Source organism: Chenopodium album, chromosome 27, assembly GCF_948465745.1.
Source record: "Chenopodium album chromosome 27, dcCheAlbu1.1, whole genome shotgun sequence".
Taxonomy (NCBI): Eukaryota; Viridiplantae; Streptophyta; class Magnoliopsida; order Caryophyllales; family Amaranthaceae; genus Chenopodium; species Chenopodium album.
Genome location: NC_137860.1, coordinates 29432581 through 29676373, shown reverse-complemented (window position 1 = coordinate 29676373; position 243793 = coordinate 29432581). Strand labels below are relative to the sequence as shown.

Genomic DNA, 243793 nt, shown 5'->3' with positions numbered 1-243793 from the left:
AAATATATATGAATGAACATGAATTTTGGTACGTGACGCTCTCTTCAAAGCGTTCCGAAAGAAATTTGGGTGCCACCTGGAGCTCTCCTCATTTAATTCGATTTTTATTAATAAATATTAATAAAAATTTTTATCATGTAAATAATGCAGTAACTCATTAACCGAGGAAAGTTCAAAAAGCTAAGGAAGCAAGGCAAACATCAGCTTAAACCCTCAAAAACAGTATACTTAAAGAAAGGAATAGTTGTTGTAGCTACCGCTTTCTAAGAAGTGAGTGAGACCGGGACGGGATCACTCAAGACATCGCCCGGACTTAACACTAGTTCCATACTAGTTCCATATTAAATAGGCCACTTCCTTCACTCTGTTTCATTTATTCATCCTCTTATTTCTTGGTATACATTGACCAAATTTTCTACATGAGAAAAATAGGATCTTACATAGTATATATAATTAACTCCCATCATATAAGTCTATAAAAGGCGGTGTAGTTAAAGTATTCCGTACCAATTTTCCACTAAAAAAAAACTCGTGGACATTTCGTAGTTCAGGCATAAAAAAATTTGGAATTTCTAGGACAAGTATTCTTAGACCAATTAATATGGTCATGGACTTAGTGAGCATCGTGTACATGTTCAAGTTCTTATTTGCCGATCTAAGTACTGAAAAAGATGAAAAATAGAGCTCAAATTTTTTCAGCTTGGAGCATATCAAAAGGTTCTTGATTCCAGTGGTTTTGCAACAGCAGGTTTTTCAGCTTCTATACTCTTGAACAGGAATGTTATTTCTGATACTGTAAAAAGAAATCAAATTCCTCGATAATAGACAGCAACACAGAATTAATTAAGCTGGAAGTATGTGTTTGATCAAACCACATCTACTTAATCAAGAGACTTACATCATACTTGGCTACTCTTGGCCAATGTACAAAATTAAAAAAAAAAAAGAAAAATCTAAAAAATAAAGACTCACAGCACGTACAAAATTGTTGTGTTTCATTGTAAAGCAGATAGGGGCACTGGTTTCAGCTCGTTACAATTGGACAGCCTAAGATTTTTCAGCCCTCATCACCATAACAATAGGGAAAGATCAGGTTTCTGCATAGACATAGCACTAAGGGAATCTAAAGCCTATCCGTGGATGATATCGACAGTTCTTTGTGGCTTCCAACTCATTGAATTAATTCTCTAGCCTTCTTTTAAATACTTATGTTGCTTTGTGATTGAAAGGAAACAGTCAGTAAGGTTTAAACTTCCTTGCAGCTCGTATCTGTTGTATCCGTTTCTTGTCCTCCTCGAATTTACTTTGTAGCTTCATAATATCTGCAAACAGATAGAATATGTTGAGCATAGAGAAATGAGGTGAAATTAATCTGCATCTACAAATTGTCTATGTGATCCAACATGTGATCATCTACAGTTGGAGCTAAGACTGTAACATGTCAACAGTAGTGATACACAAATTATAGACCAACTTGATAATTAAGTCAATCAAAGCATTACTCAACTATTAAACCATAATTAGGTGAAATGGGTATGCAATAGTTGCAATTGCTCCGTGCTTAAAAGGAGGATGTAACAGCACCAGTAGAAAAAGGTAGTGGTAATTATGGGGTGAGCAAAAAAAAATAAATAACTAACTTCATGAATGTTAATGAGTGAGTCTACTATGCTTCACAAGTTACACTAAGGATGGAGCTTGAAAGTTGTAACATATCCTTAGGTGAGTATGAGGGAAGGAGAAGTCATGATATTTCTTATAATAAAATGAAAGTTTGAAATGCATTGTTGACAACACAACACATGATAATGCAACACCTCATTTGTCTATCAAGAATGCCAAAGCTCAGGATACATGAAGAACCAACATCAACAATGAATTATATAGTAACCAACTAAAGATACGAGACATCAACACAATCCACAAAAGTGGAAGCCTAAAAAAAGAGGATTTCAATGCCATCCACTTTGCTAGTAAAAAGTAAATCTGAGAGCATAAATATAATGTAATCATACCACTCCTGTGTGCTTCTTTTCTCTGGAATCGGTAGAAATCTAGCCCAACATCCTTACTCTTTTTCTTGGCCAATTTATCGCGCACAGCAGCCTCAGCTACAGATCCAACAGCAACACCACTATCAGGATCAGTCGTTCTTTTCCCACCCTTGCGATGTACAACAACAGTCCATCCTTCCTCAGCAAGCTTGGCTTCTCTTTCTCTTTTTGCCTGTGATACAAAACCATGACAGTTATATACATATCAAGGAAGTAGTCAAGGACTTGAGGGTAACCAGACACCAAACTGGGAAACAGAATTCAGACATGATCACCACCAATTGATTACCAAAGGCAAAATTATTTAGAAAGTAGACTTGAATTTGTTAATTTTTACTTAATACATAACAAAGTACAGGGAATATCTAAACAATGACAAGGCAGCTGTTCCACATCAAAGGATGATGCCAACAGCAATGTGTCCAGAACAATAACAAGGAAATCATGTCTTATAAAGGCAGATACATGAGCATGGAAAGGATGGCAAACAGGATGGAAGTATAAATTCCTGAACCACATTTATATGTAAATGTAATGACGAGGGAAAGAAGAAAAATCACCTGCTCCTCCTGCTCCTCATGTGCAGTTATAAAGTTGTCAATTTGTTCTTGCAGCACCTTCAATCCAGGTCTCCTAACGTGAAACTCCTTAATCCACTCTATAATTGACACACGTCAACTCAAAAGGTCATGCTAAATGTTGCATTTAAAGTTCAAATAACTTAAACATGAACTCTGCTGAGTAAATCAAAAAACAATGAGGATGCTGACATAAAAGCCACAGAGCAAAACCCCCCAGCACATAAAATGTGACCTCACAGAAAGATTTGAAAATAAAAATCCCTACAACTCCAGATTTGTAAGCTGAGAGGATGAAGGGGTATTCTATTCACCTGATTTTTACTCGTTTGAAATTATCTTATATGAGCTTAACTTATTTGATTTTTCTTGAACTTATCTTGTCTATAAACTTATTTATCCTAAAATAAGTGAAATAAGGTAATAGAATAGGGCCTAAAAAGCAACATATTATACTGCTGTTTTCTAACAGAATTTATAATGACTACCATAAAAAAAAAAAAAAAAAAAAAAAGATCACACATCCATTTGGGAACACTTTAAGATAACAGAAATAGAAATTTATTTGCATACTTTTCATCCCTTTGGAGTCATCTTCATCTACTGAAGAGATTTCATATACATCATCCATTGCAACTTCTTGAACCTCCTTCACTGACTTGATTTTTTTATTTGTTGACCGACCATCCATCTTCTTTTTATGAGCCTTCTTTGACTTTCCTAAAAAAAAATTGCATTTAAATCAACATATTACCAAAATCTCTCAACAGTCCAATGAGATAATAAACATGCAAATAACTAGTGTCAATCATCCTTTCACCTGAAGTAGCAGGTCTGCATTTCAAGAAAACAGATAAAGAAGAGAGAAACCATTCATAGAGCAACAAACCTTTTACTTTTTTTAAGGAAACCTCTGCATCTGGTTTCTCATTCACCACTATGCTTGGTTCACTTGGATGATTATCCTTGATTTTGCTTTTGCGAGCTTTCTTGGACTTATCTACAGCATAGAGAAAGCTCGCTAAGAGAATAACAAATCACAATTATATCTATGATTTCTATTTAATGTAGTTTTACATTGATAGCAATCATAGCATGCCTTGTACTTTTTATCTACTTCAGACACTCCCTTTATCAGGAGAACATTCTAAAAGTCCAGTCAATCATTCCATTCTTTTAAACAACATAAGATGAACACCCTCCATTCCATTTTAACAGTCCCGTTTCAATTTTAAGAGATCAAACTAATTACTCCCTCCGTCCCAAAAAGAACGACCCATTTGGGTTGATTACGCGGGTATTAAGGAAGTTAAGTAAAAAGAAGTAAAAGTATATTGGAAAGATAAATTTACATGGGGTTTGTAAAAATATAGAGAGAGAAAGTAATAAAATAACATGGAAAATCAAATTTTTATATGGGGAAGCTAATTTTGCACAAATATTGTAGCAAATTGGTGGGTGTTGTAATGCAAATGGGTCATTCTTTTTGGGACAAAGTTTTGGCCAAATGGGTCGTTCTTTTTGGGACGGAGGGAGTAGTATATGACTAACTTGCTATTGATTTAAAAAACTTTTAAGTGGAAAATATGGTTGGCATGCTTGGGTTTCAAACCACCATCCCAGAATAAAACTACACTCTAATTACTCTGTAAGAAAATAAAAAAATAATAAAAAAAAAGGTTCAAAACAGGCCTTGAGAACTACAAAAAGTCACGCTGAATATAAGAAAAGAGAATCAGTATGTGACGCTCCTAAAATATTTTATTTGGGGAATAAGCATTGCAGCTTAATATAGAGGGAAGAAATAAACACTATTGTCAATTTTAATCATATCAGAGTAGAAAATAAATGAACAGGCAATATAGACTTACAAGCTTTTCGATCTACACCAGTCACATTATCCTTGTTCTTCTCGACAATAGGATACTTGCCATCATGTTCAAGAGTACATGCATTCCCTGCACCTTGATTTGAAAAAAGGTTCCATAAGATAACAAATAATAACAGCAGCAATAGCCCACTCCTGGAGAGCAGCATTAAGAAATTGATACAGGGCAAGAGTAATCCTATGTATAAATGAACCCCAAATTTGGAATGTTAGCATGAAGGAATAGCTTGAATGACCCAGGGAACAAAAAAAGACATTAACATGAAGTGTAAATTTGAAATTTTGATGTGTAGAGTTCTAGCAGGCTTTGGATTCAAAACAAACAATGTTCCATACTTCCATCCCTGACTCCTTACATCCAGAAGTTACTGTTATACAATCAAGTATAATGAATCATCAAAGATTTGACCTTTTTTGAGCTGCCAATGACTCACTAAAGCCTGCAACTTCCAAGAATGATGAGTACCAAACTTAATTCAATTAGCTATTCGGGTCAGGAAATAAACTACTCAACTTCAGTTCAAGACTATGTGAGTATGAGCTCAGAATTGCCTTTTTTTTTTCTTTACCAATCCTTGCAACAAAATATCATATCATAAAGGGCTTTTACAACATCATACCCCATATTCTAGAAGTACGAAAACCTAAAATCATAAACACGACACATTAGCATATGTTTCCAAATTCCAATTACCGGTAATTCTACATACTCTACATACATTAAGGGGGTAATAAAAGTCAAATTAAACGTCAACACGTTTTCCTCATCTTACTTACTACAACGAGCAAAGTAGCACCATTTCCCATCTCCCCTTCTTCCCATGAAAAATAAGCAGAGCATGGACAATTTCAATTTCATTTTCAAGTATTAGTCACTCACTATTCCCTTAGTTTCCATTGAGAATTACATGATACCAAATAAAACCGACATAATAGCGGAGACATGAAGCAACATATGCACAAATGTCAAGTCCAATCAAACATTATGCTCATAGAACAGAATTAAAATAACTCGAAGGTGGTCATCATTCATCAATACATAAAATCAAAGTGCTAAATTCAAAATTAACAAGAGCAAATTGCAATAACCCATATTGCAGTTCATTTAAAAATTAAAAAAAAAAATAAAAATAAAATTGTAAAAAGGCTAGTAATCTGAGGTACAAACCCTTTTCAAGGAGCTCCCGACTACGCTTTTTGATCTTCATCTTCTTTTCTGGTTTGTTGCTTCCCATCGTTTGGCTACAAAATCAGATTAAAATCTTGAAGAACCCTAAATTGAATAAATTAACGAGTAACATTAAAATGTGGAACTGATATTCGATGATTAAGAAAAACATCTTACCTATGCTTCAATGAAGGAGAGAAAGCTCAAAAACAGCTGCAATGGAGAATTCAGAGTACGCTTCAATGGAGGAGAGAGAGTGAGAGGGGTGCAGCGGCTAATGTGTTTTTAAGAGGAGCACCATAACCTTGACGAAAATCAAGCTAGGCTGATAGACTAGGGGGGTAAAAGAGTCATTTGACTTATTTACTTGGGGGCAGCATTGTAATTTTCATTCAAAGGGTAACTGAGGGACATTGAAGTTAAGGACCCTTGTAATAAATTGTAATAGAGAAAATCCAAGTTAATCTCGGTGATAAACGTTGAGGAATGGACCGATGAAGAACTGAAAATATTTTATAGCTCCGACTGACGGATTCTACTCTTTCAAGTTGGAGGTATGTGATTCAAAAACCGATTAAATTTTACACTTGGGAGAATGATGTGTGTTAAGGATCAAGTTAAATCTCGGACAATAGATGAACGACCGTACGGTTGATAAATAGTTATCGTGAAAATTAAATTATAAAAACGGTATAAAAAATATAAAAACTCGACTCACCAGTGGCAGACTTACATACAACTAAGTAGGGTCAAGGGACCCCACTTGAGCATGGAAGAATGAAATTTCCTCTAAAATTAAGCCTTTTTCTTTAAAAATCAAGTTTTTTTTCAATAAAAATTATTCACTTGACCCCATTAAAATTTGTGAAATATTATTTGACCCGTTAAATATTTTTTCTGGATCCGCCATTGCGACTCACCAATTATTCAAGTATAAACTGTATAACCACATATAATAGCTGTAATGAACAATTTAATAATTTAGAAAGTTAAGTTTAGATTTTATGTAAAGAAAATGTCATTATTTGTAAACACAAACTCTTACTAACATCCGGTTTACACTAAATTAGTGTAAATCGGGCTGGCTGGGCAACTTCATCACCGAGAAAAACACCCACCACCGTCGCCACTCCCTTAGCTTCTCCCAAGAATCCGGCGTCCCCCTCTGATTCGACCTTGCTGACCCCCCTCCCCCAATTCCGGCGCCAGTGATTTGGAGGTGGGTGTCAGTGATTTGAGGACAGGGAAAGAGGTCGAGATGAGAGAGAAACGGGTAACCACAAAGGACGCAAGGGAGGAATTTGGGTCGGAGGAGTTTGGCGAATCTTCGGAGGGGTTGTTGTTCTCAAGCTTAATTGATTTCACCATTAAAGGAGAGAAAAAATGGAGGAAAATACTTGCTAATTGTAGAAGAAAAATGGTTGAATTTTGAAGAAAGTGAATATGATGGAGGATAAATGTATTGTATTGTTGGGAAGAAGGTGGTAAGTGGGAGAGGGTGTGATATCATCTGCGACTGAAATTGCAACTTCAAGAACAATACTTTCGAAACTGAGATGTGATGATTGCTATAGAACAAAAACTTTTGCCTTTTGTGTTTTTTTTTTTTTTTTTTGATACTCCGTTTTTGTGAGAAAAAAAGGTCACTTTTGTGAAAAAAAAGGGTCACTTTTGTGTAAAAAAAGGGTAACTTTTGTAAAAAAAAAAGACACTTTTGTAAAAAAAAAAGGTCACTTTTGTGAAAATAGGGGTCACTTTTGTAATAAAAAGGGTCACTTTTGTAAAGAAAAATGGTCACTTTTATAAAGAAAAAGGGTCACTTTTCGCAAAAATGTTCGATGTACAATAAAATTATTGTAAACCGGGGGCATGCAAAAGGAGTTGATTTATAAATTACAATCCTTTATTATGGTAAGAATACTTTTTATTTAAGCAAATACAGGGAAACATCAGAGTATATAGATAGATTGCACCATAGAGTTTATCAGATCACCATGTAAAAAAAAAAAAGATAATCAGTGGTCCATTGAACAAGTAGTATACTTACCAAAAAAAAACAATTTCTACATTATTCCATGGCACAATTCAAAGAGAGGCTTAGTAGAAAAAACTCATCCCTGATTTACAGCTAATCAGCTACTATGCCTAATATGTGCTTCGGATCTATTGATGTCACAGGAAAATTTTACATTTATCGTACACTAATCCAACGTAGACTGCTTCAATCCAAGGCAGGGAAACACTTAAGTAGAATCTCTGCACTTTTTTCAAGTTCCTGCTCTGATATGATGAGAGGAGGAACCAATCTCACTATGTTTCCTTTCCCAGCAGTTAAAATTAACAGTCCTGAATTTCGACAAGCATCAACCAGAGGACCAGCTGGTACATCCAATTCTATACCAAGAATAAGACCCTGCCCTCGGACTTCTTTGACATGTCGGTTTCCTCCCAGTTTCTTTGTCAAGAGTTCTTTGAAGAACTGGCCTTTCTTCGACACGCCAGCCAAAAAACTAGGACTCAAGATTTTATCTAGGACAGTAAGTGCAGCTTGACACACAAGAGGTCCACCAGCAAAGGTGCTTCCGTGGTCTCCAGGGTTTATAGCCGATGAAACTCTTTCCGTAACTAGCACAGCTCCAATAGGCAAGCCTCCAGCAAGAGGCTTTGCAAGTGTCATAATATCAGGGTATACACCATAGGCTTCATGTGCCCAGAGGTAACCTGTTCTGCCCAAACCACATTGCACCTAGTAATTGACATATATACATTAAAGTTCAGTTAGTCAAATCGGTAGTTAAAAAACAACTTTGTGGTTAAAGAGTTAGCAGGCGAGGGGGATGGAGTGATCGTGGAGACATGAAGGATGGCTTCCATATCACTCTCTTCCCCAGGCTCATTCCAACTCTTTCCAATTTAGCATGGAAAAAGTGGAGTCCATGCTATCCTGAGTCAAACCTTCACAAACCACAACATATATAGGTTTTGTTAAAAGTATTTTTTACAATCATCTTTATTCCTTAAATAAATACAAATACATAGCAAAGGAACATAAATTACATGACCACCTCTATTTATGCTCTATATTGAGATATTAGATTAAACCTATTCAAGATGCACCATTATGCTTGAAATTACTAACTCAACATAAATATACAGGTGCTTAGGGTAGGGACAAGGCATGTGGATCAGCTCTCCAAGTTGGAATATAGCAGGGAAGGATCAGAATAAACTTTTCATCAAATGCAGGAAGTATTAAAGGGTATTTGTTTGGGAGAAGTCTAGACTAGCATTCAATTCTAGAATGCAGCCACGCCTTTTCATTCAACCCAATACCAAGCTAGCGCAGGGCATAGTTTGCTATAGAAGAGGTTGCGGATGTCACAGTGCAACTCATACAAGGACAGGGGCCCTCTTCTAAAAAATAAAACACCCATAGTAATATCCTGCTCAAACCTTTTACTAGAACCATCATTTCCTTTTCCCTTAGATGAACTTAGAGAATATCATCCACAGGCCATGAATAGCCAGGACACTGTTTCAGCTTGCGAAAAAGTACAATTTGGATAATTTAATCTAACCCACTTTACCAATAAAAAAAACATCAGTAAAGGCCCTGGGAAGATGCTAGTGCTCAGATAAGAAACTGTAAATATATACCATGCTGAAACACATCTAGTTTAACTGCCATAGAGGATTAATCGTAATAATGAGTATGAACCAGACACAGTAACTTCTTACCTCATCATAAACCAAGAGCGATCCAGCTTCATCACAAGCTGCACGTAATGACTGTAAGAATTCCTTGGTGGCACTGTAAATTCCCCCTTCACCTTGAATGGGTTCAACAAAAACAGCAGCTACTTTCCCACTCAATATAAGTTCTCTTGCTGCCTCAGAATTACCATATTCAAGAAAAGTAACTCCAGGCATAAGTGGCTCAAAAGGAGATCTGTAATTTTCTTTACTAGTCAAAGAGAGAGTACCAATTGTTCTTCCATGGAAACAATTACTAAACGCGATAAACTCTGTTGGTGGGTCTTTTGCATCAGGATGAGTATGTCTCTGGAACTTTCTAGCAAATTTAATGGCAGCTTCATTTGCTTCTGTTCCAGAATTTGTAAAAAATACACGATCAGCAAACGAAGATGAAACCAGACGCTTTGCAAGCTCCACCTGAAATCAATTTGCAACAGATTTCTCATCACATTCCATTAAAAAGGCGAAAGAACGAGAGCAGCACACAACAAACAAGCCACTGACACCTCTACGGCTACATCATCCATCACATAGCAGTGATACAATTACACAAATTGATACCATACATAATTTTACACTTGAATTTCATGTGCAAATCATTAATAAGCCAAAAATCCAAACTACTAAACAACTACTAGCTCAAATATTATTCCATACTCTCCCTCAAACTAATCAAAATGAGTGAAGAAACTAACAAAGTAACAAGATGATCGTATGCATACTCAAAAAGCCAAAACCATCTATCTCTAACATGAGAAAAAAAAAACTCTACCCATATTTCAATACCCAACAAATATAACATCCAATTTTTACAATGCACAAAATTGGTACACAGCTCCTCTTACATAAACCCTGGCCCCACTCGAGGACTTACGTGTGTTACTAATTGACCCGTGTGAGATTCCGGTCCAATACAATACTTCTCCTTACCATCATTAAAACAGACATAAACCTCAACATCATATAGTTTCCCATTAATAACACAACAATGATCTCCAAAATCAAAACCCATTTCTCCTATTACAATCAAATTAATAACAACAACAACATAATCAAGAAATGAGAGTGAAAACCATACCATAGGAACAGAGTAATACAGGTTGCTAACATGGGCCAAAGAATGGGCCTGATCAGATACAGCCCGAACCCAATCAGGGTCAGAATGACCAAGAGCATTAACAGCAATCCCAGAAGTAAGATCCAAATACTCTTGCCCTTCAACATCAAACAATTTACAACCTTTGCCATGGGAGAAAACAACCGGAGCTCTAGCATAAGTACCCACAATCACCTTTGCATCATCCTCCATTATCTCCTTTGTTTTGGCGCCAATTTGGGGAGCATTCTTCTGGTCCAAAACGTCGACGTATAGGCATGTTGAAGGTGTGAATGAGTGAAGGTGTAAGCGTTTATGGTAGCCGGAGTTGAGCGGTGGGAGGTTGAATTGACGGCGGAGATTGGTGGAAAAGGCGGCGGTGTTGCCGAAGATGCATTGTAAGGAAGAAGCCATTGTTGGATTAGAGAAGAAAAAATGGGGTTGTAGACTTGTAGTTTAGGGTTTTGGAAAGGAATTGGGTTTTATACTTTTATTGGATTTGTTCTCTTTGTCTTCCTCCCTTTTTTGTCTATTTTCGAACTCGATTTTAGAAAAATTAATATTCATTCCGTATTTGAATATTCGTATTAATAACAATTTATGATGAGATAAGTTGTTGGATTAGTCTTAGGGCATATTCATATTTACTGAACTGAGCTGAACGGAACTGAACTGATTGGAGCTGAACTGAACTGAACTGAACTGATTGGAATTGAACTGAACTGAATTGAACTGAACTGAATTGAGCTGAAAAGAATATTTTATGTGAGAGGGAAATTAAGAGCTGAAGTGAACTTAACTGATTATAACTGAACTGAACTGATTGGAGCTGAATAGAACTGAAATTAAGTAAAGGAAAATTTACATTAAACCACCTTTTATAACACTTTAATTGCAAGAAACCACCTTATAAAAATTTTTTCGCAAAAACACACCTTAATCTTAAAATTTTTTGCAATCACACACCTTTTCCCGGAAAATACCCATTGACTTGGTTTTCAGGGGTTGACTCGACCATGAGACGCCCTAAAACCGCTAACCCTCCCTTTTCCCCAGCCACCCACTTCCAGGGGCCGACGACCACCTCCCTCCTTCGTCGCCGACGACCTCATCCCCTCCCTTTCCCAATTCCCGTCCTTAAACCCAACCCTCAAGCCCTAAACCCAATTCTCGTACCTTCGTGAAGTGGGTGGTTGGGGAAAAGGGAGGGTTAGCGGTTTTAGGGCGTCTCATGGTCGGGTCAACCCCGGAATACAAGGTCAATGGGTATTTTCCGGGAAAAGGTGTGTGATTGCAAAAAATTTTACGATTAAGGTGTGTTTTTGCGAATAAAATTCTATAAGGTGGTTTCCTGCAATTAAAGGGTTATAAAAGGTGGTTTAATGCAAAATTTCCTTAAGTAAATATGAACAGGCCCTTAATGTATATTTTCAAATGCATGGGCACGTGTGATGTATCATTTGTTGCGACTTTAGCGAGTTTGATAAAACACATACGGTAGCTAAAGTTGTGTATTGAAAAGTGTATTTGATTAAAGTGTTATTGACAATATGATATATTTCGTAAAGTATACTCTAGCTAGTTAACTATGGAGTAATTTATCTGTGTCTTTACAATTATTATTGTGATTAAGAACCAATGAACAAGAATGTGTATTAGATATTAAAATGTGATTATTAAGATGGTTAGCAATAAGTGTCAACCACTGTATAATCACGCATTAATCGAATTTACTTCTTAAGAGCAACTACAATTATTCGTGCATACATGACATGACTAACATGAGCATCTACTGTAAATCTGTTATACAAAGTACTAAAAACTTGGTACTAGTGAACTGCTATGCCCAACACTGAGTTCTCCATGCAGTTTGGCAATCAGCTTAAATATACCTTAAAACTCGTAATGGTATCAACAAAAAACAACCATACATGTATGAGCTTTAGTTATTCAACAATACACCAATATTACAGTAAATTCTGACCAACATGAAGCTACTAATCTACAACAGATATATAACTTCCTTTGATGCAGCGACAACATGAATTTTCCTCTCTCCCAAATCACGTTCACTGAATCCTGTGGAGTGAGCAAACAACAGAAGATCAGTACATCCAAGACAAATCTTGCTTAAATGACACATTTCTTGCCACCCCGTGAATGCCTCTCTCAGAAACCTGAGGGCAGTCTTCCACTACCAATAAATCCAATTTGTTTGATCCCACCAGTGGCTTGAATCCATCATCAGTGACACCCAAGCACTTATTAAGCCGCAAAACAGACAATCGTGAAAACTGAGCTACAAGTTGTAGGCCATCGTCACTTATCTCCTGACATCTCACAAGTTCCAAGGATTCAAGGCAGCAAGCTGAACATAAAGCCTCCATTCCATCATCGTTAAATGAATAAACATGGTCCAGTGAAAGTTCACGAAGAGGGCAACTTCTAATTAAATACAGAATTCCGCCTAAAGTAAATGACGAAAGTGAAGGGAATTCACCATCTGCAAACGATATTCTGACAGACTCCAACGTAGGACAGTTTTCTGCCAGTGCCTTTAAGCTCTCATCTGTTAATGTTAAGCGATTGCTAATTAGAAGAGGTACTGAGAAATCTGACGGAACTCGGAGAGAAATTGACCGTAGACCTCTTGAGCTTTGGGATAAGCCCACGATGTCAGTGTCCCTAAGTCCAACACACATGTCCAAGTGAATTTTCTCCAAGTTATTGCACTTGTCCAAAACACACGCAAGACCTCTTCCAGGCATGATGATGCAGTTTATCAAGCTCAGTTCCTTCATATTAACGCATGGGATCAATTGCTTTTGCCATCTGTCTACTGCTATGCGATCGTATAACTTCATGTATCGATAATTGGCATCCACTTCAAATTGCAAAAGTTTAAGATTTCGCCAACTATATCCAAGCTTTACCAAGTCACCTTCTCCAATAGCCCGACAATTCTTGATAACAAGGTATTGAATTTTTTCGAGTTTCCCAAGATATTCAAGCCACTCAGCACCACTTATGTTTAAGCATCGAATAAGATGCAGCACACTCAGATTCTTACAGCAAACAACAACAGAGAGAATTCCACAGCCAGTTATTCTAGGAGTAAATATCAATTTCAAGGATGAGAGTACTGAACATGATCCCAAGTAACCAATACCAGCGTCTGTAATGAAGGTGCAGTGACTTAAGGTCAGATCTGCAAGAGAAGGGCAACTGTTCGAAAGAGCAAGAAGCCCTTGATCATCCAACTGTTTACCCAATTTGGACATCCACCCAGAGTAAACAATTTCCACTTTCATCAGGTTAGGAAACCTGTTGCATAGTGTGTTTAAAGCTTTATTAGCTGGGTTCAGACCACAACCAACACGAAGAAATAGTCTCTGCTCATTTTCAAGCTCAAGGAGGCGCTTGCAAGCTAAAGATAAAGAGTTTCTATCTTCAGTTCGGGTAATCCTACTTAAAATGTCCCATATCAATGCATCTGGCAAAGTGTCCATTAAAACTTAACTTCCGTGCGTAGTGTGTAGTCTGCATGCGGCACACTCCTACAGCAAGCTGGACATGAAAAAAAATGGCCTTTAGCACAATTACAAGAAGTATATTGTCGACTAGGTGCACAGTTATGAGTCACAATTAAACCTATGCTAAAGGATGGGATGTATTCGTGTCTCGATAAATAATTCAACTCAAGCAAGAACCTTTTTCAGACAGTGATGGAACATAGTGCACTCCCTTAAAAAAATAATTATACGAAGTATATTGAAAGGGTCCAGCTTTAAGTACATATCTTCAAATATCCCCAGCATTAACAAGGACCGTAACTACTTTTTCTTACTTACAAGCACACAGGAATCTATGAGGGTGATACCATCATATCAAATCTGAAGGTACTCTTAACTGAAAATTAGAAAGGAACACATTTAGCTTGGATAATTTCCAAGGCAGTAGAGCCATTTCATATAATCTCAAAGTATCTCTTTCCCTCTTGAAATCACATAGATGAATTAGAAAACAATTCCATAAAAGTACAGTGCCATTCATTGCCAAAGACACAATCTTGCAGCAAGATTTCTTCCTATAGTTGTTCACCAAAAAGAAAAGACATAATTCTTTCTGAAAAGAGAGCCATACGTCAGCGTTTAAAGACTAAAGAGGAATTCGTATCTTTGATTTATTTGGATGCCCACAAAACACCACCACAATGCCCTAAATTATATTGCCTAAATACACATACTGAAAGCTAAAGAAACAAAAACAAATACTAAGATTCCAGGGTAAATACCAAAAGAAAAAAAAAATCATATTCTTCAATACAATACTAATGAATGCCGCACAATGGCACAACCCATCAGGGCCACCACTGATGCCCTAATACTTATTCACTGAAGCCACAAACTGAGCAATCATGTTGTAATCCCACTATCCCAGTACAACTTAAAAAATTTCAGTTTTAGTGGGGCCAAGAGTAGTGGTGCATCTCCCCCTATAGGAAATTATATATGATCCTTTGAATTGGCTCTCGCAAGGAAAGACGCCAAACTTCCTTAGCTACTTTGCTTGGAAAATGCTAAATAAAGAAAAATAGGTGTGCAGTACATAGTATGTGATAGAGAAGGTCAAGGAAGTTAAAACCATTGTAACAAAGATGGGAACCATTACCTTCTCCCTCAAAAATCAATAGCTAGCAAATTGATGCATAAAATGATCATAAAATACATGAACATCATAAGGCCACCATATGAAGTTACTTCAACTATGAAATAAGTCCATTGTTTTTCCGTTAAGCAAAAAATCCATCCAATCATAGCCATTAACATAAAAAGATTATATGTCCTCATAATATAGTGAACATGCAAATTAGCAATTTATAAGTTAATAACCACCTTTTAACATCATTAGTACACTAATCAACCATTGATGTAAACACTAGACGAAACGAAACCACATTAATTTCTTTTCCATCCTAAAATTGTCTCAGCTACATAACCAGCTAGCAACTTAAACTCCACCTGAATCACAAATTATAAACTTAAAGCTGGCACCTTTACTATTACTTAATAAGACCATTAAATTATACCAATAAAATAATAGAAAAATACACCAATAATATAATAGAAAAACATACAAAAATTACAAAATCTGTTAAAAGAACTTAAAGAACAAAGTAGACAATTCTGGTAATGGTGCTTATTCGTTATAAGACTTATAATTCAACAGATAATTTGATCAAGCAATACCAAAATCAACGAGCACCCTCTCTAATTCAAATGTGTAGCAAATTAATTTAAGATGATGTTTAACAAATAAGCCCCAATTACTAATTCACAGAACAACCAATTTTCCCCCAATTACTGAATCTTAAACGCGAATTGAATTGAATTGAAATGAACAATACTTCAAGAATTAATCCATATAACAAAATAGGTGATTAGGATTTTACCTGATTAAATGGGAGTTTTGTGCTGTGAGATTTGCCGAGATAGGACAGAGGACTACGAAATGTGAAGGAAGAACCCTAAAGAGGAAAGATGATTTTTTTATGGTTTGGAGATTTAGGAAGTCGTTAATTCGTTACGGTGTACTACTGTACTCCGTAAAATAGTTTGGGAATTTTGTTTAGTTTATACGAAGTACAAATGTACAATACTCCCGTATGTTTTATTTTGTTGACTTAATTGTTGCTTTTGTCAAGAAGTTTACGGATGTTTAAGAGTCCAGAGTTGGACGACGATAGGACGAAGCCGATTGATTGGTTGATAGGGACCAAGTAGAGAATTGAACACCACAAGAGGGGTTAAAATCCAACTGTAGCAAAATCAAGAAACAATTTCAAACGCTAGATGGTTGAAAAATATAATAAAGTAATAATAACGCAAACAAGCAAAGGAGAGGCTATCTAGACCCATCTTCATTTTCTAGCCCTATGAGCTAGGGAATGGGCTTTAGACACGACCTCTCTTTATACCTTATTACAACAAAAGTAAACTAGATTATTACAAGGGATATGAATTTCCTGAGCTAATCGTCGTACCTCCCAAAGTGCAGCGTAAGGATTCTTATTACAAAGAATAAGATTGGTTATGGGCTCTTATTTTGAAAGATTAGCATGAGTTTTGATACAACATGATTATTTCTTAGCTTGTTCTAAGCACGACTCGCTTGAGCATGAGATATGCTAACATTGCACGCGGTGCCAACTTGACTTGTGCCCCATAATTATGATACATACATTACCTTATAACTCTATAAGCATACGGATTAATGTTTAACAATTCGGATTTTTCTTCAATTGATTGTTGGTGTAGTGGTGATTGAGACTTGAACCTAACCACCCAGAACTGATCTCGAATTTGAATTAGCCCAAATAATGAACCGGATAGAACACCAAAAAAAAAAAAAAAAACAATTCTGATTTTTTTAAGGCTGTGATTTTGAATTTTGATCCAAAATAAAAAATCATCCATTACACCAATAATCCAATTCATATTTTTTTTTCTTACTATCCTCCTTTTCTTTCTTACGGAGTATTATCCTCCATTCCTCCTACTCCCTCAATAAAGGCCACAATCTCGCTCAAGTCTTAACTCATTTGTTTGCTCAGTCTCTTTTCTTGTTCCTTCTGTGCTTTTGCCCTGTTTCTTCAATTCAACCCCATATTCCAAGAAATACCCAAAAACAGTAGTTATTCAAGTTGAATTGAACCCGAATTACGTCAATTTGGAGCTACTCATTTGTTGCCAACACTGAATTCACAACCATTTTTATTGTTCAAACTTTCCCATTTGAAAAAAATTGGAACTTGAGTGAAAAATAAGGAGGTATGATTTTAAGCTTATGTTATTTATTGAAACTACAATAATAAGTTGGAATTTTTGTATTTAGTTTTGTTTATATTGTGTGGATATGGTTGTGAAATTATGATATCATGTACTTCGTATTTGATTTTGTTCTGGAAAGGCATCTAATTTATGTTTACTGATAAATTGATAATAACAATTAGGAATTCAGTGGAATATTTTTTTATTATTTTTGAGGTTATTGTTGATTGCTATTGTTCTTTCTTCCGGTTTATAACACACACTCTATCCGGGGTTAATACTTAATAGTCACGTTGATAGTGTAATTTGAATGTGTAATGTGACAACTATATCGGGACGGAAAGAATAGTTTTACGAGGATGCCAATAAGAAGGGAATTTCGTAGAAAAAATTGAAAAAGAAGTAATGTATAGAGAAAGGGGTTCATTGTTGCAGATTTAAGTGTCAAATTTGGAATATAATGCAATGGTTAACATCTTCCTGTCTCTAGTAAGGGCTTAAGGGAAAGTAAGTTCCTGTTTTTGGTTTAAAATGAATGGTTGTTTGGTTGGATGTTGGGAGATAAAGTTTTAAGAAAATGCCATTCCATTATTAATGAGTGTGATACAATGATTGATTGACTTTGCTCGAAAATCTTCAGTTGCCAGGCTTTATATTAAATAGACAGCTTTTTCATTCTGTAGGAAGTAGAATTTCCTAAGAATATGTACTTGATGTCTATTTGTGAATATAGTCAAATTTCAATTATTAACTCTTGAGAATTGCATCATAAAGAATTTCATGTGAAATTGGGAAATTAACAAAATATAAGAAGCTAGGACCATTTATGTGTTACTATTTGGGTTTATGATAAATTAAGAAAGGGTACAGCTCAAGTTTCTAACCTGACTGTCAGTCGAAACTCTTAAGTGCAAAGTCGATAGAGTCACATACATGTATACTCTGTTGATGGATTAGATTCATTATTAAGATGAAGTCTCATACAACCTTCAGTTATTGTTTAGTTGAAGTTATGGTACTAGAGACTTTGCTTTGAGTAATGGTCTTTGTATGTTTGTTTGTTGTTTCCCTGGAGTTTTCTTGTATAAATCTTTGACAGAAGGTAGCAGAAGTGAATTAACAAAGTTAAATTATTTCAAACTTTCATGCTGATGGGAATGACCCTTTTGTTCTTTACTCAGTCCATCCCTGGTGATGCCATTGGTGGTTCTCCAGCCAAGTTCAGTGACTCCAGCATTAGGAGGTACACGCCTTTATCTTTTACTGTACTAGAACTTAGCTGAGCAGAATGCAGAACAACTAACCTTGCATCATTTGCTAAGTCTCACAAAAAGTTTCCCGAGAAGAGTTTACTAGTCACCTCCCTACCTGCATTTATGTCCTTTGAGGCCTTTGTAAGTCAGAGCTGTGCAAGTGATCCTAGAAATATTTTGTGATTTTGCTTTGCCATAACCTCCTAGAAGTAGATAATTATCTATTTGTGCATGATGTGTATTCAAATCCAGTTGCTACCTCCTTTCAAAAAAATAATTAAAAAAAAAAAAAAGAAAAATCCAGTTGCTACCTTCATGTTAAAGTTGGCAGGGAGTGAAGCTCCTAAATTATCAGATGTTTTCCACTTATAATTCCATCTTATAATTCTTACAGGGACTTCATCTCAACTACAAGCATGCCCTATGAATTCAGGCTATCTTAATGAATGTGTCTTGCTTAGTCGTAATACTTTACCCAGTGTTTCCTACAGCAGAAAATCAGAGTTCGTGAAGCTCAATGGGTACTCTGATCTTGGTTTTATTAATCATTTGAAGGTATGATACACCTTTTGTCATTGTGTGTGTTGTGATTCAAGACTTTAGGTACATGAATGAAGCTTCAGTATTTGCTTCTGCATTGCCACTCTACAAATCCCTGTTACCTTTTTTATCTTCTTCTTTAAAATTGTCATAGCTTGTTATCTTACCTAACTGTGAGTGGCCATGATGAGGCCTCAGTTCTTCAGCTTTGTACTATTTTGAAATTATGAGATCTAGATGATTATCTATTGCAAAAAAAACAGATTTGCATCACACTCTGCTAACTGCGAAATTTAAAATCTGTGTTTTGGGAAAAGGAAAAGGGGCAGTGACAAAATGTGATGGCACTGTATTTTGGTGAATCTTGCTGCCTGAATGTTTCCATTATGACTTTAAGCACTGGTAATCAATGGCTGCCCCTATTTATAGACAGTTGATTGTTAAGCATTATTCTTAGGGAAATGAAACGCATGGTATGATAGAATATATGTAGGAAGTTAGGAACACACCCTTCTGAAAATATTTGTGTTTTTTTCTTTGATATTTATTTGTAAAGCTAGCACAAACAAACAAAATGCTTAAACCAACAGTGTTAATAGTGGATCTCCAGAAGTTTCCTAGAAAAAATGATCTTATTCACTGGCCAATATACTTTTGACATCTTTTGTCTGTCTGTCACCTTTCATCCTTTCCTCTATTTCGTTCTCTTCTTGAATCTAGTTGGTCCATCCTCACTGCAATTCAGGTTTAGAATAGAAGGAGGCAAAATGGTTCATATGCAAGAGTAGAAGAATTTAAGTGAACAAAACAAAAAGATACTAAAATAACTGGAGAAACCTCTCTATCCACATTTACCAACGATCTTCCTTTGTATGTTATAGTTTTTATAGAACAAATTAAACTTTTTTGCGTGCTCTAAAACTGATGCCTAATATGATATTATAACACTTTTGATACTCATCTCTCAATTTATTGTAATTCAAAATTTAGCTGATTGCTGTTCTCATTAATATTTGGTCCTAGAAGAACCCGGAACAAATTTTTTAAATGTAATTGTCATCAGTTTGAGTTGTTGTATATATGTAATCTTCCTTTGCATTCTGTAAAATTTTGAGCATGATATATGTTGAATACATACTCTATGTACCCTGTGTATGTGTGTAACTAGCTTGCTCAAGTTTCTGGATTAACTCTGCTGTTCTGATTTTTCTTCCTTTAGTGTGGCAATCTATCCAAACTGTTATTGAAGCATAGAATTCTGCCACAAAGTTCAAGCCATACTTCTTCTTTGGTCATTAAGAATGATCTTCCCCAAAATGCTGATTTTCCTAAATATTACTCAAAGAGGGAAAAGAAGCCTTTTCCAATTCCAATAGTAGAGCTGAGGCGAGCAGCCAGAGAGAGATTAAAGAATAGCAGAGGTCAGCCTAGGAAACCTGTGCCACCACCAAAGAATGGCCTGCTGGTGAAGAGCCTAGTACCAGTTGCTTATGATGTCCTGAATGCGAGGATTTTATTGATAAATAATTTGAAGAAGCTCTTGAAAGTTGTGAAAGTCCATGCATGCAAGTAATATTTCTTGTCAAACTCTTATTCTATAATTTGCTAGTTTCTACATGTACCTGCATATACCCATGTAAATACTGCTGAATTTTCCCAGTGGTTCTGTGCTGGCATGCAATTTGGTTGTAGTGAGCAGTTTTTATGAAGATTATTATCGATGTTTGAACCAGTAGTTTTGAGTAGTTAAGTATTGTAACACTTGACTTTGTCATCATCCCAAAGAGTCTAACTACCTGATAGTTGGAAGAGTATCATATTTCAATGTTGCATGCATCTGCACATTTTATTCTGGATAATGATTGTAATGCTCATATATCTAGATTGTCCTTATATGTATGGGGCTTCTTATTCCGATGAATTTAATTGAAACACATGTTGCAACTAAAGGAAAATGTGGTCACACTTGAGATACAACTAAGGAATATTAGAAAATCTTCTTTCTGATTACTGCAAGTGGTTTTTGTATTCATTTTTATTTAATTTATTGGCTGTGTAGAGGCTGCAATGAGATCCATGTTGGACCCGTCGGGCACCCTTTCAAGTCTTGTAGGGGTCCAGGAGCATCAAGTCGGTATGGTTGTCATGACTGGGGAGGTGTTGTGGTGGAAGATATTTTAGTCTCTGTGGATTCTTACCATCTGCATGACCGTCTCAGGAAGCGTATTGCTCATGATGAAAGATTTTCGATTCCTCGTATCCCTGCTGTGGTAGAACTTTGCATCCAAGCTGGAGTTAATCTTCCAGAATACCCTGTGAAGCGGCGAAGGAAGGCTGTTATTCGAATTGGGAAAAATGAATTTATTGATGCAGATGAAAGTCATCTGCCAGATCCTGAACCAGAAACACCCAGAGTTCCAATATTATCTGAAATTCCTGATGCAGAAATAGTACCCCCATCAAGTGCTGAGGAAACTGTCTTACTCGCTGAAGAAACACTTTTAGCATGGGAGAGGATGAGAAAAGGAGCCAATAAGTTGATGAAAATGTATCCAGTTAGGGTATGTGGGTATTGCCCCGAGGTGCATGTGGGTTCTTCAGGGCACAAGGCTCAAAACTGTGGAGCCTATAAGCACCAGCAACGGAATGGACAGCATGGTTGGCAAAGGGCAGTACTTGATGACCTGATACCCCCAAGATATGTGTGGCATGTGCCGGATGTCAATGGTCCTCCAATGAAGCGGGAACTTCGAAGCTTTTATGGTCAGGCACCTGCAGTGGTGGAATTGTGTGTTCAAGCTGGGGCTGCAGTTCCTGAGCAATATATGCCAACTATGAGATTAGATATAGGAATTCCAATAAGTATTGAGGAAGCTGAAAAGGTGGTTTGAGTTTCATGGACACCAATGGCCATGTCTATAGTTGTGATGTTCCTCGCGAACCATGTCTAGAGTTGCACTTTTAGCAAAAGTATGATTCAGTATCATTAAGAACTTACCGTTCTATTGATGCCTCACTGTAAGCTTAAGCAATTCTGTCAGGTCTTGATTGTGTTAATAAAATACAAAGTATTTTTTAATTACAAACATTCTTCTGTGTGATCAGTTTATATTTTCTACAATGAGACCTTAATTTTTTCAGGAAAAATAATGTCATTTAACAGAACCTATGATCATTATATAGTATATAAACTGGCTTCTCATGTTCTCAACATGCATAATATCTTCAGCCTTGGGCACACGCTCCTGCTATAGAGCTTGTATGATTTAATCAAACAGTCAAGCAATATTCCTTTTGTTTTTAGATTATGTTCTAGACAAGAAGGTCACAAAACTAACATCTAGTTGAGTTTTTTTGTAAGAATAACAAAACCAAGAGCAAACTGCAATCATAAACAGGACACAATTTGCAACTTTATGGTAGTTCGTATCATTGTATGGATTATAACCAGAAATTTTTTCCTAGAATGTATGTGTATAACAGCATAAAATAAAACAAACCAGAGTACATCATAATATGATGCTCCAATAACCTAACATCTAATTAGTGACAAAAAATCTAGATAGTATAACCCATCCCCTAATGAATCAAGTTCATATATTTAAAGGTCACCTCACTTTGCAGCTGCAGCAACAGAACCAATGCCATCAGTCAGAGTGGCAAGCCAAGCAGGAGGCAGCATCCCAGTTTGTTCGTTGACCGTCTTCACTAGTGGCGGCAGCATGCTGTAGATCTCGGCCACATCTCTCATAGATCCACCAGACCCATTTCCATCCCCCAAGGTGGCCCCACCAGATCCTGATGACCAGATGCTGATCTTTGGTTGCAAACCCTGCACAGCATCAGCATTTATCTTAGCCATCTCTTGGAATGTTCCAGAATTGATCATCATGTAGTCCCTCAATGCTGCATAGTTTCCATCAAGGGCCTTGAGAAGGGTAATGAGGTGATATTCTTGGGCTTGAGCAAGGGCCGGGATTCCCTCCGCCTCTTTCTTCTTGCCATAGAGTTCTGCATCAGCTCCTTGCTGGCGAGTGTAGAAGGCAGCATCTGCTGATGCCTTTTCTGCCTCAGCTTGCTTTTGCTTCCTGTAGAGAATCGCATCCGCTTCTCTTTGATTGTTGTATAGGTTTCTATTAGCTTCTTGAACCTGATAAACCAAGAGTTTGCATGTTAACTCAAAACAGAAAACTATTACTCACATTTATTTCTGATATTGGTATCTTCTGTCATTTAAAGTACTGGTATGTATTAAGATCAGTGAATGGGATTAAGCCTTATAATCATTTCATTGCCACACGCCTTTTCACAGTGTAGGAAGTTGAGAAGAAGGAAGCAACAAGATATAGTTTCTTTGTAAAATATGGGCATACTCTTCACATTGCTCAAGCTATCATGTACAACCAAATTACAAACTAACCAACTAAAACTTGGCTTATCTGAAACTGCAAATTATGACCTTTTCACCGAATTCAACAGGTATGAAAATTCAGAGGCAAAAAGATTCTAACATAGCATCAATAACATACAAGTTTTATCATCAATAATTCTACAGAGCTAGCAAATATATAACAAAGATATAATACTATTACATAAGCATAAACATCAACTAGATAAATACTTGCACAAAAGGATAAAATTGTTAATAACTAGCTAATAACCTCAGTAAAGAAAGCTGAACTAGATAAGAAAAACAAAATGTTATTTTTATACTCATAACAAGGTTAGCAAAAATTCATTATAATAAGTACCTTGATGTCATACTCAACCGTGGCTTTACTGAGGAGGTCAGCCCTGAGTTTTTCAGTCCTAGTGAGAGCATTCTTCTTCTCCACCTCAACTTGCAACTCGGCCCCTCTAAGTAAAACAGCCTGCTCAGCCTCAACTTCTGCCAACTGAGCCGACTTAGACCAGCCGGCCTTCAAAGCAGCAAGCTCGGCATTTGCTTTTGCAACATCAGCCTCCTTCTGATTCTCAAAAATCTTAACCTCACTTTTAACCTTGACCTCTGCCTTCTTGCCTTCTCCTGCCCTCTGAACGGATATGATCTTAGTCTCTGCATCGATTTTTGCTGCATTTTGCGCTGTTTCCCCTTCCCTTTGCTTTGATCCTACCTCCCCCTTCATCTTGGCCTCTGCAACATCCACCTTAAGATACAAACACATACAAAACAGATTAATCACATTTTCCAAAATTTGATTAACATACTAACATAAGTTTGTCTAATTAACATATTTTCTTGGCCTTAAACAACATGATATCATTATCATCAGAAAATACTACGTAATGTTCTATGTTCCTCAAATCAGAATAAAGAGTTTTACTAGCATTTCAAGATTATCATAAGAAATCCCCTTTTTTTTTTTCCACCAATTAAAAATCATTGGTTACTCAATACACTGTAGGTATGTATCTCATCCCAAATTCACATTATTAAAGCAAATGTAACGATTTTTAAAAACCCAAAAACCCCAAATCAGCAAAATTTTAATTCAATCAAATAAACCCCTGATCAAAATCTTCAAGAATTACCCCAAATTTACAAGAAAACAGAAAAAAAAAACCCATAAATCAAAATTCCAAGAATCAAGAAATATTATTACCTTAGCTTGATTAGCAGCCTCCATTTGAGTCTTCTGACCCAAGTAAGAAAAATACTCATGACCAGGAACATCAACAAGCTGTTTAATATTAGCATTATATATAAACAGTCCAAACTGATTCAACTCCAACTGAACTTTCTCAAACACTTCCTTCTTAAACTCTTTAGTACCCTTAAACACCTCTTCCATAGTCATAGTAGCATCCATAGTCATAGTAGCAGCAAGAACCCGAGTTTCGCCTTCGATAATACCGAACAAGTTCATGAACATGATCAGAGTTCATGTCATGGGGTGCCATGTGCTTAGCATACAGAACAAGGCTGTGATGATCATTGGAGTCGACTCGAGGGCCGATAGTGAAGACTGCAGGGAGCACAAAAGGGAGCTTCTCTGCACTCATGGCTTGGACGTTGAAAGTGTAGTTGACAGGAGAAACATTGACACGAACGTAGCGTTGGCCGGGAAGAATGAGAGCTTTCTTGGCTAGTTTTATGTCTTGGATTTTCCAGCCTGTTATGGCTAAGTATTCTGAAGATCTTGCTATTTTGTATAATGGGATTATCATGGTTTGTTGTTTTTGGGAGAGATTTTTTGAAGGTTTTTGATGATTTTGTGTTAGTGTTAACAATGGGGGTTTGATTTTTTTGGTGGGTTTGATCAAGAATGAAGCAGTATATATAGGAGATAGTAGTCAGAGCTTTTATAAAACAGAGTACTTAATTTTGGAGTTTTAATTTTTCTTTTTTTTGGGCGGATGATTTAAGTATATCTCTGGTAATTATGGAGATTTTTACCATTTTTATTTGTTTGTTAAAAATATTTATAGATTTTGTTACTTACCTTATAATCTTATACTGTATGCATGATCATTTATGAGACAAATAATAGTAAAATTTTGATACTAGAGCAATTGTAAATAAGTTAATAAGCATTAGATTTTGAGAAGTTTCACAAATATGGAACATTTCTCTAATTGGTACTTACACATGTTTCCTCTCTTCTTACCACATGAATACCCCCTTATTCCCCTCAAGCTTTCTTTTCTTCTTAAAACCCGTGTCCTCCTCTTATGTTGTAATATCCAAGGAACATATGTAGTATAATTATTACGCAAATTTGATATCATCAACACCTTGAACTAGCTTGGGTGCATTCAACACCCCGAACTTTGACTAGTAACAGCACACCACCAAGTTCGAGGTGCCAAATGCACCTAAACTATAGTTCAGGGTGTTAAGACCAACTTTGCTTTTACTTGTAGTTGAGAATTTGTTTGTTGAAGCTATTATTTTTTATTGTTGAAAATTTACTAAGAAATCCCAAAATAAAAGTTCAAAAGAATTGCCTTTGGATAGTTGTGATTTTTTCAGAAAAAACAATATATATTCTTGCTCCCTACTCCCTTGATTAGAAATTTATTTTCAAACTTCAGCAACAATTTTTATTTATTTTATTTTAGTTTTTAGCTGTGAGTCTTATATTATGGCAGTTGAGGTCTAGTGGTTGACATGGTTGAAGGAGTTGATTCAAGTTAGAGAACGATGGATGAGAAATTGAAAATTAAAATTCTAATGAAAAACCAGGCTTTTTAAACCGCAATTTCGACCGGATTCAAATTGATAAACCAAACAATCACTCTCTCCGTCTCGCATAAGTTTCTCTTGACAAAATTATACATATGAATATGATGCAAATATAGTATAAGACCCTTCACAATTGACAGATTATCATTAGAATATCAGGAAAATATTTTTTCTTTCAAGTAACAAATCGAATACTTCATAATATTTATACATCAACACACAACACCCTCACATCTACTACAATTTGCAAGGTTACCAGATAACAGTATATCACTAAATAGCTGTACAGCCTTAATATAAGCTCAAAAGCTAATTAACAAATGTATTTAACAGCGACATCACCAGCCTGACCTTAGGGCAGAATGCATCAAGAAACATAACAGTTTAGAGACTTCATGCCAGTGAAGACCATAATGTTCAACATTGCTACTCCTGTATTCTGTTATCTAAGAAACTCACCAGAACACGCACTTATATTTATGTATAACAAACTCTGGTTCACCCATTTTAATCCATGTGACTACAAACAAAGTATCATCCCCTATCAAAGCTAGCTTTGCCATAGATTGAGCTAATTGCTTCACCTCATCTTCCGGTTCTTAGATTTGATGGCTCTGGTAGAGGATTCACCTCCTAACTTCAAAACAGCACCATCATCTACTTCATCAGAAATGGATAGCTGCTCCACTGCTTGCCCTGCTTCAAGGTGCAACATCAAGTCTTTAAGCTGCAATGATACAGAAGATTGAACGACAGTTATCATCAGATGCTCCAAAGGTAGCTAGGCCAAAACAGAAGGAACATCCTGGAAGATGACCATTTTAACAAAATGGACAAACCTGTTCTTCAAGATCTCGTATTTTTTCATCCTTCAGTCTCACAGCTTTCTCCTCCCTGCAGCAACATATAAATTGTACACTTCAGTAGCCCTATGCAACATCATTCAACTTGCAAAAGGAACAACTAACTCCATACTGTAAGGATACCATCAAAAATTCAAAATGGGATATATTCATAATACAATGTAGCAGAAACTTCATCAATAATAAAGCAGAGTGAAAATAAATAGGTAGGTGAGCACAATGAGCAAAGTTCCAAAAATATTCAAGCCTACGAAATTTCAAATTTCCTTATGAAAAAGGAAATTTCCCAGCCCATCTCCGAGGGGTTTATTACATCACTCAGCCAAGCTTCAAAAGCACCTTCAATTCAGCTCACCCACCACTAATTAATCTCTTCAACAGAGATAACCATTGGGAACTCAAAAAACAGTTATTACACTAGTTTACAGACGCATTATGTTGAAGCATTCAAACAAACAAGATGAAACAATTGCCTCTGCTAAGCCAATTAGGGAGTAAACAAGTAATCACAAGATCAAATATTCAATTATCTTAAGAATTTTTCAAAGAATGGAAAAGGTTACAAGCATTGGGGTTATGCTTCTTTAGGGCAACTACTCCCAATCTAAAGCAACCCCCCCCCCCCCCCCCCCCCAAATATTCTTGGTGTTATTCATTACTAGCAAAGTTCTTTGCACTTTCCATTTTTGCTATTCCTAAAAGTCCTTTACACTTTTGCATAATTCTATATACTACCTCCGTTACATATTATTTGCAACGATTAGACATTATTCCTCTCTACTTTATGTCAAATCGTTGCAAATAATATGAAACGGAGGTAGTATATGAATAATCTCATTTACTACCTTACACCTGTTACCCTACAATATTCACAGTTTCACACTCCCTCTCTTTATCCACGTTTTTCTTACACTCAATCACCACATCGATATTGCACACTCAAAACAAAAAAAGAAAGCACAAACTGTTATTTGTGTCAAAAACACACAGTTAAATGCACAATTAAAACCCAGTCAGGCACAAACTGATTCATCCACGGGATCGTTAATATTAGTTCCTAAACTTGTAAAGTTGCACTCCACAAACATCAGAAGAAACAAGGAATTTTATTCACAGAAGGTCCATAACAAGGTTAGGGTCATGGGTCACCATTTACAATTCATCACACATCCATCTCCTGATTTTGATACATCATCGACTTTGAACAAAACCATTTTGTGTCAGTGGTGATTGGTAAATGCAAATGTTATGGTAGAATATAGCGTCCTGTGGTATAAAATATAAAAAGGAGGATCCCTACATCAACAATTGTTAGACGCTTTTCCACGATCATAATATATTAAAGCAAGGTAAGAAATTGGAATTACCTTTCCTCAATCTCCTGTATCTTGATTTTCCAAATCTCTTGATTTTTCAATAGATTTTCATTAATCTGCAATCAATCATTGAACAAAAGGGTCTAAGTTCATGTTCGTGAAACCACCCAAAATATAAACAAATACATTCATAGATGACAGGAACTAGCACAAGAAATCTATCCAGCTATTAGCCAGAACCTGAGTCAGACACATACATCATCCAGAAATTTCTTTTCTTTGATACATCTATCCAATTTTGCTTGCAATTTCTGCAATTTCAAGCTCACAGCTTTGTCAACAGCTTCAGCTATGTCTTTTTCAGTCTCTTCTTTAATCTCTTGCAACAAAGATTCAAAATACTGCAAATACAAACCAAGATAAATGATCTAGTCAATCAAGAAACGATTAGAAAATTCACAATTATTATTTCACAAAGAACAATGCACAAGACATAGTAAAACAAATTCATTAGGTGGCCTCACCAATTTTTGATTCTCAAGCTGTGTGGAAAGAAGCTCATTGTATTCATTTACGATCTGGTAAGACAACCAAGTGCAGAGAAATTTAATCTCTGCAATTTGCAGCAACAAACCAAAGATCTATAGCTTTAAATTAAGAAAACAAAAAACACATACAGCTTCAACTTTACTATTTACAATAGCATCGTTTATTCCAGGATCCCCACTACATTCACAGCTTCCACAGCCATGCATAGCCTGTGAACAAGGAACATTAAGCTCAACCAACTTCCCGTCAGTTTTGGACTGTATTAAACGGTGCACATAGTTGTCACCAACATAGTCCCAAACACGCCTAGTTTCCAAGTCCAGGGAATAACAGTGTTGTGTTTCTTTCCAATGCATAATAGCATGGCCCTCTTTATACCTGGATTAAACGCTTCCTGGTCAGAAAATTTTAACAATTAGAATATCTAGTCTATTTGACAGGTATATTATATATACTGTTTGATGTTTTTATTTTGATTTTTTTTCTTTACATTTCTTTGGCCATTTGAATAATGATAACAGTTTCTTAGCATTAGCTACTTGAAAGTTGAAACTCCGGGTTATACAATGCAAAAATTTTGTCATAACAGAAAAAGAGTTATTACCTTCCACAACCCACAAAACCACATATTACGCATATCCACAAATTTTCTGAGGTTTGACAAACGAAACATGTTGAATTATCAGGTTGCTGCTGGCAATATCGACAAACCTATATGATGACCATAACAGAGTAATAATTAGAATCAGCAATACCTTAGCAGCACATAACGGAGAAAAGGCAAAATAATGATCAATAAATCTCCTAACAATTTCAAGCTAGCAAAATCACAAAGCAGGAAACCAACAAGACAACTACCACTCTTGGGGTTTGGGGAAGGTAAGACTGAATCATGGCACCAAAATTTCACAACCCTGGATTATATGCTTGGTAGAAATAACAAAATGTTTCTCATTAGTTATATGAAAATTCTAATTTATAAAAGTTCTTAAATAAAATAAGCACTTAAGCTATAGGCGCAATCGCACAAAATATACTCAAATAGAAATAGAGTAATCAACACACAAAAGTTGCAATGTTTTAGTTGGGGAGTCTGAACTCTAAGCATGTGACATCAATTTTCAGTTCTTGAAGAATGAGCAACACAAGTACACTAATAGCACACAAAAACATTGCAGTAAAATTCAAAAAAGATGAATATCTTATAAGCTTACAGGACAAGAAGAATCTGTCCACTTAGAGATGCAGGAGCAGTGGAAAGAATGATTGCAAATGGTTGTGAGAATTCCACTGGTTTCTTGATCCAATCTCTCTGCCATGTAACCACACATTTAGAAAGCCCATAAAAGCCGGACAAAAGCAAAGAAGACAAAGCTTATGGCCATTTCCACATAAATATTAGTGGTACATACATGTATGTGTAATTATATGCTGTTGTGTAAACAAATTATGTCAAATGTCAACAAATTCTAGTGATTAAATATCCACACAAGATGATTAAAAAAAAAAAGTCATGTACTTCTAATGGGTGATTCACAAGTTTTGACTTTAAATAATCTATTCAACAAAAGCCACCAAGAATGTACAAGGTAACTGCCAACATTGCCTCATTAGTACGAACCTCAATTGATAAATGTTCCTAAGCATCTAGATTAATCCAGGAGAAGGTTAAATACTCCCATTAGTTCTACAGTAGTTTGCTTGGAGCAAGATATTGATGAGAAAATTTTGCTGCTAAAGAGGGAAGAGAAAATAATATTAAAATAAGAAGTTCCACTTGGTTTATGTTTACAGTACAATAGTTATTTTTAAAATTATTCAATGCAGTAGAAACAACAAATCTACAAAATTTGTGAAATGGAATACAGGGATATGACTTTAGAATACCTAAGCATACTGGACATGTAGGTTGCTCAGTTGAGTTCCCAAGAGAAGCTTGTCCATGTTCAATAGAGCCCGTGTATTGCACATCAATGATAAAATGCACATGACAGGCTTCTGGCTAGAGAAATAAGCAGTCAGAATTTATCAAAAAAGAAAGTAAAAAAAATACTTTGCATACACTTAAAGAAATTTTTTGAAGTCAACAACCTCCAAAGATGAAAATGTTTGCCCATTGAAATGCTTGTAGAACCCATCTGTTGAGTCCTGACTGTCAAATCTAATCAGAACAATATATCTGTCCTCCATTTCATCATTCCTTGACAAAACACATAACAGTCAGAACACATTCAATAAGTACACATAGATATTAGATAATGAAATCATCACACAAGAAAGCCATTAAGATGTAAACTTCTCACCTGACTATCCGCATTTCAAGCATATGCTGAATAAAAGAACCAGAAAACCGGCAAAAATCTGCGTAAGTCATGTGATTTGGAACCCCAAGAACGCATACAAGAGGTTTTCTGCCAACCTACGCATCATCATGAGTGGGTTAGGTCTTTCTGATAATTATTTTCATTGCGATGGATCTTGTAACTGATTTTGAAGATCATTATGAAAGTTTGCAACCATCACAGCAAGCATGCACAAAATTCCATGAAAACTAAAGAACAGACACATTGCTATAATTAATTAATTGACTCCAGAACACCCATCCTTTATCTCCCTATACCCTAACGGACAGAAAATAAGTGCTTTTCCAAGACTGTTATGCTGTTTTATCTACTACTTTGTAATTTGTTCTACATATCAAACTTACTCCCCCACCTAGATAAAAACCAAATTTAAGCATCACCAACAATACCACATTCATAGTTAAGATTGAATAAAATGCCCCTTATTAGACTTCTTGACAGAGAATAGCGTCATACTACAGAAACAACAACAATAACAACATTTTCATTTAGGAATTCGAAGTCAAGCAATTCATTTATATTTTCAATGTCCCGAGATTCCCAACAATGACACAATGAATTCAGACAAAACCCCAACAAAGATAAATGCAAAATACAAATGATCAAAAACCAACCTCAAAGTCCACAAAGTATCACTTAGACAGGATGAATTCATGATGGAGGCAGTACAAGGTCTAACACTATCTAGCAAAATCATAATATTACGAAGTACCAATTTTCTAAAAGCTCCAATAAAACTCCAATCTACTGTAGAACATGGAGGGGAGGGGACAAGACCAACACAACCTAATTGCAATTACAATTTTTTTTTGAAACCAGTGATACCAATTCCAATTAGACCACCCAAATGTTCACATTATATTTCCAGAAAAAAATGCTCGAAATCGATACCAAACAACATTTCCAGCTTTGATAATCTAATACACACTTCAAACTAAGGCATTATTTTCTCTGCAAAATTAAGTCCATCAAATATTGCAATTACATCATATTCACCAACATAATTTATACCACAAAGATAGACTATCAAATAAACAACGCAATTAGACCAATTAAACCCTAAATATTCATAAAAACCAGCAAAAATTCAAAGCAAAATTGCAGAAACAAAAATGGAGAGAAAGTATACCGGAAGAAGGGAAAGTGAGGGAGAAGAAACAACATCATTGGAGTAAAAATGCATGACACCACGAGTTTCTTCAATTCTAGGGTTTCCGGAGGAAAACGACAAGGTTTGAGTAGAGATGCTACTACCGGAGAGTTGCGACGAAGAGTCGCCGGAAACTACAATCGCCGGCGCCGGCGAAGGAGGAGGAAGATGGGAGGTTAAGCTGGTTTGCGGTGGTTCGGTGGTGGGAGACGTGCTGGCGCTTGCAGAGGTTGCTTCCGCCATTTTTGGGATGATTTTGAGTGTTGAGGTTAGAACTTAAAGAGAAAATTTGGAATTGAAAATGTGTAGAAGATGAATATTTATAAGGTGCGATGAGATGGTAGATGGTGCAGCATTCGGTCACAAATCACAACTTTATAAGCATCTCCTTATGATTTACTAATGGGAACGGATCCTCTTTGATCGAATTAGTCGGGTTTTGTTTATGGACAGCCGTAAAGGGTTAATTGAGCAATTTTAAAGGCGAATCACCGTTTATGACTTTAGTTAGGTAAATAAGTACAGTACTATTTCGTATGGACGCTATTTCCTTCTCTCTCGTGGCACCATGCCACGCAATCAACCCCCTTCGCGGCTATAAGTGGCTAAGCAAAAGATACCCTAGTAGCAAAGTATGTAAAGTGGACTCATACTAATCCCTTAGGAAAAGGCATTTGCTCATGCAGGTGGTACTCGCGGAATTGCGGTGATGCTAATGGTCGTGTTGTGCCGCTGCGGTGATAGAGGAGAGAAAGACAAGGGGTTTGGCTGCTGAATTTGCAGAATAATCCTTCATATAAACAAGTCTTGTTTATATAGTGTATAAACTTGTATTATCTCATTGTGAAAATGTTTTACTCCTTTCGTTATTGTTCAATAGTACTTTTGTGGGGCAAACTATAGTAACTTTGACTACGAAGACAAGTTCATGAAAAATAAGTTGTGATAAGTTGTGATAAGTGTTAATCATAGCTACACATTTATAACTAAAATAAGTTCTAATAAGGGTTCAGATAAGTAAAAATCAGGTGAATATAACACACCCTAAAAAAATATTTGAAAAAAAATCAATAACTTAAAAAACAAATATAACCAAAAATAATGTGGAGAGAACAATTTTTTTAGGGCCTGTTCATATTTACTGAACTGAGCTGAACTGAACTGAACTGATTGGAGCTGAACTGAACTGATTGGAACTGAATTGAATCAAGCTGAAATGAATATTTATGTGAGAGGGAAATTAAGAGCTGAACTGAACTGAACTGAACTGATTGGAACTGAACTGAACTGAACTGATTAGAGCTGAACTGAAATTAAGTAAATATGAACCGGCCCTAATTTTGACACAATAATAAAAGTGAAAATATTTAAATTTAAGACATATCTTAAATCCCATAAAAAGTCAAATGAAATAAACAGAAGGCCAACACAAGTAGACCGAGTTACTCTCTTCCTCCAAAAAAAAAAAAACAGTAAATCGAGTTACTCGTACTCCATTATAAAAGGAACCGACCAGCGACTACTAGGAGTACTACAGAGTTAATTACGAGTATTGATTGATTAAGCAGTTAAGCACTTCATCGGCTCATCGCGAGTTCTCCTGCGTCCTGTCCATATCCCAATCTACTAAGGTAAGCATTTGTCAGTTCAATATCTTTCCAATTTCAATCTATATTATTAAATTTCATTACTTTGCAATTTTTCTTGTGTTTGATTTTAATTATTTATGGTATGTTTATTATGTTAATGTTTCTATTGATAAATTGAATTCATATCATGAGAAGAGGAACTGGGTGCAAAACAATTTTCCATCTTGCTTAATTGCTTTGTATACATTAGATAGTTTAATGAATCACCTCCAAAATATTAGTTTAAATTAGCCCCTTTTAGTTTCAAGTGGTGGGTATCTATCAAATGTTTATAGATGGTCTAATTTGGATGAACCAAGCTTTTTTGTAAGATCAATAATATGTTTAACCTGTAAATCTTGGCATATTGATTGTGGACAAATTTGTTTATGCGATTCGTAACACCATTAGCTGATAGTGTGATGCGTTCAAATGGGGTTACTGAAAATGCATAACCAAGGCTATAATTTTGAAGGGTTAGGAGTGTTTTATGGTATAAATTAGGTGTTAAATTCAGATGTGAATTGGCTTGCATCGAATGCAGCTTTTTTGAACATTATCGTGTTTCGTGATTGCTGTTATGGGGGTTAAGGGGATGTAAAATGTTTGCTTGTTCAATTATGTACATAATTTGTGAGATTTACTGAACTGTTGTTAACTTGTTATCATATTTGGATGGAGTTAGGTATGGAGATCACGCCACTAGATATTCAAGCGTTTATGAGTGAGCAACCACTTGGTAGGGTGGATGCATTTGGCAAGACTTTCCTTGGTCACATTCCTGCAAACAATTCTTATGGACTTGGGGAGATGGATGTGGCGATCAGAGTGTCGCACCCTCGAATAGAAGATCAAGAAGAGAATCTTCAAATACAGTTTAAAGTATGTTGATTGTTCTTTAGCTGATGTGGTTCTTTCGATTTTCTAATTTCTTTGTTTGTTTTGCTGATTGTTGAATATGATAATTGATTCATAAAATTTTAATCCAGAAGTAGAAATATCAACCGCTAGGTAGAAATATCAAATATGATAATTTGAATACAGGTTTTGTGTGGATCTAATTCTTCCTTTCCGAAGTAGAAATATCAACCGCTAGGTACTTATACTAGGTGGCTTATCTTATCAGCTTCTAGCACTGTACCCTTATCAAGAGGCATTTAGGTCTTCTGTGCTAAAAGGGACGGAGAGGTGTGGGGAAAGGTTTGAGTGGGAGTACTGTTGTTGGAGGCTTGGAGATACTGGTTTTCGTCAATTTCTGGTGGTAAGCAATACGTTGTTGATAAATCATCAACTACTGAGCTTGAAAGAGAGTGAAAATGAGCCAGTGATTCATCATTGCCTATTTTCAGAACACTCTTTTATTTGTTATGTCAGATCATTTTTGGTATTTAAGTTTCATTTCCTAGTTCTTAGTAGATACTTTGGCTAATGGAAATGGAAGCAGGTTGAAGTTGAATGTGATTTATACTATACTTTCCGAAGATCCAGCAAAATACTTTTATTAATGAGGTTACACGGGCTTTTTGTTTGCTAAAACCTCAAGAACTTTGGTAAGGTCACCAAGATGCCTATCTCAGAGCAAACCTCACCCCTCTTAAGCTCATTATTTCTCAAATCCATATGCTGGGCATGGGAGTACACTATCAACTTTCTCAATTTCTTGGCTCAATTATCCATAGTCTTGGTCTATTATCATTGAAATTCAAAACAGCCTGTATATTTTACTGATCTCCATGCTGTATTCCTGTGAGTTCAGGTAGAAGACAGCATCAAATGATAACCAAGATTTTTCTCACCCCTATTTTGTAACGACTTTGGGAGAGATTAGCCAGTGTGATAGGCACATTCTTTGATTGAGTTTGGATCAAAATGATTTGCATTATTTCAAAATAATCTTTTTCTTCAGAGTATTACTTTGAGCTTTTAAGATTACCCCTTTATAATGTTGTTGTTTTGATTGTCTCTTTCTACTTCATATTACTTGTCACTTTCAGTATGCTAATTGCCAATGCTGTAATGAATGTTGATTTTAAACATGTTAGAAAGTTAGAATAACAGTGCAAGTTTATTTGCCTCTTAAAAATACTAATGCAATATTATGTCATTTTGATATGCAAATGCAATGGAGAGAAAACACTTAATACATGTGTTAATAAAGAATAGAGGGAGCATTTAGTTCTTACATACGGAGTATGTTGAATTCAATCAACATTTAAAGTTGGCTACTTTTTTTTTTTTTTCCTTTTTATCTGGGACTTATGCTTGTAATTTATTGTTTGCATCGTGAACTGCAGAATGAGTTGAAGTTGTGTTCTCTTAAACACCGCAATATTATTGGTTTGATTGGATTTTCCGAGACAAAGGAGAACTTTTACCTTGTCTATGAAATGGTGCAAGCCAGGCCGTTATCAGAACTTGTCAAGGGTTAGTTGCTTGTTTGCTTTGTCTAAATCTTATAATTGTGACTTATTCAACTTTGTTAATGGTTGAGAGTGTAGCATAGTGACACATTTTCTTTTCATTTATGATCATTTTTAATGAAAATGGTAGCTCCCCTTTTCTCTAAAAATTGTGATCAGTACCCCTATATCCTACCTTCTCCTACTCTATCCCTTTTCTTAGTTCTCTGTTTTGTATTCAAATCCCCATGTTATGTTATACACTTATACATATGGGCCAGGTTGGACTTTTGAAGCAAGAAGAGAACCTATTGTTTGTATGTGGATCACTTCGATTATGAATATGGTCTGTTGGACTTCTGAGTCATGTCTTTGTGATTCAAACTGAGTAAATAATGGCAAAAACAGAAACCTAATGTATCTTCATCTGCTTCTTTAATATTGAATTATTCTAGCTTTCCATATTTGTTTTATTTACTGATCTAGTTATCCTAATTGATATAACACATGCATTACTACCATCAGCATAACATTGGTTTAATTTAATTTAATTTAATTTATTTGTTTATTTATTTTTTTGTCAAACAGGCTTGACATGGGAACAAGCATTGAAGGTTCTTAAAGGAACTGTTTCCGGGTTGGCTTTTCTTCATAGCCATTCCGAAGGGCCATTTGTGCATTCCAACATCAGTACTAACAGCATTCTTGTTACTAAGGTATAATCTTTTGTAAAATTGCTTTGTATTATTTTATATGCCCCTGATTTGTTGCTTTGTTATTCTGCACATATTTGCATCTCTATATCCAGATATCCTGCAGATATTTGAATTCACTATTTCATTGCCAACTGACCAAATATGTACTTTTTGCATTGTTGTCTACTGATCTGCAGGACTTCGTCCCTAAAGTCGTTGATTTTAGGCATTGTGTAGTGGAAGGGCAAAGGACCACCCACGATAATCCCAGATACTATCCTTCATCGCAAGAAGGTATGCGTATTTAAGTTGATTGCAGAATGCAGTATAGAACTAGATCCTGTGTTCTCCAAAATCATGACTCATCACGTTTTATTTTTTGACAATAGGCGCTATTGTCAAGGAAGACATCTTTGCATTTGGACTTCTTGCCCTGCAGCTGATTACTAAAGATGGAAGAACAGCTTATGCAGTGGAGGAAGGTCTAGACCTCTCTCCTCACCACATACTTGATTTATATGTCCCAATGTTCAGAGAGAAGGGAAATCTTGTGCATGCATCATATGGGCAAGAAAAGGAATCGAGAAAGGTAACAGAAATGATATTCAACTGTTTGAAGAAGGATTCTCCGCTTGATTTGAAAAGTTTTCACAGAGATTTGGTCTTATTAAGCTTAGCTAAACAATGTTAATTATCAAGTAGTTGTCCATATCATGTTTCAGTGGTAATATTGTCACCAGGTATGAGCAGTGATATGTACAGAAAAAATTCGTTTGCAGCAATAGTAAAGTTTTTATATTATACTGAGGTTATGTGACATCTTTCACTTTTCATACACACTTCTCATAAGGAATTACCAGATCCTCTCACACGTGCTACGAAACAGGGAAAAAAAACCCAAAACCTGGATTCAAAACATGAATGCGCCTATTAACTTTAGCACCATATTATGTCAAAGTTGAGATATCCATTTTACCTGTTAATTTTAAAGTACAGGTTAGCTGCTGCAAAACCAGTGGAATACTCTTAGAAAAGTATGGTGCCGATACATTTTGAAGTAGATTCTTATAATCTCAGGTCAGTCTTTTCGTCTTAGATTGTAGTGATGAACCTTCTCTTCTAACTATTTCCAAAATGTAACAAACTCAGATAACCGGGAATTCAGTAATTACAAAACTTCAGATGACAGTCATGTCCCTACTTCCTACTATTATAACATTCAGCTTTACATAGTAAAAATACGAAATTCAAGAGAAATTCTTTCCCTTGCTAAATTGAGGAAGCTAGTGATAAAATACAAGTACAAACCTAATCAAAAGCAGAAGATCAAGAAAAATTAACCGCGAAAGGAATACAAACATTTGTTTGGGACGCTCCAATTAAAAGGTTGTGATATTACAGACTGATTTGCAGAAATAAAGGTTTTCCAATCTTCTAATGCAGTCTTTAGATCAGCAATTTTATTGTCTAATCCCACACAACAATTAGCATGCATGGTATAAACCTTGTTGAAATCTCTGCTTGGTGAACAAAACCCACTAAAATAATCAGTATTCAAGAACCTTATTTTCAACCCAAGTAGTGCAACAATTGGATCATGTTTTATTCTGTTAAAAGCATCTTGTTCATGTAAATGTGGATATGAGTGTCTTGATGACACCCAAAAGTCGTAGAATTTGATGGTACGATTGTTAGACCTCGCGAAAAGAAACCCCATGTTGGGGAAGTTGTTCAAGTCATACTGATCTCCATTGAATCGATCACATGAAGTTTGAAAGTCTGAATCATCAGTAATAAAATGTGGAAATGGATCTCGAAACCATACAACATCAGTATCCTGTTAAAACAAAAGTATATAGTTTTGTTTAGATAAAGTAATAATAATGTCATTGCTCAAGATATACAAGTATAAGATTGTTACCGTCATAATGAAGTTATATTCCAAGGTTAGAATAGTTTGCAAGAAAGCAAGTCTTCTCCACAAAATGTCCAAATACAGGGGAGTCATAAAGTTGGCTTGATGAGCAATTGCAGATGATTCATTTGTCTTCAGAAGATAACAATGGGAGACTAATGTCTGGCATCGAGTGTAGGCGTCATCATCGACTGCTATAACCAACAAATGGTTGAGAAGGTAGGCTGTATTGTCACCAATTCTGAAACTCTCTAGGAAGATATCGAATATCGAGTTTGGTGCTGCCCATGCCTCGTTTAAGTATGTCAAGATCACTGTTTTCTCCTTTGTTGAAGCTGCCTTTAGAAGCTTTCTTAGTTCATAATACTCATCATGGACCTTCAATTTTCAAAGTTTTGATTACATGTAAGAAATTAAATCACAATGCATAAGAAAGCAAAAGGTTTTGCAAGAAAGAAAATAACTACTCCCTTTATAAGAAAGAGATAATCCTTTAATTTGGTAATTCTAAAAACACTTGAGAGTTAAAAAAACCCGTATTTAAATTCCTTTTCAAACGACTCTTCTGAATTCTTTGTTTATTTCCTCTAATAATTTTAGTTTTTATAAAAAAGAATTCTTACAAGGTATCAATGTGCTATGGGTACAAATTCAATTTTACCATGTTAATTAATTAAAATGGAGATAATGTCAAAATGTTACATGCTCTACATGAACATACAAGTTATAATATGACATGATAAAGTTTCAAGTATTCAAAACAACGCATAGTTTAGTAACAAATTCTCAACATGATAATTGCAATGAAAGAATTATATTTAATGCTTATCAGCAACCTAAAATTTATCGAAAATGCAAAAGAAAGGAAATTGATCTATAGTAACAAGAAAATTGTAGACTCACTTGTTCATCAAGGGGCGAAAATCTATTGAAACGATTGGAAGGAGAAGAGAAGCTTAAGACGAGGAATGCAAATGCAAGAGTTGAGATCAACACCGCAATTTTAAGCAATATTGCAAAATTACATGGCCTTGTTGTTGGTGTTATTGTTGATGATGAAAAAAAAGAATTCATCAAATTCAAAATTGGACAACTCCAACCTTTTATCTCCACCATAATAAGTCCTCCAATTGATTTGGGGATCAAATTTGTTTATATTTCCACAGAAAAATTAGAAGGGTCACATTTTATATGTTTCGGATTGTAAGTTGAATAACATGATTTCTATGTTGTTAAAAGGAAACACGAATTACATTTCTATGACCAAAATGTGGGAGAAATGTATGATGTATCACATGCATTGTCCGTCTACCTATGCAGGGTAATTTTGTTTCTCAAGTACCCGTCTAATATTTTATTTTTACACTATTTATACATTTTATATAGTTTACATTATCATCCGTGTCAAAAAAACAAAAAACATAAAAATTGTATGATTAATAATACTTGAGCTCTGTCAAAAAAAAAAAAAAAATTACATACTTGTTTTTATTGTAATTTATATTCATCTACATACAAATCCATTATATATATATGAGTCCTTGACTAGTGGTTAACAGACGTAAAACTATGATCCATGTACGATTAATCACAAGAATAAATTCATCCACCCCCATTTGTAATGGTGTGCCATTGTGGCTCGTTCATACAAAAATATTATATTTTACGAAGTAATAAAATTACAAATCCATTACGTGCGAGAGTAAGGGGTAGCTCAAGTTATAATAGCTTCCCTCCCGATTTCAGGAGATTCTGGGATTGATTCTCACCCCGCCCATGTGGCTCACTAAACACGAAAGGACGTGCGACATTTGTTAGGAACTCCCCAACGAAAGGGTGGTGACACGGCCGTGTGATTATTTGTAGAAAAATATGTCTTCCAACTCTTTAACGCGGTATTTAGGTCAGCAACTTTCCTATCTAACCCAACACAACAATTAGCATGCATGGTACAAACCTTGTTAATATCTCTACTTGGTGAACAAAACCCACCAAAATACTTTGTGTCTAAAAACCTTATTTTCACTCCAATTTCTCTGAAAGAAGGTTCATGTTTTACTTTGTTAAATGCATCTTGTTCATGTAAATTGGGATATTTGTGTCTTAAGGATACCCAATATTCGTAGAATTTGATCGTGCGATTGTTAGACCTTGCAAAAAGGAACCCGACGTTGGGAAAGTTGTTCAAGTCAAATTGTCTGCCATTGAATCGATCACATGATGTTTGAAAGTCTGAATCTGGAGTAAAATGTGGAAATGGATCTCTAAACCATATTACATCTGTATCCTGCAAGTTGAAATTCCAATTCAATATTAACGATTTGTTAGATTAAATTGGAAAGATTTAACAGTCAAACATCATGAAAAACAAACACGGCATTTAATTAATTAATATACGTAGGATAACAAACTAGAAGGTTCAATTTGTTAAGTAATGAAGAGAGATTTATTTTGTACAAGAGATATAATAATTTCGATTCTTACATAATTCATAGTGGATGGTTTAATACTCCATTTACATGAGTAACTTTGTACAAAGTGGATGGTTTAATCAGTTCAAGAAATATGAAGTACTAGTATTAAAAAGATGGAGTGTTGAAATTTATTTTTGTTTATTAATTATGAAATCACTTACTCCAAAGTCTTATCAAAGGTGGTCCTATATCAAATAACATATTTGACTTTGTTAATTAAATCAAGACCTAGAATGGAGGAGAACTTAATTAATTTAGTAACCCTATTTTATCCTAAAAAGCTAGGCATGCATAAAATAGTACATTATTTCCTCTGTTTCATATTAGTTGACACATCGATCTTCTTCAAGTATGTTTCCCAATGCATGATTAATTTCAAAAATCAACATCTTTAATCTTCAATTTTATATGCAATGTAACAATTTTTATTAAGAGTTGTTAATTTGTTGAAAATTGAGATGAATCTAACAAGATTGTCGTTGTACATGGTTAGCTGATCATGTTTTTTATATATTAGAAATCACAAGATAAAAGTCAAAGTGACTTATGTGAAAATTGTTAAAGTCAAGATGTGTCAACTAATAAAACACATACATACTCCTTAGGAAGTACGATTTAAATGGGAGAGTTTTGTAAGGAGATTGATAAGATTACCGTGATAACGAAATTATAACCCAAGGTCAAAATAGTTTGCAAGAAGGCTAGTCTTCTCCATATCATATCCAAATAATTAGGAGTCATGAAATTAGCTTGATGAGCCAATGTAGATGATGCATTTGACTTTAGAAGATAGCAATGAGAGACTAGCGTCTGGCACCGAGTATAGGCGTTGTCGTCGACTGCTATAACCAGCAAGTGATTGAGAAGGTAAGCTGTATTGTTACCTAATCTGAAACTCTCTAAGAAGATGTCAAATATCGAGTTTGGTGCTGCCCATGCCTCGTTTAAGTATGTCAAGATCACTGTATTCTCCTTTGTTGATGCTGCCTTTAGAAGATTTCTTAGCTCATAGTACTCATCATGTACCTTAAAATTAAAATCCATATTATTAAACAAAATGTTAATTAGTACGTTGCTGAAATTGTTACATACACCCGGGTGTACCGTACACCCAAGTAACCCAAGGTTAGTGTTTGCTCTTCAGATCATTTGATGATTAAATAAAAAACAATCATCAAAATGAGAACAAAATACTTGCGGGTGTACTGTACACCCGAGTGTACATAACAAGCTCTTAGTACGTTGTTGGTTGGTTGTCTTACTTTACTTAAGATAATGACAGGTGTATATAACTTTCGAAGTTTTATTGTAGTAACGCCAGATCAACAATGTTACTTACAAGTATAGTTACAAAGAAGTGAAGTGTAGTTTTACAAACAAAATATATTTATTGATTTACAGTATATAATGTTATTCATGAGGTAGCAACATCACTTATGTAATTGACCTAAAAATAATAAATAAAATTAAAGTTGGTTGTAAGACTTGTATCATATATATCCTTCAATAATCTTAACATTTGTATCATATCCTTCAATAATCTTAACATTTGAAAAATCCTATCTTATTGGCTTAAAATTATGTACTCAATTAATCCTATAGGCTTAAAAATATTGCCATATCTCATAATATTGCACCATTGAAAAGAAAGTTCTTGTGTGTACGCAATAATAATCTACTTAATTGTATTGAATAATAAGCAGATAGAAGCTACACGAGTAACATTATTTCATTAAATTTTTTCGATATATAATTATAAAAAATGTTGTAATTTATGTTTAGAACTAAAAGCCTAAAATATAATACTACTGTTTTTTATTTTAAAAATATAAAGTTGAAAATACAGGAATTTGATAACAAAAAGAACAATCATGGGTTATCAATTTATCTTAAATTTATTACAATCACACAAGTATAATGCGATACAACATACAAGTAGTATATATATAAACATTATTTTAAGTTATAAATTGTTTATAATTATACAACCTTCAATTTTGAGTTTAGAAAAGTACTTGAAAAATGAAAACCTAGAGTAATAATAAGTACGTTGCATAAGCTAAGATCATATATAATTTTTTTTTTTCTTTTTTTTTAGGAAAAAACATATGTAAGAACTTCTCCTTTGCACTTGTCAAAAAAAAAAATAAAAAAAACATATCTAAGAACACAAGTCATATAATATATATGCAAGATTGTAAGTTTAGTTGAGTACATTTAAGATTTAAAGATTATTATGAAAATTAAATTTTACGTGTAGGATTGGACGTTAATTATATATATATAAAGTATACAATTACTATATGTACGATTGTATTTACTTGGGTCTACACTGAGTGTGAAATTTAAATTTAACAATCATGTTACACTGTGACAGAACTACTATATACCACTAATAGTCTAAAATTGAATCAAAACGCAAAATTTAAAAGAAAGGGAGCGAGTAAATAAGAGATCGAGACTCACAATCGACGAAGATAAATTGAAACGATTGTAGGAAGGAGAGAACCGGCCGAAGCTAGGTAGAAACTCCCCATGGTTGTGACATGAAGAACAGAATAGGATGAAAAATGCAAGTGTTGAGATCAACACCGTGAATTTACTCGGCATTGCGAAATTCCAGGGCATCATTGTTGATGATGAATTCGTCATAGCTACGAGCTTATGTGCATATGGAATGCGAGTCCATCCAACCCTTCTTTATAATCCAATCCTTAAGATTGTCAACTGATGACTCCTTTTTTTTATTTTTATGTTAGGATGACTTAAGATAGCTAAGTACGTTAGTTTCTTTACGTTATGAATTGACAAATGATCTATCTCGATGCACATGCTTACTATTAAGATGTACGCCTTTCTGTTAATGGATTAATTATGATAATTAAGTATAGTAAGGTTTTGCGACTTGGAAATTTTGTAAACCATAGGTCTTATATGAGACAGACTTAGCTTAACAATGGTTTGTTGTAACATCGATGTTACATGTTAAGTTACATTTATAAGCTATATTATCAAGCTCTACAAACAAAAATTAAAGAAGCTATATCGCCTATATGGTCCTATATCTTCATGTACATGCGCATTCAGTGAATATATACCAACTAATTTTGTTAGGTTGACTGAATTTATTGAGATATAAAAGGAGCTATTTTATACATGATGAGCTATATCAATCTCTATATGGGCTTACTATTATAATCTTAGTGAGCGGTATTCAAAGCCTGGGATCAGATAGATGGATATCATATGTTAATACGCTTTTGTGGTTGTAATACTCATATAGTAGTCTTAGATTTCGATTCTGTTCTCAAACACAATAAAATAATAATTTGTATATTATTGTTTAATCTTTTTTTTTTTTTTTGTCTACTCTAATTACTCTCTAATTGTAATAATCTTTCTTTTCCTGTACGTAAAGTAACTCTTTTAAGTCAACGTTGTTATCACATGACCTGGAGAAACTTAGGCTGTAATTAAGCACCACCACCCATTAATCTCAATAAATAATTGGTTAGAGAACAATAATAATCTTATTGTTGGCTCCCATATAGGCCTTATTAGCTTGTTTATTTCACATTTAGAGAACAATCTTATTGTTACCTCAATAAAATAAACAGATATTATTTATTTCATATTTTAAACATCTTTAGTAATAGAACAATGCAACATACGAAGTATTAATTAAATAGTACATAACGTACATATATGAATGGTACACAAAAAGTAGAACAACAGATTAGACCCATCAGCGTTGGCATTTGAATCTCCAATGGGAAGGTTGTTGTGCATAATTAGCCTTATTATATGAAGATACATATCTCTTCCAATCCTCAAGTGAAGTTTTTAGAGCAGCAATTTTGTTACTCAAACCAACACAACAAGTAGAATGCATGGTACAAACCTTGTTAAAATCTCTGCTTGGTGTACAAAACCCGCCAAAGTAATCCGAATCCATGAACCGTATTTTCAACCCGATTAATTCAATAAATGGATCAAATTTTATCCTGTTGAAAACACTTTGTTCATGTTTAGTTGGATATAAATACCTTTTGGATAACCAGTAGTCGTAGAATTTGATGGTACGATTGTTAGACCTCGCGAAAAGAAACCCTACATTGGGGTAGTTGTTCATGTCGTATGGGTCACCATTGTATGCATCACTTGATAATTGGATGTCTGAATCATCATCATCCGTGTTTATATGTGGAAATGGATCTCGAAACCATAAAATATCAATATCCTGAAAAAGAAAATAAAGTAAATAATATCAATATCATATTATTTACTAGTATGATTTAATTTATTACATCATAACTCCTAAGCTAGTTTGGTATGGTACGTACGTGATAAATGTAGCAGTGTGTTATTTCTATCTTAAAAGAAAAACACATGTCATTTAATATATTCTACGAATATTCCCTATATTCTCTATAAATTTCTTAAGGAGTACGGAGTATAATATTATTACCGTAATAAGGAAGTTATAACCCAAGGTCATAATAGTTTGCGAGAAGGCTACTCTTCTCCATATCATATCCAAATAATTAGGAGTCAAGTAGTTAGCTTGATGTGCCAATGCCGAAGATGGTGCATTTGATCTAAGAAGATAGCAATGGGAGACTAGCGTCTGGCACCGAGTATAGGCGTTGTCGTCGACGGCTATAACCAGCAAATGGTTGAGAAGGTAAGCTGTATTGTTACCATTTCTGAAACTCTCTAGGAAGATATCAAACAATGACTTTGGTGCTGCCCATGCCTCGTTCAAATGTGCCAAGATCACTGTATTATCCTTCATTGATACCGCCTTTAGAAGATTTTTTAGCTCATAGTACTCATCATCATGGACCTTAATTAAAATTCAGATCATTATCAATCAAATATATAACAGTAATTAATGATAAAAAAAATAATAAACAACATCATAATGATTATGATATCACCTTGATCCGTAGTAATAACTAATAACGTATATTGATTATTAATATTACTCTGTATTTGTTAACAATTGCTAATAAGTACTATATATAAAAAATACAATTTTTAAATAATACGAGTATAATTAATTAATTTAATTTTCCTTCTTGTTATTGTAAGAAAAGATTGAAAAACTTGGTTAAAAATAGGAAAGAAAAAGTTGCATAGAGACATGTAGACACTAGCATATGTTTTAAACACTTAGACCGTAACACATTGATACTACGTATTATTATAAGGAGTACAATGTACTCTTCAAAAAAAAAAAAAAAAAAAAAGTACAAACTCATACGTATCTAAACAAAAAATTAGAACCAAAAGACTAAAAAAAATGGAGGAAGTACGGGGATATGATGATTCCACAAAATTTCCAATTCTAATTTATTTTCTATATATTGATTAAGATACAACAATATGTGAAGTAAAAAATTAAAGTATATACGAATTGATACTACATAGTATAATACGAAGTACTATAATACGGAGTATATCATAGCGCAAACTAATTAATTTTAAGCACAAATCAAGAAGAAATTAATAAACAAAAAATAAAATCACTTACAAGTTCATTTCCAGGGGGTGGTAAGGAAGATTCACTGGATCCTTCATACCAGTAAAATGTAAATCGAGAAAAATTGAGGTACGAATCAAAATTGTACAACATTAGACATAAAATTGTACAAATTGACAGTAACATCAGTACTACTGCTATTCTAACATAGTTTGGTACTTTTTTTGAGTTACTATTTTTATTATACTTCATTTTCGTTGTAATTGGGTTGTTCTTCCACTCTCAATAATGTATTTTTTTTTTTCTTTTTAATTTAGTAGAGGTGAAGGGGTTATTATACATTTATAACAATAGATTCTTCCTTACCCCAAACAAAGATATTAAGAAAGGAATAAAAAATTAAAACTAAAAGGAAACAAAATTTTTTGATCCTATACCTTTTTTTTTTTTGCTGATTATATTACCTTTTAAGCATATTCTTGTTTTTTTTTTTAAAAAAAAGCATTACCTTATAAGCAATATTTGTTGCTTATATGCCGATAGTAATCATGACAAAGAGGTCATGAGATCAAATCTCATCCAGTTCTCTTATTAAGTTGAATATATAGCGTCGGGTGTTAGAAGCCCCATACAACAGTGTGTCAACATTTGGGGGGGGGGGGGATTGAGTTTATAAATTAGGCCTTTAATTATTATTTTCAAGTTTTTGTTTGAAAATGTACACTTTTTCTATTTCATAATATGTTTCGAAGTGAACTAACATATAGTTTGATGTACTCAATTCAATTCGTTGTTGGGGGGGAGGGGGGGTAAGGGGGCCGTGAGTAGAGTTTATAAATTAGGCCTTAAATTATAATTTTTAAATTTTTGGTTGAGTTGGTCTTTTAACAAGGCGGATAAAATGATAATTGATAAATGTATAGTTTTTCTATTTCATAATATGTTTCGAAGTGAACTAACATATAGTTTGATGTACTCAATTCGTTCATATTTCTATAACAAAGTAACAGAATAAGTCTGTGTCCAAAAAAAAAAAAAAAAAAAAAAAAATTAAAAGAGTAACAGAATAAGTCCAAAAGAACGAGTCTATAAGGATAGATGTGTTTCTGTGTTTCATAAGTATTCTTTAGATAGTCTGAGGCATAGACTAGTCAAGCTAAGTCGGACATGATTTTCCAGCCTAGCTTTACTATAAATGCTTAATTAAGAATATCTTCAAAACATTAACCAATTTTTTCAATTCAATTAGAAGTGTATATTGCATAATGTATATGAATTACTAAGACACAATATTACATAAATTAAAATGGATACTTCCTCTTTTTTTCGTTTTGTTTTAATTGCACCGTTTGTATGCATTTTTTAAGATGGTTCTCACAATATAACATGAATCTCGTCTCTGTTTCAATGTTGTATGTACACCTATATATAAGCCTGGCTTATATTCCATCTAAATCTCTAAGTTATCATTCAATACAATGCGAGATACAGAAAAAATATTATTTTTCTATAACAAATTTATTAATTATAATTACTCTGACTATAACGTACACCTGAATGTATATATCTACGTACAAATACGTTATATGTGACATTCTCTAGGAACACTCCAATGAAAAGGTTGTGACACGGCCGTGAGATTATCTGTAGAATAATAAGCCTTCCAATTCTCTAATGTAGTTTTTAGGTCAGCTTTTTTGCTATCTAACCCAACACAACAATTAGCATGCATGGTACAAACCTTGTTAAAATCTTTACTTGGTGAACAAAACCCACCAAAATAATTTGTGTCTAAAAACCTTATTTTAACTCCAAGTTCTCTGAAAGAAGGTTGATGTTTTACTTGATTAAATGCATCTTGTTCATGTAAATTGGGATATTTGTGTCTTAAGGATATCCAAAACTCGTAGAACTTGATCGTGCGATTGTTAGACCTTGCGAAAAGGAATCCAACGTTGGGAAGGTTGTTCAAGTCATATTCATCTCCACGGTTCCAATCACATGAAACTTGGATGTCTGAATTATTATCATTCATTATATGCGGGAGTGGATCTCGAAACCATACAACATCACTATCCTGTAAAACAAAAAATATATATGCAGTATTAAGTATAGCATTTTTTTTTATGAAATAAAGCACGTGTTAATAATGATGTGTCATTTTTTTAAAATATAACATTTTCTCTTTTCACTTTTAGTAACAACAGTTTGACTAAAAGTGTGAAGACTTTTCTCAAATTAAAAGTGTTGGAAAAGATAGATAAGATTACCGTAATAATGAAGTTATAACCCAAGGTCAAAATAGTTTGCAAGAAGGCTACTCTTCTCCATATCAAATCCAAATAATTGGGAGTCATGAAGTTAGCTTGATGAGCCAATGCCGATGATGCATTTGATCTTAGAAGATAGCAATGAGAGACTAGCGTCTGGCACCGAGTAAAGGCGTTGTCGTCGATAGCTACAACCAGCAAATGGTTGAGAAGGTAAGCTGTATTGTTGCCAATTCTAAAACTCTCTAGGAAGATCTCAAATATTGAGTCTGGTGCTGCCCATGCCTCGTTCAAATGTGCTAAGATCACCGTGTTATCCTTCATTGATGCCACCTTTAGAAGATTTCTTAGCTCATAGTACTCATCATGGACCTTAAAATTTGATCAAACCATTATTAATGAAATACATAAGACTAATTAATTGATGAATTGAACAATGATCGTAACTATAATACATTGTTCATGTGTGTATTTATTTTATTTGATTTTTTTGCTTATCTCTATAAAATCTACCTTTTATTTTATAAATTACAAATACATAAATTAGAATTTGACAATGGTTTCCTTCACCAATCTACAGTACTGTTGATTGTTATTATTAATAATAAATTATTAATATATTAAATTTGTTGATCAAGATTTTAAAATAATTTTTGATAAAGTAATATTATTAATAATAATTATTAATATATTAGATTTGTTGATCAAGAATTCAAGATTAAGAAATATATAATTCTATTCAAAAAAAAAATTATAAAATATGTTTTTAATAAGTTAAATTAATTTCAATTATAATACTTCATATAGGATACATGTTCCTATTTAATTTGAATAAAAGCCAAAAAATGCAAGCAATTCCGCTGCACCATTTTTTTTTATCAGAGAAGGTATTGTGTCAGTCGGGACTGACTAAATGTTTCGTCAGTCCGGACTGACAATATGCGGATTTTTGATATCCTCAATTGGTGGGATGATATCTGATCTCTATTGGCCGGATGATATCCTTTATTGGTTGGATGATATCATTTACTAAATAGATAATATCCTTTATTGGTTATATGATATTCATTACTGACTGGATGATATCTTTTATTGGTTACATGTTATCCTTCATGCATTGGCTGGATGATATATCCTCTATTGGCTAAATGATATTCTCTATTGGCATCCTCCAGCCATGATATTTTAAACCAATAGAGGATATCATCCAACCAATAAAGGATATTATAGACACATTGATAAATGATATCATACAATCAATAGAGGATATCATCCAACAAACTAATAGAGGATATCATCCAGCCTATAAATGATACCATATAATCATTAGAAGATGTATATCAACCCGGCCTATAAATGATATAATCTAGGTAATAGATAATATCATCTAGCTTATAGATGATATTATAGAACCAATAGAGGATATCATCTAACCTATAGATAATATCATGAAACCTATATAATAAAGGATATCATTGAACTAATAAAGGATATCATGGAACTAACATATATAGGATATCATTTGGACAATGGATGATATCATCCAACTTATTATAGATGATATAATCAAGAAAATAGAATTTATTTTATAAAAATAATTAAAACGTCAAAATAATTAAAAGGTCAACAATGGTGGAATCACCATTGAAGGTCCCGTACTAAGCTCATGGGTATAACATAACATGCTCATTTCTCAACCAAAATGCATGCATTTGTTATCAAAACGCTCACAACTTAACACACAATCATATAGAACAATCAATTTCAACAATTATACATCACACAAGAAAGCCCCAAATTGATTTTGTAGGCCATTTACGAAAAATCCGAGTATCTCATCAAGCTAATTCAAGCATAAATCATGGACAAATAGAATGGAGTAATTTAGCATAAAGTTGAGGAGAAAGAAAATAGGGGTGGGTTAAAGGTGAGGGAGGAGAGAGAAAGTGAAGTAGGATTAAATGTGAGTATTTTATTGGTGGTGGTGAGTAAAAATGAGGGTCTGAGAAGTTTGTATATCGTACGTACAAACAATAGCTAGACTGACCCAATAGTTTGTGTTTTTATCCTTATTTAACTAGACTATTGATATACGAAGTACAAATTAAAGTATACAGCAATACAGCATCATAGACTATAATATATCATCACCCAAAATAGATTTCAAACACAAACAAAGAAGAAATTAGACACAAAAATCAATCACTTACAAGTTCACTTTCAGATGGTGGTATGAACGATCCATCGTAACCCTCAATATATATAAACCGGCTAATATTGATGTACGGAGCATAAGTGTACAACATCAGAAATGAAATTGTACATATTGAGAATAACACAACTAATTCTACTATTCTAACACAATTTTTTGAATAATTATTGGTATTATTCATTTGTGTTGCAATTGGGTTATTGCTCTTCATACTAGTAGTAATGTATTTTTCTTGATTATAAGTGTATGGGGGGACAGCTTCATATATACCAATGTAATCCCCAAATTAAAATTAAGATAATAAGAAAGGAAACAAATTCATATGATCATTTTCCTTTCAAGTAATATATATTTGTTACTTAATATAAATTGGAAGATAATTTTCTCTAGCTTGGCCTGGTTTTTTTTTTTTTTTTTTCCTTAACGTGGATTATTGGATGAAAGAAAAATATTTGAGTGTGGTCCTTTCAATTGTGCCTTGAAATCAAAGAAGATTGGTGAATGGAAATCAAAGAAGATTGGTGAAGATTTGATTATTAGATATGAAAATATCTACTATCTCTCGATTTACATCTGATTTGAGAAGATTCAAGTTAGAATTTTTTTTAAAAAAATAAATTCAATTCATTTAGTAAATATAATTTCACTTTAGTAAAAAGAAGTAACTTTAAAGAAGAAAAAAAAAAAGACAATCAGTAAAAGTAATTTCAGTGCAGCACTATTTTCAGTCTAGATAATTTAAGTTTAGCAAAAATAAGGTGAAGTGAAAAGCCTTAATTATCAAAATTTTGTTAGTATAATAACATGGTGTGGCAAACCGCACACAAAACACGCTGTTGAAATGAAGAGTGAGTAAATCAAATCAGATAATATCCTTTCAATGGTCTTGTTCACTTTATCTTATTTTTGCTAAATTGATAATATTTAGATTGAATTGAAATTATTTAAACAGATTCTCTATTATAATTACGGATTTTTACTAAACTAGAATTATTTTTACTGATACTGATTGCATATTATATTTCTTCTTAAGAGTTACCGATTTATACTGAATTGAAACTATTTTTATGAATATTTTTGTTAATGTGAAGTGAACAGGGCCTAGGCAAACGTAACAGTCATTTGTTCTATTGTTGGTCGAGTCAGATTATTCAATTACAAAATATTTCTATTATAAGCCACCTTTTGAATATATAATTTATTTGATGCACGCCTAAAATAACTAATAGTATACTTTACAGATAATTGTTTTTGAACTCTAAAGCATGTGTCACGTGCATTTAAATTTAATTTATACAATTAAAATGGTGCAAATAACTAATGACATACATATTCCGATACCATCGTGATTAAAAAAATCTCATCCCTTATTTGAACAACAACTATAAGTTTATAACTTATCTATTATTTTTTCACAATTGTAAGATTTAAGAAGTTTACAAAAATTATAATTGATACAAAAAATCACTTCACTCAGACGGAGGAAGAAACGAAAAACATGTACATGAACCTATCCTATAATCAAATCCAAGGCTATAAAAATAACCCAATTAGTCAACATGGAAATACATCACATGTGACATTTACGTGGGACCCCCCAATTAGAAGGTTGACGTGTCTTATGATTATTGGACAAATAATTCTTCCAAACCTTAAGTATAGTATTAAGGTCAGCTATTTTGTTATCTAATCCAATGCAACAATTAGCATGCATTGTGCAAACCTTATTAAAATCTCTACTTCTTTCGCAAAACCCACCAAAATAAGTTGTATCCATGAACCTTAGTTTTATTCCTAGATGTCTTACAAAACCACCCCTTTTTATCTTGTTAAAAACATTTTGTTCATGCAAACGAGGGTATGTGTGTCTCGAGGATACCCAAAAATCGTAGAATTTGATGGTGCGATTGTTAGACCTTACGAAAACAAATCCATTGTTGGGAGCGTTGTTTAAGTCGAATTCATCGCCGTTAAATTGATCACATGAGGTCTGAAAGTCTGAATCAGAAGTAAAATGTGGGAATGGATCTCTAAACCACATAACGTCGGTATCCTGTAAAAAAAACAAAATTAATATGAAATGATTTGCTATATGTATATAACATTTATCATGCAACATTTTTATATGTTTCAAAATATTGAAAATTGTCCCTTGCATACGCACCTACCCAAAAACACACTAATAAAACTGACACGTATTTATAGACGTATAGTACGTGTGCACAACCCACACTAAACTTAATTGAAATTGCAATATTCTACGAACCAAAATTGCATATATGTTTAGTATTTAGATTAGAATAATTACCGTGAAAACAAAGTTGTAGCCCAAGCTTAAAATAGTTCGCAAGAAAGCGAGTCTTCCCCACATCATATTCAAATAGATAGGAGTCATAAACCTAGCTTCATGAGCCATTGTAGATGATTCTTTAGTCTTGAGGTAGTAACAATGGTGTCCCAACTCATGGCATCGAAGATACGCCTTCTCGTCGACTGCTATAACAACCAAATGATTGAGAAGATAGGCTGTATTATTTCCAATTTTGAAACTCTTTAAGAAAAGATCAAATATAGAGTTTGGTTCTGCCCATGCATCGTTCAAAGTTGTCAATATCACTGTTTTCTCCTTTGTTGAAGCCGCCTCTAGAACCTTCCTTAGCTCATAATACTCGTCTTTGACCTACATGTATAAAATGTATGTTAAAAAAAAAAGTCCATAGTTTTACTATAATCATGGATATCAAAGTTTGTCGTCAATATATATGTGTTTACTTTTCAAATCTTGTGAAAATATGTATATTCAATGTTCTACACTTTATTAATTTTGTCAAATGCAAAGTATGTAATTCGTCCTACGTATGATACATTGGACCGGTCATTAAATATACGTTAAGAAATGGACAAATTTGATAGCATGATATACCAAATTACCAATGTTTTACGTAATTCATATCATACCATTCTTAAAATTTAAGATCTTGATTATTCTCAACGGAATAACTGTAAAAAGAACTAAAACAAAGTCAATTAGCGTAAAAATAATAATAATAATTTAAAAGTCGAGATTTTTACTATTTTTCCAATTAAAAATTTATTTTATAAACCAAGCAAAAGAAACTCACCGTGCCATTATTGTCACCATAGAAAGTAGAAGATAAGCGCCCCAAACTTGGTGCAAACTGCCCATTTTTGTTGCTTGAAGAGTATAACAAGACTAAAAATGCAATTCCAAGCGTCGAAAAAACAACTAAACTCTTCAAAATCCTTGCAAAATCTAAAGGCTTTGTAGTTGATGATGAATAGTTATCATTCTTCATGGCCGACGTCGTTGTAATAATAATCTCTCCCATGATTGGGCTACTCTCATCACTAATCTTTCCCTCCTCCATAACACTCTTCTTGTAATAAAACCTCTAGTACAACTTTATGCCTTCACTAGATGATTGATGAATTAGTACGTAACCCTGCCTTGGTTTAAATAAAACTTTGAGTTAATTAATTATAAGAAGATAATAAGCTAAGAAATTAATCAATAAAGGGAATCATGCATTAAAAACATGCATGCCAAACCATATGGAATGTTTGAGAGAGGATACACAAAATTCAAAGTAACGTCGAATAATATGTGTATATATAGTATAGTTTTGTAGGTGTATATGAAAAGGTCAAGTCTAAAATATTGGTGGTCATATTGGACCGTTTTTAGTTCTACAATATTGAACACGTCATTGTAATAGTTTCCAGTCAGATTCTTTTGTTTTTCCTACTAGTAGCCTTTGCAAATTGCAATATGATTTTACTTTAATTTATTTAGTCGCCTTCATTATCGTTGTAATTAAATAAAATATTCTATATATGGGACCAATAGAAAAAAGAATTTTGAAAAAAGTACTGTTTTATTAATAAATTTCAAAAACTTAATCATTATATTGTATTGGTTCATTTTCTCAAAGTATTAATAAAGTTTGATTGGTTTATGTTAGCGTATGTAATGTGATACACAGAGTATTATGATTTATGTAGGTTTTATAATTGAAACGGTAACAACAATGAACACTTTTTTTGCTCAAAACAATGAACACTTTTTTTTTTCTTTTCTTGTGTGTGTATTAAACCAAATAGTAATGTCCATAGAGTAATTAATTTCTCATCAAATGAAAATTCTAATTTATTCTACATACGTTATACAATTGATGAGAGAAAAACAGATTATGCATAAGGTATGAAGATTGAGATCAGATTATAGATAGTTAGGCCATGTTCACTTTACCTTATATCTTTGCTGAACTAAAATTATTTTTGTTGAAATTAAATTATTTTTACTGAACTGAAATTATTTTTACTGATATTCTATTATAATTCTTCTTTAAAGATACTAATTTTACTGAACTTAACTTATTTTTACTAAACCGAAATTACTTTTAAAGAACCGTACTTATTTTTACTGAACTAAAATTATTTTTACTTAATAATAGTATTAAGTGAAGTGAACAGGGCCTTATAAAGTATTATTAAATAATTAACTAGCTAGCCGTTTCATTGTAGACATTTGCACTATTCAAACACACTCTTTTAAGAATTATTTTGTGATTTACAAAAACACATGTGATTATATTTGATTCCTCTCGTATATACTTTCACTTAGTAGTTTTTATATATCACCCCCACATTAACATTAGACATGAGCGGGAAAAAGTTAAAGAAAGTGTATGGAAATAGAGCTAGTATAAAGTTGATGGGGATAAAACTATAAAAGTGTGAAGAAGTGCACATTGAAATTGAAACGTAAAATGTAAATTTCTTTGAAAATACATAAAAGAGTGAAGTTAATTTTTTTAACAATTTTGTTTGGAAATATATATGGTCATACATTGATATTTTGGGTATTATTGATAGACTTAATTTTCTTTTATGGGGTCCATCATCCATGGTATGCTTATTCCTTTTTGCCATTTTAGTCGATGGGAAAAATATTAATAAATGTCACATTAATTTATTTTGCAACTTGGAGTATGACTAATATGCCAGTCGGTAGTGCTCTTCTAATTATCTAGGCCTACCTCTTGCTATTATGGCTATTTAGTGTTGAGATACGATGCAGATCGATATGTATATATCATTCTTACACAACTTGCATAACTTTTTTAGGTGATATTTCAAACTTAAAAAAAAAATTAAAAAAAAAATACGAGTATTATAAATTATGAGAATTTTTACCGTGTACAAAAATTAAGGTTTACAAGTTGAAACATAATACTTTGTATTTTTGTAATTTAAGGGTAAATTTTCCTGGCAGGATGGACAATATTTAGTGTTAAGGAACTATATCACCAATTCACCACCAAAAGCCTGTTTACTTTTGAAGTTCAAGATTGATTTATATACTCAATCAGTTAGCATTCTTGGCAAGGTTAATTTTCTAGGAAAATAAATGCTTTTTAAAATTATTATTACTCGATATTATTTTTACTCACCTTTACAATCCAAATTTAAATTTGGATATAGTAGGATGGAAAAAGACATAAGGAAGACAAAGATAAAGAATATAGAGCATTCCACCTAGTCGCTCAAATTAGCTTCAAAGCTAAGTATAGATAGGCATGCATGTTTTTCTTCTGAACTTTCAAACATACCAAAATAAGTATTGAAGAATTTTCTTCATACATTAATTATCCATTGTTTGGTATCATAATGAAATTAACATGCATAGTCATTTGTCAATATAATAGACCCTTTGTTTGTTCTATTTTGTCATTCTGTGCGTGTAAATATGCCATTATTTCTATATATATGACTTGTACAATACTCCATAAATAATAAACATTATTAAAACTATATATAGAACATCAAGATTCAAATAACATACAAAAACAAAATTCTTCCTAGTTAGGATTTTTCTTGTGAGTTTATCACCGTCTAAATAGGCAGAACTTTTATAGAGACAAGATGAGTAGTATTCGCTAATTGAAATCCAAATCAACAATTAATAATTATGTTACAAAAAACAATATAAATAAAATACTTACCATAATAAAGTAGTCTTTTCCCTTGATTATTTCATCTGCCTGAATTTATATATTTATTTGATAATGGCTGATGAGCTCCAAGTTTAAGTATGGTAAAATATATACATATCTAGAAAGGATAAAATATTTTTGTAGAAAATATGATTCTTTTTTGGTTGCAAATACCAATAAATAGAGTATCTATATGATTCATTTTATCTGTATTATTAGTATTAATATTCAGCAACTTGCATGTATGATGACAACAAATTAAATAATAACCACACGTTCCTCCAATCAATATAGCAGATCAGCAGAATTTCTTTGACTATTATTCGTGAGTACATTAGTCACTACGAGTACTTTGTTAATGGATTTCTAATTTCTTGATTGCGTTGTTATTCAAATCATAGATAAGCATATTCTTATCAAGGGTCTTGATCCAAAGTGATGAGTGAGAGAGTAGAGAGAGTACGTCACTACTCACTACCTAGTGTAACGTACTATCTCAGCTCCGTTACATATTACAATATGTGTAATCTTTGAATTTTTTATATCTAACAAATAATATCCAAAAATTGCGCATAATAATATAACGGAGGTAGTAGTCAACAACTTATTATGCCTTTATTATATTAGTTTGTTATATGGCAATGGAAGTAAGGTAGAGAGTTACCTGGCTCAATGCTGCCCCATCAATGAGGGTGCGCAAAGTGACCAACCGCATAGGGGACCCTCATTTAAGAGGGTCTCATAATTCGACATATAATGATTATTGTATGTTTATTATTAACATTATTAACACATTTTCCTATCTATATCTATGCTTTAGGTAAATTAATAAATTAAAATAAATAAATTGTACTAAAAAATATTTATTTATATATTAACAACAATATTGACACGTTGTATAGCTAGGGTTATACTCTTTCTTTTCTTTTTTTTTTTTTAATTTTTTATTTAAGTATTATTTTGATTTTTGCACTATATATACATATAATTCACTTTGATCAGTCTTAGTGATACTTATACATAGGAAAAAAATAGTTATACACTAATCCAAGATTTGTTTGAATGGTCCTAATGTATAGTTTTTAGACATCAAATTTAAGTTATTACTCCATATAATTTATATTTATTGATAAATAAGCATAGTATTAATCAATGTTCTGCAAAATTTAGCACGGGCCTCCGACATATTTAGGATGCGGCTGGACGCCCCAACCAACCACTGAGAGTAGTATATGGCTAAACTAGAGACCTGTAACGTAGGTCAAGTTCTCCTAGTTCTCCTAGTCCCCCTAGATATTGTTTCTAGTTATTTGACCCTAGTGTGAAAATATATAAGTTGATTTTTTTGAAAATTATTACAAAATATTAGGACCACATAATTGGCCCGTAAACTACGAGTAGTTAATTGACTTATTGATGCCCCGGAACAAACACTAAGAAATAGTGATGGATTTGTTAGATGATTAAGGTTGGTCTTAGACTCATAGAGTGGAAATGAACGAAAGGGTGACTTTATTTATTTATTTTTTTTTTTTGTTTCCATCCGTTTTACCCTTTGGGCTAATTCTGATTCGGGAATCAGTTTTGGGTGGTTAAGTTCCAGCTCCCTCCCAATTGTTGTTGCGGGGGATAGAATTGAACACAGGTCCTCCCTACCAAGTGTAGTCTCAATCACCACTACACCAACATCCAATTGGTAAAGGGTAACTTTAATTGATTGTGAAAGAAAGCCAAATAATTATTTTGAATAATCTATTTATACAACAAAAAATAAAAAAATATAAAAAAAAAAAAAACAAACAAATAAATTAATCATTTAATTAAAACTAGAACGAAACTTTATTTTGAATCACATGAAAGGCCATTTGGGCTTGAAATGTGGATGCAACACAGGCCCACCCATACCTGGTGCAAATTAATTCCACTTTAAAGGAGGGGTGGATGAGATTCGAACCCGTGACCTTTGTATCACGTTGGCTCTGATACCATGTTAATGGACCAACTCAACCAAAAGCTTAAGCTAATGGTTGAGGCCCAAGAATATGTTTTATACTCTATCATTTTTATTTTTATTTTTCCACACTAGCTAGAAAAAAAATCAAATTCAACCATTTTTCTAATGAAATAAAGTATTTCGTATGTATATACATTTGTGCAATTCAAGTACTTCGTATACGTAACGTATCCTTCTTGGTAAACTCATTACATAATTATTTGATTTGTAAATATAGATGAAAATACACTTATCGAAAAAGTTAAAAGTATAATAAGAAAGAAAAATATGAAGGTTAGAGGCCTTAGAACAATATTCAATTTGCTCAATACTAAACTCTTACCTTATCAAAAGTTCATGATGTCAATGTGTTAACATCTATTAGTGAATTGAAAAATATCACATATGACATTGATTTGGAACCCCCCAATTAGTAGGGATCGAATGATTTGAGGCCATGTAATTCTTCCAAACCTCTAGTGTAGTGTTTAGGTCAGCTATTTTCCTATCCAACCCAGTACAACAATTAGCATGCATTGTGCAAACCTTATTGAAATCTCTGCTTATTTGGCAAAATCCACCAAAATAATTTGTATCTAAAAACCTAAATTTCACTCCAAGCTTTCTTACGTATGTACCGTTTTTTATCTTGTTGAAAACATCTTGTTCGTGTACCGTAGGATATGTGTGTCTTGAGGATACCCAAAATTTGTACAATTTGATAGTGCGTGTGTTAGACCTTACAAAAAGAAATCCGTTGTTTGGGGGGTTTTGTATGTCGAATTGCCTGCCATTAAATCGATCACATGAAGTTTGGAAGTCTGAATCTGGGATGAAATGTGGAAATGGATTTCGAAACCACATAACATCCGTATCCTGTGAAACAAATAATATAAAATAACTTAAATGAGATTGATCCAATAAAAGAGTTTAAAGTGCTAAACAAAATTGCTATACAAATTATTTATTTTTGACTGTTAGAAGCTAAGCAAATTGTTCATTATGAGTTTTTCAGTTTTTTCTTTATTTTTTGTTTTTTTTTTATTATATATATAGATTTTCAGTTAGGAATTATTATATGGGGTTCTAGCGCAATAAAAGTTCTGTTGATCTTTACGACATATGAGAATGTCAATAAATAAATTAAGTACTTATGGTATAAAATTAAAATTAGTTTTTAAACAACAGAATAATTCAATTTTAATTTTTTAAAATCAATTTTAATAATATCATTTAAATTCCAATACATACCCCAAGATAATACCCTCGACCAGAATTGACCATGAACACTAACCTCATTTACCTCAACTCCTCAAGAATCAAGCAAGACATATGCATGGAATAATAATACCAATAATATATATAGGAGTATAATTCAATAATTCAAGATGGAATATACCAAGTATAACCTATAGAAGTATACATTACACCATTATTCCTTAATTCAATAATTCTAATACAAAAACTGTCAAAAGATTTTTAATAAAGTTGACTTTTTAAAACTACTTGCATACCACGTCACTACTATTCATTGGTTCCTTAGCAAGATACGTAAAAAGTTAATGCAAAAAGAGTTAATGTTAGAAAGAAAGTTACGTACCGTAAAAATGAAGTTGTAACCCAAGCTTAAAATAGTTTTCAAAAAAGCAAGTCTTTCCCACATCATCTCCAAATAAATAGGGGTCATGAACCTTGCCTCATTAGCCATCTCAGATGATTGCTTGCTCTTGAGAAAATAACAATGGGAGATCAACTTCCGGCATCGGCTATACGCGTTCTCATCCACGGCTATGGCTAGCAAATGATCGAGAAGCGGGGCTGTATTATTTCCAATTTTGAAACTCTTTAAGAAGATATCAAACATGGAGTTTGGTGCTACCCATGCCTCGTTTAAAGATGTCAATATTACTGTTTTGTCCTTTGTTGAAGCCGCTTCTAGAACCTTCCTTAACTCATAATACTCATCTATAACCTTCATTTACAACAAGTCCATTGCTTTAAAAATAATTTGAGTCATGAGTTTACTTATAAGTTTTAACTTATCAAATACGACGTATCATAATAAGTTTATCACACAATATAACATTGAAAATGTTCAATAGATTATCGAAATAGTCAATATTAAACTTGTGATAATACTCGTTAAATATACCTACCTTTGTAGATTACAGTTCATATATTTGACTCTATATATTTCGATAATAACTAGCTAGATTAAACTCCTTAAAATTTTAACAAATATTGCCAAAAATAATTATACTACTACATATACAATATTACTCTTATAAACCATGATGCATGCTATATTATTTGAACAAAAAAACTAGAGAAACCATCAAAAACCAAGTTTAAAAAATAAATTAATAAAAAAATATTTTAGCTCACCGTGCCATTGATGTCATAGTGTGTAAAAGAGAAGCGCCTCAAACTTGGTAAAAACTGCCCATAATTGTTATTTGAAGAATAGCACAAAATAAGTAATGCAACTCCAAGCGTCGAAAAAACCACTAAACTCTTTAAAATTCTTCCAAAATCAAATGGCAACGTCGGAAATGAATAAGTATTATTCATACTTGTCGTAATTACTCCCATAATTGGACTGCCCTCGTCGCTTTTTTCCTCCATAACTCTTCTTTCATGAAGTACAAATCCAATAGTTAGTTTGCTTAACAATAATGTGATTGATTAGCCCTTAATATCTCAATATATCACATAATTAATGTGTTTGTAAAGGGTTATTTTGAGTAAATCATACAAAGTAGAAGCTAGCTAGGAAATAAAATTGAGATTAAGTTGGACATATTCTAATGTATGATGGTCTTGGAGAAAAATTTGTGGGAGAGGATTCAATTTTTTTCAATGTAATGTCAAATGTATGAACAATATGCAGATCTTAGCTGTATATGAAATGGTCAAGTTTAAATTATTGCTAGCCACTTGTGATCCAGTACGAGTTTTAGTCTTAAATTAAATTTAATCGATTTCTATATATACAAGTTTATTTGTTCAAGTGTATTGTGTCTAATAAAATATACTCGTTAATCAATCATGGTATATGCGATATATAATGTTGAGGATGTCAAAGGATTAGAATTAGTCTCGAATTCAATGATATATGAGACCATACTAAAATAAATCAAACCATAAAACATTAAATCGAAATACCTTACTTAATTAGCTTATTCCCTCCGTTTTTTTTTTTTTTTTCCTTCCTTTTCCCTCCTCTTATCAAACCAACATTATCAAGTGTACAAAATTAAAATGTGTGATTTATGCAGTCATGCATAAAAGCGTACTCTTTCACGTACAATGATATGTTGTTAATAAGTTGCTACCTACGACTATGATGTATGATCAAATTTCGTCTACACTTTTACTCTTTGCGGCTTTCACTGCACCGAAAATTACTATCAAATGGACAGATGCACATGAAATTGATTTTGGAATCATTTTTTTAATTTGCTAATTATTCATTATTGATTCGTTTTGCAAGTTGGGTTATAGTATGTACACTCGGTAGCAATAAAGTAGTGATAATTAATCTTAGATCAGTAGATCATTAGGGTTGGGATATAATCATATACTAGCATTAAATTGATTTATTTTGTTACGTAGTATAAATGATACAAACCCTAGGACTATACTCTGCATGCATGTGTAGCATTCTGGCAGAAGGACAAATACAGTTGGCATGCAATTTTCAACTATATCTGAAATTATGACATCAACGAAATAATTTTAAAACAAAGTGTTGAAAATTTTACATTGCAAATCCTTAATTTTTAAAATGACCCAACTCAGGCAAACCACACCTCATTTATAAACAATTAATAAAGGAGGGACGTATGACCTGTTCTCTTTAGCTTAAGTTCAGTTCAATTCAGCTCAGTTCAGTTCGTAGTATCCTCCTTTCATAAAATATTCAGTTCAGTTCAGCTCAATTCATTTTAGTCAGCATGTGTTGTGCCTTATTAATTACGAAGTATTTTACATCAGATCATATTAAAACAGCGTTTTTACAATACGGCTTATTAGTAATTACCTTTTTAGAGTAAAGCAACTAACAAAAATGATATATCTACGATATTGTACTCGTATTTGTAACAAAAATATTTGTAACAAATATATCTACAATACCTTATGTTATTGATTTCTACCCCCAGAAGACTTATTACAAGTCAAATGACCATGTTGTGCCAACGACTTGCGCACAAACGAAGGGGAGTCAGATCAGTTGGCCTGGCAGTCTGTCACATTAATAATACTTAATCAAAAGATTACCAAAATTATAATAATGTTACAAAAGTTTAAAATACTAATTATATAATAAAGCAATATGCTATTGGATTTTCTTAAAGCTTCAGGTTGGAAAGCAAATTCGAGGATTAAATTAATTAAATTAGAGTGTAATGATTGTTTTCTAGAACTTTCATCGGCCAGAGATTGTTAAATAATGGCTATATAAATAACTAAATAAGTCAATCAATGATGATCACATTATAATGACTTACATATACATATGTTTATGCTTTGAAGTATTAATTATTCAACAACTTGCAGGATCACATAGAAGACTTACACTTTCCTCCAAAAAAAAAAAAAAAAAGATTTACACGTTCTTCAATTTTAGAGATGAGCTTATTTGACTGTTTACAACGTTGCTATTTAAACGTTATTTAAAATCCATGCCTCTACGAAATTATCAAGAGACTAGATCTATAATTGAGTGGGATTCGCTAAAATACTTAATTATAATTTGCATAAATTAAAAGAGTTTTTGTCAACACAATAAGAAAATACTAGGCTTTTTAAGATATTTCCTCCCGATTCGGAATTCCAGTTATCAATTTTCATCATTAGCCATTGTGGCTCTCTCAACACCAAAAAGTAGATGATCTTAAAAAAATTAAAATAAAAGAATCAGCATGCTCTTCTCGTTAATTAGCTTATGAATGTTAGTTTTTATCACTTTTATTAATTCTTTCAATAATCCAAAAAAATATCAAAATGGGTAGCAACTTTTTTTTTCTCATTTAATACATTTTTATGCAAATTTTCAATATTGAAATGGCAAGTCATATATCTATGAGATAGGGGTACTTTTAAAGTCATGAATCTTTCCGATCAAATATAAGTGACAAGTCATATACGTCAAGCATGACTAATTAAGTATGACTGTATGAAACATTCTCATAAGTAATATCGTAGAACCTTGGCATGATATAGGCATAGTTTTTCAAACAAGTGTTCGAGACATGTCATTGTACCTTTTCATTTCCTCTGTTGCATTAGGAATTCCCCTCATGAGAAGGGATTTCAAATGTTTTCTTTTTTCTTACCCTTGCCAAAAAAAAAAAAAAAAAAAAAAAAAAAAAGAAAAAATTTGTCATTGTACCTTTAGTTCTTTAGGCTTTTAAGTTAGATCAATCCAAGTTGGATCGTTCAATCATTTGAGTTGGAGGTGAGCTCAATTCTAAACGAGTTAAATAGTAAGCTAAACATGACTTTGCATTTTGTAGTAGGCAATTTGAAGATAACTAAGTTTGCATCATACCTGGCCCAAATCACTTGGCCCATCTATATGGTTGAACCATATTTTAAAACCTAACATGATTCCTGACCAAACTTTTTTTTTTTTTTTTTTTGACCAACTCTCATTCTCTTCATTAAAAACCTTAATTCGAGGTTGTAGGATTATAAAATACGGAATATAATATTTGAAATATAATTCTCCCTGTCTGAAAGAAATTTTATTTGCCATTTCCACAATTTGTTTTAAGAAGATGGATTAAAAAAATAAGTAGAGTGTTGATTGAATGTAAAATTTAAAAAACAATAAAGTGAAGTTTGGTGCTTTTTCATTTGTGCAAAGTGAAGTTTGGTTATTTACAAGTGAAAAATAACAAAATGAAGAAGGTGATAGAGTTTGGTTAAAAAATTTGCCTATAAAGAATACGAGTCTTCTATTTAGAGCAAGGTTTTAGGTCAAATGAGACATTTATACAATCTCAAACAATTATAAAACTTGTGTTTGCATATTGATTTTTGTAAAACAAGCATGGTTAATAATTTTATATGTGTAGGAAACTACACAAATGTTGCAACTTGCAAGGACCCAAGAATGGTCGAAAACTCGAGACATATGAAATAAACAAGTGTTGTAAAGTGCAAGTTTTCTAATAATAGTAAAAACTAAGAGCATGTTCATATTTACTAAACTGAGCTGAACTGAACTAAACTTATTTGGAGCTGAATTGAACTGAACTGATTAGAGCTGAACTGGACTGAATAGAGATGAAATGAATATTTTATGAGAAAAGGAAATTAGGAGCTGAACTGAACTAAACCGAACTGAACTGAATTGAAGTGAACAGGCCCTATAAAAAATACAAGTGTTAGTGTGTTACGAGTATTAAGAGCAAAGCGATTTTGAAGATTTGTGGTTTTTAGCGGTTGGTGCCAAATAGCGAGGTTCAAATGTAAGAATATTTGTGTGTTTTCAAGACGACAAGGCAAGCAACAGAAACACAAAGGAGCAGCAAGGCAGACAAACAGTCATCAGTCTCTCTCTCTCTTCACACTAGCCCTGCAATTTGCGCGCGCAAACCAGGTACCTTCCATTTTTCAATTAATTTTGAGTACAATCTTTGCATTTTCAACTAATTTCTGCTTAATTCTTCTTTGAATTTTTCTGGGTCTTCTTGATAATAACAAATCCTCACTCAATTTTCTTCTTGGGTTTTTCTGGGTTTGTGTTTCTTAAAAGGGTTTCAAGGAAAAACTGCGAAAAAGCTGGAAATTCTCATGTACAGGTTAACAATGAAAGCGGTTGCTAGTTCAATGCCGCTTTCAATTCCAAAATGGCGCCCAGTTGTTCTTCTTCTACCTTCTTCACTCCACAATAGCTCGTCTCGTCGTTCTTCTTCACTCCCAATGTACTCTCTCTCTCTAACTTTTTGATTTATTTTAGTCAAATTGGTGGGTTTTATGCAAAATTATGAAATGGGTAATAATTATTTGTTGGTCTGTTTGGCTTAATTTTGTTGGGTTAATATATGTTTTAGGGTAATAAAATTGTATTAGTCAAATTATAAGGAGATGGGTACTATATGTTTATAAGAATGTGATTTTGTTTGGGAAAATCTGCACTTGTTTGGCTTATAATTGAAATACTGTATTTGAGTTGATACTCGTGTTAAGAGAGTGTTTAGGATTTGTTGTGTTTTGAGAGTGTTGCATAGATGTATGTTTCATGTTTGGTTTTTGTTATTGTTATCATTGACTTGCTACTTACTGTAAAATTGGGACTATTCAAGTTTGAGTTCTTAAAATTTAGGTGTTGAGGTTGAGGGAGAGGTGAATTTTAGTTCCAGTATGACTATGGAAGAATCAGGAGTGTATTATACTATTATTGAGAAATGTATCAAAGTGAGAAATCTTTGATTTACTACAATATGACTTCAAAATAAAGTCTTGCAGTCGTTTCCTGACCGATCTAGAAGCTATTCTACAAACAAAGGAAAGTGGATAGTGTATTCGGGCATTGTAGAATGTTGAGCATTGTAGGTACGAGGAGCTTTTTTGAGGTAATCAAGATAGGTGGATGGCATAAATAAAGATTACTTTGGTAGGAACTAGGAAGCAATGATAGTTTTTTTGCTGCTAGTTTCTACAAGGATCTTTGATAAGTAAATGTATGATTATTTCGTATGTAGTAACACCTGAGGCCTGAGGGTGTAACTGGGATGGCAATTGGAGATCAGCCGATGTAAAAAAAATAAAAATAAAAAATAAAAAAATTGAACTGTGGGATCAAATTACCTATAAGCATTCTGAAATAGGGTGTACTATTTTAGAAGCAGTTGCAACAAGTACAAAAACATCAATTCAACTGACATGCTGTCAAATCTTAAACCTTTTGATCCTAAGTTTGTCATCAAAATTATTACTGTATGTCAAAGGTTTAATTGGGTTATAATTTTTTTGTGCTTTTGTCTTTATTCGACTCATTGTTAAAGTTTTTTTTTTTTCCTCTTGTTTTGTTCCTTGACAAGAAAAGATGTATGATGGCGACTTTACCTTCTTCCCCTTCCTCCTCTCCCCTTCCAAAAAGGAAAAGAAAAAAAGAAAATTTGATTGGTGCTTTTGCTTAGTTGCAGAAGCAGACAGAGTGAAGGAGTGCAATATTACAGAGATAAAGAAGCTCTGAAAGGAACAACTAGGAAAAACAAGAAAGCTAAAGAATGGAAAGATGTTCTGAGCGAAAAGGACAATTCCCATGTTTTCTGGTGGAAAGAGGTCCTTAGCTATATGCTTTCTCATTGACATTCATCCCTGCCCATATACATGTCTATGATGTCTACACTTGTTTACATGTGTACACAAATTTGTATATTTCAACACTTTTATGCATTTCTTTATTTATACATAGCTTACGTCTATATTCTTCCGCGTTCCTATGTTGTAGAAATTAGGTGCATGCAGGAAACCTTCAACAGTTCAACTTATTAAGAGACTTGTCTACTCCAACTTGCTTGGGTTGGATGTTAACTTGAAAAATGGAAGGTAAGCTAATATAACTGATTGTTTTTTCCGAACTTTGGCATTTTGGTTATGTAGTTTTTCTCTGCTTTGTGAAATTAAATTACTTAGATAAATGCTTTTTTGTTGCTTGTATTAAATGTTGACTGGAAGTTAGGGGGTAAGTTTGGAATAGTAAATTCCATTTTGTTTTGGTTCCACATTTATATTTGTTTTTTTGGTGACTGATTTTTGAATAAATCATTTATAGATCCTTGTCATCGGAGGAATGATGACAAGTTGTTCAGCCTTTATCTTACATGGAATATTTTTTCTTTATGCAGTTTAAAAGAAGGAAACCTTAACTGGGAAATGTTGCAGTTCAAGTCAAGGTTTCCACGTGAAGTTCTGCTATGTAGAGTATGCCTTCATCTGATTTACTGCCTTCTTGTTATCACACTTAGCTTAATAATCCTCTGCAGTGGTAGGTTAACTTATAACTTCTTCCCATTTCCTTTTTTCAGGTTGGGGATTTTTATGAAGCCATTGGTATCGATGCTTGTGTTCTTGTTGAATATGCTGGCTTAAATCCATTTGGTGGCTTGCGCACGGATAGTGTTCCAAGAGCTGGCTGTCCTGTGGTGGTATTGAAATGACATCTCTTTTTGTTCCTGATAATTTCATCGTCTCATGCTATGTGGGAGCACATAATATAGCTTGTACTTTGTTTTAACTGTTACCATAGTAGCAATAATGTGAACTAATTTGAAACCTGTGTTTTACTCTGGATACTGTTCAGCTTATTCAGTGCTTTGTTAAAAGGAAAGATCCCTCTGTGTCTTTTCCTCTTCTTTTCAGTACTAACTGTTAGAGAGGTAGAGTCGCTTATGTTTCATGATTATCTAGTTTCCAATATAAAATATATTTATGTTTATGTTATATTTCATATTGCTGTCAAGTGGGCTTATTCCCTTGCCTTTATTTTTACTCATTTAATACTAAGAACAAATGGGTTTTGAACATGCTGTGTTTTATGTAAGGACATCTTAGAATAGATATAAGCCTTTTAGGGCTTATATTTATATCCTCCCCCCCCACCCACACACACACACACGTAAAAAAAGTGTTTATTTGCCTGGGGATAATTTACTGATTCTTTAATGGAAATCTCTTCTTCCTCCATTTGGGCTCTCAAGTGGATTTATCTCTTTTTGTCTGCACATGCCAATTCTCCTATGAGATTTACTGCTTATATTGTACTTTTGCAGAATTTGCAACAAACATTGGATGACCTGACTCGCAATGGCTATTCTGTTGTGAGTATTCTAAAGACTATTGTATTGTTTAAAGCTGTCTTCTTTAACATTAATAGATCTACATTTAGTCTCATATTTGATCCATGAAGAAGTCAAAAGCTTATTACATCAATGGCTCTACTAGCCTACTAAGTGTTTCAGTGACATACATGTCTGTAACTTATCCCTTGCTGTGTTTAGGGTCTTTGTCTTCTGTAGAAATGAAAAACTAAGAGCAGTATAAGAATTGTCTTTATTGTACTTTAGGCTAGTTGACTGACTGTACAAACCAGTATTTCTTAATTCCCTATAATTACCTGACAGTTTCCTTTGAAAATTTTCCGTTGAAATGACTTGAAAGTAAAAAAACATACAATTATTCTTAAAATATGAGTTCATATGGCACTCCACATGAAAGGCATATAAGAATCTAAATTGAATTGGAAAGTTTTTATGAGTTGCTCACCTGGTATTTTTTTGTATTATATAATTAGCCAAACAAGTTGGTTTTCCTTTGCAGTGCATAGTTGAGGAAGTGCAGGGTCCAACTCAATCTCGTTCTCGGAAGGGTCGTTTTATATCTGGGTATATATATGTATATGCTATTTTGGATTCACTTTTCTTTTTCCAATCAATTATTTCTGATTTGCTTTAATGGCTTTTCCTTTTTGGGCCTTATGGCGCCTTTGACGAGGAGTCGTTTAACATTGTGATGCTGTTCAAGAATCATGTCATATAACTGACTACTGTTGGTTGAAACCTATGAATTTTGATGGGACAATCACTTTAGTTAAGTAAATAATGTGATTTTGAAAATGGTGTGGAAGGAGGCCAACTCCCTTGTGAATCATGAAACCACTTAAAAAAATCAAAAGTAGTAATGGTCTGATATAGGGGTTGAATTTTTCATTGTTATGCACAATCTTTGTACTCCCTTGCATTCCATGAGGAACATGAGGTCCATGACTGACAGTTTTTGCTGGAAGTGGTATCACGGAATACATTGAGTTTTCTCTATGTTTTGCAGAAACTAGGATATATATAAGGTTGAAAGTAGCTCTCCCTAATGACTACATGTTATACTTTTTCATTACTGTGCCAAAAAAAAAGGTTGGAAAAGAATGTCACCTCTCCCTAGTTGGGATGCTGTACTTTTCAAGTCATCTATTTCAACTGGCCAAGTTTTTAAGTTGATTAGTGTTTTTTATTCTGAAAAAAAAAGGGGGGGGGGGGGGGGTTATAGAGGGAGGGGTAATAGGGGAAGTTGCTTCTTTTTGCCTGGAAGGGGCAAAATGAACATCTTATTATATTGCTTTTATTCCTTGAATTTCATCCTTCACATTTGTGAGAAAAGGTGTTACCAATGAGATGGTTTCTGTGGCATGACTTCATCTGCACTTAAGGTGGTGGTTGTCTTGACAGCATCAATTATTTACCTATTAAAAGATCCTTGCTGATGATAGGATCCTGCTGGTTATCAATGTTTTCATAATCCCATTATTAGCTATAGTTCCTCCTATGTACTGTTTTGTCTGTGACTTTCTACCCATAATTGCTCAACAACAAAGGTTTTCTTTCAGAGGTGCATGAATATATTGGTCATAGGAAATAGATGTCTGTGTATGTTGTCTTAAGCCTGGATATGCAGGGTTTTAATGTGAGCTAACTTGTTTTTGATGCTTAGGCACGCCCATCCAGGAAGCCCATATGTATTTGGCCATGTTGGGGTTGATCGTGACCTTGATTTCCCTGAACCAATGCCTGTTGTTGGTAAGAGAGAAGTTGAATATGCTAATTATATCTTTATTTGGTTGTGCTATGTCAAGATAACTTTTTTTGAAACACTTTGGTAGTGCTTTTGAGTTTTTGAATTGTAGTTCAAATAAATAATGAATATGGTGGAGTAGCTCTTACTTACCTCAGTTAATGATGCTGTAGCTCCTGTTCTTGTTCCGTATACTTTTTTCTTTTGAGTGGGTGGTCTGGGTTAAAAACTTAAAATTTCCTGTCAATTGTACTGTCCGCTTTTTGGATATCTTTCTTTCTTTGATTGGCATCTTGGTCAAAATTATTCTTCCTCTTGTTGAATTTTTTCTGCAAACTATTGAGACTAATCAAATACTGATTATTTGATTTGATTTCTGTTTTCAGGGGTGTCTCGTTCTGCAAAAGGCTATTCTTTAACCTCAGTCTTGGAGACTTTGAAAACATTTTCTGTTGAGGATGGCTTAACTGAAGAAGCTTTAGTCACAAAGCTCCGCACTTGTCATTGCCATTATTTGTTTCTCCACAAATCATTGAAGCACAACTCTTCAGGTGTGCATCTTTGCCTTCAAGTCATGTATTTATATGTGAATATCCTATTCTCATGTCTTGTATTCAGATGCTCCAGTTGTGGTCGTAATATCACTGATGCTTTGTTGCTTTGCTGTCCTTTTGCTCTAGGATTTAATTTATCTGGAACATACTTTTGCAGAGGCGATGAACACATCCTTTTTTGTTTGTAATCTTCAATGATATACTTTATCAATCCCCAACAGTGCTTACTCTAGACATAGACTGTGTATTTGGGTTTGATTTGTCGTCTATGGACCACTTATATTAAAGTAATTTGGATAAACATTATTCAAGTCACATTATAGTAAATATCTATTGATTCTAGAAGCTATTGACAGTTGTTGAATGAATTAATATTTCCAATTTCCCTAATTATAGAATCAGATGCTTCATGCTTCCCTTGGAGAACCAATAATTATTCTTTGTTTTTTGGTTCTTTTGGCCCTCTGTAAACTAATCAGGGTTAAGGGTACATGCACTTTGAGTCATGATCTTGCCAGTTGCAGGATCATACTGGGTGGTAATTTTGGCTTCATTATTGAATTTTTATGAAATTGAATTTTAGTTTTTATAATTGAACAATTCCTTTTCTCACATGAAGATGCTTCGATTCAGGAACTTGTCGCTGGGGAGAATTTGGTGAGGGAGGATTGCTGTGGGCAGAATGCAGCTCTCGATACTTTGAATGGTTTGAAGGTGACCCCGTCAAAGAGCTTTTGCTCAAGGTTGATTGCTTGAAGAAGCTAATGACTGGATATCTTATGCCTATCCTTTTGTTAGTTCTGTATGATGTTTTTCTATGTCATGTTTAAGCTTAAGTTAACATGCAGGTGAAGGAGCTTTATGGTCTTGAAGATGTAGTTGTATTCAGAAATATAGCTGTTCCTTCTGAAAAAAGGCCCCGCCCTTTACATCTTGGAACTGCCACACAGATTGGTTAGTTCAGTTTGTAATATTAATTAGCTAACTCCTCTCTCTCTCTCTCTCTCTCTCTCTCTCTCTCTCTCTCTCTCTCTCTCTCTCTCTCTCTCTCTCTCTCTGTAATTTTTTTTTGTCATATATATTTTTGATGTCTTCAGGTGCTATTTTGTCATATATATTTTTGATGTCTTCAGGTGCCATACCAACAGAAGGTATACCTTGTTTGCTCAAAGTATTACTTCCATCAAGTTGCACTGGTTTGCCCCAATCGTAAGTAGTTTATTTTCTTTGTGTTGTTGAATCACTGTTCATCTTATGTAATTTGTCGGTATGAAAAATCTGCCTTCTACTTTTTTTAAAATATGAACTGGAATGCTGTTTCAGAGTATAGGGCTTGTATGAATTTGCTTCCTTTTTACTTGCCCTAAATCTTTTCAATACATAGTGATAAAGTGTATAATTGACATAGCTTTAGCCTTGTTTTACCAAACGAATCTCTATCTTTTAAATTAAAGCATGCACTGATGGTTATCTAGTTTCTTCACAAGTCTTTTTTAGTCACCCCAACCAATCCTTACCTTTGTGGGATAATACCTTTATTGGGATTTTGAATGCTATTATCTCTAAATTGAAATTTTTTGTTTCAGGTATGTTAGAGATCTTCTTCTTAATCCTCCTGCTTATGCTGTAGCAGCTACAATTCAAGGTATGTAGATATAGGCTCGAGGCCTTGAAGTAAGACTTGGGATAACCAGCTGCCAACGTTTATTTAGCTTTCAAATGGCTGGATTGATTGTTTTTGATTCATTGAAAGAAATATATTGAACTAATATGTAAAATAATATGTCAGTGCTTGTTATAATAGTCTGATAGAATGCCTGTAGACTGCAATGTCATTGAATTGCTAAAAAAGACGCTACTAAGTATTTTGCAAGTACCGTAGAGTTTATTATAATAATGCATCAACATCAACACTAGCATCAACTTCTATATTATATTATCATGTCAATGCCTTAATTTCAGTACCCAGTATTCTTTTCATTACTCCATCTGAATTAGAAGCAGATACTTTGATCTAATATGTGATTAACACTTATGAAATTATCTAAGTCCTTATGGATTCTCTATGATGTAGCTTTCTCATTTACCTCTAAATTATTTGCAGAAATATGCAAACGCATGAGCATTGTGACATGCTCAATACCTGAGTTCACATGTGTATCATCTGCAAAGGTTATCCTCTAGTCTCCTTGTATATAGTTTATCCATATGTACTGATTTATGCATTATCTCTAGGCTTCTGGTCTGGTAAATATCAGAAGTTGCCCTCATTGTTCATTATTTCTGTCTTGACTTTGTAATCATCTGCCTATATGGTTTATCCAGTTAGTCTTGTTAAACTCAAAGATTTTTGTAGATTCCATGTCCATTCTTCTGCCTTAAAAGTCAAAACATGTGGTGTGCCCCATCCCTGGGAATGCGGTAGGCTAATCAATACATTTGCAACTAGGATCTAATTGAGATTGCATATCTTCAGTCTGAGGATACATCTTAGTCTCCTACACCTATCCTTGCCTCAAGGGAGAGCCTGTGAGAGGCTATGTGTCTTACTTCAGAAGCCATTTGTTTCCACATGTTTATGTGATCTGCATGACGATCATAAAAGAGTATAGGATGCAAAACTTCAGCTTTAAAATCAAAATATTCATTTTCAGAATGCAGAGCTACACATTTAATGACTATATGAGTGATGTGCATGTAATGTGTGATGACTCATTCAGTCACTGATGCAGTGCAGAGTATTTAAAATAATCAAGTGTATGGTGCATATGCTCCTTAAATGCGTATGTACCATCAACACATCTTCATACCCATTTTCCGTGTTTGTTAGACACAAACTAGCTGTGGACCTTTCATCGAATATCAAGCTTCAGGTGCTCTAATAGACTACTGCTTTGTTCTTTTCTAGAAGTGAGTGTTTCTCTAAGATATGATATGTAGGGTAAGCGGTAATTAAATAATCTGTAAGCAATAATGGCTTGCTTTAACTGCAAACCCTCTTTTTTTCCTTTTTCCCCTGTACCTGTCTTCTTGATTTTGATCTGCTGCATAGAACCTTCTTCCTTTCTGCATATAAACATATGCATGTCTGTATGATTTTATCCGTGCATCAGGCATCTCACCATCTTTTTTCTCTTTCTGAAAGTGCTTGTTTTTCATCCACTCCTTTGAGCGAGATATTATTGGATATATAATTGTGGATTTTTCATCTGCAGCTTGTCAAGTTACTAGAGCTGAGAGAGGCTAATCATATTGAGTTCTGCAGAATAAAGAATGTTGCTGAAGAAATATTGCACTTGCATGATAAATATGAGCTTCGTGAGATCCTCAAATTATTGATGGTTCCTACTTCGGTGGCAACTGGATTGAACCTTGAATTTGACACACTAGTGAGTTTGCAAAATATTATCTTCTTCAAAAGTCACTACTTTTATTATATGCTCTTTTATGTTTTTGCAATTAAAACTAGGAGCTGATTAAGAATATGATACAATGGATTGGAATTTATACTACTTGAAGATGAAGGAAGCTGCCTCGTCAACGGACTAGTCCTAATTGTGGGGCATTATGTCTGAACTGTTAATCTGAAAATATAGATGTTACAAATCTAGCTTATTGATGTTACAGGCATAAATGCATAATTAGTTGCACTGGTAGGGACTGATGTGAAGCTGAATGAAAAGATATTTAGTCAAATAGGCAATCTTTAAGTTGATATCAAAATGAAATGAATTGATGAATTTTCTTTTGAAAACAGATCCTTTTTTTAAAAAAAAAAAAAAAAAAAAATTAAATAAATAAATATATAAAAATAAAAATAAAAAAAATATTGGGTGAGGGGGATTTAGTATGTTAACCATTGAACTGGCACTCTGAATTTTTGCTATGCTAGCTAACAACTTTTATGGAATTTGTATATGGTCCATATTTCGTCACGAGTGTTAGTTTTGTTGGCTAACAGGTTTGGTTTTTTTTTTTTTTTTTTAAATTTTTTTTTTTTAATATATTAAATTTCTTCCAGGTTAATGATTGTGAATGGGTGTCACGTAGAATTGGTGAGCTTATTTCACTAGATGGTGAACTTGAGCAACAAATAAGTTCTTTCCCGCATATTCCAAGTGATTTTTTTGAAGACATTGAGTCTTCTTGGAAAGGGCGCGTGAAAAGAAAACATATGGAAGATTTCTATGAAAAAGTTGATGAAGCAGCCAAGGTCCTTGATATGGCGGTAGGTGCATGTATTTCCTGGATTTTGATTGTGCTCTTACATAGCTGTATTTGTATCACAATACTTCATTTGTTGGATCCCAAATTCTGCAATGAAGTCTGGGTGGTGTACCGACACAGAATCACATAATATTTACCGTCCTGATAAATGATACTCTTATTGGTACATTATTCAGGCTTGTTACTCAACCCCTGCTATAAAGCCTCAATTGTTCTTTCAAATTTACTTATACTTCACATAAAATAATATTGAAATTGTCCTGTAGATGAAACTGCTTCCTTGAGATTGTTAATGCATTTCTTATAATACTTCTGTTAAAGGAACAACTCAACCAAAAGCTTTAGCTGATGGTTGTGGCCCAGAAATATGTTTTACACTCTATCAACTTCAAACCTTTGAGCAATCTTGCCCTGGGAGATTGTCACACTTATTATGCTTACAGCATTATACAGGCCTACAGCGCTTGCGTAGTGCCAAAGAAATGTTTTCTGTGTCATGATTATATGATAAAGTGATCTTTCCTGGTCAAACTAACATTGCATTGCCTTGTTTTGACTGTTATAGGTTGTTGATGTAGAGTGTAGATTGTCTTGTTAGACTGTTGAACATCCTAATTTATATATTGCAGATATGCTTGTGGAAAAAAAAGATGCTTAATCTAGTGCTTTTCTACCGTTAAATGTCTTACCAGGATCCAAGATGTAACTACTCTGTATGGATTGTATGTTTAGTTAGACTAAGTTTTACAAAGCTCTCAGGAGCATGATGCTCATCATGATCACAAAAGAACATGCAGTTTAAAATTTTTAGAAAATAAAGAAAATTGTTTACATGGTTGATTTTTTTTTTAATTTTTGTTTTTTTTAATATATATACATATTCTTCTCAACACAGTTACATATTATGCACATAAACAAATTGATATTGTTGCTGTTGGGAAAAATATGCAAGAGTGCACATAAACAAATATGCAAGAACTTTTAGAGAGGAGAGAGATGGATGTGTGTATTTTTTCAGGCTGAAAATAGTTTCATGTTTGTTTTCAATTATATACCTTAATGTGTTATTTTCACACTTCAATATTATTCTGGTTGCAGCTGCATGTTCTTTATACGCACTTCCTTTGTATCATACTTTCATTCTCATTTATCATATGGGGATCATGATGTAATTTGAGCAAAGTCAAGTTCAAGTTTATGTGACAACACCTGATTTCTCCAAGAACAAAAGTATTTGAAACTATCAACCAAGCTCCTCGCATGAGGATTCTACTTTTGACAGGAGGTTGAATCATTATTGTTTGTATCCTTGCTCCTGTGACCAAAGAATTGAATAGCATTCCAAAACTTTAGTGTAGCTGTTATATATTACAGCTCTGTGCTGCTTATTTGGGTTAAACGCATTTATTCATCACTCAACATTACTCAATTGCTGTTGTCTTTTTTGTATTTGTTACAGTTTCTTACCGGAATTTACAGACTTACAGCATCAGATACCTTCCAATGACCATTTGTGCCTTTTTCATATTTTAGGTATCGGAGGATTTTCTACCTATTATTTCAAGGATAAGAGCTTCTATAGCGCCACTTGGGGGGCCAAAGGGTGAAATTCTTTATTCTCGAGAACATGAGGCTGTTTGGTTTAAAGGAAAGCGGTTTGTACCATCAGTATGGTCTGGGGCCCCAGGGGAGCAACAAATTAAACAGCTGAAACATGCATTAGATTCGAAAGGGAAGAAAGTCAGTGAAGAATGGTTTACCACGACAAAGGTGGAGGATGCATTGATGAGGTTTGCTTCTGATTGTAACTAGAATTGAATAATGATTTAACAATGAAAATTGCTTAAGAAATAAGTTTTGGGTTTCAGGTACCATGAAGCTAATGAAAAGGCTAGAGCCAAAGTTCTTGAACTGCTGAGGGGTCTGTCTGCTGAGTTACAACATAAAATTAATGTTCTTGTCTTTGCATCCATGATGCTTGTTATTGCAAAGGCTCTATTTTCACATGTCAGGTTAGTGTTGCAGAGTGCACATTCTAGACTCTTATTATCTCAGTACTCTTGCTATCTTTCGAAGCAGTTTAAGTTTTCATTAATAGTTGACTTAGGTTGGTATTTTTTGGTTGATGTAATTAATGGCTTTATCAAGTCTTTTTGTTGAGAAATCTTTGTAGCTAAGGTGTATGACTCTTACATCTGTGTGCCAGCACATTAAGCAAAAGTGATAATATGAGCAATATTTATTCCAAGACAGAGAGATTGAGCTTCATATTTAATCAATTTGTGTAATTGAGTTTCTTTTTATTTGTATCTTAGCAAAATTTCTAATATTAGGACTACTTTTTTGCCAACCGAGAGCTGGAAAATTTTGACACAAGATCAAGTAATGCAACTAATACATATTTACTTGCATTTACAGTGAAGGAAGGAGAAGGAAATGGGTCTTTCCTACTCTGGTGGAATTTAGCAGCTCACAGGTAAGAGTTCCTGATTCCGACCAACTACCCCCCACCCCACCCCTTCACAAAAAAAAAAAAAAAAAAAAAAAAAAAAAAAAAAAAAAAAGAAAGAAAAGAAAAGAAAAGAAGAGGGAATCACTCCTTCCTTCTCCTACCCTTTCCTGAAGTGCTTACCCTTCCTCTTGCCCATAATTTGATTTATTTTTTATTTTTTACTTTTGAAACTGGGTATTTGATGTATTCGTGTCTGTGTACAGAATGGAAAGCTGGATGGTGAATCCCTAAGCATGCAGATGACCGGTCTATCCCCGTACTGGTTTGATATAGCTCAAGGCAATGCAGTATGCAATACTGTCAACATGAAATCATTGTTCCTTCTAACAGGACCAAACGGAGGTGGTAAATCAAGTTTATTGAGATCAGTCTGTGCAGCCGCTTTACTTGGAATATGTGGGTTTATGGTTCCTGCAGAGTCTGCTTCAATCCCTCATTTTGATGCTGTTATTCTTCACATGAAATCCTATGATAGCCCTGTTGATGGGAAAAGCTCTTTTCAGGTATAGAAAATTTAAAAGAATTAATCCTAGTGGCTAGTCTGCAATTACATTAAGTTGTTTATGCCTGGACTGCTTTCAATTTTCTGATTTAAATGAAATTTATAAATACAAAAACTTCAGATAGAAATGTCAGAGATGCGTTCACTACTATCTGCAACGACCTCAAGAAGTCTTGTTCTCATAGATGAAATCTGCCGAGGAACAGAAACAGCAAAGGGAACTTGTATTGCTGGTAGTATTGTTGAAACTCTGGATGCAATTGGCTGTTTGGGTATTGTATCAACTCACTTGCATGGAATATTTGATTTGCCGCTGAGAAGAAGCAAATCTGTTAACAAAGCAATGAGTGCAGAATATGTTGATGGTCAAACAATACCAACTTGGAAGTTAGTAGATGGAATCTGTAAAGAGAGTCTCGCATTTGAAACTGCACAAAGAGAAGGGGTACCTGAAAGTCTAGTCAAACGAGCTGAAGAATTATATCTTTCTGTATACGCAAATGAGATGCCTTTGAAATTTGACAAATCTGATTGTTTTGGCTCTACTGCTATTGTAAATAACGCTAATGAAGCTTGCAGCAACATGAGTACTTCCTTTTCTAACCTGAACTTGGCTACCCAAGTGGAAACTCTAAAGAGAGATGTCTATAATGCTGTTACTGCCATATGCCAGAAGAAGATGGCTGAGCTTCATAAAATGGCAGACTCATCTCAAATTCCAGAGATTAATTGCATTTTTATTGCCGCTAAGGAGCAGCCACCTCCATCAACAATAGGTGCTTCAAGTGTTTATGTCATGTTACGCCCGGATAAGAAACTATATGTTGGAGAGGTAAATTTATGTGTTATATTAATATCTGGAAATAAAATATAGGCATTTAATGTAGTTCTTTAGTTACTGAAATTCTATTACTTGCCATCTAGCAAACAACTTTACGAAGATTCCACCCATTCCTTGCTTCATCATGCTGGAATCTTACAGATGTGTACTTCTGTAGTAACTAGTAAGTTTGTAACAAATCAACAGATCCTTATTTTTTGGATTTCATGGTACTGCAGACTGATGATCTCCAAGGTCGAGTCCAAGCACATCGATTAAAGGATGGCTTGCAGAATGCTGCATTCCTTTCATTTGTAGTCCAAGGAAAGAGTGTAGCTTGCCAGCTTGAGACCCTTCTTATCAATCAGCTTCCGAAACGAGGTTTCTTCCTCACTAATATTGCTGATGGCAAACACCGAAACTTTGGCACATGTGATTCCATCTTAGAACCAGTTACTGTGTGTAAATGAATGTGCAGTTATCTCATTCAAAATTTTGGTTGGATTCTAGGGATCAAGAGGGTGTATATTGTATTGGCCCCTATGAAACGTATTTTGTATGGTAGGACTGTAGGAGATGTAAATTGTTCATAGTAACTGGCTGGTGGAAGCAACAATTTTGTTCACAACGCCAAGTTGCCCCACCTGTGTACATCCGTACTTAAATTGAAGCAGTTATTTAGCAATGTTCCTCTTGCATTTTGTCAGATTTGATTTCCTTTCGAGTTATTAACTTCTAAAATACTTGTTTGTGGGGCTGTTTTGACCTTTTCATTGATTGATTGACTTGCATAAGCATAAGAGACTCAGGGTATTGTACTTCGTGCAGTGGTCTTCTCTTGGTAGTTGGTACTGAAGGATCTGATCCTGTCGCTTCCAATATTCCCAACCACTGCAAGGACCAGGCTAGCAGTCTGTCGACCAAGGCATCATCTGATGCCAAAACTATACCCGGTCCTCAAGGCTGATACAAGGCTTTTGCAAAGCCTAGGTTGTCTTGCAAATTCTTAGGTAAATCGGGTGTAGTATTCATTTAGGATCAGACAACCCAGGTACTTGTTAATACGCAATGTGTGAATATCATGTGAATTACTTCATAGGCGGTGTGGTGATTGATTATTTTACTTGGAAATAATTTATGGAAATTCTCCATACTTTAGTCATCACAAGCAAACTGCAGCCTCATTAGATATAGACCCAAGGCCCCTTTTATTTCATTCCCACGCAAACTTTGAGCAATTTTGAATTTTCACAACAGAAGAATAGGTTACATTGAATGCCACATTTTGCTACGGCTTTAAGTTAACAACATTAGTCTTAATATAGATCAGAAATTACAGTGCAAAACTGTTATTCCCAAATTGGAAACAACCTCCACATATCATAGCATGCTATGCAAAATTGTGATTTTGTTTCTCGGTCATCCTCCACATGAATGAAGTCTCAGGATTTTATGCCCTCAGTACTTGGAGTGAGTTACTATTGAATATCGGCCATTGGGCTTTCATGCGACAATGCAGGATTAAACAGCAGCAGGAATTGGAGAGTCTACTGACTTCATCACCTGTTCACCCATCTCTTTGCATCCAACTAATTTCTGTGAGCAGTAATCAAATTTTCATATTAGTCATGAACTAAAGAAAGGTTAACAAGAGCAGAAAAAATGTAATGATCCCAATAGTCCTTGTGACAGTTGAAAACAGCCCGCATGATAATGTAAACATGCAAATGTGGAATTTATATGACAATTCATAAGTACACATACATTTCCAGCTGAGTATATGTCACCAGTTCGGAATCCCCTATTTAGGGTCTCCATAACAGCTGCCTCAATCCTATCTGCGGCCTTGCTTTCCCCAAGACCATATCGCAAAAGCATTGCAGCACTTAAGATCGTTGCCAATGGATTTGCCTTGTCCTTCATTTCTCAACAAGTCAAAATCAGTTTCCATTCAATATTCAAGCAAAACTAATTCAACAAGTGAAAAGTCCAACCTGTCCGGCAATGTCAGGAGCGGAGCCATGTATAGGTTCAAAAAGTCCAGGTCCCTACATAAATCACAAAACAAAGTCCTTAGTCATATAAATAATTTCTAAACTATTGAAACACCAAAAATTGGAAAAAAAAAAAAAAAAAAAGCAAAATCAAGCAACACCAAGTTATACTCCCATACCGATTGACCTATGCTTGCAGAAGGAAGCATTCCAATACTCCCACTAATCATTGAAGCCTCGTCAGATAATATATCACCAAATATGTTGTTGGTTAAAATAGTGTCAAACTGCACAAATAAATTAACCGACACTATTATGGAGAAAAGAAAAGAAAGAAGAAAGAAAATAAGATTGCTGAATGCTTAGTGACTTTGGGCTGGTAAGGATGAATAGATGAAGAAAATACCTGTTTTGGATCACGAATAAGTTGCATTGCTGCATTATCGATATACATATGTGAGAGCTCAACATCAGGGTAGTCTGCTGCCATCTCCGTAACTCTTTTCCTCCAAAGCATAGATGCCTGACTAAATTGTATGGAAATGAGACTAAACAATAGATACGGTATAATAATCAGAAATTAAACTAACGTAAAACTTCACCACAAGGTCCACAACATATAATCCAAAAGATGTACTTTATAGGACTTGTGCAACCAAATTGTGCACCAATATCTTTGAGAGTACTAAATTAGAAAGTAACAGACAGAGATCAACTTTATGCCTAATCTATAATTTTTTTAAAAAACATTTACACCAAGTCCTTGTGGTTCCATTTGAATTTTAGTAGAACAACTTGTTTACGGGACTGGTAATTATTATACAGTAGCTTGTCTGAAAATTACAGCAAGATCTACATAAGGTCCATCAAGATGCAATGCTAACAAGATAGTGTCAAAACACAATAACACATCCCACAAATATTACATTAGAAAAGAAGTAAACAACCCTTTCAAACTGTGCACAACGAAAAGATGCTTGATAGTAGTTATAACTCAGAAATTTGTAGCCATATTTATTCTATTCAGTGGGTTTTAGAGCACTTTATACCATACTGTCACTTGCCAGTATAGGCTAATCTACATGCTATAGATGTATTGTTACCCCCCCCCCTATATATATATATATATATATATATATATATATATATATATATATATATATATTTATATATATATATATATATATATAATATTAAAAACCTCAAAAACTAAAATATTCTTATAAGTCACCAGCACCACAAACCTCTAGAACATTGGCTTTATCAACAGAGCACAGTTTTCCACGCCTCTTTCTAGCAGTCTCAAAAGCAACACGAGCAATACGGTCAATCTGCCAATAGAAAATTTGATTAACAGTTTAATGAATGTGAGATCATGAATTACAGAGATAAATGCAACATCATTGAAGGAGGGATCAGAATACAAAAAGTCTCTATTCCCAACTCCAATAATTTTTTTTTTCTTTGGGTGCTTAACTGCTAATAAAGGTAATTATACATATAGATGAGCAACCATAACAGCACTATCATAAAGTCAGCAAGCACCATGGCACCATGCAGACTTTTTGGAAGAAGTCAACTCAAACAATTTACCACAAGAAGAAACTACTATGAGTTTATCATGAAAAATAAAATGTTCACATCAAGCAAAAATGAAAGACTATTCAATGGCTACAATAAAATTGTAGCTATTGTAATTAGTTGTAATCTTGACCCTTTATTTTTAATGTTCAATCTTGTCCATTCATCGATTGACTTAAATTTTTAATAAGAAATGGAAGACAAAAAAAAAATTAAAAAAAAAAAAAATAATAATAAAAAAAATAAATAAATAAACTGTTATACAGTTTCTAAAACAAAAAACTGAACTTTGCCGTCATTAATGCATATACTTGCAATTTCTAAGTTTCAAGAAATCTCCCATCTCCATTAAACAATCAACATTTGATTATACTAGTTTATTAACAATAAACCCAATCTACGGCATTATATATATTACAAGGTCCATAGATTTTGCATCAAATTTATCAAACAATGAATCATCCTCCAAAAAAGAAAACCAGAAAAATCGAGGATTAAGGAAGATGATGAAAATTTGTGAGAGTTATCTCTAACTTTCAAGAAAACAATCAATTGGCATTAAAGATAAAAAAAAAATATTAATCATCAATAAGATAAATTAGAAATTTCATCCTTAGACCAAATTTTGAAGTACTCTGTATTAAAAAAGCGGAATTATTTTTATCTATTTTTTTTTTTTTTTTTTTTGATAAGATGTATTTTAAAGTAACTAAATGGATGGATATGATGAATTTAATTAATTGGAGGGTTGTGATTCACTCAATTACAATGGCCACAATTTTATTGTAGCCATTTGAAAACTGTCCAGCAAAAATATTTCATCATTAACTTATATTTAATTATATACACATTAAAAAGATGACAGAAACAAAGACAGTTTAATCCAAACAAGAACAAATTGAAAAGGCAAGTTCAATTCATAGGTTTAATAATTACTACAATCTGGTTTTTCTCAATCCACTAGCCGCCGCCTATAGACAAAACACGAACACATAACCCGAGACATAAACCATTTGCTATCACTGAATTAAGCACATAGAGCCTGATTCCTAAATGAGAAGGATGAAGTTCAAACTACATTGCACAAACAGTGTTCCCTAGCTAAATGGGCATTTCGCTCAGCTCTGATAGGGGAACAGGAAACAACCCTGGTCTGCTATCATGGAGAAAGGAAATATGATGAAGATATTGAAGAGTTGTAAACAAGCTGTTAGCAGTCAAAGCCTCTCCTTTAGTAGTTTAGTAGACCTGTATTCCTAACAGTTTTCACTCAAACACACCTCATCCCAAAGACAGGTCACCTCCCCACTAAACCGTATTTACTAGGATGAAGAGACACTGCAAATAAATGTCACTAACTCGTATAAGTTGTTTTGGTCTTAATAATTTTTGTTTATAGATTTCACTTCATAATCTAGATGGAATCCTTTTGGACGATATCTGACAAATTTCTATATCTAAAAGGATTCAAAGTTGCTAGTTGACTATTTCCCATTCCACCCAATTTCCTCTCCACTCTATGTCAAAGAATTTTCACAAAAAACCTTCGTGATAAGTCCATTTTATTTTTGTGGGACAATTTTAAACATCAAAGACTAATTCTACAAAAGATAAGATTACCTTAAAGTTTACTTAAAGTCTGACTAGAAAAACATACCTGAAAAACAGAGTAGACCTCAGTATTGAAACCAATCTCCTCTCCCTTTTCATTCACACCAAAACCCCTAGGCTCCCCAAAATAAATACCTGAAGTTAAAGACTGAAGTTTCAGAGAAGAAAGAAAATTACATCCACTAATGAAGTTATTTAGAAGCGCTTTCAGAATGAGTTCAACAGTATAGGATTTTTACCGGCAGTAAGCTCCCTCACCACCATTAGATCAACACCTTCAGCTACCTCTCTCTTCAATGTTGTACAATCAATCAACTGGAAATCCAAAGCGCCCATACATTAGAAACTTCAAAAATATAAGTAGAATTAAATAACATCAAAAGTATTCTAGGAATTTGACCAGATATAAATAATGGTGTAGCCGCATCCTTTAGGAGCAAGATTCTTTACCCATAAAACAGCATTAGCCAGAGTGTTAATTTACACAGTATTACTTCCCAGACACACTTTCAGAAAGTACTTAAATAACTTTTGCCCTCAAGAATTCACAATGTGATTTTTTTCTACATTACTAAGGACAAAATTTAATGATTGTTGTACTACACTGGCCATAATTAAGACAAATCTGGCTCGAGACAATGTAGAGTGAAATAATTCATAATATAACCTTTACATTCCTAAACTCAACAAACTATAGGTCACTTGTATCACATAATAACTTCTCATTGCTTTATATAGAGATACATTAGAAGGCTTTTTACGCTCGGGGTTCATAAGCTATATATGTCTTATTTCAACAAGGGATACAAAAATTCAGAGGTTAATGCTTCCCACGTTAACAGTAATCACAGCAGTATCTAAAACATTGCTACTCAAAAGTAGCAGTCTTCATTTACCAAAGTTAAACTTGCCATAGAAAACAATAAAAGTTCATGCCTTGAGAGGGAAAAAGGGGAGGTTGGAAAAGCCCATGAGCTTGATGTATGCAAGAAATTTCAGTATAAATCCACAGGACCGTATTTTTAAAAAATAAAAAATAAAAAATAAAATTAAAAAAAATAAAATTAAAATTAAAAAAAAAAGGAATAGCATGAACAAAATAAAACACCGAATACAAGCAAAAGAAACAGAAGAGCAACCTGAGGCAAGACAGTAGCTGGCCTTAAATTTGCAAACACGTCAAGACCTGCTCGTAGCTGAAGCAAACCGGTCTCTGGCTTCAACTTCTTTTCAAGTTTGTCCCATTTATACCTGATTTTCGACAGGGCCAAGTAACCCATCCTTATATTCACATATTGCAAAAGAGGGAAGACGGAAAGACAAAAATAATTAAAACAAGCGGAATGAATTTTACCCTCCAATAGCTCCAAGAAGAACAGCATCAGATTGTTTTGCTGCTGCAAGGGTCTCCTCTGGCAATGGAACTCCGGTGAGATCAAAAGCAGAGCCACCAACAGGCATCTCTTGGTACTTGATCTCAATCCCTAGAAATTCAAGAATGCCACTGAACAAATTAAAAATTGACAGAAAAATACAACATGACCAACTGAGGAAAAAAAACATTTCTGATAAGGCAGATGTAGAAGCTAATCAAAAACATATAATAAGTTATGTAGTGTATAGACCGCAGACCCTGCACTTAGGCAGGGTTTAGGAGGTCCATATGTACATATGGAGTTATCCATTATGTTAATCGCAATTCACACACTGCAGAAATCTTGATGCTTTATAGTTACACTCATCAAAGTGCAAGTAGCAAACAGTATGATATGATTTGACGTGAAAACCTGATATTTAACAGAATGTCCTCAAAACCTTAATGAGCCCTTCCGCTCCAAGAGGCTGAGAGCCAACCGAACACGGTCTGATGCTAAGAAAATTTAATTGGATACACCTTTAATGATGTGTTTGCACCAATTAGACCTAAATATACAAAGTTCACTCAAAGTAAGTTAATTATAAACTAAAATTCCGGAAGTGAGATAACCCTAAAACTGCCCTATAAACCATAAGGAAGCGAGGTAAACTTCCTTAGAAACGCTTTTTAAAATATAAGTATAGATATCTCTTTATTTTACTCCTCACATATTAGTCATAAAACTACAAAAGATATTGATAAGCTCTAAGCTAACTGCTAAGTTTAGCTACCATAGGCACCACAGGGACTGAATGCTGGTGGTCTCACTTTGACTAATCCAGATGAAGACAAGCCCAATCTGTCACCTTTAACCTTAAATCAACACTTATATATAATTGCATAAGGGAAGCAACCTATAACAGCAAGCCCTTAAACTCATGGAAACAAAGATAGCCATCCCTTACATGGTTCCACCTAAGATTTGTTCGTGATCTTATCCAAAGAATACCACACCCTTCTACATCTCTGGCAGCTAGGCATTCACCATAAACTTCTCGTGTTTGGGCCTCTCCCTTGAATGAACGGTTATGTCATCCTAAAGTGCTGCTAAACATAGATAGAAGGACTTACAAACATCCATGAATGACTATCATAGAACCAATGGTAATACTTGAAAGATTGGATACTTTTATATAGCTTTGTACGAGAAACTCAAACACAACTACTGTTAATATAAAGAAATTAGTTAGTACAAATATTATCTATATCAAAAATCCATTTCAGCAACAAGGAAGCCTAAAAAGTTGAAAGTCTAGAAAGGGCAAGTGATCATTCATTATTGATAATCAGGAATTTTTGTCGAATGGGATCATGTTAAGTTATGAAGTTGTCCTAAAGTATCCACACTCACACATAAATCACAAATGTGCACAATTTTTCAACAAACAAGCAACAAGGTAGCATGGGAAATCTAGAAACCCTCTTATCAAGCCCTAAAACCTATCATTCTATATATCTCCTTAAACTCGACTTTTTCTAAATACAAAACCATACACATGTCAATCATTCTTTCCCTACTAGACTTCATAAAGTGAGAAAAAAATGATACACTATAGAAAGGAATGAATATCTCCTATCTCATTTCCTCTCTCTTGTTCTCTGGCTCATTTTTCCCTCTATACACCACACACCAATCTAACTAATTATGAGTATATTATGACTTTGTGTCCTACATGGCTACATATAACATTATAAACATTATACCATAGAGCACCCGCCAAAGACAGCTCTCAATATCAAGATTAAAAATTTACTCAATGATCATATTCATCAAACCTTTATCATCCCAAAATCCATAAAATGTTACCTTCATTCAAGCAATGACCCACCTCAAAATTCCTATACCCTAATCCTCACTAACCCCTACTAAATTCTCCTTTTTCTTAACAACCCCGCCCTATTATCCACTCAAGAATGAAGAGTACAACCACAATGCCGCAATCCGAAATCGAATTCTCAACAATGAAGAATACATTTACCCACCCCCCCCCCCAATATACCCACCAAACACACATAATCAAGTGGGACAATCCCAACTTCAGTGACAAATTTTCACCTAACATACATTTCCGACTAAAATAATATATATTTCATTTCAACCATAATCAATAATCATTATAAGGGTTTCTACAAAAATCACAAAGTAGTATAGTATAATAACTAAAACCCAATTCACAATAAACAAAATTTTAATTCAAAGGTAACAAAAGTTAAACAAAAACAATGTCAAAACCTTCAAGAGAAGCGGCAAATTGAAGAACATCTTTAGAAATAGAGACAATTTCAGGGCCAATGCCATCACCAGGAAGAAGAGTGATGTTGTAGCTTCTTTTGGTGGGTGTTGCAGCAGCAGCAGAACATCGCACAGTTGGGAATTTTGTGGGGTTAATTGTAGCAAAGGTTTTAGCTTTATGAAGATGAATTTGGGGTTTCAATGGCGCCGCCAAATGAAGCTGTAAGTGGGTTGCTGCCATTGTTGGGGAGTCAAAGAAGAGAGAAAATACTGGGTTGAGGGTATGAATGGAATTATGGTAAGTGAGAATGTGAGATGTGCTCACTTTTGTAATATTTTGTCTAAGCTCTAAAGTGCCAAAGTGGGCACTTCTTGTTCAAGGTTACGCACATGAAATAATTATTTTATCAAGGGGCACAATTGCACAAACAATAAACAATACCAAAGTAACCAAACTATGAAAGTATGAAACTATTAACTAATTGGCTGTTGGACTACACTTAGTAGGGAGAACTCGTGTTCAATCTCTCTCAACAACAATTGGGAGGGGAGTGAAACATAATCACCCAGAACTGATCTCAAATCCAAATTATCCCAAAAGGTGAACCGGGTGTTATACCAAAAAAAATATATAAATGAAACTACCAAAGTACCTTTTTGATTAGATTGTGTGTAACACATAACTTTGGGCATTAGTTACTCTTAAGTATTCCCTCCATTTCAGAATAATTGACACACTTTGACTTTTTTTCTCAAAGTTGATATTCAATGAAACTAATCCACTTATTTAATTATATAAATACTCCTTACCTCATATAATATTAACTTTTGATATGTTTTTCTATAAAAAAAAATGTAGTAAGTTTTAATCATACTATTAATTAAGCAAAAAAATCAAAATGTTAAACTTAATTATGAAACAAATGTGGTATGTTGATTGTTTAAAGGAAGTGTATTACTTAGGAGTTTTAGTTGTTTTGTCATACAATATGTTATAATACCAATTGGTTGTTGGTGACTTGGTGTAACTGTGATTGGTATTACACTTGGTAGGAAAGATCTGTGTTTGATCCCCCACAACAATTAGGAGGGCACTGAAAACTAACCACTCAAAACTGATCTTTGAATCCGAATTAGCCCAAAGGACGAACCGTTTGAAGCACCAAAAATAAATACAATATGTTATAATTGTTACGAGTACATGTATATGTCGTAATAATAAGATTGCTGTCTTTATTGATCTCATAAAAAAGTTACTTTAATCAAACAATGATCAGTCATGTAATATTTGATTCATTAAACTAACCACGTGAAAAAAATAAAAGGAAGAGATTAAAGTGATTGTTGTTGGGTTGTTTTTTTTTTTAATAGTAATTTAAGAAGCGTTTAATGAGATGAATTTGTTTTGAGCGTCAACTAAAAATGTTTACAATGTTGCAATCAACTCTTGAAACGTGAATTCTCAAAATAAAATAAAATAAAATAAAAATAAAAATAAAAAAAACTCTTGAAACGTGAAAGTAAAAGACGGTTTAATTGGTAAGCAACCTATTCATAATGAAAAAATCAACAGTTCATAAATATCTGTCACATCTCTGTCAAAATTTGCATTCAACTCTGAAATTAGTTTTAGAAGATGTTAGAGCCTTTGACTAGTTAGCAATATTTTAGGGTACACATGTAATACTAAGTATAGCCGATACAAAGATATTAAATTAGACAATTATCCCCTTAAAAGAGATAACATATTCGTTTTAAGAAGTGTTTAATGCTCTTACAAACACAGATTACAGATATACAAAATTTAAGCTCACGCATAATCTTTATGATATGTAGAAAAATATGACATCAAACATCCATTATTGTGCAATATTTAGATTAAAGATAAACAAGAACTTTGGCCATTAGACCTACCCTACCCTTAATTGCTCATTTGCTCTCATAATTTTTTAATGAATATCCATGTATGATTTAGGTGGATAATTGGATAAGGTCAACACCTTCATTGTGCACCATTACTAAATAGTCCAATCAAAATTTAATTTTGGAATAGGCAAAGTGTAACTTGGTCATTCTCCTCCTATGTAATATACATGCCTAGAGAATAGAAGATAATCTTGCAAATGGAAAAGCATGTTGGCATGGCTACCAAAACCTCAAACTCTACCACCAAAAGAACATGCCTTTGCTCTCCTACCACCCATCAAGGCTCTTTCCGGTGCAGCTTCCACCGCGGCCGACGAAAGTTTCCGATGAGATCTCCACCAGCAAGGCCCAAATTCAGGCCCAATAGTGCCATAAATACCAACCTATTGAAGGCCTTGTTGTTGCAGATTATCAACCCATCAAGACATGATCTCCAAAGGCGTTGGCGCTTCAAGCCCAAGCCCACCAGGTTTAGCCTATCTCAGAATAATAATACACTTTTGGTTAGGTGATTTTTTTCACACAAAAATTATAAAAATGTCTTCCTCTATTGTATTTTAGTTGGTTTTTGAGGAGTGAAAAGATATATTGTTATACTCCTATAAGAGTATTAATTTTGTTTTTTTTGTATTTTTGTTGGTACATACTACATATACATTACAATTTACAAACACAATTGAATTTTTATGAAATATCTTTGTTTGTTTCTTTCTTTTTGCTTGAGAACTCTACAACTTTATCTAATTAAAATGAATAAGACACGTTTAATGTAAAATAATACTTTGTAAGTCACATTTGATAATAGGTAATGTCGTGATGAAAGATATTGATATTGATTCATAAGTTGTGTTCGTAACAATAGGTGATGATTTAATATGAATATGAGGGTAAATTTTTTTAGAAAATTAGCTATCATATTTTTTTTTCCTTCAACCCTTGCATCTCTAAATTGGAGAATATTCATAATTCCACTTTCATGTGACATAATCATAAAAGAAAATAGATACTATATACTTTTGTTATGGCTTATGGTTCATTTAAATTGTAAAATAATTGGAAAAACCTTTTTGACGAAGAAGAAGTTGACTATTTTAGGGGTGTCTTTCTTTTGCTTTTCCCTTTTTTTTTTTTTTTCTTTTGTTTTTTTGAAAGATGTCTACCTCAATGCTTTGTATCCAAGTGCTGGTTTGATTGGCAAGAACATGAAACTTGTAATTTGTCATGCACGGAAAGTGTAATCACAAATTCACAATTAGACAAATGCAATGATACAATAAATAATTGTTAAGCTAAGTAAAGCTTATACTACCTCCGGTCCAAATTACTCGCAACTTTGGAATATTTTATATCTCACAAATAATACCCCAAAGTTGCGAGTAATTTGGACCGGAGGTAGTAATATGCATCTTAAATTTTATGGAGTAGGTAATAAATGGTTCAAAATTGTATTTTGTGAAAACATCAACACGCTCGAAAACACTCACTAAATGGAATTTTCAACAACAAAGTACTTTTTTATTAATACAAAGTTATATGAAATCTCAAAAGATATTTTAATATAACAAATTAAATTAAACAAAGGGTTTCTACATTTAAATTACAGTCGTTGAATAGTTATCTTCTTCTTGCAAATTGAGATCTAAAAATTGGAGGAAGTAGTATTTAGAAACGAATGAAGCAACAAACATGCATTATCTATCGTTTTTGTATGAGAAAAAGTGGTCATTGTTATGATCTTGTCACTCTTTTTACAACAGAAACAATATGAAAAGTACACAATTATTCTCTTTTCTTTTTTATTTTCATTGTTGGTTGAATTATCAATTTATCATCTGCTTTCACTAAAGTATGAAGACGATCTACTAACTACTTGGTTGTCACCTCCTACTAGGTTGGTGCAGTGGGAATTGCATGAATCTTACTTTATTATTGATTATTAATGGGTCTTCTGACCGATCTTCTAATAAATCTCGTGGCAATATTACAATTCTAATAATTGAGAAACTCAAACTTTGATTCTTGACTCACTCATGCAAAGTTAAAGATTACAGCCTAACAAATCACAAAAATTTTGATAAATCATCTGATCCAGACCTCTCAATTATCACCACATGTAAATGTCTCACATTGGTTAATTAAAAAAAGAGAGAGTTAAACACTTTATAAGGCTAAGGGGCTACTCCTCCTATTGCCATATAGTTTTGAGATAGAACCTGACTCTTTCTCTTCATTTGCGGGTGCGGCCCAGACCCGTATTTAACAATGCAAATAAGGATATGAAAGAGTATATACATACAATCAACTAACCCTAGACTTCAACCATTAGCTTAGGTTTTTGGTTGAGTTGATCATTTAACATGGTATCAGCGCCTAAATGACACAAATAAAGGTCATGGTTCGACACCTCTCTTCAAAGTTAAAATTATATGATAGAATACATAAACTAAACCACTATTTGAACACAAGAACTTATATGTGGCTGGCCACACCGTGTGGTAGGGGTTATTTCGCCAGTGCTATAGGGTTATTCAGTTAGTGTTATAGGGGTTACTCAGTTAGTATTACAGGGGTTACTTGGTTAGTTTTATACGGGTTACATTGTTCTTTTATAAGTGGTCACACGGTGTAGCTGTCCACACATAAAACATACTACTTTTTGAAAGACTGTGATAGTCAATTCAGTTGATATAATTTGTTATATTAACCTACTTATTACATACTGGAGAGGATCAAGATAACATGATGAAACACACACTACTTACCCTAATTAGAGGTTAGAAGCAAATGTAAGTCATCACTATCTATCATCTATCTCATACATGATCCACTATTAATCTTATTGATACAAATTAAAGATCATAACAATATATCGATCAACACATAATCCGATGTCAAGCCATACCTTGAGTAACAAGTACTAATTTATAAATCCATAATTAGGAAATTTAGTTGACACTTGCTTGATGAAGTTAAATTAATAACGATAGACGGATCACGGATTAATTGTAATATCAAAGTGATGTAGTGAATTTGGTACACCACTTTTGACTAATCGTACTTTAAATTTAATATACTCGTTATCTTCTAGTAGTCTTCTAATGGATATGATAAGCTTTCGTGAACCTTGTAGTTGTAGATTTATATACAAATAATACTCATAATGTGTATTATGTCTAGTGGCTAATTATTAAGCTTATCAAGAATTTAAGCATTGAATATTTGAATATACTAAGTATATGTCTATTTATACGTTTAGAAAATTATTCTACCTAATGATAATATCTTTGATTTATTTAATTTAGATAGACCTTTCTCCATGAAAATGACACTCAAATTAATATTTTCTACTTCTCAAAATAATTGTGAAATTTAAATTTTATCAAAATTCCATAACCTTTGAACTAACTTTTTATATTTTTTAAAATTTTTGGAAGTAATTCAAATATAACAAGAAAGAGGCCTCCCTTATTTTGAAGAGCCATATATATGATGATATCACATAATTGATTATATGACCCTTATAATAAAGATAAAGATAATGTTTTTGAGATACTATTATAATTTGCTTAGATCATAGAGCATAGACCCTTGGCTAATTGGGCTTATCCTTCATAATTATTGCTTTTAAAATCAAAACTAACTAAAGTAGGATGTGGAACCCATGTCATTAGTGACTAGTTGAATATATCAATTTTTAAAATAATGCTTACGATATTTTGTGAATTATATATGATAAGGTTTAAGAAGTGTCACCCTTAAAAGTTTCAATTTTAAATTATTCTAGTGCACTTTAACTTTGTAAAGGCACTTAGGGAGTATTTACTTTATACTAATCCTATGTACTTTTTCCTTAATTGCGTCAATCACATTAGATTATGACTACTTCTTCCCGGTTTGTTGCAAGTCTTGCAACAATAAAATAAAAAATGTTGCAAATTATTGAGTAGAGATATTTCTAAATTAAAGCCCGTGGGTCTATAACTAGGGCAAAAAACAATTTGATATTATATCATCATTAATAATTATGGGTAGGGTCCCTCAAAAAAAAAAAAATTTATGAGTAGGGTAAATAACAAAAGATATTAGGTGAGTCCACTCACCCAATACATAAATTCAATACTTATATGAAAGTTTACAAAAATTATTTGAAATGTCAAGAAACTTGATTGTTATATCTAAATTACAAAAGTCATATGTATGATGTTTAGAAATTATTTAAATAAAATGTCATGTTACTCCTGTAGCTGTAGCTTATATATTGTATGTCTCATCGTGAGTCCGGATTCATACAATACTTTCTTTTGTAAGAATTATGTTATTGAAATTACATGTGTATAAATAAATAAAACCCAATGGAATTGAATAAAGAAGATTACTTCATATTATAGTATATAAATTTTGGAATAGAAAAAACTTAAGTTGTTTCCAATATGAAAAGGGATATTTATAAACTTTTAAACTTAATTAAAAGGATGACGACAAAAAAAAACGTATGTAAAAAAGTGTAAATGTATATAAACATAAGTGTGATAGAAAATATAAAAATATTCGATATTTGATAAATATAAATATAAATATAAAACAAAGTAAATAAGTTAACCGCCCTAAAATATAAAGCAAGTAGAACAAAATAAATGAATAATTTATGACAATTGACAATTTTAGATGACTAGCATATGAACATAATAGTTGGGTTACGTTATTCATTTGGCAAACATCTTGTTAGTGATCATACTTTGGAGGACCAAATACAACGATTACGATTTACAAGCCACATAGACACCTTGTTGGGCGGTCAGTGGTCACATCAAATTCCTTATTATTATGCATTATTATTAATATTAGTATTAATTAGTTGTTAAAGTATTCAAAGTATAATGGACCCATGTTTTACGTTCAGTCCAAATCGCTGCCAACTGGCTCGACACGATAAGGGATGTTAATTAACACTATTTTAAGTTAATTACAATTATTACTTGATTCTAACTTACTTAACACTCCCTTTTAAGTAATAGAAGAAGGATTAATGGTAATCTTGTCATTTTATCACGTACTTAGAAATATCTTGTTTTGATTTTATCTTACGAAATGAGTTGATTGTTCTAGGACATGATCAAATCTATCATCAAAACTAGTGTAACAGCACATGCAATTATGCTAATTTGCTAATGCCATGCACGGACTTCACTCACGACCAACTATGCAAATTATATTATTTTTTAATTTTGATCCGTAATATTTTTCATCCGATAGATCTACGCTATAGACTCCATGATTACATGACTGTCTACAATATATGTTCAAGAAGGTTGAACATCAAAATCACATGCTAATTAGCGGAGTAGTCTCTTAGCCTTATAAAGCCAACACAACTTTAATATGAGATACACATCTCAACACTATTACACTATTTTTAATGGGACATTATGTTTACTCAGTACTCACATATGAATTTGATCATCAACTCAAGTACTCAACATAAACCACGTACTAAGAGCATTTAAATTGGGTCATTTATTTTAAAACCGGAGAAATATATAGTTCATAGTGCTATTGATAGCGTATAAAATATAATCCTAAGCTTATGATTGAGGTTCAGGATCATGTTGACTTTATGATACATTGACTCTAATTAATAATATGTTAAATGATCAATTTAGCCAAAGGTTTAAGCTTATAGTTAAGATCCACGAATATGTTATATACTCTCTTTCAATTGTAATTTATACCATCAATGTTTTGTTTTTAGGTGATAAATTAGTTTAGCTTCAACATGCAACAGAATCCAACAGATGGCAAACTAAAGAAGGTGATGAAACAATACAATAAAAGGGACCACAACACAACATGTCATTTTCCCGCGCCTTGCTTGGTTCGAATCGATCAATGTACCGCCTTAATTTAATTCCTTTCCGTAACTCAATCACCCAAACAAGCCCCACCCCCCACCCCACCGGTTCAGACTCTAACACACCGGTCTAGTCAAACCGAACAATTAAACCGATACCCGAACGGGCAAATGGGGCAGCTAGGGCAATTATACTTATCCAGAAAGTTGGAAATTAAGGACTAGTTTGGCTCTTGCTAGCCAGGAAATGGTGCAAGGGAAAAGGACTGATTTGGAAAATATGACAAATTGGGTGATTGATAAATTGAGAATCAATAAGGTTAAGCTTTTGTGGATAGACTTGTATTCGTGAATTGTTTGTTTCATTCATTGTGTATGGTGGTATCATTTTCTAGTTTATGACGTTAGTGTGAGGGGACCTTCAGGATAAGCTGTCTTTGTGCTGTGATCCTCGCAAATCCCAATGTATTCACAACCTCATTACTCCGTATGGTATATTCCCTCCGTTTTTTTTCAAGTGACTTAAATGTGACTAAACAATATGTCAACTAAAATAAAACGGAAGAAGTATATGATTTGGGTAAAAAAAAAATTCAGAAATTTGATGTTTACAAATAGTATTTAATTTCAACTTGAATCTATCGGACAAGATCCTATGTAATATGGTTCTTCTGATGTTCATAAAAATGATTTGTTATATAATATTGTACAAAGTTTTAAAAATTAAAGTTAATTATAAAATTTTATATGTAAAGAATAAAGAGAAACATAGATACTCCCTCCGTTTTAAAATACTTGCTCCATTTCTATTTTTTGCACTATTCATTTTGCCTACTTTGACTAATGTTTGCGATCTATACATAAGAAAAATATAGTCTTGTGGGTACCTGTTGGAATCATCTCAATGAATAGTAGTATATTGTAAAAGTTTAAAGTATATGAACAATGTACGAGTATAATACTTCTCCCTTTTCTTGTTAAAAAATGTATCAAATTGACTTTTGCACTATTTATATATCTATGTATTAGTTTTAATTAAAAAAATATTATTTTGCATTACCTTAAGTTAAGTTACATAGAGTATGAGTATATGAACTTGTCATTATTGTGTTATGTTTAAATTAAATACTTGATCGGGCAAAGTCATCACTAATAAAGACAATTATTTTCTAACAATATGCAACTATAAAGTGTAACAATATTACTATTTAATGGCTTTTTCCCCCCGGAAATATGAACTGCTTCAAGGATATAGCGTGACAGATCCATTATATAATGAATGCATAACACGCGTTTAAATGTTTAACACCAAAATATTTTATAAGCTACACGTATCACGTATGTAACGATCAAGATTGCAAATAACAAATGTTAAAAGTAGCCAAGCTGATTGCAATATTAGCCATGTGTTTTTTCTTTTTTAAAAAAGGTAAAGGTAAAAATGTCTTAAATTTATTTCTATAATCAACCAAAACATAATTTTGCAATACTAGTAATTAATAAAAAGTTACCATTGTAGGTTTGAAATGTACATTTGATGTTTACACATTGCCAATTATATCATTCATTAGCTCAACTAAAATCTTAATAAAATCTCCCTAAAAATACAATCTTAATCATTTTAGCAACCCTTTCCTAATTTTAACCCAACATTATGTTTTAGACAAAAAGTGAAAAAAGCAAAATTTCAAATCTAATGTTTGGATGTATTCATTTATAGAATGAGCAACTTTTTAATTTTTGCAAATAGAAATATAGAATAATAAATAATTAAAGTAAAAAATAAAATTACAATGGCATCCTTGTTACGACACGACACTTAATTTTTTTCTGGTAAAAGAATTTGACATCAAAGTTAGGCCCTGTTCTTTTGAGCTTCTGGGCAGAGCAGAGCAGAGCAGAGCAGATTTCAGCAGAGCAGAGCAAAGCAGAGCAGAGCAGAGCAGATTTCAGCAGAGCAGAGCAGATTGAAGCAGAGCAGAGCAGAGCAAAGCAAAGCAGAGCAGAGCAGAGCCGAGCAGAGCAGATTTCATTAATATTAATATTATTATTATAACTAATATTATTATAATTACTAATATTATTATTATTATTATTATTATTATTATTATTATTATTATTATAATTATTATTATTATTATTATTATTATTATTATTATTTTTACTATTATTATTATTATTACTATTATTATTATTATTATTATTACTATTATTATTATTATTATTATTATTATTATTATTATTATTATTATTATTATTATTATTATTATTATTATTATTATTATTATTATTAATATTATTATTATTATAACTACTACTACTTCTACTACTACTACTACTTCTGCTACTACTACTACTACTACTACTACTACTACTACTACTACTACTACTACTTATACTTACTTTTTTTTTTTTTTTTTTTTTGAGGGAACTACTTATACTTACTACTACTACTAAATTTTATTATTAAATATTAATTATAATTAATAATATTTATATTATTAAATATTAATTATATTATTAATATTATTATTATCAAATATTAATTATGTTATTATTAATATTATTATTATTATTAATATTATTATTATTAAATATTAATTATTATTATTATTATATATTAAATATTATTATTATTAAATATTAATTATATATTATTATTATTAAATATTAATTATATATTATTATTATTATTATTAAATATTAATTATATATTATTATCATTAAATATTTATTATTATTATTAAATATTATTTATATATTTTGATTATTAAATATTAATTATATATTATTATCATTAAATATTATTTATATATTATTATTATTAAATATTAATTATATATTATTATTATTATAAAATATTATTTATTTATTATTATTATTAAATATTGATTATTATTATCATTAAGTATTAATTATTTATTATTATTATTATTATTATTATTATTAAATATACATTATTATTATAATAATTCAATATTAAGTATTAATTTTAAGCAGAGCAGAGCAGAGCAGGGCAGAGCAGAGCAGAGCAAAGCAGAGCAGAGCAGATTGAAGCAGAGCAGAGCAGATTTCAGCAGAACAGAGCAGAGCAAAGCAAAGCAGAGCAGATTTCAGCAGAGCAAAGCAGAGCAAAGCAGAGCAGAGCAGCTCTAAAGAACGGGGCCTTGCACCAAATTCACTATATCTGAATTCCCTATTATTATTGCGTTTCAACATTCAACTGTACTACATATAATTAATTACTGTATTAATCAACTCGAATTTAAAAATAAAAATAATTAAATTAAAAATAGAATCCCAAAAAATCAGGACCCTAGAATATCGATTTGATTCCTCTCGAATCACATACGTGGCACCCATCTAAACTCCCCCTTCTCTAGCTTCATTTTTAAGCCACTTTCTTCGGCGCTCACTTCAATAAATATTCCCACTCGCAACAATTCCTATCCATCAGATCACACCTAAATCAACGGTTGATAATAAACCGTGTATATCACCTCTTAATACGCGCGTGTAACATAAAAACCTAACCCTAAACCTGTTCTGGTTTCTTCAACCAACGGCCGGATTTTTAATTTTAATATAAAAATCAATATATGAAATTACATTACTACCCTTTGAAGTTCGCGTTATTTACAAGTGACCCATCTTCTTCATTCTTCTATTAATACCCTTTCGGCGACACCTCTAGGTTTGGAGAACTGAAATCCGAAATCCCCTTTTTTAGAAAAAAAAAAAAAAAAGATTTCCTTTCTCCTCTTTCTTCTTCCTTAAGCCATTGATAAAACTCACTTTCTCTCTCCTCTGTAACAACAATGGCGGCTACTACGTCGCGCCATCAACGCTCTCACTCACCTTCTGGAAGATTCTGTGCATCCTCAATTTCCTCATCTTCTTCCTTCGCTTCATCTTCTCCAACTTTCTCACCACAATCCGAAAATCTCTTCCACCGATCATCCTCCCCTACGCGAGTCAGCATCTACGGCTCCTCTCCTCAAACGACGTCGTCATCGGTCCGATTCTCAATCGATAACCGACCGACGTCGCCGAACAGATCCTTCGCCGCCGTTAACCGGAATCGGAATCCGTTTCCGGCGACTACAGGGAAGAAGAAAACATGCTTATGTTCTCCGACAACACATCCAGGCTCATTCCGGTGTAGCTACCACAAGAATCTGGAAGCGAAGAAGCAGAATACGGTGTCGTATCAGCCGAACCGGTTGAACATGCGGCGATCCGCGATGACGAACTCGTTGGTGAGAATCGGTACAGTTGAAGGCGGTGAGTGGGTGAAACGCGCTCTTGCGACGTTGATCCGTCCTTGCGCGCACCAGCAAAGGCGGCGATCCGATTTCCAACCTCGACCGAGTCGACTCAGTGCGATGTCGAAGGCGGAAGATTCGTGAATTTGTTTGTTGTTGTATGTACAGGAGCGGTGGAAGCGGCGCCCGAGTTGACTCACTGAGTCGTGGATCGGATCATCCGCGTTGACTCAGTGACTGAGTTGATGCTGAGTTGTTTCGCCGAGTTTTTGTTTTTTTTTTTTTTTTTTGTGTATAGAAATCCTCCCAAGATCCGAATATTTTTACAGGACGTAGTGGTTGTTATGCATTTACTAAAATTAAATTACTAGATCTCTTGAAAGTCTTGAGTCAAGTCATAGTACCTGTTTATTTCTATCAAATGAATGGTGAATTTTAATTTACTACTTAAATTTGTTTTTTTAAAATTGATAATTTAAACCAACAATTTCACAAGAAGTAATTAATTAAATTACAAGAACTTGATTAATCCACACAACAAATCCCATTATTTTTTTTTTTTTTCATTTTCAATCCAAATCCTGTTATTCATCAAAACCCGTATTTTATTTATATTTATTTTATCTGTATTTCGTTTTTTTTTTATTTTGTTTGAACTTTGAAGTATGTGTTTTAGGTGTTTTTATTTATTTTTATTTTGTGTTTGTTTGATTATTTGTTTATGTATATTTATTGAGATGATAAATCTGATATGCGTTTGTTGTTTTTCACTGCAGATTTTTAGGAGCGGAACATTGGAGACTGTAAAATCCAGATTGATTTAATTTTAAATCTGGGACGAGACCTTTGGATTTTAAAATTTCTGTACAGGACCCTAGAACACCTGACAGGCTAAAGTATCCTGACTAAATTATAAATAAATTAATTAAAATAAATAAATTAAGGTTACTTTACAAATTTAGGTATCTAATTAAGTTCCTACTCGTAATATCTAAAAGATGCCAATTTAGGGGGAATATGCCATTTGTGGAAGATTAACAAAAATTAGAATTAAGGCATTTTTAAAACTTGTTAAAACCAGTAAAGACAAATTGAATTAGTAAAAATTTGTTTTAATCCTCGTAAATTAGTTTAAAGAGTTAAAATCATTACATAAAATAATTTTTAAATTAATTAGAAATGAGGTGAAAAGATTTTTACTATACCCTCTTCGTTACCTTTTACTCCATTTTTAACTTGGACCATTTTTTCTTCATGAAAGGATTCATACATATTCATATTTATTGAGCTGAACTAAATTGAATTGTTCCCTAAAAAAAAAAGTACTAATTGAATTGTTAGAAGAAAATTAAGAACGGAGCTTACGTGAATCGAATTGAAATTAAGTGAATAAACCCTAAAAATTAAAAAAAGAAGGGAGGGGCTTGTCTAAACTCTTTTTTTTTTTTTTTGAGAAACTTGTCCAAACTTATTAATTCTAATAATCAAGCTTATTTTAATCTCTTATTTAAATTTATTTCATTGAGTTATTTATTTGTTTATTAAATTGACTTTATACTTTCTGATTATGTTTTGTACTTATGTGCTATATGTTTATATCAGTTGAGCTTGCTCAATTACTTTGATCAGACATGAAATAGAACGATTGAACGACCTATTTATTTTGTATCAACTATTGTCAAATTGACCCAACTTGACCTTTACAAAATCACCTCACAAATAGAACAAACATGACTTATAGAGGCTCGTATAGAAACAGACGAAAATATGTTAAAAAAGTAGAACGAAAGGAGTACTCCATAATAATTAATTACATATGGTTAATTAAATTTTTTGTTGAATACCCATATATAAAATTAAAGTACTTCCTACATCGTTTTTGATTGATCTATTTGCAAATTTCTTTGTTCAAAATGAAGAACCCATTTGCATTAAAATACTCTTTAATTTACACTATTATTTGTCAAAATTAGTTTCTGAATGTGAATTTTGCTTTTCTATATACTTTTGATACCTTTTGTCTTTATATTTTTGGTACAAAAGTTCCATGATGTGAAATTTATTTTTCAACGTACTTTATAGTGGAATATTTCTCCCCCCTTGTTAAATCTAGTAAAATTTGCTTAAATGGATCAATTAAAAAGGGACAAAGAGAGTAATTTGGAGTCCTTCATATGTAATGAATAATGATGCAGTTGCAACCTCCAAGAAATAAAGGGGTAAAAAACAAAGAGCAAGAGGTTAGGGTGGTTGTTTACAAAGATAATCCAAATGATGAGTGCACCTCCCCATGTTTAATGGGCAGGAGACAACCAAAATTGCATAGATCATCTAGCCTATCTACTCTTCTCTTTCCTTCCTTTAATTGTTAATTAATTAATTAGCATTATTTGTATTGCTAAATCTGAACAACTGGCCACTGACAATTCTGAGTTTATATTGTGATTTCTATAAATCAGCCATTGTTTTTCATTGAAGTCAGATAACTAAATCAGGCTGTTGATACTTTATTACTCTGACTCCATTAACTGTAGGCCTGTAGCTGACATAGCATAATTTGCATTAGGAGTAATCCATCCATCTTATAATATACGAAAAATTAGATGAAATACATTAATAAAATTTATAGTTTTTTTTTTTTTTTTTTTTTTTTTTTTTTTTCACGGTAATTAAAAATGCTGAGGAAAAAGTAGATGAAATACAGTACGAGTAATAAAAGTGAAAAGTACAATTATAGACAAAAATTAGAGAGAGAAAGTGAAAAAAAGTACAAGACATGTGCAAAATTCAAAGGTAATTTAGGAAGTACAATGAATAAACTTTAAAAAGCGAGGATATAGTGGTCTTTACATACGAACCAAAATAGAAATATGAACAACATTTTAGATCTTCAAAATAGGAAAACACGAACTATATTATGGGATGGAAAGAGTATTTTTTTTACTCCATAACTATACCCTTTTTTTTTTCAAAAGCTTTTAACTACTCTGTATTGATTAACTCAAGCTGGTCCTAATTTTAAAGGGTCAATTTCAAAATGGTCCCTAACGAGATTTTAGTCGATTGGACCAATTAACAATGTCACATGTTATGTTCTTGATAGGTGTAGTAAAAAAAAATAATAAATCTTCCACCACTCTAATTAAACACCCACCCTTTCTTTAGCGCCCTAATCTCTACACGTTATAACAAAAACAATCGGTAAACAAACCACTTAATTCTACATCCTCGCAATTAACCAATTTACTTGATTAATGAGTTAATCAAAATTCACACATTTTAACAAAGAATGTCAATAGTTAGGGCCGTAATGAGTTAATCAAAATTGACATCTGTTAACCAATTTAGGTCACACAGTAACTAGCTATTAGCTTTTGTGAATTATGAATGATTTATGGTATTAGGACAATCGCCTGATACAAGAAGTGTCACTTGACTTATGACTCTATTAGCTTCCTTGAAGGTGTAAAAGCCTAGTTGCATTACGATCGATCCTCTTATCATGTACAATATCCTATTAATTACATAAATTAATTACTTCGTAGTTGTTGATCTTGTATGGAGAAATGTCAAATCGACCTCCAAAATCATTGTACAACGAGATTTTCTACTTGAATAATTACATTGCGTGGAGCCGTGGACGTAGTTCCAAATAAACTTTTGTACAAGATGTATGTGAGAAATGGTTTACAAACACAATGCTCGAGTATTTACATGTTACTTCGCATTTGCATTAGTCATTTTAATCATTGATACAACCTCACAAAATTTCTAGTTCCATGAGATTATGTAATACGGAGTACAAGTAAATGTTTCTTTCAAAATTTCAACTTTTAAGCAAAAATGCTTAAAGTTGTAGCTCATTGGGCGCACCAACTCAAAATTGCGCCTGATATCACGGACATTGACATTATATTCAATGTTGAGTTGGACCAATATGTGCCACTTTTACTATTGCATGTGATTATGGTACTCAATGGTTGTTCTTCACCATGCAGCTTTTGTCTCTCTTTTTTATACTCAGCCCCGTTCCTAGAAATTTATGGGCCCTAGGCATAATGTTAAAAAAGGCCCTTACGCAAACAAATTTTTTTTTTTTTATACGCAATCGATTTAATTAAAAACAAAATGAAAATAACTTATACTACCTCTGGTTCAATTTACTCGTAACAAAGGAATATTTTATGTATCACAAATAATACCCCTTTGTTGCGAGTAAATTGAACCGCGTAGTATTATTTAAATAGTAAGTCTCTATACACAATAATGACTTTGCATAATAGTAAAAATTAATTTCTCCCTCCTAGAAAATCATAATACAGAGTATTAAAAATAATGGACCCTAGATGAATTATTTTTGTTGTTATTTACGGAGTACCTGATTTAATATTTTAACGAATGCCACAATATTAATTAGCCAAAATTAAAAGGCTTGAAATTTGGAAATGGAATAAATCTGAAACGGTGTATTTGGAAAGATAAATTTTTTTGTAGCAGATTCTCATAGAAACAGGTAGTTAAAAGAAGAAGTGAATCGTTGCATTGTAATCTCTACCAAAATTGACTGCTAATTAATATTCTAATTTAATGTTAATTGCTAAAAAGAGGCAATAATTATCTTTTTCAAACTAGCTGTTTTTTTTTTTTTTTTTAAAAACAAACAAAAGTACGGAGCAGCTTTCTACAAGTATTGAAGCTGATTTTTTGTTATTTGTGGGCCCCTTTTGGCGTGGGCCCTAGGCGACGGCACTCGAGGCCTACCCTCAGGGCCGGCCCTGTTTATACTTCTTCCCTTCTTTTTTTTTTTTTACCCTTAATTTACTTTAATGATTTAATCCATCAAATTGTACCCTTATTAGCTTTTGTGTCTTCCTAGTGAGCGATTCATGAGTTGTTTAACAAATACTCCCGTCGTTTAACAAACGGAGGACTGCAATTTTAAGGTTAACAAAGACCAATTTGTTGATATCGAGGATTGTAATTATACCTCACAAATAGATAAAATAAATTAAAAATCATACACGAAGTGCCTTTACTTAAAAAAAAAATTGACTCAATAATACTAAGACTGTGTTTGGTAAATAGTTTATTTGAGCAATATTAGCTTATTTGGCCAATATTATAGCTTATTGACTATTGAAGAACAGTATAAGCTAATTAAAAGTGTTTGGTAGGAAGATTATTTAAAGAGCTTATTCCACTAAATAAGCTCTTTATCAAAAAGCTCCTTTTTCAATTAACTTATTCAATTCTTATGATGAAATGACACTTATATCCCTATTTAATTAAACAAAAACCTATATGAACTGCCTACCCCATAATTAGCTTATTAGTAATTTCACATAATTAATCAGCTTTAAACAATTGGCTATTTACCAAACACTTTTCTACAATAAGCTAATAAAATAAGTTAGTCAAATTAGTTAACACAATCAGCTTCAAATTTCAGCTTTTCCCCAAACACGACCTAAAACTCTCCTCCATAATGAATTAGTAATACTCCATCAGCACAGCTTTATTGGACTTATCTCGCATGCCATATAAAAAAAAAAAATAGGAAGTGGATTAACCTCTTTTTTCTTGCATAATTATTACTTGAACTAATGCCTAATAAATATTATGTACTACAATAAATTAATAATTTGTCCACTTTATATTCAAATCTCCTGGGAGCGCCTTTTTTTTAACCCTATATATAAATAACCGTTAGTTTGGATATGATATAGACAGTTGATAAACCAGCTAATAATATAGACAGTCTTCCATATCATACAGTGAAAGCCAACATCTTTTGCTGCTTTTATTTTAGTCCATTATTATCACTACATATACCACACAAACACAAAACATCCAGTTGGAAGTGGGGGCAATTCACTTAACCATCAAATGGTCATGTTGTCCAATTCATCACCATCCCTTATCCACTTCCTCCTCGTCGTTGTCGGTACCGCCTTTTTAATTTATCCGGCCACCGCTACCGACCACATTGTTGGTGCCAATAAGGGTTGGAACCCTGGAATCAACTACACTAATTGGGCTAACAACCAAACATTTTATGTTGGTGATTACATATGTATGTACTTCATATCCCCTTTATTTTGTCATTCCTACCTTATTAATTATTTTGTACATACATAACAAAAAAAATTAGATATTACTCTTATTAGTATTGGTCTTTAAGCCCTGTTTTTTTTAGTTGATGTGGTCTGACCTGCTCTGCTCTGCTCAAAAGCTCAAAAGAATAGGGCCTAACACTGCTTTGGTTTCTAAATAATCTTAACACTTTCCATTTTGGCTTTTGCATTTATATTAAATTGGTTAGTTATTATTGGTACATAACTAAAATTGTGTGATTTTGCAGCTTTTAGGTACAAGAAATTTGAATACAATGTGTTTGAAGTGAACAAGACAGGATATGACAATTGTACAATTGAAGGAGCAACAGGAAATTGGAGCAATGGGAAGGATTTTGTGCATTTGAATAAGACAGGAAGATACTACTTCATTTGTGGGACTGGTGGTTGTACTAGTGGAATGAAGGTTTCTATTGTTGTTCATTCTCTTCCTCCGGCACCTTCGGCTTCTATTGCTGCCACCAAACACTCCTCTGAATCTACTAAACACGCATCGGCTGCTTCGGAAGTAGTGACTTCAGGGCGGTTGTTGTTAGTGGTTTTAAGGGCGTTGTTTGTAGGTTTAGTGTCTTCAGTATTGACGTGGTGACAACGGTCTTGAGAGAAGACGTGCTTAGTTTCATGTGTATCTTTTACTTCTTTTTTAAAAAAAAAAGTTTTGATGGGATAACCCGTTAAAATTGTTTTGTTTTTGTAAGGGCTAAACGTTTAAATTAATTGTGGTTTTGTTGAGAGAAGTTTTCTATGGTAATGAAGAAAAATGTGTTAATTTCATATTTGTCTACTTATTATTATGTCTTAGCTTTCATGAATTTGTATCTTTCAGCTGCAAATTTTATAATTACAATTCTTTTTTACAATTATTCTAAGAGAATACATCAAAATACAAGTCGAGGAAAAAAAAAGTGGGGTGAGAGAGGCTCGAACTCTCGACCTCAGGATTACTCAGAAGCTATGAGACCTACGCGCTAGCCAACTGCGCCACCACCCCATTGTTTGATATTGTTAAAACAATTTAACCAAGTAATAAAAAGTAAATGTCAAGAACAAAATAATAAATGGGGTGAGAGAGGCTCGAACTCTCGACCTCAGGATCACTCAACTTTAGCTATGAGACCTACGCGCTAGCCAACTGCGCCACCACCCCTTTATGATCTTTTAACGTTGAATACTATTTGTCCTTAGTATTTCCTCCGTTTTTAAATACTTGCTTCACTTTCATTTTCCTGCCGTTTTTAAACCCTTGCTCCATTTCCTTTTTGGAAAGCTTTTACAATATTTAATTCAACACTCACACTTAGGGCCTGTTCATATTTACTTAATTTCAGTCCAGTTTAGTTCAGTTCAGCTCCAATCAGTTCAATTCAGTTCAGCTCCAATCAGTTCAGTTCAGCTCTTAATTTCTCTCTCACATAAAATACTAATTTCAGCTCAATTCAGTTCAGTTCAGTTCAGGCCCTTAGTGGACCCAACATAATACTCTCTCTCTCTCTCTCCTACAGTACTATTCTTCCACTATTTTTGTTTTTTACAATTTTTTATTTTCTCAACTACCCCACTACCTCCATATTTTATTATTTTCTCCAATTTCTCCTAAACCTCCGCGCATGGAGAAATGGAACAAGTATTTAAAAACGAAGGGAGTATTTTTGTTTCATATTGACAAGGTCAAATTTGACATACTTTAATACTTGTATCATAATTGACGTTGTGACATACGAGTTAACATGTACCCCCACTCATTTCTTTCGTAAGCACAGTGGGAATACAATAACTTTGCTCGACAAACATGCACAATCAAATTGGTAAGAACAGTGGGAATACAACAACTTTTTAGTTCAAGATTAGAAAATATCAATGTGCCATAGGCCGGATAAATAGTATGACTAATGTTGATTAACTTGGATCAAGTACTACTCTCGTTTCTTATTATGTGCAACAAAGGGGTATTATTTGTGAGACATAAAATAGTATATTAAATGAAGAAGTTCATCAAATATCAAGCAGAATAAAAAGCATTTCTTCCAGCAAAAATTAACAAATACTCTACATATATGAATAAATAAAATTGAAAGTTATGGATAGTGGATCGATTTGTTAATAGATATAAGTTCACAATTTATTAAAATTGCATGTTACTTGGGATTATGCGTATTTTATTTCCAAAAAAATACTTCTCATGCGTATTGCATGACTAATAAAGTAATAATGTACATTATATTATAGTATATAAAATGTATCATAGATTTATTGTATAATCTTACCACCGGCCAATGTGTTACTTATATTGAATTAAAAAAACTAAAAATAAAAACTTGATTAATTCAGACTTAATCTCTATAAATAGCCTTTTTTTTGGCACAAAAGGAATTTCAAATCCAATTTAAGAAAGCAAAGAAAAAGAGAAGCTAGAAGTAATACAAGTATAAAAATTAAAATGGGAATCAATGAATTTCTTCATATGAATAAGGGTGATGGGGAGCTCAGTTATGTTCAGAATTCCTTTGTCCAGGTAACACTATTTTAATTTTGTTTTCTATCCTCCACATTTACTAATTGTTCAACTTTCAACAAGAGTAAAATTAAGATATTCATGTTCGTGCACATGCAATACTCTATTTGTCCTTAAATACTTTTTCTTTATATATTGGATTATTAAGGTCTTTATCTTTACCGTGTCTATGTACTGTATATAGTATATTGGATTCAGGTCTTTTTCTTTACCATGTCTAAATTCGAAGTATATTGGTTAATTTAATGTTAATAAATGTTCGATTATTGTAACAGAATGGAGTGTGGCTAATGAACCAACATATCATAGAGAGCACAATACAATATCTAATCTCGAAGGATAAAGGCTTAATTAAGGGCCTTAATGTAGCTGATTTGGGATGTGGAGTGGGCCATGTTCCATTGGCCCTAGTATCGTTGATAACAGAAATTATGCAAAGGAAATGCAAGGAATTGAAGCTTGATAGTGAATTTGATCAACAACCTAAACTACATATGCATATGAATGACCTTCCCTCTAATGATTTTAGCTTATTGTTTAAAGATTTGCTGAATTTGGAGGTATTAAAAACAAAGGATGACCGTGAACCCTCATGCTTCTTGATGGGTGTCCCCGGTTCTTATTATGACATGCTTTTTCCTCGTAATAGTTTGCATTTTGTTCATTCTAATTTCACTCTTCATTGGTTATCTAAGGTTCGTTTTGTTATACACTTGTTCGGTTATTTATTTTTTATGTTTAGTATTTCGTATCTTCATTGATTAATTGTGTATCTGCATGATGTTATGTATAGGCACCGCGGCTTTTAGATGACCAAGGTATGTCAATCAACAAGGGAAACATGCATCTAGTCGAAACAAGTCCCAAACCAGTTGTTGAAGCTTATTGGTCTCAATTTGAACAAGATTTCAGCCAGTTTCTCAAATGTCGTTCGAAAGAAGTTGTACCAAATGGATTTATGCTATTAACACTTACTGGTTCACCATGCTCTACGGATTCATTGATTTGGACTCCGTGCGTGACCAATATATTGAACGAGGCCCTTATTTGTCTGATTTCGGAGGTTTTGCTCTCTATCCTTTATTAATTTTTATTTTCGATTGCACTACATACATTAAGTATTTTATTTATTTACTTGCAACACTTTTATTTATTTATAATACATCAAATTTAACTAAAAATGATTAGTGTAATTGCTAATGCCACAAATTATTTCTTTTAAACTCAAAATTATACTCCGTATTTTTTGAAAACAATAAAAGAACTAATGAAAAAAATTACAAAAAATAATTTAAGTAATTTGTATAATCTCGATTTTAGTAAAGTATGAAATATAGTTATAAGATAACTACTACCTCCGTTTCTTATTTCTCGCAACAAAGGGGTATTATTTGTGAGATATAAAATATTCATTTGTTGCAAGAAATAAGAAACGGAGGTAGTATATAAGTTTTTGACCTTGGATTAAGATATTACAATAAGTAGAGTTTTTTTTTTTTTTTTTTTTTTTTTTTGGATAGTTCATGATTGAGTAGATGATGTAAAATATCTATAGTGCATTGAAATGATGACACATAAATACTTATAGATACTTATAGATTTATGCTACAAATGTCTACTTTTGCTGGTTTGTTTTTTTCATATAAAAATATTAGTCATATACTCATATGGAGTCCCGCTAGATTTATTTTAAATATTTAGACTTTCAAATATCAAGTTTTAATACTGCGTAATTTTTTATTATTGATATTTAAAAATATTAATGGTTGAAAAAAATTTGAAAATATTTATTTTCCGAATAAGTCACAAGGATTTATATTAATGTTAAAATGAATAATCTTCGATTCAGGGATTAATCACGGAAGAGAAGCTAGATAATTTTGAGTTCCCTATGTATTTGGCAAGCACAAAGCAACTCGAAAGCATAGTGCAGAAGGAAGGGTCATTTGTAGTTGAACATTTAGCGACAAAGGAACTTGATGTTGCACCTGAAATTGAAGACAAATTGCAAAGATCTAAGATACTTACGCAAGTCTTTAGGGCATACTCAGAATCGATACTATCACACCATTTTGGAGAAGAAATTATCACCGTTATATATGACAAGTTCACACATTATGCATTCCAACATTTGGTTCAAGATAAAACCTTTGAGCACTATGCTGTTACGGTTTTACTTAGAAAAAAAGAAACATGATATGCATGAACAATTTTAAATATTACATCCGTTTCTAAAAGTTCTTCATGGTCGGACTCTGATTATCTCACAACAAAAGTCAAAAGAAATAATTTCAGAGATAGAGGAGTATCTCTTTTTCAATCTGTACTTTATGTGTGTTGATTTGGTTTATGCATATATGTGTGAAGAAGTTGGATCATTTGGCATCGATTCATTTGGCTCCCTTGTGTTGCTTTTCTTATTATTGAATTCATTCTTATTTCTCTTGCTATTTATTTTGTTTTTGGTTCTTAGTGATCTTTGTATCAATTGTATGCAAAATGTAAATGGCCTGTTCCTGGAAATAGGGCAATTCACACTACTAAGACTAGTGTGAATATTGATCACATCTCATGCTTCGATTTTTTTTTTTTTTTTTTTTTTGGTATGATATGATAAACTGATAATGTAATGTGTTCATACTTTTCTTTGGTATAATTGTATTTAAATCTTACGGTAAGCACAACAGTTCCTTTAGTCTGATTGAGAAATCACAAACTACAAACTACAAAGATTGGGCTAATTGGTTCAATTGAATGAATAAAAGGGAGTCTCATTTAATTAATCCATGATAGGTAGTAATTGAACAATATTGCAAGAGTGTTGCAGTGTTTCTGGATTTAGAGGCCTGAATTAAAACAGGTACATCAGACTGCTGAATACTTTAGCATCATGAATTCATTAAGCCAGTTTTGAGAGAAACAGTAGAACAATGTGAAAGCATATACAATTCAAGCATAACACTTATAGTCTCATTCAATCTACAAGGAGAACATACAGTTTATCACTTGAACAAGTGAGCCAAATCTGGGTCGTCTAAATCCAAGTCTAGCCATCCATTCAAGTGCATGAACTCAATGTAATGATCTGGTGGCTTCAGGCTCTGGGAATTTTTCACAGTGTAACCCTCAACCTTCTGAATATCACGAGCAAGCCATCGGGCGAAAGCAGGGTCGACAGGAGGGGGAAACTTCAAAAGGAGTTCATCCTTCTCTTGCTTTGCAGGTTTGTTACCCATGAGCGCTGCATATTTTCAGAATGAGAATCAGGTCAAACTTATATAATAAAGGAAACAGGCTAATCACTACTGAAATAGTACTTTGCACATCAGCGGAGAGAAAGAGCAGCTACAGGTTGGGAAAGGGTTATAGCTTTCAGAGTACCTCGACATATAAGGTGATAGGAGGGAAGGGAAAAGAGATAATTACAATAATTTGACAAAACAAAGGGAAAGCTTTTGCTCTAGTCCTAAATCTATTATGAATATCAGCATTCTTATTTGTCACCATCACGATCAATTTTGTAATCCTTCAGATAAAGAGCTTGCAAACACCAAGACAGCGAAACAGTGAATACAAGCAAGACAGAGTACTCCGTCTACAGTCTGCACGGTGACAATAAACTGCAATATTTAAACCCATGTAAAATACCTGAGTTCACTGCCCAACCACTCATCTTTAATTGAGAGGGGATTTCAGGAAAGATTAATTTGCGTGAGCTCATGTAATCCTACAGCTCTGTATTAGTTTAAACAGCCACATTCACACCCCTCATGTACCACCATCAAAATGACAGTTCATAGAACTTCTACCAAACACAACTGTTGCCATTATTTGGTCGGCTTAAGTTCAATAACCTAATTAAGTATTCAAAGCTCAAGTTGCATTGAATACTTCAAGAAAACTGCATTTTAGTAGACATCTCTTGCAATCTGATGCGACTTGTGATACCTGCTGTGTTGGAAGTACTTTAAACATGATTCTGGTAGAGCTATGAATCCTTACCTTTCCATGCTTGATACTGAATTAGACTATCTACAGCAGAAGGTCTTTTGTTACAAGCTTTCAGAGACTTGGCACAGCAGTAAGCCAGTAACACCATACTAGTCAGAAAATACAAATCGACAAAGCTATCCTAAATATAGTAACCTTCAGCTCATACAAACTCCTTTACCACAAATAGACATTCTTTTTGTTTATCTGTTTCTCATTTCCTGCAAATATAATCCAAAAAGGTTTCCTTCCTACAATGCACCAAGGAAAACAGCCAGAAAATCCAAAATTCCACCCTCACCCCAATCCATGCTATTACAACTATTCTAGCCATAAATTATTTAGTAAACACTTTACACTGGTATGGCAAATTGCCGATTGCTATAAAACATGAATGCAGGCATGGAGGAAATTTCAAAGCAAAACTAGTCATATGAATCCTTCTGGATTTGTAATTAAGTTTAAAAGTGCACCAACAAAACTTTTCAAGTCAAGTTTAAAATCATATACACAACCAATCAGAGACTATTTTTTTTTATTTTTTTTGAGGAAATCAATTAGAGACTATAGAGAGTATTTCATAGAGTCCTAGCAACCTCACCCAAAACAGCCTTTATTAGATAGCCAAACTTCAAATTTGACAAAACCACAATAGATATCAATACAGCGTCTCGGGTATGGGAATTTGTATTAATGTTTATACTATTCTGTAAGCAAACAATGAAAAAAATGCTAAACACTCTAATAGTAATTGTCTTGATCTTGAAGCTTTCTCTAACAACGATCCCTCACAGTCACAGATTCAATTCTTGTCTCTGGTAGCAGCTTCAGTGTCCCGAATGCGAGGCACCACAATTGGTGCTCCTCGAACCTTATCAAGAGCAAAGCTTATCCTTAATGGACGACCTAACAGCTCCTTACCATCCATAGCATCTTTTGCAGTTATTGCATAATCATCCTTGGCAAAGTAAACAAATCCAAACCCTCTAGACCGTCCTGTATCCTTATCATACATTATCCTCACTTCCGTAACCTCCCCAAAATTGGAGAAAGCATCCAACAAAGACCTCTCATCAACCGACCACGACAACCCAGCAACAAACAACTTATTATTGTAAGATGGAGCTGAAACGGACGAAGACAACGAACGATACAACCTAAAATTCGACGTAGGGTTGTAAAAGGCGGCCGATGTTCTTCTTGCAAACATCTTTAGATTGTTCATTGTTCACACATGCCCTTTTCCTGTTCAATTAGTTTAGACAGAACTGAGAAGAAATTCACACTTTTTTTAGGGTCATCTCACTAACATCAAACATTCCTGTCATCTTTCTTCCTACCTACCTTCAAATTTCCACTCAATCACCATATCATCTCAAAATATGCAACCCCATCTAATTAATTTTGCTAATAAGTGATGCCCATATCATATGAGAAGTTAATCATTAAAAAGGGAAACTAACCCAGAAATAATCAAATTAAAGAACCAAATTTTAATTACAAATACACAAAATTACTACTATTAATATATCAGGGTATAAACTAAACGAAGAAAAGCAGAATTAATAAATTAATCATCCAAAACATAGGTTACCAATTAGCAACATAAAATCAATCATTAAAGGAGGATGAATTAGGGAAAATACACGAATATAAGAAAGAAGAAGTTTGTGTCAAAAAAAAAAAAAAGAAAGAAGAAGTTTAATAGAATACCTGAGAAACGAACTTCAGCCCAGAAGATGAGTATTGCAGAGATGAAAAAAAAACTGAGATAAGAGAAGAGACTAAAATGGAAGACTGAAGAACAACAGAGGTAGGCTGTGAAATTCCAATTATACCCCTTCCTAAAGCCATAAACGGCCAAGTTTTAAGGGCATTTCTTGGGTTTTACATAATTTAATAAATACCTAAAACCCCATTCAAAATTCCCAAATTCATCAATTAGGGTTCTTAAATCTTCTTACTCACTCTTGAACAACAAATCAATTTCCCACCTTTTTTTTTAAAAAAAATTTATTGTTCTCAAAGTAATTAATCTCCTCTTCAATTTGATTTTTATTTCAAATTGGAAATTATACCTAATCAAATGGATAAGGGTAAAATGCACAACATAATTGAAGAAAATGTTCCTGAGGTTGGAGCTCAAATTGAAGGGTGTGAATCATGTGATAGCTCAAACCCAGAAGGTATATTTATTTACTCTCAAATGATTGAAGAACTTTCTACTTACATAAATCTTTTTAATTTTCCTATAAAATCATGTAAAAGTGAATATTTTGTGCATGCTATTCAACCCAGCTTTCAATCTGGTTTTAGAAAGTTACCCTTGAGTTTATTTATTAAAAGAACAATAATTGCTGCATATAAAAGAGATAAGAAATCTCTTAAAGAATATTTTGTGAATTTTGGTGGTAGTGTTGCTGTAACAGCTGATTTATGGAGTTCTGAGTGGAGTGAACGCTTTGTATGTGTTACTTGTCGTTGGATCGATGACAACAATGGGTGTTGGAGTGTTCAAAATCGGGTTATCGGGTTTCGAGTTATTAAGGATGATGCTACTTGTAATGATATATGTTGGGAAATATGTAATGTGTTAGATGTGTTTAAGTTGAGGGCTAAGGTTTTTTGCATATCTCTTGGTACTGGTTTAAATGGTGATGATTTTGTTGAGTCTGTTACGAATAGGATTAATCCGATTGAAAGAGGGATAATTTTGAATGTTAGGAGTTGTGCTTATGCTGCTAATTTGTGTGCTCAACGAGGTATGGAGGAATTAGCGTGTTTGATTAAGCCAATTAGAGAGTTAGTTAGGTGGACTAGGACATTTCGAGGTTACAAGGATGTTTTTAAAACTTCTTGTAAGGCGGTTGGGTTCAAACCGAGATATTTCCCTTTGGATTGGGCAAGGAGTTGGAATTCGACGTATGAAATGTTATGTCTGATTTTCCCGTACAAGGAGATATTATGTAACATTTATAAAGATAATGTCGACCAAAGTTTAGATTTGCAGTGGGATGTAATTAACTCTGTAATTCAGCTGTTTAAGACGTTTAATGATGCAATTCAGGCCTTCTCATTGGTTTATGATGCTAATTGTCATCAAGTTGTAGTTAAATGTGTAGAAATCGTTCATGTATTTGAAATGTATGAGAATGATCCGCTTTTGGGTTTGGTTGTTGGGATCATGAAGAGCAAATGGTTGGAGTATATGTCTGATGTACCTACAATATACTGTATTGCTGCGATACTTGATCCTGATATTAAGGTGGAGGGTTTATCAAATTTGTTAGACTATTATTACAAAACTTTTAGGAGTTACTCATAGCGTGGAAGAGAAAGTTTCTGAGTGTAAAGACATTTTGAAGCGGCTTTATACTCATTATGCCTCCATATACAAGTGCAAATCTTCAGAGGAAGATATGGAGATAGACCATTCGCCAAGTTCAAAATTGCTTATGGAAATTTTGAAGAAGCCAAGGGCTAGCCCAAGTAAAACAGCACAATTAGATGAATATCTGTTTTTTCGACAATTTATCTCTAGAGATGAAAGCATCCTACAATGGTGGAAGAAAAATGATGGGGTGTTTTCGATTTTGTCTAAAGTAGCAAAAGATATTTTATGCATACCAACATCAATGGCTGCACTCGAGTCCACTTTTAGTACAGGTGAAGGTGAAAGGGTTCTTGATGAGCAGTGGTTGAAGTTCCAGCCAAGAGAAATTCAAGCTTGTATCTGCAAACGGGATTGGGACATGGCTGAAAACCGTTCACAACAGTTTCAACTTCAACATTTTTACAAAGATGATCCGTGGATGATGATGGACACATCCGATTCAGAAACAGAGGCATGTATGCACAAAACTTGAATAATTCTTGATAGGGAGATAGACCATTCGCCAAGATCAAAATTTGGACTCAAGGAGTCCTTGGTCCCTGTAGACCCAAGAAAATGTATATAGCATCTTGATATCTAGGACTAGAAGCTACATGAAAGTGTTGTAATGATTTATTTAAGTTGCTATTTGTATTAGCAGTACATGTTAAAAGTGGTTAAATATGAATTGATTGCTATTTTATTTGAGATTGTGGAGAATTCTAACTCAAGCACCTGATTTAGGGAATATAGTGTGACATCTATACATCTTACATTAATACATTATAAAACTTGTTGGCATATGTAATATCACCATAACCGAATTATGTGACTTTGAGGTTACAAGTTCGAGACTTACAAAGTTACAATCTCTACATATTTGGGAGTAGGGTTGTAGGAAAATCCTAATACCTCCCCCTCTACTTTCAAGCGTAGACCTAAGTTGTTGAGTTGTCCTTAGAAGTTTGAAGTATAAATTCAGGCAACTTATAATGATTAGGTAGGTGATTAAGTATTGAATTATCAAATCGAAATACGTGTGTTATTCATTTCAAAAATTCAACTTAATTTATTTTTTAAAATAAAACGCAAAATTTAAAAAGAGACTTTTATAAATTAGTTCAATCAGACTAAAAATTAGATTCAATTCAATATAAAATTAGAGTATAAAATACTGTATAAACTTAGAGTCTGTTCTGATTGACTTTTTTTTTTTTTTTTTTTTTTTTTGAAAATTGTTCTGATTGACTTAAGTGAACTGAATTGAATATTTTATGAGAGGAGGATACGGAACGGAACGGAATTGAATTGAACTGAAGAGAACATGCCCTTAGTCAGCAAAAAAAAAAATGTTGAATTTCAACAAGTAAAAAATCACTGAGTCATAATTTTGGTGTAAAAACCTAAAAGTCTAACATACCCTTCTTAACGGCTAGATTACAAGGGCTTTTTAATAATTCCAGATTTCCACCGGTATCAATTTCCAAACTCCCAATTCATCAATTAGGGTTTTAGGGTTCTATCTAATACTTTGATTCAGCAATCAATCAATTCTCTACTCTTTCAATCTCCCCTAAACTTAATTATTTTTTCCTTTTCAATTTAACATTAATCCCAAGAATTATGAATACTTCATCAAATCCAAACGAACGTGTTCCTGAGGTTGGAGCTCTAATTGAAGACTCTGCTAGCTCAAATATAGTAGGTATAATTCAATACTCCAAATTATTTTGATTGAATAATTTTCTACATACATTAACTTTGATAATTCGTTTTTTTAATCATATAAAAAGTGATCATTTGAATGCATTGCTAAAATGACCAATAATTTAAGCAATATTCTGTAAATATTAATGGTTTTTGCTGTCACGGCTGATTTATGGTATTTTGAATGTGGCAAAAATTCAATGTATGTTGATATTGTTGATTGTCATTGGATTAATTCCACTTTGAAAAATGTGAAATATGGTTATTGAGTTTCTGATGATTCTGAATGGTTCTAATGATGTTAATATTTCGTGGCGAAATAATCATTGTGTTTGATATGGGAGTTCTGCCAAATATTCTGACTAATAAGTGAAATCCTGCTTTGAGGCTCTTCATATACTTATAGGAATTGTTCTATTGTTATCAATTTTTATATTCAATAGATATGAAAGAAATTTAGCTGTCTCTCTTTCCTTAGTTTTGATGTTAACTACGGAGTACTTTGTAGTTTAGTTTCTTAAATAACATACGAACAATTTTTCTTTTTGAAGCTGATAATGGGGTCCGGGTTTCTGCATCTGATAATGAGGACTGGGTTTCTGATTCTGATAATGAGGACTGGGTTCCTGAATCTGAAGGGCCTATTGTAACTTCTCGCCTTAAAAGACATATTGATTGTTGCAAAGCTTATCTACAACGTAAGGCTCGTAAAACTGAAAATTCGTTTGATCAAAATAAATTCTGTTCTATGATGGCTGAAGCCATCATGCATCATGGTTATTCTCTTAAGATGGTGGAGGACAAACATTATAGGGAGTTACTTAGTTATTTGAATCCCAATGTAAAGCATATTACAAAGGATACCATTCTTAAGCATTGCACCACGGAGCATGAAAAGCTCAAAGCACAGTTGTGTCAATTATTGTCTGAGGTGCCTGGTAAAATCTGTTTTACTTGTGACTCGTGGTATGCGTGCTCATCTCGTGGTTACCTTGCGCTTACTGCCCATTTTGTTGATAAATCTTGGACACTTCGGTCCAAAGTGTTGTCGTTTAGGTTTTGTCAAACTCCCCATAATGGTGCTGATATTTATCGTGTTGTTCTTAATATTGTCGATGAGTGGCATCTGAAAGGCAAAGCTTTTTCTATGACTGTTGGTGATGCCGGTGATATGGATGCCATGATTGAGCATCTTAAGAAAGACTTGCATTCTACTTGTGCTTTGCCTTGTGGTGGTAAATTTTTTCATATTAGGGGTGCAGATCAGATTCTTAATTTCATTGTTCAAAGTGGTATGAAGTTGATTGATGAAATTGTTATTAAGTTGCGTGAGACTGTGAAATACATTGAATATCATGATTCTACACTTACTAGATTTGAGCAAGCTATCAGAGATTCTCATTCTAATTTTTCTGGTAAGTTGAGGCTTGATGTTCCAACTCGATGGGACTCAACTTATTTGATGCTTTGTCAATGTTTGGAGGCGAAAGAACCTATTGATAAGTTTGCTTCTCAAGAGATTGGTTTTGAGTATTTTCTTCTCAAGGAGGAATGGGAAGCCATTAAAAATATGCGTGGTTTTCTTAAACCATTTTATAATATAACCTTGTTGTTTTCTGGTTCGGAATACCCTACTGCAAACTTGTACTTTGCCTATATTACGGCAATTAAATATGTGTTGGCTAAAGCTAAAAATGACTCTATTGGTAGCATCGGAGAAATGGCTGCTCTTATGCTCCAAAAGTTTGAGAAATATTGGGATAACTACTCTTCAATACTTTCAATTGCTGTTTTGCTTGATCCACGTAATAAACTTCGATATGTGGAGTACTTGTATGGCAAGCTTTATGCTGGTCAGGAGTATGAAGATAAGGTAAAAGCGGTATATGACACATTTACTGAACTATATACTTTTTATGCGAATTTCTCTACTCCATCTTCTGTTCAAACTAGCGCACCCTCAACTCCAAGTATATCAAGTTCTGATTTATGTCCCTTCTGGAAGAACTTTTTTCAGGTTGTTACATTGATAATTCATCTGATTTTAATCTTGTTTATTTTGTTTTGATGATTTTATTATAATAATTGAGTTTTCTTGCTTTAATTATAGGCGCTTGACGAAGAAGATGAACCTGAGAGTAGGGGAACCAAATTTGACATTGATTCGTATCTATATTCCCCTCGCGTGCCTCGATATGATGGAGTTAATTTTGATGTTCTCCAATATTGGAAATCTCAAATCGATTATCCCTGTTTTTCCCCTACTCTTGCTCATATGGCTAGAGATGTTTTGGCAATTCCCATCACATCCTTTGCCTCGGAATCTTCTTTTAGTATGGGAGGCAGGGTTTTGACCAAGTTAAGGTCATCTGACATGCCCAAAAACATGGAGGTTTTTGTTACAGTCCAAAATTGGATGTTTGGTTATGGTGAAGCTGAGGAGATACTCTAGTCTCTAGAAGTCATTAATGAGACGGAACTTGATGATACCGACTTTGAATCTGTTCCTATCTAAGGTAAGTATATTTAGTGAAGTAATGTTTTTGGTTCAAATATCCAATTTCCCAATTCATTAATTAGGGACTATTAATTCCCTAAGTCTCTCTAGCTGATGAAGCAAACATTTTAAGTAACCAATATCATACTCTTTCAATCAGTTCTGAAATTATTTAATCTCTCTCTCTCCCCTGTTCTTTGAATCCCTAAAATTATGGAAATTTCATCAACTTTAAAGAGTAAGGTGAGTTCTTCAAAGAACAAATTTCTTAGGTATGCAAGCTCAAAAACCAATAACATATTTCACTACTATATAAAAACCGAGTAAAGAATTTGCTACATGTATCAGTCTTGATAATTCTGGACAGTTTATGGTAACAAGTTTGCAGTCTAGCTGGTTATAAAAAGGGATCATAATGCATTGCTTAATAATAGTCAACTAATTGCTGTGTAGAGTAGGTATAAGAATGTTCTTGAGAAATATTTTGTTCATTTTAATGGTTGTGTTGCTGTTACATGACTTACAGTTGGGTGCTTGGGTCTATGGACTTCTGAGCCCGGCGAACGATTTGTATGTGTTGAAAGGATCTATGTATCTTGGAAGATGCACAATCGGGTTTTGTATGTAAAGGGGGGGGGGGGGGGGGGGGGGGGCTGTTTTGAGGTCTTCAACAAAGGGGTAAGATGTCGAGTTTTTGTTCTCAGGAATTAAGGTCTTAATATGTAGGACTTGTTTGACTAGCATTTCCTAAGTAGATTTTATTTAGTTATTTGATTAAGTAGACATTGTTGTTAGTTTAACATGTAAATGTGGCTAGTTTAGCGGCGAAAGTTGAGCATATGCTCATCTAATCAATACCATGTGAGAGAGATTGTGTAGTGTTAATTTTACTTCTGTAAATTGTGATCTACTCTACTAGATTCATGTGAATTAATGATATTGGTCTACATTGTTGTAGAAAAAATGTATATTACTCCTTGTTAAGAAGTTATCTTTCAAAATAACTCAATCACATACAGTTTTATCGGTGTTCCTTGTGTGTTTACCAGTTTTATCTTGCAATCGCCTTGCTAATTGTTACACTTTACAGCAATCCAATTGTGCAAATAAAAGGTTATTTGATCTTTGGTACAAGCCAGTAAGGTGGTAAGATTAAGCCAACGCTTTGAATCTATGAGCAACTTCTATGACCGGCTTATCATAATAACTATAGTTCATTATTACTTGACGTCTCTACTTATAATGACAAGGTAGGCCACCAATATTTGATACAGATTAATATGGCCAAATCAATCGGGGTGTACGGTTTAATTGTCTCAATCAATAAACTTTAATTAGTTGATCTTAAAAAAAAAAAAAAAAAGCATTCAATTAATTCAACCAAAAATAGGTGGATTTATTAGTACTGCATTATTTTAAGCTCATAAGTCTCTTTCAATCATTTCTCAACAAAAACATCTCGAACTTTAAAGATTAGAGGGTGGGATTGAGTATTTAAAAATGAGCTAGTCCCGATATCTTAACATGAGATACATTGATGTTTCTCAAAATGGTATATTTGTAAATAAGAAGAACTATATGAACTTTTTTCAAATTTTTTTGTACTATCTTTTATGCTTTCTTCTTCATGTCCCATCTTTTTCATCCTCATCTTCTTCATGCTTCCTCCCTCCTCCTCCATAGAAGTAGGCATTGAACAACCACTGTCACCAATCTCACCACCATATTATCGGCAGCTGGTTAAACGAAAATCCTAACTATAAAGGGAGAAAAGAAAGACAAGGTTAACCCTTAACAGGGGAGGTTTAGGTTGTCTTCTATTGAAGCCTCTTGAACCTTTTCCATTTAACCCGTAAACTTCTTCCATTTTCGGCTGAAGTTCTTTAATGTTCCATTGAAAGCTTTTGTTATAGCTTGAAAATACAAAATTATTTTTCAAAATTACAAAATTTACCCAAATTATAAACTAGAAATGACGAATATGCCCTTTTGAGATACATATCATGTTGAGATACTTGTATTTTCTCATTGAATAAACTCAAGTTAGAATGATATAATAAATTTATTGTTATAACCTTACTATTATGAGTAAAAACAAGTTAATATTTTATTAACAATTGATGTTTATCAAAAGATATATTGGCCTTTGCACCCTATAAGATGAGGGTAAAAGTATAATTTCAACCTCTAAATACATCCGTTGCATCCTCATTCTCTCTTCGCCATCACACGAAGTTAATAATTGAGATTATTTATAAATAATTCAAAGCCGAAATTATGTAAAGAGAATGTGTGTAAGTTGAGACTGTTTTTATAATTTTATCCATCCTGAATAGAGTACTACTGCGTACATACACCTCTATTGCAAACCCCGACAATACTCCTTTAGTCATTTCTAATACTAAGGGTCTGTTTTCATTGACTGAATTGAACTTATTAGAGCTGAACTGAAGTGAAAATAATGTTTGAGAACATGCCCTAATATGTAAATGTTATATTCACAGGGCATTTGTAGAATTAAATAAAGGAACATTTGTAATATTTCGCACACATACTTGCTTAACGATATGTATGTGATATTATTTGATTTATCGAAAAGCTTTAAAATCTCAATTTCTATTTAAATTTTTTTTTTTTAAAAAAAAATAAAATAATCTAAGGCCTCGTGAAAAATGAACAGGAGAAACTAGTGTATTAAATTGAAAGATAGAGAAACACGGCAAGGGACTATGAGATGCCAAATAGCGAAATTGGATCTCCATTCTTCAACAAAAAAAAAAAAAAAAAAAAAAAAAAAAAAAAAAATCTAGTAATAATTCCAACTTGCAAGTGAGCAGGTTGGCTAGCTAGAGTAGCTACTATCCTCCCGCTTCAATTACCCCTTCATTTTATCATTCATCCCAAAAACAACAAACACTAAAATTTTCAATCTTACTGCCAAAAAAAAAAAAAAAAAAAAAAATCTCTGAGTTAGTGGAAACGTGCAAATTCCAAACAAAACAAATTATTGTTACTCACTTACTCCTCGTATTGAAATAGAGTATTTTCAGCCTCATTTTAGAATATGCTCAAATAGTAACAACAAAAAAAATCCGATCTTTGTCAAAGTTTAACAACCCCAGAAAAGAAAACTAGTCAACAAAAGCAACAAAGAAAAAAAAAAAAGAAATGCCAGAAATTGCACTTAAATCTGGTACAAGACCACCATGGATAGGGTTAGCAGCAGCAGTTTGGGTTGAATTTTCAGCAGGAAATTCATATAATTTCCCTCTTTTTTCACCTTCATTGAAATCTGTACTGGGTTTTACACAACAGCAGATTACAATTCTGGGTGTTGCAAATGATATTGGTGAAAGTGTTGGAATTTTGCCAGGCATTGCTTGTAACAAGTTTCCACCTTGGGTTGTTCTTTCTTTTGGTGCTTTAGGCTGTTTTCTGGGTTATGGAGTTCTTTGGCTTGCTGTTTCACAGACTGTTTCCAATTTGCCTTTTTGGCTGGTATGAATTTCTTGTTTCTTTGCTTTTCTTAATCATGAAAGTTTTAATTTTTTTTTGGTTGGTGTGTGAAAAAGTTCAAATCTTGGAATCTGAAGTTAATAGATTTTGACGATTTCACGTGTATTGTGTGTTTCTTTTAGCACCCAATTTGAATTTGATTGGTTTAATGGGGTTATTTTTAGTGCAATACTTGAAATTGGTTATGCAAAGGCCTCTTAGCCACTCATATTTTATCCTTAGGAGTGTTTGAAAATGAACAAATGTGAAAAAAAAAAAAAAAAAAAAGAGAAAGTAGCCTTGGTGTGTATAAAGGAAGATGTAAGTCCTGCTTGAATTGTGGTGGTATTGTAGAATAAAGAACAATTGTAGCTTTGGTAAAAATGTAGGAATCTATAGATTATAGTAGGAATGTCAATTTATAGGGGCAGTATATCCTGTAAAGGCAAAGAACACATACTCCATCTTTTTCAAATTTTTTCTACTTCTGTACTTTGATCAATTTTGTCTCACAAAAAGAATGTAGGTAGAACGAACAATATGAAACGGAGGGATAAGAAATTAGAGACATTAATAGAACTGTTTTTTGTAAGTGTTTCAATGTATGAAAAGATGGTTAATGCTGTGTAATGAGAATAACTCTATGCAATTTTTTATTGTGAGTTGCTTCAAGGTTAATGTCCTGTTCCATGCTTTTATTTTTTAAGCTGGAATTTTTGGCTTAAACTAGTCAAAATTGCTGCTTTACATCAAATATTATAATCAACCTATATTAAGTAGTTTGACAATTGTATAATATAAACTAATTGTTAGATGCACAAACTTTGTTCTGCATTGGTGCCAAGTTGGTTCATCTTGTTCTCTAGTCTGACAATTGTATTAGCATCACTCTCGTTATGTTATAGTAACTCCACCCCATTCCTATGATCAGCTGTGGCTTGCAATGGTTATTGGGGCTAATAGCAGCGCATTTTTTGGGACAGCTGTTCTTGTCACCAACATGAGGAACTTCCCTATGAGTAGGGGCACAGTTGCCGGTCTTCTGAAGGGTTATGTTGGTCTAAGTGCTGCAATATATACAGAGATATATGGTATGGTGCTTAAAAAATCTGATACAGCACTACTCCTATTCCTCGCATTCGGCATCCCAATCATATGCTTTTCCATGATGTACTTCATAAGACCTTGTACACCAGCATCTGGAGAGGACACTTCTGAAAACAGCCATTTCCTATTTACTCAAGGGGCAAGTATATTTCTTGGAATTTATCTCCTCACAACGACAATTATTGCTGATAAACTTTCTGTCCGGAGAGCTGTTTGCTATGCATTTATTGTTGTTATGGTTATATTAATGATGGCTCCTCTTGCAATCCCTATCAAGATGACATTATTTCCCTCCAAAAAAAAAATTACTGGACCTGTTGATTCTTCAGACAAATTAGTGTCAGATACAGATGAATCGATACAAACAGAACCCTTGCTGGTAAAATCCTCTTCAGAATTTGGGAGTTTTCGAGAGGGGGAAGATGCTTCTGATTTGGACATCCTTCTTGCTGTTGGAGAGGGTGCTGTAAAACAGAAAAGGAGACCCCGTAGAGGAGATGACTTCACTTTCCGTGAGGTTTTGATCAAGGCCGATTTTTGGCTTTTGTGGGTAGTGTACTTTCTAGGAGTTGGTACTGGAGTGACTGTTCTTAACAATTTGGCTCAGATAGGTTACGCCCAAGAAGAGCATGACACAACCATACTCTTGTCCCTATTTTCTATCTGCAATTTTGTTGGACGCCTGGGTGGAGGTGCCGTTTCAGAATATTTCGTCAGGTGATAATGTTTCCTGTTTTGCTTAATATCACTGTCCAGTTTCAATAAACTCTCGTTCTAGCTACATAAGCTATAGTTAACGCTCTTCTGCTTCATGACCATTTGCACAAATATGATTTTGCATGACCAATTTCAGTCCAGCGGGTTAGGTAGAGATGGCCGTGTTACAACTCAAACAGAATCCTAGTCTTCTTCTGAATATCTTGGCAGTTAATGTTTTTTTTTAAACATTTGCTTTGCAGATTACATTTAATTCCTCGAACTGTTTGGATGACAGTTACTCAACTGATTATGGTCGTAGCATTCCTTTTTTATGCATATGCTCTCACCGGTACCCTTCTTGTGGCAACTGCATCGCTTGGGATCTGCTACGGAGTTCAGACTGCAATAATGATTCCGACAGCCTCTGAGCTATTTGGTCTTAAACATTTCGGTGTTATTTACAACTTTATACAGTTTGGCAATCCCATTGGTGCTCTGCTTTTCTCAGGAATGCTTGCTGGTCATGTATATGATGCTGAAGCCAACAAGCAAGGATTATCAATCTGCATCGGGGCTTCTTGCTTTAAGCTTACGTTCTTTGTTCTTGCTGGACTTTGTGGGTTGGGATCTTTATTAAGCGTAATACTTATGCTAAGAATAAGACCTGTATATCAAATGCTTTATGCTGGAGGTTCATTCCGTTCACGTCAAAGATCAGATCATTGATGAGAAGGTGGCTGCAGAAATTGTAGATCAGATTTATCTTTGCTACCTACGACACATGTACTCCTTTGTAAAATTGGTCTGGTACATTTTGTGAGGTAAGTTGAGTCATTTTTATTATACTTGAAATTTGGAAACCTAAAGAGCAATGATTTTATTTGCTCTGTGATTCCAGTTGAGTGTATGCTGTCAGATTATTGCTCTAGAGGCTTGTCCTTGTAAGTTTTTCGCGCTATCACATCTGGATGAGATCTAGTGGTCATTGTCCTAACAATGTTATGTACAATCTTTCTATACTCCTTTATTATAGAAGTATATGAAAACAAGCAAATGTTATTTATTGCTTACATGTTTTTGTTCTTGCATTCTGCTTCTACTATCACATTATTTATATATATACTAGTACACAGATCAATTGTACCGTGAATCTAACCCTGTTGCCTTTTGCAAAATTCGATTTCTTCCTGCTGGCTTTGAAATGGTCGTACACTACTCGTACTGTACGATATTATCAAAGGCCACTCAGCAAGATTAGAGGTGCTGAGAGTCCTAAAAGCAGGCCAGGAGCAGACTTTCATTCAGTCCATTGGTTAGTATTTGAGGGACTTGAAGTCGGATCGTGACAACAAGATGAATTCAAAGAACATTCTAAAGTACTTAAAGAGTAAATATTCGTGCTTTTCCTAAAAAAAAAAAAAAAAAAGACAACCTCAGAATATTCTCCAAAATGTTTGCCAAAGAGAAACGGGTAATTTATTTTGGAACAAAAGGGGTATAAAAAAGAATATCGATCATTCATAGAATCACCACATCAACGCCTCCTCTAATTTGCTTCGCAAGCAACTTGGCTTGTCTTCTCACAGAGCCTTTTCTATCAATATATTTAAGGTCATACCATTTGTGAGCATTTCCCTTTGATCGGGGACAGCGATAATCACATATAATCTTCTTAAGCATCGGAGCATTTTGAGTGACACAAAACACGAACTCAGCAAGAGATGCACTTCCATCAAATCCAACAATTTCCAAAACCTTGAGCTGATTATGTTTACACATCTTGTAATTAATCGTAACATCCCTTTGTCCTGACATTGGCACTGGTTGTTTCGACAAAGGCCACAGCTGATGCAAACAAACGTAAAATAGTCAATACAATACTGTTGCCTTGAAAGAATAGTGCATCATAAAAAAAAAAAAAAAAAAAAAAAAAGTATCGAATGAGAACCTTAAGTATATAATAAAAGGAAAATGAAGCAGACGAGATTATTCAATCTAATGTCTAAGACTTTTAAGTAACATCTCGACACCCTAAAGTTTATAATTTAAAAAGTGCATCAAAATAATTGTACCTCCAACTTGAAGGTATGCAACCTAGGGCATTTCTCAATGAAAGACCTTAAATCGAGAAGGTTGTCCCTAAGGATCTCATACAATCCATATGAATCACGATTCTCCTACATACAAATTTGGAAGAACACCGAGTTAAGTTATACAAACTTTATAATTAAAACCGTTTTACCACCATAAGACCACCTTAGGGCCGGTCACATATAAATTAAAGTGGTCTTATGATGGTAAGACGTACTTACTCATAAATATTTTCTCCACAACTAACCTGATTCCAATGAATAGCAAGCTTCTCAAGTCGATGTGAGAAAGATGAAATAAGATGCAAATTATGAAGAATATGAAAGCAATAATTATCTCCAAATGTCACATTCACAAGTGATGGAACATTAGTATACTCCACCTCTGTACTAACATAATTCGCGAAATATGTAAATGAAGTAAGTTTTGGAGCTGAAATCTTTAAGGACTTTATGTCATAGCAGTGACATATCTCCAAGTATTTCAGCTTGAGGGAGGAAACAACAAGATGTTGATGATGTTGTTGATTTTGTGTATAATCAAAACTTGCCATAAATAGTGTAGGGTAGTTCCTTAATGACCTTGCCGTTAGACACTCAAGATTGAGACAATATGCTAGGGCATTTTCGAGCACGGGTCCATCCATGTTTAAGCCTTCCAGGTGAAGAGATTGTAAGGTATTAAGATGATCATTATAAACCGGGCGAACTAGGAAGAAGTCCTTCCCAATTGTGTAACTATTAGCAACATTATTCCCTTGGAAATCTGACAAGTTCAACTCAAAATTCTGAACCTTTTTTGTTAAGGCCAATTGAACCCACTTATTTAAATCACCAAAATTATTGTTCCTTGGATGATACAAGAAGTTTAATCTATTATCAATCCCATTCGAGATGCGTTTCTTTAGAGGAAAACGTATTCGGAAGGAATTTAAAAACGTTGCACAATTCGCGGTCATAACCTTGTTAACCATTGTACAAAATATTTCTACTTGAGTATCATCAATTCCTCTGATAAGTTGTCGTGGGGATGAGTCATAAGATTCCGGGGCCTCGAAAACTAGATTAACTAAGTGAGTCCAAACATACCTCCATTTCTTGGAAACAAGGCTACTTCTTGCTGCTGATTTTATGTCTACAAAAGATAATATGTGTACCATTATATCATGAGGTAAGTTGCTAAGTCGGTCCATTCGTTCACCTTCTTTCACATTGTTCTTTCTCTGCAAAGAATTTTGTTTATATATTAATTAATAATTAATAATCTTTGTATCAAAACAATTTCTCCAAATTCTCCATTATCAAAGATTATGATAATTGATATTGAAATCATGCTAAAAAAAAATGTGTCAACTATATGTGAAACGGAATGCATTAATCTAAATACAAATACAGAAAATACCAGTTTATCAATATGATAAACAAAATTTGTTTATCAAATGGCAAAATTGTAAATAAATCAACAACTTTTTATTAAATATGGGTCTCACTGTTGTTGATATATTTACGAAAAATGTCATGATGACTGAACATTTATGTTATTTTATTTACCATTTGATATCAAATTGATTAATTGGGACTTCCTCATTCCAAATATCAATACTTTTCAATTAGATAATATTAAAAAAAAAAAAAAAAAATAACACCAATTTGAACCTTTAATGTATTCAAATTCAACCATTGATTAAAAAACCAAAAAAAATATAAACATCACATATGGCAAGTCATTGAATAGTCTTCCTCAATCAAAACGTGTCAATAAAAAAAATTATAATGATAACACGATAATAAATCATGAATTATTTGTCAAGATAATATAATAAAAATTCGTGAATCAATTCTAGTGTAAAAAAAATAAGCGGAGATTGAAAACTCACTCTTCTCTTCTGATTACGGACCGCTGAATTGGGTTCATTATTCGATGGCGAAGAAGGGGGTGATGTTAAATCTATAATTTGATGCGAACACTCGGAAACATTGATTAGGGGTTTATCAAAGGTTTTGGCTAGTTTATCCCACAATTCACGAGTTGTTTTAGCTTGAGAAACAATTGGAACGAGATTGTTTGATATGGTACCAATAAGGACACCAAATATTAGCTTATCTTGGCGAAACCAAATTTGATAAGCAGGGGTTGGAGTGGTGGTGGTGGATGGTAACGGGCTTTCGATATGTTTGTCGAATAAGTCGAAGGCGATTAGCACGGCTTTGACTTGAGTCTTCCATGAATGATAATTGGTGGATGTTAGTGTGATTGAGTTGGGGATGGTAACTATGATGAGAGGTTTTGAGGGTTCATCCATTTTTTGGATTAGAATTGGGTTATTGTTGTTGGTGGAAACCCTAAACTACTTTGTATATATATATACTCCTATTAGAATATAAGATAAGTATGGATTACCAAGATAATAATTTGTCTTTTATTTTTTTCCTTTTGGTTAATATGGATCGATCATTTTCTATAATCATTCTTTTTATTGTTGTAAAAATATTTTAAATACGAAAGGTTGTCTTATAAAATTATATGGAAATGTGGAATAACATTTAAGATATGGAAAATATGAAGGTATTTTTCCTAAAACTTTTTCATTATTCATACATTTGCTTTTTTATATTTTGCGTTTTTAATTTTTTTTTTAGTGCAAAAGAGGACAGAGGCAGGGCTATAAATGCTAACACTTAAAGTGGCCCGGTGCAATTTTGTTGAATTGGGACCTAAAATCAATTTTTAAAGGAAAAGTATGTTACGAAATTAAAAAGTCGGGGCCCTTTTATAGTAGTTTCACTTAGGGGCCCTGTGCGGTCAACCACCCTGCACATGCCCAGAACCACCCCTGAGATAGGGGCAAGTCCTAAGAAAGAAATAACAAACTGAAGAGAAAAACATAAAAGAATACTAGGCAGCAAGAAAATAAAAGCAACTAAGCCACATTTATTAATTTGTGTATCAAGCTATGCTTTTCAAAAAAAAAAAATAAAATAAAAATACTATGTATTAGTTTTTTTATAAACATTAACCATATACTAAAAAAAAAAAAAAAAAAAGCAATAATAACACATGTCATATTTAAGGGTGTCATTAATTTGATTGTTAAATTTTTTTTGTTACAATCTCTATTAAGTAAACATATAATAAATAAAACTAAGAAAAGTTTAATCTAAGAAGAATATCGATCATTCATAAAACTACTACATCAATGCCCTCTTGAATTTGCTGTGCAAGCAACTTGGCTTGTCTTCTCGCAAGGGCTATTTTGTCAATATTATTGTTGTCGTGTACATTGTGTAGATATCCCAAGTTTGATCGTGGACAATGAGGATCACAAATAATCTTCTTAAGCATCGGAGCATTGTGAGTAACGCAAAATACAAAGTCAGCTAGAGTTGCACTTCCATCAAATCCAACTATCTCTAAAACCTTGAGTTGATCATGCTTACGCATTTCGTACTTAATCTTAACATCCATTCCTCTTGATGACATTGTTACTAGCTTTGCGTGTTGAGGTATAGGCCATAGCTGTGAGCCAACATAAACTAGTCGTTAATAATCAATATTGTCGTGTTGAAAGGAAAGTGCATCATTTAAAAAATATATGAAATGTATAACTTAGAAAGACACTTATATAGACGTACGATGAGATTTAAATCTTATTTCTTACGAAGTATAAGAAATAGAAATAACATTTCAGGCACCTTTAACAACTAAACTAGTGCGGACATCGACTCTACATTGAAATAATACATATACAGCCTTAACTTGTAAATTGGTATGCTCGACCATCAACTAGCTACTACCAAGTCTACCGTACATAATTGGTGACGACCAACATTAGTATTAAGTATTTCATCCATTTTTTATTATGTGCAACACTTTGAGTTTTACACTACTTGTAAACTTTACTTTGACTACCTTGGATGATTTATCGTTAAGGAAAAAACTAAGGGTCAGTTCACATTTATTTAATTTCAGTTCAGCTCAGTTCAGCTCAGCTCCAATGAATTCAGTTCAGTTCACCTCTAATCATTTCAGTTCAGTTCATCTCCAATCAGTTCAGTTCAGTTCAGCTCAAGTCAGTCAATGTGAACAGGCCCTAAGTCATGTGAGATCTGGTTTGATCTACCTTGATTTACTTTATTATAATTAAATTTTTGTAATTTGTACATATTAGTAATAAAAGATATTAGTGACTGAAATAACTCATAAACAGACGTTAAATACAAGTATTGCATATAAAAGAAAACAAAGGAAGAATATTAATTACTTTTGATCTCACTTAGACATATATAGCGGGTGCATGCAATAGTACAATAAGACACCATGTTAAACCTAAATAAGACCAAAGTTTATACATAGAGGGTGCATGCAAAATATATATTACAATAAGATACCATGTTTAACCTAAATAAGACCAAAGTTTATAAAAAGTGAATCCAAAAGCGTACCTCCAACTTGAAGGTATGCAACAAAGGACATGCCTCAATGAAAGAGATTAATAAACTGGGAAGATTACCCATAGGGATCCTCGGATATCCATATGCCGGATAAAATTGTCCCTGCATAAAAATTTGGAAAAACGTACGTTACCACAAAATCAATTTAGGTTATACTTTGTACAAACAAGTAGTGTAAGCTTTTACATAATCCTCTATCCCAATATACTTTGTGTGTAAGCTTTATTTAACGCTATGACTTTATCGAGCATTACCCCTATACACAAAAATGATCTTACTAGTAAAATAAGATCCTATTACCATCATAAGATCACCTGAGAGTCACAAAAATAATCTTACTAGTAAGACGATGTTACACAAATATTTTTATGTAAAAGTAAAAAAGTTCGTTAAAGCAACTAACCCAAATTAAATAAATCGAGAGCTTCTCAAGTCGATGTGAGAAAGCCGAAATAAGATGCAAATTGTGAAGAACATGAACGCAATAACCATCTCCAAAAGCCACATTTACAAGTGATGAAACATTAGTATACTCCACCTCGTTAATCTTTTCACGCGCGCTAATTACAAATGAAGTAAGTTTTGGAGCAGAAATCTTTAATGTACGAATGTTCTCGCAATGACTTATATCCAAGTGCTTCAGGTTGACGGAGGAGACAACGAGTTTTTGTGGGCTTTTGAGCTTTAATGCCCTCGCCGTTAGGCTATCAAGGTTGTGGCAATGAGCTAGAAAATTTTCGAGCACGGGTCCATCCACTTGTAGTCCTTCCAAGTGAAGACATTGTAAGGTATTAAACTGATCATTAAAAACCGGGTGAATTGTGTAACTTTTATCATTATACACCCCGCAAAAATTTGAAAAATTCAACTCCAAACTCCGAACCTTTTTGGATAAGGCGAAATTCATCCAATAGTCAACAATATCGTCATCATAAGCATTAACAACAATGGGTTTGAATAATAGAGGAAATAATTGAGGTATTTCGTAGGATTTGAAAAGGGAGAAATTGACTAAAGGAAAATGTAATCGGAAGGAATTAAGAAACGGGGCATTATTCGCGGTTATAACCTTGTTAACCATTGTACAAAATCTTTTTACTTGACTATTATTAACTTGTTTCCCATGTACATAAGATTCCGGGTCGTTGATATCTAGATCAATTATTTGAGTCCAAACATACCTCCATCTCTTCGAAAGAAGGCTAGTTCTTCCTGCCAATTTTATATCCACAAAAGATAACATGTGTATCAAGATATCATTAGGTAAATTGCTAATTAGGTCCTTTCGATCGTCTTCATTGACATTGTTCTCAATCTGCCAACAAGTTTCGTGTACATTGTTAGTAACTTAATAAACATTGTACCAAAACAAAAACAACTTCTCTACTACTTTGACAATTTATTGTGCTTAATTCGATTCACGTATATAAAGCATTGAAATCATAAATTGACAATTTGACAATAACAAATGTGTAAACTAAATATGAAACAAGGTAATTGCATGATTATTTTAAATAATATATCAGGAATTGATTTTCCTTAGTTGTATTAAGGTATGAGAGATCAGGGGCCGATAACATTGGCCCATTAGCTATACAATATTAGGCTTAACAAGATATCAATATCTTTCAATAATCAATAGACAAAAATTATAAAAAGTTAACATTCAAGAAAATATGACGAATTTAACATGGGTATGTTTGCGTTTTTAACTTAGGTAAAATAAAACGACAAAAACATATCAATAACAAGTAATCCGACTAAAATAATTCTACGTTGAAAAACAAAATAATGGAGATCGAAAACTCACCAATTTGTCTTGCGTTGATTTAGGTTTAGGTTTATCATATGTTTGGGCTAGTATATCCCACAACTCATGAGTTGTATTGGCTTGCGAAACAAGAGGAAAGAGATCATATGATATGGTACCAATAAGAGCACCAAAGATTAGTTTATCTTGGCAAAACCATGTTTGATAAGCGGGGGTTAGAATGGTGGTGGATGGTAATGGAAAGGTGCCGTCGATATGTTTGTCGAATAAGTTAAGGCCGATGAGCACGGCTTCGACTTGAGTCTTCCATTGAAGATAGTTGGTGGGTGTGAGTGTGATCGAGTTTGGGATGGTAACCATGATGGGAGGTTTTGAGGGTTCATCCATTTTTGGGACAAATAAAGCCATGAATGATAGATTAATTATTGAAGGAAGTGGCCGGGTAGAGGTAATATATACTACTCCGTAGTATATAGAGAGAGCGTATGTCAAATAATTAAGATAACTAAAGGGTTTAGAGAGGTTTAACTTCTTTTATAATTTGATTGAAATTCTAAATTGAAACTCTGTCCCGTTACATATGAAAAAGATTGAAATTGATTAAAAACCCATGTCTATATAAAAAAGATTGAAATTGATCAAATAATAGATTCAATTTAGAAATTCAATTGTGAAAAGGGAAAAAAAAAAAAAAAAACGTTAAAGATGATTGTCTGTTGAAGCCCATAATATGTTAATGATAAATTTTGAGATAATATGAAATGGGCTTGGGCAACTAAAAACAAAGTGGAGGAGAGTTCGGTCCACAAACAAGCTAAGGTTAAAGGAGCTTTATATTTAGTTGCAATTATTTTCATTGGCACAATGATTTAGGAGGGTAGAATCGATGAGGAGAAATTACACAACGATTACTTAATTAGTGTGTACACAACATTTAATTTCGATCATCTGCACAATTAAACACTATGCTCTTGTGAAGAAAAGAAAGAAAAAAAAAAAAAACTCTGCTGTTGTACAAAGTTCACTCAAAATTCAAGTGTTGGTCTCATGATTTTGCATGCAAACAATTAGAAGATGCATTTATTTTGAAATATAATCAAGGGATTTGGATATGCAACTCTACAATACAGTGGGGTAAAATACATGTTACGGAGTATTTGAGATAAAAACAAATCATAAAAGTCCTGCTAAAGTAGATAGCAGTACAAAAAAAATACAGTATATTCATAAATCATACGAAGTAAGCATTTTACTTATTGGTGTTTAATTATATATACTGCAAATTGTCACTGAAGACTAACTACTAAGAGCTAAAGAAAGCATGATTATTATCGATCTAATGACTCTTTCGACTTAAAAGCTAAGAATGTTTCTCTTCTGTTCGGTAACATCTGATAAAATTGGAACGACTTAAATGACTTATATATGTGCTGTCGTGCTGATATGCAGATTACTTGTGAACATATTGAAAAAATATTAAAACATCAAAAGTATGTATTTTGTGTATCTTATCGTATTGCTCATTATGTCAGATTCTTCAACAGAGTACTAAGTCTGCTTACACTACATCTTTTCCACCTACACTTTGTGAATAATGTTCATAGGATGCTCAAGATTTGCAGTAAAAGCAACAGTAGCAGGGTAATTTCAATTGCCACCCAAAAATTAACAGATAAATTAAAGTTGCTACCAGCAGAATCATCCCAACAACAATTTTAGCTATCAATCAGTCAAAAGCATATATACCACCCCTGTCCTAATAAAATTATCGCATTACTAGTTCAAATCACACTATCGATATTAACAATTACGAGTAATTCCATATGCCAGACGAAAAAAGTAAGAAGGATTACAACATTACAGGAACATCAAAATAATGAACTTTTTATTATATTGTTATCTAATACATTCTCACACAGCTGAGCTACAGAATCTGATATGGTCTAACTCAAAATCCAAAACTCATATCAGTCACAAAGATAAACATATTTTCTACACTCATAATTATGTCTAAGATTACATACACAATATTAAATATTACTTTGACATCTAATTCTATCTTCTTACTATATCCCACCTTCAACTTTTTTCTTTTTTTTTCCATAAAGTTGATTATTTCTTTTTCACCAAAACCCAAGAATTAAAAAAGTCAAAATCTATCTACTTTTCAACCTCAAATTGTGGAAAAAAAAAACAGTCAAACTAATTAAAAAAAAAAAAAAAAAAAAAAAAAAAAAAAAAAACCCGGAAATCTTTCAACATTCCACACTCAAAAATTTAAAAAAAAAAAAAAAAAAAAAAAAAAAAAAAAAGAAAAAACTCACAAAATTCAGAAAAATTAAGTGGGTTTTAAATCTTGAAACATAGCATCCCACCTGATTTCTTCAAGAGCAGGAGTCCAATATTCATCATCTTCTTGATCATCATCACAAACTTTATTATTATTATTACTATCTTCTTTGCTTTGATGAAGATCATACATCAAAGGACTTGAGTAACTATCAAGCTTAGGTGTAGACACAACCAATGAATCATCATGATCACCTTCACCATCAACATAATCATGATTATTATCAACATAATCACCCAAATAATCACCATTAGTAAGCATTAATCTATCTTGATAATTACTATTAACCATCACTAATTTCCTACTACTACTCCTCATCATCATTGCCTTCTTCCACCTTGAGCTATAGCTTATCCCACCACCACCACCTCCGCCGCCGCCGCCGATTTTGTTCTTCTTGTTGATCTTCTTCTTGTTTGACAAAACAATAAGTGCTCTTCCATCATTTTCCTTATGTACCAAAGTTGCTATGTAATTAGCCAAGGACTTTTTGGTCTTTTTCAAAGCAACAAAGAGTTTTGCCATTGGATGCTTCAAGCTTAAGCTTAAACTTTTTTGTGCTAGATTTTTCTCTCTTCTTGCTAACTTGAGAATTTCTAGCCTATGTTTGGCTATTGTAATTCCCATACTTTGAAGAAATTCATGGTTGAAATATGATATATCCTCTTTTTCTAGCTCATTTTGTGCAAATGCTAGCCCATATTCATACACTATTGATGACTCTAACCCTGTTTTTGATAACCATGAATACCAATCCATGACTAAAAAAACCCGAAGATATCTAATGCAACCGTTGTATACGAATATTGTAAAGGAGGGAGAAATAATTTGAAGAGTGTAGTAGTGTGTAATACTACAATAATAAGTGTACAATAATTAATAATAAGTTGTTATGGAAATGAGGAATGATTTTCTATATATGATGAAAAGGGGCAGTTGGGGGTGGTTTGTAAGTGTATAATAAAAAGGAAAATATGATAATGAAGGGTTTTTTATTTATAAATTTATGAAAGATTTGAATGAAGATCTTAATTTCAAACTTTATTGTTAAAGATTAAAAGGGGTGGTTATAACTTGAGAGTGACAAAAGATAAAAGAGATGTGAAAAATGGGAATGTAGGGTCTTAAGATATAAAGGTAGGGTGACCACATTCCCTACAAAATTGGGAAAGTATGAGCAAGAATTTTGAAAGAGTGAGGTTTAAGAAAATTTGTGTATGATGCCATTAATCACGGGGCTCAGGGCAATTTAAAGTAAAGATATTTGGGGTTGCCCACTATATTTTTGGTCTTGACGTGTTGTGTCCACTCAGTTTTTGGATGGTTATTACTTTAATTAGGGCAATCGACTTGTATGTTAAATTAATTAATCGATAATAAAGTAAGTTATGGATCGGATTTCTTGTGGGTTAATCTAGCTTATTTTTGTGAGTCGGACACTTGAGAGTAAGGGAGGGTAGGTATCTGATGTCAAGGACGACCTTTGTAATAACTTGAGGGTATATGCCATGTATTTTAGACACATTATTTGTTGTTAATGGGCCTTGGAAAAATATATAATTGTTGTTTTAGGTTTGTGATATTAATTAATTAAAGAGTATTTAATTATTTATCCTTACGAATTATGTTATGATCTGATTATCTGAACACTACAAACTTGTTTTAAGGGCTCCAAAAAAAGTAAAAAGTTTGAAGTACTTGCCTAACAATTGGAATTCCAATTTTTCAATATGACTTTTTTACTTTTATTTGCAACGATTGTTGACTTGTTGTTATCATAAATTTCCCTTTAGATACGTGATTCAAATGTTACAAATCCCTATAGATCTGACTTATAGAACTAAACAAATCTTAGATGTAAAATAAAAACAAAAGGCAAAACAAAACTTTGGATCCTATTTCTAACTTGTCCTTAGGTAATTACGTCACTTTAGCCAAGCACATAAACACAATTTGTTGATTTAACGAAATATATTTCCTTTGCTCAAAAACTATAGTAAACTTTATAGAGTTCTATGCTTTAGAAAGCTCAATTTTGTGAAAATTATACGAGTTAATATTTTGAAATTAAACGTTGTATAATTAACAAGATGAACCTGAACCCTACGTCGGACACACGGTACACCATAAATTTATATTACTCCCTATATTTCTATGCAAATTACGAAGTATATAGTTTGAGAGATACAAACAACAGTGATATAGTCGAGATTCAATCTCACGTATCAAATTACCATTCTTACACTATTTCTGACTCAAATAAATGCCGATCAACATTAAAAAAGACTACCACATCCTAAGATCACATTAACTATGATGAGTAATTGACCATGTGTATCGATTGCTTCGTCCTTGATCTACTGTAATCTAGGCAATATATAAAATTGCATGGACTGCATGTCTCGACAAAAGCTTAATATAAAGAGCTTATCTTTAGCTATCATTTTGACTTCATAATGTATTGGTATGTAGCAGGTTACCTTGTCTGCCATCACCTCACTTTAATAATATACTTAATAAGTTAATTAATTGCGTGCCATGTATTTTAATTATACTAATTGTCAATCATAGTTGTTATGTTCATGCATTTGCGTTAAAAATTTAAAATATATCCTCCACATTAAGTAATTAATTATGTAACGCTAATAAGTTAGTGTTGGAATGGTCGCTATTATAAATTTTTGGACTATTGTTGTATTTTATAACAAAAGTTGGATTTAATTAGGTAACGTTAATATATAAGTTATACTCCATACATGAAATGATCATGTTTAAGCCACTCCACTATAACACTAGTTACTTATAATAATGACTCAACTGATTAACGTTAATTGATCGGCATTTGGTTTACTTGTTACCACTATAATGATGTTCATTCTTGAGGATTAAAATACATAACTTTTCTAAAGTACTTGTAATCACATAGTATATGCATTTAAATAATGAAAGTTGTAAGTAGATAATAATACCAATAATGAACACAAATGACAAAGTTAAAGTCTCTTATAAATCAAAATATGTCATTTATAAAGTAGCACTTCGAAAATTAGACATGTTTTGATGAAAAAGAATAGGTAGGCGAGAGAAAAATCAGAAAATTTATATACAAGACATGTATACATACCACACGTCCAAACTCCAAACATACATCAAAGACAGAAGCTAAGGTAGTATTAATTCGAGCAGTTGAGTCAGGATTAGTGAGGTCGGATTGAGTCAGGTCTTATTCTAATTTGAGTCATGTTTAATTATTGTTTATAACAAGTATTGAAATTTAAATCGGATTTTATTTGGATTAATTGATTTCAAATCAGATCGGTCCGGATCTGTTTTTGACATGAAACATAACGTTACCTATGTACGTACCTAACTACCTAAGTAAATAATAAGGTTAGAATTAAATCAAGCGTTGAAAAGCTGTACAGTACAGTAAGGAATAATGGGGCAAAAGTCAGAAATACCTAACTATAGTTTTTATTGAGGTTAGCAGAAGAAGTCGATAAAAGGACGTAGTGGTGGGCAGTGCCTAAAAAGTCCTACATACCATGCATATTTTGCAGGACATGCATTAAAATAAATATACATTTGTTGATGATCATCACATTCATCAGTGTGACATTGTACTATAGTTTGTCCTCATAAATCATAATGATACCAAGTATGCCTTTAAATATAGGACGCTCTATTGATGATTATTGACACTCTATTGATGAGTATTGACTCTCTTTTTTTCTATTAATGGCACGTATAGACTATAGATGTGGCCATTTAACACCTATAAATAAAGCAAAATCGTAACAAATTGCATTCAATGCTTAAGTTATATACTTATATGGAGTAGTTCTAGAATTTTGTAAGTAATTTTGTTTTATTTTAATAATTTATTTATTTATTTTTTTTTTTAATACTTGTATATTTAATTGTGATTTAATGTTAAAGTTTTGTGCTTATGTATGTATGCATACCTGTTACGTACTACTATTAATGTCATATTTTAAAGTTAATATCAAGACGAAACTTATTTATACAGTAAAGTTTATATCAAAATGACAATCAAAGACGTGCGAAACCTAGAATAGTAAAATTTTTAAAATATTATAGGAGCAAAATCTAGTAAAAGGCTTTTCTTTCTAAAGTGCTATATTTATGAGTGAGTTCCAACAACATGCTGTATAACAATATTGTCTGACATCAAAGATTAATCAAACAACTTCACTTTAACGTAGGAACATGATTGATTTCATTAGTAGATGATAATACATCATGAACAATCAAAGAATCTAAACTTGAGCTCACTTATAGCCTAAGTAAAATGAATCTAATGAACAATAATTGAAAGTTGCTTTTTTTTGTTTTATATTATTGTGGAATAGTACAAGTGGCCTTTGAGCCTATCCCACAATGTGAATATTGGCCAACTCATCTCATAGCAAGTGAGGATGGGAAAAGAAGGTAACTTAGGGACTGTTCTCTTACGTTGAAATTCAGTTCAGTTCAGCTCAGCTCAATTCAGTTCAGCTCCTAATTTCCTTCTCTTATAAAATATTCATTTCAGTTCAGTTCTGTTCAGTTCAGCTGAGTTCAGTCAATGAGAACAGGTCCAAATTCAACAAACTTAATCAACACAACTTATTATTTTTAAATAAAAATAAACAATGAATTCTTACTTTTTATCCCATTTTTAGCATTAACTTTTAGCAAAACTCAATCAAATGGTGAAAACTTACATACATGACATACATGATTTCGAATTCATTAAATCATGTCGTACTAGGAGCACTTTAAAAGTATTATTATCTTACCTTATATTATCTCCACCCTTAAAACAGCTTATGCAATTGTGATGGGCAAGTTGTCTCTTAAATGTATGAGGTCGACCCAACCCTACTATATTAATACTATGAGTTCTAACTATAAGATATAATGAGTTGACAATAATGAAGTGCTAAACAACTCAATCTGTCAAAATCTTAATCATAATGAGCTAGATTAAGACCAATTCAAACAAAAAATACTCCTTAAAAGATCGGACATAATAAACCAGAGGTACAATATATGTAGGTCCAAAAACAAGAAATTTGCTAACAGTTCAAATTCACATGTATTCACATGCCTTCTTTGTAAGCATGTAATCAATTGATATTTTGGACTTTGTCATAATTTTTGGTCTCTTCTTCTTTCACAAATTTTGAGAATGAGACATGTAATGGAATGTAATGTTACCATGTGAAATTATTTTTGTCCTCAACGTATAATAACACTCAATGACCCTTTCCCATACTCCACCTATCAATTTCAATTCTTTGATATTTATTTTAGATTTGGATAGTGATCATGTTTCAATGGTTTGGAACTTTAGCCTATGTAACAAGGTTTAAATGTTGGTTGAACACTAATTTAATTGTATTGGTTAGAAGTTAGGACAATGAAAGGGATAGCCTTTGAGTTTATATATAGATTGAAATTTGAAAATAAAATGAATCGTATGGAAGGATAATGACAATTTTTAGGATCGACCAAACATTATTGCATCATACTTGTATATGAAAGGGGTCGAATTTATTGAAACAAGAAATAATGCAATGACTAAGGGTTATATGTGGGGAGCTATTATTGCTTTTCTAGCTAAATGCAAGTACTAAATGTAAAGAAGAAATTGTCTGATGTCACAAAAATAATGCAAAGAGTTTCTGAGTTTGCATGATACATTGAAATCAATAAGTTGTAGGATTGTAGGTACTAATCATGCATAATTTTACTTCATTTAATAATGCGGTGGTTTGACATTATTAAACCGTATCAACAAAGAACAATAATTTATCAATATACAAAATTTAAATAATGTAACATAATCTAATATTGGCTTCTAATTTCATACAAGCATTCAAATTTCGGTCTCTTGTTTAGATTGTCATTCTATTTGATTCTCAACATTTTGGTGTATTGATTCTGTACTTTGATATTCTAAATTAAGGTATTCAATCAAAATTAAAGCTCATCATTATAATGACCGACGATATGGTGTAATTTAATTTAAATTGAATTACATGATGGAATATTATGCTTAACACCGTGTATTATTAGATACTTAACCATTATACGGAGTACCTTTAACTAGTACTCCAAAAATTGGTTCCCGATAATTAAGTGAACTAAAATTATTAAACTCGAAAACAAAACATGAAAGCAGTTAGATTAGGTACAAGTGTCGTAGAGTTTTCTTCACTGCACAATAAAATCATGACCATAAAAGGCAATGCAACAATAAGAGGCGATGCAAAGCTATACGTAACCATTGAACTACACGCATGGATAAGTTTGGAGTAGCAATGCATTGAATAATGACCCAACAAACACCATTTATTACCCAATTAATTAGGTCTAACTATGAATGTTCATTGTCTTTAAATTTAATCATATTGACCAAAATAAATAGGCAAACACATTCCGTTTGTACTTCACTATAATCGTTTTGCCTCATAAACATCTTTTCATATCTCAACCACGGATTAATTGTTTTGAAAACATCTTTTTTTGACTGAATTAAATATTCATTTGATATAGAGGACCCTAATATGCCTGCAAAGTGAACTCCGAGCCCAGCGTAGAGTCAAGCCTTTGACGCCCAAGTTAGTAACCAAATAAGTTAGGAGAGGGTGTATTTTGAAAAATGGGTTTGGCATGAACCAGAGGAGGAGTGACTGAGGTAAACAGCATCCTCTAAGTGGTTCACAAACGAACCGGGGTTTGTTGTAAACCCTTCTCAAAAAATTCGGCTTCTGCGACATTTTATAGTACAAATTCAATAGATTTCAGTGAGCTAAAATATAAAAAACCTACTCGTAGTCATCAAGCACTATCTAAGGGAGTTTAGTAAAGTTGTGAAATTCATAACCTATTATAGTGTTTCTGACACTTCTATGCTCACATTCCTCTATTGTGGTTTGTGAGTTTCAACATTCTGCTGTCTCCTGTGTAGAGCATTACTGTCCAATTTTCATCATGGTTTTATACTCAGTATGACTAAAGCTAAGTCAGTCATCAAGCCAAGCTTAATGCCCCACCACTGAAAGGGCCCCACCCAAGTGCACATAGCATAGTGCATCCACCATTGCATCCCTCACATGTGTCAGCATGTAACGTGGCACCAACGCATCAATCACGTATGTTGCCACATGACGTAGACACACCAACACTTGTGGTGCACACACCATTGTACCAATAACTAGTAGTTTTGTGCACCCGAGTGTACCACACCATTGAGGAATGGGGAGTTGTCATGACCATCTTCTGTCTCTCTGTTCATCCTAGAACCCCAAATATATATATCCTCAAGAGTCAAAGCCCAACAACTTGGGCCTAAAGAGTTGGGCCTAAAGAGTTCTTATGAAACACAATAAAGTGTAATAGTGAAAATTGTCTTTGGGCCTAGTTTATTAAAATTGCAGTGGCTTACTTTGGTTTCACTGTCCCTAAGGGCTAAGGCTAAGGTACGGTTGGAATTACAGCATCCTGGCTTCTACAATTAGAATCAACTTCACTTAACCTGTACTCTAGAACTGTAAAGTCTACATTCTCTGCAATACTCTCACATTTAATCTCAAATTTGTATTTAACACACTTTTGACACAGCTACAATAAACTTTAGAAAGGACAGTGAATTAATAACAATGGAAACATCAAGAAGAATGAATCGGGCATGGGAAACATCAGAGGCTCTTCCTGTAAAAGAGTGCATTAAGAAAGCATAAGAGAAGGTGCTAGCAGTGATAACAACACCACACCATACATTAGTCGAGCATCAATCACTCAAATGAGATCTAGGCAATGGGTTGACCTGTCTTTATAGCTAGTATTCTACAAGGCTTAGAATGAGCAATCCATGTTAACAGCAGCAACTCCTTTCTTAAGAGCCTAACGCCTATGGTGAGGAAGAAGAGTCTGAAAGACTTTGTTAACCTCATGGCTTGTCAAATTCCAATGATCAATCCAAGGCTTTCTCAAAGTGAGGGTGATTTCTCAAGAATAAATGCTTAGAAGGCTAGAGATAAAAGATAAATCTTGATTCTTGAGTAGACGAGAGTTTTTCGAACGAGGGGGCAGACATGCTGAATGATTATGGCATAAGAACCATTCTCAAATCTATCCTTTCAAGTGCAAGGTTACTCAGTCACTCTTAGTGCCCTCAGCAAGCTATTAACATAACGAAGAGTATCAAAGTCCTATCTCTCAATACTTCCCAAGTCCCAACTCAAATTTACTCAATATGCCTATACCTCCCAACACATTACAAGTATATTCGTCAGACATTTATCAAAATCATAAAAGACACATAATGACATAAGCTGTTCCGCATCATAATTTCAGAGTCAATATTACAGCTCGTTTATCCAAACTCATCAAGAATCCTAAAACAATATTTTGCTTGTCAATAAGTACCCATCAATCAGTTCCCAATTATTTCTACATGTGATCGGTCCAAAATACAGTCCAGTAAGAATGTCATTAACCTAACAAACCATAACAGGGAAGCAACCCCATTGCTTGATTTATGAGATTCAAAGCCAAACCATCTAGCAAACATCCAATATTTAGCATGACAGTATCCCACAAAATTGCAGAACATTTTCCAATCAAGTAAAAGCTGAATCTGAGCTCCCAAGAATTTAAGTGCTTCACTCATTGAAGTGCACTGAGAGGCAAGAAGCAGACGATAAAATAAATACTGAAATTCAAAGACAATCAAGACTCAAACGTACTGATTCAAACAAGAATGTAAACAGTTATACTTGATGCAAGACTAAATTTGAAAAAAAAAATATTCAAAATATTGCTATTAAAGTAACACACTGGTCGGATTCGGCATCCGGAAACAGCTAATAATACTACACTGTATTTATTCTGCAGTTTCCTACACAAAAATCAGGCCAGAGATACAAATACTGCTTTTATGCACAACAATGACCTGTTCAAGAATAAATGAATGAACACTTGAGGCTTTAACACATTACACGAGATCAACTGATCAAGTTTGAGAGATGTGAATTAGTTCTAAGAACAGGGGCTTACAGTGATGGAGCCTCCAAATCCTTGAACATGCAGCAGTTCTCATGAAAGTCTCCCCCTTCATGTCAAGCCATCAAACTGATTTCGTGCAATCAGTCACAACCTCAATATCGAGCTAAAATCTATCCTTGGATCGACATCCATGATGGATAAACAAATGTTGTGTCCCATTGTGGAACAATTTACATATGGAGAAACTCATAAATGTAATAGTACACTCCCTGTTTCCAGGGGCCCCTCGAATTTCCGCAGCAGAAGTAGATTAGCCTGTATAAGTCTCTTCGTTATCCCCCCAAAGAATATCAACTAAAAGACACCTAATTTGTGAAAAACACAACTAAGAATGATCTTGTAGTCCATAAACATTGCCAATCACTCCAATGATACCAACTACTGCAGCCACTACCAGCATGGTCCATGAGAAAAACTTCTCTCCACGGGTCAAGCTTTGCCCTTGCCCATCCAACCGTAATGCAATAAGACATGGAAATATGAAACCCAATGATACTGCTGTTGTTGCCCCCGTAAACTTGAATGCAGTCCAAATGCTAGGAATCATTGTAGAACCAAGATAAAGCAAGGCTAACAACACAGTAGTTAGGATGTAAAGCCTTTTCTTACTATCTGAAATAGATGAATCGGTAAAAATCAAGGCATTAACTGCTTCCCGTAGTGAAAAATGAATAACTGGGAAGACAAGAACTAGATGCAGAATGTATCCTATCCTAATGATATAATTCAGGGCAGCACTGTAGGGAATTCCAAGATCTGTATCAAAATTGGTGAGAATATCAGATTCAGTGTTCTTCCCAAAAAGCAAATATCCAGAGAAGGCAGTAAAACCATAAACCACTACAGTAACAAGTGTTGTGATTCTTACTACGCGATTCATCTTTTGCGGAGAACGCCCATCAAGCTCATTATAAATAGGCTGAACATTGAAGTGGCAAACATACGCATTCGTCATCACTGGGATCACCACAAGCAAATTCACAATCGCCTGCTTAGAACTAAAATCCGGTGTCAACCTAGGAGGATCAATCTTCCCTTCAACAACCTTAACAAGTGCAATGGAACATGTCACAACAACAAAGACCACCGCAAGTGCAACTGAAGCAGCTGAAGTCAAGCTCAAGGAGTCAATCTTCTCCAACGCACACAACGGTGCCAAAAACACGAGCAAAACCACCAATATCACAAGCTTCCTCTGATCCCAAACACCATTACCCATCATCTGATCAAAAACCCCAACATGATGATACGAACCCGACATAACATCACCAATTATAATCAAATAAACAACCAAAACCCCTGCATTGTTTATAATAATACAAATCTCGGACAAGATCCTCGCAGGACGGCCTAGGGCAAACTGAACAACCTCACCATACGACAGTGCTTTCGAATGCACCGCGAATCTAACAAGTAATTCGACACTAATCTCAGACAAAATCCCTATAACAACTATCAAAACCATCCCTAAACCTAACCCCAGAACCCCCATTGCCGCCGGCAAAGCCATGATCCCAGCACCAATAATCGAAGTAGTCAGATTAAAAACTGCACCAGGAACCCCAGACCCTTTACCAATACCACCGACAATTAAGGGGTAATTAGGGTAATTATCAAATTCAGAATCATCAATATCAACATTACCATCAACCACATTCGGTGGTTTTACATACCCATTACTAGTAATTGGTATAAGAGATGATGTATCATGATTTTGCAATTGTAATTCCACAAATTTATCACTAGGAACAGCTGAATAACCACTAGCCATTGTCTAATATATCAACAATAAACTAGCGATTATAATTAAAAAACTATATAATATATGATTATATAACAAAATTGAATGAATCAAACAATAAAGATTAGAACTTTAACGATTTGAACTTACAGAATAACAGATCCAAGAGTAATATCCTCAAAATCGTGAATTTGGGTTGATGGGATTTTAGAAAAGGAGGGAATTTGTAGAAAAATTGAGGAATTGGGGCTAGATCTGAGGACGGTCAACTGTAAAAAATTGGGAAGATCGGAAAATCAAGAAGAAAGAATTGTATGAAAAAATTGAAGAACTAATGTAAGGAGAAATAGAAATGATTTATGGACCGTCAGATTAGAATGAACACGGTTTATTAAATCATAAGCAAGTAGAAGAGAGGAACTTTCTTTGTGAGCAAAGTCTGTTTAGTCTATCTGTCGGTAAGATGTCAAATTTAAGGGTCACTTTTTTTTCTTTTTTTTTTTTTTTTTTATGAACTTGATAAAATTTTTGAAGTAAAAAAATTGTGGAAGAGTTTAAAAGTACAAAAAAGTAATGTAAATTAATTGGTTAATTGATGGTCAGAAGGATAGTACATAATACAATTTGGTGAGTTTCATAAGGAATAGGACTTGGAGCCAAACTAATTTCTTAATACTCTACTAATACTTCATGATAAAAAAAAAAAAAAAATCTTTTCTTCTAATGTTATAATGGATTCATGCTAGTGTATGTACACAAACTTTTAAATGAATTGGATACATTGATAAAAACCTTACTATAAACTACTATGTATATAACAATTTACCTTTATATAAAATAAAGTCACAAAGTTTTAAAAGTGGGTAACCATATTGTATGGCAGGAATTACTTGATCAGAGGTTATTTGATCGATCAACGATTACTTTATCAATCAGGGGTTATGTAGTTGGAATTACTTGGTCTGTCAACGATTACTCGATCGATCAAGAGTTATGTGCCCGAGATTATTTGGTCAAGGGTTAGTTGGTCAGTCAATGGTTACTCGGTTGATCAATGGTTACCCGATCAGTGATTTGGTCGGCCCCACAAACTACGCACTGAATAAAAGTTACTTAGGGCCTGTTCACATTTACTTAATTTCAGTTCAGTTCAGTTCAGCTCCAATCAGTTCAGTTCAGTTCCAATCAGTTCAGTTCAGTTCAGCTCTTAATTTCCCTCTCACATAAAATATTCATTTCAGTTCAATTCAGTTCAGTTCAGTTCCAATCAGTTCAGTTCAGCTTCAGTTCAGTTCAGTTCAGCTCAGTTCAATAAATATGAACAGTAAATATGAACAGGCCCTTAGTTTTTACTGATAGATTAAATTTATTTCTTACTTGTACCCAAAAAAAGAAAAAAAACAAAAAATTCATGTAACATTGATAGAGTAACCTCTTATTATACTTATCGAGTAATATCAATAATTGATACATGAGTAATAGTTATCCCAAATGTGGATTAAAGTTATTTTTAATTTTGGTACTCATTAAGAATTGTTTAGAGAGACACTTGATTTATTTATTTTTTTTATTTTTTTTATTTTTTTTGGGAAACACTTTATTATAATTTATAAAGTGGGACACCAATTAGTATATACTCCGTATTTAAATGGTTTCATGTTTCCAAAGCACGACAAAATTTGATTCATTTACTCCCTCTAAATCTTTTTTAATACTGGGTATGTGCTGTTATTTTTTTTTTTTTTTTTTTGTACAACTTTAATTTCCAATTAATGTGATTTGCATTTAATAAGATGTAGTTAGTTCATGTATCATAAAATAGAAAATGTTACTCCGTATACAATTAGGGTTATACTCCCTCCGTCCCAAAAAGAACGACTCATTTGGCCAAAACTTTTGTCCCAAAAAGAATGACCCATTTGCATTAAAACACCCATCAATTTGCTACAATATTTGTGCAAAATTAGCTTCCCCATATAAAAATTTGATTTTCTATGTTATTTTATTACAATATCTCTATTTTTTTACAAACCCCATGTAAATTTATCTCTCCAATATGCTTTTACTTCTGTTTACTTAACTTCCTTAATACCCGCGTAATCAACCCAAATGGGTCATTCTTTTTGGGACGGAGGGAGTATATAAGGAGCTAAAAATGAAAAAAAACAAAAACAAAAAAAAATGTAACATTTATTACACTGATTTATGTGTGATATGTCATGTATTTCTAAATGAATATGCAATTAGAAAAATATTAAATATTTATTCTTAACCCTAAGGGTTACATATAGCATTATCATGTAGACGTATTAGATACGAATATTGTTTTAAGCAACACGAGAATACCTAGATCTAATAAATATCAACGTAACTTTTGTTTTAAGTAAAGAGGACCTTGACCAAATCTCAACCTTTATGGTCTTTTTAGTTTAATATTTACAAGTTAATCACTTGACAGAAAAGGAAAGGGTAAGGGTATTCCCACCCTAAGCACCCTCAGCTCACTTGGAAGGATTTGAACTTAATTAAACCTCTAAAATTTAAAGTAAGAAACTAACCATGTGAGCCAACACTCTACTGTTATCTTGTTGATATGGTCTAAAACAAGTTGGCTGCATTTGTATTATACATTCAAATTAAAGCATTTTCCTTTCTTTCGAGTACATTAGTATATAACCAAGAAAACAAGTAAAGAGTAAAGTTGTAGTGTTCATTAGTATATAATTCAACAAGTTAAATCAAGTTGGCATATACATGTGTGTCTGTGATTCACTTCACATGTTCAAGCAATAGTCTAAAGACTCTAAAAAGTACAGTTTTACTCAAAGTTTTAGCTTTGCTTCAACATAGTGTTTTTCTCACCACTTTGTGGCTTTTACTTGGAATAAATTAGACTAATAATCAGTTATTATGTAATCTCTATTGTTGTTTAAAATGTTGATCTCACTATTATGTAAATAACATGCACCATATTGGACAGAATTGTACAACATACATAGCTTTAACTTAACAAATAAGGTTTCTAAAGAATCATGGAATATTTTTAATCTTTATTTTTTAGGCAAAATTGATGGAAGAGAAAGAGGGCATTAGTGATGGTGACAATGAGAAGGATCGGAAATGGAGGAGGCTAGCTATATAAGGGTGGAGATGGTTTTTGCTTCATGAAATGTGGAAGTGTTTTTGAATTTGTTAAAGGTGTTCTTTACATAGCTAATACGCATTTAAAAGCTAAAGAATAGAAGAAGATCACAAAAAAAAATAAGCAGAAAAGATATGACAAAAACTTCAATACATAATAGATTGAAATAACATATAACATACATAATAAAAGCACGACTATCATCAATTGGAAAATTCTGGTATAATTGTTGTACCAAATAGTTTAACGGTCCTTTCATAAGCTCATAAAGGGGAGAAAATAGGGTTTTTTTTGGGGGGGATTTATTTTAAAAATATAAAAATCAAGTTGCAATTTTGATTGGTTGAAAGGAAGAGTATTGTAGCCTATTTGGCTTGAAGCATTTTCATTTTTTTGGAAAAGTGACTGACATATCCCTAATGGCTAAATATAAGAATCTAAAAAAAAAAAAATTAGCACATTGCATTAAGTCATTATATTTCTAATTATATAAATCCTATTTGAAAATTTGTAATCTCTTGATCAATCTACAACAAAAAAAACATACTTATGTATGATTTTTTTCAGTTTAATTCATACTTATAAGTTATAACAATAACTTTTGTGATCTGGTTTACAATTAGTGTATTAAAAACTTTCAGGGTAACTCAAAGTCAATATGGGGTAATTTTTAACCTCAATCTTAATATGATTTTAACTTTTTAATGTATATAGACAATGAGATAAGATTTATAAGGGTAATCAGTTACTTTCACCCACTAAGATTTGATTTTCATATATAAAAATAAAGCATATAATGTGATATATATGGTGGTAATTAACTTGTGTTTATTTCGAGATAGCTTTTGATACTTCTAGTAGAACAATTTTACTATACAATATTTATCAACTCAGTGAAAGACGTTTGGACAATCCCTTGGCATATCGAACATACTATCAAAGATCCTCAGTCTCTCCTCACTCAACTTCATATTTGGAATATTCAACACATTTATCGAGAGGCAAATCGAGTCGCAAATCACTAATGTAGGTAATTTATTACTTATTAGTATCTGATAATATAGATTATGATGTTTATAATAGCTCTAGCGATCTAGCCTATTTCTCTCTCTCTTTTTTTTTATGCATTAAGAATTCCCCTTGTTAAAGGGGCTTTTTAATGTTATTTTTCTTGTATTACAAAAATTAATTATGAAAGTATAATTAGCTATTATTATTATTTATTTATTTATTTATTTTCAGAAAAAAAAAAAAACAAATACAAAATAATACGTAGTAATAATAATAATAAGCCCGAGAACATGGCAAATTTTTAAACAGGGGGAACCCAATAAACAAACACACGCCCATAATTTGTCAAAAATTTCGTTTCTATGTTATAATTTGTGAATTATATGCTCAAATTTCTGGTGTTTAATTCTTCAATTCGTTGAATTCCCAAGAAAATTGATGCCGGAATAATCAATTTAGGGTTGTTTGATGCGAAATATTGGCAACATTGAGATAGTTTTCGCGGGTTAGGGTTTCCAATTTCCGAATTTTGATGCAACAAACCTCAATCAAATTGAATTAATTAGACATGAGCAGATTATCGTTTCGACCTCGTCCTCTGGACATTCATAAGAAACTCCCCATTGTTAAATCATTCAAAGATTTTGAAGATGATGATACTCCAACTTCTACTCGAAATTCCCAAATTTTACGCTATGCTGAGCCTGAAAATGAGGTATTATTCAAATCCCAGTTAATTTATCTCTTAATTTTTCATGGTATTGATTTTTTTGTAATGTTGTTGAACTTCTTACTAACTGTTGAATTTGGAAATTGAAGAAGTTGCTAATTGAGCTTGTTAGAAGACTAGAAGTTGATTGAATGCTTGTGTTATGTTATGTTATGATGTGTGTGAACTTCTATTGTAGGTTCAACATGTTCCTAGTAAGAAGACTGCGGCCGAAATACCGACCCCGGAATTTGTTATTGTTGATACATATGAAAGGGATTATTCTCGCACATTTTTCCAACCAACATCATATATACGTGCAAGAGGAGGTTTGTGCTGTGGCTTATTTACTTCGCAGTTTATATTAAAGCGCGTATATTGATTGAAATGCTCGTATTTGACGTGTATATAGCCTGTTAGATGGCTATAGCTATTGGGTATTGTGTTTAAAGGAGAATTGGAAGTCATTGGAAAGCTTTATGTATCCATGTTGGATATTTATGACAAAATTTATGGATTTTGAGTAATGTAGGTTAGTGTTTGTGAATATCTGCAGCGCGAGCTGAGCTTGGTGAATTTGTTGAGTATGACTTGGACATGGAGGATGAGGAATGGCTTCATGAATTCAACGAAGATAAGAAGATTTTATCACCTGAAAAGTAATGTGATACACTGATACATAATGTTTCTTTCTTTTAACATTTGTGTATTTTGGGATGAGCACATTTTGTGATTCTTTGTGGTGCTCCATGTATTGTAATTTTGTATTTGTTTTATATTAGTGAAGAGATAAGAAGTTCTTTTTATTAGCATACATGATATATGTTTGGTATCTAATTATGTTGCCCTGCGTATTGTTTTAGATTTGAAAATCTTCTCTTTAAGCTGGAGGTTCTCGACCATAAAGCACGGGAAAGGGCAGGTGTTATAGCGCAAACACTTGGTTCCGCAATTCCTGTTCTTCTACATATCGATGCTGCAGTTGAGGTACGGGTGGTAGACTGATGGCTGTACTTTTCATTTGTTTGTTTTTTTTGGCCTTATCCTAACCATGCCTTTTTATGTTTATTTTTCCATGACGGAATTTGTAGGCCCTGCAATCTCATCCTATAAAGTATGCTGTTCTTGAATCTGTTTATTGGTACTGGAAGGAGAAGGTATGCAATATTTTGCAGCTTTAGTAGTTTGATCTTCATAATCCTATGTTCCTGTAAGATCTTCCAGTGTAATACCAGATAGTTTAAATAGTGTGATGAACTACAATGATCTAGTTTGAGGAGTACTGAGTGTTTTCTTTTTATAAATTTTTTAGACCAGTTTTGTAAGATTTAAAAAATAAAATAAAAATATAAAAATTATATGGTATTTGATGGAATCACATTGTCATTGTAGACCATTTATATACAGCACATTGTCATAGTCGTATTTACAAATCAAATCAATCACATTGTCATTGTTGTGGAAGCCGTTGAGCATATCAGTTCAATTGAGGAAAACTTTATACTAAGGGTTTGTTTCTTATTGACTTTGTTATCCTGTTTTCATTTTTTTATACAAAATTCCAAAAATAGAAAACCAGAAAAGGTGTTGCACTTTTCTGTTGTCATTTTTCTAAATATTCATGATTTCAATAAGTTTGACTATTTATTATTATTATTATTATTATTATTATTATTATTATTATTATTATTATTATTATTATTATTATTTTTTAATATGTCATATATTGTGTGACTTTCAAAACAAAAAACCAAATTGCAATGATACCTAATGGACCCTAATTTTTTTTTTTTTTAAAAAAAATAAATTATAATAGAGATTACATTAGAGAGACACCAAAAGGTTAAGAGGTCATGGGAGGAGAATAAACTCATGCCCTTGAGTTATTATGAATCAATTTTATCTACAAAATGAAGAAGAGTCCAGTACTTCTTAAAACCATGAGTTCCTTGACTCGGGGAAGATATATCAATAGTAATCTGTTGGTTTCCTTCTTTCCAAGTGTGCCACTAAATTGCTAACATGCCATCTTCCACCTTTCAACTCAGCACATTTTAATATGTGTCATTTACTCATTTGGTAGTCTGTTAATGAAGCTGAAGTCCACTCAGCACATTGTATTATTCAGTTTAAACTTTATCTAGAGTACCACTTTAGTTGCATAAGTCTTGAAAATAAGTAACACCAACTTACTATGGTGATAACACTTACATTTGACAGCTGGCATCAGGTTTCCTTTCTTTGTTAATTGTTATACTTTGGTCACATGTATTTAACACAATTTATAAATGAATTTGGCAGCAGCAGATTCAGCATGGTTAAAAATAGTTATCCATATTCCATCTGCATCAAGAATAATATATGTGTAAAATTAGATGCATTATAGGCTCACAACTGTAAAAATCTGACACATGGTGATTTGTTTAGTCTCTGGTTATGTAGGACTCTTGTCATTTGAGTTCGCGTCTCATATTATGTCTTTCTTATTTGAGGTACGATTCTGGCACTACAGTACATTATGTAAAATTACTTTATATATTTTTTCTTTCACAGCGTGAGCGGTGGCAGAAGCCTATCCTTAGGCGCTTGCAGGTTAGTCTGAAACCCCTTGCTTATCCTTTCTCTAGAAACTGGCACTTTCCATGTGTGATGGGCAGGAAAATAGTCCAATTCATGTTGGAAATTGTGCAGTCAGGCTTAAATTGCTGGTTCTGTAGTTTTGTTCTTATATTGATTGATTTGACTTATGATTTCTCACAGCCACCACCTCCTGTTAATGATACAAATCCATACAACGTGTTTAGGCCAAGAGAGAAAGCCCACAGACTCCATACAAGAAGGGTGCGTACCTGAACTATTATTACATTCTTCTTCAGGATACCAGATTGTTCATTTATCTTCAACATCCACTTTTATATTATCGTAGTATAAATATAATCAAACCTTATTCCTTTTACATATAGATGCAAAGGAGGGAAAACAATGTGCAATCTTTTGAAAAGCTTCGTCAGGTAAGAAAACCTTATCTGTGGCTCAGTCAATTTTGCAGTATTTGAATTCAAGGTGACGAGAATGTTTTCTACAACCTAGAACCAAGAGGAACATTGTTTTTGCTAAAGAGTTTTGTGGTGGTTGCAAGCAAGTGTATGCTATTGATTGCGTTTGGTAGTCTAGAGATATTGGAATAGTTCTTTATTTTTTTTAAGCAGTTCATTTTGTTTTTCTTTTTTTACCCTGCGCTGAGGAGAAAAATCTGACTGGAGTTTTAATACCGTTTCAGGTCAGACGCAACCTTGACCAAGCGAAGACCATCTTGGAAGCACTGATAAAGGTGTATTTCCTATGCTACTTGAGATTTTTTCCTTGGATTGTTTGTGTTTCTTGTTTTTGTAGGATTGTTGTGTTTCTTGTTTTTTATAAAAACCTTTCTTGTCCTCCCTTTTACTTTATCCCTGTATTTTGGATTGTTGTTGTTACTTCTTATCTATCAGAATTCTGTTTATATTAGTTTTTTATATTCATTCTCTCGTCATGGATCATTGGTTTCCTTTATCTTTAATCGTTTATGACTGTGCAGAGAGAAGAGAAAAAGAGAGATGTTATGGAGAATGAAGTGAGCCTTCAGAGGATACAATTGAAGTATAAGGTACTTACGATGTCCTATTTAATGCCTTTATTTGAAGTAGCTCCTATTAGAGCAGTTGCATTTATTGCAAATATATTGTTGTCATTGGTGTCATAATTTGTCTGGCCTATGTTAGTGATCTTCAATTGTAATTTATCGTCCTTCTTTTGGTCCAATTAAGCTTTTTAGTGTGCAATCTGCACTGAGAAAGATTAGCATCATAATTATTTATCTGGCCTATGTTAGTGATCATCAATTGTAAAACACCGTCCTTCATATGCTGAGCAAAGCCTAGTCTTTTTTTAACTGAATCTGTTGTTTAGTGTGCTATGCCGTATGCTGTAAGAACCGAAGATGATATTAGTACCAAGAGTACCCTTGCTGCTCTTTCTGTTGTATGATTTTAAAGTAATATCATATTGGCATGAGAGAAGTGAATAAGTGATGTCAGGAATCCCTTATCAATAATAAATAAAATAATTGAATTGTGATTGAACACAATCCTATTCTGATTTATTGAAATGTGCCTTTTTTGCCAACTGCCTCTGTACGACAAAAAATCCATAATGTCTTGTTTCTGCAGCATGAAACTGAGCTGCTTGAAGATAGCTTTATCCTTCCGTCGTTTCAACCTTTCTCTAAATTTGGCTCAAGTGAAGATGAATTTATGGATTCAGAAGATGCTGCAAACAACCAGCTTCCTGTCCACCCTGGTAGAGTACAAACTCAGTTTGTTGATTCTAAGCCTGTAATGGTTCAGGCTGGAAGCTTGAGGCATGATTTGAGATGGCGAAATGTAGCAAGCAATTGGATACGTAGAGTGGTAAGTGCATGCTTGTGATTTCAATTCTCTATCTTTTAGATTTTCAAATTTGGCTAAGTAGCTGTTGCGCTCATTTAAGCATACCTACCTACATATTGAAGGGTTGTATTTTGTCCTTTGTCCCTATGTAATATTTAAATTGTTGACTTTGCCTCAAAATATGAGAATGCTATCGTCGGAATTGCATTGAAGATGTTAGCAAAAGGTCCACACAGTTGTCTTAAATGAGGACAAAAGGGAATATTTTTGTTGTGCATTGCGCTTTTCCTATATCTCCCATTTGATTGGGCAGTCTTTTGCAGGATCCATTAGAGCCAGTTATGGCATTTACCAAGCCTCTTGTTCCAGAGAAGCTGGCAGCTGCTGGAATTGCGCCCCCTTCAGATTCAATTGTGCCCCCTTCAGATTCCTCAAAGGCTTCTGGTTCTGCAAGATCACATGCATTTCGTGGGAGAATTGGTCGAGGGGGTAGAATGATATTTGATAGATGGAATCCACTTATGCATACACCAGTCAACTGTGGAGATTCCTTGTACCTCTCTCCGAGACAACAGCCCTAAACACAGTTTTACGCAGCCAGGCTAAATTGTCGCTAACCTCTCCTTTGCCAATCCAGCATCTGTCAAATGCTAATTTGCTGCTTCATCACCCTTGCATTGGCAGCATGCAGTCCTTTTTGGTAGGATTTTTCTAAACCGATCAAGTGCAGTGGAGTTCATCTTGCAAATTGAAGGTATGCTCATTGGTTTGGAAGAATACGATCGATCCACAGGAACTAAGCAACCTAATTAAATGTGGGGAACAGCTTCCTGATACTTTGTATTACCACTGTATTTACAAATGAGCAGTCCCTAAGATGTTTTGTTGGTATTGTCATGCTACGTCAAAGACGTAGGTGAAACTACATCCTTTGATTGCACCTCTTGTTTAAGTGATTGAGAGCTTAGGCTTTGTAAAATTTGAAACGAAAATTTCAATTAAAACGTGATTGACTGTGCATAGCTATGTAGAATAGGTGATTCATGGTGACCTATGTCGTACATGTTAGCAATTCAGTAAAGCTCTATTTAGTATTCCAGTGCTTTACAAGCTGGGAAATTTGTAAATTATTGTGATCTATAACTGTGTTTTTTTCTAGTTTCTTCCCTTTATACTCTTATGCGATTTATTCTTTTTTGAAAACTGTCCCCATCACAACTCAAGTAGGGTCTATGTTGGAAATTTGTTGGGGTTCTTTGTATATCGTGTATCTTTTTTTTATTGCATTAAACAGTACAAAAAAAAGGGTCATCCCCCCCCCCCCCCCCCAAAAAAAAAAAAAATGGTACTATGTATTTTGTTTTAGTCAGTTATCGGATTGAATCCAAACTATCGAAATCTAATTGAGATTGGATTTAGGGAAAATTCGGTTTGGATTGGACTCAACATCTAAAATCGAATTCCAATTTAGATCGGATTGGATTAAGATCAAATCCAAATCAAACCGAACATTGATGAGATTGCAGGTACCATTGTGCGAGAAACTTTTGTAATTTCTCCCATAGCATTAGCAGCTCTGTGGCTGACACTTCAGGAGGATTTCGTTATCAGGGAACCATGCCCATGGCTAAACGGTTGGAGATGCAGAAAGAACAGTATAGGAAGGATATGATTAATCTTGGATTGTTGCCTAGAACGGCATTTGAAGATAATGGAGACAGTTGTGGAGAAACTATAACCATTTCCTGTCAAAGGTGGATGTTCCTGTACTGCCTCCAGCAAGTAGCCAAGTAGCCTCCTCAACGCACTGAAAGGCATTGAGAGAATGAGATCGGCAAGCATAAATTCTATATATGGTCTGTCTTATGTGTTCTTAAATGTAAGTTTTGAGTTGTAGTGCAAAGTAAAATGTCACTCCCTTTCCGTCATACTTTCCCAGCTATCCATAGATAAGGATTCGTCAGAACTCCTGTGCTTACTATCTTATATGTAATATTCGCGCTTGCTATTGTATTAGTTACTCCGTAGCAAATAGGGAGATGTAGTAGTGCCAAGGTATTTGTATCTTCTACGAACAGCAGAACAGATGATATAAGCAGGGAATACGTTTGCTGGCTCTATTTTCTTTGTTTTCTGTCAGCTTTTTCCCTTTATTTCTTGTTGCAAACATAGGCCTCCTGCATAGCCAACTTTCACCAACTCTTGATTCATTCCTTACATATTAGATGACCAAGTCATTTTTTTCTCCAAGCTGCAGATCATTTGATTAAAATGAAGATTGGTATAGGACTATAGGTATAGAAAACATGTGAATAATTTGAAAAATAACATATTGATACTACTATGGCAAACTTATAACAAGAAGTCAAGAATAATTCAGATTAGGTTGGAAGGCTTGCCACAATCACAATATAACCTTACCAAAAACATAGGGGCAGGAGGGAACACTTGTATTATCACGCGATATATGGGGAAAAAAGAAAAAAAGAATTCCAATCTATGTATTATAGAACTGCTTCTTTTGTAATGTGTATATACATCAATACGAGTAGTTTGAAAGAACTGCTATACAAGTTTATCATAAATAATTCTGTGGTTTGGTACATATGGATATTTATACAAACTGAGCACAACTCGGAGCTATACACGTTTTCAATGTAAGATCTATCACTCTTCAACAGGTCTAGAAGATGGTGTTTGACTACAACTACAACAACAAAGTCTTAGTCCCAAAATAATATGGGGTTGGTAAAATGAATGGTCAGAACTCACAAGAAACCATCCACAAAAAATGAGAAGATGGTGTTTGACTGAAGAAGTAATAACTATGAGAGTATGGGTGGTTTTGGTGGGTCAAAAAAAATGGTATGTTTTTAGTTTTTAAAGGGAACACACAGAGTCCAATCTCAGACCATTGACTTCTGCAACACCAGGGCATCAGAAATGCTGCACCCTTAGTCTTTGCAACTGACCATTTTGTGGTGATGTATGGAAAATTCTCTCTCTACCTCATATCTGGATAAACTTCTTCACCCACTGCTAACCATGAATTTAATTCCTCGTTTTCCAGACTGCACTTCTCAACTCGAAGCAGTATTCCAAACAATATTCTTCCCTGCTTCAATTAATTCAATGAGCCATTCAATTCGAAAGATAAAGCATGAGAATTAAAGTACATATTCAAGTAGGAAGCTATGTCCTACCTTCACCCGCCTATATGATGCTAAAGTTGCCAAAGGTTCGCTTGTTTTGCGCACATGTTCTGATTGGTGATCAAAGTTGATCATCTGGCATCGGTTGCATCCTCCCAATGACTATCAGAAGCACACATAACAAATTAACAATGAGTGGTAACTCCATTACATTATATGACAAATGGACATTAAGTTGATGCTTTGGATTTGTGAAGCTCTCAAACTATGAAGACTGACAAAATAACATATTAACAGCAGGGTTGTTCCAACGAGATAAAAATATATGTGCTTATTATGCCACGACTTTTAATAACAAAAATTATCATATTTAATAACTCATACAAGAAGGGAAGACCGGAAGTGTATCAAAAACTTAGTATTAGTTTCAGATTCAATTGAAAACACAAACTTACTGAAAAATACTTGCTTCCAATTCGAACTCCTCTCCAAAGATCTTCATTGTATGGTTCTCCCCCGGATATGAGAAGGTTAGGGCGGAATCTCATTGGGGAAACCTGAGTAATTGGTGCTTGGAGAACTTGAGATATTTCTATAGCAAATTAAAAGAAAAAACCATGATCAGTAAAATGATGTAGCAAATGTATTTCATAATTTTGTTGGCAGAAGGATTGCTTTATTGATAGTAAACTAGAAAGTCATGATAGAGAATATGGATGTGGAATAAAAAGAGCTTTGCCACACAGGCCAGCCAAAGATAAGTAAAAAAGTCCTGATGAAAACCAGGTAGTAAATAAAACTAGTAAATAGAAAGAGTATTAAACTAGTAATAGTAAATAGTAAGCATAGATTACCAGTTGCAAAAATCAACTACTTTGCTTCTTACCAAGACTAATTGAGAAGTCCAGGGTAAGGATTCAGCCATAGAGAAGATAGGTGGATGGAACAGAAATGTTAATACATACTTGATTTTAATCTATCGTTGAGATCCATAACACTTGCTTCGGATATGAGCAAGAATTGGGCTTCATTGACAAAATTTAATGAACTCTCCACATCCCTGCACATGCCTGCACTTCCCTGTTTTTTTATATAACAATTTGAAGCAGAGGACCTCCAAAGAATGCATGGGCGCGCAATAGCATTACTAAACCAGCTGTTAACTTCCTGATCATAACTCTGCACTTCATATCTGGTAATTGTCATTCCACCTCTTAGCAAATTATTATGCAGGCTTTCAATCAAACAATTGAAAGCAAATGTTGTAAGTTCACCCATCACGCAAAGATAGAATAACGAGATCATTGTTTGGTTGTATATACTTAACTAAAGCTACTCAAACATGTCAAAATGAGTAGCAGAGTAGGGGAAAGAAAGCACCAATAGGTGAAAAGAAAAATGATATATTTCCAAAGGATTGGTGTTCACGGATTTTGCAATTATTAAATAGGGTATACGTATATACTCCATATCTATTTCGAAACCAAGTTATCCAAGGAAAGAAGGCCAAACAAATGGCAGATTAAACAATGTATGTAATAGCACAAAGCCTATCATACAAAAGAAATCGAACCAATTGAAAACAAGAGTTGAATAGTGTTTTCTTTTAAAACCTTAGTCTAGTAGTATTATGTATTGTATATGACTAGAACAGTGCAGCTACCCCACTTGGGTCAACATAACCCTACATTGATTTCAAAGATCAATAGTATGAAAGAACAAACTCAAATCTCTAATAAGCTTCCCGTCAAAAAAAAAAAAAAAAATTAAATAAATAAATAAAAATAAAATAAAATAAAATAAAATAAAATCTCTAATAAGCTTGAAAAGGCCTTGTAAAAGCTAGAATAAATTTAATTAACCTGGAAGGACAGGAAAGGTCACCATATAGATGAAAAGAAATTGCAAGAGGTCATTATAGGAAGTAATCAATAAAAGAGTATTTAGGATGGATTGGATGAGGTTTTCTTTATATGGGAGATGTAGGAAAAGAAGATAGAAGATGTAAGGGCCTAAGACCTGTAACAAATGGCCATAGGAAAAGAAGATAGATGGTGTAAAGGCCTAAGACCTGTTAAAATTGGCTGTATAGCACTATCATAGGTGTGAGGTGAGAAAATAAGGATTATGTAGTACAAGATAGGAAGTTAGAACAATAAGTCTCATTTGTGAGGATTTTATTTATCCAATTACTGTTTCTACTTTCTAGACCTAGTAATATCTCAATGCATGAGCAGATGTGACAATTTCATAAAACACAAGAAAATAAAGAAACTCAACCAAAAATATAAATATATACCTGTGGCCGTGCATATCCATCTCTTCTCTTCCTAAATAGTATGACGCTGATTTCAGGAGAATCTGGAGTTTTGTTTCGCATCGTGGTGATTCAACAAATAGGATACCTTGACTCAAGTCTATAAATGTACTTATAAGACTCATTTCTGGGGCCTGTAAAAACCAACAAAAGACAATTGAACATTATGATGCTTTATCCTGATAGTAAAAAGGATATCAGTCTTTTTAAAGGGAAAGTGCAAGAGAGAAGCACATAAATCAGTTGCCCAGAACTAGGGTTTCCAATAATCTGAAGGGAAGCATATATCAACTGAAGACTCATGTACATAACCTCACCAGTAACAAGACAAAAGAAGGGGGGGGGGGGGACATTCCAAAGATGTGGTATAAATCATGCCCATCTCGCCGCAATCACAACAGGTAAGCAAGATGAAATCTCAATTCAGTTTTCTTTAAAACAAAGACAGAGCTGGGGCGCAAAGGAACATGGTTCTAGTGCAGAGGGTGTCAAACCCAGTAATAGCAGCCAATGCCACGCAACAAGTAAGAGATGTATCACATCGTCACAGATATATCGCAGAAAGCCATCTCTGTAATCCATTGCAAGGCACCCACTCCGCTAAGTAATGGCCATTTTATTTCTCCATGACCAAGACTTGGATTTGTGCTCAGTCTTAAAGTGGTAAACGAGTATAATTCCAAAAATGAACCAAATTTTCAACCTTTTGATTGATTTCACATCCAAGTTCAATAAAATTCACCAAAAATCTACTTCTTGAACTCAAATTAAGATTGTAGAATGTTGGAAGAAATCGGAGTTAGAAAGAGGTAATTTAGTTCATGTGACATGTATGATACATGGTGAAGAGAGAGAGATAATTTCTCCAATCTCTACCTATCCATTTCTTGAGCCACATGATTATAGGCCATGTTCCTTAATAGTTCTAAAAGTGAGAGAGAGAGGAAAAGGAGTTGATAACAACAAAGGTCATTTCTGCTAATCTTAATATTGTTAATGATTCTTGTAATCTTTGTAGTTCGATATTCTGAAGATTGGAAGAGTCATAACAGACAAGAAATTCTTCTGACAAGTGATCTCCCAAGGGCCCAACTGCCCAACAAAAAGCACCAGATCAATTCTTGTATGTAGTAAAGAAGCAACCGCTACTTAACGCAAATTCTATCCTAACTTGAACCCAAACTACACCCTAGAAAATCAATCTGAGCACATAGAGTTCAATTATTGAGGAAAACTTATCACTTGTTTACGCATGATTGTTTTAAGAATTAAGAGTGCCGAGAACCAATTTTTTACCAATTACAATATACAACTAATGTAACTTTAAAGAAGTTCATTATATTTAAAACGAAAGCACACCTTTTTCTGAGTAAGAATTTCCGCACTTGGACTTCTCAGAAGCCATTCTCGGTCATGTAGCAAACCTACAATAAGAAGGAAAGCTCATGTAAACAGAAAGGATTGCTCAAGGCGATGACGATTGCATAATGTCAAAGTTAGCCTTTGCATGTCATCACCTCCAAAATAAACATCCCTAGAAAACAAAGATCTCGACAACATAAGGAATTATATACCTGTTTTGCTTAGAGGCCAACTATCTACAGAAAATCCTGCACAAGATTTTATTGGATAAACAGTGATGGACTTCAGATACAAACCCCTGGATTTCTCCATTTTCTCTGAATCTGCATCCAAAAAGATTTGAGATGATGCATCACAGTAACAGCAGCGTAGGAGAGAATTAATTTACTAGTGAAACTAGTGCATACTGCATAGTAGTGATGAACAGCAACGTATTGTAACTAACTATATAATCCAATCATAACCGGTGTGAATCTCCCAGTTATATGAAGAAATATATACTGACCATTTCATACATTCATTTGGTGATACAAATTCACCACTGACTGAGACCATTGAGTGCACATTAATGACAAGAATGCAACTGCTTTTCTAATTATGAATATTACAAAGGAACAATAGCAAAGTTGCAAGGATCAACCTTCAATCAAGTTAATGTCGGACTCCCGTAGAAGGCAATTATATCTCACTGGAGTAGGCAATACCACAAAGGAACTTACTAGAAAATCGATTAGTTTCTGCATAAGACAACAACACGTGAGTATTGCAATTAGGAGCTCTTGAAAAGTGAACGATATATAATCAATCACAAGCCCAACATTCTTTCAAGGGAACAAAAAGAATCTTCTAATTTGAAAATTATATCCTTGTAAGTATAATGCAAAATAAGAAGGAAAATAGAAAAAACTGAAGATGGGAGGAAAAGTGAGTAATGTTATTTACTTATTTCAAAGAGAAAGGAATGCAAACATGTGAAAAGGCTCAAAAAAAAAAAAAAAAAATAAATAAATAAATAAATAAATACTGAAAGAGTTAGATGTGGTTGATCCATCATTAAATTAAACAACATTTTAAGCATAATTAAATCTAATAAAGCTCAAAATGGATAACTGAAAGTAATTTTATCCCTTACACTATATTAGGAATAAGAGATTTATTAATATCCATTAAAGAGAATCAGATTGGAAAATTCCCGTCACCATCTGCCTCTGACACATTGGATCAATTCTAATCCCATTAACAAAGCTTCTACCCCTGATTACCTACCCCTTGACAGAATACCTTGCCTATAATACCTTATTTTTTACTCGCCTAGTGGCTCTTTCAGAGACTATTAAAGACAAGCTGTTCATATAACTTTACTCTGCACTGATCAGTTGCAGTTTTAGTGAGCTCATGCTCTCCTGTGATGATAAATATATGACTTATTATTAAGAACTGATAACGTCTTGTCATCTTGGGGCTAAGTTCTAGTTTCAGAGAAAGTTCTCATTCCACACATGAAATGAAATGGAACCTTTCTCTTATGTTGTATTAGGCTGAAGGCAGCAACATCACAGCCACTGAGACATTACTTATTCATTGTAGTCACCTTTCTTTTCTTTTCTTTCTTTTTTTTTTTTTTTTTTTTTTTTTTTTTTTTTTTTTTTTTTTTCCCTGAAGGGAATTCATTGTAGTCACCTTAATTGCTATTAACTGGCATTTCCCCAATTTATCATCATGTTCACATATAGGAGACTCATTAGTAAAAATGCAATAAGACATAAAATAATTTTCTTGTTGACTTGCAAGGCTGCATATTATTACCTTAGCTTCCTCAAAAGTTGACATGTAGCCAAAGGACACTCTAACAGCTCCTGTCGGCTTTCCATTTACAATGTCAAAATCATCCCAGCAGATATGACCAGCCTGAGTAGAAGACCAGGTGGATATTATAAATGGATCAAACGAAGTAATGGTCCACACATGAAAAGCACAATAATGGAATACCTCAACATTTGACAGGAGCTCTGTGTGAGAAAGGCCAAGGTACTTCGCACAGGCACCAGGATTACAAAAACATCCTGTCTACAAGAGAAAAAATTACATCAGAGAGCAACCCTGCATAAAGAGTGCTCGGCCCAAGAAAATGAAAAATTTATAATTAGAAGAAATAAGATACATTGCAAGCAAGATTTTATTTGATGTTTCTTTCCATCAACTGAGTTGCTTCTCCCCACACTATCTTGACATACGTCACAAAACTAATCATAGTACTCATGTAAATTTGACACATGTAGATTGGCCAGTATTTATCTTCACAAATCACAGGACATAGAACCTCACTGCCAATATTAGGAATCTAAACAGAAGAACAAGTGTTTCAGGTATTTTACCCGCAGCTGAATTCTAGATAGAGAAGCCAATTTCTCCACCTCTCGATATCCATACCAAGAGCCATCTGGTCGTTTTAAGTTGAATGAAACAATCGAGCCCTTCTTCTCAGATATCTACATAATAGCTTCTGAGTTATACACTAGAAACAAACTAATTTACAGTCACACTCACACATAGAGGTAACAATGCACAGATGCTTAATGAACAAATAATACTCAGCATAGCAGTTAAGTTAAGATTATGATAATCATCAGCCATGCCAACAAAATCCTCACCCAAAGTCCCAAACCATAGAATCATAGATCCACTTATCTAACAACCACAAAATTCCATGTTGTGACAGGCTGAAGCTTCTCCAACACCCCCCCCCCCCCCACTCACACACAAAAAGGATAACAATTCTTTTATTTTATTTATTTATTTTTTCATATCTAACAATAGTCTACCTGTCCATCATTATTGGCCAGGGATAAGACCAAGGTACACTACATCGCATGGTTGTATCAATTACAGAGGATTTAATTTTCATAATAATAAAACAAATTTCGGTCAGTCTGGGCTCATAGCTTCCATTCTTGACAGTTTATTCAGCTCATAAAAGAATCTCTAGCCTCTTCAGGGCAGTGTATGCTGCCTTTGAATATAACAAGTGGAAGACAAGCATCAAATGCATGTCACATCACCAATATGTTTGCAGAATCACATATACCTATGTTGTAACTTATGCTTCGATTGCATCTTGCAGAAAAAGGTCTACTTATGAAGTCAAACTTGCAAACATTTCAGATAATGCAATAAGGGGCAGAAAAGGTAGAATAGAAGAGCAAATTTTTTTTTTTCTCCGAAATCCAAACCAACTTGAGAGAATTTCTTTATTAGTTTATATAAGACTTGTTCATGGAACTCCTCAAATGTGTAACAGAAGAACTAAAGCTCTAGATAAATAATCAAAAAGTAGTTTATACTCCTATACTAACCATGCTGTTATCTCCATAAACTATGCACGCATCGGCTCCATTATCATGCTTCAAGCCAGAGAGTACTCTCCTCAAATATGTTGCAAGAGAAGAAGTGTGCCTTCAAACAAAGTCAGAATGTCACTATCTTATCAGAAATTACATTATTAATTGCACATCTCAAAACAAAAGTTCAAATTACAGCACTCTCACCAGCTATTACCCAACACAGTACATAAGTTCCACAAAGGCACCAATAACATATGTCTGGATGAAAGCTAGGAAAAAGTACGCAATCACATTAAAAAAAGTATGTAGAGACGTGTAGGTCAACTTGCTGACACTTTTTGGCACTCAGATCCTGTTTGGGCTTCCAAAGAATTTGTTTGATTCCAATAACTTCTTTGGATAAAAGGGGTTCAGGGGCATAATTATCAACAAGAGGAAATTTTAAAGGGACAGTTTCGTCACGTGACAAAATTAATCTCTCCGAATATCATTTTGGCTAATCCTGGCTTTGCAACTGAGTTGAGTTTAAATAGAAATCATAACCCCAAATAATACACAATTTTTTCTAGTTTATACGAACTACTACTACAACAACAACAACAACAAATTGCAACAATCTCAAGAAACATCCTTAATGTATTTTATACACTAACAAAAATATCCTTGAACAATACCTAGTTAGCAACATATTATTTACACATAACTAGAGGTCTAGATTCTGTAAAATCAAGTCTGAAAGGAAAATAATTATATCTTTCTTGGATGAAATTATTCCATACCGAGAGATTGAAGAAATAGTATAGGTATTTAACATTCTGAAGCCATGACGAATGGAAGCAATGCTTATAAAAGATGCAGTTCCGTCCTCAAAAGATTCTTCAATTCCATCTCTGTGCTTGACAAAGTCCACATCAGCAATTGATGCCGCTACAGTTCCTGCATGATAATATGATTTTAACAATATGGAGTATATGTTAATAAAGCTCTATACAAAAAAAAAAAAAAAAAATGTACGGCTCCTGATATAAGTTGCAATTTGTAAGACAGTCTCTGATCACCAAGAGTAAGACTGCACACATCTTGACCTTCCTAGACTCATATCTGGCTTAAATAGGGCACTCTTGCCCTAAAAATGTTATAGATTTAGCATTCCTCCAATGAGGACTACCAAGTCACCCCACAGCCACGGTGCCAGGTGGGTGATAGATAAAGCCAAGTGAGATGATAATTGATGATAACTAAAAAGTCAGCCATACCGGAAAATTCATAAATAAATTTAAACTACATACCCCCACTAAAGTAAGTCTTCTTCAGCAACTTTGCAGCTTCTGTAATCCAGGAAAAAAAAAAAAAAAAAAAAAAAAAAAAAAAAAAAAAAAGACTTAGACATACATTTACTTTGATAACATTGTATTTATGCACTGTTCATACTGCACAATATGGGCAATTCTTTCAATAACTGTCATACAAAATTGTACAGAATGTAATCACAATTATGTCCCTGTATGTAATATGTATAGCAGTATAGGTTAGTATGAGTGTGCAAGAACCTCTCCACTTCTAAATAAAAATTTCATACTCTCACTAGGCGATACTCCAATTATAGCTCCTACATATTCCTTTACTACCAAAATGTCATACACTGCTTATGCACTATACCCTTCAACATCGATGATATATATGTGGTAATATTTGGACAAAAATCACAGCATATAACAAATATAAGCAAAGTGAATTTATATCTCACTAAGGCTATTCAATTGTCAGCTTACCCATGATCAAGGAGAGAAAGAAATTTGGATTGAATGATACTATTTTGACACTATAACTATCTAACAAAGAAAAGTTCTAAACACATTAAATTTTAAAAGTTGTTGCTAAGCAGAATTTGTAAGTTGTAACTGTCACACAACTCAGTAAATGAAAGGGTCGACAATCCATTCGTTGTCCAGAGCCCCAACAATAATTAAGTCAAGAAACTACTATTCACTCCATCCAGAAAGATGACAAATAACAAAACTCGGCCATAAGGAATAGTAATTTTTTCTTAAAGTTCGGTCAAAACTGCATTGGATCTACACATATAATTATGCGAAGAAAGTTAAACGATTTATTCTTATTCTTGTTTCACTCAAAAAGCATATGGAACATTATGGGATAAAAGAATTTCCTTCACGTCATCATCCCCTTTGTGTTCATCCATTTCTCTTCTCACTCCAATCCATCAACTGAGAAAATTTAATACTCTCAAATTCTCAATATAAAAACTCTACACAATCACTTACCATTTCGGACAATGAGAGCACCAAGCCCAGTTGGATAGCCAAATATCTGTTGACAAAAGAAGAAATGTGAAATGAATCAGCAGTCATCTACATACAACACTAGGAGAAATATGATGGCTACCTTATAAAATGATAGAACAACAAAATCAGCTGGATATTTCGATAAATCAGGTGGTTCTGTTGCACATCCTTTGGCAGCATCTATCAAGACAAGCCAGCGACCCCTTTCCAAAAGAATATCCAAACCAAAAAATTAAAATATTCTACATGAAAGCTATAAGATCCAAAATAATATCACACTTGGGGGGAGGGGGATGTGAGGGAGGAGGACTACTATACTTGGATGTCATGGAAGTATGGAACCAAACAAAACAAATTTTTAAGGATCCAAAAAAATTTCACATTCTGTTAGGAACCCATATATGCAAAAATACAGTACAAATCATCATTGGAAAAGATTAAAAGTGTTGGCTGGCTGGAGTGTGGAAGATAGTCTCGTTGGAAATTTGGAGGTACACTTGAAATGAAAGAAACCAACAGGTCTTTGGAGGTATAGCCTCCCTCCTAATTAAGGATTTAATTTCCTTTAACTATAGGTTTTTGAATAGCTAGAATAAAATATTAGGTACTGAGAGATACTTGATGTTATTGATTTTTGGAGTAATTGGTCCATGGTAGTTTGATGTAATGAGCATTTTTTTCCTTTGCGCTCTTTTTGTACATAGGTGAAATCCCCTTCAAGCACATATATTTCAAAACTACTTATTAAGAAGTATACAAATTTTATCCTTAATCAAAGCTGTGACATTCTTCATGCAAAAGTTTCAAAATCTACAGATCCCCTACAATAGTACAATGACTATAATCACATAGCCCAAAATTGGATTGGCATGTTGATCTTCAGTGGATCCTACACCACTTATTCTTACTAAATCTCATGTTACTAATCAGCATACGCACCAAATGTTAAAGCATTATAAAATCCTCTGGACACTCCAATCTCAAAGTATTTACTCCAAGGATGCCGAACCACCAAATAATGCAAGAACTCTTACTTATCTCTTAACTCCATAGACACAGTCCAACATCAATTATTGCACTTGTTAGAGGACAGAATTTGAAGATTCTTATCCGTGTTAAGACTTAAGCCTGCCCAGCTAAACATGCTATTCGCAAAATAGCTTCCTTCTTCAAGCCTTAGCTTTCCCATGGAGGCTAAAGAAAACCCAAAAGTTCCAAATTAGAGAGGATAATATAAGAGCATTTTACAAGAGAAAATCCCATATAAATTTCCTTAGACTTCCATGCTCTGAGATAGCAGGAGTGAGTGCTTGCAAGTGCATCCAAACTGTAACACTAGAGTGTACATAACTGCACTAAATCACCCAACATCATAAAGAATCAGATGGAAGAGTAAACTACCACAATAATCCCATTAAGTAGATGCTTTATTGTTTTAAGACACAAAGTTCCCAGAGCCAAGACTCCCTCTTTGGATGTGTAGGCTAAGTCCCACCCAGCAAGATGGCCCCTTCTCTCCTCCCAATTCCACACCAACAGAAGCATCCCATAAGTCTTGTCAATGTCATGGCAAAACCTTGGAGTTCTGAAAAGGTAGAGGTGATATAAAGAAAGATCCAAAATAGATAAGAGTAGACAAAGGTGATCTGACCACCAGAGAGAAATTAGCCCCCCTTACAATACCCATCAAATTTCAACCACTTGGTCCAAAAAAGATGTGCCCCTAGGATTACCCCTAATCAAAGTCCAAGGTAAGCAAGCGCAAGCAACAAGAAAAGAAAACTTGTCTAGAGCATGGTAGCACAACCAAGCTACAGAATTTGGCTTCTACTTTAGTTCATTCTAAGTCAAAATTTTCTATTGCTCAGACTATAGCAGCAAAACAGACAGCCTTTTTTGTATTTCTAGGCTTCTGTGCATCCTCAAAGCGGTCCTTTATGATATAGAGTTGATTATAAGAGCACAAACAGGATTAATTAGCATGGAAGATCCAAGAATTAGTAAGACAATTCTATAATCCACACACCATCTAATACCAGATTAATTGATCCAGTACGGTAAAAACCATGCAATATGATAAAAAGTTGCCATACTTGGTCAGGATTGTATCTTTAAAAGTGTCCTCTGACTGTTCCTTCAAAGCTCTAACTAAGTCAAGGTTGAACCTCGTGCCAGAGAAATTGCATTCTGATGGAAATGCAAACAAATGACGTGCATTGCCTGCATAATATGCAGCCAAAAAAAAAATGTCAAAGCCAGCCTAAAAAATCAGAAACTTGTCAAAAGAAACCATTACTTATGGCAAGAAGAATGACCCACAAACTAGATGCAATATGTAGGGTTTAAGCCCACATCCAAACAACACAAGCATGAATAGTAAAATACAGAGGAACTAACGCATGGGTGTGCCTATAAAGCAGGGTAGCAAAAACATGAGCTAGAGTTTCATATAATTGGACAAAACCTTGAGGCAGGGCCATACGTTAGGCGGTAAGGCCAAAGGCATATGACTTTGTTCGACGATCGGTTTTCAGGGACATCCTCAGATTCTCAGAAGCAATTTAGCTTAAGAATTCCAGCAAAGTGCCTATAAAGCAGGGTAGCAAAACTTGAGCTAGAGTTTCATATACTTGGGCAAAACCTTGAGGCAAGGCCATACGTTAGGTGGTAAGGCCTTAGGCATATGACTTTGTTCGACGATCGGTTTTCAGGGACATCCTCAGATTCTCAGAAGCAATTTAGATTAAAATTCCAGCAAAGTGCCTATAAAGCAGGGTAGCGAAACTTGAGCTAGAGTTTCATATACTTGGGCAAAACCTTGAGGCAAGGCCATACGTTAGGTGGTAAGGCCTTAGGTCTATGACTTTGCTTGAAGTTTGGTTTTCAGGGACATCCTCAGAAGCAATTTAGTTTAAATATTCCAGCAAATTTAAATAATTCTTGTGTGATGTGATCTCCTTTGTTAAGTTTTTCTACTGTATTTTTTCCTTTGCATAGCATGTAGAAGAGGTCTCGTAGAACTAAATTTCCTAAATGGCTTTGCTTCTTAATCCTATTTGGAAAGAAATCTCGAAAAAAAAAAAAAAAATCTACAACATGTGATTGAATTGTTGGCGCCTATAAACATATAGGCAATTGTAAAAGGCTAACTTTGGTGAAATTGTGATGATCAGCAATGAAAAAAACATTACTATCTCCATTCCTTGAAAGTTGAAATCGATTACAATTTTTGTTTTCATCCATTCCCTTGAGGCCTTGAATTGGTCACACATCCTCTTTCATCCATTTCGATAATATTTTTTATACTTTTACCCTCCCTACCCCACATGCAACACTCTTCCTATCTTTTCTTACACACAATCCTCTTGTAACAATTTTTATCCTAAATTTTATTAAATAAACTCCACTTACAATGCTTTCGCCAATACAATACTATCACCAATACAATTTCTTACAAATAAGTGAAATAACCCACTTGCAACACTCTCTCCCACCTTGCTTAATCTTTGTTTTTTTAGCAAGGAAGAAAGAAAGTGTACTTTTTCCACAGTATTATATTCATTACTACACTTAAATTATTTTTACCATTTTATCGTTTACCAACAATTCTTGATAGCAAGTGGCATTGGAGCTTTAGTCAAAAGGTTCAATTATCAAGCTAAAGTTTTGACATTCAAGGATTTAATGGCAAATAAACCTTTTCCTCATGGTGTGGTAGTGTACCAATAATACTAAAACTAACAAATAAAATATATACTCTTTTTTATTTAACATGTATTCTAGTGTTCTTTAAAAAAAATAAAAATAAAAAATAATATAAAAAAAACTATTTGGTTTGTGCTGATGATAGTTTCTAGCTAATTTGACTCTGTACAATTTGAACGCATGGGTTGGTCAAGAATAAGTAGTAATTAACTAATTACTTGTGATAATGAAATCAGTGTAGACCAAGTCCCATAACACATGGGCAAAATGGTCCTTATTTCCAAAACTCCTGAGTCACTTAATATATATACTAGTCCAGACACAGGTCATTTAAGTCATGCCATATCCATTAGTCCCTGTATCCCTGAAGATGTTTTTATTTTATTTTAAATAAACTCTCATTTCACTGCTAAAAAATCTGGTTTAAAGCAACATTGGAGTTGTACAAAAACCAAGCTCTACGTGGATGGAAACTATTTTTAGCAATATAAAATCAGTGCAGCAAATTAAATATATAAATATAACTAAAGTAATTACCGTTGATGTCATTACTTTCCACATGTCAATTTCTTGTAAAAAAATTTCCCTCCAAAACTAATAATGACATTATTAATTTTTTTATCAACATAAATAAAAATTTGAAAATGCTAAATTAATTATATATTTTTCTAATAGATTTTATATTTGAATTGACTAATTATGCAATTTCCATTGGAGAATTAAACGAAGGTCGGACTATTTCATTCTCTTATAAACATTACGGAGTATCTTTTTCTCCTACTCCATATAATTGATACAGATTATATGAATTGGGGTGTCCACTCTTTATTAATTTATCAATTTATTAGATTTTTCTTAAATTATTTCTACTAAGTACACATTACACACAAATAAGCTAAAAGATATTGTTAAAATCATAAATTATTGTTAAACTCGTGCATCGCACGAGCCTAATCTAGTTTTCTTATATATTACCAAATCCAGATAATCAACCATTCACATCATGAGAGGAGAGAAGGAACATTACATCACTGCAACAGAGTATTATTGCATTGAGTTGCAAATTTTTGGTTTGACGTTGCCCAATACTTCGGAGATTTCTGGTGACAAGTGACATTATAGGCATCAATCATGATACTCCTATGTCTCTCATGGTATAGGATTGAGGTCAAGTGCTTTCTCTATAGGTACTTCTACAATCATTTCCTTTTCTCTGTTCTCTAATGTAAAATTCACCAACAATGAAAAGCTGCGGACAGTTTCGAGGTTAATATTTTCTACATTACTCTTTTTTAACTCTAAAGAGGAACATTGTTTCCTGCCAATATCCAATAATCATTTAATTTAAGGAGCAATTGTCCCAGTCAACCTCTTGCCGTATAATTTTGTCAACAGATGACAACTTTCAAGCACCTACACAGGTCAGAAGTGCTTTTTAAAAGCATAAATGATATCAACATTGATATCACCTATGTATATCGGACACTAGGGCTGTTCACACTAGGGTCACGACACGGACATGGGATCTGTGTCTGACTCTTCACTGTGCACTTAAGCACTTCCATTAAGAGTGTAGAGAAAAAATAGGAGAGGCATGAAAAAAAAAACACATCTTGATCGAAGACCACCATTGATATAGAGAAGATGGAGAGAAGAGGACAGTCATTTATTGGTTGAATTTACCGAGGAAAGAATTTAAAAAAAAAAAAATTAAAAGGGGGTGGACGTAAAGAAAAATTTAAAGCTTTTGTAACATATAATTTATTTATTCAAATTTAAGTGATGCATTGACGTGTCCCGTACCCATGTCCAAATATCGGACACAGTCCAATGTCTTAAAATTTTGGAATTTGTCAGATCAGAATCTTGGACATGTGTCCATGTCCAACACCCATTCCCGAGTCCATGTAATATTGACTTATATCACTACTTTCACTAGTAAACATGTCCTAACCTGATATATTAACATGAAGACAACCTTTCATACAGCAAAGTATTTTACAAAGTGTAATGTTTTCACGTGCAATTTATTCAATCTAGTCCATAGAGTGCCTTTATTCATTTATAATGACATTACCTTACCTATAGCAATGACATCCAAACCAAATCAAACTTCTATATAGTAAATTATTCCTAAAGTTTCGCAAAACATAAAATACCTGGAGAATCTTCTTTAATGCTTCTACTGGCATTCCTCCTCTGTATATCATGTTGTGCCACTTTAAACAAAGATTTCTGGTCAGAGGAAGATGTGTCCTGATCCACAAGTTCCTCTACATCTACTGCAACAGCTATAGCTCCTTGCCTCAGAGCATATCTATTGAGTTTAACCCCAGATGTCAGCAAGAATAGATTGAAGGGGTGCAATCAGCCAATGGAAAAAACAATAACCAAAGGTGTCGAGCATACACTAAACAATGTACTTTAATCATGTAGATACAACAAAGACAAATATGTCATGTTAACTACTTGCTATTAACAAACATAGTCAAATATGTAAGAAGTTTTCCTAGTACCCTTTTTGGCAACAAACTGAAGAATTTGAAAAGAAAACCTTATACTACCTCCGTTTCATATTTTTTGCAACTTTTGCCAAAAATGGATGCTACACATTATTTGCAACTAATCTTTTCTTTCCTTTTTAGGCTGTCATTTCTCTCTTTCTCTCTCCTCATCACATGCATTCTTAATTTTCTCTCTCTATCTTACACTCACAAACAAATTTTGCCTAAGAGTCCGTGCACTCTTCAAAGTTGCAAAAAATGTGAAACGGAGGTAGTACAATTTTTGACACAAACTACTTTCCCAAGAACCTACTGATAAACACATACTATGACATAGGGGTTTTGAATTTTGATTAGAAAATCGGGAAGTCAAGTCAGTCAACCACATAAAATACGTGAAAGTAAGTTTTAAAAAACTGAATAAGTGATCTACAGCTAAAAGACTTCATTATAAGCATCCATACAGTAAAAATAAAAAATAAAAATAAAAAAAGTCATTTCATCTTCTCTAACACAGAGTAGGCAATTCATCAGCACTAACACCATGGAAATATATGAGCATTCTTTGAAATCAGTACAATAATGACGATCCAAAATAATAACTTTCTCCATACAACTCAAACCCTTGTGAAGGAAGACAAGAGAGATTCATAAAAGGCAGTTGTAATATAAGGTTCCAGTAGACAAAAAAGCTGATTACACCCTATCTTATATCCACTCAACATCAAGATATTAATGACAGGAGGAACCACATGTAAGGTATAGCACACTGAAAAAGAACTCCAATCTAGCATCTGAACCACAATGCATGTACAAAGGAGCTAAAAAAAAAAAAAAAACACAGATCCTTTGATAATTTAGGCTGGTAGAGGATAGTGCATACTCTCTTATTCCAATGACGCTATTATGATTCTCCATTGTGTACATGAAGTGGCTTTGATTGCTCCAAGGAAAGGCCTCTCCAACCATCTTTAAAGCAGCTGTTGCTCCAGAAGTGAAAATGCACTTGTATTCTTTTGCAGATGCATTACAATAATCTAAGACCTACCACACAATACATCATGATCATTTGGAAGATAAAAAGGCCTAGGATATTTATAACTCAACAACATCTAAGGCTACAAACTCAAAGTCCCTGAAGCAACACCAATTTTGAAGAGGAAATTGATAAAAAATAAAAAAATAAAAAAAAAATATAAAAAAAAAGGGTTAAATATTCAAAAAACTATATATATGACTGGCCTAAAACTTGAGTTCAGTTTTAAAGTTGGTAGATAGATCATAGATGAGTCAATCTTACCTGCTGACGACATTCTCTTATGATTTCAGAAGTAGCCAGGCTGGAGTCACTTTGGCTGTCTTTATTCATCCAACATTAAGAAAAACATTTTTGGTGTTCAACACAAAAGCAAGTAGAGTTGCAGCTGATTGATCCTATCTTTCATGTTTGACCGCAACAAAAAATCACAAAGAGAACACAAAGACAATTTATAAAAGATGAGATACAGCCTGAATTCTTGGATCTATTTAGAAGAAAAAGATTATGAAACATCAAAACAAACAAATTAAAGGTCTTTTTGAAGCACCATGCAATATTAGCTAACAGCAGCAATCCAGCAGCCTAAATTGAACTCAAATGCTAAAGTAGGATACAAGAAGCTTATAACTTTGAGCTAAGACCACATTTTGGTAAGATGATTATCACTTCATGTTAACTAATCATGCCTCATATGATGTCTTGTTTAGCAATTATTCTTTTTGTATTAATAAAGCTAGGAGTTGCCTAGTATAATGACAAGTGCTACACTGACAAAGGAAAAAATAAAAAACATGTTTATACAACTCTGATTGTTCGGGGAAATGAAAAGTTTGTTCCTTGCCATACATTGGCAAAGGAAAAAGGAATGAATTGAACCCTTCTCCCCCGTTTGTTTAGTGACAAATTAATGAATTATGTAATGTTGGTTTGTACTATAATTTCATCAAAGGACATAGTTTCAGATTTACAAGACCCTCCAAACGTTTGAGGCGTTCATCATCAATACAAATGTAAGAAACCAACATCATCACCAACAATATATAAAGAAGCAAGCAAACATAATTAAAATTATGCACGAGCATCGGATACGTGGATTTCCATAAACATTAGAAGTAAGGTCCTTGAAAATTGCTTCCATTTGTAGCTCAGAATACAATGTAGCCCCAGCATGATCCAAATACACAGTATCAGTATCTACAAATTCAAAGTGACAATAATAAACACATCTTGGTCAATAATTAAAATATAATCCTAATTCAAAATAATCAGAAAATTCTAAAATCTCTTTTTAGAAAAATGAAACCACTACCTAATCTCTTGAATTCAGTAGCCCGAATTTTGTCAATATTTTTTGGACCATCCGGGTACCCGTAATCCTTGCCAAATTCTCTCAAGAATTGCTCTTTATCCATTTCCATCACTTCACAACTACAAAAACTCATCAAAAAATGATTTAATTTGCAATCCCGGGTCGATCGGTGTCATTAATGTTTAATTAATATTCAAAGTTTCGACTTTTCAACTCATATAGTTGGCCCTAAGGGTTGCATATATCATTTTCCATAATTGAAGTGAAAAGAAAATAGTATAAACTAAAAGAAGCAATTTTTAAAAACTCAATTATTGAGATGAACTTCAAATTGCATAAATCAAGAATAAATTGGACATAAAACGTAATCTGACAAGGTATAAATAAATGAAATTGAATTAAAAAAATTGCTACAAATCAGTGAAACTTACCAGAAATTTGCAAAAGAGGATTGAGATAGTGAAGAAGAAGCTGGTAAATTAGCGTAAAATTGATTGAAAAGTGCAAATTAAGATGAAGGATTAAGTGGTAGAGAAGATGAAGAAAGGGTGTTTGAGGCGGTGTCGCCGGTGAAATTGGCGGTGGGATTTGGAGGAGAACTGAATTGCGTGGGAGATCACAATTTTGCTTCCTGCGTTTTAAATAATGGGCCATGGGATCTTGGGCCTTTAACCAAGCACACACGTCAATGTACAAATTTGATTTACAGACTAACTAGATGAAACCCGTGCGATACACGATTTGTTTGATTTTTTTTTTTTTTTGGTATTTATGAGCTAAACTTTGTATATTTAGATAAAAATCCTAATATTAAAAGGTAATATTTAATATTTTCAAAAAAAAATATTTAATATTTAATTAATTTAAACTTAAAATCTCATTCGCCAATTTTACTTACGTGGCATTTGAATTATTTAATTCTAAAAGAAATTAATAATATCTTATTTAATTGGCTACTACTAAGATTTATAATCCTACATGGCGCGCTGAGAAAATTACTACGTGGCTCTCTAAAAACTCGGGAAAAACTCCCCTTTAAATATATATGTTAGATTAGATTTTTTTATCTGTACACCCAGGTATATAGTATACCTAGAGATGTAAAGCCAGGTGCATGTGTCGGGTCTATTCTAAAATTTAAGTCATGCTAATTCTTTCAAAAAAAAAAAAAAAAAAAAAAAAATGAGTCATGCTAAATGTCTAAATAAGTCAATTTTCCAAATTGATTTTTATGAGTCAGTTTTGAATCAAGTGATTAGGTATATTTTTATTAAGTAAACCTGGTAAAATTACAACAAGGCTTAAACATAAAATGAAGATTTAAAAAATAAAAAAACCAGAAAGAGCACGAACGCTTGTGAAAAAATAACATGTAATTAGAAAAGAACATAATGGTTACCAAAATAAGCAAAAGGGGTACATCAAAATGAGCTATTACATGTGGCCTATCTTCATATGAATATTCCGAATTTTTAGTTTTCGATAAATATAATGAAACTGGCCGAAAATTGTAATTTGATTTGTAATGCATATATGTGATGACCATTTTGTTGATGAGTTTTAAAATTTAATTTCTTAATATCCTTTAAAAGATTTTCAAAATATACCATTGCCCCCAATATCTTATTTTTAATATTATGCAACTACCATATGTTGGTATCTTGGTAATAGTAGAATATTATTAAGATAATGTCTCTATCAAATTTTTATTTATTATTAACTTCAACGTACAACTGTACAAGTATATATTGCTGATTTGTTGTCATGAAACCCTATAGCAGAAGTCAATATTTGCTACTAAAGAATTTAGATACTCGAAGTAATTAAGCAAAGTAATCAAAGTCTAAGAAAATTGAAGAGGACGTAGAAAATCTCACATAATCTTCTGTACCCCATTCTTCTGTTAGATAAGCACTTTTCTAATTGACATTTTTGTAAAATAATTAACCATCCAACCTATATATCTCTGTCCATTGTTCAAGTATACTTCTATGATTAAAGTACAATTAATGGGATGTGTTTCCAGTAGTCTTTTGAAAAATGACTACCATATTTATTTAATGATATAAAATATGATTGGTTGATTTTTTTTCACCTTATAAAATTGTCACAATTAGTATTATTATATCTACAATTCACATAAATTTTTTGAAAGTTTTAATCCAACATATTATAAATATTTTTCGAGAGACTATATAATAAGAATAAAAATTTGATAAATGAAACTAAAAATTTGGTAAACTGAACAAATGTTGACAATACTATTTTATACCTAAAATAGAGTAATATAACTAATTATCTGGAAAAAAATATATCAACTACGAACTATATAATTATGAAAATACTATGGTAGTCATATTTCAAATAACTACTGTAAAATTTTCAACGATTTGTACTACTTATTAATAAGCCCACATTATTGTTTATTAATTTGATTGTAAGTGTGATGTCTAATGAGATCGAAGCTAGGTTGAGTAAGTATATCTTATTAATCTCATGTAATAGAGATTGTTATAATACATTTTCTTACTATTGTTATAATACCATTATTTTCAAGAGAAAACTTTTATTTTAATTACCTACTCAGGGCTTGTTCTCTTACGTTGAAATTCAGTTCAATTCAGTATAGTTCAGTTCAGCTGAGTTCAGTTCAGTTTAGTTCAGTTTAGTTCAGTTCAGTTCAGCTCTTAATTTCCTTCTCTTATAAAATATTCATTTCAGTTCAGTTCAGTTCAGTTGAGTCCAATTCAGCTGAGTTCAGTTCAGCTGAATTCAGTCAATGAGAACAGGCCTTCACTACGTACCTTGTATTATAGAATTATAGCAACTGTTTAATTCGTAATAATCTATTGGTTTGATAATCATTAAAATAAATTTTATTTAATTTCAAAGAAGAATTTTGCTATAATCATATATTTGAACTTACTTTATCTGAGCCCGACTCTAAGGCCCCTATCAACCTAGCTCTTTCTTAAAATGCATGTTAAATGAATGTGTTTTATTGATCTGAATCTAGATATATAGCAAATTAGACCTCGACCTGACCAATCCTTTTGATTTATCTTATTAAATAAAATAAGTTCAGTTAAAATTAATTTAGAAATCTTTCAAAAAAAAATAGATAATTCAAAACAAGTTCAACCAAAATGAGTTTTTAAAGTTACGTAATTAAATGATTCACACATGCATATATAAACAAAATCACACGCAAATAATATAAGATGTATTAAGTTGAAACATAACGTGTCAAAAAGATATGTTGTAATCATAAAAAAAATAGCGTGTCAAAAAGATATGTTATGATCATAAAATAAAAACAAAGAAAGTATATAGTATAATAAAATACGAGTAAATAAATAGTAATCACCCTAGTGAAAGGTCATCACTCATGCAATTAAAGACGACTTTCTTAAGACACGCTAGTAAGTAATAACCCACATGTTTTATTTTTTAATTCCCTACAATATAATATTCAATTCAAATCTAGTGCTTTTAACTTTTGAAGTTTATAAATATTTAGTAAATCATCCCACTAATTCATTTCCATTCAACAACTCTATTTGGTAAACCGGCATCCTTTTCAAGGTAAAGCATCAACATTTGTACAATAGTTTTTTTTTTTTTTTTTGGAAATTTCAAATTGCATCAAAATTCTTGCATTAAATTATTTACCTTTATTAATTCCTTGCTAATCTCGAAAATCCCTTCAAACATGACATGATTTATATTAATTGTGCATGTGCATCTCGAAGAAAGATAATTGTTAAATTTCTTGATTATCGATGCAGTTTTCTAATTATTTTACGAGTAGCAAATTCATGGACATGTTTTCCGGGGAATGGCTATCTGATCTTGTAAGTGCTTAGTGCTTTAACCTACTATAGTTAATAATACGAGTAATATATCTAAGAAATATATGTATATAAAATATATAATTGTATAGTTCATATAAAACAATGAATATAATATTTATTTGTAGGTAAACGAAGATCCAACATTGATAATGGATGATTATGAAATGATGATGAGCTCTCATGGAAATGAAGATGTGTTTGAATTTATTGATACTTATCAACCGCCGGATGTGATCTTTGATGCTAATGATCCGCCGGCCTTTGATCGTAGTTGGAGCTCATCTGGACAGCTTATATGTTTTGGGAGCTCGTCGAACTTAGAAACTACTAACCCTAAACTTAGTAATGGAAGCAAGAAGGTTGGGTTAGCTTCGAATGAGCATGTAGTTGCGGAGAGGAGGCGAAGGGAGAAGATGACTCAAGGGTTTATTGCTCTTTCAGCCCTAATTCCTGGTCTTAAGAAGGTACATATACTAAGCTAGCTAAGCTAGTTTGTTAATTATTTATCATTTGCAAGCAAAATCATGCTTACAATTAGTATAAATCATGGTATTCTTGAAGTTTGTTAGCTTTAATGGTTTCATAATCATCACATGAAAATAGGTAAATAATAAGTAATTTAATCTAATTGATCACCCCCAAAAAGTCTAATTGCCTGGATAACTGGATTCATATTATTTGGGTCATTAATCTTATTGGATTCAATTTGAGGAAAAAAAAAATTAAATCAATTATCTTAATCGTTAGGACTAAATACTGTTGAGCATGAATTAAATTTGTATTTTTAATTGGAATCAATTGGGATCGGAGTAATGCAATAGACAGAGTAATTATACAATTGTAATCATTAAGACTAATATAGGTGAGCGTAAGTATAATCTAATCACCACTACAACTATATATTATACACCCATCAATCCCATCATTTATAACTTGAAAATGTTTTAATTAGAGATTATCAAGCTTGTAGATTTATGGTTAGGTTGTTGCAATTTAGGCTAAATTTTCATTTACTACTTAACATCCTAATCTGAATTCATTATTGCATCACTAATAAAAGAGTAAATGTCGTCGTCCCATTTTATATTTTGTAAATATGTTCATGAAAGGAGTAAAAATTAAGGAGGAAAAAGAAAAAAGACATTTTAGGGCAATGAAAGATATTTAATTTAATTTAACATCAAGTAACATAAATTATTTCCTCCAAAAAAAAAAAGAAAAAAAAGTAACATAAATTAAATGAAGGAAGTACCCCAAATATAATTCTAGAGACACTCAATCTCCAAGGACTCCAAGGTCTCCAACACTACATGCAACCTGCAGTATCTAAAGTAATGCACATATAGCTTAAATACCGTACTACTTTCGTTCTTAAAAGTGAATTACTTATTTACACTTCACTAACATAGTATAAAAAAAAGTTGCTAATTGAAGTATATATATCGAAATTATCTGAATTTAATAAGTACCGACATGACTTTACAACATGCAATATTGCCGAGAATTCAAGGTCAATAGCTTTGAAAACATCCATATTGAAACTTTATTTCATTGGTAACAAAGGTAGTGCGAGTATAGTTTTTGAAATGAAAATTAAAGTGTATGTTTTAAAGTTTTTAAAACCAATACTTTGAGAAAAGTTTGATACAGTACATTGCATCTTTGTTAGTATTGCGGTGACTAGGTATAACAAAATAATGGGGGTGAAGGAAGGGGATTGTTCAAGCTTATAAGAATTGAAATTTTCCAAGAAAACTATGCAAAAGCTAGATATATATGACATATATTATGAACCAATGGATGTATGTATTTCATTCATTAATTGTCTTGGCCTGGATAAATGTAATAGATGCATGGTTATTATACCCCAACAAGTGTTTTTTATAAATATTGGGGTATATCATATTGAGTATGTAATAATGAACCTTCATCTTCTCTAACCATAAACATCATATATGTATGTATCATATAAATAACTATGAACTTTCTTTCAAAAAAAAAAAAAGTAATTACGGACTTATATTTTACTTAAATACACTTCAATTCTCTTCTCGTTAGATTCCCATACGTTTAACCGATATAGTTTCCTTTAAATAAAATTAGTTATATCGGCGTACCATCCAAAAGATAAATACTTCACTTTGAATGATTTGTAATGTACTCCGTATTATATTATTGTATTGTTAAACAATGCAGACGGACAAGGCATCTATCTTGGCGGAAACAACTGAATACCTAAAACAACTTGAAGAAAGAGCCAAAGTTTTGGAAGAGCATACATCAAAGAGGACAATGGAGTCGGTTTGTCTTGTTAAGAAGAAACAAAGGCATGCTTTAAATGATAATTCTGCAACTTCTTATTCATATGATCATCAATACTCTAACAAAACTATAAATTTTGATGATAACTTGGAAATTGAAGCCAAGGTGTTAAACAACAATATCCTTATTAGGGTTCATTCTCTTAAGATTCAAGGCCTCATGCAAAAGATTATTGAGGAAATTGGAAGCCTTAATTTGACCCCATTAAACTACCAAACCGTGCCATTTGGAAGCTATGCCATTACTATGACAATTGTTGCTAAGGTATTTCATTTTTATTTTCCCTTTATTTTATCAATTTCACCATTTTATGTTTGTCTGAATGAATTGATTGTTATAATGGTTATGATATATGTAGCTATAAAGGATACGTACTAATTCTGAACTAAAAGTATAAAATACTACTTAGATTTGGTCCTAATAATTTAGAGATTTATGATAGAACTTTACATTGATCGATAAATATCATTTATTTTATATTTGATTTATATGTATGCTTTAGTTTTTCTATTCGGCCATTAGATGCCTCTATCAAATTATATAATGATGAATTATTTGAATGAGATCTGAGTACAACTAAGTTATATATGTTTGGTTTAATCAAATCAGAAAAATTCAAATCAAATCAGATTCGGTGAACTCATGAACAAGTTAATTAGGAGGACCAAATAATTATTTGGCAATAAGCAGTGATTAATATAAAGGGAAATTAAAGTAGATAAGTGGAGTTAGTGGGATTGCCATTAAATTAGATTATTTATTAAGAGGTTACAACATGGAAATAATTAGTCATAAAATTAATATTCTATAGAGTAATATAAAAACATCAATGAATGGACTAAAATAATGGAAGCATTCGATCTAGTGATTGTATGGGAGGGAACTACGGATCGAAATTATTAACCACACTTAACCATTACTCCGTATAATTTTAAAAGCACATTTAAAGGTCTATTGTTTTCAGATTATTTTCAATTCAGTTCTTACTTTTTTTTCTCTCATAAAATATTCAGTTTAGCTCAGTTCGGTCAATCAGAACAGGTCCTTACTTAAACATTACATTAGAGAGTTATTCATCCTAATTTCAACTTAAATTATTATTTTTTCCTAAGAAACCCTACTTATCCAAGAATAATATATAATAATGCCCATAATTTTCTAGAGATTAGAACGTACCATCAATAATAATAATTACACATTATCTATGAAATAATGAGATTGGAGCTTTGCATACTTTTTGAACTCTTCAACCATGAACATGGCCGGTTTAATATAGCCGTATAAACTGTATTGAGGGTTCTAAGCTAATTCATTATTATTGAATATTGATCCCTAATGTTTGAAAAATGAAGGTGTATAAAGTATGGTAAAATAGAAAATAGAAAATTATATATACTATTATTCAAATTGAAAAGGCCAAATTAGAGTAATTAACATGGGATAATGATATTATTTTAAAATTAACAATTTGTAAACATGAATTTCAGGCGACTGATGATTTTAGCATGAGCTCAGAGGGTTTGGTGAAACACTTGGGAAATGCTCTCCAAAAAATCATATCCCAAAATGTTTAGATAAAATATACTTGTACCAAAACACATGGCATATTGTCGTTTTGAAGCCTCTTCCCGAGTACTCGCCCATGCATATTTAGTTTGAAGCTTTGAATTATCAGAATAAATAAATGTAATTTGAATACTATTTTATCTCAGGTCTTTATGGAACTTTGTAAAATTTTCTTTTTTATGCAATTTATTGTTGTTATTAAGTAGGAGTAGCTCATTTTTTGTAGTAGTAGTACATGCAGTTATTCCATACACCATACATGAAAGGTTTTCTACATCTGATGATCCGACGTAGACCTATGTGTACAAACGTAATCTTTAGAAAGAGTAACACGGTACAACAATGCCTTTGTAGCCCCAAAAAAAAAAAAAAAACAGAAATATTAGAACAAGTGCAATGGTGTAAGAGACCTAAAAAGAAGGGCAGGGTGCACTTTTTTTGTGAGAGAATCGATCCCATGATCTCTTGAAATCGGGAGAGAAGCTTTAACTATTTGAGTTATCTTTCACTCTCAGGGTGCACTTGGTAGGCTAGTGGTTATGGCTTTATAACAGCTAGCTACAAAACCCTCCTTAGTTTGGTCACAAGCTCCTTTGCCATCACACTGAAATTTTCATTCATATCCCAAAATAATTAGTACTACTGCATATATAACTTTCCTATACTACAACAACGAAACAAAATAACTGAGCAAGCAAACAAATTTAATAGCATGCGCGGTGTTCGTTAATTGTATTTTATATATGTATACATTGTATATTTAATTTGTATGTCATTATGTAACGAGTATTTTATAGGATCATGTTGAGATTCCAATGTTTCCAATAAATTATAGGCACTACACGTCTACCCTACTACAACTATCAATCTATGGTTTCAAACAGAATAATTGTATGTGGCCAAATACATGAAATTCATGATGCCTTACGAGTGAGAGGAAGAAGAAGAAAAAAAAAACTTTAATTATACTAACTTTGTTCGATTATATTTGTACTATATTATTTACTCATTGCACAATTATCAAAGCATATTTTTAACGTACAATATATTAATTATGTATAGTACAAGCAAAAATGAAACCTGAGACCTCTCTCCCACCAAGTCACCATGAAAAACTCCAACAAACCAATTAGGCTATTACTAACATCATGATATATAGAACAAATATTAGCTATTTATTAGTTAATTTAGGGGGGCCAAACTTCACCAATTGGGCCACGGGGTGCCGGGCCTCCACCAGCCCCCCCCCCCCGGCTCCGCCCATGTTAATGATATTGTTGTTTAAGATGAATCAAAAAGACTACATGCATGCATGTCTAATTCTTTGTTCAAATATGTCAATTATGAACCATAATCATGAAAACATTATGATAGTCATATTTTAAATAGTACCTGCATGCGCGGATATAGTAATGACCATGTGATTCTCAAAAGAAAGAAAGTTGCTAGTATTGAATATTGATAGTCAAATGAAATATCTCCATTTCGCTCAATATGCACCCTAGCAATTCAAGTTTATTCTCACATAAAATTGTAAGTAGCACGTCTTTGTTGCTAAATCTAGCTTTCATTTCTGGAAATGCATCATTCTTGGAGTGCAAATCTTCGACTTCTTTGTTTGTTGAAGACAAAGGATTGGTATCGCCGTAGTTTTCATCCATGACCAAATGTGTCGTCTTCACTAACACCTTTGATTCAACATTTTGCTGTTTCGGTTTCTCTTCTAGGTTTTTAACGCGTTCTTGGAGGTGTTCCACATATTTCACTGCTTCTTCAAGCACCGATGCTTTGTTCATCTATTTAAAAAAAATGCATGTCAAATTAATAAAAACTAACTAGCATTCATATTCAGAAGAAAAACATCCTCACAGCTACAAAGGATCGTTAGATTGTCTCTCCAACAAGGCTGCATTATCCAGCGACATAAGCGGAAAATGTTCCACAGTGCAAGATCTACTCGACGATCGTAGTTTTGATGAAGGAAAAGTTTATTTGATTCAATATGTTATGTATTTGTTAACGTCGAATCTATATTGTAGATGTCGTATGACTTTAAATTAATGAAATATTTTTGCTATTAAAAAAAAAAAGCATTCATATTTATGATATGTCAGACTGTCAATATTATAGTTAAATTAGTCACGATATATATTTTCAAAATAACAATTTTCTTAAATGAATAGCAAAAGATTTATTAATGATCAAAGTTGCGAGTTACAAGCACCTAAAAGAAACAGTAAAGTATGGTGATTCTAGTTTATTTAGATCGATGAGGTCAATTTTGTTACCTTTTTAAGACAAGGAATGAGGGCAGAGAGAGCAATCAATCTTTGACTAAGTATGTCTCTTCTACGTCGCTCTGCAATAACATGGTATTGAAGATTCAATTTAGATCTTGAATCCATTGATCTAGTACTAGTAGTCCTCTTGTTACACCCACGACTTTCGTTGGCCTTAGGAACATTGTCATCCATCACCGTTGGAGAACGTAAAGCATCCGAAATGGAAAAATTCCAGCGGCTACCTTTGAGTCTCTTAGTAGTAACCTCAAAACTACTAAGATAAGGAGTTTCGACGATTCCGATTTCACCATAGTCGTGGTTATCTTTCGTGCAAGACCCGAAGCTATGTGATGATACACACGCATTATAGTGTAAAGACTCCATTGTTCCCTAAGACATAATAAAATCAAAGATTGAGTTTGAAGATAATAAGGGTTATTTTATTTCATTTGTTGGTATTATTTGGTGAAAAATATAGGGTAGATGCAAACATTTATAGTACACAAATAACACAATAAATTATAATACCACTTAAAAAATAAGTTTAATTCTGAAAATCACATGACTAGTACATCATTATAATATAATTTGTAATAATTTAATTAGCTTTGATGTATGACAGTGTGAGTAATGACATATAGACCACTAATTAAACACATATCAAATGATTATGTAGGAGTAAGAACTTATATGTTGTCAAAAAAAAAAAAAAAAAAAAAAAGAACTTATATATTACTACGTATATATAAATAATACAATAAATAATAATTTAACATTAATCGCGATAAGATAAGAGATTATAAGATCAAATATTAATGGCGTGCGTTGTAACCATAAGTAAGTGATAAAAATATAGTTTCAGAAATCACAGCAGATCCATTTTAAGTTGATCGTATCAAATTGTATAATTAGTTGATTATAAATTTCATTTTTATACAATACAATAGACTAATGGACAGAATCTTTTTGTGATATTGAATTTTAAGCATGTGCGAAGAGAGGATTAATTTTTTAATCTAGTTAGATTATAAAATTTCAAGTTGTTGTTTGACATGTTTAATTTGGCCCACATGACCATATCTCCTAGGCCCTAGCAATTATCATGAAGGAATATAAATATTTTTTTTTTTGACAAAGGAATATAAATATTTTACTTCAATATAAAGTGGTGTTAGTTCTTTTCCAATTTACTATTTAATGTAACAACTTTTTTTTTTATAAGGGTTTTTTTATCTGAACTTTATATTTTGTGAAATCATCTTTTTAATTGTTTTCCAAAAAAAAAAAAAAAAAAAAAATAATTCCAGGGCTGTGTTTTTTTCTTGAAATTCGGCTGGGTCGTAGACCTTTGGGCCTTTGACTTGTAGGCTTTTGACCTGTGTGACCCAAGGACGATTTTGGACTACATTCAATTAACAACTATGATTTGGGCTTAATATGAACTTGGATCGAGGATGGATTGTATTGGACTTTTAATTGAATGGCTAGTTTAGGCAAGTCTACCTACACCCTCCCATTACTTCTTTCCTCAATTAATTTTTTTTTTTTTTTTTTAGATAGTCACAGCAGACAATGATAAATGGAATTTGAACACGACTAGGGATGTTAATGGAACGAGGTAGATGTTGACCTTCTCATCCCCACCCTAACATTCCCATCCCCTAGAAGCACCCAAGGGTATTGTTTGCTCATTTCAATGATTATTGCTCATTTTATCATCAAATAAGTAAACAAATTCCCTTGGGTGCACCGTGCACGCACCCAGGTGTATATAACAATCTCTCCTTATCCCCATTCTCATCCCGGTGGTAGGTCCAAAACTCATCCCATCCCCGCCCCGATGAGTGCAATTCCAAATTTATCCCCGCCTCGACAAGTACAATTTCAAGCTCATCCCCGCCCCACCTCCCACTTAGATATCCTCACCCACCTAATCCCTGCCTCCAAAATGCAACAATACTACAAAGTATATAATATAAATTACAATAAAAATAAATCACCTAATAAGTTAATATTACACATTTTTTCTCCTTTTATTGTATGGCTATAAGTCTATTACAAAGTATTTTATTTATTACTCCGTACTACTTTAGTTTAATTAATATATTTTTAAAAATATATGGATGTGGATATGAGATAGGTATGAAGTGGGGCAGGGCAAGCCGGAGATGGGGCGAGTACAATTTAAAATCCACCTCCATCCTATCATCTATGACGGGTATGAATTTTATCCCACCACCTACCAAATCGGGAGTCATTAGAACGGGTCTCCTACTTGACCAGCCCCACTAACATGGGTGACATCTAGCTCTTGAGTACCACCACTAATCAAGTCATTAAGTTAAATTATTTTCACTCTATAACTTGTATGTAGTTATTGAAGTACTTTTTGAGTGGTGTATAATGTCATAGCATGGGTGACAAAATTTACGTTATACTCTCCTTATTTAGGAGTATGTGATCTCAAAATTAGAGACAAAAACTTATGTCAAAAATTTGTAACCCCAAACCTTTGATAATATAAGGACAAAAGGGCTAGAGTCTCATTATCACGGTTGTTTTCTTCAACTATGATTGTCGGCAACCATTTGGACCCATCTCAATTTATTGGTGATACATGACCAATTTCAAAATTTCAATAGATATACTCTATTTCTCTTGTGAACCTCCTTCCTCTCATCATGCTCAATTGCTCACCATACATGAAATAAAACATATATATACATGAAACAAATAGCATAATGTACGTTATGAGTAATAATTAATTCGACAATTTTTCAAGTAATTTATCATTTTCCTTTTTTCATATACAATCATAAGCTCAAGGCTGCATTTAAATATGTACATTATGAGTAATAATTGGAGTTGTGGGATGGCCTGCTAGGCCCGTCCTACTCTACCTGCGAAACGGGCGGGTTTGGACAACAATTTTTTAAAAATTAAATACTTTTACGGGCTAGGTCCTGCCCGCTAATATAAATGGGCGGACACAGACAAGACAATTTGTACCGCGGCTAGCCCATTTGGGCCGTTTATTAATAAAATAATAATTTGATAATTTTTTTATTTAGTTAAATTATGTATATATTTTTTAGACTAAAAAGAATACAAAAGAAAGTATATACGAAGTAGGTTTTAAGCTACAATAACTATTTTTTTTCCTTGTTTAAATCTTACGGAGACTTATCATATAAGTTCTTTATTATTTTTTACTAACATATGTTACGTTTCAGCTTTTTTTAATTCTTTCTCATTTGTGATAAAGCTAGGTTTATTTAAGACAACTTAATCAAAATAATTATAACATAAATAAATAATAAAAAAACTTATTAATGTTTATAAAATTAGAACAAATTCCTTAAAAATAAAATTAGAACAGTGATTTTAAGCCCGTTAGCCCGCGGACAAGCCTGGCCCATTTAATGGGGGGAGTATATAGACTATATGGTCAAATTGTCAAGCCCGCATAAAAGCACTTGGGTTTGCTAGACTATGGTCCTGTTTGGCAAAAGTAGCGGTAGCGGGTAGCTTTTAGCGATCGAGTAGCGGTCAATTAGAACCTGTTCTCATTGACTGAACTCAGCTGAACTGAACTGAACTGAAATGAATATTTTATAAGAGAAGGAAATTAGGAGCTGAACTGAACTGAAATGAATATTTTATAAGAGAAGGAAATTAGGAGCTGAACTGAACTGAACTTAACTGAAATGAATATTTTATAAGAGAAGGAAATTAGGAGCTGAACTGAACTGAACTGAATTGAGCTGAACTGAACTGAACTGAACGGAACTGAACTGAGCTGAACTGCACTGAACTGAACTGAATTTCAACGTAAGAGAACAGGGCCTTAGTAGTGGGTAAAGGTTAGTCGTCAAAGTAACAGTTAATAGTATGAGTGTTTAGCAAAGAAGCGGTTGCAATACCAAAACATATCAAAATTCATATAAAAATTGATTTAAAAGTAATAAAAATTTGCCAAACGCTACCAGCTACTTTTAAACGCATTTTTAACTTTTGAAAAAAAACTACCTAAACACTACCTCTATCACTAAACGCTACTAGAATCGCTACCTTGTCAAACACTCTCAAATTTTTCTAGTGTTTTGACTGGTCAAAACGCTAACTGCTACCTCAGACGCTATCACCAAATAGGGCCTATGCCCGTTGGACAAAATATGAACTATAAGTCTAGTAATAATGCTGATTCGACAATTTTAAAGCAAAATGATAAATGCTATTTTTATTCCCCTTTGTTTTAATATTAAAGTTGTTACCTTTTCCTGATGCCCGGATAATGAGATGCATAAAATGTGTGTGACGATATGATATCGATAAAGATCTAACACCGTATACATACAAGCATAAAAGCAAGACAACATTTGATAGCGATTTTGGATTGTCATCGATCTCTTACTCCTTGGAGAGCTTCTTTTGTATTTACATTGTATATTTGTTTTCCCACACTGTGTTGACAAAATTAAATATGATAATAGAATCTAAAACCTAGAAAACTTGAGAAAACGTCTATGTTAGCAACTTAGCAGATAAAATATGGATGAATTCTATCACATAGTCTCACACAATATAATTCATGTGTTACTGCATTTTAAAATAGTCACCCTCTAAAAAACGACAATTAACATATTTTGTGAGTTTGAAATTGCAAGTTTAAGTATCACCATCTTTCCATCATTATTATAATTTTATAATTTTTTCTTTGAAACTCAATGGCAAGATATGAACCTGCCACATGTGATGGATTGTCATCATTATTCCACAAATGATGTGACGCCGTGTCATACAATTACTATTATTCATTAAACAAAAATGATGAATTGGTAACATTAATGTTATAAACCCATGACTTTATGCTCATCATAATATAACTTCAACTACTATTCCAATGACATATCTTATGTCTACAATGTTTTGTTAAAGAAAGTTAATTATATTCATAAACTTGAAGATGTAAGTAATAAAGTAGATATAAGTCATGTAATTAATTTAGTCTATACATCACATAATTTTTATTATAAAAGCTTATTTTAAATATATATAATGACCTAATACATTATTCTCGCATAAATTTATCAGTAAGTCCTCTAAATAAACAGAATTCATAATGGTGGAAATGTGGAATCTAAAAATACATAAAGTTGTACCGAGTAGAAATAAAGATGAAAAGTCAAAATATTGAAATGAAAATCACAAAAAACGAATCTACAATTTCTAAAAAACAAGAAATAAAACACAAAGAATTAATGGACTAGAGCAAACCAACAACGCAAAGTCACGAGAAATCTGAAATTTTTTCATACAACTTCAATTTACCATTGTCTCACGAATTCAACGATAAAAGCAATGATACGAGAAAATGATTATATCATTATCTACAATTCATAATGAGAAATTGATATACTCATTAAATCTTCAATTTATCGTTCAATATAACCTGACAAAGTTGACAGCGACATGCATGCTTAATTTTAGCCAAACAAGGGAAAGTTATACCATGAGATAAGGTGCACGAGTAAAAAAATAGTCTTCCTTTCAATTTTTGTACAAATACTATCTTCACTCTTAAATATTTGTTCCACTTTTTATTTTCGGTTGTTTTTAAATACCAACTGCATTTCAATTTGAAAAAGTTTTACAATATTTAATTCATTTATCTTAACTAGTGGACCCAACATAAATCATATTACTCCGTATGCGGAGTATTAGGGCCTGTTCACATTTACTAAACTGAGCTGAACTGAACTGAACTGATTGGAGCTGAACTGAACTGAACTGAACTGATTGGAACTGAACTGAACTGAACTGATTGGAACTGAACTGAACTGAATTAAGCTGAAATGAATATTTTATGTGAGAGGGAAATTAAGAGCTGAACTGAACTGAACTGAACTGATTGGAACTGAACTGAACTGAACTGATTGGAACTGAACTGAACTGAACTGATTGGAGCATAGCTGAACTGAACTGAAATTAAGTAAATATGAACAGGCCCTTAGTTTTATATTCTCTTTCTCTCCTCCAATTTTCTCAACTACTTTTATTTTTTTATTTTTTCACCACAAACAAGCGGGTGCAGGTGCGTTGTCTCAACTACTTTTATTTTTATTTTATTTTTTTACAATTTTTTTTTTCACCACACCTATTGGGTACGGTGCGGGCACTCACGCCCAATAATTCGTGCGGCAACTCACATTCTTCCAATTTCGACCAACTGCAAAATCCAATTCAATCAAATTCAACTTAATCCACTCAAATTCAACTCAATTCAATTCATATTCCACATTACTCAAAATCAAACTATTTTTTTTTTAAAAAAAAATAGCGAGAATTACTACTTGATAGAGACAGGACGACGACGAAGACGAAGGAGATGAAGAATAAATTCTCCGGCGACGATGAGCGTCTTTTGATGGTGCAAGTCACTGGTAGTGGGTGCGGTGGCCTGGGTTCGCTGGTTTCTGGGTGCGGTGGTGGGTTATCGATGAACGGTGGTTGGCAATTTGCGGCTGGTGGGTTCGGTGGTGGTGGCTGGGTTCGACTGGTGATGATGTGGTTGGTGGGTGTGATGGGAGACGAAATTAGGGGGGGTGTTAGGAACGAATTGAAGGAGAATGAAGAGATTTGTGAGGATTCGTGGTGAGCTGATTTGTTCCCTTTTTCATGTGAAAGAGAGAGAGGAAGAGGGGAAAAAAGAGAGAATGAAAGAAAAATAGTGTATAAGCTTATTTTGGGCTGTTGGCTTATACAATTTGGGTTCTTGGTTGATGCATTATTCGTATCAGTTATTCAAATGAATATATCAGACAATTGATGTCTGATATCAGTCAACATAATGAACATATCAGACATTAATAAAGAAAACGTATCAGCCGACAAAAGGAATTTATCAGCCAACAAAAAAATAGATATCAACCAACAAGAAGAATATATGAGCCAACAAAATATACTTATTGGTCAACAAAAAGAACATATCAGCCAACAAATGAACCATATTAGCCAACAAAAGGATGAAATCAACAAATAAAAGCGGCAGGTAAGCCAACAATTAAAAAATGTACATACAAGCCAACAAAATAATATATCAGCCAATTAAAGAAACATATAACCCAAATGATATCTGATATCAGGCAACGACAGGAAAAAAATAAAAAATACCAGCCAACAAAAGGAGTAAATTAGTCAACACATAAACTATATCAGTCAACAAATGAAACATATCAGCCAACACATGAAACATATAAGCCAACAAGTAAAACATATCAGCTAAGCCAGCTGCACGGAATTTTGCGAATCGCTTCTCTTTTTTCACCTACCCCACCACCTCCATAGTTTATTACTTTATCTAACTTCTCTTAAAACTCCACGAATAGAGAAATGGAACAAGGCCTTGTTCTTTTCACCTTTTGGGCGGAGCAGAGCAAGACAAAGCAGAGCAGGATTAGGCTTCCACACACTGAGGAGCAGAGAAGGGTAGGGCAGAACAGAGTATGACAAAGCAGAGCAGCTCAAAAGAACAAGACCCAAGTATTTAAAAACAGATGGAGTAATAAAATATATATAAAAAAAAATAAAATAAAAGGTTTTATCAAATTTATTATTCCATAATGGTTGCCACTATCAATCAAGTTGTCCATTTTTGTTTTTGCTTTCTCTGCCTTTTTTTCCTTTTTCATAATTTTCTTTTAATATTCTTTTAAAAATACTAGGTTAATTATTCTACTCTACCATATGCTAAACGTCATTATCAATGATAACAAGCTTATACTATACTAAAGACAAACGCAAAAGGTCGTTTTCGAAAATATTAGCTTCAACACGTAACACATCATTAAGATCATTTGATTAATATGGGCACTTGTATGTGTGGTATGTCACATTAGTGTGCTTTTGTATTAGTTTAGACATCTAAAATGAGTGGTAGACTAGTACGTACAGCTACCGTAATTTTAATTATGTACTCTTTAAAAGGTTGATTCATGTATGATTTATTTTACTTTATTTCTGCATTAATAAAATAAATAAATAAATATATAAGAATTCTTGATTTAAACAAGATGTCTTTACATTTTTTTTGAAATTTTTGGCACAAAGCATCTTCATGCACATGTGCCTTTTTTTGTTCTTTCAACCATACATTTTGCTTCTTTATTTATAGGTTTCTTTTCAAAATTAGCTCTTCTGCTTAGTTGACAACTTGACATGAGAACCACAACAAGTTTTTCAAATACAAACTTGATAGACTTTTCTTTCTTTTTTTATTTTTATTTTTTTTTTATTTTTGAAGAAACCAACAAACTTGATAGACTTAGAACTTGACTAGTTCATCTTATATTTACTTATCATATATGGTTATTCTTGTTAGATTCGTAATAATGTGTATTTTATTACGTATTATGTAATCTACTAATTTTTCATGATAGAATTCGTTAGCAATAAAAAAAACCACACATAAAACGAATAAAGTATGGCATTAATTTCCTTTAAAAAAAAATGATACAATGATACATATCATCCTCCTCTAATTCCCAAAATATATATCTTGCTTCCTTCGATCCACTAATCTCGGTTGTGAATTTTAACTATGGTGTTGACTTTCTTTTACTTTTTCTTTTCTTTTTCCTTTCTAACTTTTTTTTTTTTTCCTTATTCTTTGGGAGACAATTCTATTTGCTTCAAGTAAATACAATTATACAAGCAACTTGATAAAATTATTAAAAAAAAAAAAAAAAAAAGAGAGAAAAAAGATGTATAAGGATGAGAAAATATTTAAGTCAACCATTTGATAAACTAACAACATATCATGTCTTTTTCTCTAGCTAATTGGTGTACGCAAAGTATTTGCTCACATTGCACTCAATACATGTTTACTCATGAAAAATGTCTTTGTCTCAAAGTTGATGCCTTTTCGAGAGCTTCTTACATTATCATCTCCTTTGTACAATTCAATCCCCTTTAATCCTCTCCCATTCTTCTTACTCCGTATTATATTAGTATACTCATGCTATTTAAATTTGCAAAATATATGTACGAGGAGCACTTCCTTGGCTTCTTCCTTTTATTTAGTTGCAACATTTTGACTAAATCAATCAATCGGCAATCACATTCACACACACACTCTACTTTAAATAATATCTTAAGCAATTTATAATTCTTCCAATTCGTATCATAATGTTTGTCTAATTATTTGACCTTTTCACACATATTTCCGAGCAAAAAATATCTACATTTGTTGTAATGTGATCTGACCTGCTTTTTATTTTTGTGTTGATTCGTTTTCAGCTTAGTTTGATTTATAACAAGAATACATATGATGATCAAAGATAGAAATGTCGTAAAGCTATAAATCTATAACATGCCACATAATTATACTAGCTACTGTATCTAGTGGTAAGCTTTGCATTTCAGTGGGATCAAACCCCATTAGAGGTCGGTGCTTTGGGATAAGGATTCCCTTACCCTACTCCCTCATTTTCAAAGTGCCTAGCCCACTGACCCAAACTGAAAGCATCTGTGAGAGGTTCCAAACTAAGCATGGTTAGTGGGAAGATTTGTGCCTTTTCCGACATTGAGTTTGGGATTTAATCTCCGCCTAGCTAGAGACAACTTAATAAGGGCAGATGTCTTACCCTTTCGCCTTTCTCTCACATTTAATGTGTTTAATCTACGTATAATAAAACAAATCAAACAGTGACGTTAGAGATCTCTCCTACCCAAAAAAAAAAAAAAATCCTCCATTATGTTCAATTTGATACATTTCTGATTTTTACATTATTTATAAAACTCTAAATTGAATCTTCAGTTACACTTACACATCGCATATTTGCAAAAAAAAATTATATAATAATATATTAAATGGTTTAAGTTATACACTAATAATAAAGAACCTTGACTAAAAAAAAACGAAAGAACTATATTGTTGATACGGCACAAGAATTCAGTATCAATAATTTGACGTGAATTTTCTTTTCAAACAAAAGAAGCTAGTTGTGGTCCTCAAAATTATATGCCCCGACTTTGCTGAGAACATTGAATCATTGACCATACAATCATACATCATATTCATAAAAAAATATTAAAACAATTTTTTTTTTTTAAGACAAATAATTAAAACAAGGGAACAAATAATTGAATAGATATTAGAGTATTACACCTTAATTATATAATAAATTCCATATAATATTGGCATTTGAGCTTGTGGAGTTCATAAAATCTGAAAAGTGCATGGATCTACTGCATAATTTGCACACGACCCAAAGGGTATTAAAATAATGGTCCGTGAGGGGACCATTCTTGTTAGAATTTGTTGCTTCGACCGCCTAAAGCCAGGCCAAATTATTGTGCACATATCATAACATGCAATTTTTTTTTTCCACTCAATTTTTTTGGTTTTTTTTTTTTTTTTTTTTTTAAAAAAAATTATTTTTTTTCACTGTAGTGATATAAACAGAATTTATTTATTTATTTATTTATTTGTGTATTATACCTTAAGATAAATAATTATCTCGGTTGATATTTTGATTTGGTAATTTACGCTATTTACACAATCCATTTCAACCAATGTTACGTTAGTGATTTATACATAAAAAAATATAATCATATGGGTACTTGATATATAGATTGTCTTATTTATGTATTGCTTTTGAATATCAACTTTATATACTTCGTAATATTTAGAGTTTATTCGATTAATCTCATTTTCACAGGTCTAATAAAAGACACACCAGAAAATGACACGTGTCATTGCTGGTGTGTCTTTTAGTATATAGTTATTGATTATTGATTGATTGATTGATGATTTAATTGGTAGAGCATTATCTATATTTATATTTATACTAATCTATAATAACAAGAACTTTTTGTATTTATATGCCATTTCTCATATTCTTATTGGTCCATAATTTTATTTAATTTTTTAGAAAATAATTTATTTATGAAGGGTTGTCATAATCTTTCATTTTTATTATTTTTCGGTTATATAATTTTAATTTGTAAATTATTATTTTTTCCTTTTCATTTAATTTTTTTCTTGAAGGGTTGCATTAGCTTTTTTATTCTTTAACTATTCAAACCATAGTGCTTTTTTTTCACTTATATTATATCAATTTTCATTGATACAAGAAAGATATAAATTTTTTAGTTTAAATTATTAAGAATTTGAAGAATATATATTAAATTACAGTACTCGTAAATATTTTAGCAAAAACTATTAAAATTATAATACATTAATACAACTCATATATTCGATAAAAAGTTTAACTAGTGTATTGCACGGGATAGATACTAGTTAGTACATTACTCCGCGCTTTATAAAAGGTGACATAATTGGTTAAAATGAAATAAAATTACAGTATATACATGTGAAGAGGGTAGTCACTAGTCAGGGACTCAGGGTACTAGTGTACGGTGTAGTTTAGACAAAGCATTACCAATGGCAATGACTCAATGAGGCATGGACCCATGGAGATTTTGGCATAAATCAATATTGCGGTGTCGACAATAAACGCAATGCGCAAGTACTTTATGTGCATCTCTATTACTCTAGTAGTCTATTAATCCTAGAAAAAAAATAAAAAAAATAAAAATTAAAATTAAAATTAAAAAATTAAAAAAAGACAGAAAGAAAGAAAGAAATCTTCCTATTTACACATTATTCATTATTTGGGAAATTCTTAATAACCTCACCTACTACATGGAATCTATAATGACTCGTCATTTTGGCCTCAATTTAATTAATTAACCAACTTCTTTAATTTTATTTATTTATTTATTATTATTTTTATATTATAAATATGTCCTTTAAGGATTACCCTTTTTGTCAATTTGTAGAGCATGCCATCCTTGTTTTCCTTTTTGCACATCATACAAAAAAAAAAATAGTTCGTATTGGATCATAAAAAATAATATGTAACGTACTTCCTCATTTTATGTGTGGTTTTTTTACCACTAAATATTAATAAAATACACAATAATATAAATCTAACAAGACCCAACTTGATATATTTCTTCTTTATAAATTATCACGGGTACAATGCAAACAAATCATAACTTCATAAGTTCATAACAAAAATAAGGTGAACTAAACAAGTCCTTAAGCTCTTAAGAAAACAAAATGATAAGAGATTAAGAATAATACAGTAAGTAATTGATAAGATTAGCAATTAGAAATCTTGATTAAATTAATTAATTAAGTTTAAAAAAGAAGAGGGTACGATGAAAGTCGTGCTCATTATTTATTCTCCAATTAGGGCACCTGTCTCTATCATGGTCCACCTTTCATCGATGGTCACATGCCCAATTCTTAAAGCTCTTCTTGACTTGAATGGTTCACGATCAATTTAAGCGAGTGAAGTGTAATAAATCTCCAAATTTAATTTCCATACTTATATGTTGGAATAAAGTCATCGATTCCCCATTATTAAAGGAGGAGAAACTTTTTTTTCTTTTTCTTCATATCTAATGAGTAAATACTTGAATTATAATTTTTTTATTTTTTAATACAAAAAATTGATTTATTTATTTTTCTTTATATTTTAAACTTTATCTTTCTATTTGGGGCCAAGTTTCTATGTTGGTAACTTGGTATCCATTGAGATTGGTAGTGGTTTTACTTTAATTTTTTGAAACTTTTTGGGTAAAGTATAAGTGAAACCAAAAACAAAAGAAAGAATAGAATAATAAAGTACTAGTAAATTAGATAGCTACTTCCACCCAATAAAGGGTTGTACGTGGTAAGTAGTAATTGTATTGATCACTTGAATTTACACATACAAATTCTATTACTATTTTTGTTTCAGATTAATCGTAATTATTTGACTTTTACATCACTTACCTATATATTTTGATAATATTTTTTTATCAGCATATAAAACACATATATTATCATGCAAGTTTTTATTATTATTAATGTAAAGGTTAAATATATTAATTTTTTTAACAAATCGTACTATAATATAACTGTTAAATTAATGTTAAGTTTGTACATTTTCACACATGACAACAATTAATTTAGCTGAAAGAAATATTATCATTACTCTGTCATTTTTTAAAAAAGGTCGTGAAACTAGTTTGGTCAAAAGTTTCTTACATTCAAGGCAATCTTATTATGGCAAATTAAATGTACAATCTAAACTTTTACGAAGAAATGCAACTAATAGAAAGTACTACAGAGTACTCCGTATGAAGTAATACCTTATGTAGCTTATGCGACTTGCTTATATCTAAGGTAAATTGATTAGCGCGTAATTGAATACTAATACTCGTGTTCTTTACTTCTCGATTCAACGTAAGTTTCTTTTATACGCATCCCTTTTATGTCTCGAACTATTTAAGATTTTATTACCTTTTTCGATCAATATCAAAATTCAAAACTAATCTAGAGTCCTCTCTCATGCAATTTTAAATTCTCCCACTTTCAATTCAATCCCTTAACACAAAAGTTGATGATATAACAATTAAATTTGAACAAATTTATGTAGTAAATCTGAATGCACGAAGATAGCGGCAGTCGAGACTCGATCTGAAAGGATGATGAGAGGTAACTGTAGGAGTAAATTAAAGAGTGTGGCAATCCAAAGCTATGAGGGTACACATAGTTGTTAATTAATCATACGGTGAATGAGGCTAGTAGATGAGTAATTACTCTTATTAGGTACACCGGTCTCTAACTAAACCATATTATACATACAAATATACAATTTCATCAGTTATCTCTAACTAAACCATAGTATAGTACACAAGTTTAGCGTAAATCAATTTTCGTTGTGATAATAACAATATAAATATTACGTATATCGTTCATCAGTCATCACACCATGCATTGGAGTGCAAAATAGATTTTTGTGTAAAAAAAAGGACAATGTATTAACCACTCACAAAAGAAATACTCCTTCCGTATCTTAATAAGTACTCCGTATTATAGGTTGACCGACACATAGGATTAAGCAATTTAATTGACTTAAATAAAATAAGTGGTAAGTTAGGTTGTTGAGCAATTCTAGTTTGACATAGGTTGTTGGTAGGGCTGAGCAAAACTACCCAAAAAACCGAAAACCCGAAAAACCGATCCGTAACCGTTCCGAAAATTAGGGTACCCGATCCAATAACCATAACGGTTCGGGTACCCGTTCCGATAATTTGTTATCGGGTATGGTTATGGGTATCATTTTAAAATTAACGGTTACCCGATCCGATCCGATAAGCATTTTTTTTTTGCTTGTTGTCCCTACTTAAATCTATTAATATAAATCTAAATTTTCACTTTACTTCATAATCACTTTATTATATCAATGATTAGTAATATTATTAATAATTTAGTCAAGATTATATGGTATTGTTGTTAATTAGTTGTAAATTATATCATAGTAACTACGTAATTAAGTATAATTATCATTATTGGATATCTTATTGGGTACCCGATAACCGATCCGAAAATTCGGGTACCCGAACTGCGGGTACCCGAACTTATCGGTTCCGGTTATGGGTATCACTTTTAGTGATTTTGGTTATCGGGTACCCGAACCGTTAGTACTAACGGTACGGGTACCCGTCCCATGCTCACCCCTAGTTGTTGGAGTATTAAGGGCCTGTTCTCTTACGTTGAAATTCAGTTCAGTTCAGTACAGTCCAGTTCAGTTCAGCTCCTAATTTCCTTCTCTTATAAAATATTCAGCTGAGTTCAGTTCAGTTCAGCTGAGTTCAGTTCAGTTCAGCTGAGTTCAGTCAATGCGAACAGGCCATAATGAGGTAAATAGTTTATTTAAAAGTAATGAATGCGAAATGAAGTATATAATATATAAGGTAGCAGTGGGTTTAGATGGAGATCATGAGAGGATAGAATAATAATATTTAAAAGTAGTTTTTTGCCAAAAAAAAAAAAATGTGTAACACTTATTAAAATATGACTGAATTTGATAAGTGTAATACTACCTCCGTTACATGTTATTTGCAGCGATTAGACATTTTTCCTCTCTACTTTATGTCAAATCGTTGCAAATAATATATAACGAAGGTAGTATTTATTAAAACACGGAGGGAGTAGTAAGAAGGTCTAAACATAAATGAATGATTCATGGACTAGATTGAACAAACACGTAAGGCTTTATGACATAAACGTCTTTTTCCCAAAAACCGTACTTTATTCTATAGTCTATGTGACCTTGCTTCGGTACTCCCTGCGCCTCACTCGGATTCTTTTGGCTCCACTTTTCAGGATTTATAATTCCACCACTACAACTTATTTTAATCTCCCAATTAATATCTAATAAAATGCTTATCGACCGTTGATTTGCCTAGGGATTTGCACCTACCTTGCTTTGGATCAACCATGATAGACTAATGAGTAATAGTTACTGAGTTTATTTTGTCTAATTATAATTAAGCACCAGAAAAACCAGGCCAACGTAGGATTAGGGTTGTGGATTATTTTGCTCTAACTTTTACTTTGAGAATACATTTGGTAAATGAGAATAGTTGCATTGGAAGTAGATGTAATATGAGTGTTTACTTTGTTATCTTCACCTTATATTTTATTAGCTGAAATTAATTTTACCGAACTTAAATTATTTTTATTGAATAAAAAACTATTATTACTGAATCGAAATTAATTTTACTGATTTTATTTTATTTTTGTATCTGAAGATACTAAATAAAACTTATTTTTACCAAATCGGATATAATTTTTGTTGAAATGAAATTATTTTCATTCACTGAATAAATTATTTTTACTTAATAATACTCCCCCCGTCCCTAATTACATTCCTACTTCTCTCTATTATGTGATGAATAGCTTTAGAGACGGAGGGAGTATTATGTATTATTTTAAGGTGAAGAAAGCAAGGGCTAAGTGCATGTATTGTTGGGTTAATTATGGGATAAACATCGAGAAAATTAATATTAGATTTTGACGGATCCGTTGTTAATAGCTCCACGATAGTAAGTAATCTGATTGAGTACATATGGTAATTCGTGATCATAGCAAGTGCGCCGTAGTATCTATGTTTATGTAGTTCCGTCTTAATTGCAACTATTGCTTTTTTTTAATGGATTATTGTTAACCTGGTTAACATTATTGTGGACTTGATGTCCATACGCATGCAACTGATATTATATTAATTGAACATTATGACATCTATTTTACTTATGTGACCTTCAATATTAATGTGAATTTGAAATACAAACGTGTCGCCCGACATTACGTTGAACATAATAATTCTAATTTTAACATAATGACCTTTATTATTCATATTGATTAGTGTTTTAAAAAAACTTTAAATAAAAAAATCTCTTATAACCTTTATAATAACACGACAACTTTTATTCTAACACTGACCTTTACTATAATATAGTGACTTTTATTATTGTATTAATAAAACAACCATAATATCTCTAATATTAATGTTCTACACTAAATTAATGTGAGGTCCATTTAAGGATTTGTATTACTTCCTCCGTTTTCTTATACTTGCAACAGTTTGACTTTTACACTATTCATGTACTTCACTTTGACTAGCTTTGACGATTTATAGCTAAGAAAAAATATAGTCATGTGTGATCTTGTTAGATTCGTCTCGTTTTATACTATTTTAATATCTAACGTTTATAATTTTTACATATTGCTAATCAAAGATATAAACGATTGTAATAATGCATTGGCAAGCGTGAAAAGAGAAGTGTTGCAAGTAAAAAAAAAAACAGAGGAAGTATTATTATTATTATCATGCATATCTTGCTTTCAATAAAATAAAAATAATGAAAGAAAACAATGAACTATAATGGTAAGAAATCAAATGAATAATGAGATGATCAATTTGGCACACCATCATAAAAGGAGGAAATCATGATTAGCATCCAAATATATTTATTAGAAATCAAGAAAAATTAATTTGACAAATTAAATATTATACTAAGAAAGTAAGAATACTACTTAAGATATCAATCCACCTTTTTTTTTTTAAATCAATTTTATTTCCTTATCCCATATTAATATTCATATACTACGCATTTACTTACTCTGAGTACGCTTTTGCGATAGGTACATCTATATAGCATATGCGATATTGAAAAAGAGAGAAAGAATAAATATTTACGTAAATGAGGCTAGTGAGAGAGAGATAAATAAAATGATACCATAGTAAGTTCTTACCAAAATTTAAAAAGTGTTACAATTATCGTAAAACCGTTGTTAAAATAAAATGTTTCAATTATTATGAAAAAAGAATTAATAGTAGGAAGAGTTCTTCCATCAAAATCAAAAACTTTGACAATAATAAATGTTACGAGTAGTAATTTTAAAAAATTTAAAAATTGACTATTTATGATAATTTCAAAGTACTAGTCTACTGGAGCAGTTGCTAGTTACTGTACCTTACAGTGTGGTTGATTGTACAGAATCATTTCTCCGCACTACTCAAAAAAAAAAAAAAAAAAAAAAAAAAAAAAAAAAATCCACACAGCCTGTTCTTTCATCACCTTAAAGATTCCGCGCCGATAAACTCGTCAATTTTATAACTCGTCAATTTTATTTTTTTTTAAAATTAAAAAACCAAGTGGGCCCCACCACAAATAAATAAAAATATTCCACATTTAATTATAATCACTCTCACTTATCGTATCACATAATAAGTAGAGCTGTAGAAGTAGTAGCACTTATCAGATAATTTGAATTGCTTATCATATCAAAGCTTTCTGTCTCCTCATATAAAAATCCACAAAAACATTATTTTCCTGCAAAAACAAACTCATCCATCCTTTTATTTTCTCTCTCTTCATCCATCATTATTTTTCATTTTCTCTCTCTAGAAGTCTAAACCCCCATTTTTAGAGAGAGAAAGTTGTAAGTAGAGAGAGAAAGTAAGTTGTAATAGAAAGAGAATTTCTCACCAAAATCTCTTTTTTTTTTTTTTAAAAATTTAATTTTTTGTTTTTGGGATTTTTATGGATCTCTTCTTCTGCTGTTGGTAAGATTTTAGGTCTGTGTTCTTCAATTTTAATTTATTTTTTTTGAAATTTGATTTTTTTTTTTTTTAAAGTAGTACTTTTGATTTTTGTGATTTTGTTTTTAATTAATTAAAGTAAAAAAAAAAAACCCAGTTTGGTATTTGGCATCTTTGATTTTTGATAGGGTTTAAGCTATGAAAGCAGCTTTAATTTTGGTGATCTTTAAGAACCCTAATTTTTATTTTTCTCTCTCCTCTTTTTTCTGGGTTGTCGGCGATTTTTGAAAAATGTCGTTTAGGTAAAGTAAAAAATAATTAAATCCCAAATCTAATCTACTAACTGTTCCTCTTGGTTATTTATTTTTTGGAATTTTTAATTTCTTAATTTTTTTTGGGAATATTTTTTATTTGTTTACTGTAATAATTGTTTATTTCTGGTAGATATTAGGGTGGTTTTTTTTTTTTTTTTAAAAAAAATTTCATATCAATTAATTTACCCATTTTTCTGATTTGGGGTTTTACAGATCTGGAGAAATTTGAGGAGATAACGGAATTTCTGGGTGGAAAAACGAGAGAGCAGTTTAAGATGTCATCTCTAAGTAGAGAGCTTGTTTTCCTGATTTTACAGTTTTTAGATGAAGAAAAGTTTAAGGAAACTGTTCACAAGTAAGTTATTTTTCATACCATTTTTCGTTTTTACTGAAATGATTTTGCTATAAATTTGGTTGCTTTATTGTTAATAATGTTTATGATGATTAAATTGAAATGGGTTATGATTTTTGCCTATGAATAATTAGGCTTGAACAGGAATCTGGGTTTTTCTTTAATATGAAGTATTTTGAGGATGAGGTGCATAATGGTAATTGGGATGAGGTTGAGAGGTATCTTTCGGGGTTTACTAAAGTTGATGATAACCGGTACTCGATGAAGATATTCTTCGAAATCCGAAAGCAGAAGTACTTAGAGGCACTGGACAAGTGAGTTTTTGTGTTACATTTGGAGTTTAGTTGATTGCAATTGTGATATTACTGGTGTTAATGTGAAATGTGAAATGTGGTCGATTGGGTTTCGTTGCAGGCATGATCGATCAAAGGCAGTGGATATACTTGTGAAGGATCTGAAGGTTTTTGCTTCATTCAATGAAGAGTTGTTTAAGGAAATTACTCAACTGTTGACACTGGAGAATTTCAGGTATTAACAATGTGTGGTGAGTATCTGTATGTTATATGATTTGGGAACTATGGCATTGAAGTTGTCGCGTTTTGTTCACAGAGAGAATGAGCAGTTGTCCAAATATGGAGATACAAAATCTGCAAGGGCAATTATGTTGGTTGAACTCAAGAAGCTAATTGAAGCCAATCCCTTGTTTCGTGACAAGTTGCAATTTCCGAATCTTAAGAATTCTAGATTGCGAACCCTGATCAATCAGAGGTACAACATTAAAGCAGATAGATTTTGTTCTGTGAATTGCTGGATTTGAATATTTATGATGAATTTTAGGCATTGCCATGTTGCTTTGTTGTCGTTGTAAAGTACAACTGTTAAAATTGGTCATGTAGCATTCATTGCTATAGTGATTTTTGTTCATGTCATCTTGAGATGACAATGTAGCAGTTAATCACCTTTTACAAGTGTAATTGCAGTGGAGTAACTGCAAATTTCAAGCATAATTGTTTTCGAAAAACATATGGTTGACAACAAGAAACTGTAACAAAGCTTTATGTGACTGCTGAAGAATTTATATCTGACATTGAGAAGCATACTTTTAATTGGCTTAAATGTAGTTTATGTTTATATTGCTTCACTCCATTAGTTTGTCCTTACTTGGATGACTTATACTATCAGCATCAACCCATTGAGCACTTGTTTAATTAACTTTTAATTGCAGCTTGAATTGGCAGCATCAACTGTGTAAAAACCCTAGGCCGAATCCAGATATCAAGACGCTGTTTGTGGATCACTCTTGTGGACAACCAAATGGTGCTCGTGCTCCATCGCCTGCTAATAATCCTCTATTAGGCTCATTGCCAAAAGCAGGAGGCTTTCCACCTTTGGGTGCACATGGGGTTGGTATAGTGGTATTGATTTGTTGTATATGATTTTTCTTTGACTAATCCATGATCATGACAATATTTCTGTTTACTCTTACAGCCTTTTCAGCCAACACCTGCTCAAGTGCCAGCCCCTCTTGCTGGATGGATGTCCAATCCTTCTACTGTAACTCATCCCGCTGTATCTGGTGGACCTATTGGGCTTGGTGCTCCGTCAATGCCTGGTATTGTTGTTGATACCTTTAATGTTTTGTTGAATTTGGTGGAAAATTTAAATCAATACCCTTTTACTGGCATTTGATAATTTGTTAATCCTTATGAATGTTATATTTATTGATGTCTTCCTAGCTGCATTGAAGCATCCAAGGACTCCTCCTACAAATTCTTCCATGGATTATCCATCAGGAGACTCTGATCATGTTGCCAAGAGAACAAGACCGATAGGAATATCTGATGAGGTCTTTAAACTATATTTATAATATGCATTCATTGTTTCTTCTGTAATTTGACTGAGGAAATTTAATTTGTCAGAATATGCTTTTCTCTTAAAAATCAAATTTGCTTTCTTTGGTGCAGGTTAATCTTCCTGTCAATGTACTGCCAGTGTCATTTCCAGGCCATGGTCATACTCAGCCATTTAATGCACCTGATGATTTGCCCAAAAGTGTTGTTAGGACTTTAAATCAGGGGTCGTCTCCTATGAGTATGGATTTTCATCCTGTTCAGCTGACACTACTTCTGGGTTAGTCTCTGTCCATTTCTTTCACATTATGGATTTTTTTGATGATTTGTTCTGGATGATTGACTTTTGCCACTCTTTTATTTATCTTTCAGTTGGCACAAATGTCGGAGACATAGCATTATGGGAAGTTGGCTCTCGTGAAAGGCTGGTCTTAAGAAACTTTAAAGTCTGGGATCTTAGTCAGTGCTCAATGCCTCTGCAGGTATTCATTTTCTGATTTGCATTACATGTAGAATTCCCTGCGCTATAATTAAACTCTATGATTGAGTGGTTGACTTATTAATTGGTGTCACCTTGCTTCTATATCTTTTATAAATTCTCTCTTTTTTTCCTTGCTTTTTAGTCAGCTCTAGTCAAAGATCCTGCCGTTTCTGTTAACCGTGTGATTTGGAGCCCTGATGGATCCTTGTTTGGTGAGCTTTAGAGAATTTATAGTTTCTATTATGAGTTATGTGTTGCTAAATTGTATTATGTATATCCTTTAGTTGATATATATTTATTTTATCTTTTATTTATTTGTGTGACAGGGGTTGCATACTCAAGGCACATTGTACAAATATATTCATATCATGGTAACGAAGATGTACGGCAACATTTAGAGGTACATAGAACAACCAGAATCCCGGGTGGAGATGATGGCTATGAGTTTTCTCACACTGTTCAAATTTAGATGTGCTATTTTCTTGACATGTTTTTAAATGCAGATTGATGCTCATGTTGGAGGAGTGAATGATATTGCCTTTTCTACTCCTAATAAACAACTCTGCGTTATCACGTGTGGGGATGACAAGACTATTAAAGTTCGTATTTCATCGTCCATTTCCTTGCTTGCCATTTTTAGCCACATTTATGAATATTTAATTCATACTTATCCAGATATTTTTTTATATGTAGGTGTGGGATGCTGCTACTGGTTCAAAGCAATATACATTTGAAGGCCATGAGGCTCCTGTTTACTCAGTGTGCCCACATTATAAAGAAAACATACAGGTTGCTACCATAATATCCTCCGGTGTTATATATGAATATTTTTGCTTTGTATGATTTTGTGATGTTAAGGTGCCTTAATTTTGCATGTTTATGGAGCAGTTTATTTTTTCAACTGCCGTCGATGGGAAGATTAAAGCTTGGTTGTATGACAATCTGGGCTCTCGTGTCGATTATGATGCTCCAGGCCGCTGGTGCACAACCATGGCTTATAGTCAAGACGGGACCAGGTAGATCCACTAGAATGTTGTAGTATTGTTTGTGTTTGATTTGTATATGCTTAACATAATTCTGCCCTTTTTCTTGTTTTATTTTATTTCATAATACTTTTTGTTGGTCACTGCAGGCTTTTTTCATGTGGTACCAGTAAAGATGGTGAGTCACATATTGTTGAATGGAATGAGAGTGAAGGTGCTGTGAAGCGAACCTATCAAGGGTTTCGGAAAAGATCACTAGGTGTTGTTCAGTTTGATACGACTAAGAATCGATATTTGGCTGCCGGTGATGATTTTTCTATTAAGTTCTGGGATATGGACAATGTGCAGCTGTTGACTTCCATTGATGCTGATGGAGGACTTCCAGTAAGTTGTCTGTTGTAGTTACAAAGATTAGATTATGTAATAATTGCATGTCCCTTGCTAACTTACTAATGTTACTATCAATGTTTTTTTTTGAAGGCAAGTCCACGTATCCGCTTCAACAAAGATGGTACACTTTTAGCAATCTCTGCTAGTGAAAATGGAATAAAAATTGTGGCTAATTCTGATGGCCTCCGGCTTTTACGGACATATGAAAATCTTTCATATGATTCCTCCCGAGCATCTGAGTCTTTGACAAAGGTTACAGTTAGAGATTTATTTTCTGTTGCATGTAACTATTGTTGGGGAACCTCATAGCTAATATTTCACTTCTTTTGCAGCCTTCAATCAATCCCATTTCTGCTGCTGCCGCTGCAGCTGCAGCAGCTGCAGCTGCTACTAGTTCTGGGCTCCCCGACAGAAGTGCCCCTATGATTTCCATGGGTGGAATGGTATGTTTGTAACGTGTGTCTGAGCAACATTTAATTTGCTTTGAGTATAGATACACTTACCATATTTTTGTAGCAAATCTCTTTTTCCCCCCTTTGCATTTTTTAATTATTGGTTTGTGGAGGCTAGTTCAGTGCTTGAGCATTTTATTGTCTTTTTACAAATCTACAACCGCTCTGTACAGAATGGAGATACTAGAAGCATGGGAGATGTAAAATCGCGAATTCTTGAGGAAACTAATGACAAATCAAAGATCTGGAAGCTTTGTGAAATCAGTGAACCAGCTCAGTGTCGTTCATTGCGACTCCCTGAACACATGAGAGCAGCTAAGGTATACTTATTAACATTTATTTTTATAGAGATTAGACAAGATCTCTGAGATATGCTCCCTATCTGCTTGAATAAGCCTTGTAGCAGATCTCTTTGCTATCTGGAAATTCTTGCTGCTCTTTCACTAGTTTTTAAGCTGTTAATCAGCATACTATAAGCCTCTAGGAGGCTTTTGGTTGATGTGTGAGAGTCCTCAGTTGCTACAATTCAAAGATGGAAGGCAATAGAGTGTTTCTGCTTCCCTTGAGTAATCATTATTTGCTTCTTTCAAGCTAGTTCATCAGCTTTAAGACATTATATCTATTAAAATAGATCTCTTCCATTGGATATTTTTTATTTTAAAAAGAAGAAAGGGGGGGGGGGGGGGGAGACATTATGAAATTACATATTGGATGGTTGATGCTTTGAAGGTGACACTTCTGGAGAATTAGGGACTTTGACTAGCGACCATATCTGAACAAAGGCATGCAACCAGACATTGTTGAACTGTGGAAAGTTTACAGAGAATCTTTGGATGTGAAGTTGTACGTGGCCTAAGTTTGGAGGTGAGCCTGCATAAGTGCATTGAACTACTTAGTCTGCTTCTGGATCGCTGATGTCGAGACCTTTGAAATTTTACATGGAATCTTTATCACTTGAAGATTATTTAAAGTCTGGACTCTGGAGGCAGGGATACTCTTCAAGATTTCATATCTTTGCGATCCTTGCCCTTTTATCTTGAGGTTTTGCATATATGTCTACAATAGTGCAAACAGGTGTGAATGCTGTTTTTAGCATGTCCGCTCAACTTGTAGCCTTGTAGATATTTGGATGTAATTTGGAGAATGCGAAACTGAGAACAACAATGTTGCTGCTTATGCTATGACTTCTGACAGTATTAATTCGTATTTATGTTCTTTCAAAAAAGGGTATACAATGAGCTACGTTCACTGAGTTTTTTTTTTATTGCATGGTGATGCAGATTTCTAGACTGATCTATACAAACTCAGGTAATGCTATCTTGGCATTAGCTTCAAATGCAATTCATTTGCTTTGGAAATGGCAGAGGAATGAACGTAACGCAAGTGGGAAGGTATGCTTGTAATATACACCACCTATGTAACTTTCTTCTGCTGGTTGCATGAAAAAGTCCTGTATGTAACCTTAGTATGTCTGTGTAGGCATCAGCTAATGTTCCACCTCAGCTCTGGCAACCCTCTAGTGGTATTTTGATGACAAATGATGTCTCTGATGCAAGTCCTGAAGAGGCTGTTCCTTGCTTTGCTTTGTCCAAGAATGATTCGTATGTAATGTCTGCATCCGGAGGGAAGATTTCCCTTTTCAATATGATGACTTTTAAGGTAACCAATGGCACATAGTTTACCTTCCTGCTCGTTATTGAATATTTTTTGTTTTATTTTGCGCTTTATTAATGTTTTTTTTTTTAAATTTTTTTTTTTAATTTTTTATAATTTTCATTGGAGTGCAGACAATGACGGTCTTTATGCCTCCACCACCAGCTGCAACATTTCTTGCTTTCCATCCTCAAGATAACAATATAATTGCTATTGGCATGGATGATTCTACTATTCAGATATATAACGTTAGAGTAGACGAGGTATCTTGTAATTTTATGGTAATATTTGCAGATGACTTAGTTCAAAATTGACACTGACAATCTCCTTATTTGGTGCAGGTTAAAAGTAAGCTGAAAGGTCACTCGAAAAGAATAACTGGTTTGGCCTTCTCGCATTCGTTAAATGTTCTGGTCTCATCAGGTGCCGATGCTCAGGTATGTAATACTAAAGAGTTTCTATCCTCCTGAATTAGTAGTAAATGGATTGTCTTTGTATATGCTGTTTGTATGGGACGGTTAGGGTGATTGGAACCTTCTATGAATTTGTACCACCTCTTTGCTCATCACTATCTTTTGATTTTATTGTGATGTCTAGATATGTGTGTGGGGCTCAGATAACTGGGAAAAGCAAAGGTCAAAGTTTCTGCAGCTTCCTGCAGGAAGGGCACCGACAGCACCATCAGATACACGTGTCCAATTTCATCAAGACCAAATACATTTCCTTGTTGTGCATGAAACTCAGCTGGCAATTTTTGAAACAAAACAATTAGAATGTGTTAAGCAGGTGTGTCATCTTCCAAGCTTGAAATGATGGCTTCAAGTCTTTACTTATTATGCTTTGTACTAACGTTTTTTCTTTTTTTGAAATTTATTATCTGTTTTTCAGTGGGTTCCACGTGAATCTTCTGCTCCAATCTCCCATGCTACATTTTCTTGTGATAGTCAACTGGTATACGCCAGCTTCTTGGATGCAACTGTTTGTGTGTTCAGTGCTGCAAATCTCAGACTAAGATGTCGAATTAATCCTTCTGCATATCTTCCAGCCAATGTCAGGTACATATTACTTAATTAGCAATGTTGACAGTTGGAATAGCATTTCTTTGCTGAGAGATGATAACAAGCAACTTTTCATTCTATGAAAGAGTTTAAGAATCTGTATTGTTGATGTTGAAATAGTGCTGGTGAAGAAAATTAGGCTCCATGCTCTTATTTGGAAGTAGTGTGTACGATGATGAGTTATGGAACTTTCCTATTTGATGATATACTTTGACATGCCTTTTTCAACACCAATAAGGGGAAGGTTGGGGGTTGGGGAGGCATGTGAGATTGTGAGAAGGTGGTCATCAAAATAGATTTCAAAATTAAGATTTTGCTATTGAGTGCTTTAATGGTGACATCAAGTTTCTTGAGATGCTCTAGTATGATTTAGCAAATTGCTGTTATACATCTGATTATTCCGTAATTACTGTATTGCAGTAGCTCTAATGTCCATCCGCTTGTCATCGCTGCACATCCGCAAGAAGCAAATCAGTTTGCGGTAGGACTTTCGGATGGTGGTGTTCATGTATTCGAGCCACTTGAATCTGAAGGAAAATGGGGTGTACCCCCTCCCATGGAAAATGGATCAGCAGGCAGTGGGCCAACTACACCTTCAGTAGGACCATCGGGTTCTGATCAACAACAAAGATGATGCATGAAGTTGCAGAGCAGGAGTTAGTTGTTTGCTGGCTTATTTTCTATCTAGGTATGGTCATTACTCTTCAGCTTCCATGTTTGTTGATTAGATTGACACATTATTTCCCATTTTTGGGTGTGAATGAATGTGAATCATCTCTCAGACTATCAGTCTATTTTCGCTGTCAAAAAAGATGATCTTGATCCTTTTGTTGTTTCAACTGTATGCAGGTTTAGGCTCTGGCTATGTATTTACTCAAGTTCGATTGTGCAGTTAAGGTATATGTATTTACTCAAGTTCGTTAGAGATTAAACATGTTTGGGTCAGAGCAACATATGGTATATACAGTAGGAGTACCTATTCTCAGGTGTTCTCTTTTGTGTTAATGATGAAATATCTTTTGAAGAATCAAAATTTTTATTCTCTTTCTTGATTTGTTTTAGTTTCTACTCTATTGTGGTGTGTTTGCTAAGTTTTCTCGCTTGACCAATTTAACAGGCAGATGCTCATTCTTCAGATATATATATTCCTTGAACCTAAAACAATAAAACAAATATACCTCCATTTTAGTTGATATGCGAATTTTGTGAATCCATTATCCATATTCATCTTGGAGCAGCTAGAAATAGGGTTTTATTTTCCTTCTTTGCAACATGCAACATGGCGACATTTTATTATTCTCTTATAAAATTCGAGATGAGCGAATATATGGACAACAGGTGGAGCCATCCTCTTGTCAGCTTCGTTAAAGCTTTATGTTCTTGACTTTGGTCTTGATGCAACTACCCCGGGCTTGACTTAAGATCTTGGTGCCCTTGTGTAGTTGTGTAATTTTGTGCATTGGAATCGGCATGACCTGAACATATAGGTATTGAGAGCAAGACACGAAGTCAACACTACATGAACAAAACTGAACATGACCCTAGCATGTAAACATTATGAGATTATCCCACATGCATAGAAATGTAACATACGTTGCATTTTATGCTTGAAAGGAGAACGAGACCAAATACGAACATGACACATACATGTTTGCCAACTCTATTACTTATAGCTATAGATTTAAGTAGAAATTGTCTAGTCTCTAGTGTACTCTAAACAAGTACAAATGCAACTGTTCAGAGTTTACTTCATACTTTCATAGCTCATATATGCGCAGTACTGTTTGTTAAAGCTCTCATTTGTTAACTAAATTACTCCATAGTTGTTACTCTTTTGGTCAGTTGCTGCATTGCACTTTTTAAACCATGTTTAGTTTGCTAGAAAACAAATTTAACTGAAATTTTTTTTTTTCTGGGAAAACCAGTAGTAAAATTTACCTAAAGTTACATTCTATGTTGAGTTAAATCAAACGATGGAGAATTATACAATTCGTTATAGAAACAGTGAAAAAGTTTCGTTTCATTATAAACTAATTCGGAGTCATAATGATAAAGTAATTGTGCGTTCTACTCATCTGATCCAATATTATATTATTAAGTTGAATCGGTGTTATGTTGACTTTTAGCCATTTGTACCCTTGCCTCTCACATTTGTAAATCTCAACTATTGCTATTTAATCAATCCAACTCCCAAAAGACACTGTCAATAAGCACATTATATTATTGCCTTTTACGAAACATACTTGATAGGTCATTGACGTCCTCTGGGAATACAATAATCTGTTTAACTTTCACCTTAGAATTAAAATTTCATATAGAATATTGTAGCGCACACGTGAACAAATGAACAATTACAGGTTTATTTATTTTTTCCAAGAATAGTAAATTATCGAAGCCATTAATAATGCTTGTCTGTAAACGATTCCTACCTCATAGCTGATTGAAAATAATACGAACGCTATCAACCTATCATGTCATGTGTTTCAGTTGAGCAAAAATTAGGTGAATTGAACTTCTCAACTTCAGAAAGACGGAGTAATGTTTTTTATTTTTTCAATTAAATTTCGCGTATATGACACTATGTAATATTTTAAAAAGAAAAATGCTCTGACTTGATGAGATTGTTATGTAAAGAAAAACCAGTCAAAATTTTAAAAGATTACATTATTATGTAAAGGAAACCAAGTCAAAGGCAACACATTTTCTCATGTTGCTAAAAATCTGATCTAATCCCATTAGAGCAGCTGGAAATGGAAGAATTAGAAAGCACAGAATTGCTTGATGAATGCTGGGAGATGATCTTTGATCGTCTCGAGCATGAAAGTGATAGAGAATCAATAACATTAGTCTGCAAGAGATTCCTGTCAATTACCAATTCGTTATGAGTTAGCATAAAGTTCTCAGATTGTACACCAATCTCAACCATCTCTAGGCTGCTGCAACGATTCTCAAACCTTAAGAAGATACAGTTCTGTAACTTTTCAGGAGACTTGAATGAAGCTGTTGTTGCGATTGCAAGGTCAGGGTTGGACCTAGAAGAGTTGTTGGATGTGTCACATGATCGAAGACAACCAGCAGTTTGGTTGGAGGAGCTTGGTTCAAAGATGCAGAATCTGAAAGTACTGAGGTTTGCAAGTGGACAGGGAGATGCTGATCTTGTCAGAGTAGCAGACTCGTTCCCTGAGCTCGAGGAGCTGCAGATTGGGGACTGTCGTAGTAGAGGTGATTATCGTACCATTGTTGTGACTGGTGAAGGGATAAATTATTTGTCATCCAAGCTCAAGAGATTACGCAAGATAGATATATCAGAGAAACAGCCTAAACCATATATATCAGATAAGTCCCTTGTTTCGCTGTCAAAAAATTGTGCATTATTAGAGCAGATTAAACTTCATTATTGTTATTCTGTGACAGAAAGTGGTATTTCATACCTTATAAACAATAGCCCTAATTTAAATTCCTTACACTTATTTGCATATATTAAGATTGGATCATTCGGAGCCAAAGGCTGTACTAATCTTCTAACCAACTTACGATCTCTAAGGCTCCAATGGGTAGACATATCAGATGAGTTTCTAATTTCTATAGTAGAAGCGCGAATTCCACTAACTGACTTGGCCCTCACATATTGCAAAAACTACACATTTACTGGGTTTTTAAGGCTCCTACAGTACACTTCTCAATCTCTGAAATCTTTGAAGTTGGGGGAAGTTAGATTCCTCACAAATGAACATATAGAGTACTTGTCGCCTTTTCTTCAAAACCTGACATCAGTTAAGCTAATTGATTGTTCCAAGCTATCTGATTCAGCTTTTGTTATGATCATGCAAAGATGCCCTCGTCTGCACCATCTTAAAATGACCAATTCAAGCCTCGGAAGAGAAAATTACAATTATGATGGCCTAGAGAAGAAAAACTCAGCAATAAAGCACTTGGACCTGTCATCATATCAAAACTTAAGCCATTCAGTTCTGAAAAGGCTTCTTACCATCTGTCCCGGAGTGGAGAAGCTAAAGCTACGCGATTGTTCTTTCCTACAATCTGATTGTCTGAATGTTCATGATATTCTAGAGTGCAACAGGCGCCTTGTGAAATTGGATTTAAGTAGATCACATCATCTGAAATATTCCGGAAATAACATGGAATCCTCAATGTTAGAAGAGTTGATAGCTAAGAATGCATGGATAGACGATGATTTGCTTACAAAGTTAGGGATGATCAGCCCTAGATTGATTCACCTGGATCTTGAGGGTTGCAGGAGAGTGACAGATGAAGGGGTAAAGGAAGCGGTGAAATCGTGTAAACGACTGAGATATTTGAGCATTAGTGCTTGTAAAAATGTGGATTTCAGCATATTAACATGGATAGTTATTAACAGTCCATCCTTGAGAAAACTGGTCTCACCATCTAATAAGTACCCAAACGCCGAATACCAGAAACTCTTCTTGCAGAGAGGCTGTCTTGTCCTTAAGGGATTAGAACATTCATATGATTCATATGTTGACCACTATGCATTATAAGTTATAGTCTGAAATTGTTTTTATTGTAATAAGTACACTAGTATAGTTATGCAATTTACTGAATCTGAATGTTTCTGATATGATTTTAAAGGTTTAGAATATTCACATGATCAATACGTCGAGTACTGTACATTGTTTTTATTGTAATATGTACACTAGTACATTGTTCTGCTTTTATTATCAAAAATCTGTATGATGCTCCCTTTCTTTCATTCTGCTGTGTTACAGCTATTACCTCACCTTGGTTTGAAGTAGAGGCTAAAACTGTTATATTTTTAAGTAAGAAATGTAATTTACTCAAGAAAGTAACTAGACAAGGAATTTTCAATTAGTAATTAATCATGCACCGGATGGATTCAGAAACAGAATCAGTCTTGGGATGCAGGAGTAGAAATACTCATAACCGAGGAGGATAAACAAAAACATACTCTATACTGTAAGGCAACAACTATATGTCTATAATTTAACCAACCTAAAATGGTAGCAAGTAGCATTGAACTTCTAACAACTTAGGCCAAGGGCTAAAAACAGAGGAAAAGCAGCAACTTATAATCATACGTTACTACTAATCTATAAGAATAAATAGTCATATGAGATCATGTTAGATTTGTTTTAATGTCAGTTTGATACCAATTGGAAGTTCCATGTCTGGAGGAGTTAATTACATTTGTAACTTAAAAATCAACAGGTTTATCCTCAACCTTCAAACCAAGGCGAGGTAAGTAGGTAAAATAACAAAAAAAAAGAAATGGAGATTATCAATATATCATACATCTCGTCAAAAAAAAAAAAAATGTCATACAGATCTTGAATATGAAAGCGGAAATAAAACATTCAGATACGCTTTGGATCCTTGAGGACAAGACAGCCTTGCTGCAGGAAGAGTTTCTGGTTTTCTTCATCTGGGTATATGCGAGATGATGACACCAGTTTTCTCAAGGATGGTCTGTTTGTCACTATCCATGGTATTATATTGATACCCAAATTCCAACAGCAACTTATGCTCAAGTATCTCAGTTCTTTACACGATGTCACCACTTCCTTTACCCCTTCTTCTGTCACATGAAGGCCAAACTCCAGATCCAGGTAAATCAATCTGGGGCACATCCTCCCAAACTTTATAAGCAATTCATCATTTAAATCTGAAAACTTCAAAATCAGCTTCTCTAACACTGACAGCTCCATGCCTTTTGCAGTTAAATACTTGATACCATGGGATCCTCCTAAATCCAGTTCCACAAGCTTCTTGTTGCACTCTAGTATATCAGGAACATTCAGTTTGTCATGGCATACGAATTCACAATGACTTAGGTCGAGCTTCTCCACTTCGGGAAATATGGTAAGAAGCCTTTTCAGAACTGTAAGGCTAAAGTCATGATGACATGCTAGGTCCAAGTACTTTATTGCACGGTTCTTCATTAGGCCATCATAATTGTATTCTTCTGTTCCGAGGCTTGAACCAATCATCGCAAAATGGCACAGTCGAGGGCATCTTTGTGTGATCATAACAAAAGCTGAATCAGATAGATTTTTACAATATGAGAGCTTAAATGATGTCAGGTTTTGGAGAAAAGAGGACAGGTACTCTATATGCTCATTTGTCGGGATTTTTACTCCCCTGGACCCCCCCAATTCTAAAGACTTCAGAGATTGAGAAGTTTGCAGCAGGAGCCTTGACATCCCAGTAAACGTGTAGCTTTTACATCTTGTTACAGCCAAGTCGGTAAGAGAAAGTCGTGCTTCTGCTATAGAAAAGAGAAACTCATCCGATATGTCAACATTGTAGAGCCTTAGAGATTGTAACTTGGCTAGGAAATTAGAAGAGCCATTGACTCCAAATGTATCAATCTTAAGATCTTTATATATGTAAAATAATTTCAAATTGTGGCTATTGTTAACGAGGAATGAAATTCCTTCTACTGTCACTTTATGATACTGATAAATTTTTATATGCTCGAGTATAGGACAGTTTTTTGACAGAGAAACAAGGGACTTATCTGTTATAAATGCTCTATTCGAAAGGTCTATCTTGCGTAATCTTTTGAGCTTGGATGACATGTAATCCACCCCTTCATCAGTGACAGTAAAAGTATACTCTCCTTCATGATTGATATAAAGTTCTTCAAGATTAGGAAACGAGTCTGCTATTCTGACAAGATCAACATCTCCACGTCCACCTGAATATTTGAGTACTTTCAGATTCTTCATGTTAGAACTCAGCTCCTCATACCAAACTGCTCGTTTAAATTTATCGTGTGACAAAGCAATCAACTCTTTCAAGTCTAACCCTGACCGTGAAATCAAAGTAACAGCTTCATTCAGGTCTCCTCTGAATTTACAGAACTGTATCTTCTTAAGATTAAAGAATCGTTGCAGCAGCCTAGAGATAGTTGAGATTGGTGTATAATCTGAGAACTTTATGCTAACTCGTAAGGAATTGGTGATTGACAGGAATCTCTTGCAGACTAAAGAGATTGATTCTTGGTCACTCTTATGATGGAGACGATCAAAGATCATCCCCCAGCATTCGTCGAGCAACTCTTTGCTCTCTTCTTTTTCCATTTCCATCTGCACTAATGGATGGAATTGGATCAGATTATTAGCAAGACGAGAAAAGATATTGCTTTTGACTTTGACTTCCTTTACATAACAATGTGATCTTTTTATGCACCAAAAAAAAAAAACCAAGTTTATAATCAAGCCAGTGCATTTATTTTTTTAACATATATATTATGCTTTGACATAGTCTCTAATTGTGATCGATCACCTAAATCTGAATACAAAAATCCTCTTAAAAAGTTACTCAGTCCTGAAGTTTAATTTAATTGGTTTTTTTTCAAAAAGGAAAAATGCATTGGCTTGATAACCTTGCTTGGTAAATAAAACCAATGTCAACTTGAAAAGTTCAGATCACATTGTTCTGTAAAGGAATCCAAGTCAAATGTCGAAAACATCAAGTCACGTTGTTATGTGAAGAAAACCAGTCAAAACATGAAAAGATCAAATCACATTGTTATGTAAAGGAAACCAAGTCAAAACTCGAAAAGATCAGATCACGTTGTTGAAAACATAGTGCTAAGCTAATTTTGAACAAATCCTATCTCACAGTTGATCAAATCTGTATATTAAGTAAATTAAACTTCAGGACTGAGTAACCTGTTTAGGGATAGTATATAAACTAAAAATTTGAAAAGATGACATTATTATTTTGTAAAACAAACCAATTCAAAAGCAGTACATTTTCTCATGTTGCTAATAATCTGATCTGATCCCATCAGAGAAGATAGAAATGGAAGAAAAAGAAAGCAAAGAATTGCTGGACGAATGCTGGGAGATGATCTTTGATCGTCTCCAGGATAAAAGTGACCAAGAATCAATCACTTTAGTCTGCAAGAGATTCCTATCAATCACCAATTCATTACGAGTTAGTATAAAGTTCTCAGATGATACACCAATCTCAATCTTCCCTAGGCTGCTGCAACGATTTTCCAACCTTAAGAAGATATGGCTCTGTAACTTCAAAGAAAACCTGAATAAAGCTGCTGTTGCGATTGCACGGTCCGGGCTGGACTTGGAAGAGTTGTTTGCTTTGTCACATCATCAAGGTCATTTTCTAGCTTGGTTAGATGAGCTGGATTTAAACATAAGCCCAAAAGTGGTCGAGCAACCAACATATTGGTTAGAGGAGCTGGGTTCAAACATGAAGAATCTGAAAATACTCAAGTTTAATGGTGGACAGGGAGATGCTGAGCTTGCCAGAGTAGCAGACCTGTTTCCTAAACTCGAAGAACTGTATATCGAGGAAAAAGGACCGTATATTATTGATGTGACTGATGAAGGGATGGAATATATGTCATCCAAGCTCAAGAGATTACGCAAGATAGACCTTTCGAACAAAGTACATGTTTCAGATAAGTCCCTTGTTTTACTGTCAAAAAACTGTCCATTACTAGAACATGTTAAAATTAATAATCGTTACTCTGTGACAGAAGAAGGAATTTCATTCCTTGTTAACAATAGCCATTGTTTGAACTTATTAGACATTTGTAAATGTGTTACGATCAATTCATTTGGAGTCAATGGCTCTTCTAACTTCCTAACCAACTTACGATCTCTAAGGCTCCAATATGTTGACATATCGGATGAGTGTCTCATTTCTATTGCAGAAGCACGAATTCCTCTCACTGACTTGGCTATGACAGAATGTAAAAGCTACACGTTTAATGGGATCTCAAGGCTACTACTGCACACATCTCAATCTCTGAAATCTTTAGAATTAGAGGGACTCGGGGGAGTAGAATTCCTCACAAATGAGCATATAGAATACTTAACCTCTTTTCTCCAAAACCTTACATCAATTAAGCTCTTTAAATGTTCCAAGCTGTCCGATTCAGCTTTTGTTATGATCACACAAAGATGCCCTCATTTATGTCATTTTGCGATGACTGATTCAAGCCTGGGAAAAGGAGGATACGATCACAATGAATACGATTATGATGGCCTAATGAAGAATCGTGCAGTAAAGTACTTGAACCTATCGTCTGATTATGAATTTAGCCCTACAGCTCTGAAAAGACTTCTTAACATATGTCCTGAAGTGGAGAAGCTCAAACTGCGCCAATGTTCTTTCCTACGCCATGATAAACTAAATGTTCCTGATATCCTAGAGTGCAACAGGAAGCTTGTGAAACTGGATTTAACAGGATCCCATCGTATCAAGGACTTAACCGGAAATGACATGGAGTTGGAGTTGTCAGTGTTAGAAAAGCTGATTGTGAAACTTTCAGGAATAAATGATAAATTGCTTGCAAAGTTAGGGAGGATTTGTCCCAGATTGGTTCACCTGGATCTGCAGGATTGCAGAAAAGTGACAGATGAAGGGGTAAAGGAAGTGGCGAAATCGTGTAAACGACTAAGATATTTGAGCTTAAGTTGCTGTACAGAAGTGGATTTCAGCATAATACCATGGATAGTGGCAAACAGACCATCTCTGAGAAAATTGGTGTCATCATCCCGGGAGTACCCAGACAACGAAAACCAGAAACTCTTCCTGCAGCAAGGCTGTCTTGTCCTCAAGGATCCAAACTACCCTGTTGGTGCTTTTCGTTGTCATTTATTTGATTGAATTTGAGTTTATTATTATAAGCACACTAATAGATTGTATTACAATTTAAAATCTGTATGATAATATTTCATTTATTTTATGTTGTTGTGTTTGGTTTGAAGAATTGAAGTTGAGGATAGACCTCTAAAGTTAGAAATGTAATTTACTCATGAAAGTAGCATGCAGCATTTTCGTTCTAAAAACTTGGGCCAAGGGATAAAACAGAGGAAAAGCAGCATTATACCCCTATATAAGGTTACCCAATGGTAGTTTTTGCTCATTTTAAAATTTTAAAAATGAGAACATTTGGGTTTACGTGTACCTACCTCTACGTCATAATTGGGATAAAAAAAGTTCACCATTTCAGTTTTTCAATGTTTCAAACATCGAACTCTTTATTTTTTCTATATCGAGATATACTAAGTAAGCCTTAATAATGACATTGTTGATCATCTTTGAACAAATCCTATCTCATAGTTGATCATATCTATATATTAAGGAAATTATACCTCAAAAGGACCGAGTAACTTGCTAAGGGAATATTTATTTGTATCCAGGTTTAGGTGATCAATCACGAATTTAAAACTACGGAGTACTTAGTATGTCCCAATATAGAAAAATAAAATAACTAAATTAGCTAACACTATGCACGTCTTTAAGCGAATTAATCCTATCTCGCAACAGATTGAATTTATGTACAAATGTGCAATCAGCTAATTATGTCAATAGTTATAATTTACTGAGCAATAATTTAGTAAATGTCATAAGGATGAACTTTTTTTTTTTTTTTTTTTTTTTTTCAGTAAACTTTTGTAACCATATTAGGTGATCAATCCACCGCATATTTGAAATTATGTCAATGCTAGAAAAGGAAACAAGACGAGGATTTTGCCATAAATCCCATGAGACCCCGGGAGGCGATTTTGGTGGTTGAAAACTTGAAACCATCAAGCTTAGATTGTATTTTGAAGGCAGAAGTGCTAACAGGGCAGTTGATCTTTTAGCAAAGTTTTGTAGATCTTCCCCAAATCCGGATGAAACTTTTGTAATCTTAAACGATCCTCCTCACTTAATTCGGGATATAATATTGGAGGATAAACCTCCCTAACTCTTACGTAGCTTTGCTAAACTTTTAATCTAATTTCTTGCCCCCGGCTTTGCATCAAAAAAAAAAAAAAAAGAAAACTTGAAGCCATCACTTTATCTCTCAATTGAATATTATCTGATGTATGAATCCAGAAATTGCAAAAGTTAGGCCGAAATTTCCTTACTAATCGAGCAATGTAATTAACTCAAAATCAATTTAATTGATAGACAGTTCAATTCCTATGTGTTCAGATTTTGAATTTGCTGAGTTTCTGGAATAAATTGATCTAGTATTGAATAATTTACAGATTTTTGCAATACATTGGCTTTATAACCTTGTCTGTAAATACAACCAGGGTAAAAACTTGAAAAGTTCAGATCGCATTGTTATGTAAAATTGTAAAGGAAACCAAGTCAAAACTCGAAAGATCAGATCATGTTGTCTTGTATAGAAAACCAGTCCAAACTTAAAATGATCAAATCTCATTGTTATGTAAAGGCAACCAAGTCGAAACTCGAAAAGATCAGTTCATGTTGTTTTGTAAAGAAAACCAGTTAAAATTTGAAAAGATCATATCACATTGTTATGTAAAGGAAACTAAGTCAAAACTCGAAAAGCTCAGTTCATGTTGTTTTGTAAAGAAAACCAGTCCAAACTTGAAATGATCAAATGACATTGTTATGTAATGGCCACCAAGTCAAAACTTAGCTTGAAAAGATCATATCACGTTGTTTTGGAAAAAAAACCAGTCAATGATTGAATTGCGTTGTTATTTAAAGCAATACATTCTCAGTGTTGCAAATAATCTGATCTGATCTCATTTGGGCAGATAGAAATGGAACAAGAAGAAGAAAGAAAAGAATTGCTCGACGATTGCTGGAAAATGATCTTTGATCGTCTGCAGCAGAAAAGCGACCAAGAATCAATCACTTTAGTCTGCAAGAGATTCCTGTCAATCACCAATTCCTTACGAGTTAGCATAAAGCTCTCAGATTATACACCAATCTCAATCCTCCCTAGGCTGCTGCAACGATTTCCAAACCTTAAGAAGATACGGTTCTGTAACTTCAGAGGAGACATGAATAAAGCTGTTGTTGCAATTGCACGATCCGGGTTGGACTTGGAAGAGTTGTTGGCTTTGTCTGATACTCACGGTCAACGAGTAATTTGGCTGAGGGAGCTGGGTTCAAACATAATGAATCTCGATCAGGAATCATTCATGCAACGAGCAGTTTGGTTAGAGGAGTTGGGTTCAAACATGAAGAATATGAAAGTACTCAAGTTTAATGGTGGACGGGGAGATGCTGATCTTATCAGAGTAGCAGACTCATTTCCTAAGCTCGAAGAACTGTATATCGAGCATGAAGGAAACAATACTATTGTTGTGACCGATGAAGGGATGGATTATATGTCATCCAAGCTCAAGAGATTACGCAAGATAGACCTTTCGAACAAAACACATATTTCAGATAAGTCCCTTGTTTCTCTGTCAAAAAACTGTCCATTACTCGAGCAAATTGAAATTTATGATTGTAATTCTGTGACAGAAGAAGGGATTTCATTCCTTGTTAACAACAGCCATCATTTGAACATGTTATACATATGTAAATATTTTGAGATTGATTCATTTGGAGTTAAAGGCTCTACTAATAATTCCCTAACAAACTTACAATCTCTAAAGCTCCAAAATGTAGACATATCAGATGAATTTCTTGTTTCCATAACAGAAGCACGAATTCATCTTACCGACTTGGATCTAATAGATTGTGAAGGTTACACATTTATGGGGATCTCAAGGCTCCTGCTGCACACTTCTCAAACTCTGAAATCATTACAGTTGGGGGGGTTAAGGGAATTAGAATTCCTCACAAATGACCACATAGAGTACTTGTCGTCTTTTCTCCAAAACTTGACATCAATCACGCTCTTTAATTGTTCCAAGCTATCTGATTCAGCTTTTGTTATAATCACACAAAAATGCCCTCTTCTATGCCATTTTGTGATGACTGGTTCAAGCCTGGGAAAAGAAGAATACGATTATGATGGCCTAATGAAGGAAAATCGTGCAATAAAGTACTTGGACCTATCATCTCATCATGACTTTAGCCCTACAGTTCTGAAAAGGCTTCTTAACATGTGTCCTGAAGTGGAGAAGCTCAACCTAAGTCATTGCTTTTTTCTAATTCATGATAATTTGAATGTTCCCGATATCCTACAATGCAACAGGAAGCTTGTGAAACTTGATTTAACAGGATCCCATCGTATCAAGGATGATTTAACCGGAAATGACATGGAGTTGGAGTTGTCAGCGTTAGAGAAGTTGATAGCAACATATTCAGGGATAAACGATAAATTGCTTACCAAGTTAGGGAGGATGTGCCCCAGATTGATTCGCCTGGATCTGGAGGATTGCGATAAAGTGACAGAAAAAGGGGTAAAGGAAGTGGTGAAATCTTGTAAACGACTAAGATACTTGAGCATAAGTTGCTGTGAAAATGTAGGTGTTAACATAATACCATGGATAGTGACAAACAGACCATCCTTGAGAAAACTGGTGTCATCATCTCGTGAGTACCCAGACGACGAAAACCAGAAACTCTTCCTGCAGCAAGGTTGTCTGGTACTCCAGGATCCAAACTACTCTTATAATTATGAAGAAGAGTTTTCCTGTAATATGTTAGACTTCTAGTTTCATTAGTTTGAAATTGTGTTTATTATAATAAATACACTAGTAGATTGTTATTGCAATTTACTGTGTCTGAATGTTTAATTTTCCTTAAATGATCATAATCTATATGATATACTGATAATACTCCATTTATTCTTTCTTTTATTCTGCTGTGTTACCTCCCCTTGGTTTGAAGTTGTGGATAAACCTGTTGATTTCTAAGTTAAGAATTTAATTTACTTAAAAAACTAACCAGATGGGAACTTCCAATTGGTAATAGTGCACCGGAGTCAGAAATAGAAACAATCTCAGGACTCAGGAGCAGAAATACTCATCGCCGAGGAGGATCAGTGAGCAACATACTCTAAACGACTAAACGCTAAGACAACTATATATATAGTCAAGCCAACTTAAAGGTAAGGCTTCCAGTACTGTATAAACTACCTCAACATTCAACAATATTGTTTTTTCAATAATATCTACTCCCTAATATGGTAGCAAGCAGCATTCAAGTTCTAACAAATTAGGCCAGGGGCTAAAAACAGAGGAAAAGCCTAAAATTACACATTACCATATATTTTTTTAAAAAATTTATACACCCGAGTGTAAGGTTACCCATGTATTTTTTGCTTATTTAATATTTTTTGCTCATTTCAAAATTTAAAATGAGAAAGGAAAAGGAAAAAAAAAAAAAAATCAAATTGCACCTAGCTCTATGTCATGAGTGGGATATGAAGGTATGTCACCATTTCTGACTTTCAGAAAAATAGGAGTTTAACATTGAGAATTTCCATTTATTCTTTCTATATTGAGATATACTTCGTATTATGTAAGCCTTAATAATGACATCGTTAATCATCTTTGAACAAATTCTATCTAATAGCTGATCAAATCTATATATTAAGGAAATTCAACTTCAGAAGGACAAAGTAAATTGTTAAGGGAATTATTTATATCAAGATTTAGGTGATCAATCACGTTACAAAACTATGTCAAAGCATATTATATAGATATAACAAAGAAAAAAAATGCAATGGCTTGCATTGATATCCTTGTTTTGTAAAGAAGACCAGTCAAATTTTGAAAAGATCACATTGTTATATATTGTAAAGGAAAGCAAGTCAAAAGCAATGCATTTTCTCATGCTGCTAATAATCTGATTGTACTCATTAGAGCATATGGAAATGGAAGAAGAAGCAAGGAAAGAATTGCCTGACGATTGCTGGGAGATAATCTTTAATCGTCTCAAACATGAAAGTGACCAAGAATCAATCACTTTAGTCTGCAAGAGATTTCTTTCCATCTCCAATTCCTTACGAGTAAACATTAAGTTATCAGATTATACACCAATCACAGTCCTCTGTAGGCTACTGAAAAGATACCCGAACCTTAAGAAGATACAGGGCTGTAACTTCAGAGGAGACATAAATGAAGCTGTTCTTGAAATTGCACGTTCTGGATTGGACTTGGAAGAGTTGGTTGCTTTGTCAGATTGTCGAAGTCATCCAGAAGTTTGGTTAGAGGAGCTGAGTTCAAACATGAAGAAACTGAAAGTACTCAAGTTTACTGGTGGAGAAGGAGATGCTGATTTTGTCAGAGTTGCAGTCGCGTTCCCACTGCTTGAGGAACTATATATCAAGGGTGAAGCACCGTATATTTTTCCTGTGACTGATAAAGGGATGGATTATATGTCATCCAAGCTCAAGAGATTACGCAAGATAGACCTTTCGGATAAATCAAGGATTTCAGATAAGTCCCTTGTTTCTCTGTCAAAAAACTGTCCATTACTAGAGCAAATTGAAATTCATAACAGTAATTCTGTGACAGAAGAAGGAATTTCATTCCTTGTTAACAACAGCCATAGTTTGAACTTATTATACATATGTAAACAGCTTAAGATTGATTCATTTGGAGTCGAAGGCTTTACTAATATCATAACCAACTTACGATCTCTGAAGCTCCAATATGTAGACATATCGGATGAATTTCTGTTTTCTATAATAGAAGCACAGATTCATCTTACTGACTTGGCTCTAACAGATTGCAAAAGCTACACTTTTACTGGGATCTCAAGGCTCCTACAACACTCTTCTCAATCTCTTAAATCTTTAGAGTTGGGGAGAGTAGAATTCCTCACAAATGAGCATGTAGAGTACTTGTCGTCTTTTCTCCAAAACCTGACATCAATTAAACTCTTTAATTGTTCCAAGCTATCTGATTCAGCTTTTGTTATAATCACACAAAGATGCCCTCGTCTATGTTATTTTGTGATGACTGGTTCAAGCTTCGTAAGGGATGAATACAATTATGATGGCCTAATTAAGAATCATGCAATAAAGTACTTGGACCTATCATCTCATCAGGAATTTAGGCCTGCAGCGCTTAAAAGGCTTCTTAACATATGTCCCGAAGTAGAGAAGCTCAAGCTACACGGTTGTTATCTCCTACCCAATGGTCAACTGAATGTTCCTGATATTCTAGAGTGCAACAGGAGCCTTGTGGAACTGAATTTTACCGGATCCCATAATATCACTGCAAAAGACATGGAGTTGGAGTTGTCAGTGTTAGAGAATTTGATTGTGAAATTTTCATTGATAAATGATATATCTCTTACAAAGTTGGGGAGGATATGCCCCAGATTGGTTCACCTGGATCTGTCTTATTGCAGTGAAGTGACAGAAGAAGGGGTAAAGGAAGTGGTAAAATCGTGTAAACGACTAAGATACTTGAGCTTAAGTCGCTGTGAAAAAGTGGGTATTAACATAATACCATGGATAGTTGCAAACGGACAATCCTTGAGAGAACTGGTGTCATCATCTCGCAACTACCCAGACGACGAAAATCAGAAACTCTTCCGGCAGCAAGGCTGTCTTGTCCTCAAGGATCCAAACCCCCCCTTAAATAATGATGATGAGTTTATGTGTAACATGTTATAGAATTTTAGTTTGGAATTATGTATATAATTATAATAAGTACACCAGTAAATTGTTATTGCAATTTACTGTGTCTGAATGTTTGATTTTCGCTTTCATGATCATGATCTGTATATATTAATAATACTCCATTCCTTTTATTCTGCTGTGTTACCTCACCTTGGTTTATTTTGATGTTAGAAATGTAAGTTACTCAAAAAAGTAACTAGACAGGGGACTTCCATTTAGTTATAGTGCATCGGAGTCGGAAACAGAAACAATCTCGGCACTCAGGAGTAGAAATACTCATCGCCGAGGAGGATCAGTGCCAAGACAATACTACATATATAGTCAAGCCAATGTAAAGTTCTAACAATATCTAATACGAAGTATCTAATATGGTAGCAAGTAGCATTTAAATTCTTAGGCCAAGAGCTAAAAACAGAGGAACATATACAAAATACAATGCACCAATTAAGTGAGCTGAACTTCAGAAGGACAAAGTTTCCTTTTTTATTTTTGCTGTAAATTTTTGTAAAAGCATAGTATATCAAAAAATAAAAATTCAATGGCTTGATTACCTTGTTTTGTAAAGAAAGTCAGTCAAAAGTTGAAAAGATCAGATTGCATTGCTATGTAGAGGAAACCAGTCAAAACCTGAAATGATCATATATCACATTGTTATGTAAGGAAACTAAGTCAAAACTCGAAAGATCAGACCAAGTTGCTTTACTATAAAGAAAACCAGTTAAAACTTGAAATGATCAAATAAGATTATTATTATGTAAAGGAAACTAATTCAAAACTCGAAAAGATCAGTTCATGTTATTTTGTAAAGAAAACCAATCAAAACATGAAATAATCAAATCACATTGTTATGTAATGGAAATCAAGTCAAAACTCGAAAAGATCAGATCACGTTGTTTTGTAAGGAAAACCAGTCCAAAAAAACTTGAAAAGATCAGATCACATTGTTTTGGTAAGAAAACCAGTCAAAGATCAAATTGCATTGTTATTTAAAGAATACCAAGCCTAGAGCAATACATACTCATAATTTGATCTGATCCCATTTGGGCAGATAGAAATGGAAAAAGAAGAAGAAAGAAAAGAATTGCTCGACGATTGCTGGGAGATGATATATAATCGTCTTGATCATGCAAGCTACCGAGAATCATTCACTTTAGTCTGCAAGAGATTCCTGTCAATCACCAATTCCCAGCGAGTTAGCATAAACTTCCCAAGTAATACACCAATCACAATCCTCTGTAGGCTGCTGGAAAGATTCTCCAACCTTAAGAAGATACAGGTCTGTAACTTCAAAGGAGAAATTTATGAAGCTATACTTGCAATTGCACGGTCTGGGTTGGACTTGGAAGAGTTGGTTGCTTTGTCATATCGTCGAGGTTATCCAGAATTTTGGTTAGAGGAGCTGGGTTCAAACATGAAGAATCTGAAGGTACTCAAGTTTACTGGTGCAGAAGGAGATGCTGATTTTGTCAGAGTAGCAGACACATTCCCACAGCTTGAGGAACTTCATATCGAGGATGAAGCACCACATTATATTTCTGTGACTGATGAAGGGATAGATTATATGTCGTCCAAGCTCAAGAGATTACGCAAGATAAACCTTTCAAATAAATCATGGATTTCAGATAAGTCCCTTATTTCTCTGTCAAAAAACTGTCCATTACTAGAGCAAATTGAAATTCATGATTGTAATTTTGTAACACAAGAAGGAATTTCATTCCTTGTTAACAACAGCCATCATTTGAACTTATTGTACATAGATAAATACCTTAAGATTGATTCATTTAGAGTCAAAGGCTCGACTAATTTCCTTACCAACTTACGATCTCTAAAGCTCCAACATGTAGACATACCGGATGAGTTCCTCTTTTGTATAATAGAAGCACGGATTCATCTTACTGACTTGTCTCTGATGAATTGCAAAAGCTACACTTTTATTGGGATCTCAAGGCTCCTACAACACTCTTCTCATTCTCTGAAGTCTTTAGAGTTGGGGGGGTCTAGGGGAGTAAAATTCCTCACAAATGAGCATATAGATTACATGTCGTCTTTTCTCCAAAACTTGACATCAATCACTCTCTTTAATTGTTCCAAGCTATCTGATTCAACTTTTATTATGATCACACAAAGATGCCCTCGTCTATGCCATTTTGTGATGATTGGTTCAAGACTCGGAAGAGAAGAATACAATTATGATGGCCTAATGGAGGAGAACCGTGCAATAAAGTACTTGGAGCTATCATCTCATCGTGAAGTTAGGCCTACAGCTCTGAAAAGGCTTCTTAACATATGTCCTGAAGTGGAGAAGCTCAAGATACAAGATTGTTTTTTCCTACCCGATGATCAACTGAATGTTCCTGATATTCTAGAGTGCAACAGGAGCCTTGTGGAACTGAATTTAACCGGATCCCATCCTATCACTGTAAAAGACACAGAGTTGGAGTCGTCAGTGTTAGAGAAATTGATTGTAAAAATTTCAATGATAAATGATATATCTCTTACAATCTTGGGGAAGATGTGCCCCAGATTGATTCACCTGGATCTGACGCGTTGCAGTGAAGTGACTGCAGAAGGGGTAAAGGAAGTGGTGAAATCGTGTAAACGACTGATATACTTGAGCATAAGTTGCTGTGAAAATGTGGATATCAATGTGATACCATGGATAGTGACAAACAGACCATCCTTGAAAAAACTGTTGTCATCATCTCGTAGCTACCCAGACGATGAAACCCAGAAACTCTTCCTGCAACAAGGCTGTCTTGTCCTCAAGGATCCAAGTTTCATCCCTAAAGGAGATAACCTTTTGTGTTATTTGTAATAGTTTTAAATTGTGTTTGATTGTTGTTGCAATTTACAGTGTCCAAAATAAATGTTTAATTTTCACTTTCATGCAAGATTTGTATGATGTAACTACTTCCATTTCTTTTATATCAAGATAATTTTTGTTGATTTTTAAGTTAGAAATGTAATTTTCTATGGATAATATCATAATAAAAAGTTGAAATATACAGGCAGATATCCATCAAAATCTACTATTGTTAGATTTATGTAAGAAAGCTCGAGTGTATTTGAACAAATGAGTATGCAGATCATCAATGAACTAGACTTTATAATGTCATTTGCACTCAGTTTGCAGGACTCCAAGAAATGAGATTTCTGATCTTTTAAGTGGCTTCAAATAGCGTAATCCAGTACTAGTATTTCGTGAATTTGACAAGTTCAGAGAGACTAATTGTGATGCAGAGACTGCAACTTTGTTTGTTTTGCCCCAGGCCAGCACACTTGAGAGTTCGAGCAGTAGAATAGCAAAACAGAATGAGTTTTGGTGTAATTTGGCTAGAAAAGTCCTATGTTAATATTGATCCATGTAGGTAAAACGTACTAGAATTATTATTGTATTGAAATATTACATGAACACATAGGAAACATGAACACTAATGCAAGGAAGTTTTATTTAGTTATTATACTAGCTTAGTAACATAGTAATTAAGACTGTACCAGGATTAAATTAATGGTCTTTTTATCAATTTCACCAGAAGCCTTGACTAGAAAGATAGCTTTGCCAATTGCCATTAGCAATTTTGTCGTCGGGCGAAACAGAATCATAGTCCATCAAGTATGCTTCAATCTCCATTTCCTTGACGGCTTCACTTGTCACATAACTATAGAATTAAGAGTTAATACACATCAAGATCGGCTAGTACATAACCAAAGCACCCAAAAACTTATCTAAGAAAAGTACTTCTAATAAAAACCCTTATGCAATGTCCAATTCACCAAGCATCAAGTAGAAAACAACAATATAGAAAGTAAGGGAAATGGAACATGGAAGGCAGAAATTTGGAGGTTTCAAACAACCAGCTGGACTATTTCTTAGATTTGTAGACCAACTTATAGCTACTTACATCAGCTAATTATTGGTTGTAAACTGGTAATCCAATCCAAAAGCATTGCCCAAAAGAACAGCAATTTTACAAAGAAGTTATATTCTTAATGTTACAAATTTCTCATGTCCTATATTGAAGCAGGATAATATCCCAAAAGAGTTGCAGACAATGTTACCAGAAAATAAAGTGGCATTTAGAGTTGGAACTTGGCTTACCAACAGAATAATATTTGCCTTAGTTTGTGGTTAACTCTATGCAGTAAGCTTCCAACAGAGTACATATGACAGGGGAATTGAGATAATGGATCAACTGTTTGTTCATGTTGCTTGCAAAATGAGGGAAAATCCTAGCTGTGGTCTCTAGAATGAATTTAATATGGAAAAATGGCGGTGAATGCTAAGAGTTTACTTTGCTCAACCAAGCTAAACATGGGAAGTTTCAAGCTGAAATCATTTGTTTTTGCAGGTGTCTGATAGTATAGTGGTATCATAGTAACCCTCTAATTAATCCTATTGGAGCCAGAAGACATCGAAATGTAATTTTAGTAGAGGGAAGATTGAACCAACAATTACAGAGCTGGACACAAAATTCTCTGCTCAAGATGCACATGACTCCTAGAATAATGTTGCCAAAGAATATTAACTGCTTGTCATTACCAGACAAACATTCTTTTATTACCCACCTTACCATAAAAGCATAAATCATAAGTTCATAACTAATTATACTAATCCCATCATAGCACAAACAAAGATTTAGTCCAAATGACCAAACAAAGATTTAGTCATTATGGGGGTTCCATATCACCTAAAACTATTGTTCCATTGTAGGTTGTCGTCTGAAAATTACCGAGAAAAAACAATAATTTTCAGACCAAGTTATAGTTTTCATGTTAAAATCCCCTCATAGTATCATGTCCATTTATAGCAGGATAATACCATAAAAGAATTGCTGCCAGGGTCACAGGAAAAAAGTGGCATGTAAAGTTGGAACATGGCTTACCCACAGAGAGCTTAATTTGTGGTTAAGTTTAAACAGTAAGCTGCCTAAGAAGTACATATGACAGGGGAATTTGAGATTATGGTCACCTGGTTTTTCATGTTGGTTTTCTCAAAGGCTTTAAAACAAAATGCTTGCGGAAAGAGGGAAATCCTAACTGGTGCTCTCTAGAACGAAAAAAATGACAAAAATGGAGGAGAATGCTCTACACCCAAGAGTTTCAAGCTGAAATATGGGAAGTTTCAAGCTGAAATACTATATTCTTGCAGAAGATGTCTGATAGTATAGTGGGTGCAATAGTACTGTAACCCTCTAATTTATCCTATTAGAGTTGGACGACATCGAACAGAACGGTCAACGTAAATGTACATATAATGAGAAGTTGGAATATTGAACCAACAATTAGAGTATTCATAGACCTTGACACAAAATTCTCTCCTCAAGATGCACACGAGTCCTAGAGCAATGTTGCCAAACAATAGGGAGATGACTAATTATTGACAAAAGCATACCACATAAAACATCTATTTGGAGGTTACATAACTATTGTTCGTCATTACTTGACAAGCTTTCGCCCATTAGGCACCTCAAAATAAAAACATACTGTACATCATAATTTCATGACTAATTTTACTATACATATCATAAACAAACAAGATGGTGAATACCAACAATCAAGCAAAGGAAATTCATACATAAGCAAATAAGCATAATATAAAAGGCCAATAGAAATAGCAACATGATAATAATAAGAATAATATTAATTACCAAAATGAGTGTTGTATTCCCTTCTCCCTGTTATCTTCATTAATCTTGGCTTTAGAAAGGCGAAACTAAGCTTTCAACATAACTTGATGATTGAACAACCCAGTCACCATTATCGAAAGCAATACCCCCTTGAGACATCTGTGGAGTCTCCCGAATCGGATCGAATACCCTGAGTTTCCACTCAGTGTGTAGCAAACACTTGCCAGTCTCAGAGAAACCATAGTATTTCACAATACTATGATTGACAGAAAACAAAAGCTCCATAGAATAAACATCACTAAAGTCTTTCAACATCCAAACATCATCTACTTTATAATTGTCAGTAGTACATAGCAACAACAAGCACCCTCCCAACTTGGACAAACTTACACTACCATAGTTATCCACCCAATTGATCAGCGGCCGCAATTCCTTATCCTTAACCTGTTCTGTACTCAAATTAAACCCGAAAACTGGATTCCGCGATTCGTTCAATATGTAAACAGTCTCATTTATCAGCACAATCTCCATAAGCTCTTTCCATTTCACAAGATTATCTAAAACACAAATCCGACTCCAATTTCCAGCACTCAAAGAAAACACATAAAATTGAACACAACCACCACCACAAGGCGAAAACCCACCAAATATTTTATAGTCATCTGTTGATGATTCATAGTAAAACACAAAACGGTAGACAGAAGTTACAAATACACCCTCAGGAAACATGATCTTCCGATAGCGGCGAGTAGCCGGGTTACCGATAAAGAACGCCTCCTCACAGGACCCTTGTTGTACATGCAATTGATGAAAACACACAAGGCCATTACAAGAACCCACGAGATTGAAGAATCTAACAGGACTATCACACCCATCTTCAAATTCCAATTCAACGAAATGCTTAAGTTCGTAATTGTTGTTGTTTTCGTCATGATTTAACAAGTAAAATTCCTCTCCTGAAACACTATTTTCGCCAGCAAGTACGATTAATTTAGGGGGTGAAGAGAAGAATTGGAGATGGGATTTGGTGAATTCAGGGGAGGAAATAGTGGAAAGCCATGATTTGGAGACAGATTTGAAGCGAAGTAAGGATTTAACTGGGAGTTTTGGGAGGATTTTTTCGAATATGAGATGGTTCGGAAGAGATTTGTTGGTGCTGCTCATTTTATCTCTTCTCTAATGAAAATGAGGGTTTTTGTTGTGAAATTGGACGGAATTGATGATTTAAGAGAGTCTTTGTTTGGAAGAAAGGAATTTAACAGGTCTTTTGTTTGGAAGGAGGGATGGGGGATTAGGAAGGGGATAAGAGTGATATAAGTCATATAATCGAGGGAGCCCCGGTTGATCTCAGATATTAGGAAAATTTGACAATTACCACATTTTGTTACGTCCATTTTAGCAATTACCACCTTGTATTTTTTTTTTTTTTTTGAAAATTACCACCTTCTACATCAAAAGTTACCACCTTCTACATCAAAAGTTACCACCTTCTTGCCCCTCAACTATCGCGTGACGTTATTTTGGGCTCATTCTTTCCCTTTCCTCCCTATTTCCCTCACATTTCTCATTCCTAACTCGATTCTCATCCCCCCTTTCACTTCTTTTCCCCCAAACCACCAATAAGTGTTCGTCAATTTTGATTTGGAAGTGAAAGGGGGGATGAGAATCGAGTTAGGAATGAGAAATGTGAGGGAAATAGGGAGGAAAGGGAAAGAATGAGCCCAAAATGACGTCACGCGATAGTTGAGGGGCAAGAAGGTGGTAACTTTTGATGTTTTTGAAAATAGAAGGTGGTAATTGCTAAAATGGCCATAACAGAAGATGGTAATTGTCAAAATTTCCCAGAGATTAACAATCTAATTTATCTCCTCTCACAACTTTATGTGTTGAAATATGTGCCACTTTATTATTTTACTTTTATCATTTAAAAAACAAAAGAAAAATGAATAAATTGTGAGAGGAGATTTATTTACATCTTTTATCTCAGAGATCAACTTGAATTTACCCTAACCATATAACTTATAAGGGATCAAGATTAAATTTAAAGAGAGTCAAGAAAGGATAGTAAGGGTAATTTTGTATTTTTATTAGTTATTTCATTCTAATCCCTAATAACCAAACAATGGAATATACTATTTTTATCCCTATCCCATCTATTAATTCCACCTTCTTATCCTATCTTCTTATCCCACTTAATCCCGTGCATCCCTCCTACCAAACACCCCCTAAAGTTAATATTAGAAAATTTGGGTCAACAAAAATTACAAAGGTTTAGAGAAATGATGGTTTTAAAGAAGAACAAGGGTCAAGTACTTTAGTAGAGTAGTACAGTTGTTCAGATAGTACAGTAGTACTCCCAACTCGCCTTATATTTAGGGTGAAATTAAGGTATGTTCTCAGTTAAGTTCAGTTCCTAATTTTCTTCTCTCTTAAACAATTCAATTCAGTTCAGTAAATGAAACACAGGCCCTAATGCGGTTTAAAATCGAACCAAATCGCAGACCAAACCGAATTAAAAATGTGGTGTGGTTTTTTTTTCTAATATAGTTCGGTGCGGTTAAAGAAATCCCAACCGAATTATATATGGTTTGGTTTCGAATTTAAGATTTGAAAAACAAAATCCAAACCAAATTGTGGCCCAAATCCAAATTATAGCCTAGCCCAATACTAATTTCTACCCTACATATAAAGCAAATAAATTATAAAACTTGTGTTTATTTATTTCCTAGAATGTCAACCAATGTGGGCGATGTTGGAGTGAATGACCACCTAGATGGAGCAAAAAGGAAGAGGATGAAAAATTTCGATGTAGTTTAGTTTTCTTTAGAAAAAGCGAATTTAAAACGGTATGGTTTGGTTCGATTTCAATAGTAATATGATGCAGTGTGGTTTGAAAAATCCTAAAATCGAATTAATGTGGCTTGGTTTCGATTTGGGCTATAAATCACACCGCAAACTGAACTTTCACCCTAATGGGTAAATTGTCCTAAAACACACACTTGAACTTCCAAATATATATTAATAACTTTGGTTGATTGATTGTTATAAATTTCAAATTAAATTGCATAATACGAATTAAGTGGGTTTATGTCAATATATATAATTATTGACCCATAAGTTGAAGTAATTGGGTCAATATAAACCTGATACGAAATTAAACGGGTTATGTTAAGGCTTAAATTTTCAACATGAAACCGACACGCATAACACAATTATATTAACGTGTTGTACACAAATTTTTATATGTGGCTGGCCACACCGTGTGGCCGAGGTTACTCGAGATACTTGGTGAGGGGTTATTTGAGTTACTCAATTAAGGATTACTCGATTTACTCGGTCAAGGGTTACTTAAGGGGTTGGGTCAGGGGTTACTTGAGTTACTCGGTTAGAGGTTACTTAAGGGGTTCGGTCAGGGGTTACATGAAGGGTTCGGTCAGGGGTTACTTGAGGGGCTCGGTTAGAGATTTCCCAATTGGGGGTTATTTAAGGGGCTCGGACAGGAATTACTCGGTCATGGGTTAATCAATCAGGGGTTAGAGGACCTTTCCCTAGTACGAGAGGACCGGGAAGGAAGTACCTCTGGTGTACCAGTTAACGTGCCAACGGTAAACGTTGGGTAGCCAAGTGCGAAGTGGATAACTGCTGAAAGCATCTAAGTAGTAAGCCCAGGGTGAGTGCTCTCCTATTCCTACTGACAGGGTAAAGTCGTATCCCCTAATCAAAAGTATTTACCTAAGTCCTCTAACTGAAGTAGATAGGGAAGTAGGGTCGAATCCACAGGGAAACTGATCTTTCTATTCCTAATTAATTAATATAATCTAAATTATTAAGGTAACCAATTTGTTGTTTGTGATATGAAACTATACTACGGAGATTAAGTTCAGGGAGAAAATCAATAATAAGAAGGCCTAAGGTCACAGGTTCACCAATAATTAATATTTCGGGATAAAACATGACAAATCAATAATCAACATTGCATAAATAACATGATTAACAGGCTCTCGCAATTTATTAATCAACATAGATCTAACAGGCTCTCGCAATTTACTAGATCTAAGTTCCTATTGAAAATAGCCTTTAATATTAAATTAACATCTGCTCGATTCATCAATTCAATATTGCTAAACATTCACAATCAAATTACATCTGCTCGATTCATAATTTAATTGCAAAGAATTAAAACAATTCAATAAGAAATTATCGTGCAATATCAATAATCAATAATAACAAATTATCCCTTCATATTAATTATGGATCCCCATAAACCCTATAATTAAACTACTCAGACATGATTAAATCTAAAATAAGCAAAGTAATAAAATAAGTCATACGAAATTAAAAGAATAAAATCACTGAAAATAAATAAGGAAGAAATCGTTACCGAATCGACGGAATTATAAAGTAGAGTCAAGAACAAGGGAAAGAGTTGAGAGAAAATCTAGAGAGAGAAAATAAACTAAGTAGAGAGAGAAAGTCTAAGAGAAAGAGTTACTTAAATAATAATCCTAAAAACGTACTTAAACAACAAACTAAACAACTCCTAATTAGAAACTAAGTGCTCGTCTAACAAACACTCTCGAAAACACGTGCCCGATCGGGCTAGAGACCGCCCGATCGGGCGCGCCTTTTTCCTCGCATTCCCTTCTCAGTAGCAGCGCCCGATCGAGCGAGCATCACACCCGATCGGGCGCGCCTTAGGCCACCCACTAGGCCTTGCTGCGCACCTTGCCCGATCGAGCTAAGCTTGCCCGATCGGGCCCTTGCTTCTCTTTGAGGCTTGTACTTCGATTGGGCTTGATTCCTCGGCCCAATCTGGATCTCCTCTTCGGGTCTTGAATACTCGGTCCAAATACCTTGGTATCCCGATTACCGAGCCCTTAATCACCGGCTCGATGACTCTAACCGGCCTTGGGCTTCAAAGATGGCCGTGCTCCTCTAATTTCCGTAGTCGCTCCATGAAAACTTGGGAAAGTGCTCCAAAAGTGCAATTTCCTACAAAACTCAACCAAGACTACGAAAACACTAGAAAACACCAATTAGTAATACAAGTGGCTCGAAAGAGCCAAAAACACTACTAATTATGACCAAGGGACGGGGGTAAATCACTATATAAAATAGACATATCACCTACTTACCCGTCACTGACCCTGAGGGGTGAGCGACGGGGAAGTTTGGAAAGAGAAGGTCACGACGAGACGAGCTGTTTATCATTACGATAGGTGTCAAGTGGAAGTGCAGTGATGTATGCAGCTGAGGCATCCTAACATACCCACAGACTTGAACCTTGTTCCTACATGGCCCGATCAATTCGATCGGGCACTCGCCATCCTATCCATTTTCATTGTTCAATTCTTTGACAACACGAAAAAAACCATTGGTCAACTCTTTGACAACATGAAAAAACCAAAAACCATGCCCTCCCTCTCTATCTATCTCTATCCAAGAGATGGAAGGGCAGAGGACTTTGGTGTCCCCTCCAGTTTGGTAGTGCTTTTGAATCAAATTTCAAATGAATAATGAATCTGAGCACACGGAACCATTTTCTTTCTATCAAGAAAAATATGGTAGACTGATATTTTATATCAGTTAATGAAAAATCCCAATACAAAAAAATGCATGTTGGGTTTTTGAAACAGTTCAAATAAATCATTTTGAGAATACAAAGTTTGATCGGTTTTACCGAGAAGGTCTACGGTTGGGGTTCGGTCAGGGATTATTCAAGGGGTTACTCGAGGGGGAAACTCGATCAGGAATAACTCGAGTAACCCCTACAAGAGTAACTCGAGTAACCCTGCCTACATGTTGTGGCCAGCCACACAGAAAAATCCCCTTTGTTTTTTTTTAAAAGAATGACTCAGTCACTTCATACCTGTTCACTTCAGCTTACTTTCAGTTCAATTTAGTTCAGTTTAGACTAGTTCACTTCCTAATTTCTTTCTCTCATTATAATTAATTCAGTTCACTTCCTAATTTCTTTCTCTCATAAATAAACAATTTATTTCAATTCAGTTAATTCAGTTCAATTGTGATAGACCCTTAATAATTTAGTATGCCACATATTCCCATCTCTCCTCTCACTCTTTCATAATCTTCCTCTTTATTTAGAGCAGCTTACACAGTTACACTCCCACTCTCTCTCCTCCATTGGAGCATGCTCCGTGTTTTACCAGAAGAATCGATTGAATATGGGTGACAATCTCTTTCCCGAAAAAATCCATCTAAGTTTCCGATTCAAAACCCTAATCTCCAATTTCAGGTATTTTTCTCTCTCATTCTCTCTATTCTTATTGGTTCAACATTCATCTCTTCGATTCGATTAGGTTTTCCCTTCTATTTGGTTAAACAGATTGCTTTTCTTAGGGTTCATTCGGCATTACTTTTGATTTTTTGTTTTAAGAAAATTCAAAACTGATTTTGTGCTGTTTTAAAGTTTGCTTCTTCAATCTTCATCACATTATAATTAAAAGGAGAATCGAGAATAACATATCCATTAATATGTACTAGGACCATGAAAGCTAGAACAATGGCATATATGCTTTGATTACAATACTGAACGTCTAAGCATAAAAAAATTAATTAATAAGGATGATAACCACCACAATTTTCTTCTACTCGTACTACGTAATTTAAACATCATGGGCATGATTTATTATTCAAATCAAAATATATATATATGGAATTTGGTTTTTAGAATAAGGACTTTTGAAATTGTTATTTTTAATTGTCTATTAATGATAGGCTGAATTTGTGGGCTGCTCAATCTACATCTACTCGGAGATTCCCATAATTTCCAAAAAAAAAAAAAAAAAAAAAAAAAAAAAAAAAGGAAAAATAATGTGCAAAGAAAGGTGAGGTATGGAGAATTTGGAAAAAAATGACAATAAATCTAGCAAAAATGCAAAACATTGGAATTAGGGCCTTTTCACTTCAACTTAATTTCAGTTTAGTTCAGCTCAGTTTCAATCAATTCAGCTCCTAATTTTCTTCTCTCATAAAATATGCATTTCAGCTCTATTCAATTCAATTCAGCTCCAATCAGTTCACCTCAGCTCAGTTCTGTAAATGTGAACAGACCCTTACTCTTTATTTTGAAGTTTAAGGGAAGTTAGTTTAAAGATATTGAGAACTTGACCTTTGGCGTGGGCGTGTTTTGTAAAAAACCATAAAACAACTCTTACACTATATTTGGATAATAATAGTGAAGGGAAGGGGAGGTGAAGGAAAATGAGGGAAGGTGACCTTCTATTTTCCTTCCAAATTTCTCCAACAATGGAGGGATGTTTTTATAAAAAGGGAAAGGAAAATGGATCTTTCCAATTCTTTCTCATTCCATCCTTTTATTAACAAAGGATGATGCATCCTTCCTTTCCCCTTCCCTCTATTTCTCTCTATCCAAACATAGTGTTAGTGGTTTGGATTTTTTCGTTTTTGTTTTCCTAAAATGAGGTGGAAATTGTTTATTAAATCAAAATTAGTGATTAGGTTTTTGTTTTATTTTGGGTTTTAAAAAAAACAACTGATAAAGTAACCGTGCTGAACAAGCCCTTAGTTGATTGTTTCTTAACTGGTCATTTAATGGTGCTTAGGCATTGGTTAACTGTCTTAGTTAGCAGCCACATGGTATTCCAATTTCTTTCTATTTTGGTTAAACAGTTTGCTGGGTGCTTAGGCATTGGTTACATGTCTTGGTTAGCAGCCAGTAGCCACATGGTATTCCAATATCTTTCTATTTGGTTAAACAGATTGCTGGGTGCTTAGGCATTGGTTACATACTTACATGTCTTGGTTAGCAGCCACATGGGATTTCAATTTCTTTCAGTTTGATTATACAGATTGCTTTTGCAGAATATAATTAATCTACGTTTCTTTTGCAGATCGATTATGTTGTTTCTCAGTCCATTTGCCCATGGGAAACACATGTTGTCTGATAACATCCAGGTATCTATTTTGTTTATAGTTTTATGTACTCCTTCTGTCAAGATTTAGTTATCAAATCACCCTGTTAATTATAAGAAAAGAAAGGAAAAGAAAAGACTTTAGTTATTTAATCAATTTACACAAATTTGTTAGGTTCATTTAATTGGAGCCCATAAAAAGAAAAGACTTTCGTTTATTCATTCGAAGACAATCAGTACAAAATCAACAAAGAGTCACTTACACCTCCGACAATGTTCACCGTCAAAATCTAGCCGGCAGCCAAACTCCACCACGCCTCCGCTACACCTCTTCCAGGTTAGTTTGAACCGCTTTATTCATTCTTCTCTTTCCTACA

General features: G+C 33.5%; 31 protein-coding genes, 2 non-coding genes and 7 pseudogenes across 38 annotated transcripts; 16 read left to right on the top strand and 24 right to left on the bottom strand.

Annotated features, from left to right (window-relative positions):
* Positions 1–843: 843 nt before the first annotated feature.
* On the bottom strand, positions 844–5988 carry LOC145620860 (uncharacterized). Its single transcript, XM_081675580.1, has 8 exons — positions 5866–5988; positions 5689–5762; positions 4504–4596; positions 3522–3632; positions 3206–3352; positions 2615–2712; positions 2016–2226; positions 844–1322 (listed from the first exon to the last, which is right to left on the bottom strand). The coding sequence occupies exons 2-8, from the start codon at positions 5753–5755 to the stop codon at positions 1237–1239; spliced, it is 813 nt and encodes a 270-aa protein (XP_081531706.1). The 5' UTR covers positions 5756–5762; positions 5866–5988; the 3' UTR covers positions 844–1236.
* A 1743-nt stretch (positions 5989–7731) lies between these two features.
* Positions 7732–11003, bottom strand: LOC145620276 (acetylornithine aminotransferase, mitochondrial-like). The gene is made up of 3 exons (XM_081674920.1): positions 10523–11003; positions 9427–9861; positions 7732–8434 (listed from the first exon to the last, which is right to left on the bottom strand). The coding sequence occupies exons 1-3, from the start codon at positions 10952–10954 to the stop codon at positions 7910–7912; spliced, it is 1392 nt and encodes a 463-aa protein (XP_081531046.1). The 5' UTR covers positions 10955–11003; the 3' UTR covers positions 7732–7909.
* A 1460-nt stretch (positions 11004–12463) lies between these two features.
* On the bottom strand, positions 12464–16176 carry LOC145620615 (F-box/LRR-repeat protein 14 pseudogene; annotated as a pseudogene). The gene is made up of 2 exons (XR_014108263.1): positions 15993–16176; positions 12464–14107 (listed from the first exon to the last, which is right to left on the bottom strand). The product of XR_014108263.1 is annotated as an F-box/LRR-repeat protein 14 pseudogene (transcript).
* Positions 16177–17086: 910 nt separating this feature from the next.
* On the top strand, positions 17087–22264 carry LOC145620673 (APO protein 2, chloroplastic-like). 3 transcript variants are annotated; one of them, XM_081675377.1, is made up of 5 exons: positions 17087–17370; positions 18552–18613; positions 19018–19178; positions 20383–20732; positions 21223–22264. In XM_081675377.1, the coding sequence occupies exons 2-5, from the start codon at positions 18565–18567 to the stop codon at positions 22052–22054; spliced, it is 1392 nt and encodes a 463-aa protein (XP_081531503.1). In that variant the 5' UTR covers positions 17087–17370; positions 18552–18564; the 3' UTR covers positions 22055–22264. The 3 variants fall into 3 exon arrangements, with proteins under 3 accessions (XP_081531503.1, XP_081531504.1, XP_081531505.1); XM_081675378.1 differs by lacking the exon at positions 18552–18613; XM_081675379.1 differs by lacking the exons at positions 17087–17370; positions 18552–18613 and adding an exon at positions 18627–18764.
* Positions 22265–22776: 512 nt separating this feature from the next.
* LOC145620002 (flotillin-like protein 3 pseudogene) lies at positions 22777–25331 on the bottom strand (annotated as a pseudogene).
* Positions 25332–26502: 1171 nt separating this feature from the next.
* LOC145619535 (BRAP2 RING ZnF UBP domain-containing protein 2-like) lies at positions 26503–32966 on the bottom strand. The gene is made up of 12 exons (XM_081674250.1): positions 32570–32966; positions 31381–31496; positions 31169–31277; positions 30965–31079; positions 30292–30389; positions 29682–29788; positions 29206–29455; positions 29053–29106; positions 28786–28929; positions 28580–28644; positions 27189–27243; positions 26503–27076 (listed from the first exon to the last, which is right to left on the bottom strand). The coding sequence occupies exons 1-12, from the start codon at positions 32831–32833 to the stop codon at positions 26930–26932; spliced, it is 1524 nt and encodes a 507-aa protein (XP_081530376.1). The 5' UTR covers positions 32834–32966; the 3' UTR covers positions 26503–26929.
* A 1130-nt stretch (positions 32967–34096) lies between these two features.
* LOC145621407 (putative receptor-like protein kinase At1g80640) lies at positions 34097–38124 on the top strand. Its single transcript, XM_081676142.1, has 6 exons — positions 34097–34221; positions 34904–35100; positions 36513–36642; positions 37206–37333; positions 37510–37606; positions 37702–38124. Exons 2-6 carry the CDS (start codon positions 34906–34908, stop codon positions 38001–38003), a joined length of 852 nt encoding a protein of 283 aa, XP_081532268.1. The 5' UTR covers positions 34097–34221; positions 34904–34905; the 3' UTR covers positions 38004–38124.
* A 524-nt stretch (positions 38125–38648) lies between these two features.
* On the bottom strand, positions 38649–40343 carry LOC145620001 (uncharacterized protein At4g15970 pseudogene; annotated as a pseudogene).
* Positions 40344–40772: 429 nt separating this feature from the next.
* Positions 40773–44412, bottom strand: LOC145621614 (uncharacterized protein At4g15970-like). The gene is made up of 3 exons (XM_081676341.1): positions 44168–44412; positions 42356–42727; positions 40773–41514 (listed from the first exon to the last, which is right to left on the bottom strand). The coding sequence occupies exons 1-3, from the start codon at positions 44351–44353 to the stop codon at positions 41014–41016; spliced, it is 1059 nt and encodes a 352-aa protein (XP_081532467.1). The 5' UTR covers positions 44354–44412; the 3' UTR covers positions 40773–41013.
* Positions 44413–45446: 1034 nt separating this feature from the next.
* LOC145620000 (uncharacterized protein At4g15970 pseudogene) lies at positions 45447–47339 on the bottom strand (annotated as a pseudogene).
* A 1429-nt stretch (positions 47340–48768) lies between these two features.
* LOC145619999 (uncharacterized protein At4g15970 pseudogene) lies at positions 48769–49920 on the bottom strand (annotated as a pseudogene).
* A 3094-nt stretch (positions 49921–53014) lies between these two features.
* LOC145620808 (uncharacterized protein At4g15970-like) lies at positions 53015–55277 on the bottom strand. The gene is made up of 3 exons (XM_081675523.1): positions 54791–55277; positions 53977–54348; positions 53015–53721 (listed from the first exon to the last, which is right to left on the bottom strand). The coding sequence occupies exons 1-3, from the start codon at positions 55055–55057 to the stop codon at positions 53239–53241; spliced, it is 1122 nt and encodes a 373-aa protein (XP_081531649.1). The 5' UTR covers positions 55058–55277; the 3' UTR covers positions 53015–53238.
* A 4800-nt stretch (positions 55278–60077) lies between these two features.
* On the bottom strand, positions 60078–62303 carry LOC145619998 (uncharacterized protein At4g15970 pseudogene; annotated as a pseudogene).
* Positions 62304–66167: 3864 nt separating this feature from the next.
* On the top strand, positions 66168–80541 carry LOC145619476 (DNA mismatch repair protein MSH1, mitochondrial-like). The gene is made up of 23 exons (XM_081674174.1): positions 66168–66288; positions 66445–66613; positions 67838–67976; positions 68146–68243; positions 68543–68618; positions 68723–68842; positions 69467–69514; positions 70014–70078; positions 71178–71263; positions 71645–71809; positions 72446–72555; positions 72661–72766; positions 72946–73021; positions 73399–73457; positions 73917–73984; positions 75028–75201; positions 75834–76040; positions 77573–77829; positions 77908–78051; positions 78458–78515; positions 78755–79054; positions 79175–79885; positions 80113–80541. Exons 2-23 carry the CDS (start codon positions 66483–66485, stop codon positions 80341–80343), a joined length of 3429 nt encoding a protein of 1142 aa, XP_081530300.1. The 5' UTR covers positions 66168–66288; positions 66445–66482; the 3' UTR covers positions 80344–80541.
* A 523-nt stretch (positions 80542–81064) lies between these two features.
* LOC145619105 (3-isopropylmalate dehydrogenase 2, chloroplastic-like) lies at positions 81065–89035 on the bottom strand. Its single transcript, XM_081673707.1, has 11 exons — positions 88710–89035; positions 86414–86543; positions 86199–86310; positions 85299–85374; positions 85106–85194; positions 83112–83198; positions 82274–82390; positions 82047–82154; positions 81868–81921; positions 81638–81790; positions 81065–81469 (listed from the first exon to the last, which is right to left on the bottom strand). The coding sequence occupies exons 1-11, from the start codon at positions 88948–88950 to the stop codon at positions 81395–81397; spliced, it is 1242 nt and encodes a 413-aa protein (XP_081529833.1). The 5' UTR covers positions 88951–89035; the 3' UTR covers positions 81065–81394.
* An 11152-nt stretch (positions 89036–100187) lies between these two features.
* LOC145620806 (uncharacterized) lies at positions 100188–101200 on the top strand. The gene has a single exon (XM_081675522.1). It carries the CDS (start codon positions 100302–100304, stop codon positions 100890–100892), a length of 591 nt encoding a protein of 196 aa, XP_081531648.1. The 5' UTR covers positions 100188–100301; the 3' UTR covers positions 100893–101200.
* A 5306-nt stretch (positions 101201–106506) lies between these two features.
* Positions 106507–107632, top strand: LOC145621294 (early nodulin-like protein 19). The gene is made up of 2 exons (XM_081676036.1): positions 106507–106821; positions 107110–107632. Exons 1-2 carry the CDS (start codon positions 106635–106637, stop codon positions 107469–107471), a joined length of 549 nt encoding a protein of 182 aa, XP_081532162.1. The 5' UTR covers positions 106507–106634; the 3' UTR covers positions 107472–107632.
* Positions 107633–107788: 156 nt separating this feature from the next.
* TRNAM-CAU (transfer RNA methionine (anticodon CAU)) lies at positions 107789–107873 on the bottom strand. The gene is given in 2 exon segments: positions 107789–107824; positions 107836–107873. It is a non-coding gene; the product is annotated as a tRNA-Met (tRNA).
* A 68-nt stretch (positions 107874–107941) lies between these two features.
* TRNAM-CAU (transfer RNA methionine (anticodon CAU)) lies at positions 107942–108029 on the bottom strand. The gene is given in 2 exon segments: positions 107942–107977; positions 107992–108029. It is a non-coding gene; the product is annotated as a tRNA-Met (tRNA).
* A 1290-nt stretch (positions 108030–109319) lies between these two features.
* On the top strand, positions 109320–111591 carry LOC145619997 (3,7-dimethylxanthine N-methyltransferase TCS1-like). Its single transcript, XM_081674666.1, has 4 exons — positions 109320–109394; positions 109670–110089; positions 110188–110457; positions 111244–111591. The coding sequence occupies exons 1-4, from the start codon at positions 109320–109322 to the stop codon at positions 111589–111591; spliced, it is 1113 nt and encodes a 370-aa protein (XP_081530792.1).
* Positions 111592–112149: 558 nt separating this feature from the next.
* LOC145620889 (uncharacterized) lies at positions 112150–115234 on the bottom strand. Its single transcript, XM_081675611.1, has 2 exons — positions 115098–115234; positions 112150–112635 (listed from the first exon to the last, which is right to left on the bottom strand). The coding sequence occupies exon 2, from the start codon at positions 112628–112630 to the stop codon at positions 112397–112399; it is 234 nt and encodes a 77-aa protein (XP_081531737.1). The 5' UTR covers positions 112631–112635; positions 115098–115234; the 3' UTR covers positions 112150–112396.
* On the bottom strand, positions 114187–114609 carry LOC145619996 (glycine-rich RNA-binding protein 4, mitochondrial pseudogene; annotated as a pseudogene).
* A 236-nt stretch (positions 115235–115470) lies between the features above and the next one.
* LOC145619995 (zinc finger BED domain-containing protein RICESLEEPER 3-like) lies at positions 115471–117250 on the top strand. Its single transcript, XM_081674665.1, has 2 exons — positions 115471–116656; positions 116700–117250. The coding sequence occupies exons 1-2, from the start codon at positions 115471–115473 to the stop codon at positions 117248–117250; spliced, it is 1737 nt and encodes a 578-aa protein (XP_081530791.1).
* A 6596-nt stretch (positions 117251–123846) lies between these two features.
* On the top strand, positions 123847–127334 carry LOC145620244 (protein NUCLEAR FUSION DEFECTIVE 4-like). Its single transcript, XM_081674881.1, has 3 exons — positions 123847–124459; positions 125388–126280; positions 126523–127334. Exons 1-3 carry the CDS (start codon positions 124130–124132, stop codon positions 126986–126988), a joined length of 1689 nt encoding a protein of 562 aa, XP_081531007.1. The 5' UTR covers positions 123847–124129; the 3' UTR covers positions 126989–127334.
* An 88-nt stretch (positions 127335–127422) lies between these two features.
* On the bottom strand, positions 127423–130663 carry LOC145621338 (putative F-box protein At5g38390). The gene is made up of 4 exons (XM_081676075.1): positions 130230–130663; positions 128601–129575; positions 128335–128439; positions 127423–128107 (listed from the first exon to the last, which is right to left on the bottom strand). The coding sequence occupies exons 1-4, from the start codon at positions 130653–130655 to the stop codon at positions 127781–127783; spliced, it is 1833 nt and encodes a 610-aa protein (XP_081532201.1). The 5' UTR covers positions 130656–130663; the 3' UTR covers positions 127423–127780.
* An 867-nt stretch (positions 130664–131530) lies between these two features.
* On the bottom strand, positions 131531–134962 carry LOC145619994 (putative F-box/FBD/LRR-repeat protein At5g44950). The gene is made up of 4 exons (XM_081674664.1): positions 134615–134962; positions 133208–134119; positions 132796–132906; positions 131531–131869 (listed from the first exon to the last, which is right to left on the bottom strand). Exons 1-4 carry the CDS (start codon positions 134960–134962, stop codon positions 131531–131533), a joined length of 1710 nt encoding a protein of 569 aa, XP_081530790.1.
* A 1476-nt stretch (positions 134963–136438) lies between these two features.
* On the bottom strand, positions 136439–137900 carry LOC145621047 (uncharacterized). Its single transcript, XM_081675781.1, has one exon. The coding sequence runs from the start codon at positions 137682–137684 to the stop codon at positions 136914–136916; it is 771 nt and encodes a 256-aa protein (XP_081531907.1). The 5' UTR covers positions 137685–137900; the 3' UTR covers positions 136439–136913.
* Positions 137901–145516: 7616 nt separating this feature from the next.
* LOC145620593 (amino acid transporter AVT6E-like) lies at positions 145517–148132 on the bottom strand. Its single transcript, XM_081675288.1, has 2 exons — positions 145995–148132; positions 145517–145650 (listed from the first exon to the last, which is right to left on the bottom strand). Exon 1 carries the CDS (start codon positions 147772–147774, stop codon positions 146329–146331), a length of 1446 nt encoding a protein of 481 aa, XP_081531414.1. The 5' UTR covers positions 147775–148132; the 3' UTR covers positions 145517–145650; positions 145995–146328.
* A 4081-nt stretch (positions 148133–152213) lies between these two features.
* LOC145620898 (uncharacterized) lies at positions 152214–158193 on the top strand. Its single transcript, XM_081675625.1, has 12 exons — positions 152214–152612; positions 152806–152935; positions 153163–153265; positions 153470–153593; positions 153698–153763; positions 155160–155198; positions 155367–155447; positions 155570–155617; positions 155887–155937; positions 156184–156252; positions 156815–157054; positions 157357–158193. The coding sequence occupies exons 1-12, from the start codon at positions 152466–152468 to the stop codon at positions 157612–157614; spliced, it is 1356 nt and encodes a 451-aa protein (XP_081531751.1). The 5' UTR covers positions 152214–152465; the 3' UTR covers positions 157615–158193.
* Positions 158194–159594: 1401 nt separating this feature from the next.
* LOC145619410 (molybdenum cofactor sulfurase-like) lies at positions 159595–178682 on the bottom strand. The gene is made up of 23 exons (XM_081674094.1): positions 178500–178682; positions 178069–178187; positions 177849–177953; positions 177021–177079; positions 176604–176764; positions 175376–175533; positions 171605–171731; positions 169612–169714; positions 169491–169536; positions 168495–168533; positions 167985–168141; positions 167218–167317; positions 166240–166353; positions 165854–165931; positions 165671–165772; positions 164505–164601; positions 164077–164187; positions 163862–163926; positions 162485–162636; positions 161151–161377; positions 160641–160777; positions 160237–160347; positions 159595–160148 (listed from the first exon to the last, which is right to left on the bottom strand). Exons 2-23 carry the CDS (start codon positions 178175–178177, stop codon positions 160038–160040), a joined length of 2469 nt encoding a protein of 822 aa, XP_081530220.1. The 5' UTR covers positions 178178–178187; positions 178500–178682; the 3' UTR covers positions 159595–160037.
* A 3168-nt stretch (positions 178683–181850) lies between these two features.
* Positions 181851–185818, top strand: LOC145619993 (transcription factor NAI1-like). The gene is made up of 4 exons (XM_081674663.1): positions 181851–181922; positions 182048–182386; positions 184119–184508; positions 185732–185818. The coding sequence occupies exons 1-4, from the start codon at positions 181851–181853 to the stop codon at positions 185816–185818; spliced, it is 888 nt and encodes a 295-aa protein (XP_081530789.1).
* A 503-nt stretch (positions 185819–186321) lies between these two features.
* LOC145619992 (transcription factor bHLH25-like) lies at positions 186322–188476 on the bottom strand. The gene is made up of 3 exons (XM_081674662.1): positions 188099–188476; positions 187355–187606; positions 186322–186414 (listed from the first exon to the last, which is right to left on the bottom strand). The coding sequence occupies exons 1-3, from the start codon at positions 188474–188476 to the stop codon at positions 186322–186324; spliced, it is 723 nt and encodes a 240-aa protein (XP_081530788.1).
* Positions 188477–205813: 17337 nt separating this feature from the next.
* Positions 205814–214641, top strand: LOC145620383 (protein TOPLESS). 3 transcript variants are annotated; one of them, XM_081675057.1, is made up of 27 exons: positions 205814–205957; positions 206568–206709; positions 206841–207020; positions 207121–207234; positions 207316–207474; positions 207932–208109; positions 208195–208318; positions 208443–208552; positions 208671–208836; positions 208929–209038; positions 209180–209249; positions 209364–209437; positions 209541–209636; positions 209731–209826; positions 209926–210053; positions 210170–210404; positions 210501–210662; positions 210743–210853; positions 211036–211182; positions 212143–212253; positions 212342–212521; positions 212650–212778; positions 212857–212952; positions 213113–213301; positions 213404–213570; positions 213994–214261; positions 214423–214641. In XM_081675057.1, exons 2-26 carry the CDS (start codon positions 206630–206632, stop codon positions 214205–214207), a joined length of 3426 nt encoding a protein of 1141 aa, XP_081531183.1. In that variant the 5' UTR covers positions 205814–205957; positions 206568–206629; the 3' UTR covers positions 214208–214261; positions 214423–214641. The 3 variants fall into 3 exon arrangements, with proteins under 3 accessions (XP_081531183.1, XP_081531181.1, XP_081531182.1); XM_081675055.1 differs by having other exon boundaries at positions 205825–206064; XM_081675056.1 differs by having other exon boundaries at positions 205825–206076.
* Positions 214642–216323: 1682 nt separating this feature from the next.
* Positions 216324–218093, top strand: LOC145619991 (F-box protein SKIP2-like). The gene is made up of 2 exons (XM_081674660.1): positions 216324–216436; positions 216506–218093. Exons 1-2 carry the CDS (start codon positions 216324–216326, stop codon positions 218091–218093), a joined length of 1701 nt encoding a protein of 566 aa, XP_081530786.1.
* Positions 218094–218927: 834 nt separating this feature from the next.
* LOC145619990 (F-box protein At5g51380-like) lies at positions 218928–220655 on the bottom strand. The gene has a single exon (XM_081674659.1). The coding sequence runs from the start codon at positions 220653–220655 to the stop codon at positions 218928–218930; it is 1728 nt and encodes a 575-aa protein (XP_081530785.1).
* A 727-nt stretch (positions 220656–221382) lies between these two features.
* On the top strand, positions 221383–223218 carry LOC145619989 (uncharacterized). Its single transcript, XM_081674658.1, has one exon. It carries the CDS (start codon positions 221383–221385, stop codon positions 223216–223218), a length of 1836 nt encoding a protein of 611 aa, XP_081530784.1.
* Positions 223219–225119: 1901 nt separating this feature from the next.
* LOC145619987 (F-box protein At5g51370-like) lies at positions 225120–226973 on the top strand. Its single transcript, XM_081674657.1, has one exon. The coding sequence runs from the start codon at positions 225120–225122 to the stop codon at positions 226971–226973; it is 1854 nt and encodes a 617-aa protein (XP_081530783.1).
* A 1163-nt stretch (positions 226974–228136) lies between these two features.
* LOC145619986 (F-box protein At5g51380-like) lies at positions 228137–229888 on the top strand. The gene has a single exon (XM_081674656.1). The coding sequence runs from the start codon at positions 228137–228139 to the stop codon at positions 229886–229888; it is 1752 nt and encodes a 583-aa protein (XP_081530782.1).
* Positions 229889–230948: 1060 nt separating this feature from the next.
* LOC145619985 (F-box/LRR-repeat protein 14-like) lies at positions 230949–232709 on the top strand. Its single transcript, XM_081674655.1, has one exon. The coding sequence runs from the start codon at positions 230949–230951 to the stop codon at positions 232707–232709; it is 1761 nt and encodes a 586-aa protein (XP_081530781.1).
* A 515-nt stretch (positions 232710–233224) lies between these two features.
* LOC145621363 (F-box/kelch-repeat protein At3g23880-like) lies at positions 233225–236722 on the bottom strand. The gene is made up of 2 exons (XM_081676095.1): positions 235543–236722; positions 233225–233553 (listed from the first exon to the last, which is right to left on the bottom strand). The coding sequence occupies exon 1, from the start codon at positions 236683–236685 to the stop codon at positions 235594–235596; it is 1092 nt and encodes a 363-aa protein (XP_081532221.1). The 5' UTR covers positions 236686–236722; the 3' UTR covers positions 233225–233553; positions 235543–235593.
* Positions 236723–243793: the final 7071 nt, after the last annotated feature.

What these genes read in the sequence shown, in the direction of transcription:
- LOC145621338 (XM_081676075.1), bottom strand. Translation starts at nt 130,655, where the DNA reads ATGGATGAACCCTCAAAACCTCTCATCATAGTTACCATCCCCAACTCA. An exon ending in TTGCTATTCATTGGAATCAG is followed by an intron (nt 128,440 to 128,600) that starts GTTAGTTGTGGA and finishes ATTTGTATGTAG; the next exon opens with GAGAATCGTGATTCATATGG. An exon ending in TGCATACCTTCAAGTTGGAG is followed by an intron (nt 128,108 to 128,334) that starts GTACAATTATTT and finishes TGTTTGCATCAG; the next exon opens with CTGTGGCCTTTGTCGAAACA.
- LOC145621047 (XM_081675781.1), bottom strand. Translation starts at nt 137,684, where the DNA reads ATGGATTGGTATTCATGGTTATCAAAAACAGGGTTAGAGTCATCAATA.
- LOC145620860 (XM_081675580.1), bottom strand. Translation starts at nt 5,755, where the DNA reads ATGGGAAGCAACAAACCAGAAAAGAAGATGAAGATCAAAAAGCGTAGT. An exon ending in ATGAGGAGCAGGAGGAGCAG is followed by an intron (nt 2,227 to 2,614) that starts GTGATTTTTCTT and finishes TTTGTATCACAG; the next exon opens with GCAAAAAGAGAAAGAGAAGC. An exon ending in AAAAGAAGCACACAGGAGTG is followed by an intron (nt 1,323 to 2,015) that starts GTATGATTACAT and finishes ATCTGTTTGCAG; the next exon opens with ATATTATGAAGCTACAAAGT.
- LOC145619105 (XM_081673707.1), bottom strand. Translation starts at nt 88,950, where the DNA reads ATGGCAGCAACCCACTTACAGCTTCATTTGGCGGCGCCATTGAAACCC. An exon ending in ATTTGCCGCTTCTCTTGAAG is followed by an intron (nt 86,544 to 88,709) that starts GTTTTGACATTG and finishes TTGAATTTCTAG; the next exon opens with GGATTGAGATCAAGTACCAA. An exon ending in ATAAAGCCAATGTTCTAGAG is followed by an intron (nt 82,391 to 83,111) that starts GTTTGTGGTGCT and finishes CAATTTAGTCAG; the next exon opens with GCATCTATGCTTTGGAGGAA.
- LOC145619986 (XM_081674656.1), top strand. Translation starts at nt 228,137, where the DNA reads ATGGAAGAAGAAGCAAGGAAAGAATTGCCTGACGATTGCTGGGAGATA.
- LOC145619997 (XM_081674666.1), top strand. Translation starts at nt 109,320, where the DNA reads ATGGGAATCAATGAATTTCTTCATATGAATAAGGGTGATGGGGAGCTC. An exon ending in TTCAGAATTCCTTTGTCCAG is followed by an intron (nt 109,395 to 109,669) that starts GTAACACTATTT and finishes TTATTGTAACAG; the next exon opens with AATGGAGTGTGGCTAATGAA. An exon ending in TTATTTGTCTGATTTCGGAG is followed by an intron (nt 110,458 to 111,243) that starts GTTTTGCTCTCT and finishes TCTTCGATTCAG; the next exon opens with GGATTAATCACGGAAGAGAA.
- LOC145620244 (XM_081674881.1), top strand. Translation starts at nt 124,130, where the DNA reads ATGCCAGAAATTGCACTTAAATCTGGTACAAGACCACCATGGATAGGG. An exon ending in CCAATTTGCCTTTTTGGCTG is followed by an intron (nt 124,460 to 125,387) that starts GTATGAATTTCT and finishes TCCTATGATCAG; the next exon opens with CTGTGGCTTGCAATGGTTAT. An exon ending in GTTTCAGAATATTTCGTCAG is followed by an intron (nt 126,281 to 126,522) that starts GTGATAATGTTT and finishes TTTGCTTTGCAG; the next exon opens with ATTACATTTAATTCCTCGAA.
- LOC145619987 (XM_081674657.1), top strand. Translation starts at nt 225,120, where the DNA reads ATGGAACAAGAAGAAGAAAGAAAAGAATTGCTCGACGATTGCTGGAAA.
- LOC145620808 (XM_081675523.1), bottom strand. Translation starts at nt 55,057, where the DNA reads ATGGAGGAGGGAAAGATTAGTGATGAGAGTAGCCCAATCATGGGAGAG. An exon ending in ATGGTGACAATAATGGCACG is followed by an intron (nt 54,349 to 54,790) that starts GTGAGTTTCTTT and finishes TTATACATGTAG; the next exon opens with GTCAAAGACGAGTATTATGA. An exon ending in GCTACAACTTTGTTTTCACG is followed by an intron (nt 53,722 to 53,976) that starts GTAATTATTCTA and finishes TTTTTTTTACAG; the next exon opens with GATACCGACGTTATGTGGTT.
- LOC145620806 (XM_081675522.1), top strand. Translation starts at nt 100,302, where the DNA reads ATGGCGGCTACTACGTCGCGCCATCAACGCTCTCACTCACCTTCTGGA.
- LOC145620673 (XM_081675377.1), top strand. Translation starts at nt 18,565, where the DNA reads ATGCCATTGGTGGTTCTCCAGCCAAGTTCAGTGACTCCAGCATTAGGA. An exon ending in AGTGACTCCAGCATTAGGAG is followed by an intron (nt 18,614 to 19,017) that starts GTACACGCCTTT and finishes TAATTCTTACAG; the next exon opens with GGACTTCATCTCAACTACAA. An exon ending in GTTTTATTAATCATTTGAAG is followed by an intron (nt 19,179 to 20,382) that starts GTATGATACACC and finishes TTCTTCCTTTAG; the next exon opens with TGTGGCAATCTATCCAAACT.
- LOC145619535 (XM_081674250.1), bottom strand. Translation starts at nt 32,833, where the DNA reads ATGGCGGAAGCAACCTCTGCAAGCGCCAGCACGTCTCCCACCACCGAA. An exon ending in CCTCACTTTCCCTTCTTCCG is followed by an intron (nt 31,497 to 32,569) that starts GTATACTTTCTC and finishes GATGATGCGTAG; the next exon opens with GTTGGCAGAAAACCTCTTGT. An exon ending in AGCTTGAGAATCAAAAATTG is followed by an intron (nt 28,930 to 29,052) that starts GTGAGGCCACCT and finishes TTGTATTTGCAG; the next exon opens with TATTTTGAATCTTTGTTGCA.
- LOC145619995 (XM_081674665.1), top strand. Translation starts at nt 115,471, where the DNA reads ATGGATAAGGGTAAAATGCACAACATAATTGAAGAAAATGTTCCTGAG. An exon ending in TCCTGATATTAAGGTGGAGG is followed by an intron (nt 116,657 to 116,699) that starts GTTTATCAAATT and finishes AACTTTTAGGAG; the next exon opens with TTACTCATAGCGTGGAAGAG.
- LOC145619989 (XM_081674658.1), top strand. Translation starts at nt 221,383, where the DNA reads ATGGAAGAAAAAGAAAGCAAAGAATTGCTGGACGAATGCTGGGAGATG.
- LOC145619476 (XM_081674174.1), top strand. Translation starts at nt 66,483, where the DNA reads ATGTACAGGTTAACAATGAAAGCGGTTGCTAGTTCAATGCCGCTTTCA. An exon ending in GTGAAGTTCTGCTATGTAGA is followed by an intron (nt 68,619 to 68,722) that starts GTATGCCTTCAT and finishes TCCTTTTTTCAG; the next exon opens with GTTGGGGATTTTTATGAAGC. An exon ending in TGTAGCAGCTACAATTCAAG is followed by an intron (nt 73,458 to 73,916) that starts GTATGTAGATAT and finishes AATTATTTGCAG; the next exon opens with AAATATGCAAACGCATGAGC.
- LOC145619985 (XM_081674655.1), top strand. Translation starts at nt 230,949, where the DNA reads ATGGAAAAAGAAGAAGAAAGAAAAGAATTGCTCGACGATTGCTGGGAG.
- LOC145620383 (XM_081675057.1), top strand. Translation starts at nt 206,630, where the DNA reads ATGTCATCTCTAAGTAGAGAGCTTGTTTTCCTGATTTTACAGTTTTTA. An exon ending in TATAGTCAAGACGGGACCAG is followed by an intron (nt 210,054 to 210,169) that starts GTAGATCCACTA and finishes TGGTCACTGCAG; the next exon opens with GCTTTTTTCATGTGGTACCA. An exon ending in AACACATGAGAGCAGCTAAG is followed by an intron (nt 211,183 to 212,142) that starts GTATACTTATTA and finishes ATGGTGATGCAG; the next exon opens with ATTTCTAGACTGATCTATAC.
- LOC145621294 (XM_081676036.1), top strand. Translation starts at nt 106,635, where the DNA reads ATGGTCATGTTGTCCAATTCATCACCATCCCTTATCCACTTCCTCCTC. An exon ending in TTATGTTGGTGATTACATAT is followed by an intron (nt 106,822 to 107,109) that starts GTATGTACTTCA and finishes GTGATTTTGCAG; the next exon opens with CTTTTAGGTACAAGAAATTT.
- LOC145619410 (XM_081674094.1), bottom strand. Translation starts at nt 178,177, where the DNA reads ATGGAAATGGATAAAGAGCAATTCTTGAGAGAATTTGGCAAGGATTAC. An exon ending in TGCTCTCATTGTCCGAAATG is followed by an intron (nt 168,534 to 169,490) that starts GTAAGTGATTGT and finishes CCTGGATTACAG; the next exon opens with AAGCTGCAAAGTTGCTGAAG. An exon ending in ACTATTTCTTCAATCTCTCG is followed by an intron (nt 167,318 to 167,984) that starts GTATGGAATAAT and finishes CTTTGTTTGAAG; the next exon opens with GCACACTTCTTCTCTTGCAA.
- LOC145619993 (XM_081674663.1), top strand. Translation starts at nt 181,851, where the DNA reads ATGCAGTTTTCTAATTATTTTACGAGTAGCAAATTCATGGACATGTTT. An exon ending in GGGAATGGCTATCTGATCTT is followed by an intron (nt 181,923 to 182,047) that starts GTAAGTGCTTAG and finishes ATTTATTTGTAG; the next exon opens with GTAAACGAAGATCCAACATT. An exon ending in CTATGACAATTGTTGCTAAG is followed by an intron (nt 184,509 to 185,731) that starts GTATTTCATTTT and finishes CATGAATTTCAG; the next exon opens with GCGACTGATGATTTTAGCAT.
- LOC145621614 (XM_081676341.1), bottom strand. Translation starts at nt 44,353, where the DNA reads ATGACGAATTCATCATCAACAATGATGCCCTGGAATTTCGCAATGCCG. An exon ending in TCAATTTATCTTCGTCGATT is followed by an intron (nt 42,728 to 44,167) that starts GTGAGTCTCGAT and finishes TTTAATTTTAAG; the next exon opens with GTACATGATGAGTACTATGA. An exon ending in GTTATAATTTCGTTATCACG is followed by an intron (nt 41,515 to 42,355) that starts GTAATCTTATCA and finishes TTCAACTTGCAG; the next exon opens with GATACAGATGTAATATGGTT.
- LOC145619994 (XM_081674664.1), bottom strand. Translation starts at nt 134,962, where the DNA reads ATGGATGAACCCTCAAAACCTCCCATCATGGTTACCATCCCAAACTCG. An exon ending in AATCAACGCAAGACAAATTG is followed by an intron (nt 134,120 to 134,614) that starts GTGAGTTTTCGA and finishes ACTTGTTGGCAG; the next exon opens with ATTGAGAACAATGTCAATGA. An exon ending in TGCATACCTTCAAGTTGGAG is followed by an intron (nt 131,870 to 132,795) that starts GTACGCTTTTGG and finishes GTTGGCTCACAG; the next exon opens with CTATGGCCTATACCTCAACA.
- LOC145619990 (XM_081674659.1), bottom strand. Translation starts at nt 220,655, where the DNA reads ATGGAAAAAGAAGAGAGCAAAGAGTTGCTCGACGAATGCTGGGGGATG.
- LOC145621407 (XM_081676142.1), top strand. Translation starts at nt 34,906, where the DNA reads ATGGAGATCACGCCACTAGATATTCAAGCGTTTATGAGTGAGCAACCA. An exon ending in GTTATCAGAACTTGTCAAGG is followed by an intron (nt 36,643 to 37,205) that starts GTTAGTTGCTTG and finishes TTTGTCAAACAG; the next exon opens with GCTTGACATGGGAACAAGCA. An exon ending in ACAGCATTCTTGTTACTAAG is followed by an intron (nt 37,334 to 37,509) that starts GTATAATCTTTT and finishes ACTGATCTGCAG; the next exon opens with GACTTCGTCCCTAAAGTCGT.
- LOC145621363 (XM_081676095.1), bottom strand. Translation starts at nt 236,685, where the DNA reads ATGAGCAGCACCAACAAATCTCTTCCGAACCATCTCATATTCGAAAAA.
- LOC145619992 (XM_081674662.1), bottom strand. Translation starts at nt 188,476, where the DNA reads ATGGAGTCTTTACACTATAATGCGTGTGTATCATCACATAGCTTCGGG. An exon ending in TCATTCCTTGTCTTAAAAAG is followed by an intron (nt 187,607 to 188,098) that starts GTAACAAAATTG and finishes TTTTTTAAATAG; the next exon opens with ATGAACAAAGCATCGGTGCT. An exon ending in CTAGATTTAGCAACAAAGAC is followed by an intron (nt 186,415 to 187,354) that starts GTGCTACTTACA and finishes TGAAAATTTCAG; the next exon opens with TGTGATGGCAAAGGAGCTTG.
- LOC145620276 (XM_081674920.1), bottom strand. Translation starts at nt 10,954, where the DNA reads ATGGCTTCTTCCTTACAATGCATCTTCGGCAACACCGCCGCCTTTTCC. An exon ending in TGTATTACTCTGTTCCTATG is followed by an intron (nt 9,862 to 10,522) that starts GTATGGTTTTCA and finishes AATTGATTTCAG; the next exon opens with GTGGAGCTTGCAAAGCGTCT. An exon ending in CGCTCTTGGTTTATGATGAG is followed by an intron (nt 8,435 to 9,426) that starts GTAAGAAGTTAC and finishes GTCAATTACTAG; the next exon opens with GTGCAATGTGGTTTGGGCAG.
- LOC145620593 (XM_081675288.1), bottom strand. Translation starts at nt 147,774, where the DNA reads ATGGCTAGTGGTTATTCAGCTGTTCCTAGTGATAAATTTGTGGAATTA.
- LOC145619991 (XM_081674660.1), top strand. Translation starts at nt 216,324, where the DNA reads ATGGAAGAATTAGAAAGCACAGAATTGCTTGATGAATGCTGGGAGATG. An exon ending in TTAGTCTGCAAGAGATTCCT is followed by an intron (nt 216,437 to 216,505) that starts GTCAATTACCAA and finishes AACCATCTCTAG; the next exon opens with GCTGCTGCAACGATTCTCAA.
- LOC145620898 (XM_081675625.1), top strand. Translation starts at nt 152,466, where the DNA reads ATGAGCAGATTATCGTTTCGACCTCGTCCTCTGGACATTCATAAGAAA. An exon ending in ATTGGTACTGGAAGGAGAAG is followed by an intron (nt 153,764 to 155,159) that starts GTATGCAATATT and finishes TTTCTTTCACAG; the next exon opens with CGTGAGCGGTGGCAGAAGCC. An exon ending in CTATCCTTAGGCGCTTGCAG is followed by an intron (nt 155,199 to 155,366) that starts GTTAGTCTGAAA and finishes GATTTCTCACAG; the next exon opens with CCACCACCTCCTGTTAATGA.
- LOC145620889 (XM_081675611.1), bottom strand. Translation starts at nt 112,630, where the DNA reads ATGGGTAACAAACCTGCAAAGCAAGAGAAGGATGAACTCCTTTTGAAG.